We start from the raw sequence: 288,358 nt of genomic DNA, 5'->3' as shown, positions 1-288,358 counted from the left end.
GCGTAAAAAAAAAAAAAAAACCTTAAAAAAAAAAGCACACACTACCTGGCAATTATAGTGACACTGTCTGTGAGGGTTGACTAATTATTTTGATCATGATTATGTTGGTATGTAGATTAGAATCATTAACTTTGTTTAAACCTTTCACCTTTCCTTGACTCTGTAAAGTTTCCACATTCAGTTGTTGAAATTTTCCAAATGATGTGGAAACATTCTTGCTTAGTTAGTTATCTAAAATGCTCCACTAGTTTCTATTTCCACAACTTTGTAAAACAAAGAGCTAAAACCCTCTGCACTGATTAACCAGTTGCTGAGGCGACCACCGAACTTGTACTCTCACCCCTACCCTGTTTTCTCTCAATAAATATGCCCTTGCAAGAAGCGTAAGTCAGACTGTTTTCAAGCACCTCTACAAGGTGATGAAGGTTTTCTCCACTTGCTAGTGCTAAAGAGCAAATAGTCTCCAGTGTGGTTCTTGCAAATATGTTAGAGTGAGCAACACTCTAGCACTGTCATCTACTGTAGTGGCAATTACAGTTTATTCTAGTATGGTATGAAGGTAACATGTGTTCCCCCTAGCATTGTGCTTGGGTGACCTAGCCCACTAGTTGTGAAGAACTGCCTTAGGGTATGAAGTGATGTCTGGACAGTGAGCTTTGCATTGCTCACCTTCATCACCCATAGAGCTGCCTTGTCAGTCAGTAAGGTCATGATAAATGCAACGTTTGATCGATCATACCAGTATGTACATAAATAAAAGGTGATCAAAAACAAAGCAACTGAAAAGTTCTGAGCAGTCTGCCGCTCCGTTTATTTTTAATGGTCGTTTATACACCCCTCCGTGAGTCGTCACCTTATTGTGGTGGAGGGGTTTGCGTGCCCCTTTGATCCTAGGAGCCATGTTGTCTGGGGCTTCATGCTCCTGGTAGGGTCACCCATGGTAAAAAGGTCCTAGGTGAGGGGCCAGTCAAAGCACGGCTCAGAAGACCCCTTATGATGAATAAAATATATGGACCCAGTTTTCCCTCGCCCGGACGTGGGTCACCGGGGCCCCCCTCTGGAGCGCCTGTTGGCCCTGCCTTCGCCCACGGGGCCCGGCCGGGCATAGCCCGAACAGAAAACGTGGGTCCCCGTTCCCATGGGCTCACCACCAGTGGGAGAGGCAAAAGGTGTTGGGTGCAAAGTGAGCTGGGCAGCAGGCAAAGGCGGGGACTTTGGCAGTCCGATCCCCGGCTGCAGAGGCTGGCTCTAGGGACATTGAATGTCACCTCTCTGGCTGGAAAGGAGCCCGAGCTGGTGTGTGAGGCAGAAAAGTTCCGACTAGACATAGTGAGACTTGCCTCCATACATAGTTTGGGCTCTGGGTCAAGCCCTCTCGAGAGGGGCTGGACTCTCTTCCACTCTGGAGTTGCCCACGGTGAGAGGCGTCGAGCAGGTGTTGGCATACTTATTGCCCCCCGGCTGGGCGCCTGCACATTGGAGTTCACCCCGGTGAACAAGAGGGTAGCCTCCCTCCGCCTTTGGGTGGGGGGACACAGGTCCTGACTGTTGTTTGGGTCTATGCACCAAACGGCAGCTCAGAGTACCCACCCTTCTTGGAGTCCCTGAAGAAAGTGCTGAAGAGCGCTCCTTCTGGGGACTCCATCGTTCTACTGGGTGACTTCAATGCTCACGTGGGCAATGACAGTGAGACCTGGAAGGGCTTGATTGGGAGGAACGGCCACCCCGATCTGAACCCGAGTGGTGTTCTATTGTTGGACTTCTGTGCTCGACACGGATTTTCTATAATGAACACCATATTCAAACATAAGGGTGTCCATGTGTGCATTTGGCACCAGGACACCCTAGCCCGCGGTTCGATGATCGACTTTGTAGTCGTGTCGTCGGATTTGCGGTCACATGTTTTGGACACTCGGGTAAAGAGAGGCTGTCAACTGATCACCACCTGGTGGTGGGTTGGCAACGATGGTGGGGGAAGATGCCAGTCTGACCTGGCAGACCCAAACGCTCTGTGAGGGTCTGCTGGGAACGTCTAGCAGAATCCCCTGTCAGGAAGAGCTTCAACTCCCACCTCCGGCAGAGCTTTTCCCACGTCCCGGGGGAGGCGGGGGACATTGAGTCCGAGTGGACCATGTTCCGGGCCTCCATTGTTGAGGCAGCCGACCGGAGCTGTGGCCGTAAGGTCGTTGGTGCCTGTCGTAGTGGCAATCCCCGAACCCACTGGTGAACACCGGCGGTAAGGGAGGCCGTCAAGCTGAAGAAGGAGTCCTATCGGGCCGTTTTGGCCCACGGGACTCCGGAGGCAGCTGACGGGTACTGGATGCCCAAGCGGAACGCGGCTTCGGCGGTTGCTGAGGCAAAAACTCGGGCTTGGGAGGAGTTTGGCGAGACCATGGAGAATGACTTCCGGACGGCTTCGAGGAAATTCTGTTCCACCATCCGGCGTCTCAGGAGGGGGAAGCAGTGCACAGTCAACACTGTTTACAGTGGAGATGGTGTGCTGCTGACCTCGACTCGGGACGTTGTGAGTCGGTGGGGAGAATACTCCGAAGACCTCCTCAATTCCACCGACACGCCTTCAATTGTGGAAGCAGGGCCCGGAGATTCTGACGCGGACTCTCCAATCTCTGGGGTCGAAGTCACTGAGGTAGTTAAAAAAAACTCTGTGGTGGCAGGGTCCTGGGGGTGGATAAGATCCGCCCGGAGTTCTTAAAGGCTCTGGATGTTGTGGGGCTGTCATGGCTGACACACCTCTACAGCATTGTGTGGACATCAGGGACGGTGCCTCTGGATTGGCAGACTGGGGTGGTGGTTCCCCTCTTTAAGAAAGGGGACCGGAGGGTGTGTTCCAATTACAGGGGAATCACACTCCTCAGCCTCCCTGGTAAGGTCTATTCAGGAGAGGAGGGTCCGTCGGGAGGTCGAACCTCGGATTCAAGAGGAGCAGTGTGGCTTTCGTCCTGGCCGTGGAACAGTGGACCAGCGCTACACCCTCGGCAGGATCCTCGAGGGTGCATGGGAGTTCGCCCAACCAGTCCACATGTGTTTTGTGGACTTGGAGAAGGCGTTCGACCGTGTTCCTCCGGAGGTTCTGTGGAGGGTGCTTCGGGAGTACGGGATGCCGAGCCAACTGATAAGGGCGGTTCGGTCCCTGTCTCACCGATGCCAGAGTTTGGTCCGCATTTCGGGCAATAAGTCGGATTCGTTCCCAGTGAGCGTTGGACTCCGCCAAGGATGCCCTTTGTCACCAATTCTGTTCATAATTTTTATGGACAGAATTTCTAGACGCAGCCAAGGCGTTGAGGGGGTCCAGTTTTGGGACCTCAGCATCGCGTCTCTGCTTTTTGCAGATGACGTGGTGCTGTGGGCTTCTTCAGGCCGTGATCTCCAGCTCTCACTGGAGCGGTTTGCAGGCGAGTGTGAAGTGGTCGGGATGAGGGTCAGCACCTCCAAATCTGAGTCCATGGTCCTTGGTCGGAAAAGGGTGGAATGCCCTCTCCGGATGGGGGATGAGATCCTGCCCCAACTGGAGGAGTTCAAGTATCTTTGGGTTCACGAGTGATGGCAGGATGGAGCGCAGATCGACAGGCGGATCGGTGCAGCGTCTGCAGTAATGCAGACTCTGTACCGGTCCGTCGTGGTGAAGAGAGAGCTGAGCCAAAAGGCAAAGCTTTCAATTTACCGGTCGATCTATGCTTTTGCCCTCACCTATGGTCACGAGCTATGGGTCGTGACCGAAAGAACGAGATCCAGGATACAAGCGGCCGAAATGAGTTTCCTCCGCAGGGTGTCCTTAGAGATAAGGTGAGAAGCTCGGTCATCCGGGAGAGACTCGTAGTAGAGCCGCTGCTCCTCCATGTTGAGAGGAGCCAGATGAGGTGGCTTGGGCATCTCATCAGGATGCCTCCTGGACGCTTCCCTGGGGAGGTGTTCCGAGCATGTCCCACTGGTAGGAGACCCTGGGGACGACCCAGGGCGCGCTGGAGAGACTATGTCTCTTTGCTGGCCTGGGAACACCTTGGGATGACCTGGATGAAGTGGCTGGGGAGAGGGAAGTCAGGGAGTCCCTCCTAAAGCTACTGCCTCCGCGACCCGACCCCGGATAAGCGGAAGATGGGTGGATGGATGGATGGATGGATGGATGGATGGATGGATTATTCTGCTGTATTTGTTATGACCTGCCCAAAATGTCTATATAATTTCCATGTAGAGGCTTTTACTTTCTTATAAGGAGATTTTATTTTTTAAAACAGCTCTATTTTTATTGACTTTGTGTTCACTATTCACTGTGTTTGACTTTGAATATCCATCCCTCCACTTATCTCCACGGGGGTCGCGAGTGTGACAGAGCGTATCCCAGCTGCCATCAGCTAGTAGACGTGGGACACCATGAACTGGTTGCCAGCCAGTCACAGGGCACACAGAGATGAACAATCATCCGCATTCACACTCACATCTATGGGCAAATGTTACAAAAAGTTAAAATAACTACATTTGTACATTGTTTTGACAGGAATTGTTATATTCATTGAACGGTAGATTTTTGTTCAAAACGGACTAACTCAATTTAGGGGTTCAAATGACCCAATTGTGGGTCAGTCCTTTTGTAAAACCGAACTTGGGTCAAATTGAACCTACAATGAGTTATTTTTGACCTGTCAAATTGTAAAGTAAAATGCAGTGTTTAGCATATCTGATTTTACAGATGAGGTGGTAATGTTAGCTTCATCAAGTTGCAATCTCCAATCTGGAGTGGTTGCTTTCCAGCCATGTGTAGTGGTTAGGATGGAAATCAGCACATCCAAATCTGTGACCATGGTTCTCAATCCTAAAAGGTTAGAGTGTCCTCTTGAGGTTGGGGATGAGACCCTGCCCAAAGTTCAGGAAGTTGAGCATCTTGGGGCCTTATCCTTGATTGAGGGAAGAATGCAACGGGAGATTGACTGGCGGATTGGTTAGCGTCTGCAGTGATGTGGACTTATCGGTCCGTCGTGGGGAAAGAGCTGTGCCAAAAGGCGAAGCTCTAAATTTACAGGTTCATACGTTCATACCCCCAACTATGGTCACAACCTGTGGGACAGGACAGAAACAAAAAGAATACAAGGGGCTGAAATTAGTGTGTTAGGGTTTATGAACTATCTTGATCGTATGATTATGTTGGGATGTAGACTAGAATGATGAACTTTGTTTGAACCTTTTACCTTTCCTTGACTCTGAAAAGTTTAACCATTCAGTTGTTGAAACTTTCCAAATGGTGTGTTGTTTAGTTAGTCATCTGGAATGCTCCACTAGGTTTTATTTCCACGACCTCGTAAAACAATAAACTGGGACCCTCTGCACTGGTTGACCATTTGCTGAGGTGACCACCAATTGGGACCCTCTGCACTGATTAACCATTTGCTGAGGTGACCACCACACATGTCAAATGTCACCCCCACCCTACTTGTTCTCAATAAATATGCTCTTGTAAGAGACTAACGGCAGAGTCTGTTCGAACATTGCTGTATCTACAGTAACGGACAAGCTCTCCACTTGCAAGTGCTTAAAGGGCATACTGTCTCTCGTGTGGTTCTTGCAAAATAAGTTAGAGTCAGAACATCTCTAACAGTGTCCTCCGCAGGGTGTCCAGGCTCTCCCTTAAGAGATAAGGTGAGATGCTTGTTCATTCTGAGGGGCTCAGAGTCGAGTCGCTACTCCTCCACATTGAGACACCAGATGAGGTGGCTCAAGCATGTGATTAGGATGCCTCCTGGAGTGGTGGGGTGACTGTTCCTGGCTGGCCTGGGAACGCTTCACCTACCCGCCAAAAGAGCTGTATGGCATTTGCAGTTGAAGTGCAAAAGAGTGAGATGCCAGAGAGAGAGAGAGAAAGAGAAACAGCAATGAGCAAATGCTTCAAATACAGCCATCTCTGCAGTGAGACCCAGTCGCAGCTTGTCGAAGAATTTTCCTCGCATTAGAACGGGAGATACTGAGTAAGGTTCTTGGACGCTACTGTGTAACTCTACATTATTTCTTTAGATCACACAACTACATAAATCATTGTAAATTTAAAGTGTATTAACATTAGCATTAACATACAGTACAGGAATATTCTAAATTGATCCTTGTGTAGTGAAGACTCTTGGCTACTGTGAACATCAGAGTTTTTCTCTGGCTCTGATCTCTCTTGACCTGTGCATCTTCCAACCAAACAGCAACAGATGTTGCTACACTCCCAAATGGCCTACAAAGCAAACTGCTCTACTTTAATCCTGTGTCACCAGCATTAAAAATTGGATTGAGACAGACAAGATTAGATTATGCCAGCAGGATTTGACCAAATGTAAAAGCCCCACTGAGGCTTTACCCTAATCTCCTTTCATTCCCAGTGATCATCTGCCCCTTCAACAGATGTCACCTAGAATTTGTGCATGTCTTTTTTTTTTTTCAAATATCCTTCCCTATGGACATTCGTTGTTTTTAAATATTGTAGGTGTTTAGGGTTATCTTGTCAGGAAAGATGTGTTTCTTGAATGACTTTTTACCTCAACAGTCTAGGTTTATTTGAAAAGCTCTCTACTTTTATGTTGATTCATATTTATTCTCAGCAAAGGGTTTGATAGTGTTCCTCACTCTATCTTCTTTGCAAGAACAACACTGGAGACTATTTGCTCTTTAGCACTTGCAAGTGGAGAAAGCCTTCACCTTGTAGGATACAGAGGTGCTTGAAAGCAGTCTTCCTTTTGCCTCTTGCAAGAGAATATTGAGAAAAAACAGGGTGGGGATGAGAGTGAACAGATTTTGGGGGGTCTCCTCTGCAAACTGGTTAATCAGTGCAGAGGGTCTTAGCGCTTTGTTTTACAAGGTTGTGGAAAAAGATACTAGTGGAGCATTTTATATAAGTATGCATGAATGTTTCCACATCATTTGGAAAGTTTCAACAACTTAATGGGAAGTTTCCACAAGGCAATGAAAGGTGGAAAGTTTTAACAAAGTTAATGATTCTAGTCAACATTCCAACATAATACGATTAAAATAATTTGTCAACCCGAACAGGATTATTCTACAATTCTCAAAATCTTATTGTTAGGGTTGACATATTATTGTGATCATATAATTATGTTGGATGGACGGCCTTCACCCTAACCATTAAGGTGCCATCACTCTTTCTAGTAACATAGATGACTGTTAGAGCCGTTCATGACAGTCCACACTAGAGCAGGCCGGGTCACAGGTGACTAGGCCACCTGTTAGAATGGTTTTGGAGTTAAAGTTATAAAGTTACAAAGCTAACTAGCAATAGGCTAGACTCGCATAATGCACATAGCTTCTTGACAAGAGCGTCACAATTTGAATAGTGCTATTCTATGCACTGACACACTTTCTGCTGAGGTTGTGGACAACAATTCTAGTCATTCCTGCCTTACCGGTCTCATTGATGATATGGTGCTCGCTCCCAATTGTGGTGCTTGAGTGCCGAAAAATATCACATTTTTACGGTCGTCTCATTCAAACGCGTTACTAATAATTTCAAATGTAGTGTGGGACAACGCAATCTCACTCAAATTTTGTCTCAGATGATAATGATAATGTTACATGAGGTGTTCCGCAGGGATCGGTATTTTGGACCTATACTGTTTAGTATTTGCATTCTTCCACTTGGGGACATCACATATAAATATAACATTTGTTTTCATTGTTATGCGTATTAGCCCGAATATAAGACGACCCTAATTATAAGACAACCCCCTCTTATTCAAGATAGAAACTGCCACAGATAGAAATTAGGCACGTAAATGAACGCTCAACTTCTGACGTCACACAAAACGACGGCACACATTACATAATTAACTGCGCGTAACGGTTCCGCTATACTAAATAACCATAAATGAAATACGTACTCTCGGCAACACACCAAACATAAGTCATCGAGACAACAAAATACATTTGCTGGCGACTGTTAGTCGCCGTGCCGCTGCGTAACGGCTACTCGTACGATGCTAGGCAAACTTAAAGGAGCGCGCCGAAGCTATCAATCAAACGGCGCACATACGAGACAAACCGCGATCAGACAAACGGCACAACAGTCGACAGTTGTAACAATGAAATGTACATACTGACTTTGTATCAAAGACGCACACGATCACAGCAACATACTCAGTCGATACCAGCAACCTTTAACTTAGCGCTGCGCACAAGTGAATGGGTATAATGTCGAGACCCCGAATGTAAGACGACCCCCACTTTTTCAGTCTTATTTCAATGCAAAAAACATCGTCTTTTATTCGGGCCAATACGGTATATATGCTGTTAGAAATGACAAACCTGCTGGATTGCTGTAATCTTGAGTGTCTCGCTTGAGAGTAAACAATGGATGTCTCTCAATGTCCTATTTCTTAACTCGATAAAACTGACTGCTCGTCATCAACACATATTTAGGGAAAACACTGTAAATCTTGATGTGTGTACTATTACCCAAAGTGATTCTGTAATAAATATCTGTGTTATATTTGACCAAACTCTTCTTTCAAAAACACATTAAGAACATCACTAGAATTGCGTTTCTTCACCTCCACAATATTGCTAAGATCCCTTCGATTCGTTCAACCCGTGATGCAGAAATTATTGTGTGAAGGCGAAGGCCTTCACACTATTGTTATTGTAGAATTTTATTGTGTGAGATGTTCTGACTCTAACTTATTTTTGCAAGAACCACAACGGGAGACAGTATGCCCTTTTTAAACACTTGCAAGTGGAGAGTCACAGCGACGATTGAATGAGGTCTGACTCGGGCCTCTTGCAAGAGCCTTTTTATTGAGAGAAACAGGGTGGGGGTGTGAGTGGGCAGGATGGGGGTGAAACCCCTGGCCTCTGATCACATCATAGCAGGGGTTGTTTTACGATGTTGAGTAGACAGAACAACTTTGATTGCGTCTTCTACAGTTGGTCAATCAGTGCAAAGGATCTTAGCACTTTGTTCTACTACTTTGTTAAGACAGGACAAGTTTAGGTTAATTATTACAGATTACATTCCAACAAAATAATATGATCAACCTAATCTATTCAACCCTAACACTATTGTTATCCCAAAATTTATTACTATTGTGTGAAGGCAAAGGCCTTCACACTATTGTTATTCCAAAATGTATTAGTGTCAAAGTGAAGACCTTCACACTTAGTGTTGGCTCGTGAGTGAACGATTCATTCAAAGGAACGACTTTTTTCAGTTCATATGACTTCAACCAGTAGGTGTCGGTAATGCCCATTGAAGCTGATGCCACCTCGCTGTAAAACAAAACGAATAAGAAAATGAGGTAACTTCCCGTTCACGAACGAGTCGTGAATTGTATTTCCTGTTCACCAACGAACGAATCTGTGAGTGAACAAATCAGTGAGTGAGTGATTTGCATTTCCAGTTCATCGCGAGAACGAATCAGTGAAGGAAAGAATCCTCACTTTCCCGTTCGCGAACGAGTCAATGGGTGAACTACCTTTCCGTGCAACAACGGATCAGTCAACGAACGTGTTGTCTCCTAGCGTTAACTATGTATGTAAGCCAGAATGTAGATTTACGATTTACTTATAGTAGGTTTTAAATAACGTGTATGCATATATATGCCTAAATGTTGTTATCCAATATAGCGACTGCAGTTTCACGTTGGATTGCTGGTTTGAGTTGTACTTTTATTATAATTATTATTATCATTATTATTATTAAACATTCATGTTATAACTTGTCTGGTGTTTTATTGTTTTTATATTCACCAATCAAAACATAAAAATCTGACATTTGGTTAACTGCTTTATATGACAATCTGTATGTGTTTTACGTTGTTATATGAGTTCCAACTTTCAACTGTTCATCTTTTGCCTACCTATTCCACCCCTTCCCACTTACCAAAAATTCCACATTTTCACGTTTAAAATTTGCACAAAATCTCACAAAATTTATTTTTTTACTTATTATTTCTACATTTTTCAACTGATTCAACCCATTCCAAAGCATTTACATCCTTCCAGTTTGACATCATTCAGCACATACAAATCACATTGGGGACATTCCCAAAATGGCCAAATTCAAACATTTTACGTTTTCACGTTTAAAATTTGCACAAAATTGCAAAAAATTTTGTTTTTCACCTCTAATTTCTACATTTTTCAACCGATTCAACTCGTTCTGACTTTCAACTGTTAATCTTTTGCCTATCCATTCCACACCTTCCCACTGACCAAAAACTCCAAATTTTCAATGTTAAAATTCACACCAAATTTTCCAAAATTTTGTTTTTCCCTTCTAATTTCTACATTTTTCAACCGATTCAACCCATTCCAACTTTATTCACTTTGTTCACCTTATGCTTACCATATTCACTCACTTCACCCCCACTTCCACTATGCTTACACAATTCAACCCTTGACCCCCACTTCCAGTGTGGCGGCCATCTTGGATTGACCCTGAAGTACCCCCGAATGAACTCAAACCAGAAGTGACCTTTTTAAACCGAAGGCGACCCCAAATAAACTGGAATTGACCTCAGCTAAACCATATGTGACCTAAATGAAAGCGGAAGTGACCCAAATAAACAGGAAGTGACCTAAATGAAATCAGAAGTGACCCAAATCAGACCGCAAGTGGCCGTTGACTAATTTCAAAATTTTTCAACCGATTCAACCCGTTCCAACTTTAAATATCATTCTGCAGCATTCCCCAAGTATTTATTCAACTTCTTTGCCTTCACACACAGTTTCTCCAGGAATTGCATTTTCTAGTTATACATGTGTTTGTTAGGTTGTCGCTTGATTTGTTCTCTGGTCTTCCTATGTCTATTATTAAAAGTTTACATTTAGTACAAAACGCTTCAGCTAGACTGCTCACGAGGATGAGAAAGTTTGATCATATTCCCCCATACTAGCCAACTTGCATTGGCTCCTGGTCTACTTAAGATGTGACTTCAAGGTTGTTTTACTAATCTATAAAATATCACATGGCTGAGCGCCTTCCTATCTTGTCAACCTGGTTGTACCTTATGTTCTGTCCCAAAAACTTTGTTTGAAAAATGCTGGTCTTTTAGTGACCCCAAGGGCCATAAAGGCGTCCACAAGGTCAAAAGCATTCTCGAATCGGACTCCAGAGCTTAGGAATGCCCTACCTATAGATATCAGAGCTACTACCTCAGTGAAAGCATTCAAGACACGATTAAAACCACATTTGTATGTTTGTTTGTATCTGTGTGTGCAGACTAAGACCTTCTGCACGTACAACAACAACACACCTTGGTTTACACCGAATCTCTGGAGGCTGCGCAAAGCCAAGGAGGAGGCCTACAGGAGCGGTGACCGGGACCTGTTCAAGCAGACCAGAAACACACTGAACCGAGAGGTTAGGAAAGCCAGGAGGTGTTACGGGGAGAGCCTGGAGAGACACCTCTATGCTAATCCTGATCCCTCAACAGTGTGGAAAGGTCTGCAGAGCATCACGGGCTTCAAGAAATGAACCCCCCGTCCTGTGGAGAGCCCAAGGCTTGCTAACCAGCTGAACAGGTTCTACTGCAGGTTTGATCGGTCCTCCCACACAACAGGACCTCCTGCAGCACAATCTACATACTCCCCTCCCCTCACAACCGCTCTGTCCACACCTCCGTCACCGCTGTCACCTACTCTCTGTCTTGCAGAGGCCGTGCCCGCACTCCAGATCCGTGAGGAGGAAGTGCGCTAGGTGTTCCGGAGACAAAAGATCAGGAAGGCACCGGGCCCAGATGGCGTGTCACCCTCCTGCTTGAAAGTCTGTTCTGAGCAGCTGATGCCCACCTTTGCACGGATCTTCAACCGCTCCCTGGAGCTATGTGAGGTGCCTTCGTGCTTCAAGAGCTCCACCATCGTTCTAGTGGCCAAGAAGCCCGCCATCACAGGATTGAATGACCTCAGATCTGTCGCTCTGACATCTGTGGTCATGAAATCTTTTGAGAGGTTGGTGCTGAACCACCTGAAGCATGTCACGGGTCCCCTGCTTGACCCCCTCCAGTTTGCCTACCGGGCAAACAGGTCGGTGGATGATGTGGTCAACATGGGACTGCACTACATCCTGGACACCCCAGGAACGTACGCCAGGATCCTGTTTGCGGATTTCAGCTTGGCGTTCAACACCATCGCTCCTGACATCCTCCAACGGAAGCTCATCCAGCTCACGGTGCCTGCCACCACCTGTCAGTGGATCACCAGCTTCCTGACCAACAGAAGACAGCGTGTGAGGCTGGGAAGCATCACATCTGATAGGACCACCAATACTGGCGCCCCTCAGGGGTGCGTCCTCTCCCCACTGCTCTTCTCTCTCTACACCAACGATTTCTTCTCAGGTGACTCTCCTGTGAAGCTCCTGAAGTATGCAGACGACATGACTCTCATCGGACTGATCCGGGACGGTCATGAGACTGCGTACAGACAGGAGGTGGAGCGCATGGTCCACTGGTGCAGCCAAAACCACCTGGAGCTGAACCCGCTAAAGACCGTAGAGATGACAGTGGATATCAGGCAAGACCCTTCACCACTTTCTCCCCTCACTATCCGCAGTAATACTATACTCTCCTCAGACAACTTGAAGTTCCTGGGTACCACAATCTCACGGGACCTGAAATTGACCGGCCACATAGACTCTGTCCGGAAGAAGGCCCAGCAGAGGCTGTACTTCCTGAGACTGCTCAAGAAGTTCAACCTGCCGCGGGAGCTGCTGAAGACCTTCTACACTGCCATCATCCAGTCTGTCCTCTGCAGTTCCATCACTGTCTGGTTTGGATCGGCCTCCAAACAAGACAAGCACAGACTGCAACGGACAATCAGGACTGCAGAAAAGATCATTGGAATCAACCTCCCATCTATCCAAGACTTGTACCTGTCCAGGACCAGGAAACGTGCAAGCAACATCCGTACAGATCCTTCTCACCCAGGTTACAGTCTGTTTGAACTACTCCCCTCCGGACGGCGTTATAGAGCTGTGTACGCCAAAACCAGCAGACACAGCTTCTTCCCCCAGGCTTTTGCTCTGATGAACTCACACCACTCTTAGAGTCTCAGAATCATTGCTGTGCAATAACATCCTGCTCTCCACACCTTTTGGCTGGCAACCGGTTCAGGGTGTCCTCCGCCTACTGCCCGATGACCGCTGGGATAGGCTCCGGCAAGCCTGCGACCCCCGTGGGGACAGAGCGGTACAGAAAATGGATGGATGGATAGTTACTATTTACTGTCCACTGTTGTGCCGTTTGTCCGATCGCAGTTTGCTTCATGTGCGCGCCGTTTGAATGACAGCTCCGCCGCGCTCATAATCAACTGAGTATGTTGCTGTGATCCTGTGCGTCTTTGTCACATAATGAGTACGTATATACATTTCATTGTTACTACTGTCCACTGTTGTGCCGTTTGTCCGATCGCGGTTTGCTTCGTGTGCGCCCCGTTTGATTGACAGCTCAGGCGCGCTCCTTTAAGTTTGCCTCGCATCGTACGAGTAGCCGTTACGCAGCGGCACGGCGACTAACAGTCGCTAGCAAATGTATTTTGTTGTCTCGATCGATCACTTATGTTTGGTGTGTTGCCGAGAGAATTTCATTTATGGTTATTTATTTATTTATCTCCCAAAAGAGGCGTCCAGGAGGCATCCTGATGAGATGCCCGAGCTACCTCATCTTGCTCCTCTCAACGTGGAGGAGCAGCGGCTCTACTCCGAGTCTCTCCCGGATGACCGAGCTTCTCACCCTAAGGGAGAGCCCAGACACCCTGTGGAGGAAACTCATTTCGGCCGCTTGTATCCTGGATCTCGTTCTTTCGGTCACGACCCATAGCTCGTGACCATAGGTGAGGGTAGGAGCGTAGATCGACCGGTAAATCGAGAGCTTTCCCATTTGGCTCAGCTCTCTCTTCACCACGACGGACTGGTACAGAGTCTGCATTACTGCCGACACTGCACCGTTCTGCCTGTCGATCTCGCGCTCCATCCTGCCCTCACTCGTGAACAAGACCCCAAGATACTTGAACTCCTCCACTTGGGGCAGGATCACATCCCCGATCCGGAGAGGGCATTCCACCCTTTTCCGACCGAGGATCATGGACTCAGATTTGGAGGTGCTGACCCTCATCCCGACCGCTTCACACTCGGCTGCGAACCGCTCCAGTGAGAGCTGGAGATCACGGCCTGAAGAAGCCAGCAGCACCACGTCATCTGCAAAAAGCAGTGACGCGATGCTGAGGTCCCCAAACCAGACCCCCTCGAGGCGGCTGCTCCTAGAAATTCTGTCCATAAAAATTATGAACAGAATCGGTTACAAAGGGCAGCCTTGGCGGAGTCCAACCCTCACTGGGAACGAATCCGACATACTGCCGGAAATGCGGACCAAACTCTGGCATCGGTGATACAGGGACCGAACTGCCCTTATCAGTTGGTTCGGGACCCCATACTCCCGAAGCACTCTACACAGAACCTCCCGAGGGACACGGTCGAACGCCTTCTCCAAGTCCACAAAACACATGTGGACTGGTTGGGCGAACTCCCATGCACCCTCGAGGATCCTGCCGAGGGTGTAGAGCTGGTCCACTGTTCCACGGCCAGGACAAAAGCCACACTGCTCCTCCTGAATCCGAGGCTCGACCTCCCGACGGGTCCTCCTCTCCAGCACCCCTGAATAAACCTTACCAGGGAGGCTGAGGAGTGTGATTCCCCTGTAATTGGAACACACCCTCCGGTCCCCCTTCTTAAAGAGGGGAACCACCACCCCAGTCTGGCAATCCAGAGGCACCGTCCCCGATGTCCACGCAATGCTTTAGAGGCGTGTCAGCCATGACAGCCCCACAACATCCAGAGCCTTTAAGAACTCCGGGCGGATCTCATCCATCCCCGGGGCCCTGCCACCGAGGAGTTTTTTTTAACTACCTCAGTGACTTTGACCTCCGAGATTGGAGAGTCCGCCTCAGAGTCTCCAGGCCCTGCTTCCACAATGGAAGGTGGAATTGAGGAGGTCTTCAAAGTATTCCCCCCACCGACTCACGACGTCCTGAGTCGAGGTCAGCAGCACACCATCTCCACTGTAAACAGTGTTGACCATGCTCTGCTTCCCCCTCCTGAGACGCCGGATGGTGGACCAGAATTTCCTCGAAGCCATCCAGATGTCATTCTCCATGGCCCCGCCAAACTCCTCCCACGCCCGGGTTTTTGCCTCAGCAACCGCCGAAGCCGCATTCCGCTTGGGCATCCGGTACCCGTCAGCTGCCTCTGGAGTCCCGCAGGCCAAAACGGCCCGATAGGACGACTCCTTCAGCTTGACGCCATCACTTACCGCTGGTGTCCACCAGCGGGTTTGGGGATTGCCGCCACGACAGGCACCAACAACCTTACGGCCACTGCTCCGGTCGGCTGCCTCAACAATGGAGGCGCGGAACATGGTCCACTCGGACTCAATGTCCGCCGCCTCCCCCGGGACGTGGGAAAAACTCTGCCGGAGGTGGGAGTTGAAGCTCTTCCTGACAGGGTATTCTGCTAGACGTTCCCAGCAGACCCTCACAGAGCGTTTGGGTCTGCCAGGTCGGACCGGCATCTTCTCCCACCATCGGAGCCAACCCAACACCAGGTGGTGATCAGTTGACAGCTCCGCCCCTCTCTTCACCCGAGTGTCCAAAACATGCGGCCGCAAAGCCGATGACACGACTACAAAGTAGTAATAAATAAATAATCCTTCTTAACCTATATTCAATTGAATACACTACAAAGACAACATATTTAATGCTCAAACTCATAAACTTCCTTTTATTTTTCAAATAATAAACATTGAATTTCATGGCCGCAACACTTGCAGCAGAAGTTAGGAAAGGGCATTTTTACCACTTCGTTACATCACCTTTCCTTTTAATAATACTCAATAAACGTTTTGGAAGAGAGGAGACTAATTCTCTTAGCTTCTCATGTGGAATTCTTTCCCATTCTTGCTTGATGAACCGCTTCAGTTGTTCAACAGTCCGGGGTCTTCCCTGTCGTATTTTACGCTTCATAATGCGCCACACATTTTCAATGGGAGACAGGTCTGGACTGCAAGCGGGCCAGGGGAGAACCTGGACTCTTTTACTTTGAAGCCCCACTGTTGTAACGTGCCGAATGTGGCTTGGTATTATCTTGCTGAAATAAGCAGCGGCATCCATGAAAAAGACATCGCTTGGATGGCAGCATATGTTGCTCCAAAATCTGTATGTACTTTTCAGCATTTATGTTGCCTTCACAGAAATGTAAGTCACCCATGCCATGGGAACTAATGCACCCCCACACCATCACAGATGCTGGCTTTTGAACTTTGCGTTGATAACAGTCCGGATGGTCCTCTTCCTCTTTGGTCCGGAGGACACGACGTCCAGTGTTTCCAAAAACAATTTGAAAAGTGGACTCATCAGACCACAAAACACTTTTCCATTGTGCATCAGTCCATTTTACATGAGCTCGGGTCCAGAGAACCCGGCGGCGTTTCTGGATGTTGTGCATAAACGGCTTTTGCATAATACAGTTTTAACCCTCACTTACTGATGGAGTGACAATCTGTATTTACTGACAGTGGTTTTCTGAAGTTTTCCTGAGCCCATTTGGTGATATCCTTTACACACTCATGGCGGTTTTTAAGGCAGTGCAGTCTGAGGGATCTAAGGTCACGGTCATTCAGTCTTGGTTTCCGGCCGTGGCGCTTACGTGCAGTGATTTCATCAGATTCTCTGAACCTTTTGATAATATTATGGATCGTAGATGTTGAAATCCCTAAATTCCTTGCAAATTTGCTTTGACAAATGTTGTTCTTAAACTGTTAAACTATTTTCTCACTCAGTTGTGACAAAGTGGTGAACCTCACTCCATTCTTGCTTGTGAATGACTGAGTATGTATGGGGAGGCTCCTTATATACCCAATCATGGTACCCACCTGTTCCCAGTTAGCCTGATCACACATGGGACGTTCCAAATAGGTGTTTGATGAGCTTTTCTCACTTTTTTCAGTATTTTTTGCCACCTTTCCCAACTTCGATTGGACGTGTTGCAGCCATGAAATTCTAAGTTAATTATTATTTGGCAAAAAACAATTACATTTATCAGTTTGAACATTAAATATGTTGCCTTTGTAGTGTATTCAATTAAATACGTGTTGAGAAGGATTTTCAAATCGTTATATTTTGGTTTTATTTAAATCTTACACAATTTCCCAACTTCAACCGAATCCGGTTTGTAAAATATTAGTCTCCAATATAAAATATCATCACAGATGTTTCATCCTGAGCATGTACTGTAACTGCAGCTTTCTTTGTTCAAATGTCCTCACAGTAACAAACTGAATCCTAGTTCAAACCATCACCAGGAAACACCAACCATGGGTGGGTTTTTATGATCATGTCAAATCTACAGTTGAAAACAGAATTATATTTCCACCCCAAATCCTTAGCCATCAGATAGTTGGTGGATTGGGGTTAGGTTTGAGGAGCTTTTCTTGCGGCTTGCTATGAGCTGGGGATGAATGCACTCACACTTTCTCAATCTGCTTTTCTCAATCTGCTAATCCATCAGCAGATCAGCCATTTAGCAGCAGCACAGGCCCTCAAAACCTGAAAAGCCAGCATGATGTGATTCCACACTTGGTGTGCAGGAGGAGGGGGAGTGCTAATAGTTGAACAGCTGCTTTTAGAACAAGAATCTGCGTGTGCAGATACAGTGTCGCACACACGCATACTACTTCCCATATGGCATGGGCCAGATGACAAAACTTCAACAAAATTCAAGGACATAGGCGGTTTTACAGGGTGGCATCTTGCCTCCCCTACAAATTGTTTTGCCATCCCACTGGGCAATTTATCAATGAAAAATTCAAAATTTTATGAGAAATGTTCCTTATATTTTCGATATAGTGTGTAGGAAAAGTGTGTTTAGACTTTACTCCCATTCCAACAACCCCTTCTTTCAAAACTAAATGGTTGCATGGTACAAGCCACTGATAGAACTCTAGAGTTCTATTAGCAAGAGCCTAGAGTGTAGATATAACGTTACTGTTCCCCACGTTTCATTTTAAGCAACAGCATAGTGCGGCGGCAGGCCAAGAATTCACAATGAATAATGATGAAAATCAGTCAACATTCCCCCAAGTAAATGCACATCTCACTTTGATGAAAAGGACACATAATTAGATGTTTCACGTGCACGCTGGACTGGTTGGATATTACACATTCCTAACAAGCCCTAGTGGTGCTTTTTACAATGCCGACAGCCAGGTGATGATCCCTTGTTATCATTTAGAGTTTGGGTTACATATTCACATATACTTAAGCTTGCATGACTATCTTTGAGACAAGCGCTTAACCGTAAGGCCTACCATAGGCTTGCACGAAACTTCCATCGCAGTGCGTGGGCAAGGAGGGGATGGCAGTGGTAGCGTGGTGGTGGACTGCATAGCAAGGTGGATGAGGGGGACTTTCAGCCTCACTGTCAAGCGGGTGTACCAGCTGGGAGAGGGGGCAATGCTGGTGCAATCGCCCGTGGCTTGAGAGCGAAATACGGCCCGAAGGAGCCACCCGCCCGAACGCCGGTGCAAGGCCAGTCGGCGGGGCTTCTCCGACGACGCGTCATAGCTGCCTGTGGGTTAGTTTGGTGGGAGCGAGCCTATAGTTGGAGGAGGACGCCGCTTACTTTGCTTATTCTCTGGTCACCCAGCCCAGCCATTCACCCTGGCTGGCTTACAAAGTCGCACAGAGTTCTGAGTGGGAGCACCGTGCCTCAATCACCCGAAGTGGCTGCTTACTGTGCTTATTTTTTGGTTACCATTCAGGGATTCTGATTTCAATTCTACTTTACCAAGAAAGCTTAGTAGTTGATGGCTGAGAAGAGTAAAATATGTCTAGCATTTAATTTTGTCTGTGTAAATATTTTCATTTTATTCATAGTGCATGTGTGCATAAAGTGAATAACAGTTTTTTGCTCCACTTTAAAATACACTAAACCTTGATAGCTGAAAATGTCAAGGCCACAGTATCACGCTCAATTTAAGTTGTACTCTCATTTATAAATTTATCAGGAATGGTGATGCAAGCTGTTAAGTTTATTCAAAATTGAATGTGCTGTCACCTTAATTGTCATTTCTTGTACACACTTCAAAGAAATTCAGGCTGTAATACACTGCACAATTATTAGGCAAGTGTGTATTTTTACCATATGATAATTTTTATGCACAGTTTCCTACTCCATGCTGTATAAGCTTGTATGCTTATGCGATACAAGCATATGACGTGATGTGTATTTAAATAATGAGGGATGTTCGGACCTAAGGAGATCAACACTTCATATACAGTGCGTATCATTCTTGGGCAGCTTATTTTCCTCAGGTAAAATGGGCCCAAAAAAAAAACCTCTGAAAAGTGAGATGGAAAAATTTCCATTTTTATTTTAGTTGCATAATAATACTGCACACTAATAGTTGTCTAATAATTGTGCACATAGAAGTTTGGGGTTTATTAACATTTTGGTTGAGAGAGAGCACTGTAGTTCCCAAAAAATAATAATCCTCAAAATACAATTTGCCTATTAATTGTGGACACAGTGTATATACTGTGAGGCATCAGTAATCAGGATTTATGACTGAATAAACACAAATACAAAGAATAAAAGACCAGCAACTGTATAGCAGCTGATGCATGAAGAAACAACCAGTCTGACCATAAGATGGTACTTCGAAAACTAAAAAAAAAAAAAAAAAATTCCATCTCAGGTTTAAAGATGGTCGAACCAAAGTGTGAAGTAAATCGGATGAATCCTCTAGGACAAAGGTACAAAACTATGACCTATGTAAATGTGCAAGAATTGCCCAGTGTTTGACAATCAAAAATGCATAACTCTTTTCTTGTTGATTAGAGGCTGCAATATTTTTTTTTGTTTGTCTTGGGGTGCTACACAGGCCTTGCCATCGGTCTAGGAAGAAAGGACCAGAATTGGTTTTTAGTTTTTCACTCTAGCTGGCGCTACAGAGCCATTGTGTTGTTTGTTTACACAGACAAAATGGACTGAAAAATAAACATGAATGCTCAGTATGCCGCTCCTTTCAAGTGCTAAGTTATACCTAAAATGACAGTTATGAGGTGCTACTGCCTCCCTCTGGACGCTATTTAAACGACAAAATGTTCTTTTCCTAGGTTACTCTTGTTTTCAGCTTCTTCCCTCAGAAAGCATCTCCATAATTACAATATGTCAACATAATCACCTATTAAAAGCAATAAACACCTTTTGTTGTAGATAATGGGGCAAGCACATGGACTGGGGTCAACTGTGTGTGTTATGCTCCTCATTACCCAGCGCGCAATTGACTGTTAATTTACCAATGACCACAATGTCACATTTACAGTAAATTGAAATATGTCATTTTAAAAGGTTGTCAATTAACCTTGTACTGTGTGCATCCATCTATTTTGTCAAATAATTGACTAAATGCGTTATATGTGTTATGCCCTGTTGGGTTTTTGATGTTCCACAATGTATGTATGTATGTCAAGGTAGCAGTAGGTAGCTGTAGGTAGCAACAACATATTTTGTCTTGGTGGTTTTTGGTTGAGCCCTAGTTAAACAAATGCAACTGATAGACTCATTATAAACCTGAATCTTGGCATCAACTTCTTGTATTGACATGAACTAAATTAATAACTGCACACACCTCACTAAATGACCATGGCGATTTCTAAAACTGTACTTGTACAATATTTACATTTTGCATTTGGGATGGTACTGCGCCAACTTGTGCAGAATGATTTTATTCGGAATTGCTAAAACACACACACACACACACACACACACACACACACACACACACACACACACACACACACACACACACACACACTCCCCACACGCCACACACACTTTTCACACACTTCATACAATAATCACACACACAAGAATCACATTCCCACTCCCAAAGACTCACTCATGTACACTACGCACCTGCTCTCACATCCTTACAACCAAACGTGTGCCTATACCCTTTTACCAGTTTGCCTGTATGCCCCTATGAGCCACATTGCCTGTTACTTATTTGCCAATAATTCAGTAAAGCAATGAAAACTGAACCACGTCTTCCCTCCTGTATTCTGACCGACACCCAGGGGCGAAAAGAGCATAACCATCCGAGTTATGGCTCGGGGTCCCCAACAATAGCTGTAGCTGTTCGCATTATTTTCTTACAATGTTTTTTCTTATTCGGATTTGTTTCAAGACTACAGTTAGACTTCACTTTGATGGTTAATGCAGTTATTGCAATTTTGTTGTTTTATCACAGTATTTATTTACATTTCAAAAACCAGAAGCCATTCATTTACAAATGTGATTGGACTTTAGTTTACATATTTAAATGTTCAGATATTAAGATGTGATAGACAGTTTTTGCATGATTTGAATGAGGCAAAATAACATGCTTTTTCTCTCGAATATATTGTTATAGTCATTTGTTTCAGATGTAATAATTTTCTGGATAAAAAAATAAATTTGGTGTTCCAAAAGTCTTTTTTCAAACTTGAGTTTTGAAAAAGAGGGGGTCGTCTTATAATCAGGGTCGTCTTATATTCGGGCCAATACAGTAAATAGCAGTATCCATACAAATACGCAAAATTATAGCATAAGTCACTTTCATTCAGCTCTACTAAGATAAATCACAAGTCTCTCTGGGATTGTTTGATTTACTGAATCTTTCTCTTGCATTTATTGATTTATTAATTACTCTGTCAATGGACTAACAAATACTGACCTTTACATGGTCCCTGAGCAGCCCGATTTTAAACGGGCTGAATCGATCATTTAATGGAACATCAAGGCCTCACAGATTATTTGTTGGCATTTTGTCAGGCATGCATGCATAGCCGGATAGGCAAATAAATTGACCTCTCCTTTGAAATGTATGAACAAGTCGACAGGACAGCATTTCCTGATTAACCTCCATCATCCCTTTTACATCCTATTTAGACTCAAGGCTAATCAGGACAGTTATGTGAGGAGCGTCAGTGGTCTTTTACGAGGTTGATGTTTGCTAAATATTGTTTCAAAGGTTACAATGCACTGATGATATTCTATAAGTTCCCATTTATTTTTTGATTGTTTCTGTAAAAACTACAAACATTTCCATAACACTTTGTGGCTATAGTCGAGGAATCATACACATTCTACGCTAATGTGTTTTTTTAAATACATTTTTGCACTGTTAATTACCTGATTTTTTTTTTTACCTTTATAGAGGTCTTCAGTCTTGTTTGAAAGTTTTAATTTACAGTATTTCTTTTTCAGTTTTTTTTTCCATAACAGTATTTCTTCTTCAAATACTTATCACTTTGTGGAGATAGTCGAGGAATCATACACATTTTACACTCGTGTTATTTGTAATACATTTTTGCATTGTTAATTCCCTGAATGTTTTTTTACCTTTACAGAGGTCTTCAGTCTTGTTTGAAAGTTTTAATTAACAGTATTTCCTTTTCATTTTTTTTCCATAACAGTATTTCTTCTTCAAATACTAATAATCAAACTATTGCCAACTGCCCGATGATGGCTTGAATAGGCTCCAGCATGCCCGCAACCCTCGTGGGGACAAGCGGTACACATAATGGATGGATGGATAGCTGTTTCTAATTTATTACCCAGGCCCCATTGATGAGGTACCGTATTTTTCGGACTATAATTTGCGTTTTTTTCCCCCATAGTTTTTTTTATTTATACTCAGGAGCGACTTATATGTGAATTTTTTCAAAAAATTTTACTTGATCATTAACACATTACTTACTTACTAGTATAGTTGATCACTCCACATGTTATTTTTACTTTAAACCACATGAGGGCGCACTATGGCTGTGGAATAATTGGAGCCCCACTGACAATGAGTTCCATTCACTGATTTCCGGAGTCAGGACATTTAATGATTTGGAGTGACACAGATGGTTCGATAAATGTGTTATTTATGTTATAGTTATTTGATATATAGTTTATTTAGAGTAGCAACGTCTATGTTGTTAGACTTCAATAGTTTCAGTAGTTTAGTCACCAACCTTTCTTAAACCGAGAGCTACTCCCTGGGTACTGATTAAGGCAAAGGGCTACCAGTTTGACACACACTTCTGAAATAGCCATTTTGCTCAAACTGTGTTATTATTGTCATTTCCAGTTCACATGTAAGTGTGATTTTAATAAGAATAGCAAAAATACAGTCAAACCTCGGTTTTCGACCACAATCCGTTCAAGAAACAAATCGGTCGAATTCCGAATCTATTTTTCCTATTAAAAATAATAGAAAAATGTTTTTGTCCGTTCCAAGAAAAAAAAACTGCCTTTTTTTAAAGCATTTTTTCATTTGCACATTTTTGTCTGATTGTGCAACTGCAGCGCGCCGCCAAACGCGTAACCGCAGCGCGTCGCCCACCGCGCTGGTCGCATTATTGTGACAAAGCCGTTGCTGAAAGAGCCGTTGCTGAAGAGTCAGTCGGCATCCGGGCCGTGCGGTCAGGTTTTCTTGGGTCCTCCCAGCTCTTCTCGCAAGGTTCGACCCCCAAATTTAGTTCAACAACTGAAGCAAAAAAAGCTCGAATTTTATGTTCAAATTCCGATTTGTTCGAGAACCGGGACGTTCAGAAACCGAGGTTTGACTTGTAAAATAAATAGATGCAGCTCACTAACAACTGCTGCAATTTGAGCTAATTTTAGAACAGTCCTGCGGGCGACTCATGCGGTATATATCTATATATCTAGTCTGACGTCAGCGGCGCACGTAGTCTTTCCGGCGTCAACAGATTGTGTGTGTGTGTGTGTGTGTTTTTTTTTTTTTTTTTTTTTTGACACAAGACGAAGAGTCCGATGGATTTAAAGATTTGGAGTGACATGGATGGTTGTTGTTTATATTTTTGTTATTTCATACATGGTTTATATATTGTTATATGGGCCTGTGGAAAAATTTGAACTGCAACGCGCCGCTGACGTCAGACTTGTTTACATAAAGGAGGACAAACTCGATCGATGGCTTTAATGATTTGGAGTGACACAGATGGTTGAATAAACGTGTTATTTGTGTTATAGTTATTTGAATAACTGTTAATGTTACATCAGGCCCATTGTCAGCTTCTCCTTTGTGTTTATGTCACATTAGCATACCGTATCGGTAGCCTGTTGTAGTTGGTTCATGTCTGTTTTTGGTGTTGGATTTTGTCAAATAGATTTTCCCCAAAATGCGACTTATACACCGGTGCGACTTATATATGTTTTTTTTTCACTTTATTGTGCATTTTATGGCTGATGCGACTTGTATTCCGGAGCGACTTTTAGTCCGAAAAATACAGTAAACTATTCCCTATTACAGTGCTAGTAATAAATAATGTTCTACTTACCAATGTGGAAACAGGTCAGCTGGATTTTAAAAAAAGAGCATGGTAGCGGCTTTGAGGCCTTGGAGGCTTTGGCATTGTTCAGAGATTACAAATATGAACAAAAATTAAAGCACAAGAAAAATAAGTGGTATAACGGCTGCTGGGAGGAACACAGCTTGGCCTCCTCTCAGTCCAAGCATCACACAAGCGCTATCAACCGGCCTGTGTCATAGAATACTGGTTTATTCAATAGATGTCAGTCATTGCCCCACTAATCAAGAAAGACATGCAACATAATCCACCAACTAGATTTTGGGCTGGCAGTAGTAATAGCTTGTACATTCAACAGCCCTCGAGGGGGAATCTGTCAAACCTTAGCAGTGTATTGTGGGTTAATGTTTTTCATACACCCACATACACCCACTCAACATGCAGTCTGTGTGTACGTCTCCCTCCCCCGTCTGTGCCACTGCGATAGCCACATTCTACATTTGAGTTAAATGCAGCCAGCCATACTAAAAACCATAATCTTTGTAATTAATTATGCCAATCCTGTCAATACATGTAACAGCTTTGGTTAGAGCTCAGCCATGCAGCTTAAGCACTAATCAATGGCACAAGGTCTGAACTCAGGCAGTGCCAATATTTTCCACAGTGTAAACGCGAAGCCTGGAAGCGCAATCTGTCCCACATAAAATGCCTGTAGGGTGCAAGCAGCCCAAAAAGCATTTGCTTTTAACATGCTATGATGGTCCTTCGTTTCTGCTAGATGGCTTTTGTGGTATAGATAGAGGTTAAGTGACCCAATGAGCCAGGCAGTGTTGTTCCTAAAACCACTTGAGGCCCTCAGGGAAGAAGGATAACAGCCCCCCAGCCTAGAATATTAAATAAACTGAAAGTACTTAAGTTATTTTTCTTTATTTCATGTGTGTCCCACCACAGCCCAGTCCAAAGTGTCCCACAGCCTGGTGCTGGTCCGCAGTCTGGTAGTTGAGGACCAATGGTATATAGCACTTAAGGACAACCATCCCAGTCAAATCCAGCTGAGTGTTTTAACAGAACATTAGTCACTCAGTATGCTTAGGACACTAAAAGAAATTTAAAAACCAAACAGCAAAGCCCACTTGAACAAACTTGTTCATGCTTATAACTCAACAGTTCAATAATCTACTGGATTTTCACCTTTTTACTTAGCCAGTATTGCCAATTGCAAAAAATTGTCATCAGAGATATGCTGGAAAACGGTAAAGATCAATGCAGAAAACATATATAGCATAGTATAGCTCAAGAAATCATGGGGAAGGTAGGCAAAATGGACAACAGTTTTCTCACCACAGAACCAGGCAGCGAATTAAAGAAAATTTCTAAGAGAATCGGCTGCGTAACTTCCTGACCTTTTGGGCCGCGTTGGCTGCCTTGCACTACTCTCGCGCTATATTCTGACTGTCTGCTGTATGCACACTTGCTCTTACTGTTTTTTTTATTTATATTTATTCGTCGCTCTTGTTTATTCATTGTATGTGCCTTCTTGATTTTACTTTTTGTGTTGTTGTTTTGGATGTTTTGTTATACGTCTTGTCACCGTGGGTAACACAATTTTGATCTCTTTGTGTGTCTTGGCATGTGAAGTGATTGACAATAAAGCTGACTTTGACTTTATCTGTCTATGGCATTTTAGTACCGTATTTAGGAAAAGCGTATTACAGAACAGCGTTTCCTAACTTGGCTTACACATTCTATCTCAAGATAAGAAAAGTGTATTACAGAAGCATCCTAACTTCGAATTGTTCTAACTTTAGGATAACCCCCTTTGCTGTCCTAAGTAGTGTTTTTAAGTAATGAGGACAAGGACAGACAGGCTTAAAAAAATCATCAGCTCAAACGATAGGCCTATATTGTTGCAGCAGTCAGGCAAACAAATACAAACACACAACTGTTATTTCATGAGTGTTGTGCAACAGTATGAAGTGCAGGGCTGTGTTCACCTTCTTCTTCTTCACCTTCATCTTCTTCCGCTTATCCGGGGTCGGGTCGCGGGGGCAGCAGCTTTAGGAGGGACTCCCAGACCTCCCTCTCCCCAGCCACTTCCTCCAGCTCATCCCGGGGGATCCCAAGGCGTTCCCAGGCCAGCCGAGAGACGTAGTCTCTCCAGCGCGTCCTGGGTCGACCCCGGGGTCTCCTACCGGTGGGACATGCCCGGAACACCTCCCCAGGGAGGCGTCCAGGAGGCATCCTGATGAGATGCCCGAGCCACCTCATCTGGCTCCTCTCAACGTGGAGGAGCAGCGGCTCTACTTCGAGTCTCTCCCGGATGACCGAGCTTCTCACCCTATCTCTAAGGGAGAGCCCGGACACCCTGCGGAGGAAACTCATTTCAGCCGCTTGTATCCTGGATCTCGTTCTTTCGGTCACGACCCATAGCTCGTGACCATAGGTGAGGGTAGGAGCGTAGATCGACCGGTAAATCGAGAGCTTTGCCTTTTGGCTCAGCTCTCTCTTCACCACGACGGACCGGTACAGAGTCCGCATTACTGCCGACGCTGCACCGATCCGCCTGTCGATCTCGCGCTCCATCCTGCCCTCGCTCGTGAACAAGACCCCAAGATACTTGAACTCCTCCACTTGGGGCAGGATCTCATCCCCGATCCGGAGAGGGCATTCCACCCTTTTCCGACCGAGGACCATGGACTCGGATTTGGAGGTGCTGACCCTCATCCCGACCGCTTCACACTCGGCTGCGAACCGCTCCAGTGAGAGCTGGAGATCACGGACTGAAGAAGCCAACAGCACCACGTCATCTGCAAAAAGCAGAGACGCAATGCTGAGGTCCCCAAACCGGACCCCCTCAACGCCTCGGCTGCACCTAGAAATTCTGTCCATAAAAATTATGAACAGAATCGGTGACAAAGGGCAGCCTTGGCGGAGTCCAACCCTCACTGGGAACGAATCCGACTTACTGCCGGAAATGCGGACCAAACTCTGGCATCGGTGATACAGGGACCAAACCGCCCTTATCAGTTGGCTCGGCACCCCGTACTCCCGAAGCACCCCCCAGAGAACCTCCCGAGGGACACGGTCGAACGCCTTCTCCAAGTCCACAAAACACATGTGGACTGGTTGGGCGAACTCCCATGCACCCTCGAGGATCCCGCCGAGGGTGTAGAGCTGGTCCACTGTTCCACGGCCAGGACGAAAGCCACACTGCTCCTCCTGAATCCGAGGTTCGACCTCCCGACGGATCCTCCTCTCCAGCACCCCTGAATAGACCTTACCAGGGAGGCTGAGGAGTGATTCCCCTGTTATTGGAACACACCCTCCAGTCCCCCTTCTTAAAGAGGGGAACCACCACCCCAGTCTGCCAATCCAGAGGCACTGTCCCCGATGTCCACGCAATGCTGTAGAGGCGTGTCAGCCATGACAGCCCCACAACATCCAGAGCCTTTAAGAACTCCGGGCGGATCTCATCCACCCCCGGGGCCTTGCCACCGAGGAGTTTTTTGACTACCTCAGTGACTTCGACCTCCGAGATTGGAGAGTCCGCCTCAGAGTCCCCAGGCCCTGCTTCCACAATGGAAGGCGTGTCGGTGGAATTGAGGATATCTTTGAAGTATTCCCCCCACCGAATCACGACATCCCGAGTCGAGGTCAGCAGCACACCATCTCCACTGTAAACAGTGTTGACCGTGCACTGCTTCCCCCTCCTGAGACGCCGGATGGTGGACCAGAATTTCCTCGAAGCCGTCCGGAAGTCATTCTCCATGGCCTCGCCAAACTCCTCCCACGCCCGAGTTTTTGCCTCAGCAACCGCCGAAGCTGCGTTCCGCTTGGCCATCCGGTACCTGTCAGCTGCCTCCGGAGTCCCGCAGGCCAAAAAGGCTCTATAGGACTCCTTCTTCAGCTTGACGGCATCCCTTACCGCCGGTGTCCACCACCGGGTTCGGGGATTGCCGCCACGACAGGCACCAACAACCTTACGGCCACAGCTCCGGTCGGCTGCCTCAACAATGGAGGCGCGGAACAAGGTCCACTCGGACTCAATGTCCCCCGCCTCCCTCGAGACGTGGAAAAAGCTCTGCCGGAGGTGGGAGTTGAAGCTCTTCCTGACAGGGGATTCTGACAGACGTTCCCAGCAGACCCTCACAGAGCGTTTGGGCCTGCCAGGTCGGACCGGCATCTTCCCCCACCATCGGAGCCAACCCACCACCAGGTGGTGATCAGTTGACAGCTCCGCCCCTCTCTTCACCCGAGTGTCCAAAACATGCGGCCGCAAATCCGATGACACGACTACAAGGTCGATCAACGAACTGCGGCCTAGGGTGTCCTGGTGCCAAGTGCACACATGGACACCCTTATGCTTGAACATGGTGTTCATTATAGAAAATCCGTGTCGAGCACAGAATTCCAATAATAGAACACCGCTCGGGTTCAGATCGGGGGGGCTGTTCCTCCCAATCACGCCCTTCCAGGTCTCACTGTCATTGCCCACGTGAGCATTGAAGTCACCCAGTAGAACGATGGAGTCCCCAGAAGGAGCGCTCTCCAGCACTTCCTCCAGGGACTCTAAGAAGGGTGGGTACTCTGAGCTGCCGTTCGGTGCATAGACACAGACAACAGTCAGGACCCGTCCCCCCACCCGAAGGCGGAGGGAGGCTACCCTCTCGCTCACCGGGGTGAACCCCAATGTGCAGGCGCCCAGCCGGGGGGCAATAAGTATGCCAACACCTGCTCGACGCCTCTTACCGTGGGCAACTCCAGAGTGGAAGAGAAGAGAGTCCAGCCCCTCTCGAGAGGACTTGTATCAGAGCCCAAACTATGTGTGGAGGCAAGGCCGACTATATCTAGTCGGAACCATTCTGCCTCACACACCAGCTCGGGCTCCTTTCCAGCCAGAGAGGTGACATTCCATGTCCCTAGAGCCAGTTTCTGCAGCTGGGGATCGGACCGCCAAGGTCCCCGCCTTTGGCCGCCGCCCAGCTCACTATGCACCCGACCCCTTTGGCCCCTCCTATAGGTGGTGAGCCCATTGGAAGGGGGACCCACGTTTTCTTTTCGGGCTATGCCCGACCGGACCCCATGAGCGAAGGCCCGGCCACCAGGCGCTCGCCTTCGAGCCCCACCTCCAGGCCTGGCTCCAGAGAGGGGCCCCGGTGACCCGCGTCCGGCCGAGGGAAAACGACGTCCATTTATTGTAATCATCATCAGGGGTCTTCTGACCCGTGCTTTGTCTGGCCCCTCACCTAGTACCCTTCTGCCATGGGTGACCCTACCAGGGGCATGAAGCCCCAGACAACATGGCTCCTAGGATCATAGGGGCACGCAAACCCCTCCACCACGATAAGGTGACGACTCACGGAGGGGAGGGCTGTGTTCATTCACCATATAAACTGTCAATGTAGTTCATAAATTAAGATCATTTTGATGTTGTGCAACATAAATTGGGGTAGGCTACTATGGTATAGGCAATGATGTCATGTTCATCCCCTTCACTAGGTGGAGTCCAATATACTGTAACATGACTTTTTTTTTTTAAAGTGATTGACAAGGGAAACAAAATGAACTTAGTACAACAACTGTAACATGAGTTGAGTAGGCTAGTAAGTAAATAAGAGCATACAAGATGTAGGCTACGCACGTTCTTTTAGTGCTCTCGTGCATTTGTTATTTTGTTTATTTAAAGTACATTTATTAAACTACACGTGTTCGTTTACGACACAACACATACGTCATGTGTGAAAAATTGTAAAATGTACACAGGACAGTGCGGCAAGACATGATTGTGGTAGGAAACTTCTTGGGCCTCATTGGCAACAAATTGAATAGGCTCCGTTATTTCGGGTAAGTCATTATACTTATATTACTATAGCACTGCTGTTTAGTGGTGCGATCTATACTTAGTTTATGTCTTTCTATCTTTCGCTCTCGCACACTCTCGGCCAGGTAATTATTGTTAAAAAGACGACACTTCACAAGACACAATGTAGCATCAGTTGCTAGGTAACAGACACAAAAGTCGATCATAGACGTTTTGATCGCTTACTTAGAATTCCTAACTCAAGGTAAGATTTCTAAATTTAGATTTAGATTTCTAAAGATAAGATTCCTAAACTGAGTTTGGAATTGCTTCCTGTAATACCAAACTGGAAAAAATCTTAACTTTTGACTTAAAATAGAAAGTTTTCTGTAATACGCGCCCTGGATCTCAGTATTACAACCTCATGTCCATGCATCCATTTCCTTAATTTCTTTATCCTCACGAGAGTCGCAGGCATACTGGAGATTATCGCAGCAGTCTTTGGGCTAGGTGTGGTACACCCTGAACTAGTTGCCAGCCAATTGCAGGGCACACAGACAAACAACCATTCATGCACACCATCACACCTACGGAAAATTTGGAGTAGTCAATTGGCCTGGTAATATATGTGCAAACTGGGAAAACAAAGCACATATTGTCAAACAAAGAGAGGAAAAGACAGTCCAGTAAATCTTGTGAAACCAATTCATGGGAAGGGAAAATAGTTCTCCACAGACACTTATTAGGATTTAGGAAAACCTAGTCTTGTCCTGAAAGCATGGTTTTCATATTTTTTGTTTGTGTTATCACTGAAGTCAAACAAGGGAGTGTTCATTTTTAGTTTAGTGCAAGCATTTAGATTTTTTTCTGAAGAGGGGTTCGGTGAATGCACATATGAAACTGGTGGGGTTTGGTACCTCCAACAAGGTTAAGAACCACTGGTTTACAATAATCTTGTTAGTGTGAAGGCGAAGGCCTTCACACTATTGTTTTTCTACTTTATTATTTTTTTCTTATTATTAGTGTGAAGGCGAAGGTGCCACTTTTTTGACACCTAACTACTCCCACATGCTTTAACCGATTCACCCCATTCCAACTTTCACACGTTCCAAAAATTCACGGCATGAGTCCTAGTATTTTATTTGTTCATAACATTTAGTTTTTGCATAATTAGCAAATTTGTGCCTTAAAATCCCCCATTCATTCTTAATGGCACGTTCAACACGAGCCATGTTCTCGAGTGAGTTCGAATTTTGACATCTGACAACTTTTATCATGATTTCTTTCCTTAACTCCTTTATTTTTTATTTATTTATTTTTTATTCATTCATTTATTTATTCATTTAATTTTAATTTAAAATCATCATTTTAATAATTTATTTTCATTTTATTTCTCGTTTAATAGCATCATTCCACCATGTTCTACCGCTTTGATAGTATGTCACTGTTTAGCTCAGTAAATAGAGAATGGCGCTTTCAACACTTGCCACTTTGACGAGTGAGTTCGAATCCCACTTGGCCGTTATTTTTTATTCATTAATTTTTCATTCATTCAGTTTTAACACATCACTTTAATAATTATTTTATGCAACATCATCATCTTAGTTTAAAAACATCATTTTAATAATTTATTTCAGTCATTTACCATTTTTATTTCTCGTTTATTTCTCGCCTGGACATCCACTTTTTGATTTCCATATTATGTATTTTATGTGCCCTCTTTGCATCCATTGCAGCCTGGTGATCCTGAAAGGGGGATCCTTCCATCTGTGGTCCCTTCTCAAGGTTTCTCATTTTTCCCCTGGTAGGGGTATTTGAGTTTTTCCTTGCCCTTTTGGGAGCCTAAGATCAGGGGATGCTTTGAGAATTATTGTCAATTGATTGTCTATGTGAAGCCCTTTGAGACTGCTTGTGATTTAGGGCTATACAAATAAACTTGACTTGACTTGTTTAATAGCATCATTCCACCATGTTCTACCGCTTTTATAGCGTGTCACTGTTTAGCTCAGTAAGTAGAGAATGGCGCTTTCAACACTTGCCACTTTGACGAGTGACTTCGAATCCCACTTGGCCATTATTTTTTATTCATTCATTTTTCATTCATTCAATTTTAACACATAATTTTAATAATTATTTTATGCAACATCATTAATTTACCATTTTTATTTTATTTAATCATTTTTAATTTACCATTTTTATTTCATTTAATCATTATTTCGAGTCCCACAATAGTGTGAAGTGCCTTCGCCTTCACACGCAATTTCTCCAGAAATTGCCAATTCTAGTTAGTGTGAAGGCGAAGGCCTTCACACTATTGTTATTCTACTTTATTTTATTTTTTTATTTTTTTATTATTATTATTAAACAATTTATTCCTCCCACTTTTTTGACACCTAACTACTCCCACATGCTTTAACCGATTCACCCCATTCCAACTTTCACACGTTCCAAAAATTCACGGCATGACTGCGAGTATTTTATTTGTTCATAACATTTACCGTTTTTGCATAATTAGCAAATTTGTGCCTTAAAATCCCCCATTCATTCTTAATGGCGCATTAGACACGAGCGACGTTCACGGGTGAGTTCGAATTTTGACATCTGACAACTTTTTTCATGATTTCTTTCCTTAACTCATTTATTTAACCCATTTATTTTTTATTTATTTATTTTTCATTCATTCATTTAGTTATTCATTTAATTTTAATTTAAAAACATTATTTTACCGTTTTAACGGCATTTACCATTTTTATTTCTCGTTTAATAGCATTATTCCACCACAGCAACACTAAGTCGCTGTTTAGCTCAGTAAGAAGAGAATGGAGCTGTAAACACGAGCGCTGTTCCCGTGCGAGTTCGAATCACGCTTGGCCAATATTTTTTTTCATTCAATTTTAACACATCACTTTAATAATTATTTTCATCATCATCATTAATTTACCATTTTTATTTGATTTAATCATCATTATTAATATACCATTTTTATGTCATTTAATCATCATTTCGAGTCCCACAATAGTGTGAAGTGCCTTCGCCTTCACACGCAATTTCTCCAGAAATTGCCAATTCTAGTTATTATTAAACAATTTATTCCTCCCACTTTTTTGACACCTAACTACTCCCACATGCTTTAACCGATTCACTCCATTCCAACTTTCACACGTTCCAAAAATTCACGGCATGACTGCTAGTATTTTATTTGTTCATAACATTTACCGTTTTTGCATAATTAGCAAATTTGTGCCTTAAAATCCCCCATTCATTCTTAATGGCGCATTCAGCACGAGCCAAAATCCCGAGCGAGTTCGAATTTTGACATCTGACAACTTTTTTCATGATTTCTTTCCTTAACTCATTTATTTTTTTATTTTTTATTCATTCATTTAATTTTAATTTAAAATCATCATTTTACCAAACGGCATTTATTTAAATTTAAAAACATCATTTTACCAAACGTCATTTACCAACTTTATTTCTTGATTAATAACATCATTCCACCTTTGCGACCCTAAGTCGCTGTTTAGCTCAGTAAGAAGAGAATGGAGCTGTAAACACGAGCGCTGTTCCCGTGCGAGTTCGAATCATGCTTGGCCAATATTTTTTTTTCATTCATTCAATTTTAACACATCACTTTAATAATTATTTTCATCATTATTTATTTATTTTTCATTCATTCATTTAGTTGAATTTTGAGTTAAAAATATCATTTTACCGTTTTAACGGCATTTACCATTTTTATTCCTCGTCTAATAGCATCATTCCACCACAGCTACACTAGGTCGCTGTTTAGCTCAGTAAGAAGAGAATGGAGCTTTGAACACGAGCGCTGTTCCCGTGCGAGTTCGAATCCCGCTTGGCCATTATTTTTTTTCATTCATTCAATTTTAACACATCACTTTAATAATTATTTTCATCATCATCATTAATTTACCATTTTTATTTTATTTAATCATCATTATTAATTTACCATTTTTATTTCATTTAATCATTATTTCGAGTCCCACAATAGTGTGAAGTGCCTTCGCCTTCACACGCAATTTCTCCAGAAATTGCCAATTCTAGTTATTATTATCCTACTTTATTCCTCCCACTTTTTTGACACCTAACTACTCCCACATGCTTTAACCGATTAACCCATTCCAACTTTCACACGTTCCAAAAATTCACGGCATGATTGCTAGTATTTTATTTGCTCATAACATTTACCGTTTTTGCATAATTAGCAAATTTGTGCCTTAAAATCCCCCATTCATTCTTAATGGCACATTCATTCAACACGACCCATTTTTCCGAGGGTGGGTTCGAATCTCACTTGGCCGTTATTTTCTATTCATTCATTTATTCATTTAATTTTAAAACATCATTTTAACAATTTATTTCATTCAACATCATCATAATTAATTTACCATTTTCATTTCATTTAATCATTTTATTTCTCATGATTGGCATCATTCCACCGCTTCAATAGTAAGTCACTGTTTAGCTCAGTAAGTAGAGAATGGCAAATTCACCACAAGCCATTATTTTTTCTTTATTCATTTAATTTTAACACATCATTTTAATAATTTATTTTATTAAACATCATCATAATTAATTTACCATTTTTATTTCATTTAATCATTTTATTTCTCATCATTTAGCATCATTCCACCGCAGCAATAGTAAGTCACTGTTTAGCTCAGTAGGTAGGGCATCAGACTTCCGCCCTCAACGTCGTGAGTTCGAGTTCCGTAATAACAATAGTGTGAAGTGTCTTCGCCTTCACACACAATTTCTCCAGAAATTGCTAATTCTAGTTACAAAGTAAAATGTAAACTGTTTTTGAGACCAAGACAAGACCAAGACTTTTGGAGTTCCCCTCCCCCCACACAAACACAAAATAATCACAAACAAAGAAATATATAGAACAAAATCTCTTTTAGCATTGAAATTATTGCTTGGAAGCAAAACACTGTCTGGTGAGACGGAGGAGGACCAGGTCGTGGAACCACCTCACAGTGGCCAGAACCTCCAAGCCCTGCTGGCTGCACCTAGTTTACCATCTGACTATCGGAACATCGCAGATTATGATTATGGCCTGCCGCTCACAAGGAGTCAGAGTAGTGCCAGTTTGACGAGGATGGTGATTCCACCCTGGAGGCATTGTCAAGGGGGGGAGTCAACCACCGTCTCCAGCTGATGTGCACATTGATTACCAGTATTAGGGTTGAGAGGTTTGGCATCACGCAATCTAAGGCCAAAATCATCACCAGGCCAACCGACGCGAGGTTGAGATTGCCCAACTCAGGAGAGAACTGAAGACCGTGAGAGAGCAGTTCAAGACGTTTGAGTCATCTTAACCCAGATAAAACTGAGATATTGATAATTGGTCCAGCTTGTTATCAACACTTATTTAAGGAACCACTATAACTATAGATAACCGTGCTATCACTCAGCGATACTGTAACTAATCTCGGGGTAATATTTGACCAAACGCTCTCCTTTCATAAGCACATTAAGAATATAACCAGAATTGCATTTTTTCCACCTTCGTAATATTGCTAAGATTTGTCCGATCCTCTCGACCGTTGATGCGGAAACTATTATACATGTGTTTATCCCGTTTCGCCTGGACTACTGCAATGCATTATTCTCTGGTCTTCCTAAGTCCAGCATCAAAAGTCTACAGTTAGTACAAAATGATGCTGCAAGGCTGCTCTCACGACCAAGAAAATTTTATCACATTACTCCAATATTAGCCAACTTACATTGGCTCCCAGTACATTTAAGATGTGACTTCAAGGTTCTTCTATTAACCTATAAATCATTGCATGGCTTAGTGCCTTCATATCTCGTTGACCTAGACGCTAGTCTTTTAGTGACACGGGGCCGAGAAAATGTCTGCAGGGTCTAGAGCATTTTCTATCCGGGCTCCAGAGCTCTGGAATGCCCTACCAATGGATATTAGAACTGCTACCTCAGTAGAAACATTTAAGACACGTTTAAAGAAACATTTCAATGATATGGCCTTTAATCAACCTGTAGTGGCCAATTCGGCTGGAGTTTGTTTTCACTCCCTCTCTCCATCCCCCCTCCGCCCACCCCTCCGGCTGGGGAGGTGGTTAGGTGACACCCAAGCTGGCAGCGGCGATCTGGATTCTCGTGGACCAATTCAGGATGAGGGAACTGCAGCGGACTACCCTCCTCGAAGACACTGCCAGGACAATCGAGGGCACCTCCGACAGCTCTTCGCTTTGACTTGGACATCCACTTTTTCATTGATTTTCATTATTACGTATTTTATGTGCCCTCTTTGCATCCATTGCAGCCTGGTGATCCTGAAAGGGGGATCCTTCTATCTGTGGTCCCTTCTCAAGGTTTCTCTTTTTTCCCCTGGTAGTTTTTTTTTTAGTTATTCCTTGCCCTTTTGGGAGTTTAAGATCAGGGGATGCTTTGAGAATAATTGTCCATTGTTTGTCTATGTGAAGCCCTTTGAGACTGCTTGTGATTTAGGGCGATACAAATAAACTTGACTTGATTCGAGAAAAAGCGGGGGGTGGGGGGTAACCTGGTCTGTCAGAGCTCCAGAGCATCTTACAAAAGAAGCTCATCTGTGCTGACTGGCACAGGAAAAGGAGCAGGGAGAAGGCTTGCAAGCCGGCTCCCCTCACAGCAAAATTATTTCAATTCATAAACAGCTGCTGGGGCAGAAGCAGAGAAAAAGTCTGGTATGCCTAGAAGAAGAGACCAACCAGTACCTCTGTAATACGTACACTGACAAGAGCAGGGAGGAAGCTCCCTCCCCTCTTCTGGGAGACCGCCAGAACTCTCCATCCAGTTAAACACCAAGGAGCCCACTTTGGCAGAGGTGAGGGATACAATCAGGGCTACACGGACCAATGCTGCACCAGGGCCAAGCGGACTAGAGTTCTGCACCATTTCCTTACTCAGTGTGAAAGGCAAGATCTTCAAGTTGCTTTCTACCCGGCTGACTGAGTACCTTCTGAAGAATTCCTAAATCAACACCACTGTGCAGAACGGTTGAGTTCTAGGGGTGTCAGGCTGCTTGTAGCACACAGGAGTGGTTACCCAGTTGATCAGAGAGGCAAAGGAAAACCAAGGAGACATGTCAGTCATTTGGCTTGACCTTGCCATGTCCTATGAATCAATTCCACACAAGCTGGTGACAACAGCCTTGTCAACATACCACGTTTGTGTAAAGATCACAGAGCTGATACAGGACTACTACAATAGTTTCAGTCTAATTTACCTCAGGCACAACATCTGCATGGCATAGCCTGGTGTTTTCCCTGGCAATGAGTATGCTTGTCAAGGCAGCTGAAGTGGTATGCCCTGTCCAGATAAGGAACATGGCAACCACAACCTGAGCTTTCTGACTGTCACATCAAAATCAGTGGCTCTCCTCCAAGGGCTGGAGAGGCTCATATCATGAGTTAGGATGGTGTTCAAGCCAGCTAAATCAGTCCCTAGTCCTGAGGAAGGGGAAAGTGGAGGACAAGTACCTCTTTTACTTGGACGGAGTCCAGATTAAATCAGTGTCAGAATAGCCAGTCAAGAGCTTGATATATGCTTTTCTGAAGGACAAGGCAACGGTGGAGGCAACACACGAGTTGTCAGCAGTTGACAAGTAAGGACTTCTAGGAAAGTTCAAGGCATGGATATATCAACATGGTATCCTGCCGAGACTGATGTGGCCACTGTTGATATATGAAGTCCCAATGTCCACCGTGGAGAGCTTCAAGCGCAACGTCACCCAGTTCCTTCACAGATGGCTGGTGTTGGAATATATTTCTAATTTAACATAAACTCAAGTTACTAATCTGACTCCAATTTGTGACCTTACCCAACTGCCACTCATCCAACAATATGCGCGCTCGTTCTGCAATAGAAAGGTATCAGGAAGCCGGCATTTTCACACACGAGTGGATTTATTCCTAACACACAAATCTAATACATCACCTGGGTCTCGGGTCCCTCTCAATACACCTCTGTACGCCTCTGTTGCCACCAGCAGACGTACTCTACTTCCGAGTTGCCCAGCCATTAGTTATACTACACAATATGCAAATGGCACATCAACAAAGGCATTCTGTCATTATTCTATTGGCTATGTGTATACTGCATTTAACTTTAGCTTGCTCTTATTGGTCTTTCTTCTCCTGCAGAATCACTTGCTCGCTCCTCCTGGTTGTAGTTTTCCTTACAGGGTCACCAGTTGTTATCTACCAGCTGGCCCTGTGGGTATCTTGTCCTCCTTGCTGCTCCTGGGTTATCGTTTGTTCTGGAACATTTCATTCGTGCACATCCTTGCACACATATCTTGTTTTGTCTCCACCTTCACACACTCAGCACTTTACAGTTTCATACTCTCATACACAGGATGTCTAATTAACTACTTTAAGATCAAACTCTTATGTTCCTTTATTCCCTCTCATGACCTCAGACCACTGAGGTCATCACTTGAACACCTTGTTTTATTGTTTAAACACGAGCTAAAAATCACTAGCCATAAGCTAAAAATCAGTAAACAATTTCATTCTAGTCGAAAATCAGTAGAAAATTTCATTCCCTCCTCATGGCCTCAGGTCCCTGAGGCCACCTTCACATACTCACATCCCGAACTCCCGGAGGGCCACAGCTGTCTCCGCCTCCTGGGGGTCCTTCTGAGGGATCATCATGTACTGGCCACCCGGAGGGAGTGGCCCCAACGTGCGTTCAATTGTCTTAACAGTTAATGATCTGATACATGGAATACAGCAACATCCGCATAACACCATAATAGCGGCAAACACAGCGATAGAAACCAGTACTGATGCAATCAAGCTTTTATATTTGCCAATGACGTTTAACCAGTCAGAGTACCAACTGGTGTCCACACCTGAGTGCTCCTTCATTTTGTTACTTAGCGTGCGCAGACCCTGCAATGCCTTAGTAAGGCGACCGTCAGGAGACGTATTGTTGGGAATCAGAGTACAGCACTGATCCCCAAAAATACCACACACTCCTCCTCTTTCCGCTAACACCATATCTAAATCCATTCTATTTTGGAATGCCATAAGAGACGTGGCTGCTAATTGCTCATGCACTGCCTGGAGTGCCGAGGTGGTGAAGTTCGCCAATCGTTGGACATTGTAGTGGACATAATTAATCCGGTCCACATTTTTGTTTACTGTGATGAGCAGGAAAATACTCTCCCATCCTGCCGCCACTTGATTCACCAATTTATATTCATCAGGGACCCCTCTCGGAACTCCAATTGCATCTATGTACGTGGGGTCTCCTGCATTCAACCATTCTTGCATGTCCTTTTTCCTCCTCACAAGGAAGGGGATTCTTCCCCACCGTCCAACGCCTTCCCAATTTATTCTGGACACGTCTAATGCTGTCACACTAATTGGCATGATCAGCGTTACTAGGGCGCACTTACCTGAGGCATTGGGGGGAAGCCTATCGTACACTTTCGCTCCACACCACAGCCAAACATCAGCACGAGCGAGAGGGATTCCTGCTGGCAAAGACACATTTTCATTACACCATGACTCCTGGATATTTCCAATCCCAGGGCCAGTCCCATTTAACTTTAGGCAGGTGAAATTTTGTTGTGCAACATTGCCGTCAAAAATGGGCTTTTTCTTTCCTGTGGGCGTACCAAGGGCCAGTCCTGGTACCGTGGTTGATAATTGTCCAATTTATCTAACAAATCAAGCCATTGTTGAGTCCAGTTGAAAATTGTCACCCAAGCTTTCACCTGTGTCGGTTGTTTACACTTCAGATTTAGCAGTAGTTGTTGTGTCTGTGTCAGCGTCTTACCACCATCTTGCTCTGCTTCATACCATACCGTTCCATTACAGGAATGATACACCATCACTCGTTCTCCTTTCGCTCCATCACTTCTGTCATCCCGCACCATATGTTCAAACGCCAACATAGTCCACACAAAGCAAAATAGTCAATAAAGTTAAACATTTGCATCGTCGTCATCTTTGTTCAGACACTTTCGAGTCCGACTTTGATCAAATTCTCGCCATCGTCACATTCCCTCTCTTGACCTGCCTGTCCGGGCGGTCAACCTTTAAGCCCACCATTGGCAGGCACTGTGCCACTGTGTCCTCCATACCTTTGTCTGCTTCCTTCGGCCATCGATATTGAGGACGGCGGACCGGACTGGAGCAATCAACTTCCAATTGGATCGGCTGAACCGTATGACAAAAACCAACATTAAATGGACCCTGTGACCACAAGGTCTGTGGCATTTGATCCAGCATCGCCTGTGCAGACTCATGGTCCGTCTGTTCCCGCCCATGATGGCGGTCCAGGAAGACCAATTCAAGGTCTGACTCATCTACCATTTTTGCCATTATCCTGTAACTTTTGGTTGCGGCCGAATGCCACACATCTGGAATCTCAGTCATCATCCAGTCATGTTGTTGTGTTAATCGTTTCACCATGGGCCCCAATTGGCGGGGCTCATGGCCTGGCGACACAGCCAGTGACAGGCAAACCTTCCTCACTCATTCGATACCATTGCTCTTGCTCCGGCGACAACTGTACATATGCTGCCACCCCCTCGGGGCCCACAAAGATGCATGGTGATTGTAATGTCCAATCATCTCCCTCAATTTCTTCAAACGCATCTCTATATATCTCATCTGATTCTCTATCATAATATAGAGTGCAATGCAATGGATCCACTGGGGGGTGGTACGGTGCTAATGCCTGGATCCACGGTTTCCACAAGAGGTACGTGGAGTAGACACCTCCCCCAAATGGAGTCTCAGGATTCAATCTCGCCCAGTAGATTCGTGCCGTTTCTGGTACTGTGGGGAGTGGTGCCATCAACCACTGACCCTGAGGTGTCACAGGCTGGGAGCATTCCAGAACCTGTCCGTCAGGAAATGTCACTGTAAGTCCCTTCTCGCCGCACAGAATCTGGGCTCTCAATGCTGACAACATGTCTCTGCCCATCAAATTGATGGGTGTGTCCATTGCATGAACATATGAATGATATAGTTTCTGTCCGGTGTTTGTGATTTCCGTTTTCAATGGCCGAGTAAAGGGCAGAGTCTGAGGACGTCCCGAGAAGCCGATCAACGTTGTAACTCGTTTCGACAACGCTGTACTTGGCAGTGGCATGTTGATCGATGAATGTGTTGCTCCAGTGTCCACCAACATCTGGAACGGAGTGTCAACCGAAGCATTGGCTCTGCCTGACCAGTGCTTCCCGAGCTTCCCAGGCCCCCCTATTCGTCCGGGCCGTACCACGGGTCGGCTTGGTAATACTGCCCCTGTGGATTCGGCTGTGGCCACGGGCGGGGCTGCTGCGGTCCCCTTTGTTGTGGTGGCCCTGCTTGCTGGTTCTGCTGCTCCGCCCCTGGTGGTGGTGGGTTGCCATTACAATCTCGTGCCCAGTGATCAGGGGACCCGCAATTGAAGCAAGTCCCTAGAGCGAACCCATTCCGCCCCCGTCCCAAGGGGGCGCCACGACCTCGCCCTCTGTATCCACCACGGAACCCTTGGCCTCGGCCCCGTCCAGCCCCCACAAAAGTCTGATACATCTGTTTTTGTTTAACCTTTTCTTGTTTTGCCTCACCATGCAACTTTGCCAACTGTAATTTAACCAAACTAGTCGCCAGAGCGTCAGGTTCCTTTCGATCTTTATTTGCTTTTTCCATGTAGATGCGACAATGGTGTATCAAATGCCTCTTGAATCTCGGTTCCGGACAGACCAAAATGTCCGGATCAATTCTCATAATCGCTTACACCTCATTTGGGAGGCCGTTCAGCATCGCCGTCCTGAACATCATCTCAGCTTCAGGGTAGCTGCCTGGGTGTTTACCTGTGGTCTCAATCCACATTCATTTTAAAGATATTAATTTCATTCGTTAACATCTACATCGGTTGTTGACAAAGTACACAAATAAACATCATACTTTCTCCATGGCCACAGCGGATCACACTGCAAAGGCCAAATTGATCTTTTTTTAGATCAACACAATGCAGCAAAATTTTGGGAGTGTTCTATATAAATTGCCAACTCATCTCTCCCCTATTCATTATGACTCTTAGTTCCCACAAATACCATATTGTTAAAGTTAACAAAACGGCAACCAAGATGGCCACCTAACATGCAATAACGTCATTGTTTCTTTACATAACGTTTTTGCCACTGTTAAGGCATTCAGTGTTAATTTTGAAACAATTCAATCCATTTTGAGAATGCATCTATTATGATCAGGCATTATAACCCTATGGATTCTCTTTAGCACATGTCAAACAAGCTCTACAAAATGTATGTTTATATAACTTAGAGAACCCATATAAGGTGTTGTATTACTACATACGATTACATTATCATTTAATATGACACATCTTTCAAAATTGCTTTTGTTTTGCGGTGCAAATCAGATAAACTACAATCTAATAAATTCTTTTTATTTACCTATTTTAGCCAATTTCATCCTTTTAACACATAACACTGACAGCACACAGACAACACAAAAAACAGCAGAGACAGCTCACAAATAATACCAACAAATAACGCTGCGCAAACGTCATAGAGGATGACGTTTTGGTTATACTTTTTTCTCATCAGTGCCTTTTATCCTTCATGCAAATGTCACCACTTCCTTAAGCATCACTCTTCTTCAAACATTCTCTGAAAAACTCACACTTTCTCTGCCTCACCCGCAGCCATAGCACCCCCCGTGCGAGGGGGACGCGGCATCAATGTTGATTGCTCACAGGCTGGCCATTTCCTGCAACAATCATGATGCCGGCCCACCACCCACACGGGCATAGCACAGACCCACGACTACGCGCAAGCGCAGGCACGCTCCTCAATCTCACCCTCTCAAAGGGCAGGCCTACTTTACTGTTCCCCCTTCATCATGTTCACATTCAACATCTTTCACTGTCTTCTACACAACATTTGTTGTCTCTTATTCTCATCCTATCAAGCCACCTTTCTAGTCACTTTCTGTCACACAGTTTATAGTCTCTACTTCCACACACCTTATTTTCTCTACTGCCACACCTCAATCATCTTAGTTTCTCCAACCAACTTAAACATACTCATCGTCTACTTCTCAACTTCCCTATTATCGCTCAACAGGCTCCTGAACATTCTCCATGACTAATTTCTTCCATAGGACACACATCTCACTCACACACACACACATACACCCACACACTCATTCATGAGGATCCTCTGCGCGCACACACACGCTACACACACGTTTGGCGCACAACATAAAAGACCACAAAGAGCACACTAAGGACACCTTTTTGCTCATCTTACTTGTCTGATTTATTCTCTATTTTACTTTTAGACGCTATTTGTAATTCTTTTCCTTTTATTTTGCAAATTTTAACTTCAGTGTTTCTCTCTTACTTTTCCTTTTAACGCGAATATCTCCTGTACATTTAAGATAATTTCCGTTTCTTTTCTTTTTTTTCCTCAGCCAGGTTCCCACTCTGTTACATGGGTTTGATCTGTTTATCTAGATTTTTAATTCAATCAGGATCCTGCCTTTCACTTATTTTCCAATCTTTACATTTTAGACTATCTCGGATATTAATTTTGCTCTTTCTCCGTGAAACAATTCATCCTTCTTTAATTTCAGAAACAACTTCTGACACCGTTCTTTTTCCTTCTTAATTTTCTTACTTTTTATTCCATTAATTTGAAGGGACCCTTAATTTGAAGGGACCCGAGACCACTATCACACTTCCTCTTATTCACCATCTTTAAATCCACTCGAGTGTCTCCCAACCACTTTTTACGCAGAACAATTTTAGTTTTCACACTCATACTCACACTCACACCGCTTCCACACTGATACGTAAATCCCAGATTTTAAACCGTATCGTAACCACGAATAGTTCCAAACTATTATAGTAGGTAAATCCCAGATTTTATACCCTACTAACGTCCACAGTATTGTACTGATACGTAAATCCCAGATTTTAAACCGTATAGTAACCGCAAATAGTTCCAAACTATTCTAGTAGGTAAATCCCAGATTTTACACCCTACTACACACTTTCACTGTTCCGCTCATCCTTCCTCTTATAATTTAGCGTTGTCAATGTGCAGAATTTGAAAAGGAATCTGCTTACCTTGTCTCACTGTGGGCCCAAGAGGAAAGACGGTCGGACGTGTGGCGTCTTTATCAGGTCGTCACCTGGTGTGGACGTGGGTCCCAGACCCCGAGTCCCAGACTCTTGTGGTTACCGGAGTCCCAGACTTCTTTAGAGTCCCAGACTCTTTTCAATCAATCAATCAATCAATCAATCAATCAATCAATCAATCAATCAATCAAGTCAAGTTTATATAGCCCTAAATCACAAGCAGTCTCAAAGGGCTCTGTCCTCTGCATTTAACCCATCCCCATGTGATTTTGATCCATCCCCTGGGGGAGAGGGGAGCAGTGAGCAGCAGCGGCGCCGCGCTCGGGAATCATTTTTGGTGATCTAACCCCCCAATTCCAACCCTTAAATGCTGAGTGCCAAGCAGGGAGGCAATGGGTTCCATTTTTATAGTCTTTGGTATGACCCGGCCTTTTACCTCTCTTGCATCACGTCAGGGTCACCATAAATTGTTGGAATATATTTCTAATTTAACATAAACTCAAGTTACTAATCTGACTCCAATTTGTGACCTTACCCAACTGCCACTCATCCAACAATATGCGCGCTCGTTCTGCAATAGAAAGGTATCAGGAAGCCGGCATTTTCACACACGAGTGGATTTATTCCTAACACACAAATCTAATACATCACCTGGGTCTCGGGTCCCTCTCAATACACCTCTGTACGCCTCTGTTGCCACCAGCAGACGTACTCTACTTCCGAGTTGCCCAGCCATTAGTTATACTACACAATATGCAAATGGCACATCAACAAAGGCATTCTGTCATTATTCTATTGGCTATGTGTATACTGCATTTAACTTTAGCTTGCTCTTATTGGTCTTTCTTCTCCTGCAGAATCACTTGCTCGCTCCTCCTGGTTGTAGTTTTCCTTACAGGGTCACCAGTTGTTATCTACCAGCTGGCCCTGTGGGTATCTTGTCCTCCTTGCTGCTCCTGGGTTATCGTTTGTTCTGGAACATTTCATTCGTGCACATCCTTGCACACATATCTTGTTTTGTCTCCACCTTCACACACTCAGCACTTTACAGTTTCATACTCTCATACACAGGATGTCTAATTAACTACTTTAAGATCAAACTCTTATGTTCCTTTATTGGGTTTTCTGCCAAAGAGCTTAAAGTGTACCTTTGGTCATTCGTCATATAAACATTTTTCTATTGTACGAATATGGCTTAATCAAAGCTAATACCGGCGAGAGTTGCCGAGGCTAACGTTGCCCAGACAGCTAGCCGGCCGCTCCCCCATATATAAAAAAATAATTTTCTCAACGGATTTACACGATTCACGAAAATACTTTTGATGGAAAAAAACACGGAGATCCGCGGAAAACTCTCTTCCCTGTATACTAGAATACTTGTCCCTGCCCTGGCTCGAGCTCGCTAGGCAGCCGGATAGCTTTGCCAGTGCGAAAGTGGGGCGGGGGCACAACCTTTTCTACAGAACATCTAATCATTGTATTCATTTATTCCTACATCATTACTCACATTACCCTTACATTTCAACATAATCGATTTCTTATAAAGGTAGTATATAGTCCTGATTGGGGTGCCCCAAAACAGAATCAACTCGGTGACGTCGTATCCGGGGCGCCATTTTTCTTCCCCAGGCAGCAAAAGTGCCGGTCAAACAGCAATGTTTCAGGCTATATAACTCTTGTCCCTAAGAGGTGTTGTGGTTTTTTTTTTTTTTTTGATATTGTACATTTACTTATACTAAATCAGTGCCTGCGTTCTACAGTTTGACCAAAGGTACCCTTTAAGTAATATCACCCGTTATGGCCACTCCAACAAGCTTTATCTCCCCTTCACTGGCCTGTCAGAGGAGTTTAAAGTTGCCAGATCCAGATAGGTGCGACTGTACAAAGACTTAAACGACACCAGAGTCTCATCTTCAGGCATCCTGGTGAGAACAGGAAGGAAACGGCAGGCTCAGAAGTTGGTCGCCCTGGCAGAAACAAGGTTGAGGCATGGCGTCTTGGTAGGCGTTGTGGCCATGGGATGAGCAGGGTTTGGAAGCCACACAAGACCATGGTTTGACAGAGCACAGGGGAGGGAGAGATGTCAGTTGGTGCACGAAATGATTGGTGCAGAGGTGAAAGAGGAACGCTGCAACAGGACAGTGGCCATGCGCCAGCAAGGTGCTTGGACGAGGTTGTCTGCCCGAAAGATCACTTGGTTAGCAATGTGGAAGTCAGATCTAGCCAGATTAAAGTTTCGGATACAGTCCGCCCAATTTCCATTTCTAAGCCCGCACAATCTGCACTTCACTTGGCTGCAGAAAGGCCTTCGACATTTAGTTGTAATATTTGAAGGGCAGGTCCCACCGCGAGGTGCTCTTGAGGCTGTTTGCTGTCGGCTTTGGGACTGTGACTAGGATTCTTTGACTTGGCTCTCAGGTGTCGTCTCTTGGAATTTAGTCTGCTGGTGGGATGATTTGCTTACCTGGGCAAGCTCAGGTACTGACAGGGGGCGCGACGAGAACGCTGATCCATTGCCCGGGTCCATGCCTGGACAAAGAAAGCGCTGCACTCCTACAAGCAAGCCTACAAAACATCAGGGGACCCTAAGATAGCAGACTATCTCATTGAATCGCTAACTACAGCTTGGCGAGGGAAATGTGAGGAGACAGTAGCTGGCCTGAACTTTACACACTCTAGCACAGGGGTGGGCAAATCTTTTGACTGGCGGGCCGAATTGGGTCCTAAATTTTGACCAGGGGGCCGAACCAGGAGCAGATGGATGAAGTGTTTGTGTGAAGTAATAGAAATGACGTGTAAAGGTCATTGCATAAAAGGTTTTTACTATTAGTAGGTAGTAAAGCATGGATATTCAAAAAAGGCTTTTTGAAAACAAATGCATTTATTAACAGCATTAAAAAAATATTTCACCAAAAAACTTCTATCAGTGATTCTCATTAAATATGGCACTATTATTATAAATAATAGTTTCCATCACTTCAGCGCTTGCAGGTCAGATTTATGAAATATGTTTATCTAATGAGGCGAAATCACATCAAACGGCAAACATTCTGACCAAATACATAATCTGGAAGAATCAGTGAAAGAATATATCTAAATAAAGTCATAAAGAAATCAATAGTATTGTTGGTCTTCCTTTTTTGCTAGCGCATCATGGTTTGGAGTAACATTTGTTGTGGTAATTCTTAGGATTGAGCCGAGGTGTCGGTCCGTTAACCTAGCTCTGTGACGGGCTTTGTTGATATTCATGTGGCTGAACGTCTGCTCACACACGTAGGTCGAGCCAAATTGTCCACTCTTTTTTTAAACACTCGGCACTCAGTGTCCACCTTTCTTTTCCTTGGGCCACTCATTTAAATGGAAGGATTCCAGGGGAAGGTTTGTGGGTGGCATTAGCGTAAAACTGTATCTGAAAGCTCAGCGTGCGAATTACGAGAATGCTGACGTCACAGCCCACACTGATGGAAATTGAGCGCTGAGTGCGCCAGGTCTGTACTACTTAGTACGTACACGCACTTGTGAGTGTGCACCGAGCTTTCTGACATGGCTTCCGGGAATAAATGCGCGGGCGGGTGCTTCCCCATCTATTGGGGAAAAATAGTAATTGCAGGGAAAATGACCCAAAAATGTTTTTAATGATACAATTTATTCAGGTTTGGCGGGCCGGATTAAACGGCCGCAGTTTGCCCATGCCTGCTCTAGCAGGAAATGCTGGAGCCTCATCCGCCCTCTCAGAGCTGCACGAAATGAAATGTGGAAAGGCAGCAGGATATGACAACATCTCTACAGAGTTCATGAAACACCTTGGCCCCTGAGCCCAAATCTGGCTGACACAATTCTACACTAGGATTGTAAAAACAAACTCGATCCCAAAGAAATGGCGGACAGCAAACGTTATTGCCATACCAACACTTGGCAAAGACCACAAACTGCCAGCTTTCAAAATCTTGGAACAACTAATTCTATAACGTATTTTGCCAGGAGTAGAGGCAGGTTTCCGCAAGGACCGCAGCACAGGAGAACAAGTACTGGCCCTATCTGCCTTCATCGAAAATGGTTTCGAGAGCAGACCGAAGACAGGGACTGTTTGTCGATCTCACAGCCGCCAATGATACTGTCAGGCACAAAGGCCTCCTCCTCAAACTTACAGAAGCGCCCCCTGCCTGGGCAACGGCAATAATACAAACTCCTCTGACAAACAGAAGGTTCAGAGTTCACCTCGGTCTGAACATGAGTGCATGGAGAAGGCACACAAATGGGCTGCCAGAAGGCTCAGTTCTAGCTCCAACGTTGTTCACTCTACACAAATGACCTACCCACCACCAAATCTCACAAATTCATCTATGCAGATGAATGAGAGGTTTTCAAGATGGCGGCGCGTGCACAAGCAGCGGCCTCTCTCTGTCCCAACCGATCGGTGTTTTATTAATTTAATAAGTGTTTGTCCGGCAGTTTTACGTGTTCGTCTGATCTTACCACATCGTGCTACAAGTACAGCAGGCAGATTCTGCTCGACATCGGCAAATGCGAGTTTTGCGACGTTCTGAACTTTGATATGGAGACATTAAAGACACTGGGACTACTCTGGCCTGAATCAACGCCGGACTCGTCTGCTACTTCTTCCGCTGATAGACAGCGTCGGAAGCGGTGTGCGAGGAGGCAGAAGAGGGGCAAGCGCGGAGGCGTCCGAGCCAGGCTAGCGGCGAACCCAACTCGCCCGGCCGTGCCTTCCATTCTTCTGGCGAACGTTCGGTCGCTGGACAACAAACTGGATTACATTCGTCTGCTGAGATCCACGATCCGGACAGTGAGTAACTGCTGTGTGCTCGTGTTCACTGAGACTTGGATGAATGTCAAAATTCCGGACTCAGCTGTGCAACTGGAGCGGCTAGCGTGCTATCGAGCGGACCGGGCCATTGAAAAAGGGGGAAAATCACGTGGAGGAGGTATCTGTGTCTACATCCGTGACGAATGGTGCCGGGACTCTGTAGTTGTACGCAGACACTGCTCGCCACTGGCGGAGTTTGTGATCATTAAGTGCCGTCCTTTCTACCTGCCAAGGTAATTTACTGCGATTCTGCTTGTCGCGGTCTACATCCCACCTTCCAACGTTGGGAGTGACAGGATCACGGCCCTTAGTGAACTGTACCACGCTGTCAGTGATCAGCAGACGGCACACCCTGACGGTTTCACCATCTTCGCTGGTGATTTTAATCATGCTGACCTGAAGTCTGTCTTTCCAAAGCTTCACCAGCATGTTAATTTTCCAACACGTGGTGACAGCTTCCTGGACCTGGTCTACACTGCACACAAAGGAGCTTTCAAGGCCACCCCCCTCCCCCACGTTGGACTTTCTGACCACGTCACCGTTCTGCTTACGCCCGCGTACAGACAAAGAGTGAGGGCTTCCAGGCCGGTTCGCAAGCGGGTGAGAGTGTGGCCTGAGGGGCCCTCTGATGCTCTTCGAGACTGCTTTGGCACTACAGACTGGGAAATGTTTAAGCAGGCAGCCACTTGCAACAATCAGACGGACATTGAGGAGTATACTGACTGTGACCTCTTACATCGCGAAGTGCATTGATGATGTGACCCTCACAAAATACATCGTCACTCGGGCTAACTGGAAGCCATGGCTGACGGGCTGTCCTCGGGCTGCTGAGGGCCAGAGACAAAGCCTACAGGGCTGGGGATCGGCGAGGGCGAACCTGTCCCGGGGCATCAAAGATGCGAAAAAGGCATTTTCTTCCAAGATTACTGCCCACTTCAAAGACAGCAGGGATGCTCGGGGCCTGTGGCAAGGCATTCAGACCATCACGGACTACAAGCCCGCTCCGCAGAGCTGTGAGGGCGACGTCCCTCTGCTCAACGAACTGAACCGCTTCTTTGCCCGCTTCGATGCTCAAAACAGCACTTGCCCGCTGAAGACCCCTCCCCCTCCGAACGAGCAGCCCCTGTGCCTCTCTCCCGTTAGCGTGAGGAGGACGCTTGCCGCTATCAACACCTGTAAGGCGGCGGGCCCGAAGAACATCCCGGGGCGAACGCTGAAAGACTGCGCTGAGGAGCTGATGTATGTCTTCACGGACATCTTTAACATTTCCCTGCGGCGGGCTGTCGTCCCGTCTTGCTTCAAGGCTGCCACCATCATACCTGTGCCGAAAAATCCTGTTCCCTCCTGCTTCAATGACTACCGCCCTGTGGCGCTGACCCCCATCGTCATGAAGTGCTTTGAGAGGCTTGTCTTGGCGCACGTCAGATCTGTTCTTCCCCCCACCGTGGACCCCTTCCAGTTTGCCTTCCGACCCAATCGGTCCTCTGAGGATGCCATCTGCTCTGCCCTCCACTCTGCCTTCACCCACCTGGAGAACAGGGACTCGTATGTGAGATTGCTGTTTGAGGACTTCAGTTCTGCATTCAACACCATTGTTCCACAGCGTCTCATTTGCAAACTCGACAAGCTGGGTCTCAGTACCTCCCTTTGCAACTGGCTACTGGACTTCCTCTGTCAGAGGCCTCAAGTAGTGCGTGTGGGCGACAATGTCTCCGGCAGCATCACGCTGAGAACGGGGGCCCCTCAAGGCTGCGTGCTCAGTCCGCTGCTCTTCACCCTGCTGACGCATGACTGCACTGCGACCTACAGCAGCAACCGCGTGCTGAAATATGCCGACGACACGACTGTGGTGGGTCTGATCACCGGTGGCAACGAGAATCACTACAGATTGGAGGTCGACCTTTTGGCCGCATGGTGCAGGGACAACAACCTTCTACTGAACGTCAACAAGACCAAGGCGATTATCATTGACTTCCGGAAGGGTCACACCCATCACCTGCCGCTGACCGTCGACGGTGCTGTGGAGAGAGTGAGTAGCACCAGGTTCCTGGGGGTGCACATCAGTGAGGACCTCTCCTGGACCACCAACGCTGCGTCGCTGGCGAAGAAAGCTCAGCGCCGCCTGTACTTTCTGCGGAAACTCAGGCGAGCAAGTGCTCCTCCCGCCGTCATGACCACATTCTACCGTGGCACTGTTGAGAGCGTCCTCTCCAGTTGTATCGCTGTGTGGGGTGGTGGCTGCTCTGAGTACAACATGAAGGCCCTGGAGCGCATAGTGACCACTGCGAGTAAAATCATCGGGGCTCCACTCCCCTCCCTGAAGGAAGTTTACGCCTCCCGTCTCACCCGCAAAGCGGCCGCGATTGTGTGTGATGTGAGTCACCCCGCTCACTCTTTGTTTGTACTTCTGCCCTCTAGGAAGAGGTACAGATGCCTGCGCTCCCGCACCACCAGACTCAGAGACAGCTTCATACTCCAAGCTGTCCGGATCCTGAATTCCCTCCCCCCTCCAACCTCTGCTGCATGACGTCCTGTTCTTTTGCGCTTTGATCTGGCTGTCTGCTATTAGCGCGCTTGCTCCATTTTGCTGCTCTTATTTGTCTATTTATTTATTTATTTATTTATTGTTTATTTATTTGGGTTATTTGCTTATTACTTATTCGTTGCTCTTGTCTGTTCGTTTTTAATCTTTGTGCTATTTGATTGTGAGTGTTGTGTACTGTCTAGTCACCGTGGGACGGTGGGAAATGTAATTTTGATCTCTTTGTGTGCCTTAACATGTGAAGAAATTGACAATAAAGCGGACTTTGACTTTGAACTGCTACGTTAAGCTGAAGAGCGCAAACTATCTTTCATGAAGTGGATTAGTTCTCCACAGTCAACTAGCACTGCTAGCTTTGTGGCAGCTCTGGAGATCGTAAAGAGGGGGAAGCCGTTCACAGATGGCGAGTATATAAAGGAGTCGTACATGAAAATATTGGAGCATCTATTCTCCGACTTTAAAAACAAACGGGAAACTATTCAGAAAATTAGAGAAATGCCACTCTCCACAAAGACCGTCTGTCATTAAAATGGCAGAAAACATCAGCGGTAAGCAAATTGTTGACATCAATTCAGCTCAAGCATTTTCAATTGCCTGTGATGAGTCAATTGATGTAAACGGTGTTGCGCAGACAACACTGTTATGCAGATATGTAAACTCTGATGGGCCGCAGGAAGAACTGATTGAACTCCTACCGCTAAAGGGCCAAACACGAGGGCAGGACATTTGTGATGCTGTTTTGAGTTGTCTAGAAGCGAAAGGAATAAACACCACTCACCTGGTGTCAGTGTCTACTGATGGGGCACCCAGCATGAGAGGAGCAAATAAGGGCTTTGTGAATTTGCTTCAAAAGTCACTGGATCGAGAGCTCCTGACTTTTCACTGCATCCTCCACCAAGAAGCGCTGTGCGCACAAACTTTTCCCCCTGACTGTGTGGAAGTGATGAACCTCATTATCAAGATAGTGAACAAAATAATTGCGAACGGGTTAAGCCACCGACAGTTTTTTTCATTGTTAGAATAAGTCGACCATGCATATTTGGATCTCTTGCTGTACAACAAAGTCCGATGGCTGTCCAGGGGAGAGGTGCTGAAACGCTTTGCTACCTGTCTGGAGCATGTGAAAACCTTCTTGGAAAGCAAAGGCCTCAGCTATCCTGAACTGGAAGACCTCGATTGGCTGAGTAAGCTCTACTTCATGGTGGATATGACAAGTCACTTGAACACGCTGAATAAAAATCTCCAAGGAAAGGGAAGCACAGCCCTGCAGATGCTGGAAGATGTTTTGGCATTTGAGCGCAAGATGACAGTGTTCGCAAGAGATGCACAAAAAGGTACGCTCTCTCACTTTCCCTCCCTAAGAGAGTTCAAAGAAGCGAACAATCAGATAAATTATGATTATTTCCACCGTGCCATTATTACAATGCAAGCTGCATTTGGAGAAAGATTCAGTGATTTCAGAAAGGAGAAGCCTACCCTCTCTTTCCCTGTCACACCGCTGGACATTGACCCATCCCTGCTGAACACAGTTGCATTCACCGGATCAGTAAGTAAGCCTGATCTAGATATTGAACTGGCCGACATAGCGGATAAAGATTTATGGGTAGATAAGTTCAAATCACTGACGGCGGATATTGAAGAAGTCGCCCGGCAGAAGGCTACACTCGTTAAAGAGCACAAATGTTTTTTTGTTTTTGAAACATGGAGTGTCATCCCTGACACGTATATTAACATGAAAAAGTATGCATTTGGAGTCTTGGCCATCTTTGGCTCAACATACATAAGTATAAGCGAGCAATTGTTCTCAAGCATGAACTTCATAAAGAACAGACACCGTTCCCGCCTCGTAGATGAGAGCCTACAGACCTGTATGAAGATCAAAGTCACATCCCACAGCCCTGACATAAGGAATATCTGCAGCAAAGTTCAAACACAGAAGTCACATTAAACAGTTAAGAATTAAATGTAATTCAATAAGCTATTACTTTTCATGGGAAAGAAAATCTGACTCCGAGCTGATGTAGATTTCTTTTGTATGTTCAGGTGCTTCAGTTTATGGCTGGCTGAGCAAAAACCCCGAAGAGGACGAGAGAGCACCAACATGGAGTTTTCAAAGACGGTCCTTATTTTATGTTTATTTTTAAAGCTCAGCTAAAGGTTTTATTTCAAAGTGGGCTACTTTTTGTTGTATTCAGTGGTTATAACAGCTAAAATAAAAAAAGATGAGAACTTTTAAAAGTTTACAAGTTCTGTTATTTTGTGTGGCTCCCTACATTTTTTTTGGGCAGACTAGGGGGCAAAATGGCTCTTTTGATAATAAAGGTTGCAGACCCCTGGTCTATCTTATCAAATTTAGAAGAAATGTCTAACAAATTGAAGCTCATTATCAGCGAGTGGACTGAAATCAGCGTTGCCCATTTGTTTACTTTGATGACATTGTTTCACAATTTAATTATTTTACATATGAGCAATAATATGTCAATTATTTAAAAGCTGAGTTGATCAAATTCAAAAATATGATCGAAGCGAATGTACCGATCCATGTAATTCAATCTATGATTAGATTTGTACGTTCTTAAAAACATGTTATACTCTATACTACATGTTTTATATACTTTAACCCCCCCAAAACCCCAATGTTATACTTGTTTAACCTGTATCATGTTTTGTAAATGTAGATATTAGTATGCTGATGAATTTTACCTGTTTTCTTTCATAATGTGTTCATTCAATAAAAATTTTAAAATCCACGACTGGCTCATTCTAACTCTGACGCACTTCAGAGAAAAGGTGTCTGGATAAGCTCAATTTTGACGCTAAAAATCCAGCAAGTTTCGGTGGCGCTCAACGTCTCCACAAGGCGGCTTTGTCTAGCTGTAAAAAAAAAATAAAAAAAAAATAGATAGATAGATATTGAAAAAGTGAAGGCTTATCTGTCAGAACAAGATGCCTCATCATCATCGGCGGTCACTCGAGACGAGTATGACAGTCTTCTTCTCAGGGTTGTCTACTTGTGGGTCCGCAGGTGGGCGTAGAGCCCGATCCGGGATCCACATATTTTTGTGCAGTATGGGCAGGAGAAAGTGGTGATGGATTGTGGGTGTGCTGGAGCCAGTTTTTGTCTTTCCTTACGGAGTTGTCGTTTGGTTTCTGCGACACGGCGGAGTTCCTTTTCGTGATGTGCTGCACCTTCTTGCACCGCTGCCCTCCAGAGGTTCCTGTTCAAGGCGATGCGCTCCCAGTCCTGAGATGTTATTTGGAATTTCTTGAGATTGGTCTTGAGGTTGTCCTTGAAACGTTTCTTTTGCCCACCCGGGGCTCGCGGACCTCTCTCCAGCTGGGAGTATAACATCTGTTTGGGGAGGCGGGTGTCAGCCATGCGGATGAGATGTCCTGTCCATCGGAGTTGGTGCTGCATTATTAAAGTGGTGATGCTCGGTATCCTGGCTTCCTCCAAAATGCTGATGTTTGTGCGTCTGTCCTCCCATTTAATCCTGAGTATTTTCCTCAAGGTTCTCTGGTGGTGTTGCTCAAGAGCTCTTAGGTGCCTGCTGTAGGTTGTCCATGATTCTGCCCCATAAAGTAAGGTGGGGAGAACCACAGCTTTGTAAACCAGGAGCTTGGTGTCAACCCGGAGGTCTCTGTCTTCAAAGACTCTTTTCCGGAGTCTGGCATACGCTCGACTGGCATAGCTCAGGCGATGGTTGACCTCAGAGTCAATGTCCGCCTTGGAGGAGAGAAGGCTGCCGAGGTAGGGGAAGTGGTGGACATATTCAAGTGCAGTGTTGTCCACATTTATGATGGGCAAAGTAGATGGCTGGTTGGGTGGGGGTTGATGTAGCACCTGGGTCTTCTTGGTGTGCACGGTCAGACCCAGGGCTCTGTATGCCTTAGCAAAGGAGTTCAGGATGCCCTGGAGGTCTTCTGCAGAGTGTGCTACAATGGCATTATCATCTGCATACTGGAGCTCCATGACCGTGGTGGTTCTGATCTTGGTTTTGGCTTTGAACCTGTTAAGGTTGAAGAGCCTGCCATCAGTTCTGTACCAAATTGGGATTCCGTGTGGTAGTTCTTTGTCAATGAGATGGAGTATGGTGGCAATGAAGATAGAGAACAGGGTGGGTGCAATGATGCATCCCTGTTTGACCCCTGTCTCTACAGTGAAAGGCTCAGTCAAAGAGCTGTTGTTGAGCACTGTGGCTGTCATTCCGTCATGTAATAATCGCAGTATTCTGACGTATTTATCTGGGCAACCATACCTCAGAAGGATGCTCCAGAGGGTCTGGCGATCCACCGTGTCAAAGGCCTTTGTCAGGTCTATAAAAGCCATGAACAAAGGCTGTTTATGTTCACGGCATTTCTCCTGGAGTTGGCGTGCTGTAAAGATCATGTCTGCAGTGCCTCTAGATGGGCGAAAACCGCACTGCGATTCTGGGAGAACTTCCTCAGACAATGGCAGTAGGCGATTGGCAAGAACACGAGCAAGTACTTTGCCAACTGTTGAAAGGAGCGAGATGCCCCGATAGTTCCCACAGTCCGCTTTGTCCCCTTTCTTGAAAATGGGCACTATCAGAGCGTCCCTGTGCTCCGAGGGCAGTACTTCTTTTTCCCAGACCTTCAAAAGGAGGGAATGGAGGTGGCGCTGGAGCTCTGGTCCACCTTCCTTTAGGACCTCGGCTGGGATCCCATCTGGCCCAGAGGCCTTGTTGTTCTTCAGGCTCCTGATGGCGTCTTGGACCTCTGCTAATGTGGGAGGTTCACCCATGTCTTCCCTGATGGGACTCTGAGGGATATGACTGAGAAGATCTGGCTGAATTGTGCTGTCACGGTTAAGGAGTTCCTGAAAGTGCTCTCTCCACCGGTTGTTTATGGGCTCATTGCCCTTCAACAGCTCCTGCCCGTCTTTAGAGCGTAGGGGGTTTTGGCCGCGATGGCTTGGCCCGTAGACAGCCTTAGTAGCGCTGAAAAAGCCTCTGGTGTCACCAGAGTCTGCCAAACTCTGGATTTCCAGTGCCCTTTCAGTCCACCAGGTGTTTTTAATTTGTCTGACCCGGCTCTGGACGTCAGCCTTAGCTCTGGAGTGAGCCTGTCTCTTTGCTTTGCAGGTGATGTCATTTTGCCAGACACGAAAGGCTTCCCTTTTCTTGGAGATGAGCTGTTCTATCTCTGTGTCATTCTCATCAAACCAGTCCTGATGCTTTCTGGGCTTGTGTCCAAGAGTGGCACTGCAGGTATCAAGGATGGAAGACTTGAGCAGGCTCCAGTGTTCTTCAATGTCGTCAGGGTATTCCTGATTGAGGCTTTCTCCAAGAGAGGTCTGAAACAGCTGCAGGGCGGAAGTTTGGTTCAGGGTCTCAAGATTTAGTCTCGGCCGGCTCAACTTCTTTTGCAGTCTCCTCTTCCTCTTGAGTCTGATGGACATTGTGGATCGTATCAGGCGGTGATCTGTCCAGCAGGCCTCTGAATCTATCATGGCTTTTGTGATGCTCACGTCGCGCTGATCCCTGGCTCTGACAATGACATAGTCAATAAGATGCCATTGTTTAGAGCGAGGGTGTCTCCATGAGCCCTTGAGTTTGTTCTTCTGGCGAAAGATGGTATTGGTGATGGTAAGGTCGTATTGAGCACATTTGCTAAGAAGCAAAACCCCGTTGGAGTTGATGTTTCCAATGCCTTCCTTTCCAATGGTGCCCTTCCAGAGGTGGTGGTCACGGCCCACTCTGGCATTGAAATCTCCCAATATAATAATTTTGTCCTCCTTGGGGATTTTTGACAATACCTCATCCAGACAGGCATAGAAGGCCTCTTTTTCTTCCTCATTTGAAACGAGGGTAGGTGCATAAGCACTAAGAACTGTTGCCGTCTGGTTGTTAGCCAGCACCAGACGGAGGGTCATCAGGCGCTCACTGATTCCCACCGGGAGTTCAGAGAGATGACTGATCAGTTGGTTCTTGATGGCAAAGCCAACCCCATGGATCCTAGGCTCATCTGTGGCCTTTCCTTTCCAGAAGAAAGTGTATCCACCCTTTTCTTCCTTCAGATGACCTTCCTCTGCACATCGGGTTTCTGAAAGAGCAGCTATGTCAATCCGGCATCTTCTCAGTTCCATGGCAATGATGGCAGTTCTCCTCTCCGGCCTGTCTCTGGTTACACTGTCCATTAGTGTGCGCACATTCCATGCTCCAAAATTCATGTTTCTGTGTTTTTCACCGCATATTGGTGATCCCTCTGAACGCGGTAATCCAGTCGGGAGGTTTGAGGCAGGCTATGTTTAGGGCACCTTTTCTAGCCCCTTCCCCGTCAGGGGTGAGCAGAGTGGATCCTAAAAAGGGCTGCTCAGTCGTGGATGCAGCTACCCAAGAGCTCTTTCTGCCTCGGTCCAAGAGCCCAACGATCATCTAACATCCACCGCCTGATGTGCCAGCTTGTGACTAGGGGCTTCCAGACTTCACAATCCTGCCCCCGTTGCCACTCACTGGTCGCCACAGGACTTTAATCTGGGATGTAAAATGGATTCCCTGAAAAAGACGCCTGTGCGTGACTTTGTTTAACGTGGGGAGACTGGTGCACAGACAGTCACCACACTGTCCTTGACAGATTGGGGTCAGAATCCAGTGGCAAGGAGACCAAGACGACTGGTGACCCTTTTCTGCTGTAGCCTTCATCCGCCTTCCCAGCAGTTGTGACGCCTCCCCTTAGGTCAGCCATCATCCTCCGCCTGGTCCGCCGTTGAGGTCTTCACTATTTACCCAAAGCTGGGGCTGTTTACCCACAGCAGGGACAGTGGCTGATGGGCAGTAGGGCGTGTCCACACACCGGTGGGCCTACATGCCACATCTCTGGGGCCCACTGCTGCTCCGAGATCCTGCACAACTTAGCCTGGGACCGCAAGGTGCCAGTTACCGTGTGTGGCCACGAGGAGGCGTGTGCAAGTCTTGGCAATGGAGAGGCTATGTACCGGCGGAGGAGGCTTACGCACTCGGCTCCTCTTTTCACCCCCGGAAACAGAGGGCTAGCCGGTGGCGGTAGCTGAAAGCAGAAAAGTGGCAAGCAGAAGCAGCATACAGCATGCACAAACTACAGGCACTACTACTCCAACACTACTGCACTGACGCATCACATGCCCTGTACCACGAAGGAACACACAAGATGCCTACACATTACATGAACCTGCTAAAATAAAGTTTCCTAGAAACAAGGTTTTTGTTCGGGCTCTTATGAGACAATTTCAAGCTGATTTATGTGACATGCAGGCTTTATCAGCTTACGACGGTTGTAAATTTTTGCTCACGCTAATAGATTAGCGTTCTGAAGGATAAGTCAGTTGCCCAGGTTACCAAGGCATTCGAATCTATTTTGTTAGATAGTGGAATTCTTTCACGCCTTCAAACTGATGCAGGGAATGAATTTTTTAACAAACAATTTCAGAAATCAATGTCTCATTATCGAATCATCCATTTTTCCACAGCGTCGGATTTGAAAGCACAAACTGTTGAACGTTTTAACAGGACTCTTAAGAGTCGAATGTGGCGTCTTTTTACTGCAAAAAATACAAGGCTTTATGTAGACAAAATTCAAGATTTTTCAGCCGCTTATATTAACTCCTTTAATCGAAGCATTAAGATGACTCCGAATGAGGTAACTATGCAAAATAAAGACGAGGTTTTCCAAAACATGTACGCAAACACTCATCTACAGAAAAGTGCTAAAAACAAAAAACGCTTTGCCCTCGGAGACGTCATCAGAATTTCAAAATTAAAGGGTGTCTTTGATAAAGTGTATGAACAAACCTTTTCATACGAATTTTTTACAATATCGGAATGTATTGGACGTTATCCGCCCATCTATAAACTTATTGATTACGACGGAGAACCGTTAGAAGGAACGTTTTACGAAGCCGAATTACAAAAAGTGAAAATTAAAAAAAAATACAATTTCCTGCATTCAGAAAAATCTTAAATCATGAAATGTCTCCGGGAGGCGTGAAGTACTAATCCAGTGGAGGGGGTGGCCCCTCAAAATCAATAGCTGGGTGCCGGCCAGCAGCGTTAGAAATATCTGAAATAACAAAAACATTCATTCTACGGAAAAAACAAGATGAGTGAAGTAAGGACTGGGTTTTATCTAACACTAGCGTCAAATGCAAGTATGCATTTATATCCCGATAATACCGTTTCAGAATTTAAGGTAGAGTTAGCCCAACACATTGACTTGCAGGGGCCTTGGGAAGTTGGAATTTGTGAAATTACGTATGTAAACACATCTGTAGACGTACCAGAGAAAAAACGGGGTTTTTACGTCAAAGAGCCGATAAAACCAATAATGAAAGATTCATTAGGTGTACATGGAGATACGTATGATGAGGCTCATGAGACACAACCACCCACCTTATTAAAAATACGCGGGGATATTTACGATGATCTCAACTCCTTGGCTATTGACATCAACACGCAGATAATGAAATGCTGTGGTAAAAAAAATACAGTGGATTATGATCAGCATTTACACAGATTTCAGTTTCATAGCAAAGAACCCGACGAAATTATGTTTAAAAGTCCGTTAGCGTATATTGTGGGTATGATTCCTGATCAGTGGATTACGCTAAAATCGGATTGGATGAAAGCCCCAAGATCGGCTGATCAGAGGGCCGGCCGTTATCATCTATTTATATACACAGATTGGATACATCATCAAGCATTGGCTGATGCGTACGCGCCTTTAATGAGAACTATGCCTATAGAAGGGGAATTTGGGGAAATCATAAAAAGAACGTTCAACCCCTTATTCTATTTAGATGTGAACAAACGTCATATCGAGCACATCCAGATTACGGACGGATCAGAACGAGCCGATTAATTTCAAATACGGGAAAGTCGTTCTCATTCTGCATTTTAGACCAAAGCAATAAAAATAAAATGGTGATGCTCGACACACACCCGGATCTATATCGTTTTGTTAAATATTACGAAGGTCAAATCGGCGGTTCATACCCCGGATTTCATGGCACTCCGGTACAATACTCTTTCGCTTCATAGCACCAATGTTTAAGACCGGGTTTAGCCTTGCCAAACCCCATCTTCAAACTGCTGCGAGGAACATAGCTACAGATGTGGCGGGGCGCGTCATTGAAGAAATAAAACGTAAACCGGAAGCTACACAAGAAGGTGCGGGGCTTGTTGTCCTTTCACACTGAGGTCGAAGGCCCGCTGGGCGGAGAGTAAGAATCATTAAACAGAAACGTCTGACAACTATACCTAAACCAGCCAGCAAAAGTCGTACAAGACATAGGACGGACATATTCTCTTAAAAAAATGGCCCTTTTACTTTTTAATTCTCAAGAGGGGAGTCTTAGCGAATGGGATATTTTTGCGCAATCATTGCATGGCTTAGTGCCTTCATATCTCGTTGACTTAGTTGTTCCTTGTGTTCCGTCTCGTAACCTTCGTTCGCAAAACGCTAGTCTTTTAGTGACACCGAGGGCCAAGAAAATGTCTGCAGGGGCTAGAGCATTTTCTATTCGGGCTCCAGAGCTCTGGAATGCCCTACCAATGGATATTAGAACTGCTACCTCAGTAGAAACATTTAAGACACGTTTAAAGACACATTTCTATGATATGGCCTTTAATTAACCATAAGTAGCCGATTCGGCTGGAGTTTGTTTTTCCTCCCTCTCCCCGACCCCACTCCCCCACCCCTCTCCGGCTGGGGAGGTGGTTAGGTGACACCCAAGCTGACGACGGCTATCTAGATTCTCTTGGACCAATTCAGCATGAGGGAACTGCAGCGGATTACCCTCCTAGAGGACACTGCCAGGACAATCGAAGGCACCTCCGACAGCTCTTCGCTTTGGCCTGGACATCCACTTTTTGATTTCCATATTATGTATTTTATGTGCCCTCTTTGCATCCATTCCAGCCTGGTGATCCTGAAAGGGGGATCCGTCCATCTGTGGTCCCTTCTCAAGGTTTCTCATTTTTCCCCTGGTAGGGGTTTTTGAGTTTTTCCTTGCCCTTTTGGGAGCCCAAGATCAGGGGATGCTTTGAGAATAATTGTCAATTGATTGTCTATGTCAGTCATGTCCAAAGTCCGGCCCGCGGGCCAATTGCGGCCCGTGGTCAAATTTCATCAGGCCCGCAGCCTCTGTGATAAAATCTTTAGTATGTGGCCCGCCGCCATTGTTGACCAGCGCTTTAATACACACGTACCAAAGCTATTTTATATTTATGCCGCAGAAATGTAATCTTGCGCGACCCGGCGTGATTTCACAGCTAGAACATGACTCAAGTCAAATGCGGAAATAAACTCGTTGTAAAAAGGGCGAACCGGCTGCGTGAACCCTGTGTGAAATGTTCATGAGGCGAAAATAATTTTAAACTCATGTAAATTTAAGGTATTTCATACAGTTTGTTCAATGTTATCGTATTTTATGTATTACTTATAACTCCTGTTTAAAATGTTCATGAGGCGAAAATAATTTTAAACTCATGTAAATTTAAGGTATTTCATACAGTTTGTTCAATGTTATCGGACTCTTCAAATATGAATGAAAGGCAGAATTTGTGTTTTTAGAGTTGTTCACATCTGCCTGAGTGTCTTATATTTGGTTATTTTGTCATTTAAAAAATAAAGACAATTGGGAGAATGAAATTTGTTTTATAACAGTGTTTTTAGAGTTGTTCACATCTGCCTGAGTGGCTTATATTTGGTTATTTTGTCATTTAAAAAATAAAGACAATTGGGAGAATGAAATTTGTTTTATAACAGTGTTTATTTGGATGAAATTGTAGTTAAAAAAATGTCCGAAAAAACTACTGGCCCCCGGGCCCCTTCACTTTATCAAATCTGGCCCTCCTTGCAAAAAGTTTGGACACCCCTGGTCTATGTGAAGCCCTTTGAGACTGCTTGTGATTTAGGGCTATACAAATAAACTTGACTTGACTTGCGCTGCCTCTGACGCAATTATCCATAGACCAAGCCCAGTACGTGGAGATTCTCCCTCTATCGGCTATAACCAATTCTGGTCCTATTGAATTTTTTATCCCCAGAGATGGCTCAAAATACCTAGATCTATCTGATACATTGCTGCATCTACGTTTAAAAGTAACGCATAGAGACGGTAGCATTTTAGCACCGAATGAAGCTGTGGGAATTATTAATTTCCCTCTGAATACCATATTTTCACAAGTTGACGTTGCGCTCGGCGATAGTCTCATATCTCAATCTAGTGCAACCCACGGCTATAGATCTGTTAGGGTTTATAAACTATCTTGATCGTATGATTATGTTGAGATGTAGACTAGAATGATGAACTTTGTTTGAACCTTTTACCTTTCCTTGACCCTGAAAAGTTTAACCATTCAGTTGTTGAGACTTTCCAAATGGTGTGGAAACATCCTTGTTTAGATGCTCCACTAGGTTTTATTTCCACGACCTCGTAAAACAATAAACTGGGACCCTCTGCACTGATTGACCAGTTGCTGAGGTGACCACCAAACAGGCCAGATGTCACCCCCACCTTGGCCACTCTCACCCCCACCCTTCTTCTCTCAATAAATACTCTCTTGCATGAATCCAACGACAGACTTTGTTCGAACATTGCTGTATCTACAGTAACGAACAAACTCTCCACTTGCAAGTGTTCAAAGGGCATACTGTCTCCCGTGTGGTTCTTGCAAAATAAGTTAGAGTCAGAACATCTCTAACATTTTGGTGCCGTGACCCGGATTCCAACATACCCACTGCTGATCGACGGAGGACGACGCGCTGCATTGTCGACAAGCCAGCGTCCATTAGGAGGACCTGGTAAAGAAAAGACCTGGCAAGAAAATTCTCCGCTGGGCCAGCATCTTAGGTCTGCCTTCGTCTGACAACAGTGGATTGACGGGATCCGGCAGTGCAACGAACCAGGGGACAAGTAAGTTAAAGCCCTAAAATTGTGTGATTGTGTTGTTGTGAGACGCGTAAAAAGTTAAAGGTGCACAATATAGGCTTTGGTTTGTCCGGGCTATGAGATCAACGGCTTTGGTTTGCCCGAACTATGAGGTTTACGGTTTGGTTTCTCCAGGCTAAGAAACAGCTGGGGTTTTAGTCCCAGAGGAAGGAACAGGCTAAGAAAAAACAGAGCTTCTTTTTCTTAATTGAAGAAGGGCATAGATTCTTTTTTGTCTGTTTTTCCAAGCTGTTTGCATGAAAGTTGTGTGGTTGAGTGTGAGACTGGTAGGATAACTTGACTAAGAGGCAATTTTGTTGAAGGCTCAATTTAATCCTGCATTGAGGATCCTCAAAAAAAAAAAAAAAAAAAATTGGAAAAATCTAAAAATACCAAGTTAAGTTGGGAAATAAAAACGGTAAATCTCTAGCTCTTGAAGGTGATGAGAAGTACATGGCAAGTAGATTTCTTAATTGTATGCGATACATGCCAAAGTGGAAGAAAAAGTATGGAGTAGAAGGGTAGTTGAAATGTGGGACGTAGTGGTAGATGTTTTGGAGGAGAGTGTGGCTAGGAAGACAAAAGGACTGAGAAAGTTAAGAAAAGAGAGAGAATTGAGTTGTGCTAGAGTGTGGTTGAAAACTTCACAAGAGAGAAGAGAACAAATTCAAAAGACAAAAAATATATATTTATATATATATATAAAGATGAAAAGTGATGAGGTCACAAGTGTTTGTCAGACCAGAACACAATAAGGCCCCAGTGCACAGGCGCAAGGCCGCAGCTCAAGGCGCGGCTCAAGCAGAGGGGCAAAAGGAGCTTCCGCTCCTATGCAAATAAGGTATCCAAATTTAAAAGACCTGAAGCCTTCCCCATACGACAGCAAAACATGTCATTCTTTTAGGTTATTAGAACTCCTGTACATACAAGACGTATGACAATGCTGATTGTATGCCCAACGACAAATGAGAAGGGGTCAAATTATGTGTGCACACTGAAGTTAAAATTTGCAAATCAAGTGGTAAAGAAATACAACTTGTTTCTAAAAGATAAATAGAAAAATTAGAATGTGCTGTCCTCGCGTGCGTGGGTGGGACCAGCTTCATGATCGACCGCAAGAAATGGCCAGCTTGTGACGAATCATTGATGCCAGGTCCCCTCCCCTCGCACCGAGGGCTGTGCATGTGTGTGCATATGTGTTAAACTGATAAAATTGGCTAAACCTGTGTACAAAGAAATTTGTTAGACTGTTGTCTATCCAATTTGCACCGCAAAACAGAAACAATTTTGAAGAATAAAAATAAAAAATAAAAATAAAAAAGAGAGGAAAAGAAAGAAATCTGTTTGTAGGCAGAAACTGGTTTACACTAGTGCTCATTAGTGTCTCACCCTGATGACAAATTCGAAAGACAGAGAAAACATGTTTTCTGGAATTGGATGAAGCAAAATTGTGGATTGCACACATTGCAAAACTAAATTTGAAAAAAAAAATGATTATTTGTGTTGTAAGAGTCTACAAACTTCTATATTTTAGTTAAATCCGAGAGATTGAGTTGGTTAATTAAAAAAAAAAAAAAAAAAATCGGATTAATTCGCAAGCTGTTTTTTTTGTGTGTTGAGTTTTTTTGGGATTGGTGAATTGTTCTATCGGGAACATTAGGAATAATTACGAAAAGGGATTGTGTTGAGAATGGTATATGGATGTTGTGTGGAGGACTTGGATAACTTGAGACCAATTTGATGAAAAGACAGGAGGGATGAGGTCAATTACCTTTGGTTTAGATGCTTAATTTTTTTTTGTAAAGCATGTCCTGTTTGTGTGAAACATAATCCACAAGGAAACATGAGACCTAAGAGAGGCTCACTTCCAAAACCGTTTTACCCATTCCAAATCATGCACATGGATTTTATCGAACTCACACAAAGTGGACCTCACAAATACTGCCTAGTGATGATTGATGCATTTTCCAAATGGATTGAAATAGTTCCATCTTAACGAGTAGATGCCTTAACAGTGGCACCCATCCAGTGCAGGCCTGGTTGAACGAGCAAACGCTACTATCAAAAGCACTTCAGAAGGGCTATCACCTTTTGAAATCATCCATGAGAGACCATATAGACTACCTGTGTTCACTGCAGATTTGCAAAAAGCAGATGAAGATCAGTCCTTGGCAGATTACATGATCAGGACGTTCAAAATGGAAGATGTGTCAAATGCAAATTTACTGCCGCCTGATCTTCCTTCCCCACAGGTTGACAACCTCATCAAGCCAGGAGACTGGGTCTACACATCAAGGTCATCAAAAGAAAGAACTGAGCCAGCCCACGGTGGGAGGGACCATTCCAAGTCTTGCTGACCACCCCCACTGCAGTAAAGATTGCTGAACGGCCCAGCTGGATTCACCTCAGCCACTGCAAGTTGCAGAGAGTGCTGGACCCCTCATTCGGAGTGGTGGGGAAGTCCGACTTCAAAGGGGTTTCATCGGTTAGGGTGAGGCGTCTCAATGTTGGTGAAGAATCCAGCGATCCCCACTCCGCTAGGCGAGGAGATGTCCCGGTGTCTCTGCCATCCTAGTAGCAACGGAATTCCATATGCCAGTTGGATTCTATGCTGCGCTGTGGTTGGAGTGTGCTATGGTTTGTGGGCTCATCTGAATGGACCAATGGACAGTGTCATTCGTGGAAGAAGATGGTCACATGATGACAATTTCGAGGACTGGTCATAGGACCCCAGAAACCCATACGAAACCAACGCTTGGTACCGGTATGTGAAGTTCACTCCCCCCCTTCCTCCACAAACGTTTACCTGGAGGCCAGAACAATGACTGTCACTGAAGCAAATGCATGGCCTTTGTGGGAGGGGTTTTGATTTCAGCACCATGCTGTCACAGTCAGTGATGCTACCCCTACCGTCCTGGACTCACAGAAAATAACCTGTGATCGAACTCTTTTGGATTAATGTCAACGCAACCGTTGAAGGATGAAAGATGCCACAAGTGGCCTAAAGAAGAAGGCCACCTGGAGTGAACTACACATGCTACATCCAAGGGAATACAACCCACAAATGCATTGACAACGACTGCTCTCCAGGAGGAAACTGGATGGGAGCTTTGGGTGTCACTGCTAAGTGTCAGGATGAGAGAGCCATTTCGAGTGGTGAGGGCTCTCCTACCAACATGGCTGCGCCATCAAACAGAACCTACTTCATACAGAATGGCTGGTGGCTTTGTGGTCAAAAGGGTTGTCTGATGCTGCCCGCCAACTGGACAGGAGTGTGTGCACCAGTGTGGGTGACAGACCACACCTACAGGATACAACATCATCAGCTGAAGACAGCACGCAACTCTTCTGGACGTCGACGCAGGGCTGTTGTGACCTTTGACTCTCATGATCCTGTCTGGGGTCAGTGATGGACAAAACAGAGCGATTCAGGCTATTGGACAAATGGTCTTGCAAAACAGGATCGTTCTGGACTTGATGACTGCAACACGAGGGTTCCAGCAAGGAAGCAGATCCACCATCGACAGCGTCCCCCCCCCCGTCCCCCCCCCCCCCAGTTCAAATAGAGGCAGAATAATCCTCTTCCCCCTTGGTGGCCAGGTAGTCTACCCTGGCCACTGAAGACTGAAGACGACAACCGCGCGGCAGACATTTCCAGGTTCTCCCCCGATGAAGCAGTGCTGCAAAAGGGGGGAGAATTGTGCTCACCCTCCAACAGTGGGCGTGCCAAGCCCCTGACGGCTGAACAATCACGAGCAATTTTTGTCTTGACTGTTGTTATTGGTAACATTCTGGTCGCCTAAGGCAGGGGGACCGTGTGAGACTTTTCCTGCATTATAACATCTTGCCGCAGGTTTTTCACTCGCACACTAAAATTGATCTATGTAGATTGCGTAGATGATGTTTAGCCGAGCATGTTTTACAGAAACTTAATGATTTGGCCATCAAAAATGTTTCGCAAGTGATGGGTACTATGATGTGCTGTTTCTGTGTTTTGATTCTTTTGTTATTTTTCTTTCTTCATTATATTTTCTTACTTATGTTTGATTGATCGGGGTGGGCATAATCATATGATAAACAGGAGGGATATGTTAGGGTTTATAAACTATCTTGATCGTATGATTATGTTGAGATGTAGACTAGAATGATGAACTTTGTTTGAACCTTTTACCTTTCCTTGACCCTGAAAAGTTTAACCATTCAGTTGTTGAGACTTTCCAAATGGTGTGGAAACATCCTTGTTTAGATGCTCCACTAGGTTTCATTTCCACGACCTCGTAAAACAATAAACTGGGACCCTCTGCACTGATTGACCAGTTGCTGAGGTGACCACCAAACAGGCCAGATTTCACCCCCACCTTGGCCACTCTCACCCCCACCCTTCTTCTCTCAATAAATACTGTCTTGCATGAATCCAACGGCAGACTTTGTTCGAACATTGCTGTATCTACAGTAACGAACAAACTCTCCACTTGCAAGTGTTCAAAGGGCATACTGTCTCCCGTGTGGTTCTTGCAAAATAGGTTAGAGTCAGAACATTTCTAACAAGATCTATGATTGAAACTCTGTTAAATTTCTCAAAAGATACGCTGCAATCACAATTTTCAGCTGGGATGTTTGTTAAAGACACTAGGGGGCGTATGGAATCCATTGCTTTCGAAGGAGTTGCCGTCAACGAGGGTCTACTGAAACGCGCTCAGCGCATTTCAGAATCACAGGAGTTCCATTTGATGGGCCCACTACACAGTGATATATTTTTCTGCGAGCGTCATCTGCTAAATCACGTGGATCTACGTTTGAAGTTATCCAGAGCCAGCGATGATTTCTGTATCATGAGCACTGCTAACAACAACGCGTGTCTCAAAATATTAGGAGCGTCGTCGTTTGTGATGAACGGACGTGGTTTGGATAACATCATGACGCGTAAACAGGGATCTCTGTTTGGTGGTGTTTACGCAGCAGACGAGCTGAATGACGTCACAGACATCCCCCCAGACACTACATTGTAAACACACATCCTCGACATCTCCCCAGCGAGCACTGGCTGGGCTTAATGTTAGAAAAAAACGGTTCTGCCACATTCTTTGACCCTTTAGGTTTATCACCTAATAATCTAAATGATCCTCAAAGTATATAAGATTTTCTGAAAAAACGTTCTGACCGAATAATTAGTGTGAAGGCGAAGGCCTTCACACTATTGTTATTTACCATAATATTCAACTACAACATGAGCTGCCGGACACCTGCGGCCAACATTGTGTTTATTATTTAAGTCAACGAGGATGCGGCCTAACTTACCAGGAAGTTTTGGATAGCTACACGCGAGATCCCCTACGTAACGACGCTATGGCTAGCGACTTTGTTCGAAAATCTCGTTGGTCGTGGCGGATGTGTGGGGGTCAAACCGCATGCTCTTTGCATAAGTTTAAAAAATGTCATTGTCCGTAGTCACGTTAATGTTTTTATAAATCTCTTTTTATTCAATAAAAAAAATCTCTAAAAGAGAGTTACAGAGTCAAGTGTGGTTTTTTTTTGCTAACATATACAATATACAATTTTTTTTCACAATACATAAATTTTCTCATCTAATAACTAACCCACTTTTGAGCCGTTGTAGGTTTCTTTCTTTTTTCTGATTGTTTTTACCGTTTATATTTTTTCGTGAGAAACGTCTTCATCTTCAGCTCTAGCGTATTTTAAACGTTTAAAGTCAGAACGAGCCAACGGGTTAAAAATAGCTGATTCTGGTAAGTTTCCAAAATTTATCTCCAACCTATAGGGGGGCCGCCCACTTTTTTACCGCTCACGACGAGCTGTTTTAACAAATCAGTCATATGAGGTCCTTTGATAAGACTGCCATTAAATATAAATTTGCCACGAGGCACCCATCCTATATCCCCCGACAATAATTTTCTTAACACATATGCAGCGTTTCGGCGATGACGTGATCCTATAGCATCTAGAATGTCTGACCATTCTTCAACGTGCACCTGCTCTTTAGTTTTCATCTCCTCGGTGTTATTTTGAGTGGTGGGGATGCTGCGGTCTAGCTGTTCTTGCGGCATGCTCAGCGTGATGGGGACACTCTCATCATTCTTTTGTTTTAATAACCCTCTGTAACGTTGCATTAGGCTTTGATACATTTAGATTTTTTCATATTGATTTAAATATCTATTTTCCAACACCTGTTTCATCTGACCATCTAAATCACGTTTCACTGTATCACGGATGGTCGGCTCTGCTCGAGTCAGCCGCTCTAACTGATATGGGGAAACAAGGTACAATTTATTCGCAGTTTTCAAACTCGTTTTTTTATTTGTTTATGAGCCCCCCCGACGACGCTTCCGGGTATAGGTGCAAATGCGGCCAGCAGGGGTAATATAAAACCACCCTTTTGAACCAACACAGCTCTTTTTTTCTTTAAAGTATTTTTTTTATCGGCCAGAAAGCGAATATTCGTTTTTTGCTGTTTAAGTTTTTTGTACTGTTTCGGCTTCAGTGGTATATGCCCTTTCAGAAGGTTTAGTGCAATCTCGCACAACGCTTTTAGTAAATTGGTAGGAGCTCTGAGGAGTAAATGCTTACGTTTGGCTGGCTTGCAGGTAAACAAAGACTTGAGTAACGCCGCATTTATTTTTAAAAGCTTCGTCATCGTTTTTATTGTTTAGGGATATAAACAGTAGGCCACTGATTGTGGAGTTTGCCTGTTTGAAGTCTGTATTGTTCTGGACACGTGGGCGTCAAATCAACCAGTAAATAGCCGTGTGGATCCCTTGTCCCATCTTCAAAACATTCCAGAAAGAACTTACGGTTGTTGGAACAAATTTGATTAGCCAGAAAAGTCACCTGCAATTTATTGCGTGGATTTTTGAACAAAACTAGATAATTACTGTTTAGGCTTATAGAGCAGCTAAATTTACCCTGGTGGAAGACGTTCTGTGTTAACATTATGACGCTTAGATTCTTATGATGTCTATATTGTGTAAAAATTCAAACCACTTCCTGATTATCTGACGCTTGAAAGATGACGTCAAAAGATTCAGGCAATCCTTTGATAAATACAACATCTTTATTCAGAGTTTTGACTTCATCATACAACGGTTGTTACGAAGTATAAACCCATACAATATTATTAGGCTTTTGTCTCATAACATGATCAGCGTGTTCTAAAACATTTTTCACAAGAAAGGTCTTGCCACATCCGCTGGGGCCACTAATTATACAGGCAAAAGGTAGTTCTAATCTAGGATCAAATTCAACTTAGTTCAAAGACATTTTACACACAGAAAAAAAAATGTTAAAACCCAAAAAACGATCAATACCCTACGGCCAGTCGATTTTTACCCACTCAGATGACAGACCCAAAAACGGAGACTCGGGTGTTTGTGGAGGGGGTCTGTACATCAGGTTTTTGATGATGCTTGCGTCGACGCAAAATCAAACGGGCCCTTACTGTTTTTGTCATACCATTCGTAGAACTTTGCACGCTCGGAGGGGGCCAGGCGTTCAACGTCATAATACGAAGGCTCGGGGTAACACCCCACATAATTTAGATGAGCCGGCGAGCTGAATTTGTGAGGAAAGTACCCCTTTGATTTGTCCTCAAACCCCAGGGCCTTTGGGATCGCACTTAGAGCCATGGTCAAATATAAGAGCGAGTCTATGTATCTCGATTTCAGGTCAACATCCACAAAAGAGAGAACCTTACTCCCCTGCATTATAATGTCAAATTTGATACCTAGATCGATCATTCTGTTGAGTAGAATGTAGGAATCAAAACCTCTAGCATAATGCGCAACAAATGTCGTGCACTTAAAACGAGGATTTCTGAAAAAACTAACAAAACCATCGACACAATCGGGACCAAACTAATGCTTTTCCATAGTATTCGATTTACAACACACAAAAAACGGTTTGAGTGACCCGTCTGTATCTACATACGTTTCAAAATCGTAGTAGATTACATTTTTACAAGGTGTCTCTGATTTTAGCGGCTGAATGTAACACAGATGTGGATTTAGCGCTGTATCAGCATCTCGACTCAATTCAAAACCGCACATTTTTAGTGAGGCAATGATGTTGAGCAAGACTACCACCAGGTTTCACATAATATTGTAGACCACATTGCATGCATTTTTTATATGTGTCACAGTCTTGAGGATCTCCGATCTTTTAGTCTTCCGTGGCACTTTATGCTTGATAAAACACTCATTATAACAAGTCTTATTACAATCAGGGCAGATTACAAGCTTACATGGTAGATGTTTACATCTTGCATCAAGACATACGTGACAATGCCCCGGACAGCGGTGATGCGTCCAATCCTCATGACCCTTGTAACAATGTCTACAGAAAAACGCATGACCTATGAAACCTTCTATCGATTTAACGCCGTGGTAATGACCCTCGAGTAAAAGGATAAACAAAGTATCGTCGGCTGGTTTGGGGTAATGAGTCTCAAAAAAATAATAGGACGGCAGTCGGCTTTTCTGTACATTACAACTATCTACCTTTTGAGGGCTTTCTCAAATTTGTCTACATCAGCCAAACTTACAGCTGTGTGACAATTCAAACCTACACTCTCTTGTAAAAGCCGCGCCTGATGTGTGGCCTGTTTTGATGTTCGCGTGCTGTTTAACAGATGTGCTAACGACAGAGCAAAGCATAGATTGTTGTCTTTGTTAAGAGTTATGTACAAGTGTTGTTTTTTTCTCTTTAATATTTCTACATTAGTGGATTGTATTAGTTTACGCCGCATACCTCTGCGCAAAGGCATGAATATTTGTACCACTAATTCTAGGCTTTCATCGAGCATAAATTCGGTGTTAGACTGTGCTAGACGCTCAAGCATGCTTTGTACATGCTCCCTCATAGAGTGTATAATAGAGATGTTCTAACTCTAACTTATTTTGCAAGAACCACACGGGAGACAGTATGCCCTTTGAACACTTGCAAGTGGAGAATTTGTTCGTTACTGTAGATACAGCAATGTCCGAACAAAGTCTGCCGTTGAAGTCCTGCAAGAGAGTCTTTATTGAGAGAAGAAGGGTGGGGGTGAGAGTCAGCCAAGGTGGGGGTGACATTTGACATGTGTGGTGGGCACCTCAGCAAAGGATTAACCACTTGGGAGGGTCCCAGTTTATTGCTCCACGAGGTCGTGGACATAAATCCTAGTGGAGCAAAACAAGGACGCCTCCACACCACCTGGAGAGCTTCAACAACTGAATGGTTAAACTGTTCAGAATCACGGGAAGGTAAAAGGTTCAAACAAAGTTCATCATTCTAGTCTACATCCCAACATAATCATACGATCAAGATAGTTTATAAACCCTAACAGTGTATGTCGGTCATTTGTTGATAGGTATGAGCTCTTTCATTACCACCCACAATCTCAATCTGAATCGTGTCACCCGCTTGTGCCATTCTATCTACCTCCTCCAAAACATCATTGATGTTATTTTCAATGTGCATGTAAAAGAACGCAAAATCCGTGCTATCCGATTGCATGGGAGGATTTATACGTCTCCGTACCTCAACATTATTGAAATGGGGTCTGTTAATAACCACAGACCCCCCTTCCTGAACAAACCTCTGATCACTTCTCAGAGACCTTAAATTAACATCAGGGGGTGTACGCTGATTTGTCAGTGTATTGTCATCGATAGCCATCGGTATTGAATGATTCTCGGGTGCGTACGAGGAATCAACAGGACTAACGCACATTTCATCAATTTCATAATTTAACAGAATGATTGTCGTGACTGGGATCAACAGGACTAACGCATAATTGATCCTCAGACGGCTATATATTTAACTCGTTGATAATGTCAACCAATTGAGCCGGTATGTTAGGACTGAGACATCTTATGCTATTGATCATGTGGCTGTTTAATTCGGCTACCAAGTTTAACAATTGTGAAGAAATGTGTGTAGGACTTTGTCCACCATCATTTACACTTTGATTATTAAGACCTTCTATCGCACTTAGACCGGGTACATTGGGGCTGAGGGCACTCTGCTCACCCGACACCACCGCATTTACATCCTCAAGAACAGTTAGCAGGTGAGATGTTAATTCTGATATTTGACTCCTATGCGTATCAGCCGATAACAATTCAATATCGTTGCTAATTGTCAATAATTCTTGATCTAGTTCAGGGGTATCGCATCTCTGCCCGGTATGTGAGTCATGATTTGTTTCCGCGGTTTCAAAATCTAATTCAGTAATGCTTGTTATGACGTCTGCCTCAGTTGGCGAGAGGTTAGTGCTAGCCATTTTTTTTAAACTAACGACATTTCAAGCATAGATGTTAGCGCATGTATTACTTTTAAACATTCCCGCAGTTGTTGCTTATGTACACATTCACCGTCATACGATATAGACCTTCTTGGACCTTTGGGACGCGTCGCTCTCGAAGGAATGGTGGGGATTGTGTGTGAACGCTCTCCTCCTCCTGCTCCAACTCCTCTTCCTCCTCCCGGTTTGAACAGTCTGAGGCAGGGTTAGGTTTAGGGTTAGAATCGAAACGTGCCTGAAGTATACAGAACATTAGTTGTACTAAGTTCATTCTGTTTCCTTTTTTCAATCACTTTTTGGTTCTTTTATCACAAACAGGGTATTTTGGTTACATTACCTGACATGTTTCGGCATGAACTTCCGCCTTCATCAGAGTGTCACTGTTGTAATCGTGACGCGTCTTTATCAGCTGATCGAACAATGAAGGCATGACTCACCTGTCAGATTTGACAGATGAGTCACGCCCTCTGCTGTCCCTTCACCTCTCCAAAATGCTGCTCCAGGTGGTAGAGAGCATGTAGGCTCCCTCGTCTCTGTTGATGGTCCTCGGGCCTCGTTTACGGATCTCAATGGCCTCCCTGATCCAACGCTGATGTTTATTTTCTTCGGTGCGGATGACTCTGGCCTTTTCCCAGTCCATGATGTGGTTCTCTCTTTTACAGTGGTCGGTGATGGCTGATTTGTAGTGTTCCTGTTCCGCTTGCTGTTTTATTGCTCTTGTTTGTCTTATTGCTGTCTCCTTCTCACACTCCTTTTTGTGTTCCATTTTTCTGGTGATGAAATTTCTCCCTGTCTCCCCAATGTATGATTTATTACATGATTTGCATGGTATCTCGTATATGGAGTTGCATTTATTTTCCGGGTTGATTCTGTCTTTTGGGTGGACCAGTATCTGACGGAGTGTTGTGTGTGGTTTGACAGGTGTGTTTATGTTATATTTTTTCATGGCCCTTTTGATGCGTTCCGTAATGCCTTTGACATACGGCAACGTCACCATACCGCTGGGTTCTTGTCTCTGTGTTTTCTTTTTTCTTTCCAAAAACTTTCCATGTAACCAAAATACCCTGTTTGTGATAAAAGAACCAAAAAGTGATATACAGAACATTGTTATAATAACATAAATATACTGATAACGATACTACAGAAAAAAAATAATACAGAAAACAAAATCGATTCGGCATACCTCTAACTTCTTTTAACGACTCTCGAGTTTGGTTCTGGTCTTCGTACGTAATATCCGCTAGTTCCGCATCCGTCACGTGGTCTCCTTTGTGGTCAAAGAGGGTGTTTTGATTTTCCTCAAACGCACGCAGCACGTGTGGAGCTGACTCGTCCTCCCCCTCCTCCTCCTCCTCCTCTCAGTCGCAGTTGTTTCGATTTTCCTCAAACGCACGCAGCACGTGTGGAGCTGACTCCTCGTCCCCCTCCTCCTTCTCTCGATCGATGTGACCCAGACCGTTTTTCTGAATATCTTGTTCCGCTGCGGCGACGAGATCTGTCGTACATACATATGCTAAAATTTTAAACTCATCACATTAATATTAACTAAGAAAAATGAATGTGTGTGTGTGATTCACCGTAATTCGTCTGCGTCAAATAGATACCGCTGTAGTCATCATTTAAGCGCGCTTTTGTGAGAGGAAAAAAACCTACATTACAATTGCTGGAGAAAATAACAGAGTAATGTAAACATACATATAATAAACTCACGAGCATTGTGTACGTCCGCATAAACGATAATATCTGTGAAAAGAAACATACACGTACTTCATATTATGCATACAATCTCATTATACTAGAATATTTTTGATTTAAAGAAAAAATTGTTACCTTTAACCATCTCTTTAGCTTCGCAGCGTAGAGACTCAGACTTGTGGTGGATTGAGCTTGCAAAGGCCTTTGGCGACTATTTAAACAGTTACAAGTCTACATATCTTTATACCCATCTCCTCCAGACACAGGGCGTACATGTCTAGGCACATTCCCACCCAGAATCTCACCCTTGACCTCCGTGCATCCTGCAATCTCATTAACCCCTGGAGGTTGCAGGATGCAACAACATCTTTTTACAACTACCTAAACAACGGTTGATCTATGGACAGGCTGCATTCTCATTAAAACAGGTGTAACAACATTTTAAACCCCCAACACTACATTGTCTTCAATCATGTCATTCTATATCGTGAGAAACGTGACCCTACACCTTTAAACTAACCCATGTCATTCTATATGGTGAGAAATATGTGACCCTACACCTTTAAACTAACCCTAACTCCTAACCCTTGAGAACCATCCATCACTTTTATTACCCTTTAATGATCTTTTGATCACCTTTTGATGACCTTTTGATAAAGCCATCAATCATAGCCGGATTAAATTTGGACTCGATACCCACTTTCCTCTCTCTTTTGTCTATTTGTGTATTTAATTATTTATTCATAATATTTTGCATGTTTTACAAGTTACATAACTATTGCATATCTGGATCTCTCCCTCCCTCTCTCTGTCCCTCCCTACCTACCAAGCATTTGTTTAAAAGTTTTACCTTGATGAGTAAACATTGAAATAAAGGGGGTGTGGGTGTGATGGTGAGCAAAACAAAGAACAGTATGTCAAGAATGAGCAAGGTTTCAAATTGTCTTTTAGTTTTTCTGAAGTGTTTAATCATAACATAAATTCAAGTGCAATTGAGGGAAGCTAGCTAAACAAAACCTCTTGCTAGAAAGGTTTAATAGTTGCTTCTCTAGAACCGGCCCCAAATATAGAAAATGCTATGTTTCAACTGGAAACACAAAAGGTTGTCTTATACTTGGTTAGTGTATCTGATAATCTAACATACACCTGTGATACATTTCCTACCCAGTCCAATTTAAAATAATAATCATTTACATGAACTCAATACTCCTCCAACTGATTCAGTTTCGAATCATGAACTCAGTCGGGGGCAAAATTAACAGTGATTAAATTAATTTAAGATATCCTGGTATTTATGGGGTGAATATAATGCGAGTCATTTCAGTGACAGAAAGCATGTTTGCTGTGAAACCTATTCAATAAACTACAGCACTTGAATCACTGCATAATTGGTAGTTGCATGCACAACAATAGTAACAGATGAGGTGAATTTATTGCAAACAAAGTGGATAATGGAGATTTTCAATGTTGCAGGATTTAACCTTGAAGGAACACGAAGGACGATAAGTCAGGAAATATGAAGAAGCGTATCTTTAAAGCTGCTCTGTTCCAAGATTACAATATAGAAGTTATAGAAAATAGATATTGCCCTCTTTCAAAATAAAGGGCTATTTCTTTGAAGCCCTTAATTTAAATGCCGGTAAACAGTTTATTTCGTATTAAGCTAAGACCACAATGAACTTTTGTCCTCGAACTGCCTAAACTCTTCGCTTAATAACAAAAACAAATACCAGAAATACACATTATATGGTCAGTGTGGATGTGCGTTAATCACTGTTGTATTCTTCAATTATCATAGCCTTCTCATTTTCCGTGGCACTGGTTGTTGGGTGCTGTGGGTGATTGGCTGATAGACACTCCACAGATCCTTTCTGTACATCCTTAATGTCCTCCAGACTATCAATTTTCAGATGGACTTCTTGGTCTGTCAAGGCCTCCAGTTTTAAACTGCACAAGCACACAAAATTAATTATTGAAAAAACAAACACCACGTGTCTCACTAGAGAAATGGTTTGTGATATGCCATATTTCTTAAAACAACAGTCTGGAAAGTCTGTTTACTCTACTGCAGAGAGTATCAGGCTTTTCAGAGGAGCCGTTTATTTGCATGAATAATCGTGTAAGACGGGCGGAGCTAACCATACTGGTTAGTTGACTGGTCATTGGAGTGAGTAACTTGAATTTGTAGCTCAATTTGACAGTTTCTTTTGACATGTAATGAACAATATTGGAAAAAAAACAATGGGGAACGTGCTTCAGTCAAAAAGGGGAATGAACACAAAAGCGTATGACAAAAGGAAATTGTAGGTGTCAGCAGGAAAACAGAGTAATTAGATTTAAAAAAATAAACAATTAATTGACAATTAATTAATAAACAAATAATTAATCATTGTAAATGGTGCTCCATGTTAGGCAAACTCATCAGATGCAAACAGGAATTAACATGAAAGAGCTTCTAAAAACAGCATGCCTTCAGTCATGGAGTGGGAGCAGCAGGAAACTACCAGATAAACACTAACAGTAACTAACAAGTTCTTCTTAGTAGCTGATCCCATATGCTGTGATTAGTCAGTTATTTGTACATGAATATGTCCTATTACACTATAAAGTGGTCAGTAATACTCATAATAATGTATGTACAGACCATGCATCTTGTAGATGTGGACAAATACAGGAGGCGTTTTTCTGCAGAATCTCAAGCACTAACCAGACTGTTTTTGCAAGGGCTTACTGATTAAATCATGGTGATTCAAAGGGTAAACCTAAACCAGGCTAAAATTACCGTATTGGCCCGAATAGAAGACGACCCTGATTATAAGACGACCCCCTCTTTTTCAAGACTCAAGTTTGGAAAAATACTTTTTGAACACCAAATTAAATTTTTATACAGAAAATAATTACAGTACATCTGAAACAAATGATCCTGTCGAGCTCTTGAAAGTGGCCGCTCTGAGGACCATGGAAAGCTTTTCTCTGATTGTAAGCATTTTTTTGGCTTTGTTTTTGGGCTCTCCATCTCCGTACATTACACTCTGTGACGCCATATTTCACAGTCGCTTTGCAATTGTTTAAAGACTCTGCTTCATTTATCACCATCATCTTGAAGTTTGCATCATAACCTCTCCTCAGCTGCCGGTTAACCTGGTTGATCTTCGAGCCACTTTTCTCCAGATTGTCATTACGTTTCTGTTAGGGAGCCTGAGGACAGTATAGGGGGTTGGCTCGGAAGGTTATGCTCTTTTCGCCCCTGGGTGTCGGTCAGAACACAAGAGAGAAGACGTGGTTTAGTTTTGATTGCTTTATGGAATTATTGGGAAAAATGTAACCGGCACTGTGGCTCAGGAGCATACAGGCAAACTGGCATATGCACACGTTTGGTCGTAAGGATGTGAGAGCAGGTGTGTGTAGTGTACATGGGTGAGTGAATGTGATTCTTGTGTGTGTGATTATTGCATGACGCGTGTGAAGGGTGTGTGGGGTGTGTGTGTGGTTCTGCAACAGACAGAAATACAGCACGTAAGTCAACGATCAACTTCTGACGTCACCCAACACGACGGCACACATTACATAACTGACTGGACGTAACGGTTCCACTATACTAAATAACCATAAATGAAATACTCTCAGCAACACACCAAACCACCTCAGTGGCCTAGTAGTAGAGTGTCCGCCCTGAGACTGGAAGGTTGTGGATTCAAACCCCGGCCGGGTCATACCAAAAGACTATAAAAATGGAACCCATTGCCTCCCTGCTTGGCACTCAGCATTAAGGGTTGGAATTGGGGGGTTAGATCACCAAATGATTCCCGAGCGCGGCACCACTGCTGCTCACTGCTCCCCTCTCCCCCAGGGGATGGATCAAAATCACATGGGGATGGGTTAAATGCAGAGGACAAATTTCACCACACCCAGATGTGTGTGTGTGACGATGATCATTGGGACTTTAACTTGGGACTTTAACTTTATAAGTCATTGAGACAACAAAATACATTTGCTGGCAACTGTTAGTCGCCGTGGCGCTGCATAACGGCTACTCGTCTGATGCGAGGAAAACTTAAAGGAGCACGCCAAAACTATCAAACGGCACACACACGAAACTAAACGCAGTTAGACAAATGGCACAACAGTAGACAGTAGTAACAATGAAATGTACATACTCACTTTGTGTCAAAGACGCACACGATCACAGCAACACACTCAGTCGATGCCAGCAACTTTTAACTTACCACTGCGCACAAGCTCCAACAACCGTGATAAGCTGAGGTAACTCACGTGAGACGTAAGGCGCGGTGACGTAACTGTCCAAGATTTTAACATGAACATAGGAACCTTTCTAACAGTTTCTCCATTTTCTGTTATGTCTTCTCTTATTTTCTTCTCTTTTCTTTCTTACCGCCATTTTTTTTTCTTTTATGAGCTACCGCTATTTTTATTTTTATTCTTCGTGACAGGGGTTCGCTTTGGCCTGGGGAGTTTAGTTCAGCATTGGCTTTAAAGATATCTGGCGCCATCTAGTGTTGTGAATGGGTATAATGTCTAGACCCCGAATATAAGACGACCCCCACTTTTCCAGTCTTATTTCAATGCAAAAAAACACCATCTTATTTTCGGGCCAATACGGTAGATACAATGGGAACTGTACCTTACAGGGAACCTCTTCATTGGCATGTGTCCCACATCTTGGATAAATGTTATCTCATCTGAAAAAAATAAAACATTATCCATCAACAAATAATGTTGATTATTATTATTATATATCTTGCGATATAACAACAATGAAAAAAGTTGTTTGTTTCTGGAGAAAATTAAGTTAGATATGTTTTATGTAATCATTTATCCGTTTTCTTTTATAAACTGCACTTTAGCAATGGATTGGTAATCTGGCAGTGACTCAGAGTCAAGTCAGACGAGGAGACAAATGATGGTTTGGACATCTACAGTCATATGCAAAGGTTTGGGCACCCCTGATCATTTTCAAGATTTTCCTTTATAAATAATTGGTTGTTCGGATCAGCAATTTCAGTTAAATATATCATATAGTGGACAAACAGTGATATTTGAGAAGTGAAATGAAATTTATAGGATTTACAGAAAGTGTGCAATCATTACTTGAACAAAAGTAGGCAGTTGCATAAATTTGGGCAACCCAACAGAAAAATCTTCCTTTTCCTTTTTGGATGAATCGCACTGATATGATGAAAGTTATTGTGTTTTAACAATATTGTATATTGATGTTAAACTAAAAGTTTATTTTTGGTTTTGTACCATATTCCAATTGTACAACCCCCCTCGACCACTACTCATCAGCGACTGACGGGCTGAGTTTAGAGTCCCTCGACACAAACAGATGTGGGCATTCAGTTTCCCTGGGTATCCCATTTTGCTGAAGAAGGTGGGAGAAAGTTGTCATCCGATCCTGCTTGCCGCTTAATTGTAGTTGGGAGATGCAGAGTAGACATTTCTCCAAGTACGGTGTCGCCTACGGGATCGTGTCGAAGGAGGAAGCCAGCAGCCCAACAACACACCACAGGAATTCCAGCTTTCAGTTTCTGTTTTTGGCAAGTGAAATTTGAAAAATACTAGCATCTCTTTCACGTGCTTTTGTCGACACATCAAGTTACATCGAAAAATATTGGCACAAGTTTTTGCACGCTTCTATATTAATAGGCGACCATCAAATGCCACCTTTGTGTCTCGTCTGAAGTTTGACACTCCATATGACATTCTCCCAATCCTCTTCTGATCATCCAAATGCTCTCTAGCAAACGTCAGACGGGCCCGGACATGTACTGGTTTAAGCAAGGGGACACGTTTGGCACTCCAGGAGGTGTACTGTGTTACTGATGATAGTCTTTGTTACATTGGTCCCAGCTCTGTCCAGGTCGTTCCCTAGGTCCCACCGTGTTTTTCTGGGATTTTTGTTCACCATTCTTGTGGTCATTTTGACCCCACGGGGTGAGATCTTGCGTGGAGCCCCAGATCGAGACCATTATTGACCAAATATTTATTTTCCATCATGATTTGCAAACAAATTCTTGAAAAATCAGACAATGCGATTTCTGGATTTTTTATTTTTTTAAATTTAGTCTCATAGTTGAAGTGTACCTATGATGAAAATTAGAGCCATCTCTCATCTTGTAAGTGGGAGAACTTGCACAATTGGCGGCTAACTAAATACTTTTTTGCCCCACTGTATATGTTTTGTGTTATTCGGGCCAATAAATGCAATTGTTATACAGACACCATATCATTTGTGTCATGACACAAATGACTGCCCCCCCCCCAAAAAAATGACACAACCCACCCAAAAAAATGACCTTCACCCCGAAAAAAGGGGTCCTTTACAGAAACGCAAATCTGGTCATCCTACACAGAGCTACTTGCTGTTCCAGAGAAAGTTGCAATAAATCCTTAGGGTATGCGTAATCTAGAGCAGTGTCTTGCTGGGATTAAACAATGGATGTCTTTCTATTTCTTCTTATCACTAACCTTTTTCCCTGCTCTCGTTATGGGTCGTCACAGCAGATCAATCATTTCCATCTTACTCTGTCCTCTGTATCTTGCTCTGTCATACCAACCGCCTCCATGTCCTCCCTCACCACATCCATAAACTTCCTTTTTAGCCTAGATCTTCTCCTCTTGCATGCTGGCTCTTTACTCAGGATTCTTTTTCCCTATCTTCAGCAGTCACCATGTCCAAGCCATCTGAATCTTGCTTCTCTGACTTTGTCTCCAAACCATCCCACCTGAGCGTCCCTCTGATATGTTCATTCCTAACCCTGTAAATCCTCGCCATGCCCAAAAATGTTGAACTTTGCAAACTTTAGTAAAATGCCCACCTCTGTTGGTGATACAGTATCTCACAAAAGTGAGTACACCCCTCTCATTTCTGCAGTGATTTAATTATATCTTGTCATGGGACAACACTGAAGAAATGACAGCTCCGCAGCCCAATTTATGGAGGGAGGGGATCATGCTCTGCTTCAGTATTCCACAGAGCATGTTGGCATTCATTGTTCCCTCAATGAACTGTAACTCCCCAGTGCAAGCAGCATTCAAACAGCCCCAGACCATGACGCTCCCACCACCATTCTTGACTGTAGGCAAGACACACTTGTCTTTGCACTAAAGTAAGTGTGTGTGTTTGTGTGTGTGTGTGTGTGTGTGTGTGTGTGTTACCTTGATTGCTCAAGCAACTGGTGAATTTCGCCAGAAATGGTAGCAACTCAGTCTGAAGGCTGACAGGTGTCATACACAAGTGGCGAAACATGCACTGAGCAGCCAGGCATTTTTCCCGATGCTAAGAAAAATAACATCAGTTTACTTAGTACTATGCGCAATTACAGAAAAGTGTAATTCAATAAGCAACATGCATTAAAAAGGATTTCTTAGTGGGACTTATAGGAATTAACATTTAAGGGATTTACATTTATGCTAACCATAAATTAATTGTTGTACTGTTTGCAGCAATTTTCATTTTCATTTACCGTATTTTCCGCACTATAAGTCGCTCTGGAGTACAAGTCGCACCAGCCATAAAATGCGTAATAAAGAAGAAAAATACATAAATATGTCGCACTGGAGTATAAGTCGCATTTTTGGCCAAAAATTCTTTGATAAAATCCAACACCAAGAACAGACAGGTAATCTTGAAAGGCAATTTAAAATAAAATAGAATAGAGGCAACAACCGGCTGAATAATTGTATGGTATGCTAACATTACATGACACAAACAACAGTTATTCAAATAACTTTAGCATACATGCTAACAAGTTTATCAAAGCATACGTTGCTTGATGCGGTGGAATGATGAGAAATAAAATGATTAAAAGAAATAAAAATGGTAAATTAATTATGTTGAATAAAATAAATGATTGAAATGATGATAATTAAATAAATAAATGAATGACTAAAAAATAACGGCCAATGTGAGATTCGAACCCACTCGGGAAAATGGCTCATGTTGAATGTGCCATTAAGAACTACAATTTGCAATTTCTGGAGAAATCGCGTGTGAAGACGAAGACACTTCACACTATTGTTATTACGGGAATCGAACTCACGACGTTGAGGGCAGAAGTCTGATGCTCTACCTACTGAGCTAAACAGTGACTTACTATTGATGCGGTGGAATGATGCTAAATGATGAGATATAAGATTATTAAATGAAATAAAAATAGTAAATTAATTATGATGATGTTGAATAAAATAAAAAAGTGGGAGGAATAAGTTGTTTAATAAGAAGATAATGTTTATAAGAATATAAAATAACGGCCAACGCGAGATTCGAACCCACTCGAGAAAATGGCTCGTGTTGAATGTGCCATTCTCTACTTAACAGCTAAACAGTGACTTACTATCGAAGCGGTGGAATGATGCTAAATCATGAGAAATAAAATCATTAAATGAAATAAAAATGGTAAATTAATTATGATGATGATGTTGAATGAAATAAATTATTAAAAAAATGTGTTAAAATTAAATGAATGAATAAAAAAATAACAGCCAAGTGAGATTCGAACCCAATCGGGAAAATGGCTCATGTTGAATGTGCCATTCTCTACTTACTGAGCTAAACAGTGACTTACTATTGAAGCAGTGGAATGATGCTAAATCATGAGAAATAAAATGATTAAATGAAATAAAAATGTTAAATTAATTATGATGATGATGTTAAATGAAATAAATTATTAAAATGATGTGTTAAAATTAAATGAATAAATAAATGAATAAAAAATAACTGCCATCATGATGATAATGTTGAATAAAATAAAATGATGTGTTAAAATTAAATGAATAAAAAATGAATGAATAAAAAATAACGGCCAAGTGAGATTAGAACCCCTCGAGAAAATGGTTCGTGTTAAATGTGCAATTAAGAATGAATGGGGAATTTTAAGGGACAAATTTGCTAATTACGCAAAAACGGTAAATGTTATGAACAAATAAAATGGTAGCAAAGATGCCGTGAACTTTTGGAACGTGTGAAAGTTGGAATGGGGTGAATCGGTTAAAGCATGTGGGAGTAGTTAGGTGTCAAAAAAGTGGGAGGAATAAAAAAGTAGAATAACAATAGTGTTATAACACTATACACTAATAATAATAATAAGAAAACATAATAATAAAGTAGAATATCAATAGTGTGAAGGCCTTTGCCTTCACACTAATAAAGTAGAAGAACAATAGTGTGAAGGCCTTCGCCTTCACACTAATGAATGGGGGATTTTAAGAAACAAATTTGTTAATTACGCAAAAACAGTAAATGTTATAAACAAAAAAAATGGTAGCAAACATGCCGTGAATTTTTGGAACGTGTGAAAGTTGGAATGGGGTGAATCGGTTAAAGCATGTGGGAGTAGTTAGGTGTCAAAAAAGTGGGAGGAATAAGTTGTTTAACTAGAATTTGCAATTTCTGGAGAAATTGCGTGTGAAGGAGAAATGGTTGAATAACTTTTTGGGGAATACTGCGGAATGATTTTGGAACGAGTTGAATTACTTGAGAAACGTAGAATTTAGAGGTGAAAAACTGAATTTTGGAGAATTTGGTGGAATTTTAAATTTGAAAATGTGGAATATATGGGAAACGGGAATTTGCAGAATAGGGAGGAAAAAGATGAAGAGTTGAAAGTTGGAATGGGTTGAATCGGTTGAAAAATGTGGAAATTAAAGGTGAAAAATGGAATTTTGGAGAATCTGGTGGAATTTCAAATAAATATGAATATTTTGATTTGGGTCACTCCCGTTTTATTTTAGGTCACTTCCGGTTCAAAGATATCACTTCCGGGTTTAGCTGAGGTCACTTCCGGTTTAGCTGAGGTCACTCCGAATCACTAAATCCAATGAAATTTTTATCGTCTGTGTCACTTTTAAACTTCACTAGCTCCGGAAGTAGAGGATGTTTTATTTTAAAGAAATTCTTAGGCTATGTCCTCCGAAGGTCAGGTTTTCTATTTTTGTCGCACGCACGCGCACACACACACTCACACACACACACTCACGCCCGCCCGCGTTGTACCAGAGCCCAAACTATGTGTGGAGGCGTCCGACTGTCTAGTCGGAACTTTTCTTCTTCACACACCAGCTCGGGCTCCTTTCCAGCCAGAGAGGTGACATTCCATTTCCCTAGAGCCAGCCTCTGCAGCTGGGGATCGGACCGCCAAGGTCCCCGCCTTTGGCCGCCGTCCAGCTCACTTTGCACAACCGGAGAGAAGAGTACCTCCCACAGGTGTTGAGCCCATGGGAAGGGGGACCCACGTTTTCTGTTGGGCTATGCCCTGCCGGGCCCCATGGGTGAAGGCCCGGCCACCAGGCGCTCGCCTTTGAGCCCCACCTCCAGGCCTGGCTCCAGAGGGGGGCCCCGGTGACCCGCGTCCGGGCGAGGGAAAACTAGGTCCATTTGTCTTTTTCATCATGAGGGGTCTTTTGAGCCGTGCTTTGTCTGGCCACTCACCTAAGACCCTTTTGCCATGGGTGATCCTACCAGGGGCATGAAGCCTCAGACAACATGGTTCTTGGATCATAGGGGCACGCAAACCCCTCCTCCACGATAAGGTGACAACTCACGGAGGGGGGATTTTTATTTTATTTTTATCATACCAGTTCAGATGTTTCCGTTTTTTATGACCGAGGATGCTTTTTCAGGAGTTCATGGTGGTAAATGAAAGCCCGTCCCAGTGTTCGTCAGCGTCAGTTGGATATTGTTAGGGTTGATAGATTAGTTTGATCCTATGCTTATTTTGGAATGTAACCTGTAATAATTATCATAGCCTGTCCTGTCTTAACAAAGTAGTAGAACAAAGTGCTAAGATCCTTTGAACTGATTGACCAACTGCAGAGGAAACAATCAGAGGTGTTCTGTTTACACAACATCGTAAAACACCCCCTGCTGTGACCCCCTGAGAAACCAGGGGTTCCCCCCCACCTTGGCCACTCTCACCCCCACTCTACCTCTCTCAATAAATACTCTCATGCATGAATCAAAAGGCAGACTTGTTCGAACATTGCTGTACCTACAGTAACGAACAAACTCTCCAGTTGCAAGTGCTTAAAGGGCATACTGTCTCCCGTGTGGTTCTTGCAAAATAAGTTAGAGTGGGAACATCTCTAACAGATATTGCTTCGGCAGGTTCGCACTGAGAGCCGCCTGGAGCTGCTGCTGGTAGGTGGTATCACCCAGCTGCTCAATGTTAAGTTTTGGTCGGCTCTGTCATTTCTGCATCCTTCTTTACACATGATGGAGCGAATGAGGCGGTGGTCAGTCCAGCAATCTTCTGCACTGGTCATTGCCCCGGTGTTAAGCACGTCACAACAGTTGTTGGTGCGGACAATGACATAGTCAATGAGGTGCCAGAGTTTACTGCAAGGATGCATCCATGATGTTTTGAATGTCTTTTTTTTTTTTTTACAAAAAAGTGTGTTAGTGATAACCAGGTTGTGTTCTGAGCACTTTGTCAGTAGTAATATGCCATTGGAGTTCATGTTTCCAACACCTTCTTTTCCCATCGTCCCTATCCATAAACGATGGTTTTGTCCCACTCTGGCATTTAAGTCTCCAAGTAGGATTATCTTGTCCTCCTTGGGGACTTTGGATAAGATGGCATCAAGATCAGCGTAGAAGGTCTCCTATACGTCATTCTGTGCATCAAGCGTTGGTGCATAAGCACGTCATAAAATGGCGACGCGGATGGCCGCCTCGGTGACTCGCTCTCTGCTACTTTGTGTTATTTTGTACGTTTTTTTAGTCTTCTGCTGCCCATCCCGAACCACTTTTAGCAGAGGAGAATTGTTAAACATCGTACAGTCTTCTCCAGGTACTTTCTCTCCGGTTTTCACTGACCCAGGCTGTTTGACAAAGATTTTAGCCGGAACGGCGACGTTCTACAAACTATGCCAAAGACGGCAGCGTGGCAAGTGCGCCGTAGCCCTCATGAAGCTGAGGCAGAGAGGTTTTTGTGCTACCCTACCATCAATTAATCTGGCGAACGTCCACTCCCTGGCGAACAAGATGAACAAGCTTCTGCTTTTCATACCAAGGAACCCAGACGTTAACAGATCCGCCGCCCTGTGCTTCACCGAATAGTGGCTCACCAAACTCGTCCACGATCATGCTGTGCAGCTGCCTGGATTTAGGCTACTACGCGCCGATCGCAACACGGAGCTCACAGGGAAAACAAAGGGAGTGGTCTACGTTTCTATATTAATGAAGGTTGGTGTACTGATGTCAAAGTGTTAAAAGAGTCTTGCAGCCCTCTTCTAGAAACACTTTTCATGAACTGCCGGCCGTTTTATTCACCATGTGAATTCTCCTTGATCGTAATGATAGCTAGCTCGCTAGATAGATCTTTGTCATCGTCACATGTACAACGAAATTAAAAGTGCCAACCGATCAGTGCATCTGCTAAAAAAATAAAAAAAAATAAAAATATAATATAAAAGTCTACACAAACTAAAAACAACAAAAACCGGAACATACACCATACTTCATATAACTGTAAACAAGTGACATGTAATTGCACACCCCCATACTGTTGTTGAAAAAGACATGTAATTGCACACCCCCATATTGCACGGTTAAAATGTGTAAATGAGACAGTTACAGTTGTTATTTCTGCTCACAGCTGTGTTTCAGCTCGTTAAAGCAGATCATTTTTCTAGCAGCATTTAGTGTGACTACCGCTGTAGGGTAGAAGCTGTTGGTAAATCTGCTGGTCCCTGATTTAATTGATCTGTAGGGTCTGCCTGATGGCAACAGTTCGGAAAGGGAGTGGCCAGGGTGGGAAGTGTCCTTTAGAATGTTCTGTGTTGTTTTGAGACAGCGGGTTCTTTCTTCCAGTGTGGGGAGAGGGCAGCCAACAATTTTCTGTGCTGTGTTGATGACCCTTTGGAACTTTTTCCTCTGAGCTGCAGTGCAGCTGGTGTACCAATCACATATACAGTATGTTAGAATGCTCTCTATGGAGCACCGATAGAAGGACATCAGCAGTCTTTGTATGATGCTGTACCTCCTGAGCACCCTCAGGAAGTAGAGTCTCTGCTGAGCCTTTTTTAGCAGCTCAGAGGTGTTCATGCTCCAGGTGAAGTCCTCCTCGATGTGGACTCCCAGGAAGCGGAAGGAGGACACGCTCTCCACCCCGTTGATGCTAAGTGGTGGAATGTCCGTTTTTTTCCTCCTAAAGTCAACGAACGACCAGTTCTTGGGTTTTAGCCGTGTTTAGAAGCAGATTGTTCTCTCCGCACCACACCGACAGCTGCACCACCTCGTTCCTGTAGGCAGACTCATCCCCCTTTGAGATGAGTCCCACCACGTTGGTGTCATCCGCAAACTTTACAATGGTGTTGCTGCGGTGGGCGGGAGTGCATGTGTGTGTAGGGCATGTAGAGCAGTGGGCTCAGTACGCAGCCTTGTAGGGGGCCGGTACCAAGGCTGAGGTGTAGATGTATGACGACCCAATCCCACCCTCTGGCTACGACCTGTCAAGGAGCTCTTAATCCATATGCAAGTGTTGTGTGGAAGTCCCAGGTCCCCCAGTATGTCCACCAGTCTGTGGGGGAGGATGGCCAGTCTGTGGGGGAGGATGGTATTAAATGCAGAGCTGAAGACCACGAAGAACATCCGCACATAGCTCTCCGGCTGCTCCAGGTGGGACAGTGGAGCATGGAGGGCTGTAGCTACTGCGTCCTCTGTGGATCTATTATCCATGTAGGCAAACTGGTGGGGGTCAAAATCTCAAAGCAGGAGTGATGTGATGTGACCCCTGACCAGCTTTTCAAAAGACTTCATCACCACCAGGGTGAGTGCAACTGGCCGGTAGTCATTAAGATTGGTGATGTGGCATTTCTTGGGCAGGGGGACTATGGTGGATGATTTTAAACAGAATTGGACAGTGGACGGTAAGGGACTGGTTGAAGATCTTAGTGAAGACCCCAGCCAGCTGACCTGCGCAGTTCTTCACGACACGCCCAGTGACGCCGTCAAGACCTGCAGCCTTCCTTGGGTTGATGGTCCGCAGCGTGCGCCTCACCTCGTGCTCCTGTGAGGGTGAAGCTGCTGCGGACTGTGGGATATGATGTGGCCGTTCAGGTGGCTCGGTCTCGAACCGGGCAAAGAAGGTGTTAAGCTCCTCTGCCAGTGAGGCGTCCCCTTCAGCAGCTCCGATGGTGGTGCTGTAGTTAGTGAGACGCTGGACTCCCTGCCACACCTGCCTGCTGTTGTTGCTGTCCACGTGGTCCTCAATTCTCCTCTTGTAGTCCAGCTGGACCTCTCTGATGCCTCTCCTCAGGTTGGCTCTGGCTGCGCTGTAGAGAACCCCATCCTCAGACCTGAGGGACAGGGCAGTGTCCCTCTCCTCCAGCAGCCGAAGGACCTGCCGGGTCATCCAGGGCTTCTGGTTGGGGTATTTCCATATACGTTTGTCCACTGTGACAGTGTCTGTGCAGTGCTTGATATAACACAGAACACTGTCTGTGAACACGTTCAAGTCCCGGTGTTCGAAGATGTCCCAGTTAGTCCTGTTGAAGCAGTCCTGCAACTGCTGAGAGGTGTCATCAGGACAGGTTTTCACAGTTTTAGTGATAACAGGAGCAGATTTCCTGATGATGGTATATGCAGGGATTAATAGCAGTGACATGTGGTCAGACTGGCCCAGGTGAGGTAGCTGTTTTGCCCTGTAGCCTAGCTTGATGTTGGAGTAGACCTTGTCCAGAGTGTTAACTCCTCTCGTGGCACATTTAATGTGCTGGTGGAATCTAGGGAGTGCTGCTTTCAAGTCTGCATGATTAAAGTCCCCTGCTATGATGTGCACTGCGTCAGGATATCTGCTCAGCTGGCTGCTAATACTGCCATGTAATAGTCCAATAGCTAGCTTAGCATTAGCCTCCAGAGGTATGTAAACAACAGTCGTCATGACTACGGTGAATTCACGAGGGAGGCATTTAATAGTCACATACTCCAGGTCCGGGCAGCAGTAACTGTCTACAGTCACTGTATTAGTACACCAGTTGTTATTGACGTAAATACAGAGCCCCCCTCCCTTGCTCTTACTGGAGTTCTCAGTCCTGTCATGACGCTATGTGGTGTAGCCTGCTAGCTCGATAGGAGTGGATGAAGCCAGGTTTCAGTGATCAGCAGCATGCAGCAGTCCTTCATGGTCCGGTTCGCTGAGATCTGTAGCCTTAGTTCATCCATCTTGTTAGCGAGAGACCTGACGTTGGTGAGAAACAGGCTGGGGAGCGGTGGTATGAACGGCCGCTTCCGTAGCCTGGTTAGCGCGCTGGCCCTGCAGGCCCGCTTCTGGCTCCTCTCTTTGCGGTGCCTTCGCTTCCTCCCAGCGGGGATGGTGATCCAAGGGGAGCCGGGGCACCTGATGATATTCTCCGGTGTGTTTTGAGAGTGCCAGAACTCCAGTGTGACATTCATCTCACAGCAAACTCCTATCCTGAGGAGCTCCTGCTGGTTGTAGGTGGTGAATGAGTGAGTACAAACACTAACAAAAAACAAACAATGCGCCAATCGGGAGAGCACTGAGCCACTGCAACTGCGTCCGGCGCCAATGGTGGCTGTTTACATTCCACCACACGCACGTGCGATGGACGCCACACAGCTGCTGACTGACAAGGTAACAGACATGGAGAGAAAACTACCAAACTCACTGATTATTGTTTTGGGTGATTTTAACAGAGCGAACCTCACACACGAACTCCCCAAATACAGATAGCTCATAACGTGTCCCACCAGAGGGGGACATACCCTGGACCACTGCTACTCTGTAATAAAGGACGCATACCGCTCTGTGCCCCTTGCAGCTTTAGGACTCTCGGACCACTGCCTAGTTCATCTGATTCCAAACTACAGGCAGAATTTAAAAACTTGGAGTGTGAGGAAATGGACAGTGGAGTCAAAGCAGGACCTCCAGGCCTGCTTTGACTGCACCGATCGGAGGTTTTTGAAGCTGCAACTTCAGAGAACTTTTCCTTGCCCTTTTGGGAGCCCAAGATCAGGGGATGCTTTGAGAATAATTGTCAATTGATTGTCTATGTGAAGCCCTTTGAGACTACTTGTGATTTAGGGCTATACAAATAAACTTGACTTGATTTAAAACGAGTGGATTTTTAAACCTTCAGACTGAATTATACAATTAACAACTGTTCTGTGAAGACTTTTGATTGATTTATATTAGGGCTGGGTTAGTAATGTATTAATGGCATTATTTATATATTATTGCGCAATGAAACTGGTCGTGTTATTTTCTTTTATTGTGAATTTCTGTTGCTTCCAGCTGTGGCACTCACTGGAAGGAAAGTTCCTATTCCAAAACTTCTTTTTTATCAAAAATTAAAAAAAAATTCTGTTGAAATACCCTCAAAAAAATTAAAAAATATCCTTTTTTTATCTCCTCTAACCTCTACATTTTGATTTATTCAAACAATTCTAATCCCAAACTGTTCATTTTATGCCGACCTATTGCAAAACTTTCAATTTACCAAAAATTATTTCATTACAAGACCCCCAAAAATTCAAAACTTAGAACTTCTTTTTTGTTTTCTCCTCTAACTTCTACATTTGTTGAATGATTCAAACTGTTCCAACTTTAAACTGTACACCTTATGTCTACCTATTCCAAAACTTTCCACTGAACAAAAATTCTAAATTTTCCATATTATAAGACTCACAAAATTACCAATTAACAATTACATCATATCTAGATTCACTCAATCCTTTGCTCTACCGCACTCACAACAAGCAATAGTTTGCTCAATTGTACGCTACTTGAAAGGAAATCGCTTATGTTTCGCCAAATTCTCTCCCTCTCGAACCTCTTCCTCCATAACCCCACAACTAAATTCTCCACTGTGCTTCCATTTGGGCTGGGCTTACAGTTTACGTCACTTCTCTATGAGCCAGCAAGAGCAAGTCTGCCATCAGGTGGTCGGTGTTAACCACTATAATGCTCTATAGTCTGGTCTAAATTCAGACACAGGCCGAATTTGGCCCGCGTCTAAATTTAGACGGGTCCGAAGCATTGTGTCATAAAATCAATAATAAGTAGCCCGCAGAAACTGTCACAGGGACCTGCGTGCTCCAGACTGAGCCACAGAAAAGAAACTCATCCGAACGGGAACGTGCACATAAGCCAGCGCTCATGTTCGGTTGCAAGCGCGTCTCTCCCGTCCTTTCCCAGTTCACGCGCACACAGATGTCCCTTTGCAAGATAATCAGTGACACCAACACTTCCTCAATCAAATGTCCACACTCCAAGGACTAAGGCGACGCTAAAATCAGAGTGACGCTGCACAGCGAAAGGCAAAAAAAAAAAAAAAAACACGGACCACTGGTGAGAGCTGTTTACTTTGTACTCACGCTACAAACTACTGCGCATCCACACCACCCACTCACAGTAATTATGACTATGGATTATTATTTTGTGATTATGAAGCTATTTGTTGTATATGAAGTTGAAATAAAAAAGATAAAATAGAGAATTATTTAATTGGGATTAAAAATCTGACATGATGCAACCTGGCCTGTGTACAGCAGTTGAAACACCCTTCTCATTAATACAACAATAACAATAAAAAAAAAACTTAATACATCTAATAAAGTTTGCTTTGAGGTTGATTGCATATTGCAGAGCAAGTTTAAGGCGTCATAACTGAAGGGAAGGTTTTCCCACCTCCACATAAAGGCTCTGAACAAGTGAGGTTCTGAAGGCTGCCAAGACCAGTTTTATGATGTACAGTGTCCAGATATTGGATATACGAATTCCTTGCTGAGCCGTAGACAATGCTCCCATTGTTGGTCTCCAGTTGGACAAGATGGTCCACCGGACTTTCCCTTCCTAAAGCCACACATATTCAGTCAAATTTACTGTCGTTCCAACCATCCAAACTAAGTCTATTATTCACCATCCTATCCATGGTTTTACATAAACAACTTGCCAAGGCTATCGGACGGTAGTTTGTGGGGACAGAGTGGGCCTTGCCTGGTTTAGGGATGGGAACAATAGTTGCTTCCTGCCATGACAGAGGAACATTTCTGAGACACAGTTCACATTAAATATCGTCAGGAGATGGGCCAATGGCACTACCTAGCAGGTGTTTCAAGAACTGATAGTCACTCACATCAGGGCCCATTACAGTGTCATTGGAGAGTCTTATGGAACATATATTTATCTATTGAGAAAGGCTGATTGTAAGGTTCTATATTATCTGATAGGAAATTCATGCTCTTTCCCTTCTTCCGACGCAAAGCTTGAAATTCAGGTCGACAATTATCCACGAGGCGTTTCAGCGAGCCAACAAAAGCCTTTGTTGTAAGAAGTCCATCTTGACATTTCAAGTGCTGAACTTGCACGGTGCCCCTTTTCGCCTTCCTCTTTTAAATGAAAAGCCACGATGCATCGGATGGAAGACTGGAGCCCGGCAGATCTTCAATTTGATGGGATTTTCCGTCAGATGTTTGTTAAAAATTCTTTCTGCCTTCTTCCGGAGGTCAATGGCCTTGGAGTGGCCATCAAACCATGGGTTGGACCTACAGTGGGGCTTGTCCTGGGGTCTTAGGGATGCTTTCCTCCGCAATTACTATCAACGTCTCAATGAAGTGCCCAACAGGATTTTTAATATTCCGGGGTGAGTGGCCAAGGTGGGTATCACAAAGGTGTTGGAAGACATTCCAGTTAGCTATTTCTAAGTTGCCATCTTGGAGGTCTGAACTGGATATCTGCTCCATCAGATGTCATGATCAAGAGGAAATGATCACTCCCACAGTCATCCAAGGACTGCCAAGAGAAGTCGAGCAAGAGGTCAGGATCGCAAATTGATAAATCGATTGCAGAATAAGTATCATGGCCCTGATGTAGATAGGAAGAGGGACCGACGTTCCACAGGCATAAATCATTTTTGACGATCAAATCTTCCACAGTCCTCCCTGTAGCATTCAAACGATTCCCATCCCACACAGGATTATGTGCATTGAAGTCCCCTAAAAGGAGATAGGGTAGAGGCAACTGTCCAGTTAAGCCATCCAGGCCCTGCAAGGTTACAGCGACTTTATGAAGTGTAACACAGACTGCCACCTCTTGCAGATAAGTAGTGGGTACAAGATGACTATGAATTATGTTGTTCCGGCCGGGGACAGCTGCCCCATCTGAAGGACGATGGACATGTGGGCCATAAGCATTAAACACACTGTCACGGCTCAGTTTCCTCCTGAGGGTAGTGTACACCCTTCCATGCCTTTGAATTCTTGGCCAATGGTTCAGAAGTGAGGGCCAGTGTCTCCTGTGCACCTCTAGTACAATTTGTTTTTTGTACAGCCCTTGCTTTATAGATATTGTTTATGGTGGTATATAAATAAAATTAATAAATATTTTAAGGCATGAGCTTCTGTATTACTGTTCTGAAATAAGGCATATTTGGCCAATTTTGCATTATAAATTTTTCCGCAGTGGCCAATGATAAATTGTCAAGGTCTTTGATCTTGACATATACTTAAAAAAAAACACATAAATCAATTATTTGAGAGCTCTGGGATATTAACACGTCATCCTGTTTGTGTACTTTTCATGACTAGGAAATATAAAAGCTGATTAATATAAAAAAAAAAAAATAGGTTGAGAAAGTTGCAGCCCTACATTTCAACAAAAAATTTCATTAGGATTTTTTTTTTTTTACAAAAAGTGATTTTAAGACTTATTGTGTATATTACACTCATTCAAAATAACACCTTGGTATCAATATAACTATCAATATTTTTTTGACCATCCAGCTCCTGGTTAGTCAGCTGTGAGCCATTAATTTCTGTATTTACATATTAATTAAATACTGATATTTTGTTCTTAACTAGTTGCTCGCTGCCCTCATTCTGTTTGAGACCAACTTTGTGAAAACTTTACTGTCCACTTAAGGAATTATTTTGGGCATTCCTGACTCCATTTCATAATAGCAGTTAGCATTATCTTCTCATGAAAGCATTATGGCAATAAAAGTTTTTTTTTTCCTTTTAACTGGATTGTTGCTGGCTGTGTAACCTGCCCACAGTAAAACTGGGGAGCTTGTAGGATTAGAGTTCTTAAAATAAATAAATAAATAAATAAATAAATAAATAAATAAATAAATAAACGGCTTCGACAATCACAAAATTCTGCTGTCCGAGATTTTGATAGCAAATCATTGTAGACACAATGTGTACACACAAGCAAGACAGACATTTAGAGGGAGTCTTTTCCGAAAAATGGCTTACTCTGCAAAGTGCTTTAAAACCTAATAATCTCTCAAATTTACTTGGTTTGTTTGTGTATAATGTTGCGTCAGTGCAGTTTTGTGCCCCCTGAAAGAGTCATCATAGTACCGTATTTTCACGACCATAAGGTGCTTCGGGTTAAAAGGAGCAGACTAAATTACGGGGTCTATTTTGTACTTCTTCCACACATAGGGCGCACCGCCTTATAGGGCGCACGCATGCCATGATTTACGGTAAAAAAAAAAAAAATAGTGTCACGGGAGCAAGAAAATAAGTTCGGTTGTACTTTAGTGTTTAACCATTTACTCGACTGTACTCACATTATAATTCATCGATATTCAAATGCAAATCCGTCCAAGTCCTCATCTTCTGTATCCAAATTAAACAGTTAAGCAAGTTCGACATCTGACATGCCAATTTCCCTCGTCATTGTCTCCTCGTTGTCACGGTGCTCTTCGGCAATGAGCCCGGCTTTCAAGCAAGTCTCTTGCCATTTTAGAGGGTCCTAATGCTGTTTTCTTTGCACAAAGGATTGTATTTATATATCAATGGCGGTGGAGGTACGTACTCTATGTGTTACGTGAAGTCCTCTGATTGGTTTACCGCCCCGATCTACGTAAAACGTAATGTTCTCTGATTGGTTTATCGGGTCTACATATTACGCCTGTTTATTACCGTATTTTTATGACTATAAGTCGCTCCAAAGTACAAGTCGCACTCGCTATAAAATGCACAATAAAGTGAAAAAAAAAACATATGTCGCACTGGAGTATAAGTCACACTTTTGGGGCAAATTTATTTGTCAAAATCCAACACCAGGAACAGACATGAACCAGCAACAACAAGCTAAACGATACCATATGCTATCGTGACATATCCACAAACGAGGAGCTGAGAACGGGCCTGACTATGCTGGTTTCACTCATATCTATCAGACAGGACACACCGAGTGGTCCATGGGAATATGTCCTCTGAGCTCTATAACTACGTGTGGTGTCCCACAGGGATCAGTACTAGGACCAATTTATATGATTATAAATTATATCATCTATAATTATATAATTTATTTATTATATGATTCCGGTTGGGGACATATTACGTAAATATACTATTAGTTTTCAATGTTACGCGGATGACACCCAATTATATATGCAGTTATGAATGACAGATCCGCGGGACTGTTGTAATCTTGAGGCTTGCCTTGCGGAGATCAAGCAATGGATCTCTCAACTTCCTCGTCTTAACCCAGATAAAACTGAGATGTTGATAATTGCTCCAGCTCGTTATCAACATTTATTTAAGGAAACCACTATAACTATAGATAACCGTACTATCACTCAGAGTGATACTGTAACTAATCTCGGGGTAATATTTGACCAAACGCTCTCCTTTCAAAAGCACATTAAGAATATAACCAGAATTGCGTTTTTTCACCTTCGTAATATTGCTAAGATTCGCCCAATCCTCTCGACCGGTGATGCGGAAATTATTATACATGCGTTTATCACGTCGCGCCTGTACTACTGTAATGCATTACTCTCTGGTCTTCCCAAGTCCAGCATCAAAAGTCTATAGTTAGTACAAAATGCTGCTGCAAGGCTGCTCTCACAGACAAGAAAATGTGATCACATTACCCCAATATTAGCCAACTTACACTGGTTCCCGGTCCATTGAAGATGTGATTTCAAAGTTCTTCTATTAACCTATAAATCATTGCATGGCTTAGCGCCTTCATATCTCGTCGACTTAGTCGTTCCTTATGTTCCGTCTCGTAACCTTCGTTCGCAAAACGCTAGTCTTTTAGTGACACCGAGGGCCAAGAAAATGTCTGCAGGGGCTAGAGCATTTTCTATTCGGGCTCCAGAGCTCTGGAATGCCCTACCAATGGATATTAGAACTGCTACCTCAGTAGAAACATTTAAGACACGTTTAAAGACATATTTCTATGACATGGCCTTTAATTAACATGTAGTGGCCGATTCGGCTGGAGTTTGTTTTTGCTCCCTCTCCCCGACCCACTCCCCCCACCCCTCCCCGGCTGGGGAGGTGGTTAGGCGACACCCAAGCTGACGGCGGCTATCTAGATTCTCGTGGACCAATTCAGCAGGAGGGAACTGCAGCGGATGACCCTCCTAGAGGACACTGCCAGGACAATCGAAGGCACCTCCGACAGCTCTTCGCTTTGGCCTGGACATCCACTTTTTGATTTCCATATTATGTATTTTATGTGCCCTCTTTGCATCCATTGCAGCCTGGTGATCCTGAAAGGGGGATCCTTCCATCTGTGGTCCCTTCTCAAGGTTTCTCATTTTTCCCCTGGTAGGGGTTTTTGAGTTTTTCCTTGCCCTTTTGGGAGCTCAAGATCAGGGGATGCTTTGAGGATAATTGTCAATTGATGGTCTATGTGAAGCCCTTTGAGACTGCTTGTGATTTAGGGCTATACAAATAAACTTGACTTGACATGTAAGTCGCTCCTGAGTATAAGTCTCCCCCCCACCCAAACTATGAAAAAAAACGTGACTTATAGTCCGAAAAATACGGTATGTCTCTGTGTGGCGGAAGCCACACAAAACAACTTTACAGACATGCACAAACGGTAGTATTTATTTATCAATGGCGGCGAAGGTACGTACTCATCTACATGTTACGTGTAGTCCTCTGTTTTTATTTTGTCCCGATCTATGTACGTAAAACATAATGTCCTCTGATAGGTTCATCGGGTCTTCATATTATGCCAGTAAATTACGGAAGTCACACAAAACAACTTTACAGATTTTTGAATTTGGTCCACACAAAAGACGCACCTTATTAAAAGGCGCACCTTCCTTTTTTGAGAAAATTAAAGGCTTTTATGTGTGCCTTACGGTCGTGAAAATACAGTATATAGAAGTGGTTCTTAACCTGGATTCGATCGAACCCAAAGTGTTAGGGTTGATAGATTAGTTTGATTCTATGCTTATGTTGGAATGTAACCTGCAATAGTTAACATAGCTTCTCCTGTCTTAACAAAGTAGTAGACCAAAGTGCTAATTTGAACTGATTGAACAACTGCAGAGGAAGCAATCTAAGTTGTTCTGTTTACACAACATCGTAAAATACCCCCTGCTATGATTGACCAGAGGCCAGGGGTTGAATAAATAATAATAGGATGAATAGAATAATGGATAGAATAATAATAATAAATCCTCTCTTGCAAGAATCCAAAGTCAGACTTTGTTCGAACGTCGCTGACCTCTCCATTTCCAAGTGTTCAAAAGGCATACTGTCTCCCGTGTGGTTCTTGCAAAATAAGTTAGAGTGGGAACATCTCTAACACAAAGCGTTCGGTGAGTCAGTCTCAGGGGTTCGGCAGAGCCTCTTCTCTTGTTTTGAGTTCATGCATTGTGTTGGTTTTGTTCTTTGAACAATGGGATGTTCATGCACAGCTCATTTTGTGCACCAGTGAAAACATTGATGTCTTGGATTTTATTTTATTTTTCAACAAAGAGGAGTTTGGTGAATGCGCATATGAATTTGGTGGGGTTCAGTACCTCCAACAAGGTTATGAACCACTGGTATATAGTCATGAGTCCACTAAGAAGTATTTACAAGTATTACATATGTACATGGTATGGTGTACAACAATTGATGCTAAAATCCTACCTTCTTGTTGACGAGCAACCAGTTGGGTTTGCGAAGTGGTCTGAAGCCAACAGCTACTTGTTGAGAGTTGGTGTGAAGAAGTCCTCTGGTGGCCACTGCAGACGCGTATTCGTCCAAAGTATTACTACTCTGAGGACAGAACAGTGCAAGAATAAAGCAGATACATATACAAACCGGATTCGGTGGAAGTTGGGAAATTGTGTAAAATGTAAATAAAAACAAAACAATGATTTGAAAATCCTTTTCAACCTACATTCAATTGAATACACTACAAAGCCAACATATTTAATGCTCAAACTCAAACTTTATTTTTCAAATAATTAGGTAACTTAGAATTTCATGGCTGCAACACACGCAGTAGAAGTTGGGAAAGGGCATGTTTACCAATTCGTTACATCACCTTTCCTTTTAATTACACTCAAACGTTTTGGAAGAGAGGAGACTAATTCTCTTAGCTTCTCATGAGGAATTCTTTCCCATTCTTGCTTGATGAACCGCTTCAGTTGTTCAACAGTCCGGGTTCTTTCCTGTCATTTTACGCTTCAAAATGCGCCACACATTTTCAATGGGAGACAGGTTTGGACTGCATGCGGGCCAGGGGAGAACCTGGACTCTTCGTGAAGCCACGCTGTTGTAACACGTGCAGAATTTGGCTTGGCATAATCTTGCTGAAATAAGCAGCGGCGTCCATAAAAATGTTTTTCGCTTGGATGGCAGCTTATGTTTCTCCAAAATCTGTTTGTACTTTTCAGCATTTAGGTTGCCTTCACAGAAATGTAAGTCACCCATGCCATGGGAACTAATGCACCCCCATACCATCACAGATGCTGACTTTTGAACTTTGCGTTGATAACAGTCCAGATGGTCTGCTTCCTCTTTGGTCTAGAGGACACAACGTCCAGTGTTTCCAAAAACAATTTAAAAAGTGGACTCATCAGACCACAAAACACTTTTCCATTGTGCATCAGTCCATTTTACATGAGCTCAGGCCCAGAGAACCTGGCGCCGTTTCTGGATGTTGTTCATAAATGGCTTTTGCTTTGCATGGTAGAGTTTTAACTCGCACTTACTGATGTAGTGACGATCTGTATTTACTGACAGTGGTTTTCTAAGGTTTTCCTGAGCCCATTTGGTGATATCCTTTACACACTCATGTCGGTTTTTAAGGCAGTGCCGTCTGAGGGATCGAAGGTCACGGTCATTCAGTCTTGGTTTCCGGCCGTGGCACTTACGTGCAGTGATTTCACCAGATTCTCAGAATTTTTTGATGATATTATGGATCGTAGATGTTGAAATCCCTGAATTCCTTGCAATTTTGTTTGGAGAAATCTTGTTCTCAAACTGTTCAATTATTTTCTCATGCAGTTCTGGACAAAGTGGTGAACCTCGCCCCATCCTTGCTTGTGAATGACTGAGCATGTTTGGGGAGGCTCCTTTTATACCCAATCATGGTACCCACCTGTTCCCAATTAGCCTGATCACATGTGGGATGTTCCAAATAGGAGAGAGGAGAGGAGAGGAGGGGAGAGGAGAGGAGAGGAGAGGAGAGGAATCAGAATCAGCTTTATTGGCCAAATTTGTGCATGCCAAACAAGGAATTTCACTCCGGTTGATCTCCGTCTCTGTACAACATTTAATTGAGAAGAGAATTTCATCAAGCGTTGGCTTGGCACTAATATGGAATGTGAGCTGGGCTTAGACCATCGTGAGAAAAGTTATTTTTACCCTACTGATAATAGAGAGAAAGGAGAGCTAACCATCCAATCTGATGTGAGGATGTCAGCGTCTGACATATACTCGCTGGCTTTGTGGACGTCTTCCATCTCAGAGAAGAAGTCCAGGTAATTCTGATGAAGGTACAGGTTGAAGAATTCCCCAGACACATATGAACGTTCTATAACCCTCTGTGAGACAGTAAGCAGAAGAGATCATTTCAAAAAGTGAATAAAAGTAAGTTCATAGTATGTTAATGTCTATGTTCAAAATGTGTGTACCTCAGGATCCACCAGTAATGACTCTCTATGATGTTGAGAAAGATGTGATGGTAACCCAAGTCCAAAGGCACTTTCAGATGTTTTAACACACTCAGGAGCCACCCCTAGATTTATACAGTTTAAGATATTTGTCTTTTGGGTTTTATAACATTTATCATTTTGATTGCCCACATTTGGTTTGCTCAACGCAAACTCAAGAGAAACAAGGTGTACAAATTTAGTACTTTCACTTATTGATCACAATGCAAGACAACTTCAATTACAATGGCAAATGGCATGTACATCAGAGATCCAACTATTTGTCTTCAAGGAATTAAAAAATACATTTTCCAAAATATGTTCAGATCTAAAGAAGTTACCCCATCCTATTTTGTAAATTAAGCAATTACCCGAATGTGAGAAGACTGGGGAAGGTGCGTTATGTATATAATATATAAATGGAGACATTTCTCAGTTATATCCATCCATCCATACATCCATACATACATCCAGCCAGCCATCCTCCATACCGCTTGTTCCCACGGGGGTCGCAAGCATGCTGGAGCCTATCCCAGCACTCATTAGGCAGTAGGCGGGGGACACCCTGAACCGGTTGCCAGTCAATTACAGGGCACACAGAGACAAACAACCATCTGCACACGCACTTAGGGGAAATTTGGAGTGCTTATTCGGCCTACCAAGCATGTTTTTGGGATGTGGGTTAGCGTTAGAACGTGGGCACGGAGAGAACATGCAAACTTCACACTGACTCAAATCCACAACCTCCTAATTGTGAGCCGCACGTGCTAACCAGTGTGCCACCATGCCACCCTTCTCAGTTATACGTTTCACCTAATCTATGAAAATTGGGAGTTATATGTCACAGCCAAACACCAACAAACACATTTTTCAGAGTCATATGCTAAAATCAACTAAGTCCGCAATTTTCACCTGGGGCTATTTTCGGTTTCATATTTTAACAATTATTCCAAAATTATTTATAAAACTTCTATAGATTATATAATTTTTTTAGGGTTGTGCAGATTGATCCAAGTTATCGATAGAATCAATACTGTATGTATTGCATCGCATGGATACCAAACTGCTACGATAGATAGATCTATCCATCCATCTTCTACCACTTATATGGAGTTGGATTGCGGGGTAGCGGCTTCAACAAGCAAGTGTAGACTTTCCTTTCCCATCCACTTTATCCAGGTGTTCCCAGGCCAGCAGGAAGATATAGTCTCTCCAGCGTGTCCTGGGTCACCCCCAGGCCCTCCCACCTCACCAGGAAGTTGTCCAGGAGGCATCCTAATCAGATGCCCTAGCCACCTCATCTGGCTCCTCTCAACACAGAGGAGTAGTGGCGCAGAGTCCCTCCCGGATGATCGAGCATCTCACCATATCTCTAAGGGAGAGCTCAAACACCCTGTTGAGAAAACCTATTTCGGTCACTTGTATTCCCAGGATCTTGTTCTTTTGGTCAGGACCAATAGCTCGTGACCATAAGTGAGTAGAAATGTAGAGCAAATCAAGAGCCTTTCGGCTCAGCTCTTTCTTCACCACAGAGTTCACTTTACAACGAACGCTACACCAATCCGCCCGTCGATCTCATGCTCTATCCTCCCCTCACACTCATGAACAAGACCTCAGATACTTTAACTTCTCCACTAGGGGCAAGAACGCCTTGGCTACACCTGGAAATTCTGTCTATAAGTTATGAACAGAATGGGTGACAAAGGGCAACTCTCACTGGGAACGACTTACAGCTGGCAATGCATACCAAACTCTGGCACTAGTGATACAAGACCTCAGATACTTTAACTTCTCCACTAGGGGCAAGAACGCCTTGGCTACACCTGGAAATTCTGTCTGTAAAAGTTATGAACAGAATGGGTGACAAAGTGCAACTCTCACTGGGAACGACTTACAGCTGGCAATGCATACCAAACTCTGGCACTGGTGATACAGGGACAGAACCACTATCACAGAGCCAGACCAACTTCCTCATTCACCGCATGAGCAACATGGGAGTTAAGTATCTTGCTGAAGGATATTTAAATATGGTTACAATATCATGCAGCCCCAATTGTACTCTTTTTTAAAAATATATCTTTTACAAGCATTTCTAAGCCCTATGGATGATGTACCATCAGAAATGTTTGTGTAGCTGAGCATGTTTTTATGTCTGCGTACTGGTTGCAACAAGCAAATAATTTTTGTTTTGAAAACAAAGTATGATGTCGAAAATAAAGTGTGAATTATAAATGACAGATGACTCACTTTTACAATGCAGAATCTTTCCCAGCGCTCTAAATAGGAACAAACCAGTGTCCCTCATTCCAACAGTTGGCTCGCCTTCCTGCCCCTTCGTTGGCTTGGTTTTCTTCCTTAATACTAAACTGGAACAGGACACTGCCTTACCCTGTGATATCAAAAGATTGTTCCTCCTCACCAGCCCCTTTTCCAGTGAATGGTCTGAAAAAAATAGTAATTTGCAATGAATTGGTATTAAGGGACGGAAGCATAATTATTGTGTAGATTTACCTCATACCTGGAACGGAGGCAAATTGGAGGCTGTTAATAGCACTGCGAATGTCTCCTGAACTTCCTGAGCAGATCATCTCCAACACTGTCTGATCTGGAACAATGACCCTTCCAATGCTCTGTGTACAGCCAAAAAGTAATTAAATAGTAACATAAAACTAAATTCATAACAGCTGCAGTTGTTGATCACCTTTCTATCCTCATTGGATAATATACGAGTCAGAACCTTCATCATGGTAGTTGGAGCCACTGGATTAAAACTGGAAATAGAATAAAAGATATTGATAATAAGGTAATGATAAGGATAATGATAAGGATAATGATACAGAAAATTAAATAAATTGGATTTAGACAAGAAGAAGCGATTAACATCTGGTTTTGTTTTGGCAACGATGCTGGTTGAAGATGCCGGTCTGACCTGGTAGACCCAAAGGTACGGTGGGGGTTTGCTGGGAACGGCTGGCAGAATGTTAGAGTTTCAACTCCCAACTTTGGCAGCGCTTGATCTACATCCCGGGGGAGACGGGGGAAATGAGTCTGAATGATCGTGCGCCGTACCGCAGCCGTTTAGGCGGCTAATAGCCGCTGTGGCCTGGTGGTTAGTGCTTAGTTTCTGTAAAGCCGGAAATCCACAAACCCACTAGTTATGGTATGTATGGTGTATGTAATTGGTAATAATGCCGTCAAGCTGAAGAAGTCATTCAAACGGGACATTTCAGTGCGACTGTTTGGTTGAAATTGATGGGTAAAAAGAACTGTGTCAGGCTGTCAGCATCAAAGGGTGCAGCATCATATTTGCCTATTATACTGTCTTTGAAAAATATTTGGACTGCTATTATCAGCCAAAATTGCGCACATGCTTAGCAGTTAACTGGTAGCTATTAGCCGCTAATGAATAAAGTTAATGTATATGATATGTGAGTGTGTGTGTGTGTGTGTGTGTGTGTGTGTGTGTGTGTGTGTGTGTGTGTGTGTGTGTGTGTGTGTGTGTGTGTGTGTGTGTCGGCATGGAGGTATGCATGTATGAATATATGTAAACATGCAGGTGCTTATTTGGGTGCAACCCAACTCCTGCTCAACAAAAAACAAGGCAGTGAAGTATGCCGAAACATGCGTGCACCTGTGCGCACGCACGCATCAGTTGGTAAAACAGAAAACAACTGGACTTTCCCTGAAGAGACCAGAAGCTTGACACGGCATCCATATGATGAATCCATCTGCGTCAGGACCGCACCATAAGCCGCGGCCAGAGGCCATAACCACAGAGTTCCCAATCCATCAGCACTACAAGTACTGGCATCAGTTGAAGTAGGGGATGCCGCGGGTCAAAGCCACGACCGCGGCCCATAACGGCTCCCGCAACAGAGGGCTCCCTCCAAGGAAACACTGACGAAAGTGAACTATTGCTAAAACAAACAATATTATATACTGTTTGTGTAGCATATACATATGTATAGACTACAAAGTGTATTTAATGTAACCTGATGTTACTGATGTCGAGCTCCTCCATGAGTTCTCTGGGAAAAAGGACTCTTGAGCTACTGTCTTCACTTGCGCTATTGGACACAATGAACACAAGGAGGCATCGCCTGGTCTTCACAAAGTACCTTGAAGAAACAGCAGAATGTCATCTCATCTTATACATGAAATCACAGTATATTTATTAAAGACCAGTATGTTCATTGAAAACAGTTATCTTCATCAAGTCTTAATGCTGAGATCAATGCAATCAATTTCAATTGCATTGTGAGCCCCAAAGTTGTATCCTGTTCCAGGGTTGGCAGTGGCACTGGGCTATGAAAACAAATGTGGTTGATGCCAAAGGCCAAAGGCCAAAGGGCAAGGGCAAGGGCAAGGCAAGGCAAGGCAAGGCAAGGCAAGGCAAGGCAAGGCAAGGCAAGGCAAGGCAAGGCAAGGCAAGGCAAGGCAATTTGTATGGCACTTTTCAGCAATCAGGCAATCCAAAGTGCTTCACACAAGACACGAAGGCATCAAAGAAAAAGAAAACATTAAAAGCATCAAGGTACAGGTAAAAAAACATTAAAAAACATTAAAAACATCCATCCGTCCATTTTCTGAACCGCTTAGTCCCCACGGGGTTCGCGGGTGTGCTGGAGCCTATCCCAGCCGTCATCGGGCAGTAGGCGGGAGACACCCTGAACTGGTTGCCAACCAATCGCAGGGCACACAGAGACGAACAACCATTCGCACTCACACCTAGGGACAATTTGGAGTGCTCAATCGGCCTATCAAGCATGTTTTTGGGATGTGGGAGGAAACCGGAGTGCTTAAAATTAAAATCATTAAAAACCAAATAAAACAGGAATATAAGCAGTATAAGTTAAGGTAAAATCAGCAATAGGCCACAGCAAAAAAAACCCGTCTTCAGTTCTGTCTTAAATATATTGAGAGTTACAGAAGACCTGCATGTCGCTGGCAGTTTGCTCCAAATATTTGGAGCATAGAAGCTGAATGCTGCTTCTCCCTGTTTGGTTCTGACTCTGGCAACAGAGAGCAGATCTGTGCCAGACGATCTGAGAGGTCTGGATGGTTAAGGTCAGCAGGTCAGAAATATATTTGGGTCCTAGACCATTCAGAGTCTTATAAACCAATAAAAGTATTTTACAATTCATTCTTTAGCAGACAGGAAGCCAGTGTAAGGACCTCAGAACTGGAGTGATATGCTCTATTTTTTTTTTTGTTTTAGTGAGAAATCGAGCGGCATCATTCTGAATCAGCTGCAGCTGTCTGGTTGATTTTTTAGAAAGGCCTGTAAAAACCCTGTTACAATAGTCAAGTTGACTAAAAACAAAAGCATGGACAAGCTTTTCCAAGTTTTGCTGAGACATATGGCCTTTAATACTTGATATGTTCTTCAGGTGGTAGTAGCCTGACTTTGTAATAGTTTTAATGTGACATCTCTGTAACTCCCTCCCCTTGACATCAGAAACATTGACTCAATCACCTCATTTCAATCCCACCTCAAAACCCATCTATTTAGACAGGCATACCCGAGTTGACCACCTACTGCACTTGATGCTCTGCTGCAAGCGCTTTTGGCTTTTTTAAACTGTGTCCTTTGTTGAATTGTTTTTATGTCTATGTGCGGCGACCTTGAGTGTCCTGAAAGGCGTTATTACTTTTAAAACTCAAGTCTGAGTCCATAACTAAACCAAGATTTCTAGCTTGGTTTGTGGGCTTCAACATCACTGAGTGAAGCTGAGTGATGACTTTTAATCATTCATCTTTGGCTCCAAAAACAATTACTTCGGTTTTCTCTTTGTTTAATAGGAGAAAGTTCTGGCACATCCAGTCATTGAGTTGTTCAATGCATTTAATCAGTGTCCGTATGGGATTATAATTTCCTGGTGATATGGTGATATAAATTTGTGTGTAATCTGCATAATTATGGTAACCTCCATAGCTGATCATATCTTGACAGAGAATACCGTACACAAAACCTTCCCCAGGACATCTACTTTACGGATATGTTCAGTAAGGCACGTGGTTATGGACTGTGTTCCAAGTTGTACGATGACGCTGCTCTCGAGCCATGCCTATCTGAAGCAGTTCTTGATCCTGTTCGACTTGTCTATTTCTCTGGCACAATCCTCGTCTTTTTTTCTCCAAAACTTTCACCATTCTGGGGAAAGCCTTTGCTGAGTAGGCCCTAGATCTATCGAACTAAATAACTGGTCTACAAGTGATGAAAACCCAATCGCAAATTCAAAGTCAAAAGTCAAAGTCCGCTTTATTGACAATTTCTTCACGTTAAGACACACAAAGAGATCGAAATTACGTTTCCCACCGTCCCACGGTGACTAGACACAGTATACAACACTTACAATCAAATAGCACAAAGAGTAAAAAGAAACAGACAAGAGCAATGAATAAGTAATAAGCAAATAACCCAAATAAATAAACAATAAATAAATAAATAGACAAATAAGAGCAGCAAAATGGAGCAAGCGTGCTAATAGCAGACAGCCAGACCATAGCGCAAAAGAACAGGACGTTATGCAGCCGAGGGTGGAGGGGGGAGGGAATTCAGGATCCTGACAGCTTGGAGTATGAAGCTGTTTTTGAGTCTGGTGGTGCAGGAGCGCAGGCATCTGTACTGTACCTCTTCCCAGAGGGCAGAAGTTCAAACAAAGAGTGAGCGGGGTGACTCACATCACACACAATCGCAGTCGCCTTGCGGGTGAGACGGGAGGCGTAAATGTCCTTCAGGGAGGGGAGTGGAGCCCCGATGATCTTACTAGCAGTGGTCACTATGCGCTGCAGGGCCTTCACATTGTGGTGGTGTAAAAACACTTAGTTCTCCGCGCAAGTTAACAAGTGGAAATGATGTGACGAAAGTAGCGCCAAAATGCTGCCGAAAATAAAGCCAATGTTGTCTCATCACTACTGCCAGTGAGTTAGGTTTACAGAAGCAAGGCGATTTTCGTACTCACAGCTTAACTAATTTTGTCTTGATGTGCCTAAAGATGCCGTCGCGGCGGGCGGGGGAATGCTCGCAAGTCGCTGAGGCTAACATTGCCCGGCCAACTGGCCGGCCGCTCCCGCCCATATATAAAAAAAATAATTTTCTCAACGGATTTACACGAATCACGAAAATGACACTTTGATGGAAAAAAACACGGAAATCAGCGGATCCGCGGAAAATTCTCATCCCTGATATAAATACGATGAAATAAAATGATACGACTGGCATAAAAACAAATATAAACCACATGAAAATAAAACTCATCATGTTGAATTAATGGAAGCACTGAGCTTGTTTCTCAGAAACGAGCCGGTCCCATCTCGGCGTAATAGGAGACAATGACACCCGAAGTGGTGAAGGTTTGTCTTTTAATGCAGGATGCTTGGTCTCCATGTGCCGAATCACCTGTGGCGATTAATCCATGTTTTAAGTAGGACTCCAGAAAGTTTCTTTTAAATGCAGCTTTCCTTTTCTTACAAGTCGTAGCCTCTTCTTCTGTCTCCTCATTGGGCTTTTTTCCCTTTCCGAAGAACACCTGTTTCTTGCTCATTTTTGCTTGCTTCGCAGGCTCGACTGGGTGATTTCACGTGACCGGGGCGAGCGTCTTGACCTGAATTAACCTATGTCAAGAGACACAGGTGCACCGAAGGATGTAATCGGGAGAGAATTGCCAAATTTTTTACATTTTTCAAAATAAATTCTTACTCATTTATGCCCCGGACCGACTGGGTCGGTATGGGTGTGGCCTCGTGTTGCGGTGGTGCAGAGGTGTCTCTCACCCAATCGCAAAACCCTCGGTTGAACCTGAGGCGTTCGGTCTGGGTGGCCACCTGAAACGTACTCTCACTCCAGGATGACTCCTGCATACCCGCCTTGTCGGTGGAGCTCGCTCGGCTGGGCATCGTAGTGGCTGCTTTCTCTGAAGTGTGGCGGCCGAGCTCTGGCGAGATCAGGGCAGGTGTATACACCAACCACTGGTCTGGTCGACCCGACGGTCAGCACAAGGAGGGTGTGGCAATTGCGGTGGCCGACCGGGTGGCTTTGCAGATAAAAGATGTTACGTCGGTCTCGGAGCGTATTATGTGACTAAGGCTCGCACACTTGTTGGGCGTAGTATCGTTTGTCGCGGTGTACGGTCCCACCGGGACGAGTGAGCTTTCTGCGAAAAAACTTCTACGCTCAACTCAGTTTGGTTGTGGACACTGTTCCTGGGAGGGACACGCTGATTGTTCTTGGGGACTTCAATGCTGTCGCTGGTACCTGCAGGGACAGCTGTGAGGCATGTATCGGTCCTCACAGCTCTGGAAATTTCCCCAATGGGGAACGTGACACCAACTCTACCAGACTTTGTCAGGAGTCATGGGTTGTTGAGGGTTGGTGGATCATGGTTCCAGAGGCCGGATTCGTGGCGTTGGACCTGGTATACAAATACTGGACAGGAAGGGGTTTGACCATGTACTTGTGGACGGTTGCTGAACCCTGCTGCAGAACTGCAGGGTGTTCCGGAGTGCACAGTTTTTCAACACCGACCACAGGCTTCTTGTGGCAACGCTGAAACTATGCCTTCGAGCTCCGAGGAGAGCGGCGCCCGGCCAGATTCGGCTGGACGTTGGTTGACTGCAAGGAGCCTGGCATGGCGGACGTGTATGCCAGGAAATTGGCTGGGAGGCTTGGTGGACTGAGTGCAGTGGGGGACCTGCAGGCACTGTGGGAGGGCTTCAGAGACGCAGTCCTGGCGGCTGCCGGCAATAGCATCCCAATGAACCCTAGGAATCGTCGGAGTGCTATCTCCCAGGAGACGGTGGACATAATCGACGAGTGCCGCAAGGCAAGACTCGATGGCAGAACCGGTCGCCATAGGGAACTGAGGCGAGAAGCCATTCGAGCTGCTGGTTGGGACCATGAGGGGCCGGTTCGAGATCTCTGTGAGGCGGTCGAGGGTCACTTGGGTAAAAGTGACGCTCACCCAGTTTACGAGGCGATTCGAGAAATCTGCTCGTCTGGGCCCTGCCCGCGCAGCTCGACAGTCCTTGCGGTGGATGGCAGTGTCGTCTCGGAAGAAGATGGGCTGAAGCGCTGGGTACTTCGAGGAGTTGTATCGGGCCGAACCTCCATGCTGCGAGCTTTCTGCTGTAGGCATCCAGAGCCAGGTGCCTAACCCACCCAAAGCATTGATGCGCCTACCCTTGAGGAAGTCTGAAAGGCTCTGGGTCAGCTGAGGGATGGAAAGGCTCTGGGAATCTGCGGTGTCTGTGCAGAGATGCTCAAAGCTGGAGGGGTGCCGCCCTCCGGTGGTTTCACATGCTGTTTTGCTCCGTATGGAGCTCGGGGCTCATCCCAACCGACTGGAAAAGCGGCGTTGTCGTCCCTATCTGGAAGGGGAAGGGTGATATCCGGGAGTGTAACAACCACCGAGGTGTTACCCTTCTCTCGGTGCCAGGCAAAGTCTTCGCCCGGGTACTTCTAAACAGGATACGTCAGCAGCTCTTACACCACCTGCGCCCTGAGCAGTCTGGTTTCACACCAAAAAGATCAACTGTAGACCGTATCCTCGCGCTACGTGTCCTCACCGAGCGCTTTTCGAGAGTTCGATAGAAGGCTGCTTGCAGCCTATATTGATTTCAAGAAGGCGTTTGACTCAGTCAGTAGAGATGCTCTGTGGAGACTTCTGGGGCTATGCGAGATCCCCCCACAGTTTATCCATCTCACCTTGGCTCTATACTCCGACACAGAAAGTGCTGTTAAGTATGGAGGCACCATCTCTGACTTCTTTCCAGTCAATACTGGGGTGAGGCAGGGGTGCGTACTAGCTTCATCACTTTTCAGCACTTGTATGGACTGGATTGCGGGCCGTGTGGTAGACAGGACGGGCTGCGGGGTGTTGTTCGGCAATGTTCGGATCACTGATCTGGACTTTGCTGAAGACGCTGTGATCTTTGCGGAGACCCTAGACATGTTGACTGAAGCACTTGAAGCGCTGAGCGAGGAGGCGGAGCCGCTGGGACTGAATCAAGACGAAGATCCAGGTCTTCGGTGACATTTTGGACGGTGCTATCGAGTCATCCGATGTGGCGGGCGAGAAGGTGGAGATCGTAGACAAGTTCACTTATCTCGGCAGTGCGGTGCTCCACTCCGCTTCAAGCTCATCGGCTTGGTCTTGCGCATGGAGCGATGGGCTTGCTGAATGGGACTGTTTGACGCTCCCGATATCTGAGCACGTTGACAAAGGTTCGAGTCTTTTGCTCGCTGGTCATGCCCGTCCTGCTTTACTCTTGTGAAGCATGGACACTGACTGGCAGGCTAAGGCGAACACTGAACACCTTTGTGTGCGATTCCCTCCGTCGCATCCTTGGGATCCACTGGCGAGACCGTGTGTCAAACCAGACCGTTCTCGAGCGAGCGGCGATGGAGTGCGTCAACTGCCAGATATGGGAGCGACAGCTGCGCTTCTACAGCCATGTGGTACGCTACCCCATCAAGATGCTGATTGGAGACTTAAATGCAAACGTGGATGGCGACAAAAGGGGCCTCAATGCCACAGTGGGATCAAATGGGTCTGCAAGTTCTACCAGTGTCAACAGAGAGAGGGTGTAGAAGCTAGCCAGAACCAACAGCCTCAGCATTGGCAACACCTTTTCCAAATACAAGCAGATCCATAAGATGACATGGGTTTCACCTGGGGACGGAACCTGAAACGAGCTGGACATCTGGGGAAACACCAGGTGGCATTCGTCATTGCTAGACTTTTGCTCACACAGGGGTGGAGATGTAGGCTCAGATCACTTTCTTGTGGTGGGTAAAATCAGGCTCAAGCTGAAAAAGGTGCAAAAAGTTCAGCCTTAGAGACCTTATGCAGAGAAAAACTTGAAGAAAATCAACCTGTATGGATCACAGATAAGACCAGGAAACTGATCGATGAAAGGAAAATGGCAACGATAAAAAGAGAACAGAAAAGGAGGCTCCGATGCTGAAGGATGGAAGACAGGCTCATGGACAGGGAGGTAAAGAAGAGCTGCAGGAATGACAAAGAGGTGGCTGGAGGAGAAAGCAAGGGAGACACAAGAGGCAGCAGAGAACAACACTAATACAATCTATAGGATTGTGCGGGAGATAACCAGCTCCAGGAGCAACACCTGTGTGCCATTCGAGTGCAGGGATGGCAGGGCACTCCTAAGCGACGAGGAACAGGAAGCAAGGTGGGAAGAACACTTCAACGAGGTTCTTAACCAGCCTACACCTCCCAGTCTCTGTAATTTTGACCGGGAAACACTAGCCCCAACTCTGACAGTTACCTCAAAAGAGATAACCATCCATAGTCCTTTCTGTTCATTTCTTACATTACTCTAAATACTTTTTTTGGTTTGTTACACCCACCAAAGAAGAAGAAATACACTGCTCAAAAAAATTAAAGGAACACTTTGAAAACACATGAGATTTCAATGATGAAAAAAAAGATGTTGGATATCTATACTGATATGGACAGTTTAAATAAAAGTTTTCACCCAACAGAGGGCTCAGTATATAGACACCCCAAAAATCAAAGAGAAAAAAATGATGTGGCCGCCTCGTCCATTTTGCCTTAATTCAATTTCTGCAACTCAAAATAATTTTCAATATCTTGTGTGGCCCCCATGTGCTTGTATGCATGCTTGACAACGTTGCGGCATGCTCCTAATGAGACGACGGATGGTGTCTTGTGGGATGTCCTCCCAGATCTGTCTAAGGGCATCAGTGAGCTCCTGTAAAGTCTGAGGAGCAACCTGGTGGCGTCTGATGGACTGAAACATTATGTCCCAGAGGTGTTCTATCGGGTTTAGATCAGGTGATCGTGAGGGCCATTCAATTGTGTCAACTCCTTCATCCTCCAGATACCGTCTGCATACTCTTGCCACATGTCGTGGATCAGGTGGAACCCAGGACCTACTGCACCAGCGTAGGGTCTGACTATGGGTGTAAGGATTTCATCCCGATACCTAATGGCAGTCAGAATGCCGTTCTCTAGCCTGTAGAGGTCTGGTCGTCCCTCTATGGAAATGCTTCCCCAGACGATCATTGACCCACCACTGAACCAGTCATGCTGAATGATGTTGCAGGCAGCATAGAGCTCTCCTTGGCTTCTCCAGACCCTTTCACGTCTATCACAGGTGCTCAGGGTAAACCTGCTCTCATCTGTGAAAAGCACAGGGCGCCAGTGGCGCACTTGCCAATTCTGGTGTTATATGGAAAATGCCAATCGAGCGCCACGGTGTGTCAGACAGTCCGATAGAGGCTAGTTGGTCAATGAGAATGGAGTGGGAAATGGTGTCAAAAGCTGCGCTTGAATCAAGGAGAATGAGAACGATATTAAACCGGAGTCAGCTGCAATTAGAAGATCGTTTGTGATTTTAATGAGGGCTGTTTCTGTACTGTGACGAGGGTGAAAATCAGACTGGAACTGTTCATATATATTATTACTGGAGAGGTGAGTCTGGATCTGCGATGCAACAACTGTTTCGAGAATTTTGGAGAGAAATGGCAGGTTGGAGATGGGGCGGAGGTTGCTATGGATATTAGGGTCTGGGTAGGTAGGTTTCTTCAGAGTAGGTGTAACAGCAGCAGATTTGAAAGATAAAGGGACAGAGCCAGAGGTGAAGTAAGAATGGATGATGGCAGTAATTAGGGGCAGCAGAAAGGGGAGAGAGGCTATGACCAGGGAAGAAGGCAGGGGGTCATGTTGACATGTAGATGGCTTTGAGTTATGGATGAGTTTGAATAGGTCAGCAGCAGAGGGAAGTTGGAAGCAGGAGAGAGAGGGGGGGATGGAGGAAGAAAAGAGATGGACAGCTGGATGAGTAAGGGGTCAGTTGCTGGTGGATGGTGGCTATTTTATTGTCAAAAAAGGACATCAGGGTGTTACAGTGGTCAATAGGGTAGAAGTGTGGTGGGAGGGAGTCAGGGGCGCGGGTTGAATTATTAATCACGGAGAACTGGACCCTGGTGTTCCCCGCACCGGCGGTAATTTTCTCGGTAAATGGTTGAGATCTGGCGGAGGAAATTGCATCCTTATATTGGAGAATGTGGCTGTGAAATAACTGTTTGTGAATGATGAGTCTGGTTTCGCTAAAAAGCCGCTCCAGCTGTCGTCCTTTAGCTTTCAGGAAGCAGAGTGGGGGAAGGCAACAGTCCTGGTTTTGAGGGGGGCAAATGAGTTCAGCAGAGTTTGTAGTCCATCGTTGTAAGTAGAAACCGGCAGATCTGGAATGTATTGGGGGGATGATGGTGGGAAGACTGCCAATGGCTGTTGTGAAATCTGCTAAATGGATGTTTTTGATGTTGCGGAAGGATATGACACGTGACTGTTTGGTTTTGGACAGTGTGAGACTAAGATTAAAAGAAACCACCAAGTGATCAGACAAGACTGCTCCCAGAACCACAGATGAGCAGTTAAAAGATGTGACACGGGAGAGGCAGACTAAATCTAAAATATGGTCTTTGGTGTGGGTAGGGAAATCAATGTGTTGTTTAAGTCCAAAACTGTCCAGGCTGAAGGTGAAATCCTTAGTAAGAGTGGTGTTAGTGTTGTCCATGTGGATATTTAAATCACCTAGCAGAATGATGTTGGATGAAAGTGAGCAGATGTGGGTGAGAAATATGGTGAATTCATTAATAAAGCCCTTATTTGATTTGGGTGGGCGGTAGATATGAACAAATAGTTGGTGTGGGTCCATTCAGCCGCAGAGCCACAGATTCAAAAGAACTGGACACTGGCAGTGAAACAGATGAGACCTTCCAAGTCTCGCGGTGAAGTGTCACGAGACCTCTTCCTCGACTGGTGAAAGTGGTTTGCGGGTGTAAACAAACCCAGGTGGAACTGACTAGTTCAGCTGAGAGAGGTCGCCAGGATGTTGCCATTATTTTACTGGTTCTTTTATCTCAGATAAATTATTTAGGTTGAATTACCTGACAATATTTAGACTTCAACATTGTGAGCTGGTTATATATATACAAGATAGTTTTGTCATGAGTATTTTTAGGTGAGTTTTAAAGGTTTCTTGAATTAAAAATAAGTACCGTAATTTCCGGACTATAAGGTGCACCTGATAATAAGCCCAAAATGTTTTTCTTCCCTAAATAAGCCGCACCGTACTATAAGCCGCATGTGCACGTGAGTTATTTACAAAGAAAGACAGGACACAGAAAGCCTTTTTAAAATGGTAATAACATACCTTAACATTTCTTTTCAAACATTGCATGTGACGCGGCAGTAATACCGCAGCAACAGGGAAGTAATACAGCACTAATTGGGCTGGATAAAAAAAAACATACCGGTAAAAGTCACTGAGACGCGACAGTAACACAGCAGCAACACGGTAGCACAGCACTAACAGGGCTGGTTAAAAAAATATACCAGTAAAAATAAAAAAAAGAGCCAGTAAAACAGCCACATTCATATTCCTCCTGAGCAGTGAAACCATGGAAGTCGTTGAAAAGAGCGAGCCACACCTATAGCTCCAGAGTAGACGTGACCGGGAAAGAAAGAAAAGGATGATGGAACAAGGCTCTAGTTCCTACGTTAAGAGCCAAATTGACTACCTTTAACTTAAAAGGGGCATCATATGCATTTCCTTTTTCCCCCATAATGAGGGTTTGTGTATAAAAGCTTCCTTTCTTCAGTAATGTCCGTCTTGAACTTGTTCTGTCTCTTCTTTGTGTGAATTATAAGCAGTGGCGGCCGGAGCAATTTGGTGCCCTAGGCAAGATTTTCCCTGGAGCCCCCTGGCCGTGGTCGTGGTGTGCGGCGTATGCACCACGCAGACTCGCGGAGGGCTTGACTATGTGGCTTAATGACAATATCACTAAAACGTGTTGTCCAGAGCCTGCACGCCCCCTTGGCCCGAAACAGCGGTGACAGCAGATAGAACGTGATAGAACAATCTGAATTACAGCAGCCGTAATATTAACTCCATGACTGCGACTGCGCTATCTGAGCTACTGCGACCAGCAACTGCCGTATTGCCCTCATATACCGGCTCTATTGATAATCTTAAAAAATGAATTCAATGCTACATTGTTAAATGCCATTGACTCGGTGGCGCCGCTACGTCTAAAAACTCGCCGTAGACTGCCTACTCCGTGGTTCACAGATGAAACATGTTCGCTTAAACAATTAAGTAGAAAGCATGAGCGCAAATGGCGTTTAACCAAACTTGAGGTTTTCCATCAGGCATGGCGTGACAGCCTCCTGAAATATAAAGATGCGCTTATCTTAGCAAAAACTCGTTATTTTTTGCAGGTCATTAATCTCACTAAGAACAATCCTAAATACCTATTTGATACGGTGGCAAAGCTAACACTACGCCAGCCAACCCCCGATAGCTCCTTTCACTCGGCTGACGAGTTCATGAAATTTTTTGCTCGAAAGATTGAATCCATTAGGGATGAGATCAAGATGACCATTCCGATCACTCAGTCGGGACCGCCGATTACCGGCGCCGATGATCATGCGATAACCCTTTCAAATTTTGAAAGCGTGTCCCTCGAAAGGCTTACACAATTAGTTAGTGCGGCTAAACAAACAACATGTTTACTTGACCCGCTTCCAACCAAACTACTTAAAGAATTATTTCAAATCTTAGGACCGTCCGTTCTAAATATAATTAATCTGTCTATCTCCTCTGGGATAGTGCCTACAGCCTTTAAAACCGCTATCATTAAACCGCTACTTAAGCGACCAAATCTTGACCCGGACTGTCTCAGTAACTATAGGCCAGTTTCAAATCTCCCATTCATAGCAAAACTGCTTGAAAAAGTAGTAGCGCAGCAGCTTATTGATTACATGGTCGCTAATAATCGATTTTAATCTTTTCAGTGTGGGTTTAGAGCTAATCATTCCACTGAGACAGCACTTGCTAAAGTGACTAATGATCTCCTCTTAGCTATGGATTCAAATACTTCATCGGTATTGTTACTACTCGATCTTAGTGCTGCCTTTGACACTGTTGACTTCAATATTTTATTAGAGCGTCTTAAAGGTTGTGTTGGTATTTCGGGGTCAGCACTAGACTGGTTTCATTCGTATCTATCAGACAGGACGCACCGAGTGGTCCATGGCAATGCGTCCTCTGAGCTCTATAAAGTTACGTGTGGTGTCCCACAGGGATCGGTACTAGGACCAATTCTATTTAATATTTATATGACTCCGCTTGGGAACATAATACGTAAATATAATATTAATTTTCAATGTTATGCGGATGACACCCAATTATATATGCCATTATCAATGACAGATCCGCGGGACTGTTGTAATCTTGAGGCATGCCTTGCAGAGATCAAGCAATGGATGTCTCTCAACTTCCTTCGTCTGAACCCAGATAAAACTGAGATGTTGATAATTGGTCCAGCTCGTTATCAACATTTATTTAAGGAAACCGCTATAACTCTAGATAGCCGTACTATCACTCAGAGTGATACTGTAACTAATCTCGGGGTAATATTTGACCAAACGCTCTCCTTTCAAAAGCATATTAAAAATATAACCAGAATAGCATTTTTTCACCTTCGTAATATTGCTAAGATTCGCCCAATCCTCTCGACCGGTGATGCCGAAATTATTATACATGCATTTATCACGTCGCGCCTGGACTACTGTAATGCATTATTCTCTGGTCTTCCCAAGTCCAGCATAAAAAGTCTACAGTTAGTACAAAATGCTGCTGCAAGGCTGCTCTCACGGACAAGAAAATTTGATCACATTATCCCGATTTTAGCCAATTTACATTGGCTCCCGGTCCATTTAAGATGTGACTTCAAGGTTCTTCTATTAACCTATAAATCATTGCATGGCTTAGCGCCTTCATATCTCGTCGACTTAGTTGTTCCTTATGTTCTGTCTCGTAACCTTCGTTCGCAAAACGCTAGTTTTTTAGTGACACCGAGGGCCAAGAAAATGTCTGCAGGGGCTAGAGCATTTTCCATTTGGGCTCCAGAGCTCTGGAATGCCCTGCCAATGGATATTAGAACTGCTACCTCAGTAGAAACATTTAAGACACGTTTAAAGACGTATTTCTATGATGTGGCCTTTAATTAACCTCTCCCCGACCCCACTCCCCCCACCCCTCCCCGGCTGGGGAGGTGGTTAGGTGACACCCAAGCTGACGATGGCTATCTAGATTCTCGTGGACCAATTCAGCATGAGGGAACTGCAGTGGAATACCCTCCTGGAGGACACTGCCAGGACAATCGAATGCACCTCCGACAGCTCTTGGCTTTGGCCTGGACATCCACTTTTTGATTTCCATATTATGTATTTTATGTGCCCTCTTTGCATCCATTGCAGCCTGGTGATCCTGAAAGGGGGATCCTTCCATCTGTGGTCCCTTCTCAAGGTTTCTCATTTTTCCCCTGGTAGGGGTTTTTGAGTTTTTCCTTGCCCTTTTGGGAGCCTAAGATCAGGGGATGCTTTGAGAATTATTGTCAATTGATTGTCTATGTGAAGCCCTTTGAGACTGCTTGTGATTTAGGGCTATACAAATAAACTTGACTTGACTTGACTAGAACGTGCTAGAATCTTTTGCTGAGCTAAACCAAAAGACAGTCAGCTGGAGTGTTTGCTGTGATGCCCGAAACATAGAATTGTTAGAGCCTGCAAAATGGAGGGCACCTTTTATGAATTCTATCAAAATATGCATTTATATGAGTTAGAACAACTTAGAAAGAAAATAATAATAAAAAATAAATATATATATATATATATATATATATATTTTTTTTTTTTTTTGGGTGGTTGCAGGTTGCACCCTAACACCCCCCCCCCCAACTGTGGCCCTAGGCAATGGCCGAGTCTGCCTAGTGGTAGGGCCGCCCTTGATTATACGGCACTAATTGCCTGACGGATGGACATGCAATCAACACACCATTCTTCTTCCCAGCGACCGTGTCACATATCCCTCCACCCAGCAAAGCGCAACAGCGGTCCACAGCCTTTTTACGAGTGTATAAAAGTGATCAAGTCATCACAAAAATCACGGAAAATCCATACATACGCCGCACCGGACTGGGGTTCAAAACTTGAGCAAAAAGTAGCCGTTTATAGTCTGGAAATTACGGTACATAACAGTGTACAATGTTTACCTTTTTATACGTTCACACTTGATACGTGAATAAATTGTTTAGATTCAGTTATTTATGGTTCACTTTGTTTTGTTTGGTTTTAATGATACTGCCAAATAAATAATTGGCATGTTATTTTCCACTCTGTGTTATTCTGGATAATTATTTATAGTATATTATAATCTCACCATAGCCTGAGCCTCAATGTATTGTATAATTGGCAAGTTATTTGATTCTGAAGTATAATGTAGGTTCTGCTAACCCCTTAGCACATTTACCAGAAGAGGGTGCCTTATAGTTTTAATCAAATAGTGAGTACTGCATTGTCATAATACTGGTAAAATTACCTGTCTGATACTCAATTGATTCACAATTGTAGCATTTTAATGTGTGAAATACAAACATCGCAAATTGAATCCCAATCGCAATGTTAAGTTGAAAAATCACAATTTGTTTATTTTTCCACAATTGGCCAGCCCTACTCACCACTGCCAAATTCAACTTGCCACTGGCAATGTGGCAAATGTGTGCACCCTGATTTTCAAAATGCAAAGAAAGCAGGAGAAAGCAGATTTGCACTTACCTCAGAATATCATGCAGCCCACTAGGATTGCGGTAAAACTGGTTTGGGAATTCCTGTGGAAAAATGTGTGGATAAATACATTTTGCACAGCAAAAATAACATGATCAAAACATTTTTTTTGTAAACAGTTAATTATTTTGGATTTGTTTATTCTTTTGCAAGGTAGTAATCGTTTGCATTCATCCACCTCATTATTTGTTTTCATTGACTGTTAATTAATTTTAATTGATTAATTCATCTTGTTTTCCGCACCAAAAGGTGCACTTAGAAGCAGGGATGAGAATGGTAAATATGAAAAAGCACGGAAAAGTAGCGGTTGGGGGGGGGGGGGGTGGAATTATATATACCGTATTTTTCGGACTATTAGTCGCTCCGGAGTATAAATCGCACCACCCATAAAATGCACAATAACGTGAAAAAAACATACATAAGTCGCTCCGGAGTATAAGTCGCACTTTTGGGGCAAATGTATTTGTCAAAATCCAACACCAAAAACAGACACGAACCAGCAACAACAGGCTAAACGATACGGTATGCTAACGTGATATACACAAACGAGAGGCTGAGAACGGGCCTAACGTAACATTCAGAGTTATTCAAATGATTATTACATAAATAACACGTTTATCAAACCATCTGTGTCACTCCAAATCATAAACTACATCAATCATCAATCGTGTAAACAATGCCGCGTACGCGCGCCGCCGACTCGTGATTTGCATGTCTAATTATTCCACAGACCCATATAACGATATACAAAGTATATTTCAAATAACTATCATATAGCAACAATATTACCAAACCATCTGTCACTCCAAATCATAAAATCCATCGATCATTGATCGTGTAAACAATGCCGCGTACGCGCGCCGTCGGACTCGTGATTTGCATGTCTAATTATTCCACAGACCCATATAACGATATAAAAAGTATATTTCAAATAACTATCATATAGCAACAATATTACCAAACCATCTGTCACTCCAAATAATAAAATACTTCGATCATCAATCGTGTAAACAATGCCGCGTACGCGCCCCGTCGGACTCGTGATTTGCATCTCTGCCGTGATGTGTGCTCGCATGCTGTCCATCACAAGCAGAGCTTGCATTCTAAATTGCATTGCTGCCCCTACTTTTTTTTTTTTTACATCAACACACTAAATTCTCTTCACCAGACCTGTGCTTTTTAAAAACTCAAAAAAACAGCGCTTTCCCCTCCCAGTTGTTGCGTCACGGCCAATGGTGAAATTTAAATTACCGTCGTTCAGTTTAGTTTGAAAATAACTATATTTCTTTTTCAGTTTTTTTTGTTTTGTTTATTTGTTTCATGAACTTGAATGTTGTGCTTTAAAGTGTGAATTGCTTTATTCGTTTTTTCAGTGTATTAAAAATAATATGTGAGGTGATCAACTGTACTAGTAAGTAATGTGTTAATGATCAAGTAAATAAAAATAAAAAAAACACATAAAAGTCGCTCCAGAGTATAAGTCGTATATATGGAGTTGCATTTATTTTCCGGGTTGATTCTGTCTTTTGGGTGGACCAGTATCTGACGGAGTGTTGTGTGTGGTTTGATGGGTGTGTTTATGTTATATTTTTTCATGGCCCTTTTGATGCAGAATCAACCCGGAAAATAAATGCAACTCCATATACGAGATACCATGCAAATCATGCAATAAATCATACATCGGGGAGACAGGGAGAAATTTCATCACCAGGAAAATGGAACACAAAAAGGAGTGTGAGAAGGAGACAGCAATAAGACAAACAAGAGCAATAAAACAGCAAGCAGAACATGAACACTACAAGTCAGCCATCACCGACCACTGTAAAAGAGAAAACCACATCATGGACTGGGAAAAGGCCAGAGTCATCCGCACCGAAGAAAATAAACATTAGCGTTGGATCAGGGAGGCCATTGAGATCCGTAAACGAGGCCCGAGGACCATCAACAGAGACGAGGGAGCCTACATGCTCTCTACCACCTGGAGCAGCATTTTGGAGAGGTGAAGGGACAGCAGAGGGCGTGACTCATCTGTCAAATCTGACAGGTGAGTCACGCCTTCATTCATCGATCAGCTGATAAAGACGCGTCACAATTACAGCAGTGACACTCTGATGAAGGCGGAAGTTCATGCCGAAACATGTCAGGTAATGCAACCTAAAATACCCTGTTTGTGATAAAAGAACCAAAAAGTGATATATAATTATTATTATATAATATAGCGCCGGCCCCCGACTTACATCCACGGAGGTGAAAGAGAGCTCCCGTCGAGAAGGACCGGGCGTGCGTAAAAGCCATAATAGTTTTTCAAACCTTCTGTGATTAAATCCTTCAAACTCTTCGTCCTCCGTGTCACTTACAAACAAAGCCGCTAATGATGCCAGTAGTACGTGGGGCCCTTCGTCATCCCGTGATCGAATCCTTTGCCCTTTATGTAAACAACCGCCGCGCGGCACGGGTGACGTCACTTGCAGTTCAAATGACAGTAATCCCTTGCTACATCGCGGTTCGTTTATCGCGGTTTCACTACATAGCGGATTTTTGAATTTTGAAAATTTGTGAAAAAAATCACATAAGTCGCTCTGAGTATAAGTCGCCCCCCCACCCAAACTATGACAAAAAACCCGACTTCTAGTCCGAAAATCAGGGTATATATATATATATATATATATATATATATATATATATATACCCTGATTTTCGGACTAGAAGTCCGGTTTTTTGTCATAGTTTGGGTGGGGGGGCGACTAGGATATATATATATATATATATACACCCTAATATATATATATATATATATATATATATATATATATATATATATATACGCGCTGGGAACGATGAAAAGAGGTGTTTGAAGGAGAAACACGCGAAACACAAAATGCCTCATTATTTAAGGTTTTTGCAAAATATAATATATATATTATATATTTACATGTATACAGTAATCCCTCCTACTTCGCGGGGGTTACGTTCCAGACCCACCCGCGAAATGGGAATTTCCGCGAAATAGAAACTAGATTTTTTTTAGCTATTCTTGGAAGATATTCTATTTTTATCGCTGACATCAACCAGCTCGCTGCTAGGGGACTTTCATATCAATGGACTGTGCGCTCCGCATTCATGCCTTAGCGACGAGACTAACAGTGTATTGCTATGTCCAGATGAAGGCCACCGCCGGTGGAGAGTGTTATATCTTTACTATTTTCCAGGTTCTGATGTAGCAAGCATGGTTCGGACAACGACGTGATGGATACTGCTTTATTCCTTTCATCACAGTCAGTTCACTGGCCGTACATCGCAACACTGAACGTCCCCGAAGCTCCCCCTCCCACATCCGGGGTTTTCCCACTACGGAACATGAGTTAGTCCAAAATATACAACAGAGAGAACGCCCTGAAGTCACATGTGACGATAAAGTATACTGTACTGACTCTTTAATTTATTCATTTCAAAACAAGAAAACGACTTTTAAACGTAAGCTATCATTATTAAAGGAAAATGAAGAAACTCAAGTGGCCGCGAAACCTCGTGAAATGATGAAATTTCTGCGATAAAATAATTAATTTACGCATTTTTGAAAACCCGCGATACAGCGAAGCCGCGATAGTTGAAGCCGCGAAGTAGGAGGGATTACTGTATATATATATATGTATATATATATATATATATATATATATATATATATATAGGACCATCTCAAATAATTAGAATGTTTTGGTAAAGTACTTTATTTTCTGTAATGCAATTAAAAAAAAACCTCCGTGAGTCGTCACCTTATCGTGGTGGAGGGGTTTGCGTGCCCCTATGCCCCTCCGTGAGTCGTCACCTTATCGTGGTGGAGGGGTTTGCGTGCCCCTGTGATCCTAGGAGCCATGTTGTCTGGGGCTTCATGCCCCTGGTAGGGTCACCCATGGCAGAAGGGTCCTAGGTGAGGGGCCAGACAAAGCACGGCTCAGAAGACCCCTTATGATGAAAAAAATATATGGATGTCGTTTTCCCTCGCCCGGACGCGGGTCACCGGGGCCCCTCTCTGGAGCCAGGCCTGGAGGTGGGGCTCGAAGGCGAGCGCCTGGTGGCCGGGCCTTCGCTCATGGGGTCCGGTCGGGCATAGCCCGAAAAGAAAACATGGGTCCCCCTTCCAATGGGCTCACCACCTATAGGAGGGGCCAAAGGGGTCGGGTGCATAGTGAGCTGGGCGGCGGCCAAAGGTGGGGACCTTGGCGGTCCGATCCCCGGCTGCAGAGGCTGGCTCTAGGGACATGGAATGTCACCTCTCTGGCTAGAAAGGAGCCCGAGCTGGTGGGTGAGGCAGAAAGGTTTCGACGAGACATCGTCGGACTTGCCTTCACACATAGTTTGGGCTCTGGTACAAGCCCTCTCGAGAGGGGCTGGACTCTATTCCACTCTGGAGTTGCCCACGGTGAGAGGCGTCAAGGAGGTGTGGGCATACTTATTGCCCCCCGGCTGGGCGCCTGCACATTGGAGTTCACCCCGGTGAACGAGAGGGTAGCCTTCCTCCGCCTTCGGGTGGGGGGACGGGTCCTGACTGTTGTTTGTGTCTATGCACCGAACGGCAGCTCAGAGTACCCACCCTTCTTAGAGTCCCTGGAGGAAGTGCTGGAGAGCGCTCCTTCTGGGGACTCCATCTTTCTACTGGGTGACTTCAATGCTCACGTGGGCAATGACAGTGAGACCTGGAAGGGCGTGATTGGGAGGAACGGCCCCCGCCAATCTGAACCCGAGCGGTGTTCTATTATTGGACTTCTGTGCTCGACACGGATTTTCTATAATGAACACCATGTTCAAGCATAAGGGTGTCCATGTGTGCACTTGGCACCAGAACACCCTAGGCCGCAGTTTGTTGATCGACCTTGTAGTCGTGTCATCGGATTTGCGGCCGCATGTGGGTGGTGGGTTGGCTCCGATGGTGGGGGAAGATGCCGGTCCGACCTGGCAGACCCAAACGCTCTGTGAGGGTCTGCTGGGAACGTCTGGCAGAATCCCCTGTCAGGAAGAGCTTCAACTCCCACCTCCGGCAGACCTTTTCCCACGTCCCGGGGGAGGCGGGGGACATTGAGTCCGAGTAGACCTTGTTCCGCGCCTCCATTGTTGAGGCAGCCGACCGGAGCAGTGGCCGTAAGGTTGTTGGTGCCTGTCGTGGCGGCAATCCCCGAACCCGCTGGTGGTTCAATTCTTCCCCGTACCGTGAGACTTTTTAACTCATCGCAGGGGTTAGGGGCGCGTTCACGGTCATGACACTGTTTATTGTTTATTTATTTGTTCTATTTAGTTATCATTAATATTATGATTATTATTAGTAACCTATTTATTTTATCTAATCAGATCTATTCTGTTGTCATTTTTGTCGTGTCCAATGTTTATAGTCTATCTGTCTTTAACTGCTGGCAACTGAATATCCCCTCCAATCAATGAAGTACCTACCTACCTACTTATCCAAAGGCTTATGTATTAAATTACTGTTTTGGCCCGAAGACAATGTTTTTTTGCATTGAAATAAGACTGAAAAAGTGGGGATCATCTTATATTCGGGGTCAAGACATGATACCCATTTTCACTTGTGCGCAGCAGCAAGTTAAAGGTTGCTGGTATCGACTGAGTATGTTGCTGTGATCGTGTGCGTCTTTGACACAAAGTCAGTATGTACATTTCATTGTTACTACTGTCTACTGTTGTACCGTTTGATCGCGGTTTGTTTCGTGTGTGCGCCGTTTGATTGATAGCTTCGGCGAGCTCCTTTAAGCTCCATCGTACGAGTAGCCGTTACGCAGCGGCATGGCGACTAACATGAATGTATTTTGTTGTCTCGATGACTTATGTTTGGTGTGTTGCCGAGAGTACGTATTTCACTTATGGTTATTTAGTATAGCGGAACCGTTACGCGCAGTTAATTATGTAATGTGTGCTGTCGGTTTGTGTGACGTCAGAAGTTGAGCGTTGATTTACGTGCCTAATTTCTATCTGTGGCAGAACCCCCCCCACACACACACCCTACACACGCTTCATACAAACAATCACACACACAAGAATCACGTTCACACTCCCAAAGACTCACTCATGTACACTACACACACCTGCTCTCACATCCTTATGACCAAACGTGTGCCTATACCCTTTTGCCAGTTTGCCTGTATGCCCATATGAGTAACTTTTTTGCCAATAATTCAGCAAAGCAATCAAAACTGAACCACGTCTTCCCTCCTGCGTTCTGACCGACACCCGGGGGCGAAAAGAGCATTGACCATCCGAGCCAACCCCCTATACAGTCCTCTGGCTCCCCAACAATAGCGGTAGCAGTTTGCATGATTTTATTGCAATGTTTTTCCTTATTCAGATTTTGTTTCAAGACTACAGTTACAGTTAGACTTCACTTTGATGCGGAATGCAATTATTGCAATTTTGTTGTTTTATCACAGTAGATTCATTTATTTACATTTCAAAAATCAGAAACCATTCATTTACAAATGTGATTGCATTTTTGTTTACATATTTAAATGTTCAGATATTAAGATGTGATAGACAGTTTTTGCATGATTTGAATGAGGCAAATTAATGTTTTTCTCTCAAATATATTGTTATAATCATTTGTTTCAGGTGTAATCATTTTCAGTATAAAAATTTAATTTGGTGTTCAAAAAGTCTTTTTTCAAACTTCAGTCTTGAAAAAGAGAGGGTCGTCTTATGTTCGGGGTCATCTTATATTCGGGTCAATACGGTAATTGCCAAAGACGAAAGGATATTTTCATTTTAATTATAGTTTTCATTTTTATTGTACCTGGATTTTGTTGAGGAAAGTGTTTTCATTAGTTTGTTTTTTTGTTAGTTTTTGGAAACTAAAATACCCTTGGTGGAAAGGAGTATCTTGATAAGAAAAGTAATGAAGGATTTATTCCAGCATGTACCTCAACCAATATCAGGGGCCTGCCTGTAGAACTTGTATCATCCATCATCTTTAGGCAGTTGTACTTGTTGGCCCTCAGGAGAAACGCTTGGAATTGGGCAGACTGAGAGGTACTGGATAGGATTGTTGTCCTGTCTAACACATAACAGAGATATAGCAAAATCAGCCTTAATTAAAAAAAACACGTGGATACACTGACACAACACTGTCAAAAGAAACCATATTTTTCGATGAAAAATGTTTCGAATTTGGAATAGCTTAAGTACCAGGTATAGCTATTGGGCTGATGGCAGCCTTATTCAATTTGTACCAAGGTCTTTCAAAGGCTGCTACTGTAATACCAACCACTATAAATGGCATGCCACACTGACGGATCTTTTTTTTTTATCTGTGAAGTGCATCACTCCCTATTCTCTCATATTACCATTAAGATGGGATTTCTATAAGTGTACATGTGTATATGTTTATAGGCTTATATGTTTATCTCTTCGTCTCTTTTCATATTCCCTAAATAAAGGCCGTGTTGCACATGGTTGTCCTGCTACGTTTGTGACAGGCTGTCTGGCGCGCTTGTCCGCATTGACACACGTTGCTCAGAGGCACGCTTCACGCTATCAGTGTTAAAGGGAAATGTGCTTTCAGCAGTTTGCAAACATATTTTTTATATTTTTCAGGTTGTGTTAAACTTATAATCATATCAATATAATATCTAGTATTGGAGTGCTCGTGTGGATTGTGGGTGGAGAAGAATGTGCAGGCAAACTGCATGAACTTGTTTTCTTTGAAGTGTTGTGGAACAGGCCCAGACAGGGAGTACCGGAAGAAGGGAGTACCGGACGATAACACCTCAAGGTCGGTGAGAAACAAGAACAACACGTCCAGCTGGTCGGGCTTAGCAAGGAAAAAACCCAACTGCCTGACTACAGCGATAACACCTAGACGGGGAGGAGATGGCCATCGACCAATCATCACACAATGTTTTGCATGTTTTAATATTCATATTGTGTTTCTTCAAAACTGGGCAACCCGGAAGAATATGTCGTCTTTTGGTGGTCACAAAAACGCACGAGTTTTAGTGAGAGGGGCCCGGGACCCAGGCTGTATTAGTTCGATTTGTCAGGAATAAACAATTGGTAAATTTGGTCTGATTGATCTACTGGTATTCTCTTTGACAGAACAAACTCGCAAAATTGTTAGGTGCGCCAGTGTGTGGATTGGGACATAGCAACTCGTGTGAAGTGTTGATCGCAATTTGGAGTCAGATCAATTGCTAAAATCCGTATGCTGACAATTTCTTGGTGACCCTGACGTGATGTGAAGAGAAGGGTAATTGACAACTCGTGGTCTGTATTCAAGACACCGGACAGTGTCAGGGAGACTGTCTCCCGGTCGACGAACCGTTTGGAATAAGCGCGCAACGTTGAGCTGGTACGACGTCTCCTCAACCCTGAACTCATCACTGACAAGGTAAGCAGAATGCCTGTTACTATAAGTCGAAATTCTGCTAATTGAAAGAGGAAATTTAAGAGGAGACTGTTATTCAGATCAAATAAGGTGTGCAAAAAGTTAAGATACATACGGTGAATAAGTTTGGAACTTACGTGTGTAACGTGTACGGTAAACTCAGGGACTTACGCGTACTAAGGATAGGTCAGGGACCTAGTGCTTCGTCGTATCGGACACGAGTGCGGCGACGATCGTATTCAAATAGCTGGGGTTATTTAGAGATCCCCGAGGGGAAGTGAAGCCTCCTCAAAAAAATATCCGGTGGTAACAGTTCCTCCTGTGAGAGATCAGACCGCTAAAATATCCAAAATGAACCAAATTAGGGGGAGTGTGTGTGATGAGAGGAGTGTGTGTGATGAGAGGAATGAATGGAGTGAGATTGAAAAAATTTATGCTGATGTGGAAGCGCAAATTGTGAGTGGCATTGACGGAAAAAAAGAGGCAAAGGAGCATGTGAGACACCGAAAAGTCTTCGCGAAATTGGAAGCCGAATTGTTTCAGGGCTTTACAACAACTTGGGACATGGAACGTCTGGCACGGCAGTTGCAGCAAAAAGAGAGTGTGGTGCTGAAAGGAAAACTCGTCTTAGAGGACGAGCAGAAAGGCGCCGGCTGGCGTAAGCGCAAGATGCTCGAGAAGCACATTAGGGAGAAGGAGGAAGAGCGACGCTCTTTGCACAATTTGGCAACAGCTGCAACAGCTTTGTTCGCCACTCAGAAGAAACTACCCGTAGAAAGTGTTGTTAATGTGAGAGAAGCAGAGGAGGTAGAGAAAGGGGTGAAAATAGACGAGAAAAGAAATGAATACAAGGGCATTTATCCATCTTTGCATGATGTGACACACCCAAGTGCCCCCACACTCAGAGTGACCGATGTTGGACCGCCGCCATACGTCGACCCCGGAGTAATGGCTCCAGTGGTGACGTTGGGTGGCCGGATGATAGTGGATATCGAAGGCAAAGGCGAAAGGGCGGATCAGAGTATTGTACAGCTGATTGAACAAGCAGTTAATAGAGAGAGGCAACGGGTCCGGGAGGAGGAAACATCCCACGTGGACACCTCCACCCCCGGTCCGAGCCCTCAAACGTCCAACGTGACGAAAGGGGAAAGCTGGCATAGACTTAGTGCCGAGAACAAGGAGCTAAAGAAGAAAGTTGATCAAGCTGACGAGCAGCATAGACAGGAAGCACAGATGTTAAAATGTGTAACGGAGAAAGTGAGACAAGACGCTAAGAGTGAGTGGAGACAGAAAGAGCATTCACAGCGGGACGGCAGCGATGGTGAGGAAGATGATGATGTTGTGAAGCAACAGAGGAAAATGTTAGAGTACGCGAATCAGAACAGTAGAAAAAGTGCAGGCAGGGAGAGAGACACGGAGAGAATATAATTTGCGGAGTGGTCAGGGACAGATGACACAGGCCGAGGTGCAGAAAAATGAATTGATGTGTCCGCTGGTGACCACATCGGAAGATCAGCGCTATGAGCCCACGGTGCTCCGTGATGTGACTGCAATGATGGAAAAGATGCCCCCACTTCACAGAGGAGGCAAGGTGTGGCTGAACAAATTTTTGGCTGATGAGTGAGCAGAGCTGTACACTTGGTGACATGCGCCAGATGTTGGCAGGAGCATGTTCCCTAGTGCAATTGCAGGCGATTGAGGAAGCAGCAGGCACAGCGAGACTGGGGAGGTAGGTGCCCTTGCCACAAGTAGCAGCGCCCCTGTTTGAAAACATTAAATTGACTTTCTCACAACCCACCGATCTGGCCCCCACTATGTTTCCTTATGATGTGAAAATGTCACCTGCGCAACATTATGTAACGTGTGGAGAGTTGGATTGAAACCACAGGTCGCCATCCAGCTCTCACGCACGAGGCAGAGGTGCGTTTCCGGACGGCGCTGGTGGATGGACTTCCGCCAGATGTGAAGAAGCAGCTAATATCAGACCCTGACATTCTGGTTTGTCCCAAAGAACGATTTAAACGTCATCTTTTGCATCACTGCAGAATGTTCACTGAGTCACAAGCTAAAGTTGAAAACGAGACAGACGCATTATCCAAACAGTTGTTGAAATTACAGTTGGCAAAAATGCATGGTGAAGCTAAAGTCTAAATCACAGAAAAAGGAAATGCAAATGTCACAGGCTCCTCAGGTGGTGGGGCGCGGAAGGGGCCAGTTCCGGGGCATATACAGAGGCCGGGGAGGGAGTGCACCTGCTTACCCGGGGAGGGCAACGTACAAACCCATTTGCACAACGCGTGCTTCATTTGCGGCGAAATCGATCACTGGGCAAAAGAATGCCCACAGTTTCGACCGCGCGGAGCCGCCCGCCCAGCAGGAGGCCCGCCACATCAACCCGGGGTGCCGATGCAACAGGCAGGAACAGCTGCGTCTGATGGACGGCCCTGGCAACAGCCACAAACACACGGAGGTCAGTACTACCAACATGATGATCTCTGGTGTGGACAATTTGAATAGGGCTGCCCGGGGAGCCAGAGAAGCAGTGGCTCGGCGGAGCCAATGCTTCATGTGACAGTGGAGGGAAAACCTGTGCAGATGCTGGTGGACACAGGAGCAACTTATTCATCCATAAACACTGCCCTTCCTGTATCCTCACTGTCAAAGAAAACAACTTTAGTCGGCTTCTCGGGACAACCACAAACTCTGCCTTATACCAAAACACTTGAAACTGTGATCACCCGGACGGGGTGTAGACTGTGGCACAAATACATCCATTCCAGACACTCAGATCAATTTGATGGGGAGGAACTTGCTGTCAGCCGTTGAAGCCAGAATTCCGTGTGGGCCAGAGGGAGTGATAATTCAATTTCCAGATGGCGTCAGTATCCAGTGCTCACAGCAGCTACAACAAAATGGTCAGTGGCTGATTGCGCCCCTACCGGCAGAAGCAGAAACTGCAACCATCTACTGGGCCAGGCTGGAGCCAGAGACCCCTGCTGGTGGTGGTGTGTTCTCGACCTACCTGCTGTGGAAGCCCTGGATCTGCTCACTGGCGCCATACCACCCACCTGTTTATCCTTTGCATTGCACGCTATATTATGACCGAAAAAGTGATGACGTATATCTGGATTTGTTTGAAGAAATGGAAGGGTACATGTGGGATTTAACTTCATCATGCATTTTGATTGGTAAAGAGGGAGTTGCAGCGGCAACTAAACTGACATATGAACAAATGCAGTGGTTCAAAATGACAGAGAAAGGGGTGCCACACATTTCGCTGGCTCTTGCCCCAGGACACGAGGCCAGACAATTGGGCTCAATGGTCAAGCAGTTGTTGCAACAGACCGATTGGCAGAAAACTCACATTCCTAATTTGTACTGGTCTGAGTCTCAGAATGCATACCAAATTACACAACCCATGGCAGACACAGGATTGCTGGAGATGATGATGGTGTCCCGCGGTCCAGTAATCCTGGACGGGGAACACCCCGACTCCTGTTTGCCTCTGTTGCTCTCACATGCCGATCTGTGTGCCGCCCAGGATGCCACGTCCCCAGAACAAAAATCAGTCTGGCTGGCAGCAAAGGCTGTCAAACGATCAGATGGCTTGTGGGTAGGACCCAAAGGCCAGCCCGCTCTTTCGGAAGGAAGGCTAATGGCGGAGGTCCTGTCACAGGCACACACACCTTCCCATGTGGGTCCCCATGCCATGATGATCCATCTCCGAAGTTGGTGGCATCCCAGACTCTCGGACGTGGTCTGGACATTCGTTGCGGATTGTGAGTCCTGCCAGACATTCAATGCACGTCCTACGTTGAAGCCCAAGCCCGGCCTTTTTCAGTCGGCCCCGTGGCCGGGGGCAGAGGTGATCATTGATGTCTCAGACATGAATATAAGAGTGAATGGGAAACGCTTTTTGCTTGTGTTGGTTGACGCTTACTCAGGCTGGCCTGAGGCATATCCGTGCTCGAAGGAAGATTCTGCTGCTGTGATCAAGGCTTTGATCACCCATTACATCCCCACACATGGTTTTCCGGCCCTGATCGGCTCTGACAATGGTACACACTTTAAAAACAAAGCCTTGGCCAAGGTGGAATCGATTTTGGGTTTGAAGCATCGATTTGGCAGTGTCTACCATCCTCAAAGCCAGGGCAAAGTTGAACGAATGAACCGGACGTTGAAGGAAAAACTTGCCAAAATGATGGGTCAAACGACAATGAATTGGCTCCAAGCGCTTCCGCTTGCCTTGTTGTCTGTGCGGCAATCCGTTAACAGGCACACTGGATTCGCACCGTTTGAAATGATGACGGGTCGTCTAATGCCGGGAACAGCAACGACGCTCGTCCCACCGGAGGATGTTACGGTACCAAATTTGTCTTAAACAGCATACTGGTCCTATTTGTCTGCTTTGGTGTCCAGTGTTTCTGCACAGATTGGAGAGAAATCCGCTGCGGCTGCGGCAGAGGAAGGCGTGTCGGTGGAGAAACAGCTCACGTCGTACGTGTACGTCCGAGTCATCTCCAGAAAGTGGACGGACCCCCAGTGGAAGCGCCCCTTTCGTGTCTTGGCCAGGACGTCTCACGCGGCCTAGCTCTACTTCAAAGGACGCCGATGGTATCACTACTCACAACTCCGTCCGGCCATAGAGTTTGTTCCGTCAGGATGAAGGTATTCCTGTTTGGCCGTGTCCCGGACCGGCCGGGGGGGGGGGGGGGGGGGACAGAAGGAGAAGGAGCAGCAATACGAAAAAGTAAAGGGGAGGGCCCGAAAGGTTTTTGGGATTTTTCAGAATTAATTTTAGGAGTAGAGCTATTTTATTATATTTTTTTCTGACCCGAAAGCAATCTGAGGAGAGGACGCTGGCGCTGATTGTTCGCTGCTTCTCCACCAGAATTAGTTTAGTTTGAGTGTTTTTAGTGTTTTATTTAATTCTCCACCAGAATTAGTTTAGTTTTAGTGTTTTTAGTGTTTTATTTATTTATTTTTTAGCCATTAGCCTAGCAAATGGCTAACACGCAAGTTCAGCTTTCTCCAACCGGCACTATATTAACTTACTCCATCCCCCGCTTGCTGGAGCTGAGTAATCACACCATTCCAGGGTGTGTCTCAGTCATCAAAGAACTCGGACTTCTCCGCAGACCTCGTTACATCCACAGAAGTACCCATCGTAACTTTGTTTTCTCCCAACCTGCCCATAACGCTATTCCATCCATCTGCTCCTCCACCGCCCGATATCCCGTCGCATGTCCAACACGTCATCAGAGACCCGGCACACTTGGATCTTATTGTAGCAACCAAGCGGGGCTGCAGTACTCCAGGTGGCCTGAAAAACATGGTGTGGAGTCCACTCTTACACGGAGCGGGCTCCGACTCAAGACAGACACCGGGTTGCCGGGAAAACACGGAATGGACATCTCTCTGGCACGGAACGGACTTCAACACGGAGCAGCCCCGGGGTGGCCAGGACAAAACGAACTGGATTTCACTCCAACACACAGTGGACTGCACTTCATGTGGCACAGAAGACGTGGAGTGGATTTCTCTCTTCTTCGCCCCCTACCTAAACGCAGCCCCACATCCACAATCAAAATGGATCTCCTCAACATCCAAGCACTCACCCGTAAATCATCATTTATTCACAACCTCATCCTGGACAAAGGCTTAGACATAATGTGCCTGACTGAGACCTGGCAACCACCGGATGTCTATCAATTCCTCAATGAAGCCCGTCCCTCTGGTTATAAATACATAACTAAACCCCGCAGCACTGGCCGTGGCGGTGGCCTTGCTGTATTCCATCGTCTTGATCTAGAGCTGTCCCCCCTCCCTCTACCTGATCACTCCTCATTCGAATCCCTTGCATTCAAATGTAAACCTCCATATCCTGTCACAGTTTTACTTATTTACCGCCCTCCTAAACTAAACCCCGCTTTCATTCCAGAACTATACGATCTACTCACTACACTCTGTACCTCCACTTCCTCTAATTTAATCATATTAGGTGATGTTAACATCCATGTCGACACCCCCTCCCGCCCCCCTGCCTCTGACCTGTTGCAACTATTGGACTGTTTACACCTCACTCAACATGTAAATGTCCCCACCCATGACAAAGGGCATACACTTGACCTTGTCATTTCCTCATCGGCCATAAGCAACCTACAAGTTCACGAGGTTGGTGTGTCTGACCACAAACTTATTCAAATGGAACTGCCTTTCCCACGCCCCCTCTCCAAACCCAAGCGGCAAATCTCTTTCAGAAATTTCAAATACATCAACCAAGACACTTTAGCACAGGACCTCCTGCTTCTCTCCTCCTCCTCCGCGACCTTTCCATCAGTCAGCAAGGCAGTGGACCATTACAATAACTCTTTGGCCAAACTTCTAGGTATCCACGCCCCCATAAAAAACAAAACAGTCACTTTTTCACGCTCAGCCCCCTGGTACACCAGTGAGCTGCGGCTGATGAAGTCAACTGGACGCATCCTGGAGCGTCGTCTCAATGCCTCAGGTCTGACCGTGCACAAACAGGCCTATAAAGAACATCAGAAGGCCTACTCAAAAGCCCTTGGGATTGTACGTGCCCAGTTCTACTCCAACATCATAAACAATACCCCTGGAAACTCAAAACAGCTATTTTCAACCATCAACCACTTTCTCAAACCCCAACCCACCACTCCAACGGAATCCTCAGAGGTAGTGTGCAATAACTTTATGACCTTCTTTACTGCTAAGGTTGACAACATCGGCATCCAGCTCCTCTCCTCTTCTGGCCCCTCCACTTCACCTCCACTCCCCTTCCTTCCACCTGGGTCAGTCCAGCCTCTTCGCTGTTTCTCCCCTATCTTGCAGTCGGAGGTAGAGGACATCATCAAAAAGATGAAACCCTCCACATGTGCCCTGGACCCTTTCCCCACAGCCCTCATTAAACATCAAAGCTCAGCCATCAGTCCCCTAATAACCAATGTCATCAACCTCTCACTCCAGTCTGGCTCTGTACCCCCTGCATTGAAGACAACCATTATTACCCCCCTGCTCAAAAAACCCTCGCTTGACCCGGACAACCTTGCCAACTACAGGCCAATATCAAACCTCACGTTTCTCTCCAAGGTTCTGGAAAAAGTGGTAGCTGCCCAACTTCACGCCCATCTCACCCGCAATAACATCGCTGAGAAATTTCAATCCGGTTTTCGCTCCTGCCACAGCACCGAAACAGCCCTTGTTAGGGTCACCAACGACCTTCTCATGGCTGCCAATGCAGGCTCCTCGTCACTCCTCATTTTGTTGGATCTGTCCGCTGCATTTGACACTGTCCACCACAACATCTTCCTTAACCAACTTCACTCCACTGGATTCTCTGGCACTGCTCTAACCTGGCTTCAGTCCTAACTCTCGAACCGAACCGAGTACGTTTCCCTGGGAGGGAAAAAAATCAGACACACACACAGTCACCTCCGGTGTCCCCCAGGGATCTGTACTCGGTCCTACCCTCTTCATTTTCTACATGCTACCCCTTGGCAATATAATCAGGAAGTTCGGCATCTCATATCATTGTTACGCGGACGACACCCAGCTATACCTCAAACTCAACCCCCCGCCCTCTGCAACCCAGCCTCATCCATCTCCCTCATCCATCCTCTCACTGTGTCTGGAGGAGATAAAGGCGTGGATGAATCTCAGCTTCCTACAAGTCAACAGCGATAAAACCCAAGCCATGTTATTTGGCACTCCCCATCAGATCCATACCTGCCCAATCACAAGCATCTCATTCGCCGGTCACACAATCCCCCTCTCAGCCACTGTCACCGACCTGGGTGTGATACTGGACTCTCAACTCAACCTAGAGTCACACATAAAACACATCTGCAAAACCTCCTTCTTCCACCTCAGGAACATTTCCAAACTCCGCCCCACACTTACCCTGACAGATGCTGAGAAACTTGTCCACGCCTTTGTCTCCTTCAGGCTAGACTACTGTTACGCACTCCTCATCGGGATCCCTAGCAAGAGCCTCCAGAGGCTCCAGTACATCCAAAACAGCGCTGCTAGGATCCTGATGAGGGTGCGGAAAAGCGACCACATCACACCCATCCTCCGTTCTCTGCACTGGCTCCCCATCAAATTTTGAATAAATTATAAGATCACCCTCCTCACTCACCAGTGCATCCTCGGACATGCTCCCGCATACCTCAAAGAACTCCTTGCCCCCAAATCTGCCACCCGAAGCCTCCGCTCATCCAATTCTCACCTTCTCCATGTCCCCAACACCAAGCTCCGCACCATGGGCGACCGGGCCTTCTGCCATGCAGCCCCCACACTGTGGAACTCCCTCCCCGACCACCTAAGAGCACCCCAATCCACTGACTCTTTCAAAACCGGACTTAAAACTCACCTCTTTACTTTGGCATTTCTGTAATTTCTGTTTTTAGATCCTGGTTGTCGTCCAGTTGTTTTATACTTGTCCTTGATTTTTAGTCTTGTTTTTACTTGCCATGTAATACTTTGAGATTCCTCCGAATATAAAGTGTGTTATAAATATAATTTAGAATTATAGGCGAAGGCGAAGGCCTTCACACTATTGTTATTCTACTTTATTTTTTTTTTATTAGTGTGAAGGCGAAGGCCTTCACACTATTGTTATTCTACTTTATTTTTCTTATTATTATTAAACAATTTATTCCTCCCACTTTTTTGACACCTAACTAGTCCCACATGCTTTAACCGATTCACCCCATTCCAACTTTCACACGTTCCAAAAATTCACGGCATGATTGCTAGTATTTTATTTGTTCATAACATTTACCGTTTTTGCATAATTAGCAAATTTGTGCCTTAAAATCCCCCATTCATTCTTAATGGCGCATTCAACACGAGCCATGCTTCCGAGCGAGTTCGAATTTTGACATCTGACAACTTTTATCATGATTTCTTTCCTTAACTCATTTATTTAACTCGTTTATTTTTTATTTATTTATTTTTCATTCATTCATTTATTTATTCATTTAATTTTAATTTAAAAACATCATTTTACCAAACGTCATTTACCATTTTTATTTCTCGTTTAATAGCATCATTCCACCACAGCAACACTAAGTCGCTGTTTAGCTCAGTAAGTAGAGAAAGGCGCTTTCAACACATGCCATTTTGAAGAGTGAGATCGAATCCCACTTGGCCGTAATTTTTTATTCATTCATTTTTCATTCATTCAATTTTAACACATTTTAATAATTTATTCCATTCATCATCATCATCATTAATTTACCATTTTTATTTTATTTAATCATCATTATTAATTTACCATTTTTATTTCATTTAATCATTATTTCGAGTCCCACAATAGTGTGAAGTGCCTTCGCCTTCACACGCAATTTCTCCAGAAATTGCCAATTCTAGTTATTATTATTAAACAATTTATTCCTCCCACTTTTTTCACACCTAACTACTCCCACATGCTTTAACCGATTCACCCCATTCCAACTTTCACACGTTCCAAAAATTCACGGCATGACTGCTAGTATTTTATTTGTTCATAACATTTACCGTTTTTGCATAATTAGCAAATTTGTGCCTTAAAATCCTCCATTCATTCTTAATGGCGCATTCAACACGAGCCATGATCCCGAGCGAGTTCAAATTTTGACATCTGACAACTTTTATCATGATTTCTTTCCTTAACTCATTTATTTAACTCATTTATTTTTTATTTATTTATTTATTTTTCATTTATTCATTTATTTATTCATTTAATTTGAATTTAAAAACATCATTTTACCAAACGTCATTTACCATTTTTATTTCTCGTTTAATAGCATCATTCCACCACAGCAACACTAAGTCGGTGTTTAGCTCAGTAAGTAGAGAAAGGCGCTTTCAACACGTGCCATTTTGAAGAGTGAGATCGAATCTCACTTGGCCGTAATTTTTTATTCATTCATTTTTCATTCATTCAATTTTAACACATTTTACACATCATCATCATCATTAATTTACCATTTTTATTTTATTTAATCATCATTATTAATTTACCATTTTTATTTCGTTTAATCATTATTTCGAGTCCCACAATAGTGTGAAGTGCCTTCGCCTTCACACGCAATTTCTCCAGAAATTGCCAATTCTAGTTATTATTATTATTTAAGTTGTCTTTTTGCGTGGACATTGATGACAATTGATGAGACCATCCAGCAGAAAACGTCCCAGATTCAAATTTCACCCACCTATAGACAATACAGATGCAGAGGAAAAGTAGTTTATGAAGCTGAGGTGAACACAACAGAAGAGCTCTCACGAGAGGAACAGGGGGGTTTGAGACAGAGATGTGACAGCGGAAATTGGCAAACATGTCACGTGGGCATCCACTTTTTGGTTTCCATATGATGTATTTCATGTGCCCTCTTTGCATCCATTGCAGCCTGGTGATCCTGAAAGGGGGATCCTTCCATCTGTGGTCCCTTCTCAAGGTTTCTCATTTTTCCCCTTGTAGGGGTTTTTTGAGTTTTTCCTTGCCCTTTTGGGAGCCTAAGATCAGGGGATGCTTTGAGAATTATTGTCAATTGATTGTCTATGTGAAGCCCTTTGAGACTGCTTGTGATTTAGGGCTATACAAATAAACTTGACTTGACTTGACTTGACTTGACGTTGTTTAATTGGACAGAGACAAACCAAACATTACAGGAAAAATTGGAAAAGTACCAGAGAAGGGTGTGGAGGAAGAAAATTGAACAGGTAAAGGAAGTATTGGAGTTAGCCCCACCAGACAGAGAAGGGACATGTATTCACCAATGTAAAGAGGATGGACAGTTTGTAGTTGCTTCATGTCATGGACAAAAGAAGTTAACATATGGAGAAATGTGGTTGTTTTATTCTCAATGCTTAGGGAATGAGTTTGGTTTGTCCTCGGTTGAGAGGGCATTGGAGAGTCACGGCATACACTCAGATCACTACGGGAGTCACTCCTATAAATAATAATTGGCTTTTAATGGCAGAACAAGCTGCTAATACTACTGGTGAAGATTGTGTGGTCTGTCTCAAAGCAAGAGTCGTGTTAAAAGTTGTTCCAGCTGCAGTAGAATTACATGAAAGTAACCAGTGGTAACTGTTTGATTTATGATGATATTTTCCCAGTCGTAGGCTTGGAAAAAAGAAAGCCCATTTTTGACAACCATGTGACTCAACAAAATATGACATGTTTAAAGTTAAAGGGAACCGGCATAAGTATTGGGACAGTAGATCCCACATGGTGCAAATTCAATTTGTCACTGACTGTAACCTCTCCTCTCTCTTGTGCAGACATCTGGTTGTGGTGTGGTGATAACAAATTATATGATCACTTGCCGAAGAATGCATCAGGTATCTGTGCCCTCGTGTCTTTGATAATGCCTGTGGTGGTTGTCCCCATTGAAATACAGAATCTCAATTGGGACTTGGAGTCCCCACTGGCGGAGCTCCTGAAGCGAGCCAAAAGAGACGATTTGCCCCCGTGGTTGAGTGACGACGATCCAACATATATTGACGCTATAGGAGTGCCCCGCGGTGTACCATATGAGTATAAACTCGTTAATCAAGTGGCCTCTGGATTCGAAAGTATCTTCCTATGGATCACCCCCAATAAAAATGTACACCGTATTAATTAGGTTCATTACAATGTCCAACAACTGGGTAATTATACAGCTGAATCATTTGCCGGAGTTCATGAACAATTGGCCGCAACGTCGTTAATGGCGTTCCAAAATAGAATTGCGTTGGACATGCTATTGGCTAAGGAACATGGTGTGTGTGGAATGTTTGGTGATGCATGTTGTACTTTCATCCCAAACAACACGGCACCAGGGGGCCGACTGACCAAGGCGTTGGAAGGACTAAGGACACTGAACAAAAAGATGAAAGGTCATTCAGGTGTACACACCGATATTTGGTCTGATTGGATGAAAACGTTTGGAAACTCGAAAGGGCTCATCATGTCTGTGCTTGTTACTGTGACTATTTTTACTACAATTATGATGTTATGCGGTTGTTGTTGTATTCCATGTATTGGATCACTCACTGTTCGATTGATCAAGAAAACCGTTGGCCCGTTGCCACCGATGGGCCAATATACCCTGGTGACTCAACATGAGCCGCGGGGGGAAGGAAGGACCGCGCTGGTAGCTGTTTGGTAGAGTAACCGGTAATGGCCTCATGAATGAGGTCATGAGAGGGAATCAAGGGAAATGTGCTTTCAGCAGTTTGCAAACATATTTTTTTAAGGTTGTGTTAAACTTATAATCATATCAATATAATATCTAGTATTGGAGTGGTCGTGTGGATTGGTGGGTGGCGAAGAATGTGCAGGCAAACTGCATGAACTTGTTTTCTTTGAAGTGTTGTGGAACAGGCCCAGACAGGGAGTACCGGACGAAGGGAGTACCGGACGATAACACCTCAAGGTCGGTGAGAAATAAGAACAACAAGTCCAGGTGGTCGGGCTTAGCGGGGAAAAAACCCCAACTGCCTGACTACAGCGATAACACCTAGATGGGGAGGAGATGGCCATCGACCAATCATCCCACAATCTTTTGCATGTTTTAATCTTCATATTGTGTTTCTTCAAAACTGGGCAACCCGGAAGAATGTGTCGTCTTTTGGTGGTCACAAAAACGCACCAGTTTTAGTGTGAGGGACCCGGGACCCAGGCCTGTATTAGTTCGATTTGTCAGGAATAAACAATTGGTAAATTTGGTCTGATTGATCTACTGGTCTTCTCTTTGACAGAACGAACTCACAAAATTGTTAGGTGCGCCAGTGTGTGGATTGGGACATAGCAACTCGTGTTAAATGTTGATCGCAATTTGGAGTCAGATCAATAGCTAAAATCCGTATCCTAACTGTGTATTTAAACACCGTTCTCCCGGGACTTTTAAAGCGGCGAAGTAGCGTATTCGTGAAAGGTAAAACACGAAGTAGCGAGGGATTACTGTAGTTGGTGAAAGTGTATAATTTCACCGTTGCAAAATTGACACAATTAGTCCAATCTGAATAAACCGCCCACGGTGGCTCAGTTTTTCAAAAAAAAATAGTGGGGCATGAATAAGTTCCTACAGAGAGGAACCCCTGTTACCAGGAACTTAAGGTTCTTGGGCTTTTTTGTCTGAAAGCCACAAAGGTCATACTTTAGATCTTGAGCTTGCTTTTGGTCTACTGGTCTCAAATTTGAAAGTTTTGCACAATGCTCTCTGATGTAGTGTTTACCTGTGATGCTGTTGAATCTCCTGTTAGTGATTGCAGCCGTTGGCATTTTAACCCTTTCACAGTTAGTTGCTTTTATAAATGCCTTTGATCTGCTTTGTGTTCCATTTTCAAACAAAGGAGATATTAGCTGTTGGTTCCACTCATCCTACCATAATCTGGGGCTCCAGTAAAAACTGTGTGGTCAAACATTAGACCTGAGCCATGGTATTACAGTAATCCCTCCTACTTCGCGGCTTCAACTATCGCGGCTTCGCTGTATCGCGGGTTTTCAAAAATGCGTAAATTAATTATTTTATCGCAGAAATTTCATCATTTCACGAGGTTTCGCGGCCACTTGAGTTTCTTCATTTTCCTTTAATAATGATAGCTTACGTTTAAAAGTCGTTTTCTTGTTTTGAAATGAATAAATTAAAGAGTCAGTACAGTATACTTTATCGTCACATGTGACTTCAGGGCGTTCTCTCCACCGGCGGTGGCCTTCATCTGGACATAGCGATACACTGTTAGTCTCGTCGCTAAGGCATGAATGCGGAGCGCACAGTCCATTGATATGAAAGTCCCCTAGCAGCGAGCTGGTTGATGTCAGCGATAAAAATAGAATATCTTCCAAGAATAGCTCAAAAAAATCTAGTTTCTATTTCGCGGAAATTCCCATTTCGCGGGTGGGTCTGGAACGTAACCCCCGCGAAGTAGGAGGGATTACTGTATTAGAACTTTCGTATCTAATCAAGAATGCCAGAAAGCTGAAGGCTGGTAAAAAGACCCAAGACTGCTGATGTTGTTACCAAAGAAACGTTAGAGGCCAAGAGGCAACACCTGCTGAACTTTATTCAGAGAAATTGTCATAATCAATGTGTTCAATTTAAAATTATTGATTCTGCACTTAAACCTCAACACCCTGTTTGCACTGACTCTTCCCCTGTATTGTACAATAGATTTGCATTGTTCTACATTGACAAAGTTGCTATAGCTAGGGTTCTCGTTTCAAATGTCCCCTTGACTATTCATGTCCATGTTCCGTGTTCTGTGGTGTTAAAATCCTGTGAAGCAGTTTACTTGATGTTTTCAGAGGATGTGATTCAGCTGGACGTGTCAATTGACATGCATCACAACTTTGGATCATGACTACTCAATATGCGTTTGTAGGAAAAATCAGAAATAAATCTGACTTTTATTTATTTAGCTTGCTTAGTAGATAAAGACAAAAACTTATTTACATTAGTTGTGTGCAAGATGCAGCAGTTTATACCTAGAACAGCTAGAAGTGTCAATTGATGCAATTGAACATTATAGCATGCACAATATGGTTATCCATATAACAAAGTGCAACAAAGTGTAATAAAGTGTAACAAAGTTCTTTCACAAGCATTAACTTGCATGTCTGTGCTTGTCCCTAATATCAGACAGCCTTATCTTTTCAGGCGATGCAAATTTTAGCCATACATTTTCCAAATACAGGAAGTTTGCGAATATCACGGACGGTTACAGTTCTGTTGCGGCTACATCCTACTTTTATCTGACAAGTCACTCTAGTTGTCGATTGTCCCGTTGATAATGACGCTGCCATTGGTACGGGATTCCTGGCTGACATCTCAGCTGATGCCAGTGATGTAGACAGCTCACGTAAGAATTCCCTGCGTGAGATATTAGTTGCTAGTGACTTGCCGGTAGATTATGCATAAATTGACTCAATCCTTATCTAGAATGTTGAAGAACACTGCAATTGGCCATCTTCTGCATCTGTCGGCACATTGCGTCAAGCACGTCGACTCCAAATTTGTTGCTGTTGTAATACAGGATCGATTCTGGCTTCTTTTTGCCATCTGTCTGGTACATAGAACCTTTGTGCAGAGTTGACAGTGGCACAAGAGATTTAGAGGGCTTTGATTGGTATCTGACCAACTGGATGGAGCCAGACCTGTAAAATACTGACTCGTGAGTGGCCATCTTTGAAGAGTTTGGACTCTATCTCCTGTTCCATCGCATGGCGCCAACTATTGATGCTCGCTTTTCCATAAGCTTTAATGCCTGGTCTTTGCTTGTGAAAAAGTTGTCAGTGGTGACGTTGCAGCCACGCCTAAAGTACGGCTCCATAAGTGTCATCACTACATGTGTCCCCAAACTGTTGACTCTGTTCATCCTTTCCAAGATATGGCTTCACACCGAGGCAGTACTTTGTTCCAACTTCAGCTAGGACCCAAAACTTGATTCCTGAACAGCTTTTATTATTATAACATTTTTATATAACAGCGTACAAGTGTACATATGTTTTTAGAACTCTATTATTATAAAAATGTTTCTATAACAAGGTACAACACTGTAAATATGTTTTTAGAACTCCTATTATAAAAAAAAATGTATAAAAAGGTACACGTGTCCGCACTGCAATCGTGTGGGCACTCCCTGCCTTCTGCTGGCGTGTGGGCAACTTTCACGCGATAATTCCCCAAATTAGAAAATTTATTTTCCATCCATCCATTTTCTGAACCGCTTTGTCCCCACGGGGGTCACGGGCGTGCTGGAGCCTATCCCAGCCGTCATCGGGCAGTAGGCGGGGCACACCCTGAACCGGTTGTCAGCCAACTGCAGGGCACACAGAGACGAACAACCATTCGCACTCGCACACGATTTAGAGTCTTCAATCGGCCTACCAAGCATGTTTTAGGGATGTGGGAGGAAACCGGAGTGCCCGGAGAAAACCCATGCAGACACGGAGAGAAGATGCAAACTCCACACAGGGAGGGCTGGAGGTGGAATCGACGGCGGACGTGCTACCCAGTGCGCCACCGTGCCGCCCCAGTTTTATTTTGAATTTGATTTTTTTGGGGGGGGAAAAAAATCCACGATATAGTGAAACCGCAATAAATGAACCGCGATGTAGAGAGGAATTACAAAACCGATCGGTGTTTTGTTCATTTAATAAGTGTTTGTCAGACAGTTTTATGTGTTTGTCTGATCGTACCATCTTGCGCTACAAGTACAGCAGGCAGGTTCTGCTCGACATCGGCGAAAGCGAGTTTTGCGGCATTTCAGACTTTGAGACGGGGACATTAAAGTCACTGGGACTGCTCCGGCCTGAATCATCGCCGGACTCGTCTGCTACTCCTTCCCCGGACAAGCAGCGTCGGAAGCGGTGTGCGAGGAGGCAGAAGAGGGGAAAGCGCGGAGGCGTCCGGGCCAGGCTAGCGGCGAACCCAACTCGCCCGGCCGTGCCTTCCACTCTTTCTGCGAATGTCCGGTCGCTGGACAACAAGATGGATTACATTCGTCTGCTGAGATCCACGAACCGGGCAGTGAGCAAGTGCTGCATGCTCGTGTTCACTGAAACTTCGCTGAATGTCAACATTCCGGACTCTGCTGTGCAACTGGAGCGGCTGGCGTGCTTTCGAGCAGACCGGGCAATTGAAGAAGGAGGGAAATTGCGTGGAGGAGGTATATGTGTCTACATCCGCGACGAATGGTGCCGGGACTCTGTAGTGGTATGCAGGCACTGCTCGCCACTGGCGGAGTTTGTGATCGTTAAGTGCCGTCCTTTTTACCTACCAAGGGAGTTTACTGCGATTCTGCTTGTCGCGGTCTATATCCCGCCTTCCAACGTTGGAAGTGACAGGATCACGGCCTTTAATGAACTGTATCGGGCTGTCAGTGATCAGCAGACGGCGCACCCTGACGGTCTCATCATCTTCGCTGGTGATTTTAATCATGCTGACCTGAAGTCTGTCTTCCCAAAGCTTCACTTCCATTGCGACAATCGGACGGACATTGAGGAGTATGCTGACTCTGTGACCTCTTACATCGCTAAGTGCATTGATGATGTGACCCTCACAAAGTACGTCGTCACTCGGGCTAACTGGAAGCCAGGGCTGACAGGGGCTGTCCTTGGGCTCCTGAGGGCCAGAGACAAAGCCAACAGGGCTGGGGATGCAGCGAGCGTGAGATCAGCAAGGGCGAAACTGTCCAGGGGCATCAATGTTGCGAAAAAAGGCGTTCTCTTCCAAGATTACTGCTCACTTCAAAGACAGAAAGGATGCTCGGAGCCTGTGGCGAGGCATACAGACAATCACGGACTACAAGCCCGCGCCGCAGAGCTGTGAGGGCGACGTCCCTCTGCTCAACGAACTGAACCGCTTCTTTGCTCGCTTCGACGCTCAGAACGCCACTTGCCCGCTGAAGACCGCTCCCCATCCGGACGAGCAGCCTCTGTGCCTCTCTGCCGTTAGCGTGAGGAGGACGCTTGCTGCTATCAACACCCGTAAGGCGGCGGGCCCGGACAACATTCCGGGACGGGCGCTGAAGGACTGCGCTGAGGAGCTGATGGATGTCTTCACGGACATCTTTAACATTTCCCTGCAGCGGGCCGTCGTCCCGTCTTGCTTCAAGGCTGCCACCATCATACCTGTGCCGAAAAATCCTGTTCCCTCCTGCTTCAATGACTACCGCCCTGTGGCGCTGACCCCCATCGTCATGAAGTGCTTTGAGAGGCTTGTCTTGGCGCACGTCAGATCTGTTCTTCCCCCCACCGTGGACCCCTTCCAGTTTGCCTTCCGACCCAATCGGTCCTCTGAGGATGCCATCTGCTCTGCCCTCCACTCTGCCCTCACCCACCTGGAGAACAGGGACTCGTATGTGAGATTGCTGTTTGTGGACTTCAGTTCTGCATTCAACACCATTGTTCCACAGCGTCTCATTTGCAAACTTGACAAGCTGGGCCTCAGTACCTACCTTTGCAACTGGCTACTGGACTTCCTCTGTCAGAGGCCTCAAGTAAAGCGTGTGGGTGACAGTGTCTCCGGCAGCATCACGCTGAGCACGGGTGCCCCTCAAGGCTGCGTGCTCAGTCCGCTGCTCTTCACCCTGCTGACGCATGACTGCACTGCGACCTACAGCAGCAACCACGTGCTGAAATATGCCGACGACACGACTGTGGTGGGTCTGATCACCGGTGGCGACGAGACTCACTACAGATCGGAGGTCGACCTTTTGGCCGCTTGGTGCAGGGACAACAACCTTCTGCTGAACGTCAACAAGACCAAGGAGATTATCATTGGCTTCCGGAAGGGTCACGCCCACCATCTGCCGCTGACCGTCGACGGAGCTGTGGTGGAGAGAGTGAGTAGCACCAGATTCCTGGGGGTGCACATCAGTGAGGACCTCTCCTGGACCACCAACACTGCGTCGCTGGCGAAGAAGGCTCAGCGCCGCCTGTACTTTCTGCGGAAACTCAGGCGGGCAAGTGCTCCTCCCGCCGTCATGACCACATTCTACCGTGGCACCATTGAGAGCGTCCTCTCCAGCTGCATCGCTGTGTGGGGTGGTGGCTGCTCTGAGTTTTGTGTAATGTGTCTAGTCACTGTGGGATGGTGGGAAACGTAATTTTGATCTCTTTGTGTCTCTTGACGTGAAGAAATTGACAATAAAGAAGACTTTGACATTTGGTCAGATTGACTTCCATTAAAAAACTCAATTTTTAGTGTACAGTTAACCTGCTGTATTACCACCATTTCCCCACAATTACTGCATACCCTGCTGACACATGACTGCATTGCAACCTACAGCAACAACAGCGTAGTGAAGTTTGCTGACGACATGACTGTGGTGGGTCTGATCACCGGGGGCGACGAGACTCAATACAGGTCAGAGTTTGACCTTCTGGCCACATGGTGCAGGGACAACAACCTCTTGCTGAACATCAGCAAGACCAAGGAGATTGTTGTTGACTTCCGGAAGGGTCACACCCAACACCTGCCACTGACCATCGATGGTGCTGTGGTGGAGAGAGTGAGCAGCACCAAATTTGTAGGGGTGCACATCAGTGAAGACCTCTCCTGGACCACCAACACTGCATCACTGGCAAAGAAAGCTCCGCGCCACCTGAACTTCCTGCGGAAACTCAGGCGAGCAAGGGCTCCACCAGCCATCATGACGACATTCTACCGTGGCACCATTGAGAGCGTCCTCTCCAGTTGTATCGCTGTGTGGGGTGGAAGCTGCACTGAATACAACATGAAGGCCGTGCAGCGCATAGTGAACAGAGCTGGTAGGATTATTGGTGCTTCACCCCCCCCTCCCTGAAGGAAATTTACACCTCCCATCTCACCCGCAAGGCGACCACGATTGTGAGTGATGTGAGTCACCCCGCTCACACTATGTTTGATCTATTGCCCTCTGGGAAGAGGTACAGAAGCTTGTGCTCCCGCAAGACCAGAATCACCAAAAGCTTCATACTCCAGGCTATTAGGATCCTGAACTCTCTCCCCCCTCCACCCCGGGCTGCATAACGTCCTGGCCTTTTGGGCCACGTTGGTTGCCTTGCACTACTCCTCCTGTACTTTTACGCTGTATTCTGACTGTCTACCGTATGCACAGTTGCTCCATTTCAACCATGTTGCTCTTATTTATTTATTTACCGTAATTTTCTGACTTTAAGTCGCGGTTTTTGTCATAATTTGGGGGGGGGGCGACTTATACTCAGGAGCGATTTATGTGATTTTTTTTCACATTTTCAAATCAAAAATCCGCGATGTAGTGAAACCGCGATAAACGAACCGCGATGTAGCAAGGGATTACTGTCATTTGAACTGCAAGTGACGTCACCCGTGCCGGTTATTTATATAAAAGGCAAAGGATTCGATCACGGGATGATGAAGATGACGAAGGGCCCCACGTACTACCGGCATCATTAGCGGCTTTGTTTGTAAGTTACACGGAGGACGAAGAGTTTGAAGTATTTAATGATTTGGAGTGACACAGAAGGTTTGAAAAATTATGGTTTTTACGCACGCCCGGTCCTTCTCGACGGGAACTCTCTTTCACCTCCGTGGATGGAAGTCAGGGGTCTGCGCTCGGCCAGGTGGCTGTCCGGGGACGGTGGATGGGGCTCGGACGGGGCTTTTACGCACGCCCGGTAGTTGTTGGCTCGTCGAACTCTTGTTTTGTTAAATAAAGAGCCGTTTACCAAACCCACGTCTTTCCTGGTACTTTATTAACACTACAATATAGTTATATACTAGATCTCTGCAGCGCACGCGTGGCATTGTTGACATAAAGAACGAGGAATTTGATCGATGGATTTAATGATTTGGAGTGACACAGATGGTTTGATAATATTGCTGTAATATGATAGTTATTTGAAATATACTTTACATATCGTTATGTGGGTCTGTAGAATCATTAGAAATGCAATTTACAACGGGTCTGACAGCATATGCGACGCATACGTGGCATTGTTTACATAAAGCACGATCGATGGATGTAATGAATTAGAGTGACAGATAGTTTGATAAACGTGTTATTTATGTAATACTTACTTGAATAACTGAATGTTACGTCAGGCCCGTTCTCAGCTCCTCGTTTGTGTATATGTCACGTTAGCATACCGTATCGTTCAGCCTGTTGTTGCTGATTCATGTCTGTTTTTGGTGTTGGATTTTGACAAATAAATTTGCCCCAAAAGTGCGACTTATACTCCGGTGCGACTTATATATGTTTTTTTTACTTTATTATGTATTTTATGGCTGGTGCGACTTATACTCCGAGCGACTTATAGTCCGGAAATTACGGTATGTATTTATGTATATATTTATTTATTTATTTATTATTCATTGCTCTTATTTATTCATTGTATGTGCCTTCTTATTTTTACTTTTTGTATTGTTTACTTGAATGTTTGTTTGTCCGTGGACCAATCTAATTTTATATACATTAAAGGAATATAAGAGTTTGATCTTAAAGTAGTTCATTAGACATCCTGTGTATGAGAGTATGAAACTGTAAAGTGCTGAGTGTGTGACGGTGGAGACAAAACAAGATATGTGGGCAAGGATGTGCACGAATGAAATGTTCCAGAACAAACAATAACGCAGGAGCAGCAAGGAGTACAAGATGACCCAGGGGCAGCTGGTGGATAACAACTGGGGACCCTGTATGGAAAACTACAACTAGGAGGAGCGAGCAAGTGATTCTGCAGGAGAAGAAAGACCAATAAGAGCAAGCTAAAGTTAAATGCAGTATACACATAGCCAATAGAATAATGACAGAATGCCTTTGTTGATGTGCCATTTGCATATTGTGTAGTATAATTAATGGCTGGGCAACTCGGAAGTAGAGTACGTCTGCTGGTGGCAACAGAGGCGTACAGAGGTGTATTGAGAGGGACCCGAGACCCAGGTGATGTATTAGATGTGTGTGTTAGGAATAAATCCACTCATGTGTGAAAATGCCGGCTTCCTGATACCTTTCTATTGCAGAACGAGCGCGCATATTGTTGGATGAGTGGCAGTTGGGTAAGGTCACAAATTGGAGTCAGATTAGTAACTCGAGTTCAGGTTAAATTAGAAATAAATTCCAACAATATACACCATGGAGCCTCGGTTTTCGAACGTCCCAGTTCTCGAACAAATCGGTATTCGAACAAAAAATCCGCGATTTTTTTGCTTCGGATGTCGGACGAAATTCAGGTGTCGAATCTCGCGAGATGAGCCGAGAGGACCCTCGTACAAACTGACTCCGTTCGTGATTACATTCTTGTTACTGTGAGGATAATCATGCCTCCAAAGGAAGTGGGAGCAGTATAGCCATCCTAAAACACAAAGACGCTCCTAAAGCAATGCGACAGTGAGCGTCCGGCGCGCTGCGGTTGCGCGATCGGACAAAAATGCGTAACTGAAAAAATGCTTAAAAAAGGTTTTTTTTTGCTTGGAACGGATTAAACCTTTTTGCATTATTTGGAATGGGAAAACATAATTCGGATTTCGAACCCTTCACTTCTCGAACAGCCTTCTGGAACGGATTGTGGTCAAAAACCGAGACTCCGCTGTATATGTAATATGTCTTGTCACCGTGGGATAGTAGGAAACGCAAATTCGATCTCTTTGTGTCTTGACGTGAAGAAATTGACAATAAAGCAGACTTTGACTTTAAATACTTCCAGTAGTGACAGAATAACAGCAAAACACGAAATGTGTGTTGTGAGGTCTTACACTCCCTTAACCACCCGGAGGAGCCAAAAACCTTTTCTTGCACTGCAATGTATAGCAATGGCTGCACATTACAAAAAATGTACCCCTTAAAAACTGATGTAATTGCGAGAAGAGGTGTGTGAGTGTGTATGTGTGTGTGTGTGTATATATATATATATATATATATATATATATATAGGATGCACCGAGCCACCTCATCTGGCTCCTCTCAACGTGGGGGAGCATCGGCTCTACTCCGAGTCTCTCCCGGATCACCGAGCTCCTCACCCTATCTCTGCGGAGGAAACTCATTTCAGCCGCTTGTATCCTGGATCTCGTTCTTTCGGTCACGACCCATAGCTCGTGACCATAGGTGAGGGTAGGAGCATAGATAGACCGGTAAATCGAGAGCTTTGCCTTTTGGCTCAGCTCTCTCTTTACCACGACAGACCGGTACAGAGTCCGCATTACTGCCGACGCTGCACCAATCCACCTGTCGATCTCGCGCTTCATCCTGCCCTCACTCGTGAACAAGACCCCGAGATACTTGAACTCCTCCACTTGGGGCAGGATCTCATTCCCGATCCGGAGAGGGCATTCCACCCTTTTCCGACCGAGGACCATGGACTCGGATTTGGCGGTGATGACCCTCATCCCGACCGCTTCACACTCGGCTGCAAACCACTCCAGTGAGAGCTGGAGATCACGGCCTGAAGAAGCCAACAGCACCACGTCATCTGCAAAAAGCAGAGATGCGATGCTGAGGTCCCCAAACTGGACCCCCAACGCCTCGGCTGCGCCTAGAAATTCTGTCCATACAAATTATGAACAGAATCAGTGACAAAGGGCAGCCTTGGCGTAGTCCAATTGCTCACTGGGAACAAATCTGACTTACTGCTGGAAATGCAGACCAAATTCTGGCATCGGTGATACATGGACCGAACCGCCTTTATCAGTTGGCTCGGCACCCAGTACTCACGAAGCACCCTCCACAGAACCTCCCGAGGGACACAGTTGAACGCCTTCTCCAAGTCCACAAAACACATGTGGACTGGTTGGGCAAACTCCCATGCACCTTCGAGGATCCTGCCGAGGGTGTAGAGCTGGTCCACTGTTCCACGGCCAGGACGAAAGCCACACTGCTCCTCCTGAATCTGAGGTTTGACCTCCCGATGGACCCTCCTCTCCAGCACCTCTGAATAGACCTTACCAGGGAGGCTGAGGAGTGTGATTCCCCTGTAATTGGAACACACCCTCCGGTCCCCCTTCTTAAAGAGGGGAACCACCACCCCAGTCTACCAATCTAGAGGCACCATCCCCGATGTCCACGCAATGCTGTAGAGGCGTGTCAGCCATGACAAGCCCACAACATCCAGAGCTTTTAAGAACTCCAGGCGGATCTCATCCACCCCCGGGGCCCCGCCACCAAGTAGTTTTTTAACTACCTCAGTGACTTCGACCCCAGAGATTGGAGAGTCCGCCTCAGAGTCTTCAGGCCCTGCTTCCACAACGGAAGGCGTGTCGGTGGAATTGAGGAGGTCTTCCAAGTATTCTCCCCACCGACTCATGACGTCCCGAGTCGAGGTCAGCAGTACACCATCTCCACTGTAAACAGTGTTGACTGTGTACTGCTTCCCCCTCCTGAGACGCCGGATGGTGGACCAGAATTTCCTCGAAGCCGTCCGGAAGTCATGTGCCAAGTGCACACATGGACACCCTTATGCTTGAACATGGTGTTCATGATAGAAAATCCGTGTCGAGCACATAAGTCTAACAAAAGAACATCGCTCGGGTTCACATCAGGGGGCTGTTCCTCCCAATCACGCCCTTCTAGGTCTCACTGTCATTGCCCACATTAGCATTGAAGTCACCCAGTAGAACGATGGAGTCCCCAGAAGGAGCGCTCTCCAGGACCTCCTCCAGGGACTCCAAGAAGGGTGGGTACTATGAGCTGCCATTTGGTGCATAGACACAAACAATAGTCAGGACTCATCCACCCACCCGAAGGCAGAGAGAGGCTACCCTCTCGTTCACGGGGGTGAACCCCAATGTACAGGTGCCCAGATGGGGGGGCAATAAGAATGCCCACACCTGCTCGACGCCTCTTACCGTGGGCAACTCCAGAGTGGAAGAGAGTCCAGCCCCACTCGAGAGGGCTTGTATCAGAGCCCAAATGTGTGGAGGCAAGGCTGACAATGTCTAGTTGGAACGTTTCTGCCTCACACACCAGCTTGGGCTCCTTTCCAGCCAGAGAGGTGACATTCCATGTCCCTAGAGCCAGCCTCTGCAGCCACGGATCGGACCGCCAAGGTTCTCCCCACCTTTGGCCGCCGCCCAGCTCACTTTGCACCCGACCCCTTTGGCCCCTCCTACAGATGGTGAGCCCATGGGAATAAATATATACGGTAATTTTCGTACTATAAGTCGCTCCGGAGTATAAGTCGCACCAGCCATAAAATGCACAATAAAGTGAAAAAAAAACCTATATGTCGCACCGGTGTATAAGTCGCACTTTTGGGGCAAATTTATTTGTCAAAACCCAACACCAAAAACAGACATGAACCAGCAACAACAGGCTAAACGATACGGTATACTAACGTGACATGTACACAAACGAGGAGCGGAGAACGGGCCTGACTATGCTGGTTTCACTCATATCTATCAGACAGGACACACAGTTATTCAAGTAAGTATTACATAAATAACACGTTTACGTTTACGTAACATAACTATATGTGTCACTCCTATTCATTCAATCCATCGATCTTGCTTCATGTAAACAATGCCGCGTATGCGCCGCATATGCTGACGTCGGACCCGTTGTAAGTTGCATGTCTAATTATTCCACAGACCCATATAACGATATATAAAGTATATTTCAAATAACTATCATATTACAACAATATCAAACCATCTGTGTCACTCGAAATCATTAAATCCATTGATCAAATTCCTCGTTCTTTATGTCAACAACGCCGCGGGTGCGCTGTAGAGATCTAGTATATAACTACATTGTAACGTTAACAAAGCACCAGGAAAGACGTGAGTTTGGTAAACGGCTCTTTATTTAACAAAACGAAAGTTCGAACGAGCCAACAACTACTGAAAATCCAGCCACGGAGGTGGAAGAGAGCTCCATAAAATAGGACCGGGCGTGCGTAAAAGCCATGTCTGAGCCCCATCCACCGTCCCCAGACAGCCACCCGACCGAGCGCCGGCCCCCGACTTCCATCCAAGGAGGTGAAAGAAAGATCCGTAGAGTATGATAGGGCATGCGTAAAAGCCATGTCCGAGCCCCATCCACCGTCCCCGGACAGCCACCCGGCCAAGCGCCAGCCCCCGACTTTCATCCACGGAGGTGAAAGAGAGCTCCCGTTGGGAAGGACCGGGCGTGCGTAAAAGCCATAAGTTTTTCAAACCTTCTGTGTCACTCCAAATCATTAAATCCTTCAAACTCTTCGTCCTCCGTGTCACTTACAAACAAAGCCGCTAATGGTGTCCGTGATATTGTGAAACCGCGATAAACGAACCGCGATGTAGCAAGGGATTACTGTCATTTGAACTGCAAGTGACGTCACCCGTGCTGCGCGGCGGTTGTTTACATAAAAGGTAAAGGATTCGATCACGGGATGACGAAGATGACGAAGGGCCCCACGTACTACCGGCATCATTAGCAGCTTTGTTTGTAAGTGACACGGAGGACGGAGAGTTTGAAGGATTTAATGATTTGGAGTGACACAGAAGGTTTGATCATATTGTTGTAATAAAGTTAAAGTTATTTGAAATATACTTTATATTCCGTTATATGGGTCATTGGAATAATTAGAAATGCAACGTACAACGGGTCCCACATCAGCATATGCGGCGCTACGTGGCATTGTTTACATAAAGCACGATCGATGGATTTAATGAATTTGAGTGACATAGATGGTTTGATAAACGTGTTATTTATGTAATACTTACTTGAATAACTCTGAATGTTACGTCGGGCCCGTTCTCAGCTCCTCGTTTGTGTATGTCACGTTAGCATACCGTATCATTTAGCCTGTTGTTGCTGGTTCATGTCTGTTTTTCGTGTTGGATTTTGACAAATAAATTTGCCCCAAAAGTGCGACTTATACACCGGTGCGACTTATATATGTTATTTTTCACTTTATTGTGCATTTTATGGCTGGTGCGACTTATAGTCCGGAGCAACTTGTAGTCCGAAAATTAAGGTGTATATATATATATATATATATATATATATATATATATATATATATATATATATATATATATCGTATTTTTGCTCCGGAGTATCAGTCGCATGGAGCGACCTCTGCAAGCGCACGCGCGGCGTTGTTGACATAAAGAACGAGGAATTTGATCGATGGATTTAATGATTTGGAGTGACACAGATGGTTTGATAATATTGTTGTAATATGATAGTTTTTTTAAATATACTTTATATATTGTTATATGGGTCTGTGGAATAGTTAGAAATGCAACTTACAACGGGTCCGACAGCATATGCGGCGCATACGCGGCATTGTTTACATAAAGGACGATCGATGGATTTAATTAATTGGAATAACACAGATGGTTTGATAAACGTGTTATTTATATAATACTTATTTGAATAACTGAATGTTACGTCAGGCCCGGTCTCAGCTCCTCGTTTGTGTATATGTCACGTTAGCATACCATATCGTTTAGCCTGCTGTTGCTGGTTCATGTCTGTTCTTGGTGTTGGATTTTGACAAATGAATCTGCCCCAAAAGTGTGACTTACACTCCGGTGCGACTTATATATGTTTTTTTTTTCACTTTATTGTGCATTTTATGGCTGCTGCGACTTGTACTTCGGAGCGATTTATAATCCGAAAATTACGGTAATTAAAAAAGGAATCAGGCCAGGTGCATTATTCAAAAAATACAACGCAGTCAAATAAACATCACTCAATACAGCAATTCATAATCCAGGGAGCTCCTGCATGAGTTGAACTTCTGCTTCACATAACTAAATGTTTCTTTAAGTTTGATCTTCTCGTGTTTTGTTTTATTATCTTTTGTTTTTTTTCAGCTCCAGAACACACTCGTCTACTATGCGATCTAAAACCAACCATATTACTATTATACTGTAGTTCCAACTGCAAAATGTAAGCATCTCTTTTGACGTCAACGTGTTGAAAACATAGTAAAAAAAAAGTGACTGGGCGTGTGAGTGACTCCTTGTTTTATATTGTTTGTTAGAAGCAAATTGATTTATTAAACGCACCACAACTAAAACACTAAGGTGTGTCTGCTCTTTACTCTCTGTTGGATGATGACAAATATATCAAAACTTACGTATAACAATACATTTGGAGAAATTTGTACTGAGCCTCATTGTTAGCCTCACCTTGCTGACTACACCAGACCAGGTTAGGTGGGTTGGTCCACTCCTGAATTCTGAAGCCCAGCTCGCGAGACAAAACGTGGATTGTAGCAGTTTTTCCACACCCCGATGGTCCTGATAGCAGCAGTAGTCCACCCTGCCAGGAAAACAGGCAATAACAGTCTGTTCACAGTCCGTTCAAACTACTCCCCACCAGACGGCGTTACAGAGTGCTGTACGCCAAAACCAGCAGACACAGAGACAGCTTCTTCGCCAAGGCTGTCGCTCTGATGAACTCACACCACTCATAGAGTCTCAGAGTCATTACTGTGCAATACCATCCTGCTCTTGACGCTTTATCTTTGAATTGTCAATATTACATGTACTATAGTCAAAGCCAAAGTCTGCTTTATTGTCAATTTCTTCACGTCAAGACACACAAAGAGATCGAAATTACGTTTCCCACCATCCCACGGTGACTAGACACAATACACAATACATACAAGCAAATCGCACAAAGAGTAAAAACGAGAAGGCACAGACAACGAATAAGAGCGATGAATAAGTAATGAACAAATAACTTTATCCTCATTGCTTCATCTTCTTCCGCTTATCCGGGGTCGGGTCGCGGGGGCAGCAGCTTTAGGAGGGACTCCCAGACCTCCCTGTCCCCAGCCACTTCCTCCAGCTCATCCCGGGGTATCCCAAAGCGTTCCGAGGCCAGCCGAGAGAAATAGTCTCTCCAGCGCGTCCTGGGTCGTCCCCGGGGTCTCCTACCGGTGGGACATGCCCGGAACACCTCCACAGGGAGGCGTCCAGGAGGCATCCTGATGAGATGCCCGAGCCACCTCATCTGGCTCCTCTCAACGTGGAGGAGCAGCGGCTCTACTCCAAGTCTCTCCCGGATGACCGAGCTTCTCACCCTATCTCTAAGGGAGAGCCCGGACACCCTGCGGAGGAAACTCATTTCAGCCGCTTGTATCCTGGATCTCGTTCTTTCGGTCACGACCCATAGCTCGTGACCATAGGTGAGGGTAGGAGCGTAGAACGACCGGTAAATCGAGAGCTTTGCCATTTGGCTCAGCTCTCTCTTCACCACGACGGACCGGTACAAAGTCTGAATTACTGCCGACGCTGCACCGATCCGCCTGTTGATCTCGCGCTCCATCCTGCCCTCACTCGTGAACAAGACCCCAAGATAATTGAACTCCTCCACTTGGGGCAGGATCTCATCCCCGATCCGGAGAGGGCATTCCACCCTTTTCCGACCGAGGACCATGGACTCTGATTTGGAGGTGCTGACCCTCATCCCGACCGCTTCACACTCGGCTGTGAACCACTCCAGTGAGAGCTGGAGATCACGAACTGAAGAAGCCAACAGCACCACGTCATCTGCAAAAAGCAGTGACGCGATGTTGAGGTCCCCAAACCGGACCCCCTCAACGCCTCGGCTGCGCCTAGAAATTCTGTCCATAAAAATTATGAACCCTTCACTGGGAACGAATCCGACTTACTGCCGGAAATGCGGACCAAACTACGGCATCGGCGATACAGGGACCAAACCGCCCTTATCAGTTGGCTCGGCACCCTGTACTCCCGAAGCACCCTCCAGAGAACCTCCCGAGGGACACGGTCGAACGCCTTCTCCAAGTCCACAAAACACATGTGGACTGGTTGGGCGAACTCCCATGCACCCTCGAGGATCCTGCCGAGGGTGTAGAGCTGGTCCACTGTTCCACAGCCAGGACGAAAGCCACACTGCTCCTCCTGAATCCGAGGTTCGACCTCCCGACGGATCCTCCTCTCCAGCACCCCTGAATAGACCTCACCAGGGAGGCTGAGGAGTGTGATTCCCCTGTAATTGGAACACACCCTCCGGTCCCCCTTCTTAAAGAGGGGAACCACCACCCCAGTCTGCCAATCCAGAGGCACCGTCCCCGATGTCCACGCAATGCTGTAGAGGCGTGTCAGCCATGACAGCCCCACAACATCCAGAGCCTTTAAGAACTCCGGGCGGAACTCATCCATCCCCAGGGCCTTGCCACCGAGGAGTTTTTTTAACTACCTCAGTGACTTCGACCTCCGAGATTGGAGAGTCCGCCTCAGAGTCCTCAGGCCCTGCTTCCAGAATGGAAGGCGTGTCGGTGGAATTGAAGAGGTCTTCGAAGTATTCCCCCCACCGACTCACGACATCCCGAGTTGAGGTCAGCAGCACACCATCTCCACTGTATACAGTGTTGACCGTGCACTGCTTCCCCCTCCTGAGACGCCGGATGGTGGACCAGAATTTCCTCGAAGCCGTCCGGAAGTCATTCTCCACGGCCTCGCCAAACTCCTCCCACGCCCGAGTTTTTGCCTCAGCAACTGCCGAAGCCGCGTTCCGTTTGGCCATCCGGTACCTGTCAGCTGCCTCCGGAGTCCCGCAGGCCAAAACGGCCCTATAGGACTCCTTCAGCTTGACGGCATCCCTTACCACCGGTGTCCACCAGCGGGTTCGGGGATTGCCGCCACGACAGGCACCAACAACCTTACGGCCACAGCTCCGGTCGGCTGCCTCAACAATGGAGGCGCGGAACAAGGTCCACTCGGACTCAATGTCCCCCGCCTCCCCCGGGACGTGGGAAAAGGTCTGCCGGAGGTGGGAGTTGAAGCTCTTCCTGACAGGGGATTCTGCCAGACGTTCCCAGCAGACCCTCACAGAGCGTTTGGGTCTGCCAGGTCGGACCGGCATTTTCCCCCACCATCGGAGCCAACCCACCACCAGGTGGTGATCAGTTGACAGCTCCGCCCCTCTCTTCACCCGAGTGTCCAAAACATGCGGCCGCAAATCCGATGACACGACTACAAGGTCGATCAACGAACTGCGGCCTAGGGTGTCCTGGTGCCAAGTGCACACATGGACACCCTTGTGCTTGAACATCGTGTTCATTATAGAAAATCCGTGTCGAGCACAGAAGTCCAATAATAGAACACCGCTCGGGTTCAGATCGGGGGGGGGGGGCGTTCCTCCCAATCACGCCCTTCCAGGTCTCACTGTCATTGCCCACGTGAGCATTGAAGTCACCCAGTAGAAAGATGGAGTCCACAGAAGGAGCGCTCTCCAGCACTTCCTCCAGGGACTCTAAGAAGGGTGGGTACTCTGAGCTGCCGTTCGGTGCATAGACACAAACAACAGTCAGGACCCGTCCCCCCACCCAAAGGCGGAGGGAGGCTACCCTCTCGCTCACCGGGGTGAACTCCAATGTGCAGGCGCCCAGCCGGGGGGCAATAAGTATGCCCACACCTCCTCGACGCCTCTCACCGTGGGCAACTCCAGAGTGGAATAGAGTCCAGCCCCTCTCGAGAGGGCTTGTACCAGAGCCCAAACTATGTGTGAAGGCAAGTCCAACAATGTCTAGTCGAAACCTTTCTGCCTCACACACCAGCTCGGGCTCCTTTCCAGCCAGAGAGGTGACATTCCATGTCCCTAGAGCCAGCCTCTGCAGCCGGGGATCGGACCACCAAGGTCCCCGCCTTTGGCCGCCGCCCAGCTCAGTATGCACCCGACCCCTTTGGCCCCTCCTATAGGTGGTGAGCCCATTGGAAGGGGGACCCACGTTTTTTTTCGGGCTATGCCCGACCGGACCCCATGAGCGAAGGCCCGGCCACCAGGCGCTCGCCTTCGAGCCCCACCTCCAGGCCTGGCTCCAGAGAGGGGCCCCGGTGACCCGCGTCCGGGCGAGGGAAAACGACATCCATATATTTTATTCCTCATAAGGGGCCTTCTGAGCCGTGCTTTGTCTAAACAAACAACCTAAATCAATAAATACAAAAATGGATGAATAAGAGGAGCAAAGTAGAGCAAGCGCGCATACAGCAGTCAGCCAGAATATAACGCAAAAGTACAGGACGTTATGCAGTCGAGGGTGGAGGGGGGAGAGAGTTCGGGATCCTGACAGATTGGAGTATGAAGCTGTTGGTGAGTCTGGTGGTGCGGGAGCGCAGGCTTCTACAAATACACTGTGATAATACACTGCTCAAAAAATTAAAGCAACTGTTTTTATATCAGGGTATGGCATGAATTAAATTACACTTATCTGATAAGGTTTAGGTCAGGTACGTGGCAGAGGGGGTTGTTAATCAGGTTCAGCTGCATCGGTGTTGATGCACAAGCTTCTGTACCTCTTCCCAGAGGGCAGAAGATAAAACAAAGAGTGAGCGGAGTGACTCACATCACACAATCGCGGTCATCTTGTGGGTGAGATGGGAGGTGTAAATGTCCTTCAGGGAGGGGAGTGAAGCACCAATAATCTTACAAGCTGTGTTCACTTTGCGCCGCATGGCCTTCATGTGGTATTTACTGCAGCTACTACATCACTCACAATCGTGGTCGCCTTGCGGGTGAGATGGGAGGGTTAAATGTCCTTCAGGTAGGGGGGTGAAGCACCAATCATCCTACCAGCTGTGTTCACTATGCGCTGCACGGCCTTCATGTTGTATTCAGTGCATCTTACACCCCACACAGCGATACAACTGGAGAGGACGCTCTCAATGGTGCCACGGTAGAATGTGGTCATGATGGCAGGAGGAGCACTTGCTCGCCTGAGTTTCCGCAGAAAGTACAGGCAGCGCTGAGCTTTCTTCGCCAGTGACGCAGTGTTGGTGGTCCAGGAGAGCACCCTCAAGAATCTGGTGCTGCTCACTCTCTCCACCACAGCACCGTCGATGGTCAGCGGCAGGTGTTGGGTGTGACCCTTCCGGAAGGCAACAACAATCTCCTTAGTCTTGCTGACGTTCAGCAGGAGGTTGTTGTCCCTTCACCATGTGGCCAGAAGGTCGACCTCCGATCTTTATTGGGTCTCGTCGCCCTCTGTGATGAGACCCACCAGAGTTGTGTCGTCGGCATATATCAGCACGCGGTTGCTGCTGTAGGTTGCATTGCAGTCATGCGTCAGCAGGGTGAAGAGCAGCGGGCTGAGCACGCAGCCTTGGGAGCCCCCGTGCTTAGCGTGATACTGCCGGAGATTGTGTCGCCAACACGTACTACCTGAGGCCTCTGACAGAGGAAGTCCAATAGCCAGTTGCAAAGGTAGGTGCTGAGGCCCAGCTTGTCGAGTTTGCAGATGGAAACACTGTGGAACAATGGTGTTGAATGCAGAACTGGTCCACAAACAGCAATCGCACATACGAATCTCTATTTTCCAGGTGGGTGAGGGCTGAGTGGAGGACAGAGCAGATGGCATCCTCAGAGGACCGTTTGGCCTGGTACGCAAACTGTAAGGGGTCTATGGTGGGGGGGGGCACTTTTTAATGATGGGTGTCAGTGCCACGGGCGGTAGTCATTGAAGCAGGAAGGAGCAGGTTTTTTCGGCACAGGTATGATGGTGGCAGCCATGAAACATGATGGGACGATGGCCTGCTGCAGGGAAATGTTAAAGATGTCCGTGAAGACATCCATCAGCTCCTCAGCGCAGTCCTTCAGCGCAGTCCTTCAGCGCTCAACCCGGGATGTTGTCTGGGCCCACCGCCTTACGGGTGTTGATAGCGGCAAGCGTCCTCCTCACGCTAACGGCAGAGAGGCACAGGGGCTGCTTGTTTGGAGAGGGAGGGGTCTTCAGCGGGCAAGTGCTGTTCTGAGCGTCGAAGCGAGCAAAGAAGCGGTTCAGATCATTGAGCAGAGTGACGTCGTCCTCACAGCTCTGCGGCGCGGGCTTGTAGTCCGTGATGGTCTGAATGCCTTACCACAAGCTCCGTGCATTCCTGCTGTCTTTGAAGTGGGCGGCAATCTTGGAAGAGGATGCCTTTTTCGCTTCCTTGATGCCCCGGGACAGGTTTGTTCTCACGCCCACTTCATCCCCAGCCCTGTAGGCTTTGTCTCTGGCCCTCAGCATCCATTGCAGCCTGGTCATGCCGGAAGAAGGATCCGCCCATCTGTGGTCTCTTTTCAAGGTTTCTCATTTCCCCTAGTAGGAGTTTTGAGTTTTTCCTTGCCCTCCTGAGAGTTTAAGATCAAGGGATTTTGAGAATAATTGTCAATTTTCGCACATGCCCTGAATGTTGTTAGTCACCTAAATGTTGAACAGGGGCTGAGATCCACCGGAGTCAAATTCCTTGTTTGGCATGCCCAAACATGGCCAATAAACTTATTGAATCTTGAATAAATGGCAATGAGTGCCTGCGCACATATACTGTGTGTGTATGTACATGCATGCATGTATTTAGTAGTGTTCAGAAGATATTAAGATGAGTGGAGGAACTATCTCCTCTCCTCCATGCCATCTACAATGAAGCCCTATCGACCAACTATCTTCCACCAACATTACGACAGGCCGACAGGCTGCCAAAAAGGTTTTACCACAGATCATCTCAATGGACAAAAACTAGGTTCATAAAAGGAAGAAATTCCACCTCTAATATTAGAAGAAGCATTCAGAAGAAAAACTTTTTTATTTTCCCCAAGGGCAACCTTTTTTCATCCACGGCACAGCTTTTCATTGGAAAAAATCACCACCAACAAAAATCTGTTAGGTGTTACACCAGCTTCTATATTAAAATTTGTTTTATTACGAAAGACGTTGTGAACGTGCTACACAAGTCCTATTCCTATACATGTCTATATAGAGAGTGGAATAACTGAATACAAATAAATAAATACACTATTTCTTTTTAAAACCCAAAATAATCAACTTGACTTTGTTAACTGTTTTAGACTAGTTCTATAAATATTGCAACAATATGAACAAAGTCACATTGAAAGACACTGCTGTTCTGGCATGATGTCACAACTTGACTTGTATTTTATGTTGGTGAAAATGAACAATCCAGGTTCTCTGGTTGAACTACATGCTGGGATTTCTATCAGTACACAAACGCACCATGGTCATCAGAGCGTCACTGTTATCAAAAGCCCACAGCAGCAAACTAAATATGCGTCGATGCAGAACAATCAGACCGACACAACATGAAATCTCAAGATTCTCTGATTAGCCATGCATGTGCGATTAGCAAGTGGATGACCAGTGGTTTGGCAATGCTATTAAAATTTGCTCCTTAATTAATATTGGAGAATTTCCCACGGCACAGACGAAGATCTCTCATGGCACACCAGTGTGCCGTGGCACAGTAAACATCCTTCAAATATCCAAGTGTAGATGTGACGCATATTTTGCCCTCATTCTTTCAGAGACAAAAGAAAAGAGCTGGGCTTGCGCTTCCCAAGTTTCTTTATTATCCATGCATGCATAAGGAGGTGACAATACTTGACATCTACCAGAAATTCCAGACTATAAGGTGCTACTTTTTGCTCAAATTTTGAACCCTGCGGTTTGTCGTCCGGTGCGGCGGATCTATGGATTTTTCGTGATTTTTGTGATGATTCGATCACGTATACAGTTGTAAAAAGACTGTGGACCACTCTCAGTAATGGCCGTCCATCCGCCAGGCAAATAGTGCCGTATAATTGACACAAAGAAGAGACAGAACAAGATCAGGACGGACGTTACTGAAGAAAGGAAGATTTTATACACAAACCCTCATTATGGGGGACAAAAGAAATGCATATGATGCCACTTTTAAGTTAAAGGCAGTCAATTTGGCTCTTAACGTAGGAGCTACAGCTGCTCATACATGCATTGTAGAGGTTTCTTCCAGTCACTAGGGGCCACTGGGCTATTGTTAATGACATCTTGTTGCATCACCCTTTTCTTTCTTTATTTCCCGGTCACATCTACTCTGGATATACGTATAGCTCGCTAGTTTAATGTAACTTAGCGCTTTGTGCATGAATAAAATGAGCATGAACAGACCCTTATCATGGAAAATGCTAGAAGAAATACATAAAAACAACAACGAAAGAGACTGAGAAAGTGTGTGGCAAAGTATAGCTGACCCTCTTGCAATCCAACACTGAAGAGGAAGACTTCAATGGTTTCAGTGCACAGGAAGATGAAGAAGATGGCTCTCAGTGACTTTTACTGGTATTTTTTTTAACCAGCCCTGTTGGTGCTGTGTTACTGCTGCGTCTCAGTGACTTTTATCGGTATGTTTTGTTTTGTTTTTTTATCCAGCCCTATTAGTGCTGTGTTACTCCCGTGTTGCTGTGGTATTACTGCCACGTCACAGGCAGTGTTTGGAAAGAAATGTAAAGGTATGTTATTAAAACTTTAAAAAGGCTTTCTGTGTACCGTCTTTCTTTGTAAATAACTCGTGCGCACATGCAGCTTTTAGTACAATGCGGATTATTTATGAAAAAAAAAAATTCCCCTAATTTTTGCTCGTGCATCTTATAATCAAGTGCATCTTTTAGTCCAGAAATTACAGTAATTACTTCACAAAGTTGCTGCATTTAGCTTATACATCATTAGCCAACTGGATTTCGTGTTCACTAACGCTTGACATGGGTCTAGCTTTAATTTGGGCCTGTTTTTCCTTCTTTTCCTTTTCTGAACTCCTTAAAATTTTGACTGTGTTGTCATGTAAAAATCCATTGACAATGTCAATAAAACGACGACGTTTTGTGGCCAGTACAATCGCTGGGATGAACTACCCATGATGCTCCACTCAACTTGCAATGTAAACAAAACAGCAGCCGAGTTGATTGGGAGGTGACAAGGGCGCCAGGACTACATCAACAGATTTTTCAAACATATGTATATATCTTTACATTTCATATATTTGTCTTTCAGGCATAAAGTAGGTGTAGGAAGCTTTGGGGCCCTCGCGATTGATTGCCATGATTCAATTATAAGACAATTTTTGATACAGCTTTGATTTATGTATAAAGATGCATTTATCACAACACACGTTTTTATTTGTCTAACTATATATACTGCTCAAAAAAATTAAAGCAACACTTTGAAAACACATGAGATTTCAATGGTGAAAAAAAAATGTTGGATATCTGTACTGATATGTACAGTTTAATGTCTCAGGAACAAAAGGATGCCACATATTTTGATGGAAATAAAGTTTTTCAGCCTACAGAGGGCTCAGTATATAGACACCCCAAAAATCAAAGTGAAAAAATGATGTGGCAGGCTCATCCATTTTGCCTAAATTCAATTTCTGCAACACAAAATTCTTTTCAGTATCTTGTGTGGCCCCCACATGCTTGTATGCATGCTTGAATACGTCGCCGCATGCTACTAATGAGACGACGGATGGTGTCTTGTGGGATGTCCTCCCAGATCTGTCTAAGGGCATCAGTGAGCTCCTATAATGTCTGAGGAGCAACCTGGTGGCGTCTGATGGACCGAAACATTATATCCCAGAGGTGTTCTATCGGGTTTAGATCAGGTGATCGTGAGATCCATTCAATTGTGTCAATTCCTTCATCCTCCAGATACTGTATGCATACTCTTGCCACATGAGGCCGGGGATTGTCGTGGATCAGAAGGAACCCAGGACCTACCTCACCAGTCTGACCATGGGTGCAAGGATTTCATCCCGATACCTAATGGCAGTCAGACTGCCGTTCTCTAGCCTGTAGAGGTCTGTTCGTCCCTCCATGGAAATGCCTCCCAGACAATCACTGACCCACCACCGAACCGGTCATGCTGAATGATGTTGCAGGCAGCATAGCGCTCTCCTTGGCTTCTCCAGACCCTTTCAAGTTTAACACAGGTGCTCAGGGTAAACCTACTCTCATCTATGAAAAGCACAGGGCGCCAGTGACGGACTTGCCAATTCTGGTGTTCTTTGGCAAATGCCAATCGAGCTCCACGGTGCTGAGCAGTGAGCACAGGGCACACTACAGGACATCGTGCCCTGAGGCCACACACATGAAGTCTGTTTCTGACTGTTTGGGCAGAGACATTCACACCAGTAGCCTGCTGGAGGTCATTCTGTAGGGCTTGGGCAGTGCTCAACCTGTTCCTCCTTCCACAAAGCAGCAGATATCAGGATGAGGACCATCTACGGCCCTGTCCAGCTCTCCTAGAGTAACTGCCTATCTCCTGGAATCTCCTCCATGCTCTGAAGATTGTACTGGGAGACACATCAAATCTTCTTGCAACAGCACCCATGGATGTGCCATCCTGGAGGAGTTGGACAATCTGCGCAACTTCAGGAGGGTTAACTAAACGCCTCATCCTCCCAGTCAGTCAGACTCTAGATAAAGCCAACACCTGTGGAAAAACAGTTAAAAAAAGATCAAGAGGGAGGAACTTGAAATGGCTTCCACCTGCAAAACCAGTCCTGTTTTGGGGTCCATCTTGTTGTTGCCCCCCAAGTGCACCTGTTGTTAATTCCATCAACACCAATGCAGCTGAACTTGATTAACAACCCCCTCTGCCACGTACCTGACCAAAACCTTATCAGACAAGTGTAATTTAATTCATGCCATACCCTGATATAAAAACTGTTGCTTTAATTTTTTAGAGCAGTGTATTTATCACAAAGTGTATTTGTTGAAGCCTGCGCTCCCACACCACCAGACTCACCAACAGCTTCATACTCCAATCTGTCAGGATCCCGAACTATCTCCCCCCTCCACCCTCGGCTGCATAACGTCCTGACCTTTTGGGACACGTTGGCTGCCTTGCACTACTTTCACGCTTCATTCTGACTGTCTGCTGTATGCACACTTGCTCCATTTTTGCTCCTCTTATTTATTTCTTGATTTACTAGGAAAAACGTGGGTTTATATAACAACAATGTTATCAAACCATCTGTCACTCCAAATCATTAAATCCATCGATCAAATTCCTCATTCTTTGTCAACAACGCCGCGCATGCACTGCAGAGATCTAGTATATAACTATATTGTAGCGTTAACAAAGTACCAGGAAAGACGTGGGTTTATATAACAACAATATTATCCAACCATCTGTGTCACTCCAAATCATTAAATCCATCAATCAAATTCCTAGTTCTTTATGTCAACAACGCCGCGCGTCAGCTGCAGAGATCTAGTATACAACGATATTGTAGCATTAGTCATGTCCAAGCCCCATCCACCGTCCCCGGACAGCCACCGGGCCGAGCGCCGGCCCCCGACTTCCATCCACGGAGGTGAAAGAGAGCTCCCGTCAAAAAGACCGGGCGTGCGTAAAAGCCATAACAGTTTTTCAAACCTTCCGTGTCACTCCAAATTATTAAATCCTTCAAACTCTTAGTCCTCCGTGTCACTTACAAACAAAGCCGCTAATGATGCCGGTAGTACGTGGGGCCCTTTGTCATCTTCGTCATCCCGTGATCGAATCCTTTGCCTTTTATGTAAACAACCGCCACGGGTGACGTCACTTGCAGTTCAAATGACAGTAATCCCTTGCTACATCGCGGTTCGTTTACCGCGGTTTCACTACATCGCGGATTTTTGAATTTTGAAAATTTGTGAAAAAATCACATATAAGTCGCTCCTGAGTGTAAGTGACCCAAACTATGACAAAAACCGCGACTTATAGTCCAAAAATTGCGGTACTTTATTTTCCTTGAAGCATCTGTACGGAGCCTGTTTCATATCCCTTTTGCCTTCAGTGTCAACTGTGAGTAATTTATTTAGATGATAAGCCTTCAGTGTCAACTGTGAGTAATTAATTTAGATGATAATAGACTGAGTCTTCTTGTTTTTCTGCATGAAAAAAATATTAATTTCCTCAGATAATAAAATATGCATTTATTTATTTACATATATTATAAATGTGTTTGTTGCATGGTGCCTTGATTCCTGTAATGTATTGTTCCCTGGTCTTTCTAAGTCTAGTATTGATGGTCTATACAGTTGGTACAAAATGCTGCAGCGAGACTGCTCACAAGGAAGAGAAAGTTTGACCATACTACCCCAATACTAGCCAACTTGCATTGGCTCCCGGTCCACGTAAGATGTGACTTCAAAGTTCTCTTACTAAGCCCTAGTTGTACAATACGTTCTGTCCAGAAACCTTACACAACGGCTGCGTTAGCCGATTCGGTTCCAGTTTGTGCTCTCTGTCCAGCCCCCCCCCCCTCCCAAGCAGCAGATCTGAAAACGGTTGTCAGGATTCAATGTCAACCAATTAGGACGAGGGATCTGAAGCAGATTACCCCCTCGCAGACACTGCCAAGACAATTGAGGGCACCTCCCTGCAGCTCTTCATTTTGAATAAGGACATCTATTTTTTTCTTTGGATTGTTTTACATTATGTTCAATGTTGTCCACTCTGCATCCATTGCAGCCTGGTGATCCTGGAAGGGGGATCCTCCCATCTGTGATCCCTTCTCAAGGTTTCTCATTTTTCCCCAGTTGGGGTTTTGTGAGGTTTTCCTTGCCCTCCTGGGAGTTAAGATCAGGGGATGCTGAGAATAACTGTCAACTTTGCTCATGTGAAGCCTTTTGAGACTTGTCTGCGATTAAGGGTTACATAAATAAACTTGACTTGACTAAATATGTATTTTTTTTAAATACATTAAATATCGCAGTAAAGTCAGCATTACAATATTCAACATCAATATTGGTAATTGCATGTCCATCCAATGTCATGCAGCCCTTCTTAAAATATATTATGCTGCATTCATACCAAATATGTTGCTCGCATTTCTGGCGACGCAATTCAATCACAGTCAATATAGTTCCCACGTGCGGGCGCATGTAAAGTAAAGAGTGGCACAGATGAGGTGTTTGGAGACGCGGGGATGCGCCACGCAAATTTGCTCATTTGGCCTCTCCGCTGGACATGAAGTGATGAAAACGTTTTACACACTACGCCTTGCGTCAGACAATAACTTCGAGAACATACCACATGACACACTGCGTCGTAGACCAGCGAACTCTGTAGGAAAGGAGAGAATCAAATGCAGGAAAGGAGTTTAAAAAATCCAGGAAAAGATGATCATCCCGAGGTGGTTGAAATTTTTTTTATGTAATCAGGATTTTTGCCATGAAAAATGAGTCTGCGGGACACGTACTTAAAAGAGAGAGCAGCTAGATGACGCAGGCTCAAGAAAAGCTCCTACCTCGCTCCATAAATGAGAATGATAACTTAAAGTGATACCTGTGATGGTTCTGTGCGGAGTTTAAGCCAATTCTCCACTTCTTCTACCTTCTTCTTGTGAACCGCTAAATCAATCTACAGGGGAAAAAAAACACATTAAACATTAGAAAGCTAACAGTTGCTGCAGTTCAACATGGTGTATCGAGCACAGAACAGCGGGTGTTGGCCAGGCTGCTGTCCATCAAAGACAGCCTCGTCCACCCACACTACAGCAATGCCACTGGGTGGAGGAGTGCTTCAGTGACAGGCTGTTGATACTGTCTTGCTCCATGACATGGCTGAGGGGTTTATTTCTTCCCCATGAAGTGAGACTTTTTAACTTTCGCGGGGGTAAGGGGCACGTTCACGGTCATGACACTGTTTATTATTTATTTGATCTATTCAATTATCAATTAATCATATAACCTATCTATTTAATATAACCAGAGCTATTTCCTTCCACTCTTTTGTTATTGTCTTTGTCGTGGCCGATGTTTATATTGTCTATATATGTTTATGTAGTTAAATGCTGGCAAATAAATCCCTCCCCCCGCTAGGGAACAGTAAAGTATCTACCTATTTTCCCAAAAATGCCTTTCTTTTTCAGAACAGATGACATATTGTGAGTATTATTTTAGTCAATATATCCATTATTGTGATTATCACCATATTGGGATAATATTATAATATGTTATATCGTATCATGTGCCAAGTATCGTCTATTGTATTATATCGTGAAGTACCAGGATATTCCCACCACTAGCAGCAGGTTTCCTATTTATCTTGTAGAAACTATTAGTATTTGGGCCTGAGCAGTGACCGCTGGGAGGTCCCTGTTGTTTTTGTCAAAATTAATACTGAGGCCTGAGCAGCGAACACTGCGATATTCCTGTTGTTTTTGTAGATGTTGTTCTTTTTTTCTCCATAAAAGGATCACATTTTTTACACTTTAAACATGCATAAAAGCTTATCAAACTTTGCCCACTCAACCGCCCTCGTGGAAATGTTGATATTTTAATGTCAACATAAACATTGACAATAAAATGGCAAGGTTGAGCCACCAAGAGTGGCAAAATAAAAACCAATATTAGTCCATTGGACTACAAACATTGGCAAGCACGGGTAGCACCCGAAAGGTACAAAAGAGTCTATCCAGCCATAGTCAATGAATGAACAGGAAAAGAGTTATGCATTTTTGAATCTTTGTTTACTTTTGGTAACACGGTGGAGCATGGTTAGCATGTCCGCCTCCCAGTTCAGGGGTTGAGTTTGTTTTCTGTGTGTTTTCTCCCACATCCCAAAAACATGCATGATGGCCTGACTGAACGCTCTAAATTGTCCATAGGTGTGAGTGCGAATGTGAATAGTTGTTTGTATGCCCTGCTATTTGGCTGGCAACCAGTTCAGGGTGTCCCACGCCTACTGCCCGATGACTGCTGGATAAGATAAATGTACTATTACCCAAAGTAATAGTGGAACCAATCTTGAGTTATATTTGGCCAAAATCTCTCCTTTCAAAAACACATTAAGAACATTACTAGAACTGTGTTTTTTCACCTCTGAAATATTGCTAAAATTCTTTCAACCCGTGATGTGGAAATTATTATACAGGGTCCGGCAAAATGATCTGACACATTTGTAGGTTTAATAAAATGCAAATAAATTAAAGAAACAAAAAAGTTCATTTTTTATTTTTGAAAAGTACATATCATGCCATTTTGTTTTGTTTCATTTTATTTTCGAATAATGTTATTTTGGTCTTACCGCTGCCAGTTCTGGCAGTGCAAGGTCGGCCGGTTGATTTTCGTTTCAATGCTGATCCACTGGCTCTGAAGTTAGTAACCCACAACAGGATCGTGTTTCGAGCAGTCTACCAAGTCTGAAGCGCAAACGCAATGCTCATTGTGTCGCAGTTACAGATTCATTCTTGATAAACGTTTCCACAATGAAAGCGCAATGCTCACTGGTCAAATTCATGTTAGCAACTGGAATGAAACAAAAAAAACCCACAAAAAAACATTATTCGAAAACGAAACTAAAATGAAATGAAACAAAATAAAAAACAAAATGGCATTATATGTCACGGATCGGAATGGAGCAGGGCATATGCAGCTAGGACCAGGGTTAATTTAAGGGTAGTTGGGAGAGAGGGTACGGGGGAAAAGACAGCGAACGAACTAACATGACTTCCTAACCAAAACCAACAAGATGATTGACCGACAGGGACATGAGACAAAAGACGTGAAGACAATGATGCGACGGGGAGTGACACGCAGGCAGGACTTAAATACGAGACAGGTAACAAGAGGCAGGTGAGAATGATCACACTGATCATGGGCACACAGGAGGGGAGGGGCGAGCACACAGGAAACTGTGACAATACACATAACAAAACAACCAGGGACGAGACGTGAAATATGTACTTTTCAAAAATAAAACATCTTTTGTTTCTTTAATTTACTTGCATTTTATTAAACCTACGAATGTGTCAGATCATTTCCCCTTGTACATACGTCTGTTATGTTGCACCTTGATTGCTGTGATGTATTGTTCTCTGCTCTTCTGAAGTCTAGTATTAAAAGTCTAAAGTTGGTACAAACCACTGCAGCTAGACTGCTCACAAGCATGAAAATGTTTGATCATAATAGCCAACTTGAATTGGCTCCCGGTCCACTTAGGATGTGACTTCAAAGTTCTCTTACTAACCTACAAAAAACATTGCATGGCTTAGCGCCATCCTATATTGTTGACCTGGTTGTACCTTACATCCCATCCCGAAACCTTCACAAAACTGTATTGCAATACAGTACTGGTATTGAGGTGTTTCATGCAGGTATAGTCAAATGTAACAGTTAAGTCAAAATTTTAGTAATGTGACAACTTCACCTGGTGCATACAAAAAAATGCACTGCACAGTAAATGATGATGACCTGTTTAAGTCAATTTAATATCACATATTTAAAGAGCAAATGTGTTTATTTCCTCATGAAATTTCTACTGGCACAATCAGGCTATCTTCAGTGAATTTCTAGCGGCGTGACAGTCATGTAGTGGCTGTGAGCAACTTTTAGTGTAGAACACTGAAGGTATTTTCAGCTAACCATACGAGATGGCTAACAAATGCAAAATAAAGTAAAATGTGTTTCCAGCCATACATCCATTTTCTAGACTGCTTGTCCCCACAGGGGTCGCGGGCGTGCTGGAGCCTATCCCAGCAGTCATCGGGCAGTAGGCGGGGGACACCCTAAATCGGTTGCCAACCAATTGCAGGGCACACAGAGACGAACAACCATTCGCACCCGCACTACACCTCGGGGCGATTTGGAGTGCTCAAGCATGTTTTGGGGATGTAGGAGAAAACCCATGAGGACACGGGGATAACATGCAAACTCCACACAGGGAGGGCCGTAAGTGGAATCGAACTCGTGCCCTCCTAACTGTGAGGCGGACGTGGTAACCAGTGCGCCAACAGAGTCGCATGTTACCATTCATCAATAGTAAATGTAAATTTATTTCATTGATTCACAATGTGAGTATGAAAAGACCAAACCAAATATTGATGTTGATAGTGAAAATTGCATGTATGCGTGTTGTATGCATGGTGAGCGTGCATGAACATGCATGTGCACGAGACGTATGGATACTTACTTTACAATATGGCATATATCTGTCTACCAAGGGTTCATCCTTTTCCTTGTGGCCAGAGTGTACCTGTCGGTACATGGTACAAGGGTCTGATCTGCCGGTCTCTCCTTTCCTTGTGCGAGGCTTCATTAGTTCAATTTGAGGGCCCAAAACCTGACTCCTTATCTTTTCAGAATCAATTAGGTTATGTCCGCTGTGGGATGAATAAAGTTCTATCATCATCATCATCATCATCATCCTATCAAATCAATGAATGCTGGATCCACCCACCTGTAAGGCAGATCACATTTCAATTAACTTTTCATTACAGCAGTATTAAGTTTAACACATTCAGATTAGTATAAAATTATTAGTAAAGTATATTTTAAGTGTTTGGGGTTTTTCATTGAAATGCAAATATTAATCAGCCCACATCATGTGTATTTATTCATCACACACAGTCCCTTTATCTGTTCCTTAAAACACGTTCACCAAGGGAAACAGAGGCACCCTAATTGATTGCCAAACCAAGACTGCTGGAGTTAGTGTCACGGATGGAAGCGGACTGGAGCAGGGCGACCAAGTGCAGTTTGGACCAGGGTTTATTGGCGGAACTCAAAATACAGACTCGATAACCTGACATGACTTAACAAAACTAACATGACTTCCTAACCAAAACATACAACAGGAACCAAAAGGACATGAAGACGACACGACAACAAAACAACAGACAACAATGATCCGACGAGGGGTGAGGGGCAGACAGGACTTAGGACGACAGATAACAAAAGGCAGGTGGAAACAATCAAACTAATCATGGGCACAAAGGAGGGGAGGGGCGAGCACACAGACAGAAACCAAGAGAACCGACATATAGTGGAACGGCTGGGAACGAGACGTGACAGACAGCATCTCAATTTGTTTGACTTTGATTTCAAGAAAGGCCATTAGAATTAGGATTCAGGTCACCTGCCCAGATCTAGGGATCGAAGTTACCAGTTCCATTTATAGCCTATTATATCAGGACTATTTAAAATTACTGCTTGAAGCAACTTTCTCTTCTCATGACGACTTTTCCATATATGACTGTGGTGCTTGATAATGAGGGAACAAAAAAGGAGCACACTGAAATGAGCCCTCATGATTTCCAGCGTTTGTCTTCATTACATTACACGCAACATTCCCCAAAGTTTACGTCTCACAACAATCTAGTGGAGTTAATTTCCCTATGCCTAATCAAAAATAGGGTGATAATAATCTTAACAAATCCTACTACCTTTAGTCAAACGTACGCAGCAAGCCACATTATCTATAATGAAATTCGACAATGAAAAGGTGGCGATATTTCTCACCTTTATAATTGCGTTGACGTAGGGTACTTCTGCCTGATGACGAATATTGTCGTAAATTGCGCGACAGTTAACGTAAACTGCGATGACATCAATTTACGGCAAACTTGTCGTAAATTGCGCGACAGTTAACGTAACATATCATTTATGGCAGCGTTTGTATGTGCAATAGAAAATTTTACCCGAGACCTCTGACAAAGTAAATTACTGCAAAGCTATTCCTGGTGTAATCTTTCCAGGTCAGTATGTCATGTAATGTCAAACGCAAATATGTAGGACAATGTTTCAAACACCTTAGCATGTGATTTATTTATTTTCAATTTGACAAACGGAAATATTTAGGACGATAGTTCAAACACCGTAGCCTACGGTGTTTGAACTATCGTCCTAAATATTGTCCCAATATTTATTTATTTATTTATTTATTTATTTATTTTCCATTTCAGGTTGCTGTTAACAGGGCACGCGTTGGGTGCTATGTGTAAAAATGAGACAACCAAACATCTTGCTAACAGGTTTGTTAAAGCCTCGACCCCATGTTACTTTTGTGTCTTTGTTCATCACATTTACGACAAAAGTAATACAGCAACAAAAGCGAGGCATTTATATCATTGGAAGTATGGTAGATTGTTATACCCGAAATGTACATTGTGTAGACAACTTTGATTTCAGTTATTTTAAAAACACACTGTCCAGTGGCGGAGCCAGGAATTTTGCACTGCGGTGGTCATGGGACGGACACACACACACACACACACACACACACACACACACACACACACACACACACACACACACACACACACACACAAACACTGCATACGTCAGATGGCTAGGTGATAACAGAGTGGGGGTGTCAGGATAATCTAGTGTGCAATCTCCACAATGTACAAAAGTGTGTTTATTTCACGTTATGTGCACGGTGTAGAATCTAAACGTATGAAACAGAGTACAATAATCCCTTGTTTATTGTGGATAATTGGTTTCCAAGACCACCTGCGGCTCGGTGGCGCACTGGTTAGCACGTCTGCCTCACAGTTAGGAGGGTGTGGGTTCGATTTTGCATGAGAGTTTGCATGTTTTCCCCGTGGCCGTGTGGGTTTTCTCCAGGCACTCCGGTTTTCTCCCACATCCCAAAAACATGCTTGGTAGGCCGATTGCGCACTCCAAATTGCCCCTAGGTGTGAGTGAGTGCGGATGGTTGATCGTCTCTGTGTGCCCTGCGATTGGCTGGCAACCAGCTCAGGGTGTGCCCCACCTGCTGCCTGATGACGACTGGTATTGGCTCCAGCACGCCCGCGACCCCCGTGGGGACAAAGCGCTTCAGAAAATGGATGGATGGATGGATGGATGGATGGATGGATGGATGGATGGATGGATGGATGGATGGATGGATGGATGGAAAATAAAGAAAATAAGAGTAGATACAAACCAGATTTGGTTGAAGTTGGGAAAAATGTAAATGTAAATAAAAACAAAACACAATGATTTGAAAATCCTTTTCAACCTATATTCAATTGAATACACTACAAAGACAACATATTTAATGCTTAAACTCATAAACTTTATTTTATTTTTCAAATAATAATTAACTTAGAATTTCATGGCTACAACACGTGCAGTATAAGTTGGGAAAGGGCATCTTTACCACTTTACATCACCTTTCCTTTTAATAACATTATATAAACGTTTTGGAAGAGAGACTAATTCTGTTTGCTTCTCATGTGGAATTCTTTCCCTTTCTTGCTTGATGAACCGCTTCAGTTGTTCAACAGTTCGGGGTCTTCCCTGGTCGTATTTTACGCTTCATAATGCGTCACATAATTTCAGTGGGAGACAGGTGTGGACTGCAAGCGGGCCAGGGGAGAATCTGGACTCTTTTACTTCGAAGCCACGCTGTTGTAACACGTGCAGAATGTGGCTTGGCATTATCTTGCTGAAATGAGCAGCAGCGTCCATGAAAAAGATGTCGCTTGGACGGCAGCATGTGTTGCTCCAAAATCTCAATGTACTTTTAAGCATTTATAGTTGTACTTTGTATTTTGTTTCCTTTGTCAATCACTTTTTGGTTCTTTTATCACAAACAAGGTATTTTAGGTTGCATTACCTGACATGTTTCGGCATGAACTTCCACCTTCATCAGAGTGTCACTGCTGTAGTTGTGACGCGTCTTTATCAGCTGATCGATGAATGAAGGCGTGACTCACCTGTCAGATTTGACAGATGAGTCACGCCCTCTGCTGTCCCTTCACCTCTCCAAAAGGCTGCTCCAGGTGGTACAGAGCATGTAGGCTCCCTCGTCTCTGTTGATGGTCCTCAGGCCTCGTTTACGGATCTCAATGGCCTCCCTGATCCAACGCTGATGTTTATTTTCTTCGGTGCGGATGACTCTGGCCTTTTCCCAGTCCATGATGTGGTTTTCTCTTTTACAGTGGTCGGTGATGGCTGACTTGTAGTGTTCATGTTCTGCTTGTTGTTTTGTTGCTCTTGTTTGTCTTGTTGCTGTCTCCTTCTCACACTCCTTTTTGTGTTCCATTTTCCTGGTGGTGAAATTCCTCCCTGCCTCCCCGATATATGATTTATTGCATGATTTGCATGGTATCTCGTATATGGAGTTGCATTTATTTTCCGGGTTGATTCTGTCTTTTGGGTGGACCAGTATCTGACGGAGTGTTGTGTGTGGTTTGATGGGTGTGTTTATGTTATATTTTTTCATGGCCCTTTTGATGCGTTCCGTAATGCCTTTCACATACGGCAACGTCACCATACCGCTGGGTTCTTGTCTCTGTGTTTTCTTTTTTCTTTCCCTCTGTGTTGTGTGTTTTTTGTTCTTTACCTGTTCTGCACCTTTAGTTATTGCCCATTGTGGATTGATGACGCATTTTTTTGAGTGCGTTTTGTATGTGCTTTTCTTCCTGTGTTCTGTCCTCCGGGTCCGTGATTATTGTTGTTCCTTCGTATAGTGTTCTGACTACTGACAGTTTATGTATAATGGGATGTTCTGATGTCCAGAGGAGGTATTGGTCGGTGTGTGTGGGTTTTCTGTGTACTTTTATTTTTATGTCTCCGGGAGAGGTGAAGGGACAGCAGAGGGCGTGACTCATCAGTCAAATCTGACAGGTGAGTTCATCGATCAGCTGATAAAGACGCGTCACAACTACAGCAGTGACACTCTGATGAAGGCGGAAGTTCATGCCGAAACATGTCAGGTAATGCAACCTAAAATACCTTGTTTGTGCTAAAAGAACCGAAAAGTGATGTGTTTAAGCATTTATGTCGCCTTCACAGAAATGTAAGTCACCCATGAGAACTAATGCACCCCCATACCATCACAGATGCTGGCTTTTGAATTTTGCGTTGATAACAGTCTGGATGGTCCGCTTCCTCTTTGGTCCAGAGGACACGACGTCCAGTGTTTCCAAAAACAATTTGAAAAGTGGACTCATCAGACCACAAAACACTTTTCCATTGTGTATCAGTCCAATTTACATGACCTTAGGCCCAGAGAACCTGACGGTGTTTCTGGATGTTGTTCATAAACTGCTTTTTTTGTTGCATAATAGAGTTTTAACCCGCACTTACTGATGTAGTGACGAACTGCATTTACTGACAGTGGTTTTCTGAAGTATTCTTGAGCCCATTTGCTGATATCCTTTACACACTCATGTCGGTTTTTAAGGCAGTGCCGTCTGAGGGATCAAAGGTCAGTCTTGGTTTCCGGCCGTGGCGCTTACGTGCAGTGATTTCTCAGATTCTCTGAACCTGTTGATATTATGGACGGTAGGTGTTGAAATGCCTAAATTCCTTGCAATTTTGCTTTGAGAAATGTTGTTCTTAAACTGTTCAACTATTTTCTCACGCAGTTGTGGACAAAGTGGTGAACCTCGCCCCATCCTTGCTTGTGAATGACTGAGCATGTTTGGGGAGGCTCCTTTTATACCTAATCATGGTACCCACCTGTTCTCAATCAGCCTAATCATATGTGGGATGTTCCAAATAGGTGTTTGATGTGCTTTTCTCAGCTTTCTCAGTATTTTTTGCCACCTTTCCCAACTTCTACTGGACGTGTTGCAGCCATGAAATTCTAAGTTAATTATTATTTGGCAAAAAACAATTGTTTATCAGTTTGAACATTAAATATGTTGTCTTTGTAGTGTATTCAATTGAATATGGGTTGATAAGGATTTTCAAATCATTGTATTTTGTTTTTATTTACATTTTACACAATTTCCCAACTTCAACCAAATCCAGTTTGTATATTGTTACAATATCTGCACAAGACTTTTATAAACCTTTATTGTAGTTTTATACACTTTCTTGTTTTTTTTAAATGCTTTTTGTATTTTTAAACACTTTTGTTCAACATTGTGCCCTGCGATTGGCTGGCAACCAGTTCAGGGTGTCCCCCGCCTACTGGCCGATGACGGCTGGGATAGGCTCCAGCACGCCCGCGACCCCCGTGGGGACAAAGCGGTTCAGAAAATGGATGGGTGGATGGATGTTCAACATTGTTATTTATTTAAATACCGTAATTTCCGGACTATAAGTCGCGTTTTTGTCATAGTTTGGGTGGGGGGGCGACTTATACTCAGGAGCGACTTATATGTGATTTTTTTTCACAAATTTTCAAAATTCAAAAATCCACGATGTAGTGACACCGCGAAAAACGAACCGCGATGTAGCAAGAGATTACTGTCATTTGAACTGCAAATGACGTTACCCGTGCTGCGCGGCGGTTGTTTACATAAAGGGCAAAAAATTTGATCACGGGATGACGAAGATGATGAAAGGCCCCACGTACTACTGGCATCATTAACGACTTTGTTTGTAAGTGACACGGAGGACGAAAAGTTTGAAGGATTTAATGATTTGGAGTGACACAGAAGGTTTAAAAAACTATTATGGTTTTTACGCACGCCCGGTCCGGGAGCTCTCTTTCACCTCCGTGGATGGAAGTCAGGAGCCTGCGCTCGGCCGGGTGGCTGTCCGGGGACGGTGGATGGGGCTCGGACGTGGCTTTTACGCACGCCCGGTAGTTGTTGGCTCGTCAAACTCGTTTTGTTAAATAAAGAGCCGTTTACCAAACCCACGTCTTTCCTGGTACTTTGTTAACGCTACAATATCCTTATATACTAGATCTCTGCAGCGCACGCGCGGCGTTGTTGACATAAACAACGAGGAATTTGATCGATGGATTTAATGATTTGGAGTGACACATGGTTTGATAATATTGTTGTTATATAAACCCACGTCTTTCCTGGTACTTTGTTAACGCTACAATATAGTTATATACTAGATCTCTGCAGCACACCCGCGGCGTTGTTGACATAAAGAAAGAGGAATTTGATCGATGGATTTAAGGATTTAGAGTGACACAGATGGTTTTGATAATATTGTTGTAATATGATAGTTATTTGAAATATACTCTATATGTCGTTATATGGGTCTGTGGAATAATTAGAAATGCAACTTACAACGGGTCCGACGTCAGCATATGCGGCGCATACGCGGCATTGTTTACATAAAGGACGATCGATGGATTTAATGAATTGGAGTGACACAAATGGTTTGATAAACGTGTTATTTATGTAACACTTGAATAACTGAATGTTACGTCAGGCCCATTCTCAGCTCCTCGTTTGTGTATATGTCACGTTAGCATACCGTATCGTTTAGCCTGTTGTTGCTGGTTCATGTCTATTTTTGGTGTTGGATTTTGACAAATAAATTACTTCTACTCTGGTGCGACTTATATATGTTTTTCTTCACTTTATTGCGCATTTTATTGCTGGTGCGATTTATACTCCGGAGAGACTTATAGTCCGAAAATAACGGTAAATAAGAAAATAATAAAAGATAGAAAATAAACATATTGTTACAATATCCACACAAGACTTTTCTGAACCTCTTTTGAAGTGTAAATGTGTCCGGCTCCTCTCTGCTCTTGCGTGTTGGCTGACTGACGCGGCCCAGTGCGAGCGCATCCACACAAAACCTTTATAGTTTTACTTTATAGTACTTTCAAATATGTTATTGGTGCCCTGTCTTTCATCCTCCAGCATCGGAGCCTCCTCTGTTCTCTATTTATCTTTGCCATTTTCCTTTCATCGATCAGTTTTTAGGTCTTACCTGTTATCCATCTCTCTTTGTTGGTGCCCCTTCTTCTGCCTAAAACTGTTTCAGCAGTGTCAGTGATGGCACAGGATAACAGACTCCACTGCTCTTCAATGGATGAAGGATGTTGTGGTACCTAAGTTTCTTCCTCAACTCCTCACGATAGCTCTTCGCCAGGTTGATGTGCTTCACCTTGTCCACTGCGTACATCAGTACAGGACAGTACAGTACATCATTGCATGCACCACTTGCGAGGCATTTTCGATGGTCAAATCATCAAGTTTCTGTAAAACATGCTCGGCTAAACATCATCTACGCAATCTACGTAGATTCATTTTAGTGTGTGAGTGAAAAACCTGCGGCAAGACATTATAATGCAGGAAAAGTCTCACACGGTCCCTCTGCCTTAGGCGACCAGAATGTTATCAATAACAACAGTCAAGACAAAAATTGCTCGTGATTGTTCAGCCGTCGGGGGCTTGGCACGCACACTGTTGGAGGGTGAGCACAATTCTCCCCCCCTTCGCAGCACTGCTTCGTCGGGGGAGAACCTGGAAATGTCTGCCGCGCGGTTGTCGTCAAGGGGGAAGAGGATTATTCTGCCTCTATTTGAACTGGGGGCGGGGACGCTGTCGATGGTGGATCTGCTTCTTTGCTGGAACCCTCGTGTTGCACTCATCAAGTCCAGAACCATCCTGTTTTGCAAGACCATTTGTTCAATAGCCTGAATCGCTCTGTTTTGTCCATCATTGACCCCAGACAGGATCATGAGGGTCAAAGGTCACAATAACCCTTCGTCGACGTCCAGAAGAGTTGTGTCGTTGTCATTTATGATGCTGCATCTTCAGGTGTCGTCAGTTACCCTCACTGGTGCACACACTTATGTCCAGTTGGCGGGCAGCATCGGACAACCCTTTTGACCACAAAGCCACCAGTCATTCTGTATGAAGTAGGTTCCGTTTGATGGTGCAGCCATGTTGGTAGGAGAGCCCTCACCACTTGAAATGGCTCTCTTATCCTGACACTCAGCAGTGATATCCAAAGCTCCCATCCAGTTTACTCCTGGAGAGCAGTCGTTGTCAACGCATTTGTGGGTTGTATTCCCTTGGATGTAGCGCGTGTAGTTCACTCCAGGTGGCCTTTTTCTTTAGGCCACTTGTGGCATCTTTCGTCCTTCAACAGTTGCGTTGACATTAATCCAAAATAGTTCGATCACAGGTTCTTTTCTGTGAGTCCAGGGCGATAGGGGTAGCATCACTGACTGTGACAGCATGGTGTTGAAATCCAAACCCCTCTCACAAAGGCCATGCATTTTGCTTCAGTGACAGTCATTGTTCTGGTCTCCAGGTAAACTTTTGTGTGGAGGACGGGGGGGGGGGAGTTTGGAACACACATAGCATCCCTTCTGTGCGTGAGCTCTCACAGTGAACTTCACATACCGGTACCAAGCGTTGGTTTTGTTTGGGTTTCTGGGGTCCCATGACCAGTCCTCAAAATTCTCATCATGTGACCATCTTCTTCCACGGTTGACACTGTCAATTGGTCCATTCAGATGAGCCCACAAACCACATCACGCTTCAGCCACATCGCAGCCTAGGATCCACCTGGCATATGGAGCCCCGTTGCTACTATGATGGCAGAGACACCGGGATATCCCCTCGCCTAGCGGAGTGGGGAACGCTGGATTCTTCACCAACATTGAGACGCCCCACCCTAGACGATGAGGCCACTTTGAAGTCGGTCTTCTCCACCACTCCAAATTAGGGGTCCAGCACTCTCTGCAACTTGCAGTGGCTGAGGTGAATCCAGCTGGGCCGTTCGGCAATCTTTACCGCGGTGGGGGTGGTCAGCAAGGCTTGGAATGGTCCCTCCCACCGTGGGCTGGCCCAGTTCTTTCTTTTGATGACCTTGATGTAGACCCAGTCTCGTGCCTTGACGGGGTTGTCAACCTGTGGGGAAGGAAAATCACATCTTGACACATCTTTCATTTTGAGCGTCAAGATGTAATCTGCCAAGGACTGTTCTTCATCTGCTTTTTGCAAATCTGCAGGGAACACAGGTAGTCTATATGGTCTCCCATGGATGATTTCAAAAGGTGTTAGCCCTTCTGAAGTGGGGGTGATTCTCAAACAGAGTTTCACCAAGTCTAGCCAGTCCGGCCAGGCTCTGTCGATTCCATGCATTTTTTCAACCTGCTTTTGATAGTAGCGTTTGCTCGTTCAACCAGGCCTGCACTGGATGGGTGCCAAGCGCAGTGGTTTTTTTTTAACGTTATCCCAAGGTGTACAGCCATGTTCTGTACAACTTGGTTCACAAACTGTGGACCATTGTCACTGTAAATGATCTGCGGGATCCCATGAGCCGGTATGACGGCTTTGCAAATGGCTTTTGCCACTGTTAAGGCATCTGCTCGTTTAGATGGAACTATTTCCACCCATTTGGAAGATGCATCAATCATTACTAGGCAGTATTTGTGAGGTCCACTTTGTGTGAGTTCAATAAAATCCATGTGCATGAAATGGGTAAGACGGTTTCAGAAATGAGCCTCTCTTAGGTCTCATGTTTCCTTGTGGATTATGTTTCACACAAACATGACATGCTTTACAAAAACATTTTAAGTAAGCATCTAAACCAAAGGTAGTCAATTGTTGATGTATGATGGACCTCATCCCTCCTGTCGACACATGGCAAGGCCCATGTGTCGCAATTGCTGCTGCCTTAAAAAGTGACTTTGGTAAAACAGGTTTGTCATTGATGCAGTGGATATGATCTGTATCCACTATTACACCTTTTGTCGTCCACATGCATGTCTGTCAGTATAGTTTTATCGATGAGTTGTGTGTCCTCTGAATCTATCAAAAAAACTTTATGGCCATGTTTTCCTGCTGCTGCTTCTTTAGCAATTTTGTCTGCTAATCTGTTTCCATTTGAGACTTCATCTGTGCCTGTGGTGTGAGCAGCACATTTACACACAGCAAGTTTAGCAGGTAAATGGATGGCCTGCAACAAGTCTTCTAACAAGGAGGCATGGGTAACCGGTTTACCGGTTGATGTTGTCATCACCCTGCGCTCCCATTGTTTTGCAAAATAGAACAGAGTACAAAACGCATACTGACTGTCTGTGTATACAGTAACTTCCTTATTTTCCGCTAATTGACAAGCTCTTGTCAGTGCAATTAGCCCAGCAGCCTGCGCTGACCTGTTATACGGAAGCTTTTCTGCTTCAATAATCTGGTTTGGCAATTTCACAATTGCATAACCACTTTGATTGTTCCCTTTAGGATCCTTTGAACATGATCCATCCACAAACCACTTTTCCCCTTTGTCAAGTGGTGTGTCACTTAAATCTTGTCTGGGTAGATGTTCTATAGCATCTAAACAGTTATGTGGGGTTCCCTCTCCTCCATCTCAGTCAAACAAACATTAACTAGTCAGGGAAGCGCATAAGCGCGTGCCCTTCGAAACACCCACACCACTTCCTCATAACTTCGTTAGTAATTAGCAATCCAAAAGCATCTTTTTCTTTGGGTTTTTTGTTTCTGTTTTCTTAGCATTTAACTTGCACAAAATCACTCTTTCGTCTAAGTTGCTCCACTAATTTTCCATAGTAGTAACGAACAACTTCAACCATTCAACCTATATTTTCCTTTCATTCAGAGCAATCCAAAAAAAACTCAACACACACAAAAAAAAACAGCTGGCAAATTGATCAGAATTTTTTATTTTATTTTTTAAATTAACCGACTCAATCTCTCGGATTTAACTAAAATATAGAAGTTTGTATTCTCTTATAACACAAATAATCTTTTTTTTTTTTTTTCAAATTTAGTTTTGTAATGTGTGAAATCCAATTTCTCTGTCTTTCGAATTTGTCATCAGGGTGAGACACTAATGAGCGCTAGTGTAAACCAGTTTCTGCCTACAAACAGATTTCTTTCTTTTCCTCTTTTTTATTTTTTTTTATTTGTATTCTTCAAAATTGTTTCTGTTTTGCGGTGCAAATTGGATAGACCACAGTCTAACAAATTTCTTTGCACACAGGTTTAGCCAATTTTATCAGTTTAACACATATGCACACACATGCACAGCTCTCGGTGCGAGGGGAGGGGACCAGGGATCAATGATTCGTCACAAGCTGGCCATTTCTTGCGGTCGATCATAAAGCTGGTCCCACCCATGCACGCGAGGACAGAACATTCTAATTTTTCTATTTATCTTTTAGAAACAAGTCGTATTTGTTGTACTAAGTTCATTCTGTTTCCTTTTTTCAATCACTTTTTGGTTCTTTTATCACAAACAGGGTATTTTGGTTACATTACCTGACATGTTTCGGCATGAACTTCCGCCTTCATCAGAGTGTCACTGTTGTGATCGTGACGCGTCTTTATCAGCTGATCGAACAATGAAGGCGTGACTCACCTGTCAGATTTGACAGGTGAGTCACGCCCTCTGCTGTCCCTTCACCTCTCCAAAATGCTGCTCCAGGTGGTAGAGAGCATGTAGGCTCCCTCGTCTCTGTTGATGGTCCTCGGGCCTCGTTTGCGGATTTCAATGGCCTCCCTGATCCAACGCTGATGTTGGTTTTCTTCAATTCAATTCAATTTTCTTCAATTCTTCATACATTGGGGAGACAGGGAGAAATTTCATCACAAGGAAAATGGAACACAAAAAGGAGTGTGAGAAGGAGACAGCAATAAGACAAACAAGAGCAATAAAACAGCAAGCGGAACAGGAACACTACAAATCAGCCATCACCGACCACTGTAAAAGAGAAAACCACATCATGGACTGGGAAAAGGCCAGAGTCATCCGCACCGAAGAAAACAAACATCAGCGTTGGATCAGGGAGGCCATTGAAATCCGCAAACGAGGCCCGAGGACCATCAACAGAGACAAGGGAGCCTACATGCTCTCTACCACCTGGAGCAGCATTTTGGAGAGGTGAAGGGACAGCAGAGGGCGTGACTCACCTGTCAAATCTGACAGGTGAGTCACGCCTTCATTGTTCGATCAGCTGATAAAGACGCGTCACGATCACAACAGTGACACTCTGATGAAGGCGGAAGTTCATGCCGAAACATGTCAGGTAATGTAACCAAAATACCCTGTTTGTGATAAAAGAACCAAAAAGTGATTGAAGTCGTATTTCTTTACCACTTGATTTGAAAATTTTAACTTCAGTGTGCACACATAACTTGACCCCTTGTCATTTGTCGTTGGGCATACAATCAGCATTGTCATACGTCTTGTATGTACAGGAGTTCTAATAACCTAAAAAAAATTCTAAACCAAAAGTAGGAGCATTAGCGGTCAAAGGGGAGGAAGCACGTCATGCTGAACATTTAGCTTTTCCTCTGCTTTGTCCTCCACCCCTTGATTGGTCTTGTTTTGCATATCGACACACTCTTGCAAAGTGTCCTCGTCTCCCACAGTACCAACAGTTGTCAGAATCTGGTGGAGGTTTTGAACCATATGGCGGCCTGCGACCTTGTTGGCCTTGACCTCTTCCTCTGCCCCATTGGGAACTTTGGAAGAAGACTGTTGCATCTTCATCTAGATGATTATCATCATCATCTAGATGAAATACATCAGAACTTTGCCTTTCTTGATCACTTTGTCAGCGTCTATGGCCCACTGCACGGTTGTTGTCCACTTCCACCAAGTGTTTCCACACCCAGTTGTCTAATTCAGGGGGGGAACCAGTGAGGAGCGCATTTTTCAGCTGTTGCTGATAAGCACTCTCAGCCGCATCATTGAATGAGATGCCATTATGCACCCTAAATTCTTTTTCAAATCTTAATGGAATGGCAGCCTCATCATCTTTTGTCTTTCCATTTTTGGTCTTTTGAATTTGTTCTCTTCGTTCTTGTAAAGTTTTCAACCACACTCTAGCACATTGCAATTCTCTCTCTTTTCTTTCCTTTCTCAATCCCTTTGGCTTTCTAGCCACACTCTCCTCCAAAATTTCTACCACTTCGTCCCACATTTCAACTTCACTTCTACTCCATACTTTTTCTTCCACTTTGGCATGTATCGCATACAATTAAAAAATCTACTCGCCATGTACTTATCTCCTTCAAGAGCTAGAGATTTACAGTTTTTATTTCCCATCTTAACTTGGTATTTCAGGATTTTTCAATTTATTTAAAAAAAAAAAGTGTTTTTGTTTTTCTTTGAGGATCCTCAATGCAGGTTTAAATTGACCCTTCAACAAAATTGCCTCTTAGTCAAGTTATCCTACCAGTCACACACTCAACCACACAAACTAGCGCTTTTTTACTTTCAGGCCTATCCAGGATGGGTGTAAAACCCTTCCAAACAGCTTGGAAAAACGGACAAAAAAGAATCTACGCCCTTCTCCAATTAGGGAAAAGAAGCTGTTTTTTTCTAACCTGTTCCTTCAACTGGGTCTTGGACCCGAGCTGTTCTTTGGCTCGGAAAAACGAACAAAGAAAAATCTACACTCTTCTTTGAATCACAAAAAAGAAGCTCTGTGTTTCTTAGCACGTTCCTTCCACTGGGACTCTAACCCAAGCCAGATCCCGTAGCTTGGAAGAACAGACAAAGAAGAATCTACGCACATCTTCAATGAAAGAAAAGGAAGCTCTGTTTTTCTTAGCCTGTTCCTTCCACTGGGACTTGAACCCAAGCTATATTTTGTGCACTTTCCACTCTTACGCGTTTCACAACAACACAATCACACAATTTTAGGGCTTTAACTTACTTGTCCCCTGGTTTGTTGCACTGCCGGATCCCGTCAATCCACTGTTGTCAGACGAAGGCAGACCTAAGATGCTGGCCCAGCGAAGAATTTACTTGCCAGGTCTTATCTTTACCAGGTCCTCCTAATGGACGCTGGCTTGTCGACAATGCAGCACGTCGTCCTCCGTCGATCAGCAGTGGGTATGTTGGAATCCGGGTCACGGCACCAAAATGTTAGAGATGTTCTGACTCTAACTTATTTTGCAAGAACCACACGGGAGACAGTATACCCTTTAAGCACTTGCAGGTGGAGAGTCCGTTCGTTACTGTAGGTACAGCAATGTTCGAACAAACTCTGCCGTTAGTCTCTTACAAGAGCATATTTATTGAGAACAAGTAGGGTAGGGGTGACATTGGACATGTTTGGTGGTCACCTCAGCAACTGGTTAATCAGTGCGGAGGGTCCCAGCTCATTGTTTTACAAGGTAATGGAAATAGAAACTAGTGGAGCATTGTAGATGACGCACTAAGCAAGAATGTTTCCACACCATTTGGAAAGTTTCAACAACTGACTGGTTAAAGTTTTCAGAGTCAAGGAAAGGTAAAAGGTTTAAACAAAGTTAATAATTCAAATCTACATTCCAACATAATCATACGATCAAGATTGTTTATAAACCCTAACACTTATCGTCCCTTTTTGTCTTATAGGGACCCCTGGTGTTGGAAAAACAACTCTAGGCAAGGAGCTAGCTCAGCGGACTGGGCTCACCTATGTTAATATAGGTGATCTGGCTCAGGAAGGTAAAAAATTAGTTTGAGATCTCTGCCACTCCAGAGAGGATTCTTTGTTTTGTCTGGTTTTTTTTTTTGGTTTTTTTTTTTTACTTTAAGGCAGTATTCTTGATTTTTGCTTTTAGTTACAGGTTTGTTTTGCACAGTCATAGAAATTGTATGTCTTCTATTGATAATATTATTGATTACATAATTTTTTCCTCAGGAGATCTTTATGATGGCTATGATCAAGAGTACCAGTGCCCTATTTTAGATGAAGACAGGGTGAGTCGTACTTGAATTCCCTTTAACTTAAGCCTTACTATTTCTCTTGTTGAAATAAAACAAAATTGTACATATTGCTCTCCTGTTATGTGATTAAGTGTTGGTTCTTACAAATCAGTGATATGCAACATAAATGATCGAGGAGAAGGATATTTTTGTCTGATGTAAGACAAGAATGTAATTTTAAACTACGGGCATGTCTTATTGCACCAATGTATTGATGTACCTTACTGCTCAAATGCCTTTGAGTAATGCACTTTTCAAACAAAAATAATATTGTGATTTGTTATAAGTGCGCAAAGGGCTCTGGCATGAAATTCCCACACAAAAGTATCTGTTGGAACAGCAAATTGACATTAACTCATTCAATGCTTGTTATCCGTAGCACAGCCAGGGCCCTCAATGCCAGCCATTTTTGAGGATTATGACTTATCTTCGAAGGCCCACATAATATTCTTATAATATTATAATACATAATATTGTGTTCTATGACCACATTCAAGATTCAAGAAGAATTTATTCGCCATGTTTGAGCGTGCCAAACAAGAAATTTGACTTTGTTACATCACAGTCTTTGTTCAACATATAGGTGACTAACAACACTCAGGACATGTGAAAATCACAACTGACTTTATTCTCAGCCATCCCCTGATCTTAAACTCCCATGAGGGCAAGAAAAAACTCAAATCTCCAACTAGGGGGAGTGAGAAACCTTGAGAAGAGACCACAGATGGGAGGGTCCTACTTCCAGGATGACCAGGCTGCAATGGATGCAGAGAAGACACATAGTGCAAACAGTGTAGACAATCCAAAAAGGTGTGGAGAGCAGGATGTTATTGCACAGCAATGACTCTGAGACTTTAAGAGTGGTGTGAGTTCATCAGAGCAACAGCCTGGGGGAAGAAGCTGTCTCTGTGTCTGCTGGTTTTGGCGTACAGAGCTCTATAACGCCGTCCGCAGGGGAGTAGTTCAAACAGACTGTAACTTGGGTGAGAAAGATCTGTAGAGATGTTGCAGTCTGTGCTTGTCTTGTTTGGAGGCCGATCCAAACCAGACAGTGATGGAGGTGCAGAGGACAGACTGGATGATGGCAGTGTAGAAGGTCTTCAGCAGCTCCCACGGCAGGTTGAACTTCTTGAGCAGTCTCAGGAAGTACAGCCTCTGCTGGGCCTTCTTCCTGACAGAGATTGAATTTGAGAATTCAGAGTTGAATTTGACTTTGTTACATCACAGTCTCTGTTCAACATATAGGTGACTAACAACACTCAGGACATGTGAAAATGACAACTGACAATATTCTCAGCCATCCCCTGATCTTAAACTCCCATGAGGGCAAGAAAAAACTCAAATCTCCAACTAGGGGAAGTGAGAAACCTTGAGAAGAGACCACAGATGGGAGGGTCCTACTTCCAGGATGACCAGGCTGCAATGGATGCAGAGAAGACACATAGTGCAAACAGTGTAGACAATCCAAAAAGGTGTGGAGAGCAGGATGTTATTGCACAGCAATGACTCTGAGACTTTAAGAGTGGTGTGAGTTCATCAGAGCAACAGCCTGGGGGAAGAAGCTGTCTCTGTGTCTGCTGGTTTTGGCTTACAGAGCTCTATAACGCCGTCCGCAGGGGAGTAGTTCAAACAGACTGTAACTTGGGTGAGAAGGATCTGTAGAGATGTTGCAGTCTGTGCTTGTCTTGTTTGGAGGCCGATCCAAACCAGACAGTGATGGAGGTGCAGAGGACAGACTGGATGATGGCAGTGTAGAAGGTCTTCAGCAGCTCTCGCGGCAGGTTGAACTTCTTGAGCAGTCTCAGGAAGTACAGCCTCTGCTGGGCCTTCTTCCTGACAGAGATTGAATTTGAGAATTCAGAGTTGAATTTGACTTTGTTACATCACAGTCTCTGTTCAACATATAGGTGACTAACAACACTCAGGACATGTGAAAATGACAACTGACAATATTCTCAGCCATCCCCTGTTCTTAAACTCCCATGAGGGCAAGGAAAAACTCAAATCTCCGACTAGGGGAAGTGAGAAACCTTGAGAAGAGACCACAGATGGGAGGGTCCTACTTCCAGGATGACCAGGCTGCAATGGATGCAGAGAAGACACATAGTGCAAACAGTGTAGACAATCCAAAAAGGTGTGGAGAGCAGGATGTTATTGCACAGCAATGACTCTGAGACTTTAAGAGTGGTGTGAGTTCATCAGAGCAACAGCCTGGGGGAAGAAGCTGTCTCTGTGTCTGCTGGTTTTGGCGTACAGAGCTCTATAACGCCGTCCGGAGGGGAGTAGTTCAAACAGACTGTAACTTGGGTGAGAAGGATCTGTAGAGATGTTGCAGTCTGTGCTTGTCTTGTTTGGAGGCCGATCCAAACCATACAGTGATGGAGGTGCTGAGGACAGACTGGATGATGGCAGTGTAGAAGGTCTTCAGCAGCTCCCGCGGCAGATTGAACTTCTTGAGCAGTCTCAGGAAGTACAGCCTCTGCTGGGCTTTCTTCCTGACAGAGTCTATGTGGCCGGTTCATTTCAGGTCCCGTGAGATTGTGGTACCCAGGAACTTGAAGGTGTCTGAGGAGAGTATGGTATTACTGCGGATAGTGAGGGGTGAAAGTGGTGAAGGATCTCGCCTGAAATCCACTGTCATCTCCACGGTCTTGAGCGGGTTCGGCTCCAGGTGATTTTGGCTGCACCAGTGGACCAGCCGCTCCGCCTCCTGTCTGTACGCAGTCTCATCACCGTCCCGGATCAGTCCGATGAGAGTCGTGTCGTCTGCATACTTCAGGAGCTTCACAGGAGAGTCTCCTGAGGAGAAATTGTTGGTGTAGAGAGAGAAGAGCAGTGGGGAGAGGACGCACCCCTGAGCCTCACACGCTGTCTCCTGTTGGTCAGGAAGCTGGTGATCCAATAACAGGTGGAGGCAGGCACCGCGAGCTGGATGAGCTTCTGTTGGAGGATGTCAGGAGCGATGGTGTTGAACGCCGAGCTGAAATCCACAAACAGGATCCTGGCGTACGTTCCTGGGGTGTCCAGGTGGTGCAGGATGTAGTGCAGTCCCATGTTGACCGCATCATCCACCGACCTGTTTGCCCGGTAGGCAAACTGGAGGGGGTCAAGCAGGCGACCCGTGACATGCTTCAGGTGGTTCAGCACCAACCTCTCGAAAGATTTCATGACCACAGATGTCAGAGCGACAGGTCTGTAGTCATTCAATCCTGTGATGGTGGGCTTCTTGGCCACTGGAACGATGGTGGAGATTTTGAAGCACGAGGGCACCTCACACTTCTCCAGGGAGCGGTTGAAGATCCGTGCAAAGCTGGGCGCCAGCTGCTCAGCACAGACTTTCAAGCAGGAGGGTGACACGCCGTCTGGGCCCGGTGCCTTCCTGATCTTTTGTCTCTGGAACACCTGGCGCACTTCCTCCTCACGGATCTGGAGTGCGGGCACGGCCTCTGCAAGAGAGAGATTAGGTTACAGCGGTGATGGAGGTGTGGACAGAGCGGTTGTGAGGGCAGGGGAGTATGTTGATTGTCCTGCAGGAGGTCCTGTTGTGTGGGAGGACCGATCAATCCTGCAGTAGAACCTGTTCAGCTGGTTAGCAAGCCTTGGGCTCTCCACAGGACCGGGGTTCGTTTCTTGAACCTTGTGATGCTCTGCAGACCTTTCCGCACTGTTGAGGGATCAGGATTGGCAGAGAGGTGTCTCTCCAGGCTCTCCCCGTAACAACTCCTGGCTCTCCTGACCTCTCGGTTCAGTGTGTTTCTGGTCTGCTTGAAAAGGTCCGGTCGCCGCTGCTGTAGGCCTCCTTCTTGGCTTTGCGCAGCCTCCTGAGGTTCGGTGTAAACCAAGGTTTGTCGTTGTACGTGCAGAAGGTCTTAGTCTGCACACACAGGTCCTCACAAAAACAGATGTATAATGTAACAGTGTCAGTGAGTTCATGCAGGTCTGAGGTTGCAGCTTCGAAAACTCCCCAATCTGTGCGGTCAAAGCAGGCTTGGAGGTCCTGCCTTGACTCCACTGTCCACTTCCTCACAGTCCTCACTACAGGCTTAGAAGTTTTTAGTTTCTGCCTGTAGGCCGGGACCAGATGAACTAGACAGTGGTCCGAGAGTCCTAAAACTGCACGACCTACAGAGTGGTATGCATCCTTAATTACGGTGTAGCTGTGGTCCAGTGTCTGTGCCCCTCTGGTGGGTAATGTGCTGTCTGTATTTGGGGAGTTCGTGTGCGAGGTTCGCCCTGTTGAGTTCACCCAAAACAATGATTAGTGATTTTAGTAGAAGTTTCTCCATGTCTATCACTTGGTCGGCCAGCATCTGCGTGGCTTCACTCGCACGCGCGTGTGGTGGAATGTAAACAGCCGCCATGACAATCGAGGAGAACTCCCGTGGTGAATAGAACGGTCGCCAGTTTATGAAGAGTGTTTCTAGGAGAGGGCAGCAAGACTCTTTCAACACCGTGACGTCAGTACACCAACGTTCATTAATGTAGAAAGAGTCCACCTCCCTTTGATTTTCCGGTGAGCTCCGCGCTGCGATCTGCCCGCATTAGCCGAAACCTAGCTAACTCCACGGCGTGGTGGGGGGGGGTGCGTTCGGTAAGCCACGTTTCAACAAAACACAGCGCGGCGGATCTGCTGAAGTCAGTGTTCCTCGACGTGAGGAGCAGCAGTTCGTCCATCTTGTTCGCCAGAGAGCGAACATTTGCCAGATGAATTGATGGTAGGGCAGAGCGGAACCCTTTCTGCCTCAGCTTAACGAGGGCTCCGGCTCGTTTTCCGCGCCGTCGTGTTTTCCGCGCCGTCGTGTTAGCTTGTATAGCATCGCCGCTCCAGCTAAAATCTCAGTTTGAATCAGAGAGGACAGGAGAGAAAATACCAGAAGAAGACTGTCCGATGTTTAACAGCGCTTCTCTGGTAAAAGTGATCCGGGATGGACAGCAGAGAACACAGAAAACACACAAAATAGGACAAAGAAGCAGAGAGCGACCCACGGAGGCTGCCGTACGTGGCGCCATCTTGGAAGGACATGAACATGGAACCTACCAAAAGATAGATTAGACTCTCTTTCATCAGGGAGAAAAATCTAAAAATATATATATATTTCTCATTTCTCAATGTTTAATAATCTGCTATAGAACATCAGCAAGTTTTATTGAAAAAACTAATAGACTGAGTGTTTTGTGAAAATATGGATTTCAAGTGCAGCGTATTTCATTGATGTTATGTTCCAAAGAAAACCCGTGATAGGAGAAATAAGTGAAGTAGAAATTGACTTTATTATTATAATTCTAAAATATATTGTATCTTTTGAGAAGCTCGGTCGTCCGGGAGAGACTCGGAGTAGAGCCGCTGCTCCTCCACGTTGAGAGGAGCCAGATGAGCTGACTCGGGCATCTCATCAGGATGCCTCCTGGACACCTCCCCCGGGGAGGTGTTCCGGGCATGTCCCACCGATGGGAGACCCCGGGAACAACCCAGGACGCGCTGGAGAGACTATGTCTCTCGGCTGGCCTGGGAACGCCTTGGGATCCCCCGGGATGAGCTGGATGAAGTGGCTGGGGAGAGGGAGGTCTGGGAGTCCCTCCTAAAGTTGCTGCCCCCGCGACCCGACCCCGGATAAGTGGAAGAAGATAGATGGATGGATGGGTGTATCTTTTTGGGGGGCCAATTCACGCCTTTATTACAATGTTACAAGCCACTTGCACCCTCCAAATAGTTCCAAAAAGTACCAATTTTCTCTTTTGGAGTCTTGAAAAAAAATTGTCATCTTATAATCGGGGTCGTCTTATAAAGTGTGTATATATATATATATATATATATATATATATATATATATACACACACACACACACACACACACACACACACACACACACACACACACACTGCCCTCACCCACCTGGAGAACAGGGACTCGTATGTGAGATTGCTGTTTGTGGACTTCAGTTCTGCATTCAACACCATTGTTCCACAGCGTCTCATTTGCAAGCTCGACAAGCTGGGCCTCAGTACCTCCCTTTGCAACTGGCTACTGGACTTCTTCTGTCAGAGGCCTCAAGTAGTCACGCTGAGCACGGGGGCCCTTCAAGGCTGCGTGCTCAGTCTGCTGCTCTTCACCCTGCTGACGCATGACTGCACTGCGACCTACAGCAGCAACCGCATGCTGAAATATGCTGACGACACGACTGTGGTGGGTCTGATCACCGGTGGCGACGAGACTCACTACAGACCTTAGGTCGACCTTTTGGCCGCATGGTGCAGGGACAACAACCTTCTGCTGAACGTCAACAAGACCAAGGAGATTATCATTGACTTCCGGAAGGGTCACACCCACCACCTGCCGCTGACTGTCGACGGTGCTGTGGTGGAGAGAGTGAGCAGCACCAGATTCCTGGGGGTGCACATCAGTGAGGACCTCTCCTGGACCACCAACGCTGCGTCGCTGGCGAAGAAAGCTCAGCGCCGCCTGTACTTTCTGCGGAAACTCAGGGGAGCAAGTGCTCCTCCCGCCATCATGACCACATTCTACCGTGGCACTGTTGAGAGCGTACTCTCCAGTTGTATCGCTGTGTGGGGTGGTGGCTGCTCTGAGTACAACCTGAAGGCCCTGCAGCGAATAGTGAACACGGCAAGTAAAATCATCGGGGCTCCACTCCCCTCCTTGAAGGACGTTTACGCCTCCCGTCTCACCCGCAAGGCGGCCGCGATTGTGTGTGATGTGAGTCACCCCGCTCACTCTTTGTTTGTACTTCTGCCCTCTGGGAAGAGGTACAGATGCCTGCGCTCCTGCACCACCAGACTCAGAAACAGCTTCATACTCCAAGCTGTCCGGATCCTGAATTCCCTCCCCCCTCCACCCTCTGCTGCATGACGTCCTGTTCTTTTTCACTATGATCTGGCTGTCTGCTATTAGCACGGTTGCTCCATTTTGCTGCTCTTATTTGTCTATTTATTTATTGTTTATTTATTTGGGTTATTTGCTTATTACTTATTCGTTGCTCTTGTCTGTTAGTTTTTACTCTTTGTGCTATTTGATTGTGAGTGTTGTGTACTGTGTCTAGTCACCGTGGGACGGTGGGAAACGTAATTTCGATCTCTTTGTGTGCCTTAACATGTGAAGAAATTGACAATAAAGCGGACTTTGACTTTGATATATACACTGCGCAAAAAATTAAAGAAACACTTTGAAAACACGTCAGATTTCAATGGTGGAAAAAAAAGAATTGGATATCTATACTGATATGGACAGTTTAATGTCTCAGGAACAAAAAGATGCCACATCTTTTGATGGAAATAAAAGTTTTCAGCCTACAGAGGGGTATATAGACACCCCAAAAATCAAAGTGAAAAAATTATGTAACAGGCTCGTGCATTTTGCCTAAGTTCAATTTCTGCAATTCAAAACTCTTTTCAATATCTTGTGTAGCCCCCACATGCTTGTATACATGCTTAACAACGTCGTGGCATGCTCCTAATGAGACGACGGATGGTGTCTTGTTGAATGTCCTCCCAGATCTGTCTAAGGGCATCAGTGAGCTCCTGCAAAGTCTAACAAGCAACCTGGCGGCGTCTGATGGACCGAAACATTATGTCCCAAAGGTGTTCTATCGGGTTTAGATCATGTGATCGTGAGGGCCATTCAATTGTGTCAATTCCTTCATCCTCCAGATACTGTGTGCATACTCTTGCCACATGAGGCCGGGAATGTCGTGGATCAGATGGAACCTAGGACCTACTGCACCAGCGTAGGGTCTGACCATGGGTGCAAGGATTTCATCCCGATACCTAATGGCAGTCAGACTGCCGTTCTCTAGCCTGTAGAGGTCTGTTCGTCCCTCCTTTCAGGTTTACCCTTTCACGTCTATCACAGGTGTTCAGGGTAAACCTGCTCTCATCTGTGAAAAGCACAGGGCGCCAGTGGCGCACTTGCCAATTCTGGTGTTCTATGGCAAATGCCAATCGAGCTCCACGGTGCTGAGTAGTGAGCATAGGGCACTCTACAGGACGTCGTGCCCTGAGGCCACCCTCGTGAAGTCTGTTTCTGACTGTTTGGGCAAAAACATTCACACCAGTAGCCTGCTGAAGGTCATTCTGTAGGGCTCAGGCAGTGCTCGACCTGTTCCTCTTTGCACAAAGCAGCGGATATCGGTCCTGCTGATGGGATGAGGACTGTCTACGGCCCTGTGCAGTTCTCCTAGAGTAACTGCCTGTCTCCTGGAATCTCCTCCATGCCCTGGAGATTGTACTGGGAGACACATCAAATCTTCTTGCAACAGCACGCATGGTTGTGTCATCCTGGAGGAGTTGGACAATCTGCGCAACTTCAGGAGGGTTGAAAAAATCGCCTCATGCTTCCAGTCATGATAATGACCCTTGTTAAAGCCAACACTTGTGGAAAAACAGTTAAAAAAGATCAAGAGGGAAGAGCTTGAAATGGCCTCCACCTGCAAAACCAGTCCTGTTTTGGGGACCATCTCGTTGTTGCCCCTCTAGTGTACCTGTTGTTAATTCCATCAACACCAATGCAGCTGAAAGTGATTAATAACCCCCTCTGCCACGTGCCTGACCAAAACCTTATCAGAAGTGTAATTGAATTCATGCCATACCCTGATAAAAAAATGTTCCTTTTTTTTTAGATAGATAGATAGATAGATAGATAGATAGATAGATAGATAGATAGATAGATAGATAGATAGATAGATAGATAGATAGATAGATAGATAGAATCCATTATCTGTACCGCTAGTGCCCACAGGGGTCGCGGGTGTGCTGCAGCATATCCCAGCAGTCATCTAGCAGTAGACGTGGGGCACCCTCAACTGGTTGCCAGCCAATCGCAGGGCACACAGAGACAAACAACAATTTGCATCACACTCACACCTAGGGACAATTTGGTGTGCTCAATCGGCCTAACAAGCATATTTTTGGGATGTGGGAGGAAATAGCGTAACATTAGCTTACATGTAACATGTTACTTTCTTAACCAGACATGGGGCCGTTTAATCCAGCCCACTAACCCTGAATAAATTGTATTATTAAACATTATTTTGGGTAATTTTCCCTGCAATGACTGCGTTTCCCCAGTAGATGAGGAACCACCCGCCCGTGCATTTACTACCGGAAGCCATGTCAGAAAGCTTGGTGCACACTCAAGTGCGAGTACGTACTCAGTAGTACGGACACGCCGTACGCCGCGCTCTATTTCTATCAGTGCTGAATTTCGAGTGTGGGGTGTGACGTCAGCATTCTCATAAATTTGCACGCTGAGCTTTCAGATACAGTTTTACGCTAAAGCCACCCACAAACCTTCCCCTGGAATCCTTCTATTAAAATTAGTGGCCGAAGGAAAAGAAAGGTAAATAAAACAGAGTGGACAATTTGGCTCGACCTTCGCAATGTGACGTTCAGCCACATGAACATAGACATCAAACCGTCACAGAACTAGGTCAACGGACCAACACCTCGGCTCTATCCTAAGAATTGCCACAACAAATTTTACTCCAGACTAGCACTAGCAATAAAAGGGAGACCAACAACATTGTTCCCACTGAAAATGAAGGCGAGTTGCTCAAATTTATTTAAAAAAAAAAAAAAAAAAAAAAGCATATGAAATATAATTTATACAAATAGCAGGGATTGAAACCAGCGACCATTCGCATTTTCAAACAGTGCAGGATGCTCAAGGACATTTATGCACCACCTGTTTACTACTAATCTTAACTTTTAAAGTTATTAAGGCCGACTTTAAGTGTTTCCCGTTTCCTCACCTCTGTCACGAGGTGTTTGTGAGTTAAAGCTCTGCTCTGATTTTCAGATATTTGTCACCGTTTTGCCCTTTTTATTTCTTTATTTTATTTAGATGTATTCTTTCACTGATTATTCAAGATGATGTATTTGTTCAAAATGTTTACCGTTTGATGTGATTTCGCCTCATAAATCTGACCTGCAGGCGCTGAAGTGATGGAAACTGTTATTCATAATAACAGTGTCGTATTTAATGAGAATCACTGATAGTAGTTTTTGATGAATTTTTTTAATGCTGTTAATAAATGCATTTGTTTTCAAAAAGCTTTTTTTTTAATATCCATGCTTTACTACCTACTAAAGGCAAAAAGCTTTTATGGAATGACCTTTACATGTTGTTTATATTACTTCACATAAACACTACCGTATTTTTCGAACTAAAAGTCGCTCCTGATTATAGGTCGCATTAGCCATAAAATGCACAATAACGTGAAATAAAACATATAAGTCGCTCCGGAGTATAGGTCACATTTTGGGGGAAATTTTATTTCGACAAAATCCAACACCAAGAACAGACATGAACGAGCAACAACAGGCTAAACGATAGGTATGCTAACGTGACGTAAACACAAACAAAGAGCTGAGAACAGGCCTAACATAACATTCAGAGTTATTCTAATAACTATTACATAAATAACACGCTTATAAAACCATCTGTGTCACTCCACTTCATTAAATCCATCGATCGTCCCTTATATCAACAATGCCGCGCCACTGACGTCGGACTCGTAAGTTGCATTTCTAATTATTCTACAGACCCATATAACGATATATAAAGTATATTTAAAAAAACTATCATATTACAACAATAGAAAAAGGCATTCTCTTCCAAGATTACCGCCCACTTCAAAGACAGCAGGAATGCTCGGAGCCTGTGGCAAGGCATTCAGACCATCACGGACTATAAGCCCGCACCGCAGAGCTGTCAGGGCGACGTCCCTCTGCTCAACAAACTGAACCGCTTCTTTGCTCGCTTTGACGCTCAGAACAGAGCTTGCCTGCTGAAGACCCCTCCCCCTCCGAACGAGCAGCCCCTGTGCCTCTCTGCCGCTAGCGTGAGGAGGACGCTTGCCGCTATCAACACCCGTAAGGCAGCGGGCCCGGACAACATCCCGGGTCGAGCGCTGAAGGACTGCGCTGAGGAGCTGATGGATGTCTTCACGGACATCTTTAACATTTCCCTGCAGCAGGCCATCGTCCCATCATGTTTCAAGGCTGCCACCATCATACCTGTGCCGAAAAATCCTGCTCCTTCCTGCTTCAATGACTACCGCCCTGTGGCACTGACACCCATCGTCATGAAGTGCTTTGAACGGCTTGTCATGGCGCACGTCAGATCTGTTCTTCCCCCCACCATAGACCCCTTCCAGTTTGTGTACCGAGCCAATCGGTCCTCTGAGGATGCCGTCTGCTCTGCCCTCCACTCTGCCCTCACCCACCTGGAGAACAGAGACTCGTATGTGAGATTGCTGTTTGTGGACTTCAGTTCTGCATTCAACACCATTGTTCCACAGCGTCTCATCTGCAAACTCGACAAGCTGGGCCTTAGTACCCACCTTTGCAACTGGCTACTGGACTTCCTCTGTCAGAGGCCTCAGGTAGTGCGTGTTGGCGACAATGTCTCCGGCAGCATCACGCTGAGCACGGGGGCCCCCCAAGGCTGCGTGCTCAGTCCGCTGCTCTTCACCCTGCTGACGCATGACTGCACTGCAACCTACAGCAGCAACCGCGTGCTGAAATATGCCGACGACACGACTGTGGTGGGTCTGATCACCGGGGGCGACGAGACTCAATACAGGTCGGAGATCGACCTTCTGGCCACGTGGTGCAGGGACAACAACCTCCTGCTGAACGTCAGCAAGACCAAGGAGATTGTTCTTGACTTCCGGAAGGGTCACACCCAACACCTGCCGCTGACCATCGACAGTGCTGTGGTGGAGAGAGTGAGCAGCACCAGATTCCTGGGGGTGCACATCAGTGAGGACCTCTCCTGGACCACCAACGCTGCGTCGCTGGCGAAGAAAGCTCAGCGCCGCCTGTACTTTCTGCGGAAACTCAGGCGAGCAAGTGCTCCTCCCGCCATCATGACCACATTCTACCGTGGCACTGTTGAGAGCGTCCTCTCCAGTTGTATCGCTGTGTGGGCTGGTGGCTGCACTGAATACAGCATGAAGGCCCTGCAGCGCATAGTGAATTCTCTCCCCCCTCCACCCTCGGCTGCATAACGTGCTGTTCTTTTGCGCTATATTCTGGCTGTCTGCTGTATGCTCGCTTGCTCCATTTTGCTCCTCTTATTTGTCTATTTATTTATTTATTGTTTATTTATTTTTTTAGTTTATTTGCTTATTATTCATCGCTCTTATCTATTGTTTTTACTCTTTGTGCTATTTGCTTGTTTGTGTTGTGTAATGTGTCTAGTCACCGTGCGACGGTGGGAAACGTAATTTCGATCTCTTTTTGTGTCTTAGAAGTGAAGAAATTGACAATAAAGATGACTTTGACTTTGAAATTATGTGACGAAAGTAGCGCCACAATGCTGCCGAAAATAAGGCGGATGTTGTCGCATCACTGCTGCCAGTGAGTTAGGTTTACAGAGGCAAGCCGATTTCCGTACTCACACCTTAACTAATTTTGCCTTGAGATGTGCCAAAAGATGGCGGCTCGGTGGCGCACTGGGTAGCACGTCCGCCTCACAGTTAGGAGGGTGCGGGTTCTATTCCACCTCCGGCCCTCCCTGTGTGGAGTTTGCATGATCTCCCCGTGTCCGCGTGGGTTTTCTCCGGGCACTCCGGTTTCCCAAACAAAAAAATTTCTCAACGGATTCTGAAAGGAGCAGCCAGTGGCTCTGAATGAGGATGAACGATCCCAATTGTAGTGAAACAAGATATGCGGTCAGCCAATCTAGGCCTAACTCCGAGAACCGGACACCCATGTCATGCATACATAGTCCCCTGAGATGTCCCCCAAGCTCGGGTTTGATCATCCCATAGCTGGCTAGACCTCTGGAGAGGGTGTATGGTATTGAGGTCCAAAACACCCAGAGGAACACTTCTGATAATGCATACCCGTAAATTTACTTCCCCTTCAAGTCTACCTTACACCATTCACTTACAGGTCCACCAAGCGTACACACAAGAATAGTAAAACCTCATTCTGTGTTTTCTGGAATCAAAAAAAAAATGCCAATTGAAAAGATAATTTATTTATCATTAAGCATTAATCTTTTTATGCCGACTGAAATTAGGTAAAGTGAATTGCTGTTTTAGATCATGTTCAAACGCCAGAAATATCTGCGTTTTGAGGCAAACAATTCACCAAATTTGACTTGAACTCGAACATTTTCAATTTTTTGAATTCAATTTGTAGATTTTAATTTGATTTTGTAGCAACAATAATACATCTTCAATGTATTGGAAAAGTTACGGTTCTTTTGTTATCTACAGGTGGTGGATGAACTTGATGAGAAGATGACGCATGGAGGTGTAATCGTAGACTATCATGGCTGTGACCTATTCCCCGAACGCTGGTTTCACATTGTCTTTGTCCTCAGAACAGACACTACTCATCTGTACACACGACTCGAAAGCAGGTACCCGTAACTCATGCCTCTGTGAATGTGCATGATATAAACCATACATATGCAGGAAGACATATTTTAAAGATTTACTACTGAACTAAATGAATTAATGTTTCAACCTGAAAATGTAAAGAAATACATACTTGTATACTGATTGAAGGATATTAATATTAGTGCTGTCCTGCGATTGAAATGTTGTTTGTATTATTAACTCAAATTTTATTTAATGTAAAAATCCCTTGATTTTTTTTTATTTTCTGATCCATTATTTTAGCAAATTTTGGGTTAGGGTTATTTTCTGATCCATTATTTTAGCAAATTTTACTACCCTTAATAGGAAAAAGATTATTTTTTATGCAGACACATTTTTTACTAAAATTGATTCAATTTACTAAGTCTCACAAACAGCCCCTCAACAGTCCATTCTAAGAATTCAAAATTTTGGTAATATAAAAAACACAATATGCATCTAAAATGTAAACAATGACTCAAAGACTTTTTTTTATCCCCCTGTAATTTCTACATATTTCCACTGATTCAAAGTGTTCCAAATTTAAACATTCAACGTATCACTACCACTTCATTATTTCAAAATTGTAAAGTAAAACCCCATCTTTACAATGTTGCCGATTCTACCTGTAATTTCCTATCTTTTTTATGTCGAAATATTTCAACATAAACTGTTCATCAAATGCAGTTTTCCATCTTGCAAGAGTCAGCAGTCCAATTCAATATTATTTCTGGACTTCTCTTATTATTAGGCTTATCAAATCACATGCTAAAGTCATCTATTTGCATTTACTCCGCTCACAAATTTCAAAATGAACTGCACAGCAATTCATCTTGTTTTGCAGACGTAATCCTGGTTGCCCCCATTTGGTTGCTCAGCATCCACATGTTTGTATGTGAAATCAAATTTGCACCCATTTGGTTGCTCAGCATCCACATGTATTTGTATGTGAAATCAATTTTGAGCCCATTTTCACAAGCACAAATGTGTTATAAATCAGGTGCTAAATTGGACGTCTCATTCTGTTAACATACCCTTCATTCTGTTTTCAGGGGCTACACAGGAAAGAAACTGCAGGACAACATGCAGTGTGAAATCTTTCAGACCACTTATGAGGAGGCAAGTGAGGCCTACAAAAAGGAGCTTATCCACCAGCTACCCAGCAACACTCCTGAAGACTTGGAAAGCAACTTGGAACAGATAGTACAGTGGACTAAGCAATGGATAAAAGACCACAATTAGAGCAGAAAAAAGTGCTGCCTGGATGACTGGAAATAAAATGTGTTTGAACAGAAAAGGTTTTACCCATTTTCAACCTGTACCTTTTTTATTAACCCATTCAACCCCAATTTATTTCTCAAACATATAAACATCAAAATCAAGTGTCATTGGTACATACTTCCAACACTATTTACTGATATGTTTTCTACTGAGGTAGTGCGATGCAACAAGTTTAGGCGTTCGTCCTTGACCGGTCTCATTGATGACACGGTGCTTGCTCCCAAAACAGTACTTGTGTGCTTGTACAAATAACCATCAGAATCCTATGGTCGTGACCTCCCGACGCGTACATAGTTATTTCAAATTCAATGCAGGACTTCAACACACGATCACTTTCTGTGGAAGTGCTACGAGTTAATGACCTCTCAAAGACTATAATCTTAACTTGATTGGTCGTTGTGAGACCTGGTTAAAACTTAATGAGTTTCTGAGGCTTGACCGTTAAAATGCCATGCGTTTTCGGAAAAGACAACCCCTAAAATTCCAGCCTATTTTGAGCAATTTCACTCATTTTTCAAGGCCTACAGAATATATTGCTTGCTATGGCTAATTAAACATGGGTGGTACCAAATTAAATATTAGACCTTCTTTCATTGGAATAACACATGTATGTATCTACCTTGACTACCTGAAATAGCTTGGTTTCAGTCAAATCACCAATCTCAGGGAAAATAAGGAGAAAACAAGGTTTTTCTATAAGACGTATTTTCTGCACAACTGTGATTTTGACACAAAATTTTTTTTAGTTTAGTGACATCTCGACAGCCTTACTTGTCTATAAAACATGAACAAATATGAACATGTGATTTTGATGGTAAAAACATGTATTTACATATTTTATAAAGTGCGCAAACTAATTTTACAAATTTAGGTATTATCAGAGGGTGTGCTCACGTGTGTGCGTGTTTTGCTATTACAAGGGATGTACTTTTGCGTCGCTGTATCCCACATCAGAATATTCATCAGATGATGGCAATTCATCCGAACTGTGGTACAAACAACTGCTACTCACTACGTGTATGCCAAAGGCGGTGGCTTTTGAAGCAGACTTCCATGTGTCACATACAGCCACCTCCTCTAAATTCGCCCCGTAGTTTTGATCTACCGCACTCACGACGAGCAATAGTTTGCTCGATTATAAGCTGCTTGAAAGCTGATCACTTTCATTTTGCCATGTTCCAAAACTGCAATTGCTGCTCATGCCCGGCAATGGCTTGCTTTTGAAGCAGACTTCCGTCTCTGTTGTTTACTCACGCCCGCCTCCTCTAAATTTGCTCCAATGTTTTGCTCAACAGTACTGTTGATGAGCAATAGTTTGTTCAATTTTAAGATACTTCAAAGCCATTTTCTCTTACTCTCTGACTTTTTTCTGAAACACTCCACAACTACACTCTCTATTGTTCTCCCATTTGCTTGAAGATGGTGCTGTGCAGTGGTTCAATGGGGTTGTCTCTGATGGGCAACAGTCTGGGCAAACCCGTTGGTCTGCCACAGACAGCAGTGCCCACAACAGAACACACCTTCCTCACCAGTTTGTCCAGGCGGGAGGCATCCATCTCCTTGATGATGCCCCCCAGCACACCACTGCAACAAATTGATAAAACATTCACAGCATCACACTGCAGACGTCGAAGGATCCCAACCGCCTGAGGAAGTACAGCCAGCATTGTCCCTTCCTGCACAGAGCCTCCACGTGAGCAGAGCAGTTGAGTTTGTCGTCCTGCAACACTCCAAGGAATTTACAGATCTGCATCACCTCCACACAGGATGAACGAGGCCTGGGCCTCCTGAAGTCCACCACTGTTTCTCTGGTCTTGGTAGTGTTAAGGTTCAGGTGGTTGGAGTCCTACTAACTGGCGAAACGGTGGACTAGGCTCCTGTAATCTTCCTCCTCCCCCCTCCTTATACAACCAAAAATCACAGTGTCATCCGCAAACGTCTGCAAATGGCACTGGCGAAGCGGTGGAATAGTCTCCTGTTCTCTTCCTCCTGTCCCTCCCTGATACAACCAAAAATCTGTTCCAGATGTTTCTGTGACGCCGCTCCTGGTATCTGCTTCTGAAGTTGTGGATTCAAACGCCTCTGTGGCGTATTGATCCACTTGTATTGGTGACAGAACCCCCCCACAACCCCACCCAAGGGACGTCCTTTGAGGGGGGTTATGTCTCCTGCCATGACACCTGCCACCCAGCCAGTAACTTTCCACCACAGTTTACCTTATCACAGCCACACCCACTCATCAACCGAATCACCTGCACCTGCCTTTGCTTATTTCAGAGTCCCTATTTAAACCCCACACACCCATCTATTGTTGTCAGTACGTCCCCGTATGTTACCCCTGCCTTTTGCCTTGTCTCTGTGCCTTGCCTTGCTCTAGTTGCCGACCCGCTTTATCTACTGACCGACTGCGCCTGCTCGCCTCCAACCCTGACCAACTGCCCGTCTCCGACCATGATCGTACGCCGCCAGCCCTGATCTATTGCTCAACCACATCTTCACATCTATCAATTAAAACAGTGGCGAGTTTTCCAACGCGTGGTGGCAGCTTCCTGGACTTGGTCTACACTGCACATAAAGGAGGTTTCAAGGCCACCCCCCTCCCCAACATCGGACTTTCTGACCACGTCACCGTTCTGCTTACCCCCGCGTACAGACCGAGTGAGAACTTCCAGGCCGGTTCGCAAACGTTAGAGTGTGGCCTGAGGGGGCCTCTGATGCTCTTCGGGACTGCTTTGGCAATACAGACTGGGAAATATTTAAACAGGCGGCCACTTGGAACAATCGGACAGACATTGAGGAGTATGCTGACTCTGTGACCTCTTACATCGCAAAGTGCATTGATGATGTGACCCTCACGAAGTACGTCGTCACTCGGGCTAACTGGAAGCCATGGCTGACAGGGGCTGTCCTCGGGCAGCTGAGGGCCAGAGACAAAGCCTACAGGGCTGGGGATGAAGCGGGCGTGAGATGGGCTAGGGCGAGACTGTCCCGGGGCATCAAAGATGCGAAAAAGGCGTTCTCTTCCAAGATTGCTCCCCACTTCAAGGACAGCAGGGATGCTCGGGGCCTGTGGCGAGGCATTCAGACCATCACGGACTACAAGCCCGCGCCACAGAGCTGTGAGGGCGACGTTCCTCTGCTCAACAAACTGAACCGCTTCTTTGCTCGCTTCGACGCACAGAACGACACTTGCCCGCTGAGGACTCCTCCGGATGAGCAGCCTCTGTGCCTCTCTGCCGTTAGCGTGAGGAGGACGCTTGCTGCTATCAACACCCGTAAGGCAGCGGGCCCGGACTACATCCCGGGACGGGCGCTGAAGGACTGCGCTGTGGAGCTGATGGATGTCTTCACGGACATCTTTAACATTTCCCTGCAGCAGGCCGTCGTCCTGTCATTCTTCAAGGCTGCCATCATCATACCTGTGCCGAAAAACCTGCTCCTTCCTGCTTCAATGACTACCGCCCTGTGGCACTGATCCCCATCGTCATGAAGTGCTTTGAGAGGCTTGTCTTGGTGCACGTCAGATCTGTTCTTCCCCCCACCGTGGACCCCTTCCAGTTTGCCTTCCGACCCAATCGGTCCTCTGAGGATGCCATCTGCTCTGCCCTCCACTCTTCCCTCACCCACCTGGAGAACTGGCTCGTATGTGAGATTGCTGTTTGTGGACTTCAGTTCTGCATTCAACACCATTGTTCCACAGCGTCTCATTTGCAAACTCGACAAGCTGGGCCCCAGTACCTCCCTTTGCAACTGGCTACTGGACTTCCTCTGTCAGAGGCCTCAAGTAGTGCGTGTGGGCGACAATGTCTCCGGCAGCATCACGCGGAGCACGGGGGCCCCTCAAGGCTGCGTGCTCAATCTGCTGCTCTTCACCCTGCTGACGCATGACTGCACTGCGACCTACAGCAGCAACCGCGTGCTGAAATATGCCGACGACACAACTGTGGTGGGTCTGATCACCGGTGGCGACGAGACTCACTACAGATCGGAGGTCGACCCTTTGGCCGCATGGTGCAGGGACAATAACCTTCTGCTGAACGTCAACAAGACCAAGGAGATTATCATTGACTTCCGGAAGGGTCACATCCACCACCTGCCGCTGACCGTCGACGGTGCTGTGGTGGAGAGAGTGAGCAGCACCAGATTCCTGGGGGTGCACATCAGTGAGGACCTCTCCTGGACCACCACCGCTGCGTCGCTGGCGAAGAAAGCTCAGCGCCGCCTGTACTTTCTGCGGAAACTCAGGCGAGCAAGTGCTCCTCCCGCCATCATGACCACATTCTACCGTGGCACCATTGAGAGCGTCCTCTCCAGTTGTATCGCTGTGTGGGGTGGTGGCTGCACTGAGGACAACATGAAGGCCCTGCAGCGCATAGTGAACACTGCAAGTAAAATAATCGGGGCTCCACTCCCCTCCCTGAAGGAAGTTTACGTCTCCCGTCTCGCCCGCAAAGCGGCTGCGATTGTGTGTGATGTGAGTCACCCCGCTCACTCTTTGTTTGTACTTCTGCCCTCTAGGAAGAGGGCACCACCTGACTCAAAGACAGCTTCCTTACTCCAAGCTGTCCGGATCCTGAATTCCCTCCCCCCTCCAACCTCTGCTGCATGACGTCCCGTTCTTTTGCGCTTTGATCTGGCTGTCTGCTATTAGCGCGCTTGCTCCATTTTGCTGCTCTTATTTGTCTATTTATTTATTTATTTATTGTTTATTTATTTGGGTTATTTGCTTATTACTAATTCGTTGCTCTTGTCTGTTTTTAATCTTTGTGCTATTTGATTGTGAGTGTTGTGTACTGTGTCTAGTCACCGTGGGACGGTGGGAAATGTAATTTTGATATCTTTGTGTGCCTTAACGTGAAGAAATTGACAATAAAGCGGACTTTGACTTTTAGACTTTCAGTGTTACGCACCTGGTCATCCTGTCCTCTTTGTGTGACAATTAGATGGAAACTCTACACTGCAGTATTTCATATTTCTTCGGATTGCATCGTGTGCTATATGTTGCCCACCCTGCATCCTTTGCACTCTGGTCGTGCTGGTAGGGGGATCTTCATTTTCATCTCAAGGTTTGTCGTTGTTCCAGAGTTCGTTTATTTATTCTTTTTTTTTTTTTGCTTTTCCTTGGCCACCTGAGGATTATGATCAACTGTATAGTTACTATACCTGTATCGCACACAGCGAGCACGGGTCGTGAGGAAGAGGGTCGAAGTACGCTGGAGGTCGACTAGGTGGTTGCTAACGTCTGTCAGGGAGCACGGCTGGCGAGGAGGCGGAGCGAAGTAAGCCGGAGGTCTGTGTCTGCCCCAGGGAGGACTACAATTAGCTTGATCTCGATCTTGATTGTCTTATATTCGGGGTCTAGACATTATACCCATTTTCACTTGTGCGCAGCGGTAAAGAGAAAGAAGTTCGTTTGAACTAAACAGAGTACTTTTTTCAGGTGCGAGGGAGCTCTGCTCATAGCTAGTGAGATAAGAAAGGAAGTGAGTTAAAGGAACTCTCTGGAGCGAGACAGACAGCTTTGTTGAAGCAAGGGACTCCCAACTCTCGTAAATTATGAGGCCCTTGGTCAGGCCGACCATCTAATTATTCCAACATTTCCCTCCTGTTTATCACATATTTGCTCAAATTCAGACATCACCGTAAACAACCCCTTTTCTCGACTTTCAGTCGTCGGATCACATTCATAAGGACAAATATGTTTACACCCAAAGGATAAACGTCGCGATGTCATCATTCAGAATCACACAGATGCAGGAATTTTGCCATCAACATCATTATGTTGCCGCTCAGACATTAGGTACATCTGATCAATCTCGTCCTCCATGGGTCATATTACTGTAGTGAAGAGACGATTAAACACAGCACGAAGACATGGTATACAACAAAATCCATACAAGGTGACCATAGCAGCAAACACTGCAACCGATGGTAAAATTGAGGACACAAGGGCTTTATACTTCCCAAAAGCAATCATCCACTTGTAGTGCTTTTTCATCCTCGTGTTGAGTTGAGGGATCACAGGCCTGCAATCGCCTCCATCAGGCTCCCATCAGAGGCGGTGTCGATCTGAATGAAGGTGCAGCATGGCTCTCCGAACATTGCGCAGACCCCTCCTTTCTCAGACAACATAACAAAAGCATTGCGGTTCTGGATTGACATTAAGGAAGGCATGGCTAGCTGTTTGTGCACTGCCTCAAGACCCGCTTGTGTCCGTTTACCCAATTTTTGCATGTTGTAATGGATGTAATTTATCCTGTCTACATTCTTGTTCATCGTTCACCAGCAGCAAATGGAGGACTCCCATCCCGCTGCAATTTGGTCAATTAATTCTTATTAATCAGGAACTCCTCTAGGGACTCCAATTGCATCAATTTCGGTCAGATCATCGTCGCCTCTCAAATTTAAAGATGTGTTGGTCTTTACCAGCTTTTTTCCCCAGATCTTGGCATGTCGCTACATTTTATTTGGTCCTTTGAGCCGGATGCCAATACACCTGAGGATTCTGGCGGGCGGCAGCGGAGATCCAGAAAGACTGTGCGCGGCAGGACCTCCCTAGGTGGGGTCCTAGAATCCTTTTCCTGAATCTTGTCTACCCGTCAGCTGGGATCTGAATGTTGAAGGCAGTCCGAGGTGCAGAGGTGAGGAGAACCAGAGGGTGAGTTTGTTTTTTGTTTGAAAGTTACAAAACGGAGAAGTCCGTTTCGGCCGAGGGCTCGTCATGCCCTATAAAAGTCCTAGGACAGAACGGAGAAGTCCGTCTAAAGATACCAAAATGGAAAAGTCCGTTTATATAAAAGCTAAAGGACGGAGAAGTCCATCTAAAAGTAACAGAACGGAGAAGTCAGTTTCCATAAAAGTTACACAACGGAGAAGTCCCTCTAAAAGTAACAAAACGGAGAAGTCCGTTTCCATAAAAGTTACACAACGGAGATGTCCGTCTAAAAGTAACGAAACGGAGAAGTCCATTTAAATAAAAGGACAGAAGTGTCCGACGGAGAAGTCCGTCAATAAAGGTCAGCGGAGTCCAAGGGAACCGAAAATTCCGTAAAACTGTGATTGAGAGTGTGAATGGGAATACGTATCACTAGATATAATATTCCACATTAAAGCAGTGAGGAACACATAACGTGGTTCTGTGGACGCAATAGGCAAGGATTCTCCACCAGAACGTTGGTCGAAGTGAGAATCACCACAAGATCATTTCGTTATCCCACTGGAAACACCCTACTTTAGAAACCCCTATGGTTTTATAGTTGGGACCAAATTGATTAAAATTGATATCCGAGATAATCTAAAATGTAAAGATTGGAAAATAATTGAAAGGCAGGCTCCCGATCGAATTAAAAAAAAAAAAAAAGAGAGAGAGAGAGAGAGAGAGAGAGAGAGAGAGAGAGAGAGAGAGAGAGAGAGAGAGAGAGAGAGAGAGAGAGAGAATTGCAGGCAGGAGGATGATGAGACGGGGCCTATCAGCAGCTTTCAGCCCTATTCGCTGAAGACACGGATATTGTAGATTCAGAATTAACTCCAAACATGCCACTATATCTAATGATACAAGTGGCCAACCCAAATTATGATCCAGGTAATGAACAAAGAGACCAAAGAAAAATGATAATAAAACCTTCCTTCTTCACCTTCATCTTCTTCCGCTTATCCGGGGTCGGGTCGCGGGGGCAGCAGCTTTAGGAGGGACTCCCAGACCTCCCTCTCCCCAGCCACTTCCTCCAGCTCATCCCGGGGGATCCCAAGGCGTTCCCAGGCCAGCCGAGAGACGTAGTCTCTCCAGCGCGTCCTGGGTCGACCCCGGGGTCTCCTACCGGTGGGACATGCCCGGAACACCTCCCCAGGGAGGCGTCCAGGAGGCATCCTGATGAGATGCCCGAGCCACCTCATCTGGCTCCTCTCAACGTGGAGGAGCAGCGGCTCTACTCCGAGTCTCTCCCGGATGACCGAGCTTCTCACCCTATCTCTAAGGGAGAGCCCGGACACCCTGCGGAGGAAACTCATTTCAGCCGCTTGTATCCTGGATCTCGTTCTTTCGGTCACGACCCATAGCTCGTGACCATAGGTGAGGGCAGGAGCGTAGATCGACCGGTAAATCGAGAGCTTTGCCTTTTGGCTCAGCTCTCTCTTCACCACGACGGAAGTGAAGTCGTGGTGAAGAGAGAGAGAGGACTGCGTAACAGAGTCCGCATTACTGCCGACGCTGCACCGATCCGCCTGTCGATCTCGCGCTCCATCCTGCCCTCACTCGTGAACAAGACCCCAAGATACTTGAACTCCTCCACTTGGGGCAGGATCTCATCCCCGATCCGGAGAGGGCATTCCACCCTTTTCCGACCGAGGACCATGGACTCGGATTTGGAGGTGCTGACCCTCATCCCGACCGCTTCACACTCGGCTGCGAACCGCTCCAGTGAGAGCTGGAGATCACGGACTGAAGAAGCCAACAGCACCACGTCATCTGCAAAAAGCAGAGACGCGATGCTGACGCCTCGGCTGCGCCTAGAAATTCTGTCCATAAAAATTATGAACAGAATCGGTGACAAAGGGCAGCCTTGGCGGAGTCCAACCCTCACTGGGAACAAATCCGACTTACTGCCGGAAATGAGGACCAAACTCTGGCATCGGTGATACAGGGACCGAACCGCCCTTATCAGTTGGCTCGGCACCCCGTACTCCCGAAGCACCCTCCACAGAACCTCCCGAGGGACACGGTCGAACGCCTTCTCCAAGTCCACAAAACACATGTGGACTGGTTGGGCGAACTCCCATGCACCCTCGAGGATCCTGCCGAGGGTGTAGAGCTGGTCCACTGTTCCACGGCCAGGACGAAAGCCACACTGCTCCTCCTGAATCCGAGGCCCGACCTCCCGACGGATTTTCCTCTCCAGCACCCCTGAATAGACCTTACCAGGGAGGCTGAGGAGTGTGATTCCCCTGTAACTGGAACACACCCTCCGGTCCCCCTTCTTAAAGAGGGGAACCACCACCCCAGTCTGCCAATCCAGAGGCACCGTCCCCGATGTCCACGCAATGCTGTAGAGGTATGTCAGCAATGACAGCCCCACAACATCCAGAGCCTTTAAGAACTCCTGGTGGATCTCATCCACCCCCGGGGCCCTGCCACCGAGGAGTTTTTTAACTACCTCAGTGACTTCGACCTCCGAGATTGGAGAGTCCGCCTCAGAGTCTTCAGGCCCTGCTTCCAGAATGGAAGGCGTGTCGGTGGAATTAAGGAGGTCTTCAAAGTATTCCCCCCACCGACTCACAACATCCCGAGTCGAGGTCAACAGCACACCATATCCACCGTAAACAGTGTTGACCGTGCACTGCTTCCCCCTCCTGAGACGCCGGATGGTGGACCAGAATTTCCTCGAAAACGTCCGGAAGTCATTCTCCATGGCTTCGCCAAACTCCTCCCACGCCCAGGTTTTTACCTCAGCAACCGCCGAAGCCGCGTTCCACTTCGCCATCCGGTACCTGTCAGCTGCCTCCGGAGTCCCGCAGGCCAAAACGGCCCTATAGGACACCTTCTTCAGCTTGACGGCATCCCTTACCGCCGGTGTCCACCAGCGGGTTCGGGGATTGCCGTCACAGCTCCGGTCGGCTGCCTCAACAATGGAGGCGCGGAACATGGTCCACTCGGACTCAATGTCCCCCGCTTCCCCCGGGACATGGGAAAAGCTCTGCCAGAGGTGGGAGTTTAAGCTCTTCCTGACAGGGGATTCTGCCAGACGTTACCAGCAGACCCTCACAGAGCGTTTGGGTCTGCCAGGTCGGACCAGCATCTTCCCCCACCATCGGAGCCAACCCACCACCAGGTGGTGATCAGTTGACAGCTCCGCCCCTCTCTTCACCCGAGTGTCCAAAACATGCGGCCGCAAATCCGATGACACGACTACAAAGTCGATCAACGAACTGTGACCTAGGGTGTCCTGGTGCCAAGTGCACACATGGACACCCTTATGCTTGAACATGGTGTTCATTATAGAAAATCCGTGTCGAGCACAGAAATCTAATAATAGAACACCGCTCGAGTTCAGATCGGGGGGGGGCGTTCCTCCCAATCACGCCCTTCCAGGTCTCACTGTCATTGCCCACGTGAGCATTGAAGTCACCCAGTAGAACGATGGAGTCCCCAGAAGGAGCGCTCTCCAGCACTTCCCCCAGGGACTCTAAGAAGGGTGGGTACTCTGAGCTGCCGTTCGGTGCATAGACACAAACAACAGTCAGGACCTGTCCCCCCACCCGAAGGCGGAGGGAGGTTACCCTCTCGTTCACCGGGGTGAACCCCAATGTGCAGGCGCCCAGCCGGGGGGCAATAAGTATGCCAACACCTGCTCGACGCCTCTCACCGTGGGCAACTCCAGAGTGGAAGAGAGTCCAGCCCCTCTTGAGAGGGCTTGTACCAGAGCCCAAACTATGTGTGGAGGCAAGTCCGACTATGTCTAGTCGGAATCTTTCTGCCTAACACACCAGCTCGGGCTCCTTTCCTGCCAGAGAGGTGACATTTCATGTCCCCAGAGCCAGCCTCTGCAGCCGGGGATCGGACCGCTAAGGTCCCCACCTTTGGCCGCCGCCCAGCTCACTTTGCACCCGACCCCTTTGGCCCCTCCTACAGGTGGTGAGCCCATGGGAAGGGGGACCCACGTTTTCTTTTCGGGCTATGCCCGACCGGACCCTGTGTCCTGGGGTCCTGTGTCTGCCATGGGTTGTTTAATTTGGTATGCATTCTGAGACTCAGACCAGTACAAATTAGGAATGTGAGTTTTCTGCCAATCAGTCTGTTGCAACAACTGCTTGACCATTGAGCCCAATTGTCTGGCCTCGTGTCCTGGGGTAAGAGCCAGCGAAATGTGTGGCACCCCTTTCTCTGTCATTTTGAACCACTGCATTTTTTCATATTCAAGATTCAAGATTCAAGAAGAATTTATTCGCCGTGTTTGAGCGTGCCAAAGAAGGAATTTGACTTCGTTACATCACAGTCTCTGTTCAACATTTAAGTGACTAATAACACTCAGGACATGTGAAAATGACAAATGACAATATTCTCAGCCATCCCCTGGTCTTAAACTCCCATGAGGGCAAGGAATAACTCAATCTCCGACTAGGGGAAGTGAGAAACCTTGAGAAGAGACCACAGATGGGAGGGTCCTACTACCAGGATGACCAGGCTGCAGTGGATGCAGAGAAGACATATAGTGCAAACAGTGTAGACAATCCAAAAAGGTGTGGAGAGCAGGATGTTATAGCACAGCAATGACTCTGAGACTCTAAGAGTGGTGTGAGTTCATCAGAGCAACAGCCTGGGGGAAGAAGCTGTCTCTGTGTCTGCTGGTTTTGGTGTACAGAGCTCTATAACGCCGTCCGGAGGGGAGTAGTTCAAACAGACTGTAACTTGGGTGAGAAGGGTCTGCAGAGATGTTGCAGTCGCGTTTCCTGGTCCTGGACAGGTACAAGTCTTGGATAGATGGGAGGTTGATTCCAATGATCTTTTCTGCAGTCCTGATTGTCCGTTACAGTCTGTGCTTGTCTTGTTTGGAGGCAGATCCAAACCAGACAGTGATGGAGGTGCAGAGGACAGACTGGATCCTGGACAGGTACAAGTCTTGGATAGATGGGAGGTTGATTCCAATGATCTTTTCTGCAGTCCTGATTGTCCGTTGCAGTCTGTGCTTGTCTTGTTTGAAGGCCGAGCCAAACCAGACAGTGATGGAGGTGCAGAGGACAAACTGGATGATGGCAGTGTAGAAGGTCTTCAGCAGCTCCCACGGCAGGTTGAACTTCTTGAGCAGTCTCAGGAAGTACAGCCTCTGCTGGGCCTTCTTCCGGACATAGTCTATGTGGCCGGTCCATTTCAGGTCCCGTGAGATTGTGGTACCCAAGAACTTGAAGGTGTATGAGGAGAGTATGGTATTACTGCGGATAGTGAGGGGTTAGGTGGTGCGATGGTGTTGAACGCCAAGCTGAAATCCACAAACAGGATCCTGGCGTATGTTCCTGGGGTGTCCAGGTGGTGCAGGATGTAGTGCAGTCCCATGTTGACCGCATCATCCACCGACCTGTTTGCCCAATAGGCAAACTGGAGGGGGTCAAGCAGGGGACCCGTGACATGCTTCAGGTGGTTCAGCACCAACCTCTCGAAAGATTTCATGACCACAGATGTCAGAGCGACAGGTCTGTAGTCATTCAATCCTGTGATGGTGGGCTTCTTGGCCACTGGAATGATGGTGGAGCTTTTGAAGCACGAAGGCACCTCACACAGCTCCAGGGAGCGGTTGAAGATCCGTGCAAAGGTGGGCGCCATCTGCTCAGCACAGACTTTCAAGCAGGAGGGTGACACGCCGTCTGGGCCCGGTGCCTTCCTGATCTTTTGTCTCCGGAACACCTGGCGCACTTCCTCCTCACGGATCTGGAGTGCGGGCACGGCCTCTGCAAGAGAGAGATTAGGTGACAGCGGTGATGGAGGTGTGGACAGAGCGGTTGTGAGGGGAGGGGAGTATGTTGATTGTGCTGCAGGAGGTCCTGTTGTGTGGGAGGAGCGATCAAACCTGCAGTAGAACCTGTTCAGCTGGTTAGCAAGCCTTGGGCTCTCCACAGCTCGTTTCTTGAAGCCCGTGATGCTCTGCAGACCTTTCCACACTGTTGAGGGATCAGGATTGGCAGAGAGGTGTCTCTCCAGGCTCTTCCTGTAACACCTCCTGGCTCTCCTGACCTCTCAGTTTAGTGTGTTTCTGGTCTGCTTGAACAGGTCCCGGTCGCCACTCCTGTAGGCCTCCTCCTTGGCTTTGCGCAGCCTCCTGAGGTTCGGTGTAAACCAAGGTTTACTGAATGTCAGTTCAGTTGCCGCTGCAACTCCCTCTTTACTAATCAAAATGCATGATGAAGTTAAATCCCGCATGTGCCCTTCAATTTCTTCAAACAAATCCCGATATACATCATCACGTTTTCGGTCATAATATAGAGTGCAATGCAAAGGATCAACAGGTGGGTGGTATGGCGCCAGTAAGCAGATCCAGGGCTTCCACAGCAGGTAGGTCGAGAACACACCACCACCAGCAGGGGTCTCTGGCTCCAGCCTGGCCCAGTAGATGGTTGCAGTTTCTGCTTCTGCCGGTAGGGGCGCCATCAGCCACTGAACATGTTGTCGCTGCTGTGAGCACTGGATGCTGACGCCATCTGGAAATTGAATAATCACTCCCTCTGGTCCACACAGAATTCTGGCTTCAACGGCTGACAGCAAGTCCCTCCCCATCAAATTGATCGGAGTGTCTGTGGAATGGATGTATTTGTGCCACAGTCTACACCCCGTCCGGGTGATCACAGTTTCAAGTGGTTTGGTAAAAGGCAGAGTTCGTGGTTGTCCCGAGAAGCAGACTAAAGTTGTTTTTTTCTTTGACAGTGAGGATACAGGAAGGGCAGTGTTTATGGATGAATAAGTTGCTCCTGTGTCCACCAGCATCTGCACAGGTTTTCCCTCCACTGTCACATGAAGCATTGGCTCCGCCAAGCCACTGCTTCTCTGGCTCCCCGGGCAGCCCTATTCAAATTGTCCACACCAGAGATCATCATGTTGGTAGTACTGACCTCTGTGTGTTTGTGGCTGTTGCCAGGGCCGTCCACCAGACGAAGCTGTTCCTGCCTGTTGCATCGGCGCCCCGGGTTGATGTGGCGGGCCTCCGACTGGGCGGGCGGCTCCGCGCGGTAGATACTGTGAGCATTCTTTTGCCCAGTGATCGGTTTCGTCGCAGATGAAGCATGCGTTGGGCGAATGGGGTTTGTATGTTGCCCTCCCCGGGTAAGCAGGTGCACTCCCTCCCCGGCCTCTGTATCCGCCCCGGAACTGGCCCCTTCCGCGCCCCACCACCTGAGGAGCCTGTGACATTTGCATTTCCTTTTTCTGTGATTTAGACTTTAGCTTCACCATGCATTTTTGCCAACTGTAATTTCAACAACTGTTTGGATAATGCGTCTGTCTCGTTTTCAACTTTAGCTTGTGACTCAGTGAACATTCTGCAGTGATGCAAAAGATGACGTTTAAATCATTCTTCGGCACAAACCAGAATGTCAGGGTCTGACATTAGCTGCTTCTTCACATCTGGCGGAAGTCCATCCACCAGCGCCGTCCGGAAGAGCACCTCTGCCTCGTGCGTGAGAGCCGGATGGCGTCCTGTGGTTTCAATCCAACTTTCCACATGTTACATAATGTTGCGCAGGTGACATTTTCACATCATAAGGAAACATAGTGGGGGCCAGATCGGTGGGTTGTGAGAAAGTAAATTTAATGTTTTCAAACAGGGGCGCTGCTACTTGTGGCAAGGGCACCTCCCTCCCCAGTCTCACTGTGCCTGCTGCTTCCTCAATCGCCTGAAATTGCACTAGGGAGCATGCTCCTGCCAACATCTGGCGCATGTCACCAAGTGTACAGCTCTGCCCACTCATCAGAGCCAAAAATTTGTTCAGCCACACCTTGCCTCCTCTGTGAAGTGGGGGCATCTTTTCCATCATCGCAGTCACATCACGGACCACCATGGGCTCGTAGTGCTGACTGCCCGATGTGGTCACCAGCGGACACATCATTTTGATGCCGTATGGTGGCGGTCCAACATCGGTCACTCCGATTGTGGGGGCACTCGGGTGTGTCACATCATGCAAAGATGGATAAATGCCCTTGTATTCATTTTTTTCTCATCTATTTTCACCGCTTTCTCTACCTCCTCTGCTTCTCTCACATTAACAACACTTTCTACGGGCAGTTTCTTCTGAGTGGCGAACAAAGCTGTTGCAGCTGTTGCCAAATTGTGCAAATAGCGTCGCTCTTCCTCCTTCTCCCTAATGTGCTTCTCGAGCACCTTGCGCTTACGCCAGCCGGCGCCTTTCTGCTAGTCCTCTAAGGTGAGGTTTCCTTTCAGCACCACACTCTCTTTTTGCTGCAACTAGGGCCTGTTCCACAACACTTCGAAGAAAACAAGTTCATGCAGTTTGCCTGCACATTCTTCATCACCCACCAATCCACACGAACATTCCAATACTAGATATTATATTGACATGATTATAAGTTTAACACAACCTTAAAAAATATGTTTGCAAACTGCTGAACATTGTTCATAGTTGTATTGTTTGATGTGTATGGTTTGTTTCCACTGAATGTTGTAAAAAAAAAAAAAAAAAAAAAGCCGGATCACTGTGTGTATGTGTGTGGGGGGGAAGGGGGAAATTCATTGAACGATTCGTTTGAACAAATCTTACGAGTGAACTGATTCTAAAGATTCATTCACCTAAAAGAGCTGGAATGCACATTACTACCTCGAATGCAGCAATCGTCTTCTCTTAGAGAACGAAAAACCACACGTGTTTCTGACCCAGCCAATCAGTAACGATAACCCTACGTAATGGGAACGTTGCAGAATTTGACCAATCCGTGGAGTTTGGAATAGGTGCCGCACTTCCTTGTTTGTTCAATACCGAAAACACGACGTCATACTGGAATGTCTAACATTTGCGTATTTTTTTAACAGCCATGGTAAGTGGACAACTCTCACATATTTTGTGTCAGAATACTTACATTAAGTTGTCATTTAAGTGTTGCTAGATTTCTTATACGTTCTTATTTCTTTTTCTGGGAGCAAGTACCCTGCCTTTACATACAGTTTGTGTCTGTGTGCCAATACCAATACCCAGTGGAGCCTCGTTACAAATCTGTTTCAGTGACCCCATTTATACTGTAACGAGGTAATGTTTCCATTTAAATGAATGGAAATGCAATTAATACGTTCGAGACCCCAAATAAGGTTATACTTACAAAAAACACTTACAAATACGTGGTGAATAAATTCAGTATGTGTTATTCAAATTAGAAACGAAAGAAAACACACTATTATGAAGAAAATTAAAAACTTAAGTTAACTGCTTATTGTTCCTTAACTTAAATCTCATCATTCTGGTCATTTCTACCCTAAAAACGCCTTAAAAAAAACCTCAAAGTAAGTTTGAACCTGCTCTTTTATTATATTTTATATTTTTTTATGCATAAAATATTTGAATTATAGTTTGGTTTTTATTTAGCATACAAATGGTAATATTGTCCACAGATGACATAAAAATAATGTAATAATTCAAAATCTGTACTTATATGGATAGGTCTGATACCACTGATCATTTGGATTGAATGAAAGTAAAATATATTCACACATGAATCGGTTATCACACCTCAAAAGCACTACCCAACTTGTGACACATTTTGCGTTGAGGTTTTTTTCCCCTCAAAAATTGCCGTTGTCACAAAAACAAGCATTCAAAACAATTTCTATTGCTATGCTCTAATCGTCATATGAAATATTCAAATTATCCATCCATCCATCCATTTTCTGAACCGCTTTGTCCCCACGGGGGTCGCGGGCGTGCTGGAGCCTATCCCAGCCGTCATCGGGCAGTAGGCGGGGGACACCCTGAACCGGTTGCCAGCCAATCGCAGGGCACACAGAGACGAACAACCATCCGCACTCGCACTCATACCTAGGGACAATTTTTAGAGTCTTCAATCGGCCTACCAAGCATGTTTTTGGGATGTGGGAGGAAACCGGAGTGCCCGGAGAAAACCCACGCGGGCCCGGGGAGAACATGCAAACTCCACACAGGGAGGGCCGGAGGTGGAATCGAACCCGCACCCTCCTAACTGTGAGGCGGGAAAAAAATGCCATTGGCAGAGCCAACGAGGCCTCATTTCTTCTTAATCTGGTGTGAATGTCACGACCAAGCCGCCTTATTCAAATTATTTACTTTTTAAATAAATGTATATGTACTTTAGTACTTTTAGAACTGCCGCTTCCTCAAGCATCCTTTTTTTTTTTAAACATTTGTTACCTATGTAAACCATTCTTTTGTTCCATTCAGAAAATCCTTGAAACATACCGTATCGGCCCGAAAATAAGATAATGTTTTTTGCATTGAAATAAGACTGAAAAAGTGGGGGTCACCTTACGTTCGGGGTCGAGACATCATACCCATTCACTTGAGCGCAGCAGTAAGTTAAAGGTTGCTGGTATCGACTAAGTATGTTGCTGTGATCGTGTGCGTCCTTAACACATAGTGAGTATATACATTTCATTGTTACTACTGTCCACTGTTGTGACGAAGGGCCCCACGTTTGAAGGATTTGGAGCGACACAAGGTTTGAAAAACGTATTTATGTTATCATTATTTGATATATTTTATTTCGTGTAGCAACTTGTATATGTTTTTATCGTTACAGTTCAGTAGTTGTTGGCTCATTGAACTCTTTTGTTGAATAAAGAGCCGTTTACCAAACCCACGTCTTTCCTGGTACTTTGTTAACGCTACAATATAGTAATATACTAGATCTGTGCGGCGCGCGCACGGCGTTGTTGACATAAAGGACGAGGAATTTGATCGATGGATTTAATGATTAGGAGTGACACAGATGGTTTGATAATAATGTTGTTATTTGAAATATACTTTATATATCGTTATATGGGTCTGTGGAATAATTAGATATGCAATTTGCAACGAATCCGACGTCAGCGGCGCATACGCGGCATTGTTTACATAAAGGACGATCGATGGATTTAATGAAATGGAGTAACACAGATGGTTTGATGAACGTGTTATTTATGTAATACTTATTTGAATAACTCTGAATATTACGTCATGCCCGTTCTCAGCTCCTTGTTTGTGTATATGTCATGTTATTATACCGTATCGTTTAGCCTGTTGTTGCTAGTTCATGTCTGTTCTTGGTGTTGGATTTTGACAAATGAATTTGCCCCAAAAGTGCGACTTTTTTTCACTGAATTGTGCATTTTATGGCAGGTGTGACTTTTACTCCGGAGCGACTTTTAGTCCGAAAAATACGGTAATTTGGGCTCAAAGGGATAGCATACTCCTGTAGCCAAACCTGCAGGATTATGCATATAATATTAATAATTGTAAAAATTTGTATAAGTATAATCAAAAGTTGCAGAAGAAAAATAATAGCATTTGGATTAGTAACTACAGCTAAGCCTCGATTTTAGACACTTCGATTCTATGCAACTTTCTGCCTAATGTGGTTTGGTCATGGACCCCGATTTTTTTCATCTCATTTAACATTCATGAAATACAATTAAAGTAATACTTTATGTAAACAATGCCGCGTATGTGCTGCATATACGCTGCGCCGTTGACGTCGGACTTGTAAGTTGCATTTCTAATTATGCCACAGACCCTTATAACGATATATAAAGTATATTTCAAATAACTATCATATTACAACAATATTATCAAACCATCTGTGTCACTCCAAATCATTAAATCGATCAATCAAATTCCTCGTCCTTTGTCAACAACGCCGCGCGTGCGCCCTGACATCAGCCTTGTTGTTATTCCACAGATCTAGTATATAACTATATTGTAGCGTCAACAAAGTCGACTTCCAGGCGTGCGTCGGCGTGGACTTCCATCCCCGGAGGTGGCATTTTTTAGCCACGGAGGTGGAAGAGAGCTACATAGAATATGTCAGAGCCCCATCCACCGTCCCCGGACAGCCACCAGGCCGAGCGCCGGCCCCTGACTTCCATCCACGGAGGTGAAAGAGAGCTCCGTAGAGTAGGACCGGGCGTGCGTAAAATCCATGTTCGAGCCCCATCCACCGTCCCCGGACAGCCACCCGGCCGAGCGCCGGCCCCCGACTTCCATCCACGGAGGTAAAAGAGAGCTCTGTCAAGTAGGACCGGGCGTGCGTAAAAGCCATAATAGTTTTTCAAACCTTCTGTGTCACTCAAAATCATTAAATCCTTCAAACTCTTCGTCCTCTGTGTCACTTACAAACAAAGCCGCTAATAATGGTACGGCCTTTCGTCATCTTCATCATCCCGTGATCGAATCTTTGTCCTTTATGTAAACAACCGCTGCGCCGCTGACGTCACTTGAAATTCAAATTACAGCAATCCCTTGCTACATCGCGGTTCGTTTATCGCGGTCCCCCCCCCTTTTTTTATTTTTTTTTATTTTGAAAATTAGTGAAAAATTCACATATAAGTTGCTCCTCAGTTTAAATTGCCCCCCCCCCCCACCCAAACTAAGAAAAAACCCGCAATTTATAATCCGAAAATTACAGTAAATTGAATTCTGATTTACCCCTCTGTGAGTCGTCACCTTATCGTGGTGGAGTGTTTTGCGTGCTCCTATGATCCTAGAAGCCATGTTGTCTGGGGCTTCATGCCCCTGGTAGGGTCACCCATGGGAAAAGGGTCCTAGGTGAGGGGCCAGACAAAGCACGGCTCAGAAGACCCCTCATGATGAAAAAGACAAATGGACCTAGTTTTCCCTTGCCCGGACGCGGGTCACCAGGGCCCCCCTCTGGAGCCAGGCCTAGAGATGGGGCTCGAAGGTGAGCGGCTGATGGCCGGGCCTTCGCCCATGGGGCCCGGCCTGGCATAGCCTTAACAGAAAACGTGGGTCCCCCTTCCCATGGGCTAACCACCTGTAGGAGGGGCCAAAGGGGTCGGGTGCAAAGTGAGCTGGGCAGCGGTCAGAGGCGCGGAGAACCTTGGTGATTCGATTCCCGGCTGCAGAGGCTGGCTCTTGGGACATGGAATGTCACCTCTCTGGCTGGAAAGGAGCCCGAGCTGGTGTGTGAGGCAGAAAAGTTCCGACTAGACATAGTCGGATTTGCCTCCACACATAGTTTGGGCTCTGGTACATGCCCTCTGGAGAGGGGCTGGACTCTCTTCCACTCTGGAGTTGCCCACGGTGAGAGGCGTCGAGCAGGTGTGGGCATACTTATTGCCTCCTGGCTGGGCTCCTGTATATTTTAGTTCACACCGGTGAACGAGAGGGTAGCCTCCCTCCGCCTTCGGGTGGGGGGACGGTCCTGACTGTTGTTTGTGTCTATGCACCAAATGGCAGTTCAGAGGACCCACCCTTCTTGGAGTCCCTGGAGGAGGTGCTGGAGAGCGCTCCTTCTGGGGACTCCATCGTTCTACTGGGTGACTTCAATGCTCACGTGGGCAATGACAATGAGAACTGCAAGGGCGTGATTGGGAGGAACGGCCCCCCCGATCTGAACCGGAAAGGTTCTATTGTTGGACTTATGTGCTCGACACGGATTTTTTATCATGAACACCATGTTCAAGCATAAGGGTGTCCATGTGTGCACTTGGCACCAGGACATCCTAGGCTGCAGTTTGATGATCGACTTTGTAGTCGTGTCATCGGATTTGCGGCCACATGTTTTGGACACTCGGGTGAAGAGAGGGGCCGAGCTGTCAACTGATCACCACCTGGTGGTGGGTTGGCTCCGATGGTGGGGGAAGATGCCGATCCGACCTGGCAGACCCAAACGCTCTGTGAGGGTCTGCTGGGAACGTCTGGCAGAAATCGTGTCAGGAAGAGCTTGAACTCCCACCTCCGGCAGAGCTTTTCCCACGTCCCGGGGGAGGCGGGGGACATTGAGTCCGAGTGGACAATGTTCCGCGCCTCCATTGTTGAGGCAGCCGACCGAAGCTGTGGCCATAAGGTCGTTGGGGCCTGTCGTGGCGGCAATCCCCGAACCCGCTGGTGGACACCGGCGGTAAGGGATGCCGTCAAGCTGAAGGAGTCCTATCGGGCCGTTTTGGCCTGGGGGACTCCGGAGGCAGCTGACAGGTATCGGATATCCAAGCGGAACGCGGCTTCGGCGTTTGCTGAGGCAAAAACCCGAGCGTGGGAGGAGTTTGTTGAGGCCATAGAGAATGACTTCCGGACGGCTTCGAGGACATTCTGGTCCACCATCTGGCGTCTCAGGAGGGCGAAGCAGTGCACGGTCAACACTGTTTACAGTGGAGATGGTGTGCTGCTGACCTCGACTCGGGATGTCGTGAGTCGGTGGGGAGAATACTTCGGAGACCTCCTCAATTCCACTAACTCGCCTTCCATTGTGGAAGCAGGGCCTGGAGACCCTGACGCGGACTCTCCAGTCTCTGGGGTCAACGTCACTGAGGTAGTTAAAAAACTCCTCGGTGGCAGGGCCCCAGGGGTGGATGGGATCCGCCCAGTTCTTCAAGGCTCTGGATGTTGTGGGGCTGTCATGGCTGACATCGGGGACGGTGCCTCTGGACTGGAAGACTTGGGTGGTGGTTCCCCTTTTTAAGAAGGGGGACTGGAGGGTGTGTTCCAATTACAGGGGAATCACACTCCTCAGCCTCCCTGGTAAGGTCTATTCAGGGGTGCTGGAGAGGAGGGTCCATCGGGAGGTCGAACCTCGGATTCAGAAGGAGCAGTGTGGCTTTCGTCCTGGCCGTGGAACAGTGGACCAGCTCTACACCCTTGGCAGGATCCTCGAGGGTGCATGGGAGTTCGCCCAACCAGTCCACATGTGTTTTGTGGACTTGGAGAAGGCGTTCGACCGTGTCCCTCGGGAGGTTCTCTGGAGGGTGCTTCGGGAGTACGGGGTGCCGACCCAACTGATAAGGGCGGTTCGGTCCCTGTATCACCGATGCCATAGTTTGGTCCGCATTTCCGGCAGTAAGTCGGATTCGTTCCCAGTGAGGGTTGGACTCCGCCAAGGCTGCCCTTTGTCGCCGATTCTGTTCATAATTTTTATGGACAGAATTTCTAGGCGCAGCCGAGGCGTTGAGGGGGTCCGGTTTGGGGACCTCAGCATCGCGTCACTGCTTTTTGCAGATGACGTGGTGCGGTTGGCTTTTTCAGTCCGTGATCTCCAGCTCTCACTGGAGCGGTTCGCAGCCGAGTGTGAAGCGGTCGGGATGAGGGTCAGCACCTCCAAATCCGAGTCCATGGTCCTCGGTCGGAAAAAGGTGGAATGCCCTCTCCGGATCGGGGATGAGATCCTGCCCCAAGTGGAGGAGTTCAAGTATCTTGGGGTCTTGTTCACGAGTGAGGGTAGGATGGAGCGCAAGATCGACAGGCGGATCGGTGCAGCGTCGGCAGTAATGCGGACTCTGTACCGTTCCGTCGTGGTGAAGAGAGAGCTGAGCCAAAAGGCAAAGCTCTCAATTTACCGGTCGATCAATTCTCCTACCCTCACCTATGGTCACGAGCTATGGGTCGTGACCAAAAGAACGAGATCCAGGATACAAGTGGCCGAAATGAGTTTCCTCCGCAGGGTGTCTGGGCTCTCCCTTAGAGATAGGGTGAGGAGCTCGGTCACCCGGGAGAGACTCGGAGTTGAGCTCTCGATTTACTGGTCGATCTACGCTCCTACCCTCACCTATGGTCACGAGCTATGGGTCGTGACCGAAAGAACGAGATCCAGGATACAAGCGGCCAAAATGACGTCTCCACGTTGAGAGGAGCCAGATGAGGTGGCTCGGGCATCTCATCAGGATGCTTCCTATACGCTTCCCTGGGGAGGTGTTCCGGGTATGTCCCACCGGTAGGAGACCCCGGGGACGACCCAGGAGACTATGTCTCTCGGTTGGCCTAGGAACGCCTTGGGATCCCTCCGGATGAGCCGGACGAAGTGGCTGGGGAGAGGGAAGTCTGGGAGTCCATCCTAAAGCTGCTGCCCTCGCGACCCGACCCCGGATAAGCGGAAGAAGATGGATGGATTATTTTCATGCCATTTGGTAATTTGGTTTCATTCTAATTGGAAAGCAAGGCTCTATGGAAACCTAATTATTCAATCCATATCGGACATTTGCAAAGACTTGCTTTTACTGGGGAAAAAATAACGAGCCACATTTCCCTCTATTTTCTCACATACATGGATTGGAGTTGGCAACATAGACTGTCAATACATAAACTGTATGACTGCTATTAAAATAACAAAGGCTACAAATACAAACAAAATGAACATTCATGGTTAAATGTTTATTTTCCCTGCAGCACATCCTAGAGAGAATTACGCACCACGGGACTACTGATGTGTGATAGGCTTATTGCTGCTTCAAGTTTAGCCAAATTTCCATTACAATATTCACGTGTTATGTTTTGTTGCGGCCCATTAGATTTCACTAACAAGCATAACAGAGCTGTCTGTTCGATATCGATCACATCACACGACTCATCAGACGCCATTGAGAAAGCTAGAGCTGAATTGATATCCTTGATTTGCTGATATTGTTTGCCATTTTAATTAACCTTTCCTTCACTGTTTTTGCGAAGAGGCATGTCTTTAATTTTCTGAATGATCTCGGTTTTGTTTTTGAAGTCCGAAAATAGGCACTCTGATATTTTAATGAATTAATCTTTCATGTACTCACCATCGGTAAATGGTTTTCCGTGCTTTATCTACCGGGCTGCAACAAAACTTGTAGCAGCAGTAGTGGAGTTTGGAGATGCAATCCACTTCTTAAAACTGTTTTTGCCGTCCTCAAATTTCTCCACCAGCACTGCAATTGCACCTTTCCTCTCAGTTCCAACTGGGTGATCGGCAGCAAATTTAGCATGCTTTAGCTGAAAATGTGGCTCCAAATTCCTCTTCTATTATTTGACAATTTCTCATTGCAAATCAAACATGCAGGCAATCTTTCAGCATTGGCAATGAAAGCAAATAGTTCAGTCCATTCTTTCTTAACCCCTCTGTTCTCATCAGCAATGTTTCTCTTTTTGCCTTTTGAATTCATGGCCCATCACTCATACACCTGTTTACAACTCACCTGTGCTGTGTCGCAGGCTATGATGCAATTTTGCTATTTGGCGCCATTCTGAAATTCTGTATTTTTGATATATTTATGACTACATACATTTTTACAGCATAAGAATGTTTGTGTCATGATTAACTTCAAAAAACCATATTTAACAAAAAAACAACATATTTTTCCTTTTACAAGAAAAAACTCCAGGGAGCCGCTAGGGGGGTGCTAAAGAGCTGCATGCGCCTCTGGAGCCGCGGGTTCCCGACCCCTTGGCTAAGGGCATGTACTGTACAAACTACAGCGATCCCTCGTTTTTCGCGGGAGATGTTCCAAAACCACCCGTGAAAAATGAAAATTCGCAAAGTAGAAAAGATATATGTCAGGTCTATGTATGATCAGACATTAAATCACACGCTGGAACAAAGAGGAGAAGACAACCAGGGTAGCCTTACTCGTGAGGAGAACGATGGAGAAATGAAACTCAGTTACAATCTCCATCAATTCTGAGTCCTTACTCTGCGTACTCCTCTTTTTAATGTTTTGGTTGCCCTGGTTACAGAGGCTACACTAAAGGAAAGGGGTTTGGAACTGTAGCAACGCTGCCTATCTAAGGAATGTAGTGTGGTGTGATTCAGCATTTAATTGTCGGCCCGTGACCCCAGCACTGGATTTGCAGAGTCTGTCCTGTTTCTTCAACCGGCTGTCTTCTCCATGGTTGGCTGACTCGTCCTCGACTGTGATCAGATAACTTGAAGCCCGTTGAATGCCGCTTTCCTGTGGAACAATGCAACTAAACCTTTGCTAAGTTTATCTTCTTGGTAAACTAACACAACACACAATAATAATGAGTGACTAGTCCTAAACACTTCAACATACATTAAGTAAATGTGAGGTACCTTGTATGCAGTTACTTTAACAAACATTGAGTAAATATGGCATAACTTATACACTACTACTTCAAACTGTACGTCTTTTCTATAATACTTACCAAAGAAAACCAGTTCCGATTAACAACAATCTGTGAATCAAAGCTACAGTTTATTCATCCATCCATTTTCTGAACCGCTTAGTCCCCACGGGGGTCGTGGGCGTGCTGGAGCTTATCCCAGCCGTCATCGGGCAGTAGGCGGGGGACACCCTGAACTGGTCGCCAGCCAATCGCAGGGCACACAGAGACAAACAACCATTTTTGCACTCGCATTCACACCTAGGGACAATTTGGAGTGCTCAATCGACCTTCCAAGCATGTTTTTGGGATGTGGGAGGAAACCAGAGTGCCCGGAGAAAACCCACGCGGGACCAGGGAGAACATGCAAACTCCACACAGGGAGGGCCGGAGGTGGAATCGAACCCACACCCTCCTAACTGTGAGGCGGACGTGCTACCCAGTGCGCCACGGAGCCGGATGGCTACAGTTTAAATTAAAGGAAAGAAGTTCCTATGAACTAAACAAAGAACATTTTGCCTGTGGAAAGGAGCTCTGCTCATTGCTAGTGAAGGCCTCTTACAGTCACAAAACAGAAAGATAAGGACAGGAAGGATACATAAAACTGACGGGGGTCAAAGGACATCCCTGGAACTAGATAAGAAGAACTTAGTTAAACGGAAAGGAGTTCAACTCATAAAAGATGAGGCCCCCAGGTCTGGCAGGCCAAGGCTTCTCCTAAATTATTCCAACAATATATGTATTATTTAGGTATTTAAATATATACATTGTATTGAAAATTCCAACACGTGGTGTTTCTTGTTGGCCACTAGAGGGCATGGATGTATTGCAAGTCAATAAGAAGAGTGTTTTTTTTTCCTTGCCAAGCCATGCAACGTGTCCACCTTCAGAATTACCACACTTCACTGAACCAGGGGAATCATGCATAGTGAAACCAAAGTGAGTCACGGTTGCTTATGAATCTCCTGTTGCATTGTGGTCTAGAACACAATATTAAAGCTTTTTAAACCCTCCCCGCTTGGGGGGTGGACCTAGCAGTGACCACAAGGGTGAGAAGCGGGTGGAAGAAATTCAGGGAACTCATGCCCTTCTTAACATCTAAGGCACCATCCCTGAAGATGAGAGGCCAAGTGTACTCAGCCTGCGTCAGAAGTGCTATGACGTACGAAAGTGAGGCATGGGCCCTGAAAACAGAAGAGGAAAACAAACTTAACAGAGCAGAAATGAAGCTGATCAGATGGAAGTGTGGTGTGTCAATGAGGGAGGAAAAGACCAGTGCAGAGCTGAGAAAGAGGATGGGAATGGAGGTCATAGTGGATGTGGTGAGGAGAGGCAGACTGCGATGGTATGGACAGGTAGTGAGGAAGGATGAGAATGACTGGGTGAAGAAAGTCATGTCGTATAACGTAGAGGGAACAAGACCCGGTGGTCGGCCTAAAAAGACCTGGCAGACGACCGTGGCAGCCGACATGAAGGCACTCGGCATCAACCACGAGATGGCCCGGTGGAAGAAAGCCATATCGAGAATCCAGTCCAACCCAGTGGCGCCTGGAAAGCGGACTTTAAACCGATGATGATGATGATGATGAATACTTTTACGCGACATAAACCTTTCCCATTCCCTTCATAACCATTTCCACACTGTTCTGTGCATGTATTGTACCTTTAAAGTAAATACAAAAAACTAACGCGTCTCGACTCCTTCTGGACCAGTTGGTGCATCTTCCCTCGTGTGTGGCCAGCTGCCGCCTCCTGCCCTTGAACTCCATCACGTCCACAGTGATGAACATTGCTCAGAGGCACTGTCGCAAATCTTGGACGGCAGTGTTTTTTTTTCCTATGTGCACGGCAGCCAGCTGAGCACCCTGCACTTGTCCTCAGTGAAACACATTGCTCAAAAGCATGCCCGCTCATTGTCGCTGTCCTGACTCTGCACGGAAGTGCATTTTTACTTTGCCACATCTCCACTCTCGCCCTGCTGGAAGGTTGACGCACCCTCCGCGCTCGAGCTCAGGGGCGCGCGTTGTCAGCACGGAACTATGCGTGCTAATTGGCCCTAATCTAAAAGTCGTCTAAAAGTGTAACAATTATAGACAACTATGCCATAGACATCTATAGCATAGATGTCGAAAAGACATCTATTAGACGTCTATGCCATAGACGTCTTTTAGACGTCTACGGGATAGATGTCCATTAGACGTCTATATGTATATATTTTTTTAGGCATTTATTGAGTAGACGTTTGAATGATGGCTAATAGCTATTCGTGCTAATCGCGCTAATAGCTAGTGATCATTTGAACATCTAGATGTCTATTCAACATTGAGGTTCTCTTCAATACATTCAACCGGTGATCCTTACCTTTGTGTAGTTCCAGGATGTTGTAAAAATGCATTTGATTAGTGATGGTCCAGGGTGTGAAAATTTAAATTTTTTAATACAGAAATAGGTTTCAGTAACAGTCATACTTATGTTACCTGCAGATATAAATATACCTTTTGATGTTAAAATAAACAAATACGATAATTGAACCTAAATAAATAAATGTCTTCAAACATTATCCAACCATCACAAATATAAATGTGCAATGTTTTTAAATCAAATGTTTAAAAATGTAAAACTACACATACAGTATTAAAAAATGGGGGCTATTTAATGGAACAAAACTACTACGTTACAATATAAATATATACATATTTTGTGTCGGACATATCAAACAAAACAACCAGCTCAGCAAAACAACAATATAAAAAGCACTCTCTTGTGGGCTTTTGATAGCCCCCTTTGCTACTCAGCGCTGGAGCTGTACATCAGGCATCACCCATTGTAGACCTTGGGATTACTCTGTAAAAGAAATATGAATATGGAAAAAAAAGACACTATTACCTGTAAAATAGTTTTTCTTTGAGGCGTCTCATGTCAGTCGCACATTTCGAACATGAAGCAATCGCACAGGAATGAACAGAGAGTTTGTTTTTTATTTACCAGTGGTATCAGAGCAGTATTCCTGAGGGCCCTCTGCACGAGTCACACGAGCATGCATATTTAACGTTGTCATTGTCATTTGTGGAGGGTCTACAGCAGAAAAAAAAATGTCAACATTGAGCGCAGCCACCACATTGTAAGCCTTCACTGTTGTCTTTTTTTAATCTACAGTACAGATGTCAAACTAGTCATACCGGTCCATGGTCTTGGAAGCATGTAGGTCTTCAAATCAGCGGCCTCCAAACACAAGACCGCTTTGCAATCTATATACAAGGAATTATGAACCGTGTCTCAGAAGAGTGGAATTGGGAGGAGACAAAATTGAATTGAGGACTTTTTTTCTTGTAAATCAAGCAAAAAAGTAACTGAAAAGTCAGTAACTTTGGCAGTACAGCAATTAAACCAAACAGAACCCTACAGGTTCCACTGTCTGTGCCTTTGAATTAATGTGGTGCAAATTGTTTTGGCTGTTGTACATATCCAATCACGTTATTTTAAAATAGTACTGATAAAATTGCTTGTTCTACAAGTTGTTATCCAAATGAAGAAAATGAACAGGGTAAATCTGGGTTTTATTTTGCACTTTGACATCCGCCATGGTTTCCGGAGTGTGAAAGTCAAGGCAATGAATGACATGTCATAAATGCAAGTTCTATATTGAAGATTGCAATTACAACATGCACTTTTTGCATATGCGCGACAGTAGCTTAGCATACATAAATATATTCAAACCACCAATAACAGATCAATTTCCAAAAATAACGCAAGGCAGTTGTGATTACTTCTACAAAAGAATACAGCAAAAATTAATCTGTACCTTGTGCAGTCTGGTCAGTTTCTAATACAGATGCTCCTCTTATCTCCAGGTTTGGAGTTTGAAAAGGGGAAAGGGAAAAAGAAGATGTCTGATTTGACAATTCACCCATTAACTGCTGTTAACATGACACAACACAACACAATTTTAACTTTTGAAGTGATTTGCCTTCGAGTTCCAAGGCCTGTTGAGCGCAAAACAAAGTTAGGTGCACATTTTAATGACATCAGAAGATAAACACCTACTTTTTCTCGTGCCACTCCTTAGAGTTAAATCTGGAGTCACAAATCTATGGGTAAAAAAGGGAAACATGCCATCATCCCAAAGCTCATCCGGAGTGAATGGTTTTGTAACTTTTTTGTACCCTGCAAATAACCAAAAGTAGTTTTATATGGGTCTACATTTCAAGCAACATTAAATGCCATACATTACATTAAAAACATAAGATGAACAAGTTTTAACCATGTTTAAAAAGTAAAGGATGTTAACTTTACCAAACCAACCCCAGAAAACACAAACAAACAAACAAACAAACAAACTAACTAACTAACTAACTAACTAACTAACTAACTAACTAACTAACTAACTAACTACTCGCAAAAACATTCTTGAAACATGCTCTCTTCAAAATTATTACGTACCTAAATGCAGCCCTTCTTTGTCTTACAGAAGTTGTTTTTTTCTTTTTCTGAAGCAACGTCGACTTTTGCAACTTGAAGAACAGGACCCTCGGTGCTTCTTCCTTCCTGGATTTTAAAATGATTACCAGACGAACCGTTACCGGAAATAAAAGCGATTACTTTTAACCCAAAACTCGAGTTTCTGCCCCCTAGTGGGGGGTGGTAAATTTATCCCCAACCGCCCTTCGTGCAAGTTGATATTTTATTTTATTTAAGTAAAATAAAATAAAGTAATTAACAAAAATAATAAAAAAATAATAATAATAATAAAATAATTATTTTACTTTGCTCCACTTGATGAGCTATTTTCTGGTCGTACACTAACGTATTTAATTCAATCCCCCACATGGTCAGACAATCCACAAGTAGATGTATCGTTAAAATGAATAATAGTTGTTTAAAATTATGTACATTATTTATACAACTTCCAGCTGGTAAGAGTTTTATATTTAAAATTTGTCGTCTATTTTTAGTTATTCCATAGCCCTAATATCAGGTTACAGAAATAACCACACTTCACACGGCAATGGTTGTTTGAAACAGAGCATCACAACTTCTGTCATCGTCATAGCTTGTCACGCCAAACAGCCAACCATTCTAGGGTGTTCTGATTCACATTCAGCATCTCAACGTTGTTTCAGGCTGCATGATACGCTCGGAGGATATGCTCGATGGTCTGGGCGTCCTCTCCACACTCGCACAACTGATTTAAATGAATTATATTCATGTTATCAGTGAGCCGAGGGTTTATCCTTTTACCACCCACAAGATCGTAATTGGTTGGACTTTTGACATGTAATGTTAGGATTGGTCTCCTTACGGATTAACAGGGTCACGACAAGAACGTTCCTAACTTGACCTTCTGTACTATATTAATCTTGAGTATTAAATTTATAAATTTATACAACTTCCCATTCCTTTTCTACGGAAGAGCATTAGGGCCAGTGAAGAAAATAAAACGAGGGGTGACAGGATTCTGACTTTTTTTCTCAGAATTCTGACTTTATTGTCAGAAAATTATCTGGTCAGTTTCTAACTGACAATTGTGAAATTCCACTATATATATATAGTGGAATTTCACAGAATTCTGAGAATAAAGTCAGAATTCCGACTTTAATTCAATCTGGCTGTCCGGGTACGGTGGATAGGGCTCGGACATGGCTTTTACGCACGCCCGGTCCGATTTATGGAGCTCTCTTCCACCTCCGTGGCTGGAAGTTCAGTAGTTGTTGGCTCGTTAAACTCTTTTTTTGTTAAATAAAGAGCCGTATACCAAACCCACGTCTTTCCTGGTACTTTGTTAACGCTACAATGTCGTTATACACTAGATCTCTGCAGTGCACGCGCGGCGTTGTTGACATTAAGAACGAGGAATTTGATCGATGGATTTAATGATTCGGAGTGACACAGATGGTTTGATAATATTGTTGTATAAACCCACGTCTTTCCTGGTACTTTAACGCTACAATCTAGTTACATACTAGATCTCTGCAGCGCACGCGCGGCGTTGTTGACATGAACGAGGAATTTGATCGATGGATTTAATGATTTGGAGTGACACAGATGGTTTTATAATATTGTTGTTATATAAATCCACGTCTATCATGGTGCTTTGTTAACGCTACAACATAGTTATATACTAGATCTCTGCAGCGCAGGCGCGGCGTTGTTGACATAAAGGACGAGGAATTTGATCGATGGATTTAATGATTTGGAGTGACACAGATGGTTTGATAATATTGTTGTAATATGATAGTTATTTGAAATATACTTTATATATCGTCATATGGGTCTGGAATAATTAGAAATGCTACTTACAACGGGTCAGACGTGAGCTTATGCGGCGCATATGCGGCATTGTTTACATCGATGTCTACAACATGAAGGCCCTGCAGCGCAAAGTGAACACTGCTAGTAAGATCATCGGGGCTCCACTCCCCTCCCTGAAGGACATTTACGCCTCCCGTCTCACCCGCAAGGCGACCGCGATTGTGTGTGATGTGAGTCACCCCGCTCACGCTTTGTTTGACCTTCTGCCCTCTGGGAAGAGGTACAGATGCCTGCGCTCCCACACCACCAGACTCAGAAACAGCTTCATACTCCAAGCTGTCAGGATCCTGAATTCCCTACCCCCTCCACCCTTGGCTGCATAACGTCCCGTTCTTTTGCGCTATGGTCTGGCTGTCTGCTATTAGCATGCTTGCTCCATTTTGCTGCTCTTATTTGTCAATTTATTTATTTATTGTTTATTTATTTGGGTTATTTGCTTATTACTTATTCATTCCTCTTGTCTGTTCGTTTTTACTCTTTGTGCTATTTGATTGTATGTGTTGTATACTGTGTCTATCACCGTGGGACGGTGGGAAACGTAATTTCGATCTCTTTGTGTGTCTTAATGTGAAGAAATTGACAATAAAGCGAACTTTGAACTTTGATAAAGCACGATCGATGGATTTAATGAATTGGAGTGACACAGATGGTTTGATAAACGTGTTATTTATGTAATACTTACTTGAATAACTCTGAATGTTACGTCAGGCCCATTCTCAGCTCCTCGTTTGTGTATATGTCACGTTAGCATACCGTATCGTTTAGCCTGTTGTTGCTGGTTCATGTCTGTTTTTGGTGTTGGATTTTGACAAATAAATTCTCCGGTGCGACTTATAGATTTTTTTTTTTCACTTTATTGTGCATTTTATGGCTGATGTGATTTATACTCCGGGGCGACTTATAGTCCGAAAATTACGGTAATTTAGACGTCTATTTTAGGTCTAAATATAGAGACGTAATTTAGACGTCTATAAAGTAACCTAAAATAACCTAATTTAGATGTCTATTTTCGGTCTATATATAGATGTAATTTAGACATCTATAAAATAACCTAAAATAGAGGTCTATATCAGGTTACAGAAATAACCAATTCACATGTACGGATCAATATGCTTGTTAAACACAAATCCAAACAACTTCTGTACATTATTTATACGACATACTGCTGGTTCAGACTTTTAAATTTCAAAATATGATCATATTTAACGTTTTTAATTTAGATATTTATTTTAGGTCTATACTAAAACCAATTTCAGATGCCTAAATTAGGTCTTTACGAGACCAGACGTCTAATAGACGTCTATGGCTGACAGGGAAGTCATGCATGTCGGTTTCTAGGCAAGTTGCCAGCTCGACCCATTAACCTACAAGAAGTCACAGATGAATAAAATTTAGCAAGGGGTAAGAGTGTCAACATTTTTTGTTTTGATTTTTTGAAAAACGAAGAGGATGTTCACAAAAAATGAAATTCTCCGTTGACGGGGATCTTTAAAAATATGCCCTGGGCCCATCATGATTTATGGTTCTGACCAATCAGTAATTTTTTTTACTGCAGTGATGTGGTTTTAGTGTAAACAAAGATGGCGTCGCCCACTGTACCGCTGCGCTTTGTCGCTCGAGTGAGCATGCTGTATGCACATTTTGTTACTGAACACATCATAACTTAAGTAAAAGGACAACTGCTAAAGAGTGGATAGTGCTGAAGGGGAGAGAGTAATCTCTGAGCTGCAAACCTTTTCCCGCTACAATTCTTTTTGTAACAATCTCATCACAGAACAACCGCAGATGTTTTATACCAAGCAAAACAGAAATATCTGCTACCTTTATATCCTAGTGGTAAGTACATTCTCATTCGTGACTGAATTTTGGACTTGGAATGTGTCACTGAAGCCAGATAGTGTTTTGAATCAACAGAACTTCAGCCACATCATTCTCCGAAATCCCAGATTCTCTAACACCGAGTATGGTTGCAAACCCATTGCAATGAATTCCGCGATGCCTTTCGTAATTCGCTTGGCTTTTTGCGATGTGTTTGGCAGCTTACTCAGAGCGTCCTCAATTGTTCTCTGGCTGCTAGTAGCAACAGCAGCTGCCGGCTTTCCCACCTCCTCTGTAGGGTGGAATCGTGCTGTGTGACACCTCATATTCGTTGTGTTGCCAAAATATTTTATTTTAGCGTGACAAATCTTGCATACAACGTAGCTTTTGTCCAATTCATTTCTCCATCAACATTGTAGAATCCAAAATGATTCCACACTTCTGCTTTAAAAATTTTAGGAGCAGGTCGAATCTCTCGGCGAAATGGCTTGAATATCTCAGGCTCAGCCATGTTTGGTTTCTTTTTTCTGGAGGAGTGTACTGCGGAAGTGTGCTGAGTGTGCCACTGTGCTCTCGGTCTGTTCCGAATAGCGTCTTGGAGAATGCGCTTATTGTCTTTTAGTTCCGCTTTACTTGGCATATTTAAATAATCAGAATTTGGATGTTTGCCAATCATTCTTCTTCTTCCACGGCCAAATCGCGATAAATCTAAGAATCGGAAATTTCCCCCACCTCTATAAATGATTGAGGTTTTGCAAGGTTTGTATTATCTTTTACCATTTTTACAGTAACAAACAAAAATTGAACAAACTTCTATCCGTAACATCTGATTTCAAAGCACGTAATCTATCATTTTTAATTGTGTAGCTAAGATTTGTCTTAGCTCCGTTTATTGTTGTACCCATAAACAAACTAAACAGGTTTATGGGTACAGGTTATATTACTCAGGACATTCAGTACTCGAGCGAGTTGAAAGGTCAGCGCCATATTGGCGATAATATAATTCGACAAACGGTTGGATTCTTTGACAACGCTTACATGCAGTCAATAAAATAATCCTTTTAACCCTCATGGCATACATGGTTCCTTTCATAACGCTGAGGTTTTTCTGCTGTTCCATTATTGTCACGGATTGGAATGGAGCAAGGCGACCAAATGCAGCTTGGACCAGGGTTTATTGAGGGAAAAGGGAGTTGGAATAGAGGATGAAGGGGAACAGACAGACCAACTAGCAGACTGGAACAGGAACAGAAACGAACAGAGACTGGAGACAAGAGACGACAAACGAGAACAGAGACGGGAACAGAAAGACATGAACGACGAGAACAGAGACGACAGACGAGACTACAGACAAGAGGCATGAATAATCCGACAGGGGCGTGAGGGGTAGACAGGATTTAAATACACGATAGTCAACGAGAGACAGGTGACTGTGATTACATAGATGTGACGTGACACAGGAGGGGAGGGGCGACGTTAACAGAAACCATGGTAACATATACACATAAAACAACCAGGGACGAGTCGTGACAATTATAATTTGTCTCTGTTTTTTTTATCTTTAATGCTCGCTATGCTAATAGTAATTACCAGGAGGTTGCCCTCTCAATTTAACCATTTAATGCATAGATGTCAAACCCTGGCCCGCGGGCCAGATTTGGCCCGCAGTGTAATTATATTTGGCCCGCGAGGCAATTTCAAATTAACTTCAGAGCTGGCCTGCCGGTATTATACGGCGGCAGCGCTGTAACACTGCATTCATCGCTTGTACTACAAATCCCATAATGGTCTGCTGTTGCTTTGGCGCCCATACGTCCGTTCATGACTCCGCCTCATGCCCATATAAGTAGAATCCGTGTTAATTTTTTCCCAGAATGCACCTGAAATTTTCAAGATGCCGCTGCCTAGATTCGATACTATTGGGTTCCGAGCAGCTGTCCACAAACTAATGGGTGACGTCACGGATGTTACGTTCATTTCTTATATACAGTCTATGTGCACACCCTGCATCTCCGTGCCTCTCCCCCACACTGCGACCTCAAACGACAGCTGTCACTGTGTTACCCTACCAACAAATGGCGAAAAGAAAGGCAGAAAATATAACTTTTCTGGACAGGTGGGAGACAGAATATCTGTTTATATGTATACAAGACAAACCTGTTTGTCTTGTTTGTGGAGCCAATGTGTCAGTAACTAAGGAGCACAATATTAGACGACACTATGAAACCAAACACCAGGACAAATATAAGGACCTGGACACGGCTCAAAGGAGCCAGAAAGTTAAGGAGATGAAAAGAGGTTTGATTTCACAACAGAAAATCTTCACAAAAGCCACAACACAAAGTGAGGCTGCTGTAAAGTCAAGTTATATCGTGGCACAAGAAATCGCCAAATCAGCCCGACCCTTTAATGAAGGAGAGTTTGTAAAAAAGTGCATGATGAAGGTTTGTGAACAAGCACAACCACAGGGAAAGAAATCTTTGAGGAGGTTTGAAAATGTGTAACTGAAATAAACCTTCCGTGGAATAAACTTGTGGGATTAACCACTGATGATGCGCCAACCATGAGTGGTAAAAGGAATGGACTGGTGGGCAGGATCTGTGAAAAGATGCGCGAAGAGAACTGTGCAGGTGAATTATCTGTTTATCACTGCATCTTACATCAAGAATCCCTGTGTGGTAAAGCGCTGAAGATGGAGGATGTTATGTCCACAGTAACACAAAGGTCTCAATCACCGCCAGTTTAAGTCTTTTCTGGAATTTTCTATGCACTTTTTCTTGCTACTCCAAAGCCTGAATGGTTGATTTATTCATAGTTGTTATGTTATTTTATTTTCAAATTTATTAGAATGTGTAAGAAGCTAATTTTGACATTTACCTCAGAAGGCTGCAAACGGAAAGGAGGCATTCAATTTTTATTTCAATTTTATTTAATATGCCATTGATATGTTTTATTATTATCATTATTATTATTACTATTATTGTTAGTATTAGTATTATTAGTGTTATTATCAACTTGATTTTGCACGCCTGCACTTTTAAGTTATATAAGCCTTGCTTGTTCAATATTCATTGTAAAATCAAAACTTGTTTGATTCCATATTAAAAGGTTCATTTGTTCAACCTTGGCCCGCGGCTTTGTTCAATTTAAAATTTTGGCCCACTGTGAATTTGAGTTTGACACCCCTGATTTAATGTATGCTAGAAAGATTGAGACACAACTTCTCTGCAAGATTGCGGAAGGTCTGACGGCAACCTCCAGAATCCCTACTCTTACGTTGGAAAAAGTTTACGTATAGAATGCTAAGGCCTTCCGCCTTACATCAACCATTACTAATTACCTGTGTCCAGCTTCTTTAACGCGTGTTTGTTTTTCTTCTAAAGATAAAGATATCCACACAAATCAGACTCACACCAGATTAGTTCAATTTCAACTGATCATATTAAGTCTGCGTTCAGGAAAATGCAGTACGGCGCTGGGCGTTCTCCCCAATACATGGAAGAAACGCGCCCCTCCAAACAACTCACATTTTTATACTCGTCACTCTGTTTCGTAACAAGAGGTGGAGACTATTAGTCTTGTCCTCTTACGGATATCTCCAAGTCAAGTTCTCCCCTCACCCAAACGGCCTGCTACATCTTGTCCAATCCTTGTTTGAGTATTTTGAAAGTCCAGTTACGTCTTGTCCCATCCTTGGCAGCCCTTGGACTTTTGGTGACGTCAATTTGCGTAGACAATCTCATTTGTTCATCTCCTTGGTCCTGGTGAACTGTCTTGTGCAACGATGAACTATTGTTTTGTTGCTATGTTATCATTTTTCCATGCCAGTGGCATCTGTCCACATTTCCATTCGCGGTGCTTCAGAATAACACATGATTCATTATCAAAACATCTTGCCTATTGAACACGTTTTTTTTGCTGGTATCTAATCTTTACACGTGCCACGTGTATATGCATACTTCTGAATACTTAATAGTTACTTTAACTGATCACTGTTTGACGTATATGAACTTAAAATAAACGTTCATTCAACGTCTAATTCACATCGGGTGCAAAATGGCTGGAGTGTGGTCTTTTCCGGAACGCCGCAAGGAAAAGAAAGTATTGGAGTTGACGAGTCAATTCACAATGGCTGCGGAACCTCGTTGGCTTGTATTTTATCTGGAGGACGCATGCGTATTCTCATGAAGCTGAAGAAATTACACTGCGCAGACAGGAAATTGGGCGTCAGTGAATGAGGTTGATTGGGTATATTTCAAAATGAAACCATTCTGTGAACTCTTTTTTTTTCTACATATCTACAAGCTACAGTCCTTCCGTTTCAGCTAAGTGCATAGCTTGGCATGAATCAGACAATTAAAATGCAAAAAAAAAACGAGCTCAAAATAAATTCTACATGACAAAATAACACAAAACATACTTGTAGAAGAGCCAAAGCCTTGGAAATAATGTTCCAAAATTGTATTAATGTAAACAAAAGGATGGCTTTTGTTTACCAATTTACACTGTTATTGCATGAACTCAACTCAGTACAAAAAATATAACATGCACATGAAACGCAAGTAAGGTCTTGATTTAACATCACTGGCATGTCGAAACGCAAGTAAGGTCTTGATTTAACATCACATTGCATGTCGAGACGGCTCGCTCTTCGGGTGGCCTGGTGGGGGGGGGGGGCATTGCCCCCCCCCCCCCACGATTGCCCACCACAATACACAATACTCCTAATAATCAAGTTCATAATGCAAGCAACAAACCAGCCTCCATAAAAATATAAACATGCCTATAACATAAACATACTCCTATGTAATTAGTCTTTTCATTCCAAAATCTGTAAATGTTGTGTTGTTGTACCACCAAAGGACGTAATATGTAGATGTAATACATAGACCTAGGGCAGGGGTTGGCAACCCGCGGCTCCGGAGCCGCATGTGGCTCTTTAGCACGCCCCTAGCGGCTCCCTGGAGTTTTTGCAAAAATGCGTGAAAATGGAAAAATAAGGGGTTTTTTTTGTTGGTGATTTTTTTAAATATGGTTTTTAGATGATTATCATGACACAAGAATTCTTATGCTAAGAAAATGTATGTAGTTGTAAATATATTAAAAATACCGAATTTAAGAAAGACGCCATATAGCAAAATTGCGTCATACCCTGCGACACAGCACAGACGAGTTGTAAACAAACAGGTGTGTGAGTGATGGGCCATGGATTCAAAAGGCAAAAAGAGAAAGATTGCTGATGAGAACAGAGGCTTTAAGAAAGAATGGACTGAACTATTTGCTTTCATTGCCAATGCTGAAAGATTGCCTGCATGTTTGATTTGCAATGAGAAATTGTCAAATAATAGAAGAGGAATTTGGAGTGATATTTTCAGCTAAAGCATGCTAAATTTGCTGCCGATCACCCTGTTGGAACTGAGAGGAAAGGTGTAATTTGTTTATCAAACCATCTGTGTCACTCCAATTCATTAAATCCATCGATCGTGCTTTATGTAAACAATGCCGAGTATGCGCCGCATATGCTCACGTCAGACCCGTTGTAAGTTGCATTTGTAATTATTCCACAGACCCATATAACAATATATAAAGTATATTTCAAATAACTATCATATTACAACAATATTATCAAACCATCTGTGTCACACCAAATCATTAAATCCATCGATCAAATTCCTCGTTCTTTATGTCAACAACGATCTAGTATATAACTGTTGTAGTGTTATCAAAGTACCAGGAAAGACGTGGGTTTATATAACAATATTATCAAATCATCTGTGTCACTCCAAAACATTAAATCCATCGATCAAATTCCTCGTTCTTTATGTCAACAACGCCGCGCGTGCGCTGCAGAGATCTAGTATATAACTATATTGTAGTGTTAACAAAGTACCAGGAGAAACGTGGGTTTATATAACAACAATATTATCAAACCATCTGTGTCACTCCAAATCATTAAATCCATCGATCAAATTCCTCGTTCTTTATGTCAACAATGCCGCGCGTGCACTGCAGAGATCTAGTATATAACGATATTGTAGCGTTAGCAAAGTACCAGGAAAGACGTGGGTTTGGTAAACGGCTCTTTGTTTAACAAAACAAGAGTTCAACGAGCCAACAACTACTGAACTTCCAGCCACGGAGGTGAAAGAAAGCTCTGTAGAGTATGACCGGGCGTGCGTAAAAGCCATGTCCGAGCCCCATCTACCGTCCCTGGACAGCCACACGGCCGAGCGCCGGCCCCCGACTTCCATCCACGGAGGTGAAAGAGAGCTCCCGTCGAGAAGGACCAGCCGTGCGTAAAAGCCATAATAGTTTTTCAAACCTTCTGTGTCACTCCAAATCATGAAATCCTTCAAACTCTTCATCCTCCGTGTCACTTACAAAGCCACTAATAATGCCGGTAGTACGTGGGGCCCTTCGTCATCTTCGTCATCCCGTGATCGAATCCTTTGCCTTTTATGTAAACAACCGCTGCGCGGCACGGGTGACGTCACTTGCAGTTCAAATGACAGTAATCCCTTGCTACATCGTGGTTCGTTTATCGCGATTTCACTACATCGCGGATTTTTGAATTTTGAAAATTTGTGAAAAAATCACATAAGTCGCTCCTGAGTATAAGTCACCCCCCCCACGCAAACTATGACAAAAACCGCAACTTATAGTCCGAAAATTACGGTACTAAATTTTTTTGTGAAGTCTGCTCGAGTCATATTTCCGTCACTCAGGCAGGTGAATATGACGTGAGACGACACGGCAACTTGAGAGGCACTGTGAAATAGCATGACATCATCATGCTGACTGTTTTCTCACATGAAGAAACTTGGGAAAATTGCATTTAAATAAGATATGAGTTTTTGTTTGCAGGTTATTATGTACTACTGAATCAATCAAATGGCAAAGCATAGTAAGGTTGAAGCAAAGGGGCAGAATCGAAATGTTTATATTTTCAAAAGTTCTATTAGACTACCTTGATTCATTGGTATCACACATTGTCCCACACAAACATGCCTTCCATCTGGTGAATTGGGATCTAGTCACCCTATGTAGACCCGATGAACCAATCAGAGGACATTACGTTTTACGGAGTGAGAAAAGTGACCAGAAATTTTTGGTGGGTAAACATTTGCTGGAGAAAAATTCAATATAATATGCAATAATTTGTAGTAGAAACACCTTTAAGGCAATTCTATGACCTATTTAAGTGGAATAATGCACACTTTTGTCCTCAAGTGTGGACTGACTAGTACAGTCGCTAAAATCTTATTAATGTAGGGGTAGTTTACCAAGTTCTCGTTTGTTCATCATCCTTCCACTTTTGTCATTTTGTACGGACTTATGTGAAGTTTTGTGTGTGACATCAATTCGTTAATGTTCCTTGACTATGCAAAGTTCTTACTCACCACTTTTCATGCATTTGTTTGTTCTTTTGACACTCCATGTATTTGCTAACTTTGTCACATTCTTAGTTTAATCATGCTTCCAACCATATCTTTTCATTGTGAGTCAAAATATTTTTCTTCTGTCCAGAACATTCAACATGTTTCAACATTCGTCTAGCTTAGGCAAAATACGACGTCACATCAAGCATTAATCAAAACATAAGATATAATTCAAGTACAGAACATTCTTAGACACCTTGAGCAGTCTCCGGGATTTAGAATAACATCAAGCATGCATTAAATAGTTCCTTAAGGGTCGTAATGCAATTTAGGCCATTTATCAACACACATTTGTTACTTCAAAGTGCACAGAAATACATATCAGATCATGAAGTTATAAAAACCCATGTCATTACCATATATAAACATGTCCAGTTACGTCTTCTTTATTGATTTGGTGTGCAGGTATAATTATATGCTTAAAATGTTTCTTTTATTGATTTAATATGTGAATATAATTGTCTGCTTATGTACTTTATTCGATGAGGTTTGAGCATATCTGTTTTTGTTGCTAGGCAGGACCCCATTCCTTCAGTATGAAAGTGAAAACTTTGGTATTGTGACAAGACTATTTGATACTCTCTCACTGCCAAAATATTACTATATCATATCATTAGTAACTTTGTGATTCCCACTTCAACTTTCACAATAGTGTAATCTTTGTTCTTATTGTATCCATCTGTTGTCCACAGTAACACGCAACAATGCCGCAGCCCAGGATTTTGCTGGTGGTAACAGGGGATGATTTTGGTTATTGTCCCAAGAGGAATCAGGGGATTGTCGACTGCTTCAAGGCTGGAGGCATTTCCTCTGTGTCACTGCTGGTTAATGCATCTGCTGCCAAAGATGCAGCAGATCTGGCCAAAAGGTAATTTGACAGCTGCTGTAGCACCTTGGAGTTTTTTACTTAAATTATCATTAGACCTGTTTCAATACACCTCAAGCTCGATTTTACGCAGACTTTGGGGTCTAGAATTTAGGAATTGCAAAAACACGTATGAAAGTGTTGTTTTTTTAGAGCCATGTTTGTAGGCAGCGAAAGGGGACCTTTGTTACGTTAATATAGGTCAGGCAGCCGAAGGGGTTCGTTTGTTGTCCATCACTGAATTCTCCACCCTAGGGAAGGGAATCTTCACCATCAAAGCTATACGATACACATCTCGATACACTGCCAACGATTCGATGCATTCACGATTCATTGAATTGACAATGATAAGATGCGATACGATTCTCCCATCTCCTGCGATACGGTGCGATACAGTACGATTTAATTTTAAAAGAATGTCATCCAGTGCGATACGATACGATGCAACTGCATCTTACAGGTCGTATTGATTTTCCGATGTATATCGGTAAATCTTCCCAACCCTAGTATACTAAAGATGGGAATCTTCACCATCAAAGCGATACGATACACATCTCGATACACTGCCAACGATTCGATGCATTCACAATTCACGGAATTGACAATGATAAGATGCGATACAATTTTCCCATCTCCTGCGATACGGTGATATAGTACGATTTAATTTTAAAACAATGCGATCCAGTGAGATACGATGCGATGCAACTCTATCTTACAGGTTGTATCGATTTTCCGATGCAGATCGGTGAATCTTCCAACCCTACTCCACACACATCAAAGCCATTTCATGAAAAGACAAGCAATATGCAGATGACAATATCAGGTGGATTGAATAAGTCATTTTGATGCTATGTGAATTGGATAGAAGAGAGAATAAAGCAGCCACTACTGTGTCTGGCCATGCTATGTGGATGAGGTGCTTCCGCGAACTTCCCACTACCCGGATCAAAAACAATCCTAGCTATTGCTCACTGTAATAAAGCAGTCATAAAGCTCAAACAGCCTAACTACCGTATTTTTTGGAGTACAAGTCGCGTTTTTTTTCATAGTTTGAGTAAGGGGGCGACTTATACTGCGAAGGCCTTCACACTATTGTTCTTCTACTTTATTATTTTTCTTCTTATTAGTGTGAAGGCGAAAGCCTTCATACTATTGTTATTCTACTTTATTTTTTTTAATTATTATTAGTGTGAAGGCGAAGGCCTTCACACTATTGTTATTCTACTTTATTTTTAGTGTGAAGGCGAAGGCCTTCACACTATTGTTATTCTACTTTATTTTTCTTCTTATTATTATTAAACAATTTATTCCTCCCACTTTTTTGACACCTAACTACTCCCACATGCTTTAACCGATTCACCCCATTCCAACTTTCACACGTTCCAAAAATTCACGGCATGATTGCTAGTATTTTATTTGTTCATAACATTTACCGTTTTTGCATAATTAGCAAATTTGTGCCTTAAAATCCCCCATTCATTCTTAATGGCGCATTAGACACGAGCAACGTTCAAGAGGGAGTTCGAATTTTGACATCTGACAACTTTTTTCATGATTTCTTTCCTTAACTCATTTATTTAACTCTTTTATTTTTTATTTATTTATTTTTCATTCATTCATTTAGTTATTCATTTAATTTTAAGTTAAAAACATCATTTTACCGTTTTAACGGCATTTACCATTTTTATTTCTCGTTTAATAGCATCATTCCACCGCAGCAACACTAAGTCGCTGTTTAGCTCAGTAAGAAGACAATGGCGCTTTGAACACGAGCCACTTCCGCGAGGGAGTTCGAATCCCGCTTGGCCATAATTTTTTTATTCATTAATTTCTCATTCATTCAATTTTAACACATTTTAATAATTATTTTCATCATCATTAGTTTACCATTTTTATTTTATTTAATCATTATTAATTAACCATTTTTATTTCATTTAATCATTATTTTGAGCGCATTAGACACGAGCGACGTTCACGAGGGAGTTCGAATTTTGACATCTGACAACTTTTTTCATGATTTCTTTCCTTAACTCATTTATTTAACTCTTTTATTTTTTATTTATTTATTTTTCATTCATTCAATTTAGTTATTCATTTAATTTTAAGTTAAAAACATCATTTTACCAAACGTCATTTACCATCTTTATTTCTTGATTAATAGCATCATTCCACCACAGTAACACTAAGTCGCTGTTTAGCTCAGTAAGAAGAGAATGGAGCTTTAAACACGAGCGCTGTTCCCGTGTGAGTTCGAATCACGCTTGCCCATTATTTTTTTTTCATTCATTCAATTTTAACACATCACTTTAATAATTATTTTCATCATCATCATTAATTTACCATTTTTATTATATTTAATCATCATTATTAATTTACCATTTTTATGTCATTTAATCATCATTTCGAGTCCCACAATAGTGTGAAGTGCCTTCGCCTTCACACGCAATTTCTCCAGAAATTGGCAATTCTAATTCTTATTATTCTCATTTATTTAACCCATTTATTTTTTATTTATTTATTTTTCATTCATTCATTTATTCATTCATTTAATTTTAATTTAAAAACATCATTTTACCAAACGTCATTTACCATTTTTGTTTCTCGTTTAATAGCATCATTCCACCACAGCAACACTAAGCCGCTGTTTAGCTCAGTAAGAAGAGACTGGAATTTGGAGCACGAGCGCTTTTCCCGTGCGAGTTCAAATCCCGCTTGGCCATTATTTTTTTTCATTCATTCAATTTTAACACATCACTTTAATAATTATTTTCATCATCATCATTAATTTAACATTTTTATTTTATTTAATCATCAATTTACCATTTTTATGTCATTTAATCATCATTTCGAGTCCCACAATAGTGTGAAGTGCCTTCGCCTTCACACGCAATTTCTCCAGAAATTGCCAATTCTAGTTATTATTATATTACTTTATTCCTCCCACTTTTTTGACACCCAACTACTCCCACATGCTTTAACCGATTCACCCCATTCCAACTTTCACACGTTCCAAAAATTCACGGCATGAGTGCTAGTATTTTATTTGTTCATAACATTTACCGTTTTTGCATAATTAGCAAATTTGTGCCTTAAAATCCCCCATTCATTCTTAATGGCACATTCAACACGAGCCATGTTCCCGAGTGAGTTCGAATCTAACATTGGCCGTCATTTTTTATTCATTCATTTATTCAATTAATTTTTACACATTTCAATAATTTATTTCAATCAACATCATCATATTTAATTTACCATTTTTTTAATCAATTTATTTCTTTGGATTTAGCATTATTCTACCGCTTCGATAGTATGTCACTGGTTAGCTCAGTAAGTAGAGAATGGCACATTCAACGCTTGCCACTTTGCTGAGTGAGTTTGAATCTGACAGTGGCTGTTATTTTTTATTCATTCATTTATTTATTCATTTCATTTTAATTTAAAAATAGCATTTTAATAATTTATTTCATTCAACATCATCATCATAATTAATTTACCATTTTTATTTTATTTAATCATCATAATTAATTCACCATTTTTATTTCATTTAATCATTATTTCGTTTCAATAATTTATTTCATTCAACATCATCATAATTAATTTACCATTTTTATTTTATTTAATCATCATAATTAATTTACCATTTTTATTTCATTTAATCATTATTTTGTTTTAATAATTTATTTCATTCAACGTCATCATAATTAATTTACCATTTTTATTTCATTTAATCATTATTTCGAGTCCCACAATAATGTGAAGTGCCTTCGCCATCACACGCAATCTCCAGAAATTGCCAATTCTAGTTATTAAACAACTTATTCCTCCCACTTTTTTGACACCTAACTAGTCCCACATGCTTTAACCGATTCACCCCATTCCAACTTTCACACGTTCCAAAAATTCACGGCATGCTTGCTACCATTTTTTTTTGTTCATAACATTTACCGTTTTTGCGTAATTAGCAAATATGTGCCTTAAAATCCCTCTTTCATTCTTAATGGCACATACAACACGAGCCATTTTCCCGAGTGGGTTCGAATCTCACATTATCTTCTATCATCTTATCATTACACATTAGCGCGCTTCTACCATTTTGTCCTTTATTAAGCAAATTCCAGCGCTTTAATACACTGTTTAGCTCAGTAGGTAAAGCATCAGACTCCTAACTTCATTGTTGTGGGTTCGAGCCCCGCACTGGGCAACTTTCTCAACATCCACTTTTATCATGATTTTTTTACCTCATTAATTTTAACACATCATTATTAACGGGGCACTTCATTCATATTCATTTTATTTCTCATCATTTATCATCATTCCAGCGCATCAGTAGTAAGACACTGTTTAGCACAGTAGTTAGAGCATTAGGCTCCTAACCTCATGGTTTTGAGCCCCGCATTGGGCAACTTTCTCAATATCCACTTTAATCGTGATTTTTTTACCGAACTCATCTTTATCATCATTTTATTAACGGGGCACTTCATAATTTTTTATTCATTTATTCATTTTATGTCTCATCATTTATCATTTTGTTTCCCAAACTCAATTTTCCCGCTTTATATTTTAACACATCATTTTACCAATTTTTTATTCAACATCATTTATCATAATTAATTAACCATTTTCATTTCTCCTTTATTTAACATATTATTTTCCCAAACTCATTTTTCCTGCTTTTCATTTTAACACATCATTTTACCCATTTAATTTATTCAACATCATTTCTCATTAATTCGCCATTTTAAATGTTTCCCTTTTTTTCATTTTACGTAAAAAGTAGAATAACAATAGTGTGAAGTGTCTTCGCCTTCACACTCAATTTCTCCAGGAATTGCAATTTCTAGTTATTATTCTACTGTTGCGTGTTGTGCGGGATGTCCGTTGTTGAGCCAGGAAAGCAAAGGTGTGGAGTTTAGAGTTGGTTCTTTATTGGCAAGATTTTGGGTTGTTTAATGGCGGCCAATACACACGGCACGGCAGCAGATGAAACAACAGCTTCTGTCTCCAGGTCAGCTTCTTTTATAATGCCCGGAAAGGTGGGAACTTGTCACATGACCATTTTGTACCTGAGTGTGTGTGCGCGTGTTTGCCTACGTGTGTGTGTTCATACAGTTGTGTGTTGTATTCGTGTTCTGATTGAGCAGTTATGTTTGCATAAAATAAAAGAATTGTACATATATGAGCATCATATTGTACAGAGATTGTCCACCCTAATAGAACATGTACACATTGCTGTTGCTCCCTCTTCAATCCCCCTTTTGACCTCAAAAGAGGTCAACAAAAACAGAGCACAAAAAAAACAACACTAAAAAAGTAAATGATAGGAGATATGTAGGGGATCGTGATGGGTCATACTTGTTAAAAAAAACAGCAAACAATGACAGCAGTGATTCCCAGTGAAGAGGAGGCTTTGCCTCAATATTCCAGTTCAATTTTAGTGTGTGAGTGAAAACCCTGCGGCAAGATGTTATAATGCAGGAAAAGTCTCACACGGACCCTCTACCTTAGGCGACCAGAGCGTCACCAATACCAACAGTTGAAGACAAAAAATTGCTCGTGATTGTTCAGCCGTTGGGGGCTTGGCACGCCCACTGGTGGAGGGTGAGCACAATTCTCACCCCCTTTGCAGCCCTGCTCCGTCCGTGGAGAACCTGGAAATGTCTGCCGCGCGGTCGTTGTCTTCAGTCTTCAGTGGGCCAGGGTAGACTACCTGGCCACCAAGGGGGAAGAGGATTATTCTGCCTCTGTTTGAACTGGGGGTGGGGACGCTGTCGATGGCGGATCTGGTTCCTTGCAGGAACCCTTGACTGGGGCGCACTGGGACCTTCAGCCAGAACGTTGGAGTGATCTGGACCTCGGTCTTTGCTTCCGTATCCGCAGTAGTTTGCTGAGCAAATCTTTTCTGCAACCTTTGCAGTCTTTTGAGATGTTCTTCTGCTCAAGTCAAGTTTATTTGTATAGCCCTAAATCACAAGCAGTCTCACAGGGCTTCACATAGACAATGCTCCTCTCATGACTGTGTGTTGAATTCTTACATGTCCTGTTAAGACTCCAAAAACAATTACATTTGACAAAACATTGAATCTTCCATTAGGCTAAATTATTCTACTCCCCCCCCCTTTTGACACATTCACGTAATGTGTCAATAGAGTTTTTGGGGAGCAGACGGGACCAGCAGGGTGTCCTGGACACATTATCATACTCATCCCGGCTGGACCAGATGGTCCTGTCTTGTCCAACCACAGGAAACGGGCCTTCTCCCACAACATGTAACTTCATGCTGGCCGTGAGCAGGTAGACATTGAAGTCCACCGGGCCTCAGTTACAGTCGTGCACATCCCAATGTCGTACATGCATTCCCTGCTTGTCCTCATTCATCCTCCCATCATCCTGTCTTAATCTCACTTGCTACCATGCCTTCAGCACACACCTGGAGCGGGTACGACTCAGCCACAACAAGGGACGCAAGAGGAGGGCCCGGCATGTTATACTGATTCATTCCAGCCTGGCCAGTACTGGGACGATCAATGCCGTTGTCCTCCACCCGCGCCAACCCAGCAAATGGCTAGCCGCAGAGCCCAGACCCCCGCACCTTCATCAGTCTTCCCCACAATCAAATTACAATATCAATCACCCCACCCACATTCCAACATCTGTGTAGACAATGGAACAGAAATTGAATTATGGCACGAATGTTGCCCACACGTCAGCAGAAGGCAGGGAGTGCCCACACAATTGCAGTGCATACACGTGTACCTTTTCATTAAAAAAATGTTATAATAATAAGAGTTTTAGAAACACGAGTGTTATACATTATTATAGAAAACTCGTTATCGTAATAAAATAGTTCGAAAAACATATTTACAGTATGTACACTTTTACCTTGTTTTTAAAATTGTTATTATATTAAAAGCCGTTCTAAAACGATATTTACAGTATGTGTTAAGAATTCTCCATGTTATTTATGTTATTCAGCCGTGCTTCGCTTTGAGGTAGGGTGCTTTATTTTGAAGGACGTTTTCAGGCGATATCATTTCAAATCATTAAATCTCCTGACTCCGGAAGTCAGTGAATGGAACTTATTGACAGTGAGGCTCCAATTATTTCACAGCCATAGTGCACCCTCATGCGGTTTAAAGTGAAAATAACATGTGAAGTGATCAACTATACTAGTAAGTAATGTGTTAATGATCAAGTAAAAATTTGTAAATAATTTCACATAAGTCGATCCACCCGAACTATGAAAAAAACTTGTGATTTATACTCCGAAAAATGCAGTATATAGATATATAAAAAGGATGAAAAATCTATCTTCGTCTAAACGGCGTTCTTGGCTCAAAGGCAGCGCACAGGGGCAAAGCCCTGACCGGAAGACCACTACTCTCGTTCGGAATGAACGTTTTATAGTCTGTACGTAGGTCGTATGCAAGTATTCTTCCATTAGGTCATATGTTGTCCTCATATGCTTTTAAAATAAACTGCAAGTGCATCTTGTCTGGGCCTCGAGATGACCTCTGGGTCAGGCTCATGAGTCATCCGCTGTCCTCCTCCAAATAGCATCTTGCCTGGCCCTCAACCAGATGGTGACCTCCGCCTGTCTAACGACCAAGCCCAAACACCGCCAGCCCTGACCGAACAACCAACCACTGACCACGATTCCGTCTTGCTCTTGGAACTCCACCCCCGATTTCCCCAATAAACAGCGTGTCGCATTTGGTTGTCCAGCTCGTTTTTTTCTGTCACAGAACGAACTACCAAATCACGACCAGCACGCCCGGAACCTCAGGTGGGAAATCCAGAGAGATTTGATGGCGACCCACACCGAGTCCGGCCATTTCTTTCAAGTGGCCACCGGTAAGGCCCTCCTATGGTGGACGTCCGAGTTCGACCACCAAACGCCCACCTGCACCTGAACATCTCCAAGTTGAAGAGCTGCAAAATTGCAGAGGACTTCTCCAAGGACCTTGAGAATAATCTAACTGATATGATGCACAATGATGGGCCAGCATAGAGGTCAACCTTCAGAGACGCCGTATACTCAACTGCCTCTGAACACATTGGACTTGCTGCCCAGCGTAACCAAAACTGGTTTGATGAAAACAAGGAAGCTGTGCTGCTCACAGAGAAACAACTCCTTCAAACGCATCAGAACGACCCATCCTCGTGACCCAAGAGGGATGCCTCCAGCAATGCAAAAAGGAAAATCCAGAAGTAACACAAGATGCAGAACAACTGGTTCAGCAACAAGGCAGATGAAATCAGGGCTATGCTGACAGCCACAATTCCAACCGTTTTTACGACGTGCTGAAGCAGATACTGGAGAGATGGGCTGAAAATTTCAACAACGTTCTCAACAGCCCAGCCTCAGTCAACGACGAAGCCATAGACCGCCTGCCTCAAGTAGAAGCCAACCTTGACCTGGACAACCTCACCACTGAAGAAATCAGGAAGACTGTCAAGCAACTCTCCTTTGGCAAAGCAACTGGATTCAACGCTATCCCTGCTGAAATGTAAAAGGCAGAAGGCCCTGCTATGATACAGAAACTGACTCTGCTATTCCGGTCCATGTGGCATGAGAAAAAGGTCCCACAACAGTTCAGGGATGCCAGTGTCGCCCACAACGTAGTGTATGGTGCGCATTTTCCAGTAGTGACTAGCAAATGCGCTACTTCGCAGGTTTATAAGTGACAGGAGAATGGCATTTAAATACACGCTGATAGCGCAGTGTGTGCCTCTGAGCAATGTGCGTCACTGCGGACAAGCGTGGGAAGCGCGGCAGCCAGCCTGTCATGCTCGAGGTAGGACAACCATGTGGAGCACAAAGCGTTTATTTGGGGAATGTGAAAAGGGGGAAAGGGAGGCTGGAACGCCAGCAGAGCAGGTGCACAAGGCAACTGACAGGGAGCTTGCGTCATGCGTTGCGGTGGCATCTCGTTACAGGAATCAGGTGTTGAGCCAAGACAACCAACCAGGTGTATCGCTACCCAGCGGATTAGGCAAATGTGAATTTGGTGGCAAGTGTACGTGTGTCAAAGCAGACAAAACGGCGAGGATGGATCAGCGAATGGCATCTATATACAGTACACGCCCAAATCAGCGGGTACCACGGGACAGGTGGTGGCGTTCAGCGCCATTAGCACATGCATTCGGTATTGGTGATGCGCGCTCCTGAGGTTTAGCGCAGAGGGCGTATCAGCTGGCCAGCAGGCCGAGAGTGAAGACGTGACACAACCAGGGATGAGAATGTCAAATGTGAAAAAGCACTGAAAAGTAGCGGGGGGGATTTGTTCTTTAACAAAATCATGACAATTGCCTAAAACTAGCTTACACGTAACATCATGTTACTTTCTAAACCCACATGCTTGTAAAAGTACAAATGTAGGTTTGTGTTTTTTGTTTCGATGTGCTCCTTTAATGTTCCTAGTGCCGCGACCTCTCTAGCTGATCATATCTTGACAGAGAATACACAAAACCTAAAGGGGATGCTCGCTAGTCGCGGAGGCTAACATTGCCCGGCCAGCTGGCCGGCCGCTCCTCCCCATATAAAAAAATATTTTCTCAACAAATTTACACAATTCACGAAAATGATACTTTCAAAGAAAAAAAAGCACGGAAATCCGCGGATCCGTGGAAAATTCTCATACCTGCACAACCTTCCAGTGGACACTGTCAAACCTGAAAACCACAACAAGCTAGAAATAAAAATGAAAAATTACAAAAAAATATTAAAAAGGGGTTTTTATTTAATTTTTTTATTTTCACTATACCTTAGCTTTGCCTTTTGGCTCAGCTCTCTCTTCACCACGTTGGACCGGTACAGGGTCCGCACGACAGACGATCCCCTGTCGATCTCACGCTCCATCCTGCCCTCACTCGTGGACAAGACACCAAGATACTTGAACTCCATTTGGGGCAGGATCTCATCCCCAATCCGGAGAGGGCATTCCACCCTTTTCCGACTGAGGACCATGGACTCAGATTTGGAGATGCTGATCCTCATCTCGACTGCTTCACACTCCAGTGAGAGCTGGAGATCACGGCTTGAAGAATCCAACAGCACCACGTCGTCTGCAAAAAGCAGAGACGCAATGCTGAGGTCCCCAAACCGGACAACCTCAACACCTTGGCTGCGCCTAGAAATTTTGTCCATAATGTTATGAACAGAATCGGTGACAAAAGGCAGCCTTGGCGGAGACCAACCCTCACTGGGAACGAATCCCACTTACTGCTGGAAATGCGGACCAAACTCTGGCATCGATGATACATAGGAGCCCTTATCAGTTGGTTAGGCACCCCGTACTCACAGACCCTCCACAGAACTTCCCGAGGGACATGGCTGATCGCGTTCTCCAAGTCCACAACACACTTGGACTGGTTGAATGAACTTCCATGCACCCTTGAGGATCCTGCCGAGGGTATAGAGCTGGTCAAGACACCACGGCCAGGACAAAAACCACACTGCTCCTCCTGAATCCGAGATTCGACCTCCCGATGGACCCTTCTCTCCAGCACCCCTGAATACCCCTTACCAGTTAGGCCAAGGAGTGTGATTTCTCTGTAGTTGGAATACACCCTCTGATCCCCCTTCTTAAAGAGGGGAACAGGGATGAGAATTTTCCGTGGTTTTTTTCGTCAAAAGTATCATTTTCGTGAATTGTGTAAATCCGTTGAGAAAATGTTGTTTTTATTTGGGTTCAGTGAAGCAGCCGGCCAGCTGTTCGAGAGCAATGTCAATGTTACCCTCAGCAACTCTCAAGCATTTGCCCGCTGCGATGGCATCTTGCGGATATCGGCTTGCCTCTGTAAACCTAACTGACAGCAGTGATGCGACAACATCCGCCATATTTTCGGCAGCATTTTGGCGCTACTTTCGTCACATCATTTCCACTTGTTAACTTAACTTACGCGGACAACTAAGTGTTTTTACACGGCTACAATGTGCATTTGTGATTGGGTTTTCATCACTTGTAGACAAGTTATTTAGTTGGATCTAGGGCCTACTCAGCAAATACACACACACATAATTACACACACACACACACATATATATATATATATATATATATATATATATATATATATATATATATATATATATATATATATATATATATATATGTATATATATATATGTGTATATGTGTGTGTGTATTTGCAGTATATATATATATATATATATATATATATATATCCATCCATCCATCCATTTTCTGAACCGCTTAGTCCACAGGGGTCACGGGCGTGCTATCCCAGCCGTCATCGGGCAGTAGGCGGGGGACACCCTGAACTGGTTGCCAACCAATCGCAGGGCACACAGAGACGAACAACCATTCGCACTCGCACTCGCGCCTAGGGATAATTTGGAGTGCTCAATCGGCCTATCAAGCATGTTTTTGGGATGTGGGAGGAAACCGGAGTGCCTGGAGAAAACCCACACAGACACGGGGAGAACATGCAAACTCCACACAGGGAGGGCGGGAGATGGAATCGAACCCGCACCCTCCTAACTGTGAGGCGGACGTGCTACCCACTGCCCCACCGAGCCTCCTTATATATACGTGTCAATTGCCTAAAACTAACTTGTAAAAGTAAAAATTTGCACATAGGCAAAGGCCCGGCCACTATATATATATATATATATATATATATATATATATATATATATATATATATATATACCGTAATTTTGGTATATACCGTAATTTTGGTCTATAAGTCGTGTTTTTTTTCCTAGTTTGGGTGGGGGGCCGACATACTCAGGAGCGACTTATATGTGAATTTCTTCACAAATTTTCAAAATTCAAAAATCCGCGATGTAGTGAAACCGAGCTAAACGAACCGCAACGTAGCAAGGGATTACTGTCGTTTGAACAGCAAGCGACGTCAGCATCGCAGCGGTTATTTACATAAGGACAAAGGATTCGATCACGGGATGACTAAGATGACGAAGGGCCCCACGTTTGAAGGGTTTAATTATTTGAAGTGACACAAGGTTTGAAAAACGTATTTATGTTATCGTTATTTGATATATTTTATTTCGTGTCGCAACTTGTATATGTTTTTATCGTTACAGTTCAGTAGTTGCTGGCTCGTTGAACGCTTGTTTTGTTAAATAAAGAGCCGTTTACCAAGCCCACGTCTGTCCTGGTGCTTTGTTAACGCTACAATATAATTATATACTAGATCTGTGCGGTGTGCGCGCAGCGGCACGGCGCATATGCGGCATTGTTTGCATGAAGGACGATCGATGGATTTAATGAATCCATTAATGGTTTAATAAAACCACGTTTATTAAACCATGGTTTACACAAATGGTTTGATAAACGTGTTATTTATTTAATACTTATTTGAATAACTCTGAATGTTACGTCAGGCCCGTTCTCAGCTCCTCGTTTGTGTATATGTCACGTTAGCATACCGTATCGTTTAGCCTGTTGTTGCTGGTTCATGTCTGTTCTTGGTGTTGGATTTTGACAAATAAATTTGCCCCAAAAGTGCGACTTATACTCCGGTGCGACTTATATATGATTTTTTCACTTTATAGTGCATTTTATGGCTGGTGCAACCTATACTCCGAAGCGACTTATGGTCTGAAAAATACGGTATATATATATATGTGTGTGTGTGTGTGTGTGTGTGTGTGTGTGTGTGTGTGTGTGTGTGTGTGTGTGTGTGTGTGTGTGTGTGTGTGTATATATATATATATGTATATATATATATATATTTTAATGCATAATAAAACCCAAAAGCAATTAGAGAATAGAATTTCTGAAGAGAGCGCAGGTGAAGACTCATAGTCTGAATTAAAATTTGTGGAATATTGTGGAAGATTAGGAGGATTGAGCGGATTAGTTTAAAGTTGGAACGGCATGAATCAGCCAAGAAATTAGATGGGAAAAACTGAATGAGTCCAAATATTTATGGGTCTTGTAATGGGGACAATGTAGAATATTTGGTGAGGGTAAATTCTTGGAATCAGAAGGCATAAACTGTATCGTTTGACAGAATGAGAAGTGAGATTTTGGCAAATTGAATGGCAAAAAAGTGCAAGAAATGAAATAGATGAATAAAGTCAATGGCGTAGAAGAGTGTTTCCCAAAATGTTTTCATCCACGGCACACCTTTTCATTGGAAAAAAATCTCGGGGCACACCACTAACAAAAATCTGTTTGGCATTACACCAGCTTCTATAATTAAATTTGTTATATTACGAAAGACGTTGTCAACATGCTATATAAATAAAGTCCTACTCCTATGTATGTATATATAGAGAAAGTGGAATAATTGAATACAAATAAATAAATACACTAGATTTTTGAAATTGTATTTTTTTTAATAAAAGTGAGTTTTTTTAAATAGGTTTTAAACAGTGTAAGGAATAAACTATTGAAAGTGATTGTGATTAAAATCCAAAATAATCAACTTGACTAACTGTTTTAGACTAGCCCTATAAATATTGTGACGATATGAACAAAGTCACGTTTAAAGACACTGCTGTTCTGGCATGGCAGCTCAGTGGTGATCACAGTCAAGGTGTCACAACTTGACTGAGTATTTTATGTTGGTGGAAGTGAACAATCCAGGTTCTCCGGTTTAACTCCATGTTGGGATTTCCATCAGTATGCAAACGCACCACGGTCATCAGAGCGTCACTGTTATCAAATGCACACAGCAGCAAATTAAATATGTGCTGATGCAGAACAATCGGACTGACACAACATGAAATCTGAAGATTCTCCGATTAGCCATGCATGCTCGATTAGTAAGTGGATGACCAGGCCTTGCGCTAACTGACCAGTGATTTGGCAATCCTATTTACAATGTGCTTCGTAACTATTATTGGAAATAGTTATCCCCACGGCACAGCCGAATATCTCTCATGGCACACCAGTGTGCCGTGGCACAGTGATTGGGAAACACTGGCGTTAACGTGTGTGAAGGCAGAAAGTTAAAAATAAATAAATAAATAAAAAGTTTAGTCTGAATTAACGATGAGGTTGAAAAAGAACTAATGGACTTTTTCTATCAGACACAGCATCCCAATTGGGCTCCATGCCAACCTATCAGAAGGTATACCTGTGTGTCAGAGCCTCCGACAAGCCTCTACACTCGTCAACGAGCGTGGTTTCTTCCATGGAAAGATGGGCTTCCGTCAGGCACTGGAACGACATCAGCTAAGCATGGAACAGGTACTATGAGAAGCCTCACAAATGTATTTTCTTATTCATTCAGATAATTGTTCAACTGATGGTTGTTTAAATTCCAGCCATTTGTGGCAGAGCCAGCACCAGTACCAGCCATTTTGAGGATTTTGACCCATCTTTGAAGGCCTACAAAATATTGTGTTCTAGGGCCACATAAACTTACACAGGAATCATATTTTACTGTGTGTGGTAGGATAGAAGCACCGTTTACCAGCTCAGTGGCCTTGTGGTATGAGTGTCCGCCCTGAGACTGGGAGGTCGTGGGTTCGATGTTCGATGCCCGGCCAAGTCATACCAAAAAGACTATAAAATAATGGAACCCGATGCCTCCCTGCTTGACACTCAGCATTAAGGGTTGGATTGGGGATGCTGTGAGGAGCTGCACCCCACAGTCATTATTAATGCTCAATGTATAGCTTTTACTATAGCTTACTATGTAAGATCGTCTGAGGACGACCGAGAGAGACACGCAGAATAAGTAACATGTTATTCAACAATCAAATACATGGTAAGATATTTTTTACATGTTTTTTTGTTTATTTAGTTGGTCGGTCAGTCATCTGTCACACACAAAGGTCTGAGTGGGGGATCGGTGGAACCCTCATTTTGCCCACAAAGCGGCATAGTGTGTGTGTGTTTTGTGTGTTGTATGGGTTTTGAAAATGTCATGATGCTCCAAATATACTTAGCAATTCACACACAGGATTGAATATTTACTAATAAATCCACACAAGAAAAAAAAACGTGATAATCACAAATGTAATTTGTAGATTGGAAAAACATGTGATACTCACAATTATATTTGTTAAACACATAAAAATTGCGGACGTATTTGTGTGAATAATTTTGACACAAATCTCTTCTCATAGTTTTAGTTATGGTAGAAATTAACAAGCAGATACGACGTCTATTTGCACCATGATATCAATATGCATCACCGTTTCAGTCGGGCCATTTAAATGAGCAAGCACCTCTGTTCATTAAGGCATGTTTCATTAATTCCAATTGTTTCAGAAACACAAATTCTAACATTAACTCAAATATTGACTGCATATAAACGTATCATCTTTAAAAAAAAAAATGAAGAATGCATAAAAACTTGGTCCTGGTTCTTCAACAGGCAATCACTTCTTGCTCCTCTACCATCCATGTAAGAGATAGTCAACCGGTGGTCCCTGTAGGTTGAGGACTAGTAGTCCGTGGAGGTATTGAAGGTGGTCCGTGAAATTGGAAATGGAAAATCCATCAATTTTCTGTACCGCTTGTCCCAGCAGTCATCCGGCAGTAGGCGGGGGACACCCTGAAACGATTTTCTGCCAATCGCAAGGCACACAGAGACGAACAACCGTCCACACTCACTCGTATGGGCAAATTGGAGTGCTCAATTGGCCTACCAAGCATGTTTTTTGGATGTGGGAGGAAACCGGAGTACACGTAGAAAACCCATGCATGCTTGGGAAAAACATGCAAACTCCACAAAAGGAGGGCCGGAGGTGAAATCAAAACCACACCCTTTGAACTCTGCGGCAGAGGTGCTAACCAGTGCGTCACTGTGCCGCTAGAAATGGAAAATAATTGTAACAGTTTTAAAAATAAAATAGATTCATTATTTAGACTTGATTTATTTTCCAGCATTTTTTTTAATCGTATACCCATCCAAATTATGTCAAATGTCACCAAGATTCCCAAAGTAGACACACAGATGCAAATAAAAAGTCTGCATAGGTCTATCCACCTTCGGTGCAAAAAATAATAATATTGTTGCAAGTTGCTTCTTAGTTATAAGGGTAGTCAAAACCAGTTGAAAACCCCTGATCTAAGTGATTACCCAGTGTTTATACGTTTCCCACTTTAGTTTTCTATTTTTGTGGTAAGGTGGAGCTCGAGCTGAAGGACCAGATCAGGCTTTTCAGAGAACTGACAGGTCACCTGCCTTATCATATTGATGGACATCAACATGTCCATATCTTGCAAGGTAAGTCAAGTATTGACTTTGTTCTCATCTGTCTCTAGCTGCAACCAGTTCAGGGTGGTCTGCCTTCCGACTGAAGTCAGCTGGAGTAGGTACGTTCCAGCAACCCTCTGACCCTGAGCTGGATAAGCACTGTTGAAAATGGATGAAATTATAAGTTGCCTCTGTCACTTAAATTTTAAGAGAGGATTAATACTATTGTATAGCTGTTGCTGTCTCGCTCCGTTCATGGGGTCCTGTTGCACAGACACACAAATGTAGACTGGACGGTTATTCTAGCATCTGCTCTACAACAAAATAAATATAACAAATAACATAATGATTTAACATGAAGCTGAGATACATTGATCTCAGTACATACAAGTGCTATGTAAGTAAGATGGTAATGTTGCCTCTTTTTTTCTTCCAAACGGTTCTTCAGATTTTTTGTTGCTTAAATTAAAATAAAATTGCCCAATTTATTGATTGTAAAAGATCATGTGTATACCAATGCAAAAACTAGAGCTGTGAACACCAATAGACACTTTTGTACCCACTCATTTGCACCCACCCTCGTGTTAAATGCTACCATATATTGACTCAGCGCCATCTACAGGTTAACTCGAATACTGCATTTTTAAATGCATTGGATAGTAGATGTTTTATGCAGTTGCTCACAAAATATCAAGCTTGGGAATGATTTTTGAGGCATAATCGCCAGCAGATGTCAACAGTGCCTTGTACTAGAGCCAACAGAGTTAGGTTAACCCCATATTGCAGACGTGGTCTAGTTATGGGAAGTTATAAAGGAAATTATACAGTGCGATTACAAAATAGCGCATAAGAGGCAGAGACATTCTTCTGACTTAAAGCTTACATATCACGTCTATAAATTCTTCCGTTTTACTCATTCACTTGTGGTCTATATAAAGTGGAACAGCGATGCTTTTGTCTGAATTCCCCGTTTAGATAGCACAGATCCCTCTAAGGCAGGGGTGTCCAAACTTTTTGCAAGGAGGGCCAGATTTGATAAAGTGAAGGGGCCCGGGGGCCAGTAGTTTTTTCGGACATTTTTTTAACTACAATTTCATCCAAATAAACACTGTTATAAAACAAATTTCATTCTCCCAATTGTCTTTATTTTTTAAATGACAAAATAACCAAATATAAGCCACTCAGGCAGATGTGAACAACTCTAAAAACACAAATTCTGCCTTTCATTCATATCTGAAGAGTCCGATAACATTGAACAAACTGTATGAAATACCTTAAATTTACATTATTTTCACCTCATGAACATTTTAAACAGGAGTTATAAGTAATACATAAAATACGATAACATTGAACAAACTGTATGAACTGTATGTATGAGTTTAAAATTATTTTCGCCTCATGAACATTTCACACAGGGTTCACGCAGCCGGTTCGCGCGTACCCTTTTTACAACGGGTTTATTTCCGCATTTGACTTGCGCATGCTCCGCATAGCAGGACAGCTGGAGTCATGTTCTCGCTGTGAAATCACGCCGGGTCGCGCGAGATTACATTTCTGCGGCATAAATATAAAATAGCTTTGGTACGTGTGTATTAAAGCGCTGGTCAACAATGGCGGCGGGCCACATACTAAAGATTTTATCACAGAGGCTGCGGGCCTGATGAAATTTGACCACGGGCCGCAATTGGCCCGTGGGCCGGACTTTGGACATCCCTGCTCTAAGGTGTGGCTCAGAGCAAGCCATTTTGGTGCGGTCTTTTTAAATCTAAATGACATACTTCACACCCCACTCCCTCCAGGCCGCGAAATATACGCCCCCCTTTCCGGTCAGTCGTATTTGTAGTTTTTTAGCCAAGGTAGCGTTTACTTGCGCCGCAAACCTTGTGATTGATTAAAAGATGTCAACGGCAGAAGACTTGTCCATGCATACATAACACATCACAAAATAAATCCCCTCACAATATTTATCAACATGTCATTTAAACAAGCACTGCAGTCAAGTTAACCAGTAAGCTAATGCTAGCATTTATTTATTTTATTTATTGTTATTCCATATGTGGTATAACTGGATCTACTACATATTTGCTCAGAAGAGTGTTTACGCCATCATGTTGCAAAAGCATGACTTCCGTGAGTCCTGAATACAATGTTTTGAAAATCAGTCATTAACAAATATTGATATTTTGACATTTATACTGTTTTACATATTACGGAAAGAAAAGGAAGGAAAATCATCATTCATGGCTCTTCTGGTGTTCAGAAAAGTTTATTTCGGAACCCTGATTTGAAAATTAATATTTATCTTTTCACATACCCGTTATATATTTAGGTAGAACAGTCGTCATTCGTGGCTATTTTCTCTGGTGGTTTTAGGAACAATTTTCCAACTTTTTCAGTGCCCTCTGTTGATATACAATGAAACTTGTCACCCAGCAGGTGCAATGCCATTCATATAACAGTTGTCATAATGACAGAGGTTTTAGAAACAAAAGCAACCCAAAATTAGGTGACCACTTCGAGGTCTTAATTGAGGGAACCCCCTGAATACTGTGCAGAACCTTTAGATCAGCACAACCAGAAGTACTTTCATGCCTCTTTAGTTAATTGTCGATGCTTGCCTGTGAAACGATATTGTCTATTGATATTCATTTATGAACTTGTGTTGCAGAGGTACGCGAGGTGTTTGCACAGGTCCTGTCAGATCACAGAATTCCATATACTCGTGTTCCAGTGGAACCAGGTTTACACAGCTGCCAATGGCTGCCAGCACATCTTAAAGGTTTCTACGCACAGGTGGAGAAAGACGCTCTTGACTCCATCCCTGTTTTCAGGCGTTATGGAATAAGGTGTGTGTGTGAGGGTTTCATTTAGGTGGTGCATGACTCTCCTCGACCAACCTAAATTCATTCATGTCTATGTTCTTCATTCACCATAAACTTTCATCTTACATAAACCCCACCACATAGCTTTCCTAAAAAATAAATAAATCCATCCATTTTCTAGACTGCTGTTATTACTATTCTCTAACAGGGATGGTACCATTTCACGTTTGGACCGGTACACTATTGATACCAGGTACCTGAGTATCGATACAAGTACATTTGTTTTTGCATGCGTGCAGTTTTCATAGGGGTAGGTGATATTACAAAAACAGAATATCATGGGGGGGGTTTTTATTATAAAGAAACTTTTGGATTTTATCATTATTATTTTTTTCAAGAAATAGAAATTACAATACATAGAACTATTAAACAAATGCACGTACTGTTCATTATCCATCCATTTTCTTAACTCCTTATATAGCACGAGGGTCACGGGCTTACTGGAGCCTATCCCAGCTGACTTCGGGCAGTTGGTAGGGGACATCCTGGACTGGTTACCAGCCAATCGCAGGGCACACAGAGACAACAACCATCTGCACTCACTCTCATACCTACGGGCAATTTGAAGTGATCAATTAGCCTACCATGCATCCATCCATCCATCTTCCGCTTATCCAGGGTCGAGTTGCCGGGGCAGCAGCTTTTGGAGGGACTCCCAGACTTCCCTCTCCCCAGCCACTTCATCCAGCTCATCCTGGGAGATCCTTAGGCGTTCCCAGGCCAGCTGAGAGACATAGTCTCTCCAGCGCGTCCTGGGTCGTCCATGGGGTCTCCTGCTGGTGGGACATGCCCGGAACACCTCACCAGGCAGGCGTCCAGGAGGCATCCTGATGAGGTGCCCGAACCACCTCATCTGGCTCCTCTCAACGTGTAGGAGCAACGGCTCTACTCCGAGTCTCTCCCGGATGACCAAGCTTCTCACCCTATCTTTAAGGGTACACTCTGCGGAGGAAACTCATTTCGGCTGCTTGTGTCCTGGATCTCGTTCGTTCGACCCATAGCTCGTGACCATAGGTGAGGGTAGAAGCATAGATCGACCGGTAAATTGAGAGCTTCGCCTTTTGGCTCAGCTCTCTCGTCATCACGACAGACTGGTACGGAGTCCCCATTACTGCCGATGCTGCACCGACCCGCCTGACACCATGCATGTTTTTGGAATGTGGAAGGAAACTGGAGTACCCAGAGGAAACACACAAAGGCACATGGAGAAGATGCAAACTCAACGCAGGGAGGCCAGAGCCGGAATCGAACCCGAAACCTCTGCTCTATGAAACAGATGTGCTCACCAGTGCTTCTCTGTCCCGCCTCATTCATTGTTAATTTGTGATAATGAATAGAGTAATAAATACCTTTTGTGTAGAAAAATACAAATTACAAAGCAGCTAGATATCTGAGAAAGTTTCGTTTTCAAGAAGTCTAATACAATCAAAATTTCAAATACCGTATTTTTCGGACTAAAAGTTACTTCGGTGTACAAGTCACATCAACCATAAAATGCACCATAAAGGGGAAAAAAACAGATATAAGTCGCACCAGAGTTTAAGTCGCATTTTGGGGGAAATTTATTTGACAAAATCCAACACCAAGAGCAGACATGAACCAGCAACAACAGGCTAAACGATACGGTATGCTAACGTGACATATACACAAACGAGGAGCTGAGAACGGGCCTGGCGTAACATTATCAGTGATTCAAATAACTATAACATAAAGAACACGTTTCTCAAACCATCTGTGTCACTCCAAGTCATTAAATCCATCAAATTCTTCGTCCTTTGTGAAAACAACGCCGCGTGTACGGCACGCCACTGATGTCGGACTCGTCGTCAGTTGCAGTTCAAATTATTCCACAGAGATTCAAGAGTTCTTTTATTCACCATGTTTGAGCGTGCCAAACAAGGAATTTGACTTCGGTACATCACAGCCTCTGTTCAACATTTAGGTGTCTAACAACACTCGGGACATGTGAAAAAAGACAAATATTCTCAAACATCCCCTGATCTTAAACCCCCAGGAGGGCAAGGGAAATGAGAAACCTTGAGAAGAGACCACAGATGGGAGGGTCCCTCTTCCAGGATGACCAGGCTGCAATGGATGCAGAGAGGACACATAGTACAACAGTGTAGACAATTCACAAAAGGTGTGGAGATAAAGGTGTAATTGCACAGCAATGACTTCTGAGACTCTAAGAGTGGTGTGAGTTCATTAGAGCAACAGCCTGGGGGAAGGAGCTGTCTCTGTGTCTGCTGGTTTTGACCTACAGAGCTCTATAACGCCGTCCGGAGGGGAGTAGTTGAAACGGACTGCAACCTGGGTGAGAAGGGTCTGTAGAGATGTTATTTGCACGTTTCTTGATCCTGGACAGGGTGTCTTGGATGGATGGGAGATTTATTCCAATTATCTTTTCAACAGTCCTGATTGTCCGTTGCAGTCTGTGCTTGTCTTGTTTGGAGGCCGATCCAAACCAGACAGTGATGGAGGTGCAGAAAACCGACTGGATGATGGCAGTGTAGAAGGTCTTCAGCAGCTCTCGCGGCAGGTTGAACTTCTTGAGCTGTCTCAGGAAGTACAGCCTTCCGGACAGAGTCTATGTGGCCGGTCCATTTCAGGTCCGGAGAGATTGTGGTTCCCAGGAACTTGAAGGTCTCTGTGGAGAGAATAGCATTACTGCGGTTAGTGAGGGGTGAAAGTGGTGAAGGGTCTCGCCTGAAGTCCACTGTCATCTCCACGGTCTTGAGCGGGTTCAGCTCCAGGTGTTTTGGGCTGCACCAGTGCACCAGCTGCTACACCTGTCTGTACGCAGTCCCAGATCAGTCCGATGAGAGTGGTGTCGTCTGCATACTTCAGGAGCTTCACCGGAGAGTCACCTGAGGAGAAATCGTTGGTGTAGAGAGAGAAGAGCAGTGGGGGTCGCCAGTGTTGGTGGTACGGGTGTCTGATGTAATGGTGCCCAGCCTCACATGCTGTCTCCTGTTGGTCAGGAAGCTGGTGATCCACTGACAGGTGGAGGCAGGCACCGCGAGTTGGATGAGCTTCTGTTGGAGGATGTCAGGAGTGATGGTGTTCAACGCCAAGCTGAAGTCCACAAACAGGATCCTGGCTTACGTTCCTGGGGTGTCCAGGTGGTGCAGAATGTAGTGCAGTCCCATGTTGACCGCATCATCCACTGACCTGTTTGTCCAGTAGGCAAACTGGAGGGGGTCAAGCAGGGGGCCCGTGACATCCTTCAGGTGGTTCAGCACTATCCTCTCGAAAGATTTCATGACCACAGATGTCAGAGCGACAGGTCTATACTCATTCAAACCTGTGATGGCAGGCTTCTTGGCTACTGGAACGATGGTGGAGCTCTTGAAGCACGAGGGCACTTCATACAGCTCCAGGGAACGGTTGAAGATCCGTGCAAAGGTGAGTGCCAGCTGCTCAGCACATACTTTCAAGCAGGAAGGTGACACACCATCTGGGCCCGGTGCCTTCCTGATCTTTTGCCTCCGGAACATCTGGTGCACATCCTCCTCGCGGATCTGGAGTGCGGGCACGGCCTCTGCAGGAGAGAGAGTAGATGACAGTGGTGATGGAGGTGTGAACAGAGCGGTTGTGGGGGGAGGTGAGTGTGTAGATTGGGCTGCAGGAGGTCCTGTTGTTTGGGAGGGCCAATCAAACCTGCAGTAGAACCTGTTTAGCTGGTTAGCAAGCCTTGGGCTCTCCACAGGACGGGGGGTTCGTTTCTTGAAGCCCCTGATGCTCTGCAGACCTTTCCACACTGTCGAGGGATCAGGATTGGCAGAGAGGCATCTCCAGGCTCTCCCCGTAACCTCTCGGTTCAGTGTGTTTCTGGTCTGCTTAAACAGGTCCCGGTCGCCGCTCCTGTAGGCCTCCTCCTTGATTGATTTGTGCAGCCTCCTGAGGTTCGGTGTAAACCAAGGTTTGTCGCTGTTGTACGTGCAGAAGGTCTTAGTCTGCACACACAGATCCTCACAAAAACGGATGTATGATGTGACAGTGAGATGCAGGTTTGAAGTTGCAGCTTCAAAATCTCCCCAATCGGTGCAGTCAAAGCAGGCTTGGAGGTCCTGCCTTGACTCCACTGTCCATTTCCTCACAGTCCTCACCACAGGCTTAGAAGTTTTTAATTTCTGCCTGTAAGCCGGAATCAGATGAACTCGACAGTGGTCCGAGTGCACGGGCCACAGAGTGGTATGCATCCTTAATTACGGTGTAGCAGTGGTCCACTGTCTGTGCCCCTCTGATGGGACACGTTATGTGCTGTCTGTATCTGGGGAGTTCGTGTGCTAGGTTTGCCATGTTAAGATCACCCAGAACAATGATTAGTGAATTTGGAAGAACTTTCTCCATGTCTGTCACCTGGTCAGCCAGCATCTGCGTGGCTTCACTCGCACGTGCGTGTGGTGGAATGTAAACAGCCGCCATGACGATCAAGGAGAATTCCCAAGGTGAATAGAACGGCCGGCAGTTTATGAAGAGTGTTTCTAGGAGAGGGCTGCAAGACTCTTTCAACACCGTGACATCAGTACACCAACGTTCATTGATGTAGAAACAGAACACTACCTCCCTTTGATTTTCCGGAGAGGTCCGCGCTGCGATCTGCACGCATTAGCCGAAACCCAGCTAACTCCACAGCGTGGTGGGGGGTGCGTCCGCTGAGCCACGTCTCCCAAAGCACAGCGCGGCGGATCCGCCGAAGTCCATGTTCCCTGAAGTGAGGAGCAGCAGTCGGTCCATCTTGTTCGCCAGATGAATTAATGGTAGGGCAGAACAGAACCCTCTCTGTCTCAGCTTTACGAGGGCTCCAGCTCGTTTTCTGCATCGTTGTCGTGCTAGCTTGTGTAGCACCGCCGCTCCGGCTAAAATCTCAGACAACCAGTCTGAATCAGAGAGAACAGGAGAGAAAATACCAGAAGAAGACTGTCCGATGTTTAACAGCGCTTCTCTGGTAAAAGTGATCTGGGATGGACAGCACAGGACAGAAAACACACAAAATAAGACAAAGAAACGGAGAGTGACTCACCGAGGCGGCGATCCGCGGCCCCATCATGACGTCAGGCCCATATAACTAGATATAAACTATATATCAAATAACAATAATATAAACAACAATTTTATCGAACCATCCATGTTGCTCCAAATCATTAAATCCATTGGAATTTTCGTCTTTTGTGTAAACACCGGCGCTTCTAACCCCTTCTTGTCTGTTCGTTTTTACTCTTTGTGCTGTTTGATGTGCGTGTTGTGTACTGTCTAGTCACCGTGGGACGGTGGGAAACGTAATTTCGATCTCTTTGTGTGCCTGGCATGTGAAGAAATTGACAATAAAGTGCACTTTGACTTTGACTTTGGAAGTGTGTGTGGTGCGCCGCTGACATCAGTGGCAATTCAACTTATTCCACAGGCCCATATAACTATATATCAACTATATATCAAACAACAATTTTATCGAACCATCCGTGTCACTCCAAATCAATAAATCCATCGAAATCTTCGTCCTTGGTGTCACGTAAAAAAAAAAAAAAAACAGCTGTTGACTCCGGAACTCCATGCGCCGTTGATGTCAGCCTTGTCGTCAGTTGCGGCTCCAATTATTCCACAGATTTATGTACCGTAATTTCCGGACTATAAGCCGCGACTTTTTTCCAAAATTTTAAACCCTCCGGCTTATAGTCAGGTGCGGCTCATATAAGATTTTTTTTGTGATTTTTGTGATGACTTGATCACTTTTACACACTCGTAAAAAGGCTGTGGACCACTGTTATGCGGTATCTTGAAGAAAAAAACAACAAAAATACTATTTTGAAACACTACTATGGCTGCTGCTTATTCTGGCTGTGTTGCCTGTGACTATTATGAGCTTTAGTAGGAATGCACGCTAGGTGATCTGCGTCAAAGGGCTCTAAACCCTTTCTCTTACTCTGCCATGTGACTCAGAGATTACACAAAGCAGTGGCGCTGTTTGGACCATCTGCATTGTATTAAAACCCAATCAATCAGCATTTAAATTAAATTCTTCTGACATTTTGCTCACCAAAAACAAGTTGTAATGAATGTGAACTTTTAATGCATTTTATTCAGAAGGTTACTTTGAATCCTGAGGCTTAAATGGCGGCGCGGCGTATTTATGGATTTTTACGGCCTTCAGGGGGCGCTCTAGCAGGAAGCAAGAGCGAGACAGACGAAGAAGAGATAATGCGCCGAAGAAGACGCATGTCCATCCTCCAGGCGAATAGTGCCGTATAATTCACACAAGAAAGAAGAAGAGACAGAACGAGATCAAGACGGACATTACTGAAAGGAAGCTTTTATACACAAACCGGCATTATGGGGGACAAAAGAAATGCATATGATGCCGCTTTTAAGCTAAAGGCAGTTGATGTTGATGACAATGTGTTGCGTCACCCTTTCCTTTATTTTGTGGTCCCGTCTACTCTGGAGCTATACGTGTCGCTCGCTAGTTTAATGTAATTTTGCGCTTCGTGCATGAATAAGATGAGCATGAACAGACCCTTATCATGGAAAATGCTAGAAGAAATGCATAAAAGCGACAACAAAAGAGACTGAGAAAGTGTGTGGCGAAGCATACCTAATGCTATACTAATCGAACATTGAGGAGGGAGACTTCGATGGTTTCAGTGCACAGGAGGAAGATGAAGACGATGAAGCTCTTTATTTTACTTTTACTAGTATGTTTTTTAATCAGCCCTGTTAGTGCTGTGCTACCGTGTTGCTGCTGTGTTACCGCCGCGTCTCAGTGACTTTTACGGGTATGTTTTATTTAATCAAACCCTATTAGTGCTGTGTTACTTTCGTGTTGCTGCGGTATTACTACCGCGTCACAGGCAGTGTTTGGAAAGAAATGTTAAGGTATATTATTAAAAATTAAAAAAAAGCTTTCTGTGTCCAGTCTTTCTTTGTTAATAACTCGTGTGCACACTTACGTGTTGCTGCGGTACTACTGCTGCGTCACAGGCAATGTTTAGAAAGACATGTTAAAGTATGTTATTAAAACTTTAAAAAGGCTTTCTGTGTACTGTCTTTATTTTTTTTTTTTTTAAACTCGTGTGCAGGTGTGGCTTATAGTCCAGTGCGGCTTATGTAAAAAAAAGAAAGAAAAAAAAAATCCTCAAATTTTACCTGGTGCGGCTTGTAGTCCGCTGCGGTTTATAGTCCGGAAATTACGGTATATATTATAGTCACTCCCCGTATGCTGCCGATTGCGGCTGGGACTCCCTGGATGCTGCTGATTGCGGCGTGGACTCCCCGAATGCCGCCGATTGCGGCGCGGACTCCCCGAATGCTGCCGATTGCGGCACGGACTCCCCGAATGCCGCTGATTGCGGCTAGGACTCCCTGAATACCGTTGATTGCGGTGCCGACTCCCTGTATGCCGCAGATTGCGGCGGGGACTCCCCAATTACGGCGCAAACTCCCAGAATTCCGCTGATTGCGGCGCGGACTCCCACAATGCCGTCGATTGCAGCGCGGACTCCCCGAATGCCGCTGATTGCAATGCAAACTCCCCGAATGCCGCCAATTGCGACGCGGGCTCCCCATACGCCGCCAATTGCGGCTGGGACTCACACCCCTTCATTACCGTAATGAATGTCTGTCACCTGCTCCCTCTTGTTGTCTCATGTATTTAAACCCTGCCCGTGTGTTCCTCCTTGTTGTGTGAAGGCGAAGGCCTTCACACATATGTTATTCTACTCCTTTTACTTTATTATTGTGTGAAGGCGAATGGAGCTTTCAACTCTTCATATTCTTCAACGCTATTCCCCAAATTCCCACTTCCCAAAAATTCCGCATTTTCAAATTTGAAATTCCACCAAATTCCCCAAAATTCCGTTTTTCACCTCTAAATTCCACATTTTTCACCCGATTCAACCCATTCCAGCTTTCAACTCTTCATATTCTTCCACGCTATTCCCCAAATTCCCACTTCCCAAAAATTCCGCATTTTCAATTTTGAAATTCCACCAAATTCCCCCAAATTCCCTTTTTCACCTCTAGTTTCCACATTATTCAACCGAATCAACCCATTCCAGCTTTCAACTCTTCATATTCTTCCACGCTATTCCCCAAATTCCCACTTCCCAAAAATTCCGCATTTTCAAATTTGAAATTCCACCACATTCCACCAAATTCCACCAAATTCCCCAAAATTCCGTTTTTCACCTCTAAATTCTACGTTTCTCGAGAAATTCAACTCATTCCAAAATCATTCCACAGTATTCCCCCCAAAAAATATTCAGCTTCTTCGCCTTCACATGCAATTTCTCCAGAAATTGCAAATTCTAGTTAGTGTGAAGGCAAAGGCCTTCACACTTATGTTATTCTACTCCTTTCACTTTATTGTGTGAAGGCGAAGGCCTTCACACATATGTTATTCTACTCCATTCACTTTATTATTGTGTGAAGGCGAAGGCCTTCACACATATGTTATTCTACTCCATTCACTTTATTATTGTGTGAAGGCGAAGGCCTTCACACATATGTTATTCTACTCCATTCACTTTATTATTATTATTAGTGTTAAGGCGAAGTTGTTAATTGTTATTCTACTTTATTTTTCTTCTACTTATTATTATCCTACTTTATTCCTCCCACTTTTTTGACACCTAACTACTCCCACATGCTTTAACCGATTCACCCCATTCCAACTTTCACACGTTCCAAAAATTCACGGCATGACTGCTAGTATTTTATTTGTTCTTAACATTTACCGTTTTTGCATAATTAGCAAATTTGTGCCTTAAAATCCCCCATTCATTCTTAATGGCGCATTCAACACGAGCCATGATCTCGAGCGTGTTCGAATTTTGACATCTGACAACTTTTATCATGATTTCTTTCCTTAACTCATTTATTTAACTCTTTTATTTTTTATTTATTTATTTTTCATTCATTCATTTATTTATTCATTTAATTTTAATTTAAAAACATCATTTTACCAAACGGCATTTACCATTTTTATTTCTCGTTTAATAGCATCATTCCACCAAGGCAACACTAAGTCGCTGTTTAGCTCAGTAAGAAGAGAACGGCGCTTTAAACACGAGCCACGTTCGGGAGCGAGTTCAAATCCCAGTTGGCCATTACTTTTTATTCATTCATTCAATTTTAACACATCACTTTAATAATTATTTTCATCATCATCATTAATTTACCATTTTTATTTTATTTAATCATCATTATTAATTTACCATTTTTATTTCATTTAATCATTATTTCGAGTCCCACAATAGTGTGAAGTGCCTTCGCCTTCACACGCAATTTCTCCAGAAATTGCCAATTCTAGTTGTGTGAAGGCGAAGGCCTTCACACTTATGTTATTCTACTCCTTTTACTTTATTATTATTATTATATTTTATTCTCCGCGATTTCTGTCCTTCTTCTTCTACACAATTCAACCCATTCACTCCATTCCACTTTTCACGCATTCCAAATATTCCCGAGATGAGCGCTTCCATCTTTCTTATTCCGAAAATTCTCAGATTCCGCAAAATTCCCAAATTTCCGACAAATTTTTCCCCATTCATTCTCAATGGCACATTCAACTTTTCCCATTCACGTCGTTCCAGTTTGAAATTCACGTCATTCAGCACATTCACATCACATTGGGAAAGATTCTCAACATTCCCCAAATTCCCACTTCCCAAAAATTCCGCATTTTCAATTTTGAAATTCCACCAAATTCCCCCAAATTCCATTTTTCACCTCTAGTTTCCACATTTTTCAACCGTTTCAACCCATTCCAGCTTTCAACTCTTCATATTCTTCCACGCTATTCCCCAAATTCCCACTTCCCAAAAATTCCGCATTTTCAATTTTGAAATTCCACAAAATTCCCCAAAATTCAGTTTTTCACCTCTAGTTTCCACATGATTCAACCGATTCAACCCATTCCAGCTTTCAACTCTTCATATTCTTCCACGCTATTCCCCAAATTCCCACTTCCCAAAAATTCCGCATTTTCAATTTTGAAATTCCACAAAATTCCCCAAAATTCCGTTTTTCACCTCTAGTTTCCACATTATTCAACTGATTCAACCCATTCCAGCTTTCAACTCTTCATATTCTTCCACGCTATTCCCCAAATTCCCACTTCCCAAAAATTCCGCATTTTCAATTTTGAAATTCCACAAAATTCCACAAAATTCCGTTTTTCACCTCTAGTTTCCACATTATTCAACTGATTCAACCCATTCCAGCTTTCAACTCTTCATATTCTTCCACGCTATTCCCCAAATTTCCACTTCCCAAAAATTCCGCATTTTCAATTTTGAAATTCCACAAAATTCCCCAAAATTCCGTTTTTCACCTCTAAATTCTACGTTTCTCGAGAAATTCAACTCATTCCTAAATCATTCCACAGTATTCCCCCCCAAAAATATTCAGCTTCTTCGCCTTCACACGCAATTTCTCCAGAAATTGCAAATTCTAGTTCTTCTTCTTCTTCTATTTTATTCTCCGCGATTTCTGTCCTTCTTCTTCTTCCACACAATTCAACCCATTCACTCCATTCCACTTTTCTCGCATTCCAAATATTCCCGAGATGAGCGCTTCCATTTTTCTTATTCCGAAAATTCTCAGATTCCGCAAAATTCCCAAATTTCCGACAAATTTTTCCCCATTCATTCTCAATGGCACATTCAACATTTCACATTCACGTCGTTCCAGTTTGAAATTCACGTCATTCAGCACATTCACGTCACATTGGGAAAGATTCTCAACATTCCCCAAATTCCCACTTCCCAAAAATTCCGCATTTTCAAATTTGAAATTCCACCAAATTCCGTTTTTCACCTCTAAATTCCACGTTTCTCAACCGATTCAACCCATTCCAGCTTTCAACTCTTCATATTCTTCCACGCTATTCCCCAAATTCCCACTTCCCAAAAATTCCGCATTTTCAAATTTGAAATTCCACCAAATTCCACCAAATTCCCCAAAATTCCGTTTTTCACCTCTAAATTCCACGTTTTTCAACGGATTCAACCCATTCCAACTTTATTCACCTTATGCTTCCCATATTCACCCCCTTGACCCCCACTTCCACTATGTGGCAGCCATCTTGGATTGACCCTAAAGTGACCCCAATGAGCCCTGATTGGACCGGAAGTGACCCCAGGGACCCCGTAAGTGACCCCCAATGAACCGGAAGTGACCCCCAATGAACCGGAAGTGACCTCAGGCAAACCGGAAGTGACCCCAAACAGACCGGAAGTGACCTCAGGCAAACCGGAAGTGACCCTTAATAGACCGAAAGTGACCTCAGGCAAACCGGAAGTGACCCCAGGTAAACCGGAAGTGACCCAAATAAACCGGAAGTGACCCAAATCACACCGGAAGTGACCTTATTGCAACAAAAAGTGCCCCAAATAGCTACATTTTCGCTAATTTTTTCAATTTTTGTCCGATTCAACCCGTTTCAACATTTAACTCCGAAAGTGACACTTAGGAAGCCGTATATTTCGTTTCGTTCCAAATTTCAAAACTTTTTGGCGCAATTTTTTTTTTAAATTCCCATTCATTCTCAATGGGGATTTATTATTTGCTCTAACTTCTACATTTTTTAACCGATTCAACCCATTCCAGCTTTCAACTCTTCATATTCTTCCACGCTATTCCCCAAATTCCCACTTCCCAAAAATTCCGCATTTTCAAATTTGAAATTCCACCAAATTCCACCAAATTCCCCAAAATTCCGTTTTTCACCTCTAAATTCTACGTTTCTCAAGAAATTCAACTCATTCCAAAATCATTCCACAGTATTCCCCCCCAAAAAATATTCAGCTTCTTCGCCTTCACACGCAATTTCTCCAGAAATTGCAAATTCTAGTTCTTCTTCTTCTTCTATTTTATTCTCCGCGATTTCTGTCCTTCTTCTTCTTCCACACAATTCAACCCATTCACTCCATTCCACTTTTCACGCATTCCAAATATTCCCGAGATGAGCGCTTCCATTTTTCTTATTCCGAAAATTCTCAGATTCCGCAAAATTCCCAAATTTCCGACAAATCTTTCCCCATTCATTCTCAATGGCACATTCAACATTTCACATTCACGTCGTTCCAGTTTGAAATTCACGTCATTCAGCACATTCACATCACATTGGGAAAGATTCTCAACATTCCCCAAATTCCCACTTCCCAAAAATTCCGCATTTTCAATTTTGAAATTCCACCAAATTCCCCAAAATTCCGTTTTTCACCTCTAAATTCCACGTTTTTCAACCCATTCCAGCTTTCAACTCTTCATATTCTTCCACGCTATTCCCCAAATTCCCACTTGCCAAAAATTCCGCATTTTCAAATTTGAAATTCCACCAAATTCCCCAAAATTCTGTTTTTCACCTCTAAATTCTACGTTTCTCGAGAAATTCAACTCATTCCAAAATCATTCCACAGTATTCCCCAAAAGAAAATATTCAGCTTCTTCGCCTTCACACGCAATTTCTCCAGAAATTTCAAATTCTAGTTGGTGTCTACTGTTGTCTCCCGTCTGTGTCCGTGCCTATTGTTCCTGTCCTGTCCAACCAGCGCTTGGACCTACAACCGCTATCACCTCCTATTCGCAATGCCGGACGCATGTGCGCCATTGAGATCCATCCCAGTGTTGCCGCACTTCAATTTGATGAATACAGTAGTTTTGTGCAATATAAGGCGCACCTCATTTTTATTTTATAACTATTTTCATATATAGGGCGCACCGGATTAAAAGGCATATAGAATAAAAGCTACTGCATCTAATTGGGGTTGACTGGGGTTGCATCATGTATCCACTAGATGGAGCTGTGCTAAAGGGAATGTCAAACTAGTCAATGAGGTATTCAGTCAAACTTTATATCCGGCAAACTTTATATAAAATATGACATACAATACAAAAATTGCACAATGACAACGTTGTCCAAACTATAATGTGCATATTCACATATCCCTGTCCACAAATCCCTCAAATGCTATTTATGGCAAACTTAATATACAATACGACATACAATACAAACATTCCACAATAACATGATGTTTTCTAAACATTAATGTGCATATTTACATACCCCCGTCAACGAATCTGTCAAATTCTTCCTTTTCCGTGTGCAAATTGAACAGTTGGGCGAGTGCGGCATTCATTATGCCCGGGCTTCCTCTCGTCTTTATCCGTGTCAGTGTTGCTGTTATTCCCTGGCAGTTCAGTCAGTTATTATTTCTGACTTCGCGAAAGCTTGTACCACTGTTGAGACTGATATGTCAGCCCAGGTGTCCATAAACCATTGGCATGCGTGTCATTTTGGCGTCTTTATACACACAAGTGGTGTTGGACTAGGAGTAAGCACAGCATGAGAATTATACTATGAGTGTTTACCGCTATTACTTTGGTGACGCCCGTGACCATGGTTGCCGTAATGCTGAAAGCGATGCGACCTTGCAATTTACTAGTCAAACTGAAACATTTTGGTAGAGCGCTGTGTACAACCAGTATGGATCAACAAATTCACCAATTGATCTATAAATAAGGTGCCCCAGATTTTTTGTGGGGTTTTTTTGTAAATTAAAGGCTTTTAACTGTGCCTTATAGTGCAGAAAATACGGTACTTTACAATTTGTTGTCCATGTGCTTTGAATTTTTTGTTGTTTTCTCATGGCTCCTGCTTTCCAGGCGATCTCAGCATTGATTTTTGTCCGGTGTTCGTTCATATAGTACACGTTAGTTTCTTTTAACATTCTACCCTGTTTCTATATGGTGGTCTTGTGTTTTCTGTTGGCAAAACTCATAATTACAGCTTGTTTGCTATTTGTATTCCTTTTGGGCAAGTGGCAGACCTCGAAGCTGTCGTAGTCCACAGAAATGCCTTTGGAGTTAAGAAAGGCAAATACTTGATGCTCGGTAGCATTAGCTTCCTGTTCCATGTCCTCACCTTCGTTTTTATCGGGCCTCACAGCACAGGCATAGAACCGGGGTTTGATGTAAATCCCCGTAACGATCACATCATTCATCCTCGTGTACTGCTCAAGGTCCGCCACCCTGCACTCCTGGTGAGAAGTGCACTGATCCTTCTCGCACAGTAAGCACAGCAACAAGAATACTCGCCGACGGGATCCTACGTCATTAATGTCAGTGACAAGTATTCTCGTCGCTGACATACAGAGATAATAAATTAAATTTAAATTAAATGTACTAAAAACACTTTTTCAATTTTTCATATGTACTGTGATTACAGAAATTCAAAATATGATTTACATATAATTATTTTCATAATGTTTCTGTTTTTTCTGTCTTTTCTCCATCGTTGTCCGCTCGTTCTTTGTTGTTTTGACATCGACAATAGGTCATTAGGCTTTAACCAGGTCAAAAACCAATCATGATAAGATTATGGTCTCTGAGGTAATTAACTAGTCCAGCTTTCGCAGAAAGTGATCTAATATTTATTAAACCGTTTCACTCTAGTAAGCGGATCTAAGTTCTTTCCCATCAGAGGATTTCTAAATGAAATATATTGTCGTCTAGGTCCCAATTTATATTTGAAGTGACTATTTATGCGGCAACAGATGATGACAGTAGGAATCTGACAGCTGTTTGTCGGCGCCTATAAGTACTCTTATTGAGCGCTAACACTGTGTCATAAGACTGGTCAGGGAAGAAGGCCTCAACTCGTGTCGCATTATCTCCATAGAAAACATATCAGTATATAGTGTTGCACTATGTATGTGTACTAAGCTTATTGGTCTTATGTACACAAAGCATTGTAAGCATCCAGCATAGCGCTAGTTAGCGCAAGCTTTCACACTCCATACCCATTCTAGTAGTACGTGAGCTAGCCACCTGTAACCCAGCCTGCTCTCATGTCCTGGAAGGCTCAAACAGTAATGTTTCTAGGAAGAGTGAGGCCTGGTTAGGGTGAAGCCTTTTTTTAAAATTTATTTAACCTTTATTTACCCAGGCAAACAATTAAGAACAAGTTCTTATTTACAACTGCGGCCTGACCCAAAGAACAATGGCACTTTGAGGGGGATGGGGGATAGAGTGCTAAAAAATAAATAAATACATAAAACAAGGTTATCTAAATACACAATAAAAAATCAAGAACAGCCAAGAACAATAAAACTATACAATATAACATATCTAAACTAACAGCTCCAATAGTCAGTTAAAACTTGTAATTTTTGTTTGAAAACTGGAAATGATGTGATGACATGAAATTTAAGGGTATTTTGCATAGTATTCCAATCAAACTGCAGAGAAATTGAAGGAGTTTCGACCGAAAACTGTACGTACTTTGGGTATGGTGAATTTAATAAGATTACTGGACCTTAGATTGCGGGAACAATGATGACGGTGCAGGAGGGAGGAGAGAAAGGGAGGTGACATCCCGAGTATTATGGATATGTAAATGAGGTGAAACCAATGGTGAAGTCGTCGGGAATGGAGTGATGTCCAATCAATTAATTTATACAAATCACAGTGGTGAGTGGAGAAGTGCGCACCTGTGGTGAAGCGGATAGCAGAGTGGTAAAGGGGGTCCAGCTTTTTGAGAATAGAGTGGGATGCCATCCTATAGATGGTGTTGTCATAATCAAAAATGGGCAGGATGGTCATTTTGACAAGAGAGTGTCTAGCTGCACGGGTGAAGGAGGCCTTATTGCGATACAGGAAGCTAAGACATGATTTGACTTTTGACTGTAGGTGTTTTATGTGGGTAGTGAAGGAGAGGGACGAGTCCAACCATAAACCTAGATATTTGTAACAATTTACAAACTCAAGTTCAGTGCCATCTGCATATAATATTTTAGGGGTATTGTTGGGAGCACGAGACCGGTTAAAAATTATGCGTTTGGTTTTCTTAGTGTTAAGAAGGAGATGGAGATTATGGAAATATTGTTCAACGGAGGTGAAGCTAAATTGTAATGAGGATGCTGCAGAATGGAGAGAAGGACCTTCAGAGTATAAAATAGTATCATGAGCATAAAGGTGTATCTTTGAACTGCCGACATACTTGACTACATCATGAATGTAAATGGAGAACAACAATGGGCCTAGGATCGAGCCTTGAGGAACCCCTTTGGAGATGGTGAGAGGGTCAGAAAGAATATTTTCCAATTTAATTTGCTGGAGTCGATTATTTAGGTAGCTGGCAAACCAATCACATTCCTGTGATGACAGGCCAATAATAGAGAGCCTCTGCAGGAGGATGGAATGGATGACGGAGTCAAAGGCTTTAGTCGGGTCAATGAAGGCAGCAACACAAATCTGCTTGGAATCTAGGGAAGTAATGATATCGTCTAGGACCTTCAAAGAAGCTGTCCTGCATCCATAGCCAGGCCGAAACCCAGACTCCAGTTCGGACAGGATGTTATTTGAGGCCAGAAAAAGATCTTTTCTAAGACCTTAGCCAAGCAGGGCAGGATGGAAATAGGTCTATAACAGTTGGGGTCAGAGCCAGAACCTCCTTTAAAGAGTGGAGTAATCAATGCGGATTTCCAGTCTGGAGGAAAGACAGACAACTCTAGGGACATATTAAAAAGCCATGAGATGAGGGCAGCAATAATGGGACCAGCAATTTTTAAAAATCTTGGGTCCAACCTGTCATAACCCGCCGACTTAGTAGTGTCCAGCTTGGAGAGTTCCTCAAAAACCTCTGAGGTCAGGATGGGTCTAAAGAAGAACCTCACCACGCTAGAACACATAGATGAATGTAAAATGGCAGCGGTGGGGGGGTATGAATGGGAGGTGAATAGCTGAATTAACAAAATGTTGATTTAAAAGAGAGGCCATAAGAAATTTATTGGTAACAACAGTGTCACCAAAAGTATTAGCACTGGGAAATAGGGGAGGTCTCAATTTATTTTCTCTGAATTTGACTGTTTTCCCAAATGTTTTGGCATCAGAGGAACAGGATGCAAATTTATCCAGAAAATAGGTGACTTTGGTCCATCCTCAAACAGTTCGAGACAGCCCCAAAAAGGCAGATTTTTTACAAACTGTAGTCCTTGCTCTCTTCAGAAGCTAGCTAGCCTTTGGTTAAATGAGAATAATCTGCTCAAGCTTTGCTAAACTTCTAAACAAAATGAAAAATTACAGTCAATCCCTTTCTATATTCACAGATGGCCCGATGTGTACCTGGGACTGACCACAGTAGGCCGGAACATGTCTGTCTTCAACCTTCGGCGGGCCCTCAGCCATGCCTTCAGTATGTCCTCCTGTGTTGCGTCAAGTCCTGAAGAACGGGTGGTCACAGCAGAACTCATGGTACACCCAGGTTACCCCAGTCATCCACAAAAAGGTGGCTGTGGAGAAGGACCAGATGACTTCTCCCAGTCAGATGATAGGCAACATGAGCTCAGTGTGCTTACAGACTTGTCACTGCTTGATATGTACCGCAAGGAAAGAGTGCAACTCTGTGCTTTTAAAGATTTTTGAGAATATGTCTTCAGTATGAATGAATGGATGAATAATCCACACTAGTTGAATTTGCTGGCAAAGTTAACCTTTCACGTTTTCATTCCAAATTACATTGACAGCTGTTACTCTTAATTGTATATAAAAAAATTCTTACAACCTTAAAACTACAATGTCAATTTTTGGAGAAATTTCTAAATTGGTTCTACCAATATTAGAAATACAATATGACTTTTTTTTAAGTCGACATGGTTTACCACCACTGGACTATGAATTGAGTGTGAATGTATGAGCATATCAATAATGCATCTACTGTGATTGTTTTGAGTATAGGCTCCAATAGAATAGTGCAATATAAATCCATCCATCCATTTTCTGTACCGCTTTGTCCCCACAGGGGTCGCGGGTGTGCTGGAGCTTATCCCAGCCCTCATCGGGCAGTAGGCAGGGGACACCCTGAATCGGTTGCCAGCCAATCGCAATATAAATCCAATATATTATTATTATTATTATTATTATTATTATTGTTATTATTATTACTGTGTAGGCAAAGAGGCAATTACAGAACAAACAACTTTCCAACGAAATAAGACATCTAAGACCAGGATTTGTAGTTTTTCTTATTTGAAGGTGCCTCAGCAGAGTTCAGGACAGTAGGGCCTTCTATGTATGGGCGAGCCACCACAGCACACTTATTTCTTTTCTGGGCGCAAGTCTGGCACAAACACAATCTAACTGTGCTCATTGGTGGAGTATTTTGCCAGATGGTAGAATTGGCCGCAACAGGTGGGTTTGCACCTTTGTGCACAGTTGTGAGATGTAGGAGTAGCAAATCCTTGACGTGGTTCTCAATTGCAAATCTGACATTGTGGAAACAAAACAACACTATAGCCACACAATGCTCAAAAGTCAGATCAAAAAAAGTTTGATCAAGGTCAGAGAGGATACATCTGATTCCGTAAAGGTCACACGATATCATCAGAGATCACAGTGGCCCCACCAGAGATCACATGTTTTACTATATTTTGAAACGTGTTTAAAATTATGTAATAGCATAAAGGTGACACAGTTTATCCATCCCTGTCCGCATTTTGATGTCTAATATACATCTATTAGACGTCTATATGCTACCTAGATGTCTAGGCTAAAACGCGGCTGAAAAAGGTCTCAAAGTTAACGGTTTATAGACATCTATCCCGTAGACATCTACGGGATAGACGTCTAATAGATCTTATAGACGTCTATGCTATAGATGCGTCTATAAGACGTCTATAAGTGAAAGTTTTTTAGACGTTTATTGGGTAGACGTTTGAATGAAGGCTAATAGCTATTAGCACGATTTGTGCTAATCACGCTAATAGCTAGTGATCATTTGAACATCTAGACGTCTATTCAACATTAAATGATGTTCTCTTCAATACATTTAACCTGTGATCCTTACCTTACCTGTCACCTATAGAAGTCTATTAGACGTCTGGTCTATGTATAGACTTAATTTAGACATCTAAAATTGATCTATGTATAGACCTAAAATAGACGTCTAAATTAAAAACATCAAATATGATCATATTTTGAAATTTTAAAGTCTCAACCAGCTGTAAGTTGTATAAATAATGTACAGAAGTTGCTTGGCTTTGTTTTTAAATACCATATTAATTCGTACATGTGAAGTGGTTCTTTCTGTAACGTGATCTAGACGTCTAGTTTAGGTTATTCTATAAACCTAAAATACACATCTAAATTAGGTCTATGTGTAGACCTAAAATAGATGACGAATTTAAATCCATTAAATGTGAAATATTAAACCATAAACCAGCTGTAGGTTGTATAAATAATGAACAGATTGCTTTGTTTTAAAACAACCATTGGTCCGGGTGAAGTGTGGTGATTTCTGTAACCTGATCAACGTCTATATTAGGTCTATGTGTAGACCTAATTTAGACATCTATTTTAGGTCTACACATAGACCTAATTTAGACGTCTATTTTAGGTCTATAGAATAACCTAAAATAGATGTCTGTTTTAGGTCTACACATAGACCTAAAATCCATCCGTCCATTTTCTATACCGCTTGTCCCCACCATCAAATATGAAATATTAAACCCTAAACCAGTTCAAACGACGCACTGTAATAAAAAGTGCAGTCTCAGTTGTGTGCCATGACTGTGTTTAACACACACATAGGGCGCAACGTCGAATAGGGCGCAAGTTTTATATAAACAATCCACGCGCACACTTCCCCCATAAACGTTCTCATTTACATTTTCATTTATCAACAACACACACTCAAGCATACAAGTGTGCGTATTTAAAAATGAAGCGGGAGCAAAACTGAGTTTGGTATTCACATTTTTATTACCGATAATGGTCATCAATTGAACCCATCGAAGTCGTCATCCTCTGTTTCCGCAATGAAATCTCCAACTGACATGCCAGGTTCACTTTCTTCACTGTCACTTTCCGTGGCGTGCGGCTCCTCGGCTATGATGCCGGCTTTTACGAAAGCTCACACAACAGTGCCAGCAGACATGTTAGCCCAAGCATTCACAATCCATTCGCAAATTGTGGCGTAAGTCGCCCGGCGCTGCCTTCCACTCTTAGTGAAACTGTGCACTCCATTGGTCATCCATCGCTCCCACGTCGCTCGCAGCTTTACTTTGAACGGCCGGTTCACTCCGATGTCCAGCGATTGGAGTTGCTTTGTCGTGCCTCCCGGAATGACAACAAGCTCGGCGTTCATTTGCTTCACCAGTTTTTTCACATCGGCTGTGAGATGGGCACGCAGAGTGACAGATCAACAGCGATGGTGATTGGTGGAAAAAAAACACCTGGTCTCCTCACATACACCTTCCTCAGCCACTCAGTCATCATTTGCTCATCCATCCAGCCCTTTTCATTTGCCTTAATGATGACACCTGCTGGGAACTTCTCTTTAGACAAAGTCTTTCTCTTAAAAATCACCATAGGCGGCAGTCTCTGTCCATTAGCATGGCAGCCAAGCACAACAGTAAAAGAAGATTTTTCGTATCCCGTTGTGTGGATCGCGATCGTCTTGGTCCCTTTCTTCTCCACAGTATGATTCACCGGGATGTCGAAGGTGAGCGGCACCTCGTCCATGTTAGTGACGTGGCTGAGCTAGATGTGTTTGTCGGCGATGCGTTTGCTGCAGTAGGAACAGTAGATGGCCAACCTTTCATTATAATCCGCTGGAAATTGCTGCGCCAACGTAGTCCTGGTCCGGATGGAAAAATGGCACCGTTTCATGAAACGAGCGCATCTAGACGGACCTCCTTGAAAATGTTCAATTTTCATTTCTTCTGCTAGCGTTGCTGCTTTTAGTCGAACGGTGACCGTCGAAACGCTTCTCCCACTCGTTCTTCACTGTTCGAGACTTTCCTCTAACTCGGGCCACCTCGCCTTACGTCCGCGGAAACTCAGTTGCGTCTTCTTGACCTGTCGCAGCTCGTTTTCCAGCTTCCTCCACTTGCGAACCATCGATTCGTTGATTTCAAATTTTCTCGCAGCTGCTCGATTTCCATGCTCTTCCGCGTAGATGATGGCCTTCAAACTTCCATGCTCTTCCGCGTAGATGATGGCCTTCAGTTTGAACTGTGCTTGATACGCGTCTCTTTGCCATTTTCACTGTTGTCATAACGTTTTACATGACGCATGTACCCTTTCTTTTATATACAATCCACGCCCACACGTCCACCGCTCACACTTCCCCATTCAACTTTCTCACGGCGTTCTCTATTATGTCCGCCTTACAACAACAACACACACACACAGGGCGGGGCGTACTGCAAATCCATGCCCACAATTCTCCCTATAACGTTCTCATGGCGCTCTTTAATACGTCCGCCTTACAACAAACAACACACATCGGGACCAACGCATGAAAGGGCGCGCCGCACATTTTGGAGGAAATCTAAAACGTTCACCCGCGCCTAATAAACGTGAAAATACAGGATACAGATTGCAAAGCAGTCATGTGTTGGGAGGGGCTGATTTGACGACCTGCATGTTTCCAAGACCATGGACAGGTATTATTAGTTTGACATCTGTACTGTAGATTAAAAAAAGACAACAGTGAAGGCTTACAATGTCGTGGCTGCTCTCAATGTTGAATTTTTTTTTCTGTTGTCAACTCTACACCAGGCATGGCCACACTACGGCCCGCGGGCCCCATCCGGCCCACGAGGCCGTTTAATCCGGCCCGCCAAACCTGAATAAATTGTATTATTAATTTTTTTTTCGTCATTTTCTCTGCAATGACTGCGTTTTCCTGGTGGATGGGTAAATGCCCGCCTGTGCATTTACTCCTGGAAGCCGTGTCAGAAAGCTCAGTGCACACTCACAAGTGTTTTACCGTATTTTTTGGACTAAAAGTCGCTCGGAATATATATCGCATTAGCCATAAAATGCACAATAAAGTGAAAAAAAACCCATATATGTCACACTGGAGTACCGTATTTTTGGACTATAAGTCGCTCCGGAGTATAAGTCACACCAGCCATAAAATGCACAATAAAGTGAAAAAAAAAACATATATAAATCGCACCGGAGTATAAATCGCACTTTTGGGGCAAATTTATTTGTCAAAATCCAACACCAAGAACAGACATGAACCAGCAACAACAGGCCAAACGATATGGTATGCTAACATGGCATATACACAAACGAGGAGCTGAGAACGGGCCTGACGTAACATTAAGAGTGATTCAAATAACTATAACATAAAGAATACGTTTCTCAAACCATCTGTGTCACTCCAAATCATTAAATGCATCAAATTCTTCGTCTTTTGTGAAAACAACGCCGCGTGTACGGCGCGCCACTTACATCGGACTCGTCGTCAGTTGCAGTTCAAATTATTCCACAGAGATTCAAGATTCAAGAGTTTTTTTATTCACCATGTTTGAGCGTGCCAAACAAGGAATTTAACTTAGGTACATCACAACCTCTGTTCAACATTTAGGTAACTAACAACACTCGGGACATGTGAAAAATGACAAATATTCTCAAACATCCCCTGATCTTAAACCCCCAGGAGGGCAAGAAAAAACTCAAAACTCCAACTAGGGGAAATGAGAAACCTTGAGAAGAGACCACAGATAGGAGGGTCCCTCTTCCAAGATGACCAGGCTGCGATGGATGCAGAGAGGACACATAGTAGAACAGTGTACACAATTCAAATTGCACAGCAATGACTGAGACTCTAAGAGTGGTGTGAGTTCATTAGAGCAACAGCCTGGGGGAAGAAGCTGTCTCTGTGTCTGCTGGTTTTGGCGTACAGAGCTCTATAACGCCGTCCGGAAGGGAGTAGTTGAAACAGACTGCAACCTGGGTGAGAAGGGTCTGTAGAGATGTTATTTACACTAGTTGTACTAAGTTCATTTTGTTTCCCTTGTCGATCACTTTTTTTTTGGTTCTTTAATCACAAACAATTAAATTTTAGGTTACATTACCTGACATGTTTCGGCATCAGAGTGTCACTGCTGTAGTTGTGACGCATCTTTATCAGCTGATGGATGAATGAAGGCGTGACTCACCTGTCAGATTTGACAGTTGAGTCACGCCCTCTGCTGTCCCTTCACCTCTCCAAAATGCTGCTCCAGGTGGTACAGAGCATGTAGGCTCCCTCGTCCCTGTTGATGGTCCTCGGGCCTCGTTTTCAGATCTCAATGGCCTCCCTGATCCAACGCTGATGTTTATTTTCTTCGGTGCGGATGACTCTGGTCTTTTCCCAGTCCATGATGTGGTTTTCTCTTTTACAGTGGTCGGTGATGGCTGACTTGTAGTGTTCATGTTCTGCTTGTTGTTTTGTTGCTCTTGTTTGTCTTGTTGCTGTCTCCTTCTCACACTCCTTTTTGTGTTCCATTTTCCTGGTGGTGAAATTCCTCCCTGTCTCCCCGATATATGATTTATTGCATGATTTGCATGGTATCTCGTATATGGAGTTGCATTTATTTTCCGGGTTGATTCTGTCTTTTGGGTGGACCAGTATCTGACGGAGTGTTGTGTGTGGTTTGATAGGTGTGTTTATGTTATATTTTTTCATGGCCCTTTTGATGCGTTCCGTAATTCCTTTCACATACGGCAACGTCACCATACCGCTGGGTTCTTGTTTCTGTGTTTTCTTTTTTCTTTCCCCCTGAGTTGTGTATTTTTTGTTCTTTACCTGTTCTGCACCTTTAGTTATTGCCCATTGTGGATAGTGACATTTTTTGAGTGCGTGTTGCATGTGCTTTTCTTCCTGTGTTCTGTCCTCCGGGTCCGTGATTATTGTTGTTCGTTCGTATAGTGTTCTGACTACTGACAGTTTATGTATAGTGGGATGTTCTGATGTCCAGAGGAGGTATTGGTCGGTGTGTGTGGGTTTTCTGTGTACTTTTATTTTTATGTCTCCGTTGTGTGTGGTGTATGTTGATGTCTAGAAAGGCTATGGATTGATCTGTTTCTTCTTCGTGAGTGAACTTTATGTTGCCAGTGGTGTCTACGGTGTTGAGGTGGTCTGTAAGGTGTTGTGTATGTCCTGTTTTTTTTTTCTCCAGAATATCATTTACGTAGCGTCTCCATAGTGTGGGTTTGTATGTGTCCGGGGCTGTTGAGAGTGCTTTTTGTTCTAAATCCTCCAAAAAAAAATTGCACATGATGGCAGAAAGAGGGTCTCCCATGGGGAATCCCTCTTTTTGCCTGTAGATTGTGTTTCTGTATTGGAAGTATGTGGAGGTGGCGATGAAATGGAGTAGTTGCGTGATGTCCTGTGCTGTTAGATTTGTGCGTTAATCTTGAGTGTCCTGTCTGCTGATAGTTTGTTATGCACAATGTGTATGGTGGCCTGTGTGGGTGTTTTTGTGAAGAGTGAAATGACGTCGTGGGATATAAACATTTCATCTTTCTGTACCTTTATGTGTGTGAGTTCTGTGGCAAGTTGTTTTGAGTTTTTGCAGTGTTGTTCTGTGAGTCCTAATAACGGTTTTATTATTTCTGTGAGTGCTTTTGAAAAATTGTATGTGACTGACCCGATGCTGTCTTTGATGGGGCGGAGAGGTGTACCTGGTTTATGGATTTTGGGTGTGCCATAGATTCTGGGGATGATGTTTGCTGTAGGTATTAAGTGATTGTATGACTGTTTGTCTATTTTGTTTTCAATGAGTAATGGTTTAAGTAATGCTTTGAGTTTATTTTTCTTGTCTTCGTTGGGTCTTTTGTTATTACTTGTTTCATTTGTTCTTCGTAAATGTTTGTGTCCATAATTACTGTTGTTCTGCCTTTGTCCGCTGGGATGATTGTAATGTCTTTGTTTTTTGCTAGTGTGATCATTGCTTTTACCTCCTGTTTTTGTAATATTGCTGGGTGGTGATTTAGCCGTTTTTAATATACCTGCAACTTCATTTTGTAGTGCTGCTTTTTGTCCTGGATTATGTATTTTTTCGCATGCTAACTCTGTGGCTAAAATGAAATCATCGTGAGGTATGTTTTTGGGTGTGATTGCGTAGTTGAGTCCTTTTGCTAGTATGCTGCGTTCTGCCTGGGTGAGTTTGTGGCGTGACATATTATAAATCATATATCGGGGAGACAGGGAGGAATTTCACCACCAGGAAAATGGAACACAAAAAGGAGTGTGAGAAGGAGACAGCAACAAAACAAGAGCAACAAAACAACAAGCAGAACATGAACACTACAAGTCAGCCATCACCGAACACTGTAAAAGAGAAAACCACATCATGGACTGGGAAAAGGCCAGAGTCATCCGCACCGAAGAAAATAAACATCAGCGTTGGATCAGAGAGGCCAATTGAGATCCGAAAACGAGGCCCGAGGACCATCAACAGGGACGAGGGAGCCTACATAATCTATACCACCTGGAGCAGCATTTTGGAGAGGTGAAGGGACAGCAGAGGGCGTGACTCATCTGTCAAATCTGACAGGTGAGTCACGCCTTCATTCATCCATCAGCTGATAAAGACGCGTCACAACTACAGCAGTGACACTCTGATGAAGGCGGAAGTACATGCCGAAACATGTCAGGTAATGTAACCTAAAATTAAATTGTTTGTGATAAAAGAACCAAAAAAAAGTGTTATTTGCACGTTTCTTGGTCCTGGGCAATGATGGATGGGAGGTTGATTCCAATTATCTTTTCTGCAGTCCTGATTGTCCGTTGCAGTCTGTGCTTGTCTTGTTTGGAGGCCGATCCAAACCAGACAGTGATGGAGGTGCAGAGGACAGACTGGATGATGGCAGTGTAGAAGGTCTTCAGCAGCTCCTGCGGCAGGTTGAACTTCTTGAGCTGTCTCAGGAAGTACAGCCTCTGCTGGGCCTTCTTCCGGACAGAGTGGCTGGTCCATTTCAGGTCATGAATGCGCATGCATTTCTAATTATTCCACAGACTCCTATAACGATATATAAAGCATATTTCAAATAACTATCATATCACAACAATATTATCAGACCATC

General features: G+C 44.3%; 3 protein-coding genes and 2 long non-coding RNA genes across 15 annotated transcripts in view; 3 read left to right on the top strand and 2 right to left on the bottom strand.

The window, feature by feature from the left end:
- Positions 1–72,515: 72,515 nt before the first annotated feature.
- Positions 72,516–174,064, bottom strand: rad17 (RAD17 checkpoint clamp loader component). Of its 9 annotated transcripts, XM_085909005.1 has the most exons (19): positions 173,967–174,015; positions 172,639–172,905; positions 169,012–169,086; positions 156,089–156,221; positions 127,060–127,193; positions 120,131–120,183; positions 105,455–105,580; positions 104,164–104,233; positions 103,981–104,092; positions 103,710–103,904; positions 101,445–101,548; positions 101,208–101,354; positions 99,451–99,579; positions 82,752–82,872; positions 80,215–80,272; positions 75,588–77,519; positions 75,455–75,505; positions 75,061–75,372; positions 72,516–74,072 (listed from the first exon to the last, which is right to left on the bottom strand). In XM_085909005.1, the coding sequence occupies exons 2-16, from the start codon at positions 172,870–172,872 to the stop codon at positions 77,339–77,341; spliced, it is 1,872 nt and encodes a 623-aa protein (XP_085765131.1). In that variant the 5' UTR covers positions 172,873–172,905; positions 173,967–174,015; the 3' UTR covers positions 72,516–74,072; positions 75,061–75,372; positions 75,455–75,505; positions 75,588–77,338. The 9 variants fall into 9 exon arrangements, with proteins under 9 accessions (XP_085765131.1, XP_085765130.1, XP_085765133.1 ...); XM_085909004.1 differs by having other exon boundaries at positions 75,455–77,519; XM_085909007.1 differs by having other exon boundaries at positions 75,061–77,519; positions 172,639–172,828; positions 173,967–174,064.
- Positions 107,699–119,247, bottom strand: LOC147057638 (uncharacterized). The gene is made up of 2 exons (XR_015065801.1): positions 109,165–119,247; positions 107,699–109,079 (listed from the first exon to the last, which is right to left on the bottom strand). It is a non-coding gene; the product is annotated as an uncharacterized LOC147057638 (long non-coding RNA).
- On the top strand, positions 174,044–202,524 carry ak6 (adenylate kinase 6). Its single transcript, XM_085909013.1, has 6 exons — positions 174,044–174,202; positions 174,410–174,478; positions 187,488–187,580; positions 187,777–187,835; positions 201,084–201,229; positions 202,280–202,524. The coding sequence occupies exons 2-6, from the start codon at positions 174,451–174,453 to the stop codon at positions 202,467–202,469; spliced, it is 516 nt and encodes a 171-aa protein (XP_085765139.1). The 5' UTR covers positions 174,044–174,202; positions 174,410–174,450; the 3' UTR covers positions 202,470–202,524.
- Positions 202,525–217,767: 15,243 nt separating this feature from the next.
- Positions 217,768–280,062, top strand: ydjc (YdjC chitooligosaccharide deacetylase homolog). 3 transcript variants are annotated; one of them, XM_085908999.1, is made up of 7 exons: positions 217,769–218,034; positions 243,292–243,467; positions 257,491–257,650; positions 259,541–259,589; positions 259,679–259,729; positions 262,402–262,456; positions 279,601–280,062. In XM_085908999.1, the coding sequence occupies exons 2-7, from the start codon at positions 243,304–243,306 to the stop codon at positions 279,914–279,916; spliced, it is 795 nt and encodes a 264-aa protein (XP_085765125.1). In that variant the 5' UTR covers positions 217,769–218,034; positions 243,292–243,303; the 3' UTR covers positions 279,917–280,062. The 3 variants fall into 3 exon arrangements, with proteins under 3 accessions (XP_085765123.1, XP_085765125.1, XP_085765122.1); XM_085908996.1 differs by having other exon boundaries at positions 217,770–218,034; positions 262,279–262,456; XM_085908997.1 differs by lacking the exon at positions 259,679–259,729 and having other exon boundaries at positions 217,768–218,034; positions 259,541–259,640; positions 262,279–262,456.
- Positions 280,063–287,918: 7,856 nt separating this feature from the next.
- Positions 287,919–288,358, top strand: part of LOC147057634 (uncharacterized) — a 3,753-nt gene continuing 3,313 nt past the window's right edge. The window contains exon 1 of the long non-coding RNA XR_015065916.1: positions 287,919–288,358. This exon is cut by the window's right edge and continues 1,438 nt beyond it. This is a non-coding gene — a long non-coding RNA (uncharacterized LOC147057634).

The sequence above is a fragment of the Syngnathus leptorhynchus genome, chromosome 4 (assembly GCF_054491065.1).
Source record: "Syngnathus leptorhynchus isolate UIUO chromosome 4, UIUO_Slep, whole genome shotgun sequence".
Classification (NCBI taxonomy): domain Eukaryota; kingdom Metazoa; phylum Chordata; class Actinopteri; order Syngnathiformes; family Syngnathidae; genus Syngnathus; species Syngnathus leptorhynchus.
The sequence above is the reverse complement of the archived record's forward strand: the minus strand, read 5'-3'. Positions and strand labels throughout refer to the sequence as shown.

Bases quoted from the DNA above. Each gene is read 5' to 3' on its own strand.
- rad17 (XM_085909003.1), bottom strand. From the start codon at position 172,872: ATGATGATGATGATGATGATGATAGAACTTTATTCATCCCACAGCGGA. The intron at 99,580-101,207 runs GTTAGCTCTCCT...TTCTGTCCTCAG, and splicing joins TCCTCACATCAGATTGGATG to AGTAGTAATACTTTGGACGA. The intron at 80,273-82,751 runs GTAACACACACA...TATTTTTTTCAG, and splicing joins CAGTTGCTTGAGCAATCAAG to ATGAGATAACATTTATCCAA.
- ak6 (XM_085909013.1), top strand. From the start codon at position 174,451: ATGAGACAACCAAACATCTTGCTAACAG. The intron at 174,479-187,487 runs GTTTGTTAAAGC...TTTGTCTTATAG, and splicing joins ACCAAACATCTTGCTAACAG to GGACCCCTGGTGTTGGAAAA. The intron at 187,581-187,776 runs GTAAAAAATTAG...TTTTTTCCTCAG, and splicing joins AGGTGATCTGGCTCAGGAAG to GAGATCTTTATGATGGCTAT.
- ydjc (XM_085908997.1), top strand. From the start codon at position 243,304: ATGCCGCAGCCCAGGATTTTGCTGGTGGTAACAGGGGATGATTTTGGT. The intron at 243,468-257,490 runs GTAATTTGACAG...TTTTTCTATCAG, and splicing joins GCAGCAGATCTGGCCAAAAG to ACACAGCATCCCAATTGGGC. The intron at 257,651-259,540 runs GTACTATGAGAA...TTTTGTGGTAAG, and splicing joins ATCAGCTAAGCATGGAACAG to GTGGAGCTCGAGCTGAAGGA.